The sequence below is a fragment of the Passer domesticus genome, chromosome 1, assembly GCF_036417665.1.
Source record: "Passer domesticus isolate bPasDom1 chromosome 1, bPasDom1.hap1, whole genome shotgun sequence".
NCBI lineage: Eukaryota > Metazoa > Chordata > Aves > Passeriformes > Passeridae > Passer > Passer domesticus.
Window position 1 is genome coordinate 129,526,719 of NC_087474.1, and position 288,358 is coordinate 129,815,076.

The 288,358-nt window shown below is 38.6% G+C and overlaps 5 protein-coding genes and 2 long non-coding RNA genes across 27 annotated transcripts; 4 read left to right on the forward strand and 3 right to left on the reverse strand.

Moving 5' to 3' along the window:
- Positions 1–5,146: 5,146 nt before the first annotated feature.
- On the reverse strand, positions 5,147–174,342 carry STAU2 (staufen double-stranded RNA binding protein 2). 9 transcript variants are annotated; one of them, XM_064389301.1, is made up of 15 exons: positions 174,233–174,342; positions 156,153–156,360; positions 154,969–155,099; positions 150,214–150,373; positions 147,775–147,910; positions 122,865–123,024; positions 119,193–119,300; positions 112,949–113,161; positions 110,426–110,563; positions 107,096–107,227; positions 103,038–103,098; positions 89,718–90,025; positions 66,573–66,686; positions 7,101–7,189; positions 5,147–6,258 (listed from the first exon to the last, which is right to left on the reverse strand). In XM_064389301.1, the coding sequence occupies exons 2-15, from the start codon at positions 156,349–156,351 to the stop codon at positions 6,165–6,167; spliced, it is 2,043 nt and encodes a 680-aa protein (XP_064245371.1). In that variant the 5' UTR covers positions 156,352–156,360; positions 174,233–174,342; the 3' UTR covers positions 5,147–6,164. The 9 variants fall into 9 exon arrangements, 8 of the variants coding, with proteins under 8 accessions (XP_064245371.1, XP_064245345.1, XP_064245363.1 ...); XM_064389275.1 differs by having other exon boundaries at positions 154,969–155,114; XM_064389293.1 differs by lacking the exon at positions 174,233–174,342 and adding an exon at positions 173,313–173,333 and having other exon boundaries at positions 154,969–155,114.
- On the forward strand, positions 30,515–33,327 carry LOC135280967 (uncharacterized). The gene is made up of 3 exons (XR_010347768.1): positions 30,515–30,859; positions 32,202–32,351; positions 32,967–33,327. It is a non-coding gene; the product is annotated as an uncharacterized LOC135280967 (long non-coding RNA).
- Positions 99,000–102,379, forward strand: LOC135280952 (uncharacterized). 2 transcript variants are annotated; one of them, XR_010347753.1, is made up of 3 exons: positions 99,000–99,122; positions 100,830–100,934; positions 102,121–102,379. It is a non-coding gene; the product is annotated as an uncharacterized LOC135280952 (long non-coding RNA). The 2 variants fall into 2 exon arrangements; XR_010347757.1 differs by having other exon boundaries at positions 100,830–100,922.
- Positions 174,343–187,572: 13,230 nt separating the features above from the next.
- UBE2W (ubiquitin conjugating enzyme E2 W) lies at positions 187,573–218,880 on the reverse strand. Of its 8 annotated transcripts, none has more exons than XR_010347748.1 (7): positions 218,808–218,879; positions 201,500–201,591; positions 198,440–198,542; positions 195,840–195,995; positions 195,674–195,743; positions 194,628–194,703; positions 187,573–190,439 (listed from the first exon to the last, which is right to left on the reverse strand). XR_010347748.1 is itself a non-coding variant. In XM_064389369.1 (6 exons), the coding sequence occupies exons 1-6, from the start codon at positions 218,820–218,822 to the stop codon at positions 190,426–190,428; spliced, it is 456 nt and encodes a 151-aa protein (XP_064245439.1). In that variant the 5' UTR covers positions 218,823–218,876; the 3' UTR covers positions 187,573–190,425. The 8 variants fall into 8 exon arrangements, 5 of the variants coding, with proteins under 5 accessions (XP_064245439.1, XP_064245417.1, XP_064245424.1 ...); XR_010347750.1 differs by having other exon boundaries at positions 194,628–194,722; XR_010347745.1 differs by lacking the exon at positions 195,674–195,743 and having other exon boundaries at positions 194,628–194,722.
- An 8,265-nt stretch (positions 218,881–227,145) lies between these two features.
- On the reverse strand, positions 227,146–241,177 carry ELOC (elongin C). Of its 2 annotated transcripts, none has more exons than XM_064389463.1 (4): positions 241,076–241,177; positions 233,888–233,944; positions 232,312–232,455; positions 227,146–229,763 (listed from the first exon to the last, which is right to left on the reverse strand). In XM_064389463.1, exons 2-4 carry the CDS (start codon positions 233,889–233,891, stop codon positions 229,573–229,575), a joined length of 339 nt encoding a protein of 112 aa, XP_064245533.1. In that variant the 5' UTR covers positions 233,892–233,944; positions 241,076–241,177; the 3' UTR covers positions 227,146–229,572. The 2 variants fall into 2 exon arrangements, with proteins under 2 accessions (XP_064245533.1, XP_064245541.1); XM_064389471.1 differs by lacking the exon at positions 241,076–241,177 and adding an exon at positions 240,479–240,502.
- A 56-nt stretch (positions 241,178–241,233) lies between these two features.
- TMEM70 (transmembrane protein 70) lies at positions 241,234–245,037 on the forward strand. 3 transcript variants are annotated; one of them, XM_064389448.1, is made up of 3 exons: positions 241,234–241,287; positions 243,199–243,310; positions 244,372–245,037. In XM_064389448.1, the coding sequence occupies exons 1-3, from the start codon at positions 241,249–241,251 to the stop codon at positions 244,827–244,829; spliced, it is 609 nt and encodes a 202-aa protein (XP_064245518.1). In that variant the 5' UTR covers positions 241,234–241,248; the 3' UTR covers positions 244,830–245,037. The 3 variants fall into 3 exon arrangements, with proteins under 3 accessions (XP_064245518.1, XP_064245509.1, XP_064245527.1); XM_064389439.1 differs by lacking the exon at positions 241,234–241,287 and adding an exon at positions 241,989–242,172; XM_064389457.1 differs by lacking the exon at positions 241,234–241,287 and adding an exon at positions 242,549–242,985.
- Positions 245,038–253,403: 8,366 nt separating this feature from the next.
- On the forward strand, positions 253,404–261,054 carry LY96 (lymphocyte antigen 96). 2 transcript variants are annotated; one of them, XM_064389483.1, is made up of 5 exons: positions 253,404–254,647; positions 255,675–255,764; positions 256,649–256,777; positions 257,657–257,709; positions 260,948–261,054. In XM_064389483.1, exons 1-5 carry the CDS (start codon positions 254,554–254,556, stop codon positions 260,954–260,956), a joined length of 375 nt encoding a protein of 124 aa, XP_064245553.1. In that variant the 5' UTR covers positions 253,404–254,553; the 3' UTR covers positions 260,957–261,054. The 2 variants fall into 2 exon arrangements, with proteins under 2 accessions (XP_064245553.1, XP_064245545.1); XM_064389475.1 differs by lacking the exon at positions 260,948–261,054 and adding an exon at positions 258,674–259,262.
- The last annotated feature ends 27,304 nt before the right edge of the window (positions 261,055–288,358 follow it).

Here is a 288,358-nt window from a genome sequence, read left to right on the forward strand (position 1 = left end):
TGTGTTGATCACATGCAACAAGTATTTCACAATAATAAGAGTATTTATGTTGAAGTGAGCAGCATAAATTGACTGCCTAGCCTTGGGCTGGGTGACTTTTCTTTTGCAAGGAACTATTGCATTTCTGTTCTCATGTAATTGTTTACTCCTACCATGTATTGTACATGGGAGCTGTAGTCTCTTCTTGCCAGATATTTAACTACAGCATTTCTAGTGCATCTTGTAAACAGTTCCCAATTTTACAGCTTCTCAGTGGGGTTGAACTTTCATTCACATGGTTAAAGTATAGTTGCTGTGTTGCACTGGATGGGAACTTCTTAACAAGAAAAAATTCTGCACCTCTTTTACTTTATGTTTTGTCTTCTTATAGGAGGAGGTCAAGTTTGGTTTGCAATAAATTGTCATTTTATAAAAATAGAAGGCAATAAAGTTCAGCTGAAGCAATTGGATTACCACAAGCAGATGTCACATTTCGATTTTTTTTCTCCCTATCCTATTTAAACATGTCTGCTTTGTTTTGAACCACATGTAAAGACCTCCTATCTTTAAGCCTTAATAAATTTTAAAAATTCTGATCTATTTCCAGCCTGTTCAAATACAGTTATATTGGGTTGGGGTGGGGTTGGAAACAGAACATTTTAAAATAGGGAATTAGATAACATTGACTTTACTATTATTGTCCTTAAATATTTTTAACAATTTTCAGTGGTTTAGAGAAAGGAAATTTATGCTGCACATATAATCACAAACAAAAGTACATAAGCATGTTTAAATTATCTATTTTAATGCACAAATATATATTTAATATATTGTAGTGAGGAGCATAAAGTGTTTTATCCAGGGTAATTTTCTTCTCATTTACTGTGTGTTGTTGGATAAAACTTCATAGGTATTCAGGCTCTCCTACATTCTGGCTATCACAAATAAAGGAAAATTTGGGCCTTAAATAAGTTGTATTTTTATGTTAGCAACCACTTTGTTTGGTTTTCCTTCTTCTCATAAATCAATTATTGAGTTCTACTTAATTAAGAACAGATTAGAAACATTTTCATTGTTGTTTTTTAAATTTCCTTTGTACTGAAGTACTATGGAGTTAAAACACCAAGCACAAAAGTGCACAGCCAACCATGACTAACTGCATAGAGCAAATAACAAGCTGTACGATCAAAAACAAAAGTCAGTGCTGCTCATGTGGAATAACAGAAATCATACCACCAAAACACTTCATACACGTCTCATCCACCGGTGTACACACTTGCCCAGCTCATATCACACCTCAGGAATGCAGTTCCAAACAGAAGGGCCTGCAGCAGAGGTCAATACCCGGGGGAAGCAGCATTTCCCTGTGCCTCATCTCGACAGTCGCTCACGCCTTTGGCTTGGGGACCATCGGCCATGAGGAGGGAAAGGCAGAGCAAGCTGTTACTCAGGACATGCTTCTGTCCTTGCAGCTCTTCTGAGGTGTCCCTGGGGAGCTATGCCAAACATACACCTTGAACACTATTGCCCAGGGCAGGTAACTTGCCATGTTTAAGCCGGAAGGCTGATGGAAGATAGCCATTATCCATTCTCACTTGTTACAGAACCACGTCCTCAAAAGGCACACAAAATCATCATTCCATATTGTACTCAGGGCTCTGACAGAGTCCCTGTCTTTATTATCATTAAAAATCACCTCCCACCCTCTGCTCAGTTTTCTCAGGAGTTGCAAAGGCCATTCTTATTTGAGCAAAAAACCCAAAACAACCTGTTTATAGGATGCAACCAAGAGTGGGGCATGCTGGATTTGACTGGGAGAGGATATAAAGATTACCAAGCATATTTTTTTTTACTTAGTGTTTCGAAACAAACAAACAAAAACCCAGCCCTCAGCCTATTAACTGGAAAACAAATCTAACTTAAGATTTTTGCTCAACTCTCACTGCAGGAAATGGGAAACCTTCTGCTGTTTCATGGGGAATTAGAGCAGGCCAGAAAGATGAGAGCAATAACAAGCAGCCACCCACCAATAAAATGCATGTAGTATAGCACTGTCAGAGAGATCAAGGGCTTTGCATACACTTTAGGAAGGATTAGATTTCATTGTCACTTCAGGCCAAGGAGGAGAAGATTCCATATTCCTGCAGTCATTCATCCCAGCTACTCCCCTACTCCTAACGTTCCTCTCTACTCTCATCCAAAGACCCTTTAAAAATGCTGCTGATAAGTACTAAATATTTTAAATCCTATGACTATGACTTCCATCAGAGGAAATTAAATGCCAGCTTAATTATCTCTTGAATTCAATGAGGACTCTAGCTGAAGGGTAAATTCAGCTCCACTGTGAATGGAAGGGGAATGCTGGGAAGGCTGGGAAAAGAAATCTGCACCCTATTCTGCAGCTCTGCAGCCCTGGTGCTGCTGTGTTTTGTATTTGTCAGGAGCAGCACATCCGTCCCTTTGGAGACCAGTGCAGTCTGCAGTGCCCCCGGAGAACAGGGCAGTGTTCCACTGAGGATGATAACTCAGACACAAGATTATCCATGTGTATTCCCATCCTTTGAGCCATATCAGATACCCCATTCTGTCAGAGATGACCCTTTTATTGTGCAGGTTCTTAGATTGCTGACCCCCAGAAGGTGTTGAAAATATTTTTGAGAGGATACCTAAGTGATCTGTTTTCTCTTTAGTGTAATTCTTGCTGATTAATGAGTTCTGTAGGTTCAAAACTGATGACAATTTGTGTTCTGAGTCCTTAAAATAAGTGTTGAGAACATTGTAGTCTGTTAGATAGGCAAACTGGCTATCCTAGGCTTTATTCCTTAGTCCTGCCTAATTCCTAAAGACCAGCTTGCACCTCAGATCAGTTTCTCTAAAGCATGGCATTTGCTTATCTTTGGAAGTGCTCTGAGACACAGGATGAGATGTGTGGTATGTGTGTGCAGTGGGGAACTAAACTGTACTTGGTGCTTTGCAAACAGGAGTTGGACGAAATCAGTACCTTAAAGAACATATAATCTAAAAATTAAAATAAAATAAAAAATATCAACTGCTGTCAGAAAAACAAACAACCCTTTTAGAACTACTAGTAACATTCAAACATATTGATACTCTTTCAGTGTCCATCATTATTTACTTTTTAAACAAAACTAAATATAAAATCTGTTCAGTGCCACGTGTACTTATTTTAGAAAAAAAAAAAGAAAAAAGAAAAAAAATATAAGGTTAGTCTAGAAAAAATATAGTCATCTTTAGATTATCAGACTTAATTCCCAGCAGCTTTCAGATACTGACAGCCCAGGAACTAAGAGGAACAGCTGTGAGCTAACCAGACTAAAGACTGGAGACAAGTCCAGTGGTTGCTGCAGTATCACTGATGCAAGAATTTTGCTCAAGCTCTTGGGAGGTTACTAGTGATAACATCAAACTAAAGTGCATTTCTGTATATGTGTGTGAATACTGTAGGATATTCTTTGAGAAAATAAATGCTGCAGGTGGAACAGACTGAAATCTCTTCACTGACTCAGGAACCTTGGAATGCCTTAATGACCCCAAAATGACACTGTGGTGTTCAGGTGCAGTATCTTGATGAGCTCCCTACAGAGGTCTTTGTGATGTTGTTGGTATGTGTAGAGAGCAGGAACTCTTTCTTCAGATTATTCCAGAAAAAGCTCTGTCAGCCTTCACTGGGACCTCTGTGATTAAGCTTTTAACCTGTGGCTTGGGAGGTGCTTTGAAACAGCCATCTGTGTGCACTTGACATAAGGCTGCAGACTTTCTAACTTTTGATTACAACAATCATTAGTCAGCCCTGCTTTTGGAAAATAGTTAGAACTTCTGCTACTATATGATCCTCCTCCCCCAGTCTGCTCCATGTTTCTACAGTTACAAGAAAAGGGAGTGAACCCCCCAACTCAGTTACTTGCTTTTTGTCAGAATCAGAATCAAACATAGTTCTGACAAGCAAGAGAATCTGAAGTAAGAGTTTCACAGAGATACTCTTTCTCTACTGTTGCCTTGACTGGAGAGGCTGAATGAACTTTCTTGGGCCTAGACAGCTGGTTGCACACATTTGATTGCAATTTGATCACTGAGAGTGAAGTGAGCACCACTTTGCTGCACTCCACATGCACTGGAGCAAGCCTGGTGCTCAATGCAGAGGTCACCTGCAACAAAGCAACTAATCTAAAATTTACTGGGATAGGGAACACACCACAGAGGTTCTGTTGATGCCAGGGAGACCATACTGCCAGTCTCCTTGTCACATTCTCCCCAGTAATCACAGCATCTCGCCCTTAGGAGCGAGGAACGGGTTTGCCTCTTCCTTTTGTTCTTGTTCTCCATGAGAGGGGACAGTAATGCCATTTGTATCCTGCACACTGGCAGGTACAGCTAAGGCACAGACTGAGGCTGTTTCTGAGCTCTCTGAGCTGTCTGATGAGCTGAAGGAGCAGAAGTTCTGCTCCAGCTGCCAATTAGGCAGGTAACATATCCCTGAGAAAGGCGGTGTGTGAGCTAATTATTTCTGTATGCTGCTGCCTGAATAACTCGAGTCTGCCAGGTGCCAAACGCCCCTGGAAATCTGTGGGAACTGAAAGGCTCAGCTTGTTCCTGACTCTTTTATGGAGTCAGACCCTAGAAAACTTCAAACTTTTAGAACAAAGGCTCCTTATCTGTGAGGGTTGAGAGTGAATCATACCCATGAGAAACATGAAGTAGAAAAAAGGCCAACCAAGCACTGGTTCTGGCAGAGCAAGATGTGTGTTCCCCTAAAAGCCCATCCCAGAGGTGAATCAATGCCACTGTACCTTGCACCATTTCCTCACATTGCTGCTCCCCTGCTTTTCTGTGTGAGTCACTGAGTTGTGATCTCTGGTTTTGGTGCTTCTACAATCTTGTGCAATGTTGTCATGGCTGTTATGCAGTTAAGCTTTATCTGTTGCATTAAATGAAATAATCTGTATTTTGGAGAGATAAATGACCTAAATACCAACATGTCTGGTCTAACACAGTAGGTTTGTAGAAAGTGATGGCACAGGGACAGCTTGGTTGAAACCTGCCTCAAGTGTGGTAGCCAGTCATTTGTTAGTTTTTGATTGTTTTCTTTTCCTTTTTTTTTCTCTTAGTTGTCTAACTGTGAGTGATAAAGAAAGAGAAGACACTGTCATTGTACACATGAACTGATGTGGTTTTACTGCATTTGGCCACACACTTAAAAGAAATATGCTGGTACAGAGCAGCCACAGGTCTTATCTCTGCTGCCACTCCTTTCACAAAAGAATGATCTTTACATCAACAGTTTCCACCCTTGGCTTGATAACGTTGCAGTCCTCCCTTTTGCTCTTGGTCCGAATGCAGAGATTAAAAACACTCAGTTGATGCAAACGGTGGGTTGATACAACACACAGAATGGGTGTAGATGTGCTTCACACAACAGAGAGCAGAATTGAAGGGGAAAATGTTGCTTGGAGGCAAGACGCCTCTTTAATTGATTATGGCAAGGAAAATCAAATACCATATTTGCTTTTTTCCTGGAGTATATCGAAAATTATCATAACTAACATCTGTTCATGTTAAGCAAATACTTGTCAAGATTTAAACTTCTGTTTGCATACAACTCTGAGTAGTGCATCTTAAAGTCATACATATTCATATAGAATGAAGAATGCATAATGTCTGCATAAAAAGATAAGCTGTATGACTATATATGAAGACAACAACTACAATTCTCACAGCACTGTCATTGGTTAATTTTAAAATATTCAAGCATTATTTAAAAAACAGTAAGCTGAACTTAAAACTACACTACAAAAAATTGTATAACTGAACCAATGCTGACTTCTTTTCCTCAATATTAATCAATTGTAAAGTTTCCCTTTTTTTTTCCTAACACTTTTTGTTAATTCATTGTTATTTTAACCTCCAGTAACACGATCAGACTTCTTCTGCCTCTGGGCAATTGAGTTATGCTCTGATCTTGAGTTCTAAGGGAAATGTTCAATTTTATTTTTTTCCACAGTTGAATAAACAGTACCATGTATACTATCTCTTGTGTTAGAATAGTGTTGTCTTCACATAAGACTCAAATAATGGTATTAGTCATTCATTTCCTTGTACACATACACCCTATTGCGTGTTGACAGGTTTATAAGGATGCAGTGGCAGCCGTGGGTGCTGGGAAGCTCCTAGATGACAGCCTTTGAATCCTTGCAGTCCTGAGCAATGGTGCCTGAGTTAGTCTGTTTATTGTCTGCTTTCTCTCCCAGATGCTTGACTTGTCTGAAAGATTAATACATTAACAAGAGTGGTAAGGTCCAGGGTTGCACATCTTTAAGACATGTTTATTACCAGATGGCACATGAGATTCAAAGGTCACTGTGGAAGGTAACATTTTAAAGTGAAACAACAATATTTATGTTCAAATACTATGCTGATGAGATCATATGGAAAAATGTTTCTGATTAAATTAGTTTATAAATAGCCCCAATATATCTACTGAAAATTCCAAATGCCACTTTTAGTCTTACTTCTTTTATTCTATTACTTCCTAATTTATTTAGTAACACAAGACTACTTTCTTACATAAACAGACTAGCAGCTGGAAAAAAAAATCTTTACTGGATGGACAATCCCACTTTCTTAAATAATTGAAAATCCAGTGTGAAACCCTGTTCTATTATCTACTACTTAAAGCTAAATTCCATATCAGAGTATTTTAGGACCTGAAAGAAATTTCAGCTTTTAAATTCTCTGAGGTAAAATTCAGCTTGCAGTCTTAATGACTTATTGGCAGATAGATATGCTTATTTACAGGCAATATCATGTGCTACAACACGTTTGGCAAAAAACATGTTATGCTACTTACACAGAATCCATACAATGGAAAGAAAATCCTTTTCTTTAGCATTTCCACAGGACTATCTCATAGCTAATTAGTAAACATTATCAGTAACACTAAACCTGATATTGTGTTTATCCTCTCAAATTGTCACAAACTGTATGTAAATTCCAGAGGAAATAGTTTTGCATAGGTTTAAAAGGGCAACTAAGCTCTTAATTAACATTTCTTATCTACCATGCCACGCAGGCATTAAAATGCAGAGGATTTAAATGGTACTTACTTTTCATGTGATCCATTCTCAACTTTCATAGCTCCTTCCACTGGATCCAGTCCTTGTTCTGAAAACTGTTTCAAGGCACTTAACGCTGCCTAAAGAAAAAATGAGTTGTCAAAACACCCAGTGGCACAATTATATTAGCACCAAATGAAGGAAGGTGTGTGTTTTGATATTCTAGATTCAATTAATTTCCTGTATTTTGAAGCCATCCAGTCTACTAGAGCTAAGAGAGTGGGTGCATAACAGCTCCATGATACACAGCTGTGCTTGTGCATGGACTGAGGAGATCTCCTTCTTCCTGGGCATATCAGTGACTCTCATTTTGCCGATGCAAGCTTCATCACTTATAGAAAGAATAGGATATAATTTCAGGATTCTTGGCTTTCTGGCTGTAAAGTCTCTCCAGCTTCCCCACATGCGTTTCTAGAGCCCACAGTTTCCAGAGATCCTATGGACAAACTTTTGAGTTGCAAATGGTTGCAGAAGGTGTGAGAAGTGGGAAGAGGGTCACTCCAAAGTCAGATCTGGAACAATGTTACAGCCTGAAGAAGAACAGTCAGTTTTTATCTAACATTTTCCATTGCAGTCTTCATTGACCAACTTCTGTCTCAACTGCTATGAGCCCCCTCTTCTTCTCTTCCCTCTATCTGCTTTGGTTTAAAAAAAACCCTTTTTTTGTAATTGATTCAGAAAAGGTTGATTATGAAACTCTCTGACATCACATGGCTGACTTTGAAGACAGAGCCAGCACAATAAAACAGCTGAGGTCAGTTCTATTGAGAAGGTGAAATGTAAAGCAGAACCGCAAAATGGATTTTGCTTTTTAATCACTTCCTCCTGAGATGCATTCAGAACTAATCACAGGGGAAAGAAAAGGTGACTTTTCACATTGTGCCCTAAGCTAACACCTCAAGCAGTGGAACTGACTGGAGGCCCTAAAGTGCTGTTCACAGTGAAGCAACAATTGCTGCTCTCTTCTTATTTGTTGGGACAGAAATAATCTGTGACTCTATCTTCCTTTCCCTCAGAGAGCAGGGACCCTGCCTGGAACAGGAGTTGCCATTGTAATGAAGTATTAGATTTGCCTTTGTACTAATTCTTTGCCTGGATTCTTTCAACAACTCCTTCGCTTGAAAGGTGTGTTTATACAACTTAAATATTATTAGACAATGTGTATTTTGGTGAGATGGATAACAGCACAAAAATTGCCTGGCTGCGCCAAACTAAAAGACCATGTGTCCCATATTTGTCTATAGTTATGACTAGCAGCTAAAGCCTCAGAAGGCTGAGCAAGGCACTCCCACCCATCACGCATGAAAGTAGAATCTTTCTAGTCTGTGAAATGTCATAGTTTGAGAGCTAAAAAGAAAAAAAAAAAAAAAACAAACAAAAAAATCCCCACCAAAAAGCTGAACATTTTATAAAGTCTCTCAGTAAACCTCAGATTATCACTGTTACCTACAATCTACTCCACCTTTACCATGTGTTTTGAGCCCCCTGTATGAGACCCCATTACTGCTTCTTTCACTTTGTGACTCACTGAGTTCAACAGAGAGAATTATTTCTTTCTTCATTTCTTCTGGTTTTCTTGAGGTTTTGATATATTTCCATTCTTTGTAAAAATTCTTTCTCTAGCACCTCACAGTGTCCCCTCACAAGTTTCACATGTGCATTCTCTACTCCTATAAGATCTAGCCACCATCTAGCTTTCCATCCTTGATCTGGACAGCAAAGCAAATCACTGCTCATCACAAATAATTCCTCCAGTGGCAATGAGGGTTTTCAACTACTGTCCTCGTAACTTTTCTGTTCCAGTAACCCGACACATTTCTTCATCCCAGTTTCTCTCTTCTCCTCTCCCTGAGGTCCTTTTCATCACAATGCAAGCACAACTCATCACGTGAGGAGGGGGAGTGATTTGGGCTCCTATGCATCCTTGTACTTTAATTGGTCATGGGTTAGCAACTGTGAGAAAGAATCCAATGGGTAGGGACTGGCACCCAAGAATCTTCTGTCTTCTCACATCCATTTTTTCCTGAAGCACATTAGCAAAACTATCAGAATCTCCTTCCTTCTTATGTATGGTAAACCAAGTCCCATTACCCAGCAGCACTGCAAGGAGGGAAGGAAGCTGAGACATCGGCTCCTCCCACACAGTTAAACAGCTACCTCACATTTCTCAACCTACCTTGTTTACTTTTTCATACCCACTCTTAGCTTCCTGGTCTGATGTGTGAATTGTAAACTTATTGTGGAAGAACTTTGTGTTCAGGTTATTTGTTTGTACAATGACTTGGACGAAAATGCCCTGATCATAGTTTGTTAAGTAGAGCCAAGTAAAGTTTCATTCAAGATTAAATCACAGATTGGTCATATGATCTGCAGAACAGTCTGGTCTCAATTAGAGGTAACTGAAATCCCAAAATCATCAAGAGATTAATTAGGCCAACACAAACATACAAATTCTAGAATTGCTGAGTAGCTCTGTTACTTGCTACTGTTTTACTCACGGAACTGACTACTTGCAAGGCACCCCACATAAATTACAGAATTTCAGAGCAGCTTTCAGGGTTGTTTTCCAGGAAAAATGATTTGAAACTTCCTGGATGAATATTAGCCACTAGCTTAATAGAATCAGATCAAGAGAGCCCCTCTCCTCATCTAACAGCAAGGGAAGAAGTACTACAATATTAAATAATGAACACTTTGCCTATAAGCATGGCTCATTGGGTGTCAATGGGATCATATGGCTGCCAATAAAGTAAATATGGAACAATTAGAGAAAACGCATAAAATGATAATATGATTCAAGGTGTTCAATGATAAGCATGTTTAATATTAACACAATTTCCAAATCCTAATGCCTGTAACATGGTGCAGTCTCATTTCACCATCTCACCCTTCTTCAAGACATGCCTTCCCAAACTGAAATATGACATAAAAGATAAAATCTCAGACTTGTGAAACCAAATATCAAAGATAGCAATCGGCAGGGAAGCAGTCCTGTGCCTGTATCCTTGATCTGCCAGCTACAGGTATCAAGGTGTTTTTGTGAGCACTGTTGAAGACTGCATTTTTCCAGCTCCTAAATGCTCTCCCACCCAGGATTCCAGCAGCTCCCAGGGCTAAGCTTTTCTTCCCCAGGTTTTCCTGGCCTTCTACACCTCACAGTCCCTCTTTAACTTCCAGTTTCCTAATGTGTTCCAGGTTAATATGAGGTCTGATTTCTTCTTAATGGAACCATGTCTTACTCTCCATAAGCTACCTGTGGGGGTAGCCTAATTACTTATATCCCAACATTTGACTTTTAGAGAAGTTTATTTCCTTTTGAAAAGGTTCATTCATGGGATGTGGCTGAAGGGGAGTAGAGGAATAGTAGAGAAAGCCTTGCACTGTACTAACCACTCCCCTCCCCTTTTCTTTCTCCCATAGTCTGCTTGTATTTGGAAGGATCAGCAAGCTAAGAGAAGCAGGTGAGTAAACAATACTTTGGATCTTAATTGATGTCTTTAATGTTTCTTCTCTCCCCATCATGCCCCTAGACAGACATGAAGATGCTGGATTCAGGAAGGAAGCTGGTAGCTTAGAGGCTGTAACCTGAATAGTCAGCAGAGCAACACAGAGCTCAAGTAATCTGCAGTGAAGAAGAGTTACAAGCAGACACCGGGGTAATTTAATCCATTATTCAATTCTATTAGTCCCAATAGATTTACACCACTTGGCTTAAATATAACTTATGAATGGCACATAACTTAGGTTAAATGAAAAGGAAAGAAAAGAATGGAACATTTCACAGCGAATCTGGTGAACAATTTCCTCTTTCAAAGGCTCAACACTTCCTTCCATTGATATTTTTCTTACAATAGAGCATCTGCACAGATACAGAGAATTTTTTCTCTCCCCCAGAAGATTTTACAACTGTTTTGTGAGTGAAGCCCCATAGGTTACAGAACAGATGTCCTTACACATTTCTTGTATCACTTGTTTTCTGTGTAGCTACAACAGTGCCAAAAATACGATGCCAACAGGATGCACTGCGCTGCTAGCTGTTTGTCTTGGCTGCCATTTCCATTATTAGTATGTGTGTGTATCAGGATGGGGATGGATGTTTCCAGTCATTTTTTAGCTTTCCTCAAGTCAGTTGGCAATTAGTAAATAGCACTGAAACTTGTAAATATTCTTCCTGTTTCTCACTCTGGGGATTAAGTGTCTTATAATGACAATCTAGTAACATTAGATCATTCTCTAGCAAGAGCAGCAGACAGGCACTGCACTAGCCCATATGCATTTAAGATCACATCCTCACAATAAAATTTTCACCTTTGTTTTAACACAGTATGTGGTTTGTCTTTTTCCTCTTAAATCTATATTACATTTCAGCTTTTTCCATGAAACTGAAAATTGTAAAAGTTTGTTCTCCGTGGCTCTTCCAGTTGACTTTACCAAGGAGGTCAGAGACAATCCTAATAAACACACTGCTTCATACTGTTCACTGTCAATGTGCCTCCTAACATCAATTTTCTAAGTACATGAAAAAGCATATTCAGCTTGGCCTTAATCAATGTTTTCTGATGACAAAAAATTACGGGCAGAAACTGCAAGGCTGACTTATCAGGGTCTAGAGAAGTTCATGAAGGACATGATTTTATTGTATTTAGTAGCTGGGTCTTAGTTCTGGGCTGAGTTTGCCGAGTCAAATGATTCATTGTGGTCATGTTTCTTGTAGTCACATGCCATATGCATCAGCAAGTCTCTGTTGCTCAAGTTTAGGCTTGAGAACATGTTTGCATACCAGGTTACCATCATAGACTCTAGTCCTGGATTTTGGTTTCTAGACAAATGCCTAGACAACAGCAGAGCATGAACAAAACTGGTAGCATTTACAAACAAATAAATGTTATTTGTTTTCTAAACCAAAAGTGTCCCCTAATCAGTGAGTTGCTTTCCCTTTCCCTGACTACTGAGGCCTCAAAAGGCAACGTCAGCTGTGCAATAACATTGCAGCAAAGCTGTCTGCATCAGTAATGAGATGCACTTCATGAATTTTTAATATATGGATTTTAATTTCACATTTAAAAGCTAGTGAAAAAACCCCAACAATATTACAGCTATAGAGGTGAGTTTGAAGGCTCAGTGCCCCAAAACGGAGCAACTATTTCAATTTGTATGTATTGAAATTATTGTTCTTGGTCATTGCTTTTCATTTTTCTAGATGAAGAAATTTTTTACTAAGCTTCCACCTGGCTTTAACTTGCCCACACTCAATACTTCATGCACAGAGAAATGCACAAAGAGAAGATATATTTCTTTGTGTAAACTTAGATGCATGCACACAAAGTAGCTAAAATTTGACTCCTTAACATACCTAATTAATTCTCTCGAATTTGTCAGGTTTGACTACATTCAAGCTAAACAAAAACTAAGTATTGCAAACAAATACCTTTTCCCCACAGCTTCTGTTGAATGAATTTACTATACTGCAAGCAATAACTCCTGCTAGGAGTTTTCATTGCTTTCCTTTCAATGTGCTGTTCTCTTCAGTTGATTAGATTTCATGTGAACCAATGTTAAAATCTGTTTGAATATTAAGTTTGGAAAGGCTTTTCGCAGCACACAGTGTAAACCTTAATTAAATGACTTTAAGCTCTTTCCTCATATGGTTTATGATATGCATGAAAAACACAGGGTTATAATCTGATTAACTTGTGTAGTTTACATGGAAATAGCATTTCCCAAAACTGATTAATCTCTGCACAAAGGCATAGTCACGTGATAGGCACTACACTTAAGGCTACTGATTGCACCTGTCAAGAGAAGGAGCTTGGAGGATAGGAGGAGTCCACTATTTTCAAACAAAGAATGATGATTCACAGATGTAGCTTAGAACAAGTCCCACGTTGTAGTTAATGCTGCCCCCAGGCAACTCATGCAGCCAGAATTTAAGTGACACACAATCCATGTACATCCTGACCTTGCCAGCTTTCTGGGGGTAATCCTAAAGTGAGGATTAACTGTTCTTGAACAATTTTTCCAACATATTAAACAGAGCTTATATCAAGAGCATGCATGCCACCTTCTTCCATCTAGTTTTATTGGACACGTGTACTCATTCCTCCATGCCTCTTAAGATGCTGAGAAGTGCATGGAGTCAAAGACACTATTCAACATGAAACTTTATTTTGATAGGTTTTGATCTTCAACCTAAATTCATCTACTTAGTCTATTGAAGAGACTGCTTAACAGTAGAGAGAGTCAATTGGGCATGGCCTATTTTCCATGTGAACCACCACACCTGAAATTTGACTGCCATTCTTTCATCCATGCAATAATTCCAGGAATAAGGAATGGTGAAGCATTCTCTTAAAGCCCAAGAAAGAGCTGCATAATCATCTGGGGTGAGGCAGTTCTATTGTTTTAATGGCGATAGAAAACTTTCCAATCACAATGAGAGAAAAGTTCAAAAGCCCCTATTTAAAAATTAGTAAAAGGTGTGCTTTTGTACGAAGAGGATTTAATAAAGGATACTTAAAGTCAAACACATCTAAATTAACAGAATATAAGAGACTAATCCAGCATGGAGAGGTTAGTCTAGTTGCCAAGTTTAGGTTGTGTTCTTACTTGCAGGTAGGAATAAGAGAAGAAGGGGCTGCTAAAGGATCTGTATGGGACTCAGACTTTACAGGACTGTTCTTTAATCAGTGTCTTCTCAGACTCCTCCCACACACGTATTTCCACTTGAAAGGGGCAATATACTCAAGTGCTGCCAAGACATTTTCCTTCATGACAATTTATGCAGGAAACCAGTAAGTTGATGCTTGTTCATGAACAACTCAAAAGAGCTTTCAGGTTCAGTGCTAATATCTACTGAGGTGCGTCTACATCCTCTAATGGCAAAGTGAGGTGTGAAAGTTGGGGCCCAGTATCAGCACTTAAAATAAATCTTAAATGGTTAAAACAGAATTAAGAGTTAAGTAAATCTTCTATCAGATATTTTCAGTGTCTTTTCAGTGTATCTGCTATAGATTTTGTCTAGAATTCTGGAAGTTCTTTTAAAGTAAATTTGTTTCTAAATTCAAGACTCCAAATTTTTGCTTCAGTGGCTGCAATTCCAAGAACAAATACAGAAAGAATAATGAATCATCACAACTTACTTATGAACATGAAAGAAAATATTTTAAAATTAAATTTCCAAGTGTTTGCACTACTTATATACAACAGAATTTCACTAGTCAGCAATTAATCTTAAATTAATCTTGTTTCTAATTTTATATCCTTAGACAAAAGCTACTTAAACACTAACTTTCAGAAGGAGGTAGACATTTAAGTAATATAGGGGCTTTCAGTAATTAGAGATTTCCAAATGAGAGTACTTAGATGGTCAATTATTTTATTCGTAGGTAGTGGTTTAAATTATGCAACTAAGACAACACTCAAGCATGATTGAGGAGCTGCAGACAAAAATTATGGGAGATTCTAAGAAAGACAGCTTCAAATGTAAAGCTGAAAACAGCAGAATGCATATCCTCAGGCAAAATCCTGCACCAGCACTGAAAAAAGGCCATGAATCACTCTCTCATCACTGATGGCTGGAAAATATCCTTGTCAGCTGTGTTCTCAGAATGATCTGGTTTATTTATTTATTTATTTATTTATAGGCATTTCTCCACATCACTGCAATAGAGTTGCAAGTCTGCTGCCACTGACCCTATATACACTGCAGAAGATTTTGACCTCTTGATTTTAAATAAGTTGACTGAGATTCCTAATTGTGTAAGAGTTTACAGTGACTTCTAAAATATGCTGTGTTAAACAATCCTCTTCCTTCATCTGACCTCCACAGCTCCATCCTGGTTTTGACATCACTGCCACTGCCTTCACTGTATGGGTGTCAATACATAAATGACCGTGTTACTCCCCATGAGGGAATGGGCCCTGACCCACACAGCAATGTAGATTTATCTAGAACTCTTTTAACAAAATTAATGAGCTATAAGCATTTATTCTGTTATTTAAATGGTTTTCTTAGTTTCAGAGTGGTCAAAAAACCAAGAGATTAAAATATTTTTATGAATTCCAAAATATCCACACCAAAATCAGTATACAACAAGATTCAAGCTATCAAGTATTACTCAATACTTGCATCCACATGGTTACTCTTTCACTTAGTAAACTGAACTTGTAAAACACCCTCACTAGTGTTCAGATACTTTTTGGTTCTCCTTGCCGATATCCTCTTCTTCATCAGAACAAAGTGTCACTAAAGAACAGAGGTAGTTTAATTAATGCTGTTTTAAAAGAGAAGGAAATCAAAGCGAGAGAACATGAGCACAGAAAGGGCTGGCTCGAGGTCAGGCAATAAAAGTAAGAGTCAGTTTTACTAGTTTACATGCATTTTGTCATAGGCCAAGATGGAAAGAGGGAGATTCTGAATAAAGCTATTTAATGATAGAAAATTTTGAAGTCTGCACTGCAGCCATTTAATTCAAATGCCTCATTCCTTTCAGTATCACTCATCAAGCTATCATCTTCTCAACAATGCCAAACATTTTCTATAGAGGAGAAAAAGTCTCCCTTTTAGGAGAAGATGACTGGTGAGAGCCTCTCACAAAAATTTTTCTTTGCTGAAATAGTCTAAAGAGTACTTTTCCCCCCACAATGCTTAACAAACCCTATTTTTTTTCGTTAAACTTGACATATTTTTATGTCTAAAGACCATACACTGCTTTAGACATGGGAGCAATTTCCTAAATATCAGATTCCTTGGTTTTAGCAATTTTAGAATGAAAGAATGTTTGTTCTCTCATACTGAGTCCATTACCTTAAATTTTAAGCTCTTGTCAATCTAAACATGACTAGAAACTTTGGTTTGAAGACAAAAGCAATAGATTACACTTAATGCAAAGCATTGGCCATTGGTTTCTTCAAGGAGCAAATTGTAGCTGGAACAATGGGGGAGTTTAGGGCTGTAGATTCTTGCATTACAACATCTGTAATGAAGCCCACATACTAAATTGCATCCTATCTCTGCTTCTGTGAAACTCTATTCCTGTGGCCAGCACACTGGCATTCACAGAAGGATACTTCCACCCTCAGAGCCCTAATGACCAATCCCCTTCTTCATTCTCCAAGTCTCATTTTACAAGTGTGCATGTATGTCCAACAAAGTACCAAATCTAGATTGACAGCTAAAAGCATTATATTTAGCATATATGGCATGTAATTAGAAATTTGAGTTTCCAAAGGGAAAAAGTTTTTGATTCTGATCTTAGAGTGTTCTTTCACTGCATTAGCTGGTATTTTTTTCTCCTAATTGAAGTTGATTTAAGTGTGAGCAGAGTCAGACCCAAGAGCAACAGGACAACTTCTCATCTGAAGTAGTTTGCAATATAATTTTGTCTTTGCTAACTGTTGATGGCTCATCCTCATCCCATTTTAACCTACAACCATCAGCTCCCTTAATGGAAGTATCTATAAAGATCTTCTCTAAAATATGCTTTTCCAGCACACTTAATGTCTTTTAATGTCTTTCCAATTAAATCCAGATGTGAAAAGCTTAAGGAACAGTTCTCAGGACTGAAAAAGATGACATAAATCTTGCAGCTGACAGAGATCCCACTGAGCTCAGTTGGGGAAATTCACAGAGGACTTCTTGTGGGCCAGAAAAGCTGCTGGGTATAAAGACAGATGTGTATACTCCTATTAAAAAAATTTAAATAAAAACTGACTCCTACAATGAGGTATCCACAATTATCAGGGACATTACTAACTCAATCCCTCAATGTGCTGAGCACATCCTGTGTGATACAAATTTCCCTCATCTTTTCAGGAAGTTTATCAGTGTTGCAGGGGGTCACATCTGTTTGGGAAAGAGCCCCACACCTTTCAGGATTGCACCTCTTAAAACACTGTAGGGGCTGATACTGGAAAACACCGTCTGTCTTGCTCTCTTACTGCTATCAACAGGGGGGTAACACACTCTGCAAAACAATCCTGAATTTTGGTCCACTCTCCTTTATCTCTTCCATAATCAAGTTACCATATTAAATTGTGGTTTTATTACAGAAGACTCCCCAAATATGATATTAATTATAAATTCTGACCAGTATGATGGGAAACTGGGCATTCTTAGTAGCTGACTACCACTGCTGTGCAAGTGTTGTTTGTGCAGCTGTCAATTTGGGGTTTGTTTTGCTGTAATCACTTGCACACCCTTAGGATTTTTTTATTTTATTTTATTTTAACAACAGTACATCATCTTATTTTCCAAACACAAACTGTAAATGTAAGCTCAGATCAAGCCACATCTTTCAGAGCGACAGGAAATGTTAACACAAGCAGTTTGTATTAAAGAATGTCTAGAAATCTGTCCAACGCTAACTGCTTTCATACTTTCCTACCTTTCTGCTACTTCGTTACTTTTGAAAGTAGTAAGTTATCCAGACAGATCAATGATTTTTAAAGAGCAACATCCTTGTGAGACATCTGAAAAGAGGAAGAATGCTCCAGGATAGAAGAAAACCCCATTTCTAACTGAAGCTTAAATTTGGATCCATGTTCATTAGTGATGGGAACTTCAGTAGTGACATTTTGGATAACATTACTTAATTTCTTTGCATTTTTCTAATGTCCATACAAAGGTTTTAACATGATTTGGTGTCATGAGTGAATGTACAGAAATATGAAACTAACTAGCTGAATTAAAGGACAATCTTGTGTCCTCAAGTACAAGAAGTGATCCAATATTGGCATCTGAACAGCAGTGCAAAACTAATGCTGAAAGCAGCAGGTTCCTAAAGACACACACACACACAAACTCTCTTGAAGACAAAATTCCTCTGGTTCACAGCTTGCTTTAGTTTTCACAATGGCCAGCACTTTTCAGACTATCACTCCTTCAGGGCTGAAGGCTGGATCTGACTCCCACCAAAATCATTGCTTCATGACCATCACCCAGGAATCATGAAGAATGCCCTTCCCTTGGAATGAGCTGCTGCTGCCATGAAGATCCCACTCTTGGCTAGCTCAGGGAATGAGCTCAAATCTTTTGCACTTTGCTGCCAGGGACCACCAGGCCAGCTCTGATTTATAGCTTTTTCTTTACAGTTTTATGATACAAGAATGTTCACTCGTAATTACAACAGCATTTTGTTGGCTCCCTGCCTTCATTTGGGTATGTGCAACACCATATCCTTCATTCCAGCCTTTTTTATGTCAGGACCCCAAATTTGAGAAGAAGTACATCAGTATTACAAGGATGCTGCTCCCTAAAGAGGAGACTTGTACTTATTTTTCAGGGGGACACGTAAGCAGCTGGATCTGACATTCAACTAGGAGTCTAGTGGACAGCTGGTCAAAAATCTTCCTCAGAAAAATACTAACCTTTGAAAAAAAGTTTGTATGGGAAGGTATGATTTCTGAGAAAAGGTTTTTTAGGTCCAAGATAGACTCTTCAGTCAAAACATTGCAGACAAGTGCAAAATATAACCACTGCACTAATGACTGTTTGGTTGCCACATTCATATACTTGTTGATTTGTCTCTATGAGAAAAATTCAACAGATCTCTAGTTTATTTAAAAGTGAACGGAAATACTTGTACTCTTGATGTGTTTTGTGGGATAAAAAAATCTGTTTTATTCAAAAGAAGGTGACCCTGCCATTAAGCTGCTGTATCACCTTGAAGAAACACTTTAGCTCAATATTTTTCAGACATACACTTAGCTCCTGACTTTGAGATAATCAAGTGATATATTTCTGTCACTTGTGGTTTAAACTTGATTTTGTCATTTTCAGTAGAGGCATAACCTCCTTCAGTGAAAATTCCAGGTATTTTAGATACCATTTAATAGTTAACTTTCAAGCAATTTCCAAGTCTTTCAAACAAAGAATACTTCTGTGCTAGCTTAATTTATAGAGCCATATATGTCCCATTTTAAGTGGATGTGATTAAGAAGAAACACTAGGCTTAGATTATTCTACTAAATGAGAAAAGTTTAAAGCCAATAAACTCTATCTAGGATTTTAGCTGGGAGATGAAATAAAAGGCACATTTGTTCCTGGTCACTGAATTTTTAACCTGGGTCTGTTGCTCCTGCTGTTAAGCTCCTATACATTCCTTACTAGCCCATAGTGCCATAGTGTCCAGCATTCCCAGATCTCAGTGCTTGGAATCAGAGGTGAACTGCAAAATAAAACCAGTTTTTTTTGAGAGCTAGTGTATAGAAAACATGAAATATTCTGACAGGAGGCAAGTGAAAAGGCTATTTTTTAAAAAGAGGTCTTCTACAGATCCTTAAAAATGTAGATTAGATGTATAAAAATTCCAACCTACTATTTAGGTCTGAGAATTCTGGCAGTATCTGAAAAAATGGGAAGATGCTGCTGAATCTGGTGGACAAATGACAGCTGTACATTGTTTAGCTCCTTAGTAAAGAAAAGGAGAAGTTGAGCCTTATGCTCTGAATCAGGTCTCTGTCTCAGGTGTGAGAATACTGTTCAAGTGCCCCAAAGTTTGCCTTTAATATACAACAAGCAGGAAAGAAAAAAACCCTGAGTTTCTAGCACAAAAACCCAAACCTATACTGTTTCTGTCCCTCCTGTGCCTTTTCAAGCTGATATTCTTCTTTTTTTAAAAAAAGTAGAGTATTTTTACTTGCCTTTTTGCAATACAGGAGCTCTAATATGACTTCATTGCTTCTCCTTTTAAGTCAAAATCCTGTGAGGGTAATTGGATATTTCCTTAAGGTGAAATAAACTAATCTGCCTTCAGTGGCTCATCATTCTGCTGATCAAGTTAAATGACACCATTGCAGAAAAGTATCATAATACACTTTTTCCCCCTGCCTAGTCCAGTGCTGCTTTTTTACACACAAATTCAAGCATTCCTTAGCAAATGTGTCTTGAGGTGAAGGATTAGTCCTCACTTAAAATCAGTAGCAGCTACCTTCCTGTGCATTTTTAAGTGGTAGATGTAGTTTTTATTTGATTCTTTTCTATTTTCTACTGCTTACAGGTCTCCTTTTTAAAGGAAAGGCCAAATCTACCCTCAGATTCAGCTTCTGTTGCTGTTTGTGTGTTAATTTAAGTAGGAACTGGCCTTGTTCACTTTGATTTGCTTTAATCATTAAGTCTTACTTCAGTTTGCTACTGTACAGGTAGAAAGATAAAAAGAATAGTAAAAGGCACCTTTAGTCATCTCCGTGATTGCTGTCCTGTGTGTTTTTCTGGTAAGAATGGTACATGTTGGGTACTGTGTTCTTCCAAAAGTGCTTCAAGAGAGACAGCTGGAGCCAGATTTCCTCAAGAACTTAAATTCAGGAACCTCTCCAACCGGTAGGTCACTAATGAAGGTTAGACAATCCTTGTCTCTGTTTAACTGAGCTCTGCATCTATGGACCTGCTTTTACTCCGTTTACAGTTGCAGTCAAAAATATAGATATATGTCCAAAAACTTTACTGAACAGCTGGGGTTTAGTCTGGAAGATCTGCTAACGGCTATTTTATCATTTCATTCTAGCATCTATTATTAAAATTCATTAACCACAGCTGTCAAAAAGAGCTAACTCAAAATCTTACTAGTTACAAAATAACCTGTCAGAATTAGATTCAATAAAAAATTCAGGTGCTTACAAATTAGGCGCTGTCAGAGTGAAGTTTTAAACAGCACATCCCTGGAATAAAATCAAAGGTCTAAAGTTAAGTACTCAGGTTTTTTTTTACTCAGCATGAAGATCAGAGACAGGTTTCTCTGAAGAATGAGCTGAGAAAGCTACATGGTGAGTCTGGAGCTACCTGCAGGCAATGAGGTGCTCCAAGCCTAGGGGTGAACTCCTAAGAAATCTCTGGAGCTCATCTGCAAAGCCAGGAGCACAGGCAGGCCAGGCAGCTTGGTCAGCTGGTGGCTACAAATGTCCAGTCCTCTCCTGAGGACAGCTGGCCCTTCAGCTCTCCCACAGGCCTGAGCTGAGATTGCTGCTGCCATTGAGAAGGTGACCAGCAGGGCAGTGGGTGGAGGTGACACTCTCCTTTTTGTCCTTTTGTCAATGGCACAGATGTGAGCATTGCTGTCCAGAGCATGAGACATACAGATTTCAGATTTCTTAGCTTTAGGTCAACAAACTACATATCCTTCCTCCTAGGTGACAATCTCACCTTCAGGATCAGTGATAGGGAAGATTCAGCTGTTGCAAAAACCCAAAAGTCAACACACATGGATCAAAGGAAGGGAGGAGTCTGACTCCACAGGCTGATCACAGCAGTTACTAAGCTGTCCTGAGGATCACCCCATGCTCCCTAGATAATTTCTGCTCTTTATCTAATTGGTACTTTAGCAGTAAGTTCAGAGTGATAAAAGCAGGAGTTGCAATCCAGTACTTCTGCTTTTGGGGGCTTCTTTAAAAGGTAGGATGCAATAATATTCCTTCTCATCCTTTCTCTGTGCAATCCTGAGTATTTTAAGGGGTTTTTTATGTGAAGGCTCTGGTTATCTGGGAAGGTAGATAAATACCTGCACATGCATTTAGACAGTCTCCTGTGACATGTAATTATTAATACCTGAAGGCTGTGGGAAGAGTTCATGTTTCCTGAGTAAGTCTATGTTACTGTGCAAATCATGGAAACCTCTAGCAACTATCCAACCACAGCTGAGAAGAAAAGCCCTCAGGAAGCTGTTTCATTTAACATTCTTCTGTATAAGGCATTTTAATGAATATACAGCTCTATTTTAATAAAAGATTTTATTAAGATAAATAATAATAATCCTTCACTATTCAAGCTCTCTTCATGCAAATGACCCAATAAGCCTGCACATGTATGCAAACCCTTTGAGAGGGTTTCCAGGATCAGGATACAAGCAATTTTATTGTGCCATCACAGAGTACAGTCAAGTTAGCTAAAATCAACACACTCAGAATAAAAGCAAAAATACTAATGTAAGTTAAATGATAGTAGAGAGTAAAACTTTATGTCCAGTCTCAGTTAGTTCTAAGAATTTAATAATTTTAGCTGTCATGTAAACAATAAAATCAGAGCATGAAGGAAACGCTAGAGTTCTAAGGCTACCAGAAGCAGAGAAAAAACATGCATAATGTTATGCATATTAGACAGTAATATTCCTCAAGCACAAATAAGACCTAACTGAAGCCATGCTTGGGATAACTGTCATGCTATCAAGTTACAGTAAAGAGCAGATCAGACTTATTCTTTCCTTCCCAATGAAATCAGTATAAACAAATCATATAATGTTTGGACACCAAACTCCTGAAACAAAGGAACCTAGAAAATCTCTTAAAACCACCCACAGACTCCCCATGCTGGTCTGTGATTATACAACTGGAGAAGATCATCCAAACTGTGATGTAAACCAATGTCAGTCTGCAAAGGATAGTACTACAGTGGTTCTAACAAAAAATAAAGCAAGTCCCTGGAAGAGCCATCAGTAAAAAATACTTTCATACTTGCCATCCATTTTCCCTGTAAATTAGGAAAACTTTTTTGAAGCTTAGAGAAAGAACTTAATCCCTACACTAAGGATAGAAGACCTAGACTCTTGTGTGTTTTTACTATACTGCAAAACACATTCAGCTGAACAAAAGTGAGCCTGGGACCAACCATAAAGGAAAATACTTCTTAATGGATCCCACAGATTTTTGTATTTCAACCTGCTCCTTTATGAAAATCTTTTTGTCCTCCTCATTTGCTTGTGGATACATTCACCTTCATTTTTAGAAATACATATGCAAAACAGGATATTTTTTCCCCCTGCAGACTACTCATCAAGAGAGACAATCCAGTGCTGAAAACCTTTCCATTCTATCAGTAAAATACAGTGTTTCTGTAGATTGCATTCCTACCTCAGAACTGTAGTTTTGCTTCTTGCCTGTCATCTGGAAGCAAACTGTTCTAGAACTGAGAACAACATGTGCCTGTCTGGAAGAGATGTGAAAGGGTCCAGCTCTCTTTCTGTAGACATGGCCTAGAAGTGTAAACTTTTGTGCACCCTTAGGATCCCAAGATCCTGGACACACAATGCTAAGGATCCTAATGTAGTGGACTAACCCAGCTGCCCTGAAGGTCTGTGACATATCCATTTTTTGCCCTGTTTCTACTCAATTTAGATTCTACAGGGCTAAAAAAATGTTTTACTGAAATAAGGAGGTAATGATACAGTGCAAGCTCATTTTCAAATATTCTGGCATTCTTTCTTTCCAGCTATGCCACAGAGGAATTTAATATTCAAATGTATTTAGTAAAGAAACTCACTTCATTAGAATCAGCCACCCCTGCAAGTTGGTTGATAGTTTATATTTCCCTAACATTAATTTCATTCTTGTTTCTAAGCCACAATTGACTGAACTGTAACTTGGTATCAACAATGGGCATTAATCATACAAAAGAAAACAAAAGAAGCAGTAATGAACTGACAACATTTGTTAGTCTTCTCTAGTGAGGGTGCAACAATTAGCAATACAGTGAATATCAATCATTCAAATGCTGCAAAAAATGTCTGTATAAAGAGAAGAAATGAGAAACGGTAGCTGACAAAAATAATCTTGGAGAGAAAAAAATATAATAATTATTATACTTAACAGACTGTGAAAGAACACTTCATTAATAAGATGGCAAAATATTTTGTACTAGGATTAATAAATGCTCATTCCTAAGAAAATATATTTTGCAGAATTTACACAAAGTTTGTTCTTTCATATAGTCATATATATATTCTTATATATTGCTAAACTTCAATCTTATTTACAATATCATGCCTGACTAAAAGCTGCTCTACTGGCATCAGTGTTACCAGCAGCTTCTCACTGAGCTATCAACACACTTGTACATGAAGAGTGTTTTTGATGAAACATAAGAAAAAAGATTCTATCTGTTCTTCATGATCACTAGCTCTCTTGTGTTTTAACTACTGCAATGATTCCATCAAAGTTCATAATATATGAAGAATTAAAATAAAATAATTTCCTCCAATATTTTACATGATTCTCCATATGCAATTTTAACTTACAATGTTTATAACTAAATATAAATTATTATGAATTCTAAAGACAAAATACAAAAGTCAAAAAGTTTATTTTTTGAGTTACATGTTCAATCAAATATAACTCTCACCCTTCACTGGAGTAGGGACAGGAAGAAGTCTTCTATAAATTTCAGAATCATTTGCTGATATTTTCTAGATCAGAGTTACAAGTTTACAACATACACTGAATATTTTAATAAACAACATGCTTACTTGGCTAATAATTTCTAAAAAGAGCAAACCCCTCCTTATAACAGCTGCAGTGGCCCAGATGTCACAAAAGCAGAATGTCTTTGCTATGCAGGGGAGGGGCAGGCCATCCCTTTGCACAGGCACGTGGAGGTCCCAGCCAGCACAGGCACATCCATGCCTGATGGGGTAAACATGGAATGAATTTGTTTGCTTCTGTACACATGGCAAAGGAGCTTCAGACCTGGAAAACAGCAGTTCCAGCCCCATGAATCAGTTTCCCTGCTCTGTTACAGTGCAACTGCCCAGTTTTTCTGGTTTGGCAACAGAATCAAGATTTAGCCTTGAAAAATTGACTCAGTAGAGAATATGATGTGCATGTGCTAAGTAACAACTTACTGAGTAGTCAGAGCTGCTTGATTCTGATGAACAGCAATGTTTGGCAGGCAAAGTTGCTACCCATGCTGTTTGCTTTGTGCAAAGGTAACATATTCTATTGTGGTCTCTTCAAAGTTCTTAATACACCGTTAGACTAAAAGGGCAGGCAACAAAACCTCTGATTTCTCCTGGAAAACAGCAAAGCTTCTTCCTTGTAAAGCATTGTGGAAGGTTTTACTTGGTACTGCTAGAAACTCTAGCCCGCTGCTTTCCCTGGGAAGGAGCAGCACAGAGCTTCCAGTGTCCTCCCAAGCTTTGTAGTCTCTCTGTCCCTAATTCATGTTTTTTATCAGTTCCCTCAGCAGCAAAACATCAGTCATTGGGCCCATTTCACTGCTGTGCTGCTTCAACCTGCAGGTTGCTTTGGCTGACAGGGTGGATCCTGTCCCTGGGCATTCAAAGAGCTAAACATAGTGTCTAAGAGGAATGGAAGAAGCAGGTTTCTGCCTCTAACATCCTACAATTGGAAAAGGGTAAGCAGAGCGTGAGGAGAAGCTTGAGATCAGACAGAATCTGTGATCCTCATCATGCAAATGAAGGACTTAGACATGCAGTTTTCTGTTTGGAGAATGCTACCAGTAAAGAGTAACTTGACAGCTGCGCTCTCATAATAGCCAGTTTGGATTCCTCTATACTCTTCAGTCATTGTTTTATTACTTTACATTTAGATGTAGAAAATTCCATGCACCTGCACTATGCAGCATTAAACCCCATTTCTACTAAATCTGCCAACAGAGAAGCCAGTTCAGCCAATGGATTTATTTGATGTGGTCACTCACTACAAAGTGGGTTGAAAGCACAAACCTCTCTCAAGCCCACCCTTGTGGAAACAACTGCAGCTTTTTACTGATGTGGGCAGGACCCAAGCGAGTAAGGAAAATTTGCAGCACACTTGAAAAATAAGTTATTTTTGAAACAAAGAAACAAAGTTTCTTTGTTCAGCTTTAACACGTTTCTTGACTTGTATTACCCACTTCTCCCTTTCCCATTCCCAAGGAAGTTTCCATTAATCATCCCTCTAATGGAAACACTTGTGTCTGATCACTGAGCAGTGGACACAGGCATAGTCTGTGGGCATGCACTGAACAAGAAGCCCAAGGGAAGCCTAGCTGAAAAGTTTGGGAAAGCAAGGATGCCTTTTTAAAATAAACTTTGGAGAGGTCAGCGGGACAGCAAGGGGTCAGCACCAGGCAGCCATTGGGTGGATGGCACAGGAGAAAGACAACAACACTTGTCATTAATTATATCTGTTGGAATGCTACACATTTTCCCCCCCAAGTGGTAGTACTCCAGACATCCAAGCACAATCTCTCCCATGTCCCACTTGACCCCAGGCAGGGCACATGCCAAGAAGCTTTCATACACTAGAAGCCAAGAAGTAGCTAATACAAGTGGAGCTTTAAGAATTTAAATTGTCCCTCCACTTCAAAACATTTTTTCCCTTTAGTTCCAGGCTATCCTCACGACTGTCTCCTTTACCAGTGAAACACATATTCTCTTAGAGCTAAATATGGCTAGATTTCTGTGCCCAGGCTCAAGCTAACAAAACTCTTAACTTTCATTGGAGAGGAATAACTGCAGGGAACTGGATTGTTCAGAAGAACTCTACTCCTAAAATCGATCCTGCAAGATTCTTGTACAATGTACCATTTACCCAGGTCTGCAGGTATCTGATCTACAGAGGTGCTGTCTCCTATAAACACTTTTTGCAAAATGTCTGCAAATGCCAGAATGAGTCACTACTGCTGGTGCTTTTGCAAAACTTTGAACCATACCTATTTATAAAGCTAAAGTTTCATAAGCAGCAGTATCTTTTATTTTCATAAAAACCCCAATAAACTGTTGGTTGCATAAGAAATGGCAAGCTAGTAATTGATGGATTAACCCTGAATTCACCAAACACATATTCAAAGTTCATTGTTCTGTGCAGGAAGAGACAGAAAGAGTCTAGGTATCCCTAGAGTACGAATTATCTTCTCCTAAATAAACAGATGGGAGGAATGAGCCTTTGGAAATGTTTCTCTCTGTACTTCCACTACAGAAAAACTCGTAAAATTAACCCAACCTAGAAGCATTGTAGGCATCTGAAAGGTATGCAAGATGCTTTAGTGATGATAGTTTATGAGGAAGCTTTGAGTATTATAACTCCAGCACAGTAGTTATAAATCATAGTAGTTGTAAATCACAGCAGTTATAAAATATGGAATTAAATTACCTATCCATGTGGTGAAAAAAATTCTGCTCATTTCTGCAGAGTGGCCAGAGATGTCTTAAAATCAGCTTGTGAGGTTCTTTGATGTATGTGAAACAAAGAACCAGAATTGGGGCAGGGGAGAGTTGGGAGACCTTGTACGCAGCAGAGCCCTGTTTTGTGCTAATGGAACTGGACAGAGATAACAGCTCTAGCAAGATCAATCTGGATACACTAAGCCTTGCTAATGGATTCTGATTATTACGGGAGGAAGAAAAGTCTGGGGCAGACTTCACTACAGGCTACACTATTCTGTGGCTTAAGGACAAACTCCCCTACGATACAAGCAAACTCCCTACCTCAAATCCTTATTTTGGGATTGCAGTAGAAAATAGTTTATCTTTTAGTAGAGAGCAAGGAGACTTTTAGAAAGAGAGAACTCTTCCATCAGATAAAAAGCCAGACTGTTGTCTGTGTTTTTACTTGAATGATGTATCCAACAGGAAGTATTTAAGCTGTGTTATTGCCAGTTCAAGCTTCAGGATGGGCTTTGAACCCACAGCTTTGGAGCCCAAGTTCAATCACCAAAGTTTTTTGAGAGCCCTCCTGTAACTTTTTCTCTGTAGTTTTCAAGCTTTCATCGAGTCATAAAACATGGGAAAAAATAGGCTCACTCTACCAACAGAAAAATATCGTGTAAGGAAATATATGCTGTGGTAAGTATCCCCAGGAAGGTATTAATCATTTTTTTTACTAAAAGAAGGAAAAATCACCCAATGCTCAATAAGTAGTAGCAATGTAAAAGTAACTTGTTAGACAGATAAAGAACGCCAGAGTGAATGACAGTATTTGTCTTTTGGAAGTCCGTTCTTCAATCCTGCAAGAATTGTGGGATTTAGCATTGAACAAGAGAGGTAAGAATAGGACCTAAGTTACATATAAGAATTTAAAAACCAACTTGTCCTGCTTTTCCCCCAGAAAACAGTAAATGAGCTAAATAATTAGCCTGGTTTTGTTGATTTAAACCATTTGCAAAACTGCATTTCTGAGTTGTGTTTGCATTAAGCAGAGCCAGATGCCAGGCTTCCTCTCTGTTTTGAGAAATTCATCATAGCTAGAAACTGCAGGAGATAGAGAGACAGGCCCAAAACACCATGTAAGCACAGTGAATTCACCACTCAAAACCCGAAACAGAAGTGGAAAAGACACTGAATCATCAATTCCAAAAAGAAGCACTTTTCACTCAGGTGAAATCCTCAGATTTCACCTGAGACCTCACTCTAAAAGCAAGTTGGCACCACACCCCAGTATGCTTCCTTCAGTTTAGCTCCATGCTCTCTCTCACAAGGTGCACTGATTTTCCTGGCCTGTGCAACTTGATCTACTGGTGAAAGTTACAGGTTTGTGAGATTTCTGTGCTCTTCTGTGGTTATAAAGCGTATAGATTCATTAATTCATAAAGCCAGGAGGGAACCTGGGTTGGTCTAGTCTGTCCTCTTATGATACTGCCAACCTTGAGTGTGTGCCACAGCAACAGGATAGGTCCTGTTAGGGACATTTAGAAGTTTTCATGGGTAAGCATTTTTCTGTTCAGAACAGAAAAATGTTCTGATTGTCATCTGAATTTGCATACATTCTGATTTTTTCTAGCGGTTTTAATTATGTCCTTCTAAGGTAGATTAAAGAGTCCCTTAGGAAAAACCAAATTTTTTCCTAAGTATTTTTCCTTAAAGAATCAAGCCAGCTCCCAGTTTTTTCCTTTAGACATTACACCAAATGAGCTTCTAAGTCTCTCACCAGAAAGCATTTTCCCCACTTCCTCAAGAAAATCCTTTTTTGTGGCTGTTTTCTAAACTTGCTTCAGTGTTTCCATATCCCTTCAAAAATGCTGACATCAGGACTAGAGTAATTCCTTCAGCATCAGCTTGACCAATGCCATATACAAGGATATATCTTGCAACTCATAATTATTATTGCTTTTTACATTCATGTTCAAGTGCTCAATGGGATTTCTTACTCAATTGCCCATCCTATATGACCCCTGATCAGCTAATTAAAAGCCAGACTTCTCTGTGCTGACAGTATGGCTTTGATCCCCTGTTCCTTGATGAATAAGTGTGCAGTTAGCTGAGTCAGAATGCACTTTGTGGAGTCAGCAAGGCTTATTGCATTGTATTCTAGAACTTATTACCATTTAACACTCTGCTGGCCTTCATGCAATCAGCAAACATTACCAAGAGATGATTTCATGCTTACTTCCAGACCACTGATGAACATACTGCCTATAATGTTGAAATGTTGATTTCTGTACAGTGTTCTCTGTGGAGAAAGAGCAACAAAGTCTTGTGTACTAGAAGAGATTTCTCAAGGTAACTCAGGAAATGCTGTATATATAATAAAATGATGGGCCATTTTTTCTGCCTAGTCTCTAGTTTTTGAGTAATTTAATGGTAGCATTGAAATGAAGATATTTATATGTAGACAGTGCAGGCCAAGCTATCCAGCTTCTGTGTAGATTTGGTACATGGACTCCATTTTGATCCTGGTATGATGCCTTAAGTTTTAGTTTTCATAGTTTTTAGATTCTGTGCTGCCTTGCTGTGTAGCTCTGAGCTTCATATTAAGTGTCAGTAAGTTCTCTTCACAGAGTAGGTAGACAAAACAGTCCTTTTCCAGCTTGAGACCAAGGACAACCTATTTAAATTTCAGGCCCAAAAAAGTATAAACTACAGTGGACTGAAGAGAAAAAACAAGAAGGATGGGACTTCATAACCTGAAGCTGTAATTGGACAATTAACCCCAATATGCAAAGGGACCCAAACTTATAAAAATGTGAAACCTTGTGACCGTTTGTCCATTTTGTGACCATTTTGGGTCCATCTTGGGTGTAGCCCAGGCCAGGCTCTTGTATTGCCCCAGGTGTATCCTTTAAGGCCTTTTAATAAATACCTACTTTATTCTCTTAGCTCTGTATAGCCCTGTTCCAGGTCAGCCTCTCAAGGCATCAGTACATGCCATGCCCAAAATCCATGGCCTTCTCATAATTCCTTGTCAGATTAAGTTTAAGAAATACATGTGAGATCAAAGTCTTGAAATATGTGTCCATGTCAACAGAGTTAAAAAATGAGAAATGAAAAAGGAACGAATACTTAGCCCACACTTTTGTTATTTTGTGAGAATGAAGTTGATTATTGACAGCAATATCAAAGTTAAAGCTGGGAGCTTTCAGGGCTATACACCTTGTTAGTCCAGAATACCATGTTCTGCTGAACTGACATATTTGCATGCATCCAATATTAGCAGTGCATTTAATATGACTGGTATCTAAGCCTCATCCAGCTTCTCACTCCCTCTCCTCACAGTAGGATGGGGGAGAGAATTGGAGCAGCAAAAGTGAAAAAACCCTCATGAGTTGATAAAGACCATTTAATAAGTGAAGGAAAAGGAGGTAGAACCACGTGATGTAAAGGCAATCACTCACCACCTCACACCAGCAGACTGATGCTCTGCCACTTTCCAAGTGATGGTTATCTTGGAAGGACTCTCCCCCTACTTTATTGCTGAACATAATGTTATACAGCATGGAATATCTCCTTGGCCAGGCAGGGTCAGCTGTCCCAGCTGTGTGCTCTCCCAAACTCCTGCCCAATCCAAACTGCTTGCACTGAGGTAGATTGTGATAGAAAAGGCCTTGACTCTATGCAAGCACCATTGAGCTGTGGCTAAACAGTGGCATGTTACCACCACTGGTTTTGTCACAAATTATAGCTGTAGCCTCACACAGGATGCTAGGAAGAAAGTTAACTCCATCCCAGCCAGACCCAGTATACTGCTGGACAACAAAGGACAATTACAGGCGCTGAATTCAGATTACAAAAGCAAGTGGTCAGGTTGTTTACAGCTCTGCTCTAGCCCAGGTAGATGCTTACTTTATTTGGGTATACAGTATATAAAGTTGAAAACAACTTTATATCTTAAATTCAAAAGCCTGAGACTGTAGATTCTTATAACTAACAAAGCTATGAATGCCCACCTCCTTTAAACAATACTGTATTTCTTTCATGAAAATAAAAGCTATACATATTATATAAATGATAGAACACTTTCCACACAGGACAAAGGCTGTTTTTAAGGTGAGCTCTGCTTCACTGAATTTGTACTGCCTTTTCTAAATATAGATATTTACACAAATCTCATTTGTCTTTATCACCTTGCAGTCTTAAGCTTCATTCTCTGCCTGCTTCAGTATTTGAAAATCAATTATTTCAAAGTATTAATGTTATGAAGAGTTGGTTGCACAGTTTACACTAAAAGAGATTGTTCAAAACATTCAAATTGCTTGCAATTATTTAAAGTGGCCTCACTTAGATGCAAAAACAATTACTACGCTTATATATTACTCTTTTGTTAGCTTACCAGCTCATTTTAATTTTCAAAACTCATATACTTATATACTACTCAGTGTGTAGTAGCAGTCTGCACTGTCTCAATGACAGGATATTAAATACCCTGCACTCTGTTTCCATTTAGTGTAGCAAGGAATCTAGGTCTGCTGCATCCAGAAATGGAATTAAGTTATCACAGAATATTGATTTCAACACTGAGAAATGATGTGTCTTTGATGAAAAATTTAAATTTGAAATAAAGTAAAAACAGGATAGAATGTTATCTGTTAATTTCAAAGAGTATTAGAAATATCAGACAAAATTAAGAACTGAAAATTCAGGTTTCTGCATCATCCTCACTCAACTCTGATGTTATTACTTGCCAAAATAACTTGGGTTTGTTCCCATAGCTTAGCTAAAAGTTTATTTGTTGATATATGATCTCACAAAAATCTTTCTCTGAGTTGGGATGGGAAAACAGCTTAGACATCTAGCCCTTCCTCTGGAAAGATTTTGTAAAGGCTCCATTGCTTTGGTCAGACTTTTGTGTCTGGGCTCATAATCTGAGAAGAGCAAAGCCATGAATCCCTCACAGTTATTATTTTATATAAAGTGACCTGTTCTCAGGCTGTTATTTCAACCAGGGAGGTTGGCAAGAGAGATGAGGGTAATACCTACCTATAGTATAATAGGCTCTTCCCACTAAGCTCCTGAAAGCTGAAACACTGTGAATTTTCTATCTTGTACATATCCAATTAAAGAAGAAAAAAGAATCAGATTATCCCTGAATTTAAGTGATACTGGGATCCCATTACAAGCAGAAACTTTTTTACCTTCCACTGCCTGAAGCATTTTCTTAAATTATTTCTTGCAGAGTTCAGATTGTTGAGCAATGGGGTTTGAAGTTTGGAGGAGGAAGATTTGGACACAATGGAATTATCTGAGATGTGAACACAGGCCAGGAGAACAACCACAGACTTTCAGCCCTCTTCAGGAGCAGACCCAGCATATTTCACTCACCTTGGTGAGTCCTCCCTGGCCTACCTAAAGGGATGATATCCCAGGAAAGTCAGGGTGCAGAGAAGGCAAGAGGGAAGGCTGCTGGGCACCTGCTTCTTGTCCCTGTATGAGGCTAAGAGACAGACAGAGTACCAGCCTCAGGAACTCAAAAGTGATTTTCTAAATAGTGAACCCAAATATTTTTTCCAGTAGTTACATCAAATGGATGAGAAAATTGGAGAAAGTAGGTAGGAAGACATTTTATTAATCTGAATGTACAGATTAAGAACTCCATTATTCTGAAGGTTGTTCTTTTTTAGACCTGCCAGAAACAGGATATTGTGAATCTAAGGTTTCCACACATGGAAGAAACATCAAATCACATTACAAATATAGAGGAAAAGGAGCTCTGGTTTATGAAAAACCATATTAAATTATCATTATTAGTTATCAACAGCATCCATCCTCAGTGAAAAAATTCTAATTTCTACTGTGTAATGCTTGGAGGAAGTACACAGGATGATTTTGGAAAGTGGATTTGTTTTCTTCCATTTAATATTAAATCTGGTTTTCTTTTTTTTTCCCATGAGGAAAGAAACACACTTTTTTATCTTTTCTTGATATATTTTTTTCTCTCTAGTTCTGATGAAACTTCACTACTTCTGATGAAGGAGGAAGTGGAGATGCCAACATTTGATGCTGATTCAGAGGCACCCACCACATGCTATAAAAACTGCTGCCTGAAAGGGATTATGTGTTCCTTGAACTATTATACGCTTAAGGAGATATGAATAAACTTCCAAATTCCAAAATGATTGAAAAAATAGAAATACTCCCACAGAAAAGGAAAAAAAAAAAAGAGAGAGAGAACCAAAAAGGAACTAGAAGAAATGGAATCAATTCATGACAAATTTTGCCAACACATTTCATATGAATAAGATGTCAGATGTCCTGGAGTTATTTCTACAACAAGTCTACAAACAAGAACTGTCAGTACAGGAAAAAATGGGTTGCATCTGCTTATTCTTTAGTTCTAGAATATTTACAAACCTGTAGAAAAGAATAATCCAAAAAGCCTTTCTTGTTCAGTAGATGATACAATGAAGAATCAGAAGACTAGTTTGTTCTGCTACAATTTTGAGTAACATTGGGGCTAAGTCATGCTAGACACTGCACAGACCATACCTAAGTCCTTTGACCTCAACCTCTAGATTCTACACGAGAGAGTGAAAAGTATCTAAAAAGGGACCAATTTTTAAGAGCTTTCTTAGTCAGACATTGTCTCTTACATAGGCATGATGATCACTTTTCACTGAGGCTATTTTCATCATCATTACTCTCAATCAACTTTTTAAAATATATTAAATAGTTTCAAGTCACCATGCTGTTTTTGGTAAGTGTAAATTATTACCTACTTCTTGGTCTGAAAGTTCAGATAGGAGAAAAAGCTACACCTTTAATTTCACTAGTCCTTGGCATTTATCAGAGGATTTTTTTAATCAGCAAAGAATCATAGTGGGCTGAAAATCTGAATGCAACAATCCAGGAATTACTGAACGAAGCTATTTCATAATATATTGTAGTTCAGTTTCAGTATAACCCAAGCTTTATTGCATTCTTTTCTTTTCTTTAGAAGCAAATTTGCCTTAGGCATACTATTTTTGACAGTCTAGAATACATCCTCATAAACCTAAATTCATATGGTAAGCTCTTATTCTTAAATCCAATCTTATCCTTATTTTGGGAGAAAAACTAAAGATAAGGATCAGTTTCTACACTTGCCCTTAGCTGCTTCAGAAAAAGGAATGCAAACTGACAAAGCGTCTTTATTTCTACTTATTATTCCAATTACTTATCTGCCGTTTGGATCATGATTGCTTCTATTTATACTGGGAGCCTACACATTGCACTATTTCTGCATGACTGCTTGTCAAACAAACACCTCAGACAACGATAAACAGCTCCCTTTGATAATTAGAAATTCAGAATTTTTCAGGGGAAACAAGTGAATAATTTTTAAATAGAAGGTGACTGAGCTGCGAATTGGAGCTGTATGCCTCAAATTTAGTAACTGAGACAGCTAGAAGTAAAAAAAAAAGTCCTAAAATAAAGATCAGAGCTCACAGTACATAAAGCAAACTTTTAGTAATAAAACATATTTACACACATGAAATATTCAAAGTTTGTAACATGCTATGTAGCATGTGGCTGCACTCTGTAGACATACATGAAAAATAGTTCAGCTGATCCCATTCTGACTAAAAAGTTGTTCCAAATTAGCATTAAATGAATGGGGTTTTTTATTAAGAGAGTATAAAAAATTATATATAGGTAGCTGTGCCTCTGTTTTGAAAAGCCATAAGAAATAGGATTAATATGTAATACCAGTTTTCCTTTACTAAAAAGTCATTATTTTAGGTCTTGTTATAAAGACTTTACACATGGCACAGACAAAAAAACAAAACCTGAACCATATTGTATGTTAGGAAACGATGTAATTAAGTCAAAGTGACAGTCATGTTTCTATCTGAAAATTAGGGCAGCTAATGGGGAGCATTGACACAAACTGGCTTAGCCTTCTAAGAACCTGAGGTGCCAGTGACATGCCCTATGGGTCTGGCTCTCAGGACACTCTCCATGACAAATTTTCTCCTTCACACACTGTGGAGCAAAGTAGCACTAAAGAATTACTTGAGAGAAAGTCTGTCAGCCCCTATAAATTTGGGCAGAAAGGCACAGACGATTTTGAGGGAGCAGTAGTTGATTTCCTTCCAAGGAAGTTAACATAATGCAGTCCACTTGTTAAGAGCCTGCTGTGGCAAGGTGTTGAGAGCTCTCTGGTTCAATGGGCCGTAGTCAGCGTGGGATGCTGAGCACATTTCAAGTCGCTCCCTGAATCATGCAGGCATCCAATATGCTCACAACTGTTCTAGCAGTCACCCTAAAGATTTGCACATAACCCACGGACACAAAAAAAAAGGTTGAAGCATATGGCAAGATTTTAAATTTCTCTGAAAGACATCAGAGAACTTTACATGCAATCACAAAATATTACACATTCAAATGCTTCAAAGCTGTTTGTAAAAGATCAGTCATACTGTGGGATTGATTCTTCTGTTATTCTTCTTTTGCTTCAGTAAGCCCCTACTGAGAATTTGTGAGTGCATTGGCTTGGCAGGTTTTTATGCACTAGTATTTATTGAAAGATACCAGCAAACACAGAGCTGCAGTCAGACAGATGCCAGCATAACTTCTTTAGATGCTACGGCAGGTTTATGTATAGAAATCCAAACTTTTGCAGGTTCACATTTGTCTTGTCATCTACCCAGGATGTTTGCTCCAGCTGAGAAGTTTCAGAGGGGTGCATGTTCCCAGATAGGTGATATCTGCAAAATGCTGCTCTTGCTCTGAGTCCCTTGCTCCCCCATTCATCTTGTGTAACCTACAAATGCTGAATATGCTATCTAATCCTAGAAGGTCCTTCTAAAACTAACTTACTGCCAGTTTTGGCCAGACAGCTGCTTTATCTTCCCCTGTATTCAGGGCTCAGAGTCGCACCCCCTTTCACTGACAAGAAGCGAGTTGCCTTACCCTGCTAATCTTTGAGACTGTCACAACAATTCAGTATTCCAAATGTAAATGTCCCTTACACTTTAGATAAAGGAAAACGTTTGCTAAATCTTTACCACAGCCGTGGTTATAGTGGTATTTTTTGGTGCCAATATTTGCTTAAGAGGTTCCTCGCTCCTTCTCTCTCCACCCCTCCATCACCATTCCAGCCCTTGTGTTGCCCCATTAATTACGCTGCTACAACTGTCTTTCAGGACATGCCAATGACCAGTATACAAATAATTTGGCAGGAAAATGAAATCATGTCTAATGCTGGTCAGTTTTCCCACCTCATTCTTCCTACAGGCCTGAAGAGTGGCACCAAGAGAAGGGGTGGTGTGTCAGGCATACACATCAGTTTCACCACTAACAGATGGTCTGTGCAGCCATGCCCAATGAACGACATTAGAAACATGATTCACTGGGAAAGTTAATTCAGTTATACAGCTGACTCACCACAGGTTTATTGTGGAATAGTGCAATTATGCTACCCTCTACAGAATACCAAGGCTAGTTTGGCAAGACAGCTAAACTCACCTAACACTGTGTCACTGCTAAAATTGGCTGTCCAGTGTCTCCCCTCTCAGGCCATGAAGGTGCTCCTGCTCCAGACTTTCACCACCACAGACACCTGATTGACCCCCAACGGGAGCTGTAATTCTATTAATGTATTTTTATAGGGTTCATTTTTTTCTAATTCTAGAACCCTAAACCGAGTCACCACGGGGACAAGTGCCATGCAAAGGAGACAGGGCAGTCATGCACTTGGGAATGAGATGGACGAGACTGGCTCTTTGGGCAGCAGTGAGCAATTAAGCTGGTTTAGATGTAGAGTCAAACTACATAATGACTGAAGAAAACACAAAGAAGTACTACCTATCTGTCAGTCTCCAGTGAGCACAAAAGGGCAAGAAGGTTCATTTTCCTGGCTTAACGCGGTGGCATGTGTTAGAACAGGGCAAAGAAAGTGGATTAATTTCTGCTGAAACAAGAGTTTTGGGAGGATAACAGGCATGGCTCATTAGCTCCACTAGGGGTAGGGGAGGGGAAGGTGGCTTTTCCCCTAAGGGCTTAGGTAAACATAGAACTTTACAAGAAAGTGCTTTAAGCAGCCAAGCTTGAGAGGAAATATCAGACTAATATTTGCATCTTAGCTGTCCTTTCAACTAACAGCAGAGATACACTCTATGGAAATTACAAGATAATTATGTTTATTCTCCATCCCATGCAGGTTGTAATTTTTAATAGCCTTTTACTGATTCTTTGGTACAAGGTTTCTGAAATGCAGCTTCCCTCAGCTGGTGATTTGATGATATGGAGACATCAGCAGTAATGCAAACTATGGAATGAGAAGGGTTAATTTGGCATCCCACTTGGACTGAGATTTCCCACTTCTTCTCTATGCCTGTGCACTAAATAAGAGAAGCTAGGCTATACAGATGAAGAAGGTCTTGTTAGAAAAAAATTATGGTGCTTGGAAGTATGTTCTTCTACTCTGAATACCTGGATCTAGTGGAAGGTGTCCCTGCCCATGGCAGGGGGAGTAGAACTACACAATCTTTAAGGTTCCTTTTAACACCCCACATTTTATGGTTCTATGAATACAGACACAGGGACAACATCAACAAAAAAGAATTATAGTAAATTGAGAAGATTATTTCTCCCTCTCTCCCCTTGCCCACAGCAAAATATCATCTCTGAGAAGAAAAACCTAGATTTTATTTTCTACTTTTTAGATTAGTTGTCTTTTTTTATCTAAAGTTTTATTTCATAAAAATATAAACAGTTACAAGTAATTCTAGGGTGTATTTGTAATTAAGCTACTATTAGTTAGAATGATAAAAACTTATTGATTATACAACGAGCCATGGACCCATAGCTGATACGTCTTACATTTAGTCAGAACACTGGATGTTTTTATTAGTTTCTATTTTTAAGCAGTAACTCTTTGACTGGTTATAACACTAAATACCTGTTCCAAGCCAAAAGATCCAATGAATTTAGCTCCAATCTTTGACAGCTTCACAGAATGTGGCAGCAACTTGGGCTATGGGTGACAGTCTGCACAGTCAGGGCTACCTCTATGGACATACACCACCAATCTTGATAAATATAACCCAAGAGGTCATTGAGAGCCTGAGCAGACCTCAGCATGACAGGTGAGCAATTTGTTTAGCTTTTGTACCCTGAACAAAGGTTTAGCAATAAACTGACCACCCCAGTTAGCAGCTTACAGCACTGCAAGTGGACTTGAAGCCAAGTGCTTCTTCACTGGTGACACATTTTCTCACAAACAAAGTCTGTCAAGCCAGTTTTCCTTTTAATTCTTGCAACTGAAGGTTTGAGGATAAACCACTGCCATTTTAAAGTAGATGAAACTGTGACTTCTCTGTTATGGAATCCAGCTCTTCAAAGTTCAGACAGAAATTCCAGGTTGTTTTGTTATCCGGTATTGCTTATTCACCTGTTACCAGCCCCACAATGTTTCCATTCAACAGAGAAAAATTTGCTTGATTCCTACCTCTCAACAAACAGAAATTAACTGACTTGCTTGCAACCATGCATGAAGACATTAGACCCAGCTGCTGTACATCTATAGCAGGCCTCGAGTTAAGATTAAAGCAGTGTACAGTGCCAAGTAAATTGACCTAACCAGCAGTTTTCTCTGGAAAGAATACTGAACAGCACTGTAATATACCTCCTCTAATTTTCTTGTGTCAGCACTAAAGATAACATTAGGTATTTGCTTCACATCATTTACAAGGAAAAAAAGCTTGCATGGGAAAGTGTGGCAAGTAGGTGAAGTAGTAAGGGAAAAAGCCTGGTGAAATGCAGGTTTGTGGAAAGGAATCTGGGACAGAAATAGGGAAGGGCATTAAAGCCTTCCCTCTGGCATTCAATTTCTCCAGAGCTGCCTCACACTGTAATGCTCAGGCTTAAAGAGAACTGCCTGCACAAAGCAACTCAGGACAGGTTCCTGCTTCACTTGAGCAGCCTTATCCCAGAGAGCTGGTACGAGGTGCAGGTTTCACACAGCTTCCCATGCAGGCTCAGCCCCGGCAGCAGGGTCTCACCCTGAGCTGGGTTTCCACGCAGTCCCTGCAGCCGTCGTGGCACTGCCGGCAGGGATTACTGATTCTGGCAGCGTGGGACTGCAGCACTCACACCTGCCTACCCAGCCCCAACCTGCAGCTCCTTCCAGGGCCTCCTGCAGACATCACATTGCAACAGCTGTCAATCACCTGTGCCCCAGGACAGATCTGTGCAGCTGACCTGCAAGTGAAATATTTCCCCCTGCTAATCCCTGAGAGCCACCAAGGGCTCCCTTTAACAACTTAAGATGTCACAATGTCAAACAAAAATGGTACTAATTTCTGGTTATGAAGTGAAAGTTAAGTTTTGTTTCCTAGTAATTACTTATATCAAAGGAGAAGAAGAGCGAATCAGTGACCTATTCTTTGCTCTTGGTTTTCTTTGAGCCCACTGATCCTTGGGACAGCAACAGCCATAGGAATCACAACTTCCTAGGGCCTGGCTGTTCCACAGTCTAGCAAGTGTGTTGTGGTACTGAGCTTGAAGTTATGCCCTAGTGAACAAAGAGCAGCAAGAAAGCTGAGCAGTGAACAGCCAAAGGGACCAGGAATCAAAGGATACTCCATCTCCTGGCTTTGCTGGGGTGATAACAGGACAGGCCAAATATGTCTGCTAAATACGGTCTGGAGATGGTATCATCAGTGGGGACTTCTTAACCTACACTGAAGGCAGAAACCCAAACCAAAACATGAGCTTGGAAGTGTGTTAATGTTTAGCTATTCATAGCCCAGCTGATCTGGCAAGCCATGTACTTGCTCCTTCTGCCAATAAAATTATAAGGATCTAGATACTTGGGGTTACATATGAGAGAGAAATCTTAATGAATTCAATATGGCACCTTCATGTTGCTTATTTTATATGGCTACTCAAATACTTATATTTTAAAAATATAAATGTATTCCTTCTGTGGAGACACAAAAATATGGCTATTGGTCCTCTATTGAAAAACAGCTTATGTGGCAATTTTTAGCTAGATTTAGTTTAAAAATGAACTATGCACATAAAAAAAAATCTATTTTTCTAATGAGAGACTTTCAAAGAGCCTTTTGAAAATTAGCTATGCATTGGAGCCAAATACTTTACAAAAATAACTTGGAAACAATACACTGGCATTTTTTCTTGGATTACTCTCAAACGGAGGCTTCTGACTATAATAGTATGCAGCACTTGCATGATATGGACAATTGCCTTGGGACTGAGAAATCAATTCTGCAAAGCACTAAAAATGCTGAAGATCAGCACTTTGTGGGATACCACCAATTCTTTCTGGGACTAGTTAGTTGCTGAGACACTCAAACTGACTCAGTGCTACTGATGTATTTCAAATGTTAAACATAATCTGTAAGTCTTAATACTACTTTAACAAATGGTTTTTCCTTCAAGCATCTACAGATAAATCCTTTAAAGTCTCTTCTGCAAAGGACTGATGTTTGTGTGTATATACTTCAAGGAAAGCTGTGGATTAACTCTGTAGGTCAAGGTATACGCAACATTCAAAACTGTGTTTTACTGGGAATGGTTAAATATATTGCTTGGGGATGGATTAATTACTTTTATAGAGAATACACTTATGAAAAAATAACCAGGTAGATATTTGTGGCTTAAGAAGATCTAATGGTAAATAGACGATCTGTTTTTTAAAGCATATATGTATTACAGTAATTTTATAGTATATTGGATTGTTCAACTATTCAGAAAAATATCACCACCAGTTTTTCCTATTCAGCTGCAACACTTCTGAAACAAGCTAATACTTACAGATTAAAGTGGTGTTCTAGATAAGTAATTGGAGTGCAAAAATTTTCTGATGAAGATTTACAGAAGGATTAACTTAAGTAGCTGTGCCAGTGCTGGTTGACTTTTAAACACCTATCCATACCTTGATTTTTCAGAAAATATTTGCTTGCCTCTTAAAAATCCATTTCTTTGACATTTTTTTTCTAAACTGAAGCATCTCTAATCACAAGTCACTTGAAAATTTATTCTTTCTTCCCACTAATGCATTTTGATAACTACACTTTTTACACTTCTAACTATCAATAGTGAAAGAGTGAAGAGGGAGTTTCTAAAAGTGAATCTTGTCAGCAAATAAGTCATTAGTATGCCACCTAAATAGCTTCAGTCTTGGCATGCTAAATAGTCATGCTCTGATAAGATTTTGGCATGACCCTTTAATTATTCTTGCAAAGAACACAAGTAATTAAATCATGAAGTACTCAGTTTTCTTCATTTGGTACAGGAATTGGTATTGTTCCCAATCAAAGGCAATATACCTATATGCAGAACATGACTATTACTATTACACTGTAAATAAGGCAGTAACTCTCATAAAGAAATACAAAATAAATGACTAAAGCATATTAACTCTGCAAACATTACGTGTTCAGCTGTCATTCTCTCAAAATAGGGAATAATGCAATCTGCTCTAAAATGCCTATATAAAGGCTGAAGAAGTAAGCTACTTTCCTTACAGAGTTTGTCAAACTCTCTTCTATAGCACAATTGGCTTTGTGTGTGTTTGGGGAAAAGGTGTCCAAAAGCTTTGTGAATTATTCAAGAAATCTAAAAGTACTACAGAGGACATGTCCCAGAACACTTTGTCCCTGGCTCGGGGCCTCTGCTCAGCAGCACACATTGAAGGAAAGCAGTCTGAGGCCCTATAATTGATGTTTACTGTTGATTCTTTTCTTTGTACAGATCTCCAGCACCTTCTTGCTTTCTTCTGATAGGTGCCAGTGTGGATGCAGACACACAGTCATCTCTGCACTCTTTCTATTTCATCATGCTTTCTTTTATTTCTGATCTCTCTGGATTAGGGGCTATGAATTTGGGCTTCAGGTCCCAAACTGTTTTAATCCTGCCTAAGTGGAATGCACACATGGAAAATAATGAGTGGAAGTGACCACTTACCTGATGGTCGGATACAGACTCACAGGATTGCCAGGGTTTACCTAACCCAGCCGTCGTTCTACCACTACCATAATCACTCCTAAACCACATCCCCAGCTGCCACATCCAGATGCCACTTGAACATTTCCAGAGATGATGACTCCACCACCTCTCTGGGAAGACTATTCCAATGCCTAACCAATGTTTCAGTAAAAACTTTTTCCTAACATCAAATTGAAACCTCCCTTGATGCAACTCAAGGTCCTTTCCTCTCATCCTTTTATTTGAGACATGGCAGAAGAGACCAACTCCAGCCTCACTACAACCTCTTTCCAACCTCCTTCATGCTAAAGAACCCCCAGCTCTCTCAGCTGTTCCTTACAAGATTTGAGCTCCAGACCCTTCACCAGCTTCACTGCCTTTCTCTGGACTTGCTCCAGCACCTCAATGTCCTTTTTGAAATGAGGAGCCCCAAACTAAATACAGGATTCAAGGTCTGGCCTCACCAGTGCTGGGTACAGGGGACAATCACTGCCCTGGTCCTGCTGGCCACACTATTGCTGGTACAGGCCAGGATGCCATTGGTTTTCTTGGCCAGCTGGGCACACTGCTGGCTCACATTCAGCTGTCAACCTACATTCCCAGGTCCCTTCCTGCTGAGCAGCTCTCAACTCACTCCTCCCCAAGCCTGTAGTGCTACATGGGGTTGTCTGAGTGATTATATACCATTGAATAAATTCTGGGGAGGGATGATGGTACAGAAAGAAATATAAATGCTTAGTGTGACCACAGAGACAACTCTTGGCAGCTCCTTTTTCTGCTACAAACTTATCCAAATTATGTGTCTGAGATAATCAGCACTATCTGCTGCTATGCTGTCTATCTGCTGCCAGTACAGCCACAGCCTGTGGAAAGGAACTGAGACTAAAACCTCACACACAAGTTTTAGCCTATTTCATAGACCTCCAAGCACTTAGACACAGCCCATGAAGACTGAGAAGCATGAAGGAACTGGCTATGAGATTGCCTATGCAGCCTTAGTGTGGTCCTTCATGTGTGTGCAGTATGGCACAGTCTTTACACACATGTTCATTCCATCCCTGTCTAATGCCATGCACAAGATGGGCATATTCAAGAGTCACTCTTTTCCAAACATGTGTCATCACAAACCCAAAGTTTCACAATAAATAAAATGGCAGGTTGTAAGGATGACCTGGAAGGCAGCAGAACCCATGAAACAGAGCACTGGGACAGTGTTTTTACTTCCAGGTTTGCCAGCACCATTCCAGCAAGAAACTGAACATCCTCATCCCTCATTTCCCCATTCATAACATATGCAGAATAATATCAGCTTTCTTGTAAAGTATTTGAGATGCATATACCAGTAAAAAAGGATATGCAAGAGTCAGGTCTGTCTTTTGAGAGACAGGAGTTTCACACCTCACACAATCCTCCCTTCTCAGTAGAAAGACTGAAAAAAACTCTACACCTTTCAGTTAAATAAAATCTAAACATTCCTAATCCTTGGATCACACCTGGAACTATTTATTACCAAGATCTGATCCTGTGATGGGATTAGTTCAGCCTCAGTGTTACAGTAACTCCACTGTGGTTTCACTCATAACAGGGAATAAAAATACATACTTCTGGAGTTATGTTTCATATTAGATGGTGAGCATATTTGTATGAGCCCTCATTTTCCCATTCAGCTTCAGAGGATCCCATTACAGAGTTTTGTATGGTTATTTTCTACTTCTGCATTGGGTCAAGCTTTCCCCAGGGTACACTTCTAATTCATGGTCTTCTACATTATTATTACCCTTTTGACCTAAATGATTAGCCAAAGTTTGAGGCCCTGAGGGCTGTTTCTATTAGGAGGAGAAAATTATGAAGTCAAGCATCTTTTAGGCATATCTAGTTAAAAACTCCAAAATCACCCACCCCCAATTTTACTCCTGTTTCCTTCAATGCAGGAGACATACAACAACAACAAAAAATCCTTGTCTTCCCTTCTTGAAGCCTTTCCAACCAGCACTGAGACCTTTGTAGGACTGCCACAGTGATTATCTAATTCTTTCTTATTTTCACATTCTCTTCCTCCTTTGAGTCTTCTGGTATGCTTTTTCTCCTGCTTTTTTCTATCTGTTGCTTTTGCCCTATTCTTCCAAACATATCCAGTTTCCACTGAGATTAATTTAATATCCAGTCATAATCTTCTTCCACTTAATGCATGTGTCTGAGCACCCTCACTTATGCTTTTTGTTTCCAGAGGTGAATTGTGCTAGAGTTTAGGGTGGAGGCTGCTACTGTTTGAGTTGCTGCTAGCATGAACTTACCTGTTCCTTAGAGGAAGGATGTAAAATTCACCAAATTCCATGGTACTTTACACATTCACATTTCTGGAATGCTGGGAGACCCTTCTGGTTTGCATACACAGCCCACTCATCTGGCTCCAGAGTCTGCAGCCAAACCAACTCTTCTGCTGGTTGTACCAGACCAGTGAGTGATGGCAGCAGTCCTGTCCTCCCCCAGCCTCCTCTCCCTCACTGCTTGTAGGATAAACAGCTGTGATAGCTCACAGGATAGCATGGTAGAGGGTCAGGAATGAGAAGTCAGGAGTGGGGGAAAGGCAGGACGGTGCTTTTGGCACTGGTGTCAGCACACCTTGCTCGAAGCATTCATCAAACCAGCCTCATCCATTGAAATCTCCCTGAGCTCTGAGCAAGCAGAAATGCTTGTAAAGTGGATGCCAGTAGCTGCCAGTTCTAATCTGAGAATGGTGTGGAAAAGCAGTGAATTTTTAAATTATGGCAGTTATGTAGAGTAGCATAAGTGTCTCAATGCTTTCTACCTGTCATATTTCAATACCTATCCAAAATGAATTAAAGAACATAACAGAAAACATGCTCATGATGAGTTCCAACTAACACAAGGGGGTTTTGGTATTTCATAGCCCTAACAGCTGAAAGCCTTCAAAATTTTAAGAATGTAGGAACCTCCATAAGACTGCTGTGAAAGATAAGTGCAATTTACAGTGACTTGCCCAACATTAACAATGGCATTTGTGGCACAGCACCCACATCCTCACCTCCTCACCCATCTGATCCCAGGACTTTCTCACAGTGGGAGTACAATTATTATTTTGGGGGAAAACTTTGTGGGAGTAAGCTCTAAAAATAGCTATAGAGAAGCACATCAGAGAATGCCCTGCTATTATTACCTCTTGCAGATGCACATTTTCAAATAAAATTCCAGCATCAGTTCTCGAGGCAATGCACACAGCATTCTCTAAACTGCCCAAACAGTTGTGCTATACCTATAACCCCAATCTAATAACACAAATATTAAAGTGGAAAAAGCTTGCATAAAATCTATATTGCCACATTAATCTCAAAAGGACATTTGGCTAATATAAAATTCAGCATCATCTTCATTGATGGTTCAGGGAAATAAAGTTGTAATAAATTGCCTCAAGGCAAAGTACTAATGATTGAATGAGGCTATGCAATTAAGATGTAAGTTTTTTAATCACCTTTGAGGTTAAACATAGAAGAATTATGTGTAAAAGGGCAATTAAATGCCAGAACTTTCAATCTCAGGTCTCCTCATCAAAGATTCAGTTACCTAAATTGTTTTCCACTATTTCAGAGGAAGAGCTGGATGTAATATTTCATGCCCCACAAGAGGAAGTAAAGAATACTCTTTTAAACAAAAGCATTACCAGGCTATCAAAATCTTAACAAAGAAAAATAAACAAATCAAGATTGATCTCTAGTGCTCTCAAGTTCCTGAATTCCTAAATGTTAACATTAAGTTATAAAAGGGAAAAGTAGTGGAAAATGCATCATCTTTGTACCACATCCTCAAGTAATATGTATCTGCATGAAATGTGAGTTGCATGAGCAGTGCATTTGATATTTTTGTAACTTTTTATATAATTTCACATGCTCAGTTTAAAAATACTTTCCTTCTGAAATGGTTTAAGATTTATTTAAGAGAAAAATGGATTAATTTATGCTTTGATCCTGCAGATGCTTATATATCTGACTGTCTTTGAGTAAAATTATTCAAATTTAAGTATATTCAAGATTGTCAAGCCAATTTAAGTTTTGTTCAAGGGACACATGATAAATCTGAATACTTAGTGACTGAAAAATTAACCAGCTTCAATCTACTGTTATTCATGAAAGTTATAGGAACATGGTAAGCATAGTATTGAAAATAGTAACTTTTTTCTACATTTCCAAGGAATGTTAAGATGGAGCAACTTAATAACCTGACTTGTTTTGTGAGGTTTTGTGCCCCTATCTCTAGCAGAAAAAAATTAAAGAAAAAGAAATATTAGAAAAAAGGTTTCTCACCCAAGATCACTAATATATCTATTACTGCACTGTAAGATTTAAACTACTATATTTTCATGATATAAACAAATAAAGACCACATGCAATTTTCCCTTGGGCAGAATGAAAAAGGGAGAAAAGAAAGAAGCACATTTGACAGATGCTAGTCACTTACTACATGATAAGCTGTTAGAAGGCGTAGCTATTTCAAAATAACTAAATAAATTCAAAATTCACACCAGTTTGTTGCAAGAACTCACTGTTTTTATTTTTGACTAGGAATGTGTTATTTTGCTCTAACTTAAAATAGCCACACACAATCCTCCTTTAAAAAATACTGCACTGAAAAATGTTCCCTTAAGATACACATGACAAAACCGACTCTCCTAGTGATTGAAGTGAACCAAAGTATTCCTAATTAAAAACTTACCTCCAAAGTGGACAGAAGAGTTTAGGAAGATGGGAGGAAAAGACATGTATTAAAATGTGGTGCTTTTTACCTTTTGAAAAATGTGTGTCTTTGTCTTCTCTTCATTTACACCTCTGGCCCTGTAGCAACAGTCACAGTTGTACTGTACAAGTTTCACTGTGCATTGGTTGGAGTAATTATTGTTATTTACTACTGCCATTTTCATCAGGTAAAAAGCCAGTCCTCTGACTTTCAATAAACTTACAAGTCTCTTCCCAGAGCTATTTACAACAGCCTTTCCAGCTTAACATTTCTGAGATATGTAGGCAGGTTTCCTGACACATGGAAAAGAGTGCGAATTACTGGAGTATTCAGCATCATAAAACACAGTCACTGATATAAAAGCTGAAAATGTGCATACCAGCTTTTTATTGTGCGTTTACAACCCAATTCAAGTTTATGAATAAAGTCTCATTAAAAGTTGAATTATTGCCTATTGGGTACGCTGGCATTATAATAACACTAAACCAAAAACCAGAATCAATTGCATTTCTCTTGGCTTTACGCAACTGAGCTTCTCCCTGTACATCTGTAATTTTTAAAAATTCCTCCTGCTTCTACAACAACCTTCTGCTAATTTTCTTCAATTTTCTGCTCCACTAACTTAAAAGTCATTTCCTTAAGAAAACAGATGACAGACAACCTGAGTGACTGATTATATTGTGCCATCACTTTGTTTTTTCTCTGAGGCCTTGGTTTAAGAGGATGGATGTTAGTGTAAATGACAGAAAGGGGAGCTTCGCATAGGATTTCACTTCTGTTCAAAGACAAGCTAATGCAGCCTTGCTGAGGTGCAATCAACTTGACAAATGGATGCTGTGCAGCCCTGTGCCTCCCACTGAAACCCGAGAGTCTGATTTACACAATATTCCCCCTGTAAACGGAGGGAAGCCCAAATTCCAATCAGACTTAACGCTGCTCGGCTGTATAATGGGTTGATCTGATAATTCCTCCCATATAATGAAATCTGATAATAGTGGGAAAAAATACATCAGAGAGAATGGAATACATTAATGAACTTGTAAAAATACACTTAAGTCTTAACAGATTTAATAAACAGAGGAAGGATGGCTCAAACCGGGAGTCTTCATATGTGGTCAGCAGTTCTTGGGTTTAACAATGAAGCTGACTGAAAATACAGAGTTTCTATTTACAATTGACTACATTCACCACACCTTTTTTCAGATGGCCAGGAAATGGAAAAAAAAAAAAGCATTTAAATATCAAAGTAAGCTTTGTAATATGTTTACATGTCTTGCCTTGTTCTGTTTCCCCTTCAAACTAAACTAATTCTATGATACAAGCTGTTTTCTCAGGGAAATGTGAGTCAGATAGAAATGTTTTCCTACACGAAAAACAGTGTTTCATTTACTGACTGGAAAGAATAGGAAACATTTGCTTTTAGACTTTTAAGATTTTTTTGAATTGAAAAACAAAGACAATTCCATTTCAAAACACTTTTCACACAAGTTCGACAGCTGGCACAAAAATTAACTCAATGTTTACATAGAAAAATGTGACAAGAAATGTCTACTAAAATCACTACTCTTTCTGTATCATAATAAACTCTCATTGTCATTGTTCTCTACAAATAAATATTTTGCCTTAGCAGCTACAATTGCGACCAGAAGCTGTTCTCACACATCTACAAGTTGAGCAGTGCAGGATTTTTGGGGTTTTATTTACTTTGCTGTTGTCACAAATAAAAGAAAAAAAGAAAAAAACTTATGCAAACATTTCATGCTGAAGTGAATGGATTTCAACAGCTGCTGATTTGGTGACATCGAGAACCCCAGTGGAGATGTCCTGCTGAATTAACGTCTTGGAAATGTTAAAAAGAAACTTCAAACAGCCCTTGTTTAGCAGGCGGTCGAGGCTCGCTCTCGGTGGGGATCATGTGAAGACTAGCAGAGCAGTCACTCAGTCATGAATCAGACTTGTCAATAGTTGCCTATTTTCTCAACAGGTGTCTCAATCACACGTCATAATCCTTCCCCCATAGGCTTCTGTTTAACAGAAATGGCTCTGGCACGGGACGCTGCTTTTCCTTATATGAGACATATATTGACTTCTTACTTAGCAGCTCCCTCCTCCAGCCTCTGCTGAGCTTTGTGCTTGGTATAAACATGTCTCTCTCGCCCGTGTGAGCCAGCAGGGAAAGAACGGGGACTGCAACACAGGAGCGAGGAAGCTTTTAATCCTTTGTTATTGCTGCAGATAAGCACAGCAAACACCCAACCATCACTCGCTGTTCTGTCAGATAATTATGAAGTGTGTTATGGTGAGGTACCCTTTGTGAATCCCTGTGCAATAATGCACTTGGTACTCAGACAGAAAAAGGCATTGCTGACATAAAATATCTTATGCTGGCTAAAATTGTAGGGAAATGCTTCAAAATAATTAAACAACAACAACAAGAAGTTTAAATTAAAAACCCAGGAAGCCACTTTCAAGTAGGTATTTTTAATGTAACTAACTTTCAACCATTACTTTTTACAGTAATTTTTGTAATTAAATTAATTTCACTGAGTTTTGAAATCCTCATTTCTTTTATAGGACACATACATTCAGGCAACTACAGAAGTAAATCAAGTCCTTTGGGTCCCATATGTCAGAATTCAGAACAAATGCAAATGTTCACAGAAAATTTTAAATTATATACAGTTTTTACCTTATTAAAAAGTGTTTATATCTATGCTTACCCCTATGCTCTTTGTGTCACATCAGTATTAAGCGAAACAACAAAGAGATTTAAAGAAACTGTGGTTGGCTTTTCTATCAAAAAGCAACAAACCAGTAAATATTCTACAACTCAAGCTTGCACAGATCATATAATTTCTAAAATATCCTAATATCCTTCCTAACACTACCTTTGTTTTCCAATTTTACCTATTATATGTCTACAAAATGCTGATGAACTAAAGCAATTTTCTGTATTTCTAGGCCAGTCTCTTCCTGTATCAATGGAAGAAGTGTGCTTGCAAAATAATGTGGGCTGGTTAGTAGCAGCATGCTTCACTTTTATAGTAACAGCTCCTGTAGAAACTACAGCTTCTACATGACTTGAAAATTAAACATAAAAGAAGATTTACAAAAAAATATATCAGCTTTATGTAATGTTTTGAGATCATAAGCTCCCTTGTATCAGACTTTATTAAAATGTTCCATAAGGAAGGTAAACTCTCCAACCGTAAGACTGTATACAACTTAATAATTTTGAAATATCTTTGAAATGCACGTCAAATGAAGTTAGACAGTAAAACTGGTGTAGTTTGATCATTCCAGCCATATGTCAAAATTCTTCCACATTGTTGGATAACATGAAAGTGCAGCACCAGCTTCTGTCACCCTCAATTTAAAAACTTTTGATATACTACCTCTGAGCATGGAGTTGTTTAAATACTATCTCTAACATCAGTAAACTGCATGTACCACCTGCACCATGACTTGAATTACTGAAACACAACACTACACAATTAAAGAGGTCTTCTCAGATTTCAGCAGAAAAAACATTGTACTGGCAAAATTTATAGCAAAGGAAAATATTTAAAATGCATTTCAAACATGAAATATAATTTGATTCTGTATCCGATGTATACTTCATACTGGAAACACCACAGTGACAAGGTATTTTCAGTATGTTGATAAAAACTTATAGTCTGGGCCAGGTCTTGAAAATGCTATGTAAGTGAGTGATTTTATATAAAGTTACTCCTGTGAATTAATTTTAACTACGCACACAAGTGCTTTGTAATGACATAGAAATTTTTGCAATTTCTGTCAGAATGAATATAAAATATATAAACTACTTCCTATATAGACAGACAGCATGTCAGTAATTTTATTTTTTTTTGCTCTGGGGCAATTTGGAAGAACTCTGTTCCTAATCATAGTCATAATTTTATTATTTTCAACACTGTATAAGTATTTTGACATAGGATTGCATTAGTAAGTTGGTTTCAACATCTCTGCTCAGATGGATGCTGCTTCCTGCACATTTGTAGGAAAATCTGCATTTTTTAAGATGTCTTTTCTTTGTATTTTTTGACACTACATAAGGATATTATGCAAAGAGTACGCCAGATGATTATTTAGAGAGCACAAACACATTCTCAGTAAATGCAACTTTTAACTACATTTACTTAGAAAACTTACTGGCACTGATTGATTGATTCTGAATGGGAGCCCAGCCTCATGCAAACCACATTCATCAAAAGCATCCTAATCATACCACCATGTTAACATTTTGAACTTTACTTTCAGTATTTAAGGAATGGAATTCATGAAATAATCAAATTTAGGGAAAATTGACACTTATTTTTCCTTTATAAAGACCTACTTTCAACACAGATAAGGCATTCTTGCTGTATTCTCTGCTTTCTCCCAAGCAAAGAGTAAGAATTGATAAAAAGGGAGTAAATCCCTAACATTGACATATAAGCATTGTAAAATGGAACTTTAAATGGGTAATCCACAATGATGCCAGTTCCATCTCATTCAGATGCAGATCATTTATTCCAGGAAAAGACAACATTTAAAAATTTATATCAAAAGTAAGGCAAAGGCTACAGCAGCAAATGCTTAGGCATGTGCTCAGAATGATATCAAGAAACAGAAAAGTGCTATTACCAGTAGAAATAACATTGATATACTAGAACTTGATCACATTTAGCTCAAAGTTCTAAAATGTAAATGGTATATTGAAAGATCAGATGTTTTCTGGAAAAAGAAATAAGGCAAGGATGTACAATCTTCCCTGTATTTGAAGACTAAAGAAGCTTAAGTTATTCTGCTTATGAGACAAGGTGGGGGTAACCTGACAGTGGACCTGCAATACCTGCAACAAGAGAGATCTGCTGGGAGATGTCTTAAGAGTATCAAAGACAAAACCAAGATCTTGTATAAGGTAGAGGAAGATGAGATTTAAAGAAAGGTGTACATCTTCTCCCCAAAGTAGAGAGGAGTAACAGCAATACTGAGATTTTAATTTCTTCTGCCAGAAAAGGAGTGGAATGGAAACTTCAGATGCACACTCTGAAACACTGTCCTTAGCAAGATTCCAGAGCCAATGCACTACACCAGCTACTCACACTGTCCAATTCAAAACCTGAAAAGACATTCTGAATTCTTAATATAACAGAAAACAAAGCATGGCACCTGGTTATACTACTTTTAGCTAGCAACTTGGCTTGTTTGCCTCCTAATTGCTACTTGAAATGGAGAACATGACTGCAAATGCAGAAGTTCATAACATACAACCTAGAATCTTCTTCCATCTGATAAAGACTAAAAACTGCACTCATGATCAAACCATCAGTCAAATACCAGTCTTTGATACTCTGGGCTGCTGCTCTTTCAATTGTGAACGATTTGTGATCTGGAACAAGGTTTTAGGAGGGAGGTCTAAGAGGGAAGTAAGAGGCATTACTCAAAATGAGATACTGATCTTCAAGATATAACCCAGTCACATATCTCTTCTCAGGACAAGGGGCATGAATTCCTGTGATTTCAACAATGAGCTTTTACTTCTCTGTGCTTCTCATCACTTCTTTTTCTACAACTGTGAACAAAATTTTCCATTTTAGTCACTTTTGTGCAGCTGGAGGCAATGGGCATGCAAGTGCCAGCTACAATGTTTTGTAAAACAAAATAGAAAGAGCAAAAGGGAGTTCAAAATACGAATTACTCATTCTACTATAAAAATCATGAGACAGATGGAAACTGCAGCTTTCACGCACCCTGGGCTTTAAAAAAATAACTATAGGAACATCAGTTCTTAACATGACTGTGCTCAGAGATGTGGTGGTTTAATCTCAAGCGCTTAGAAAAGAGCGCAGCCAAAACAAAGATGGGATCCTAACCCCAGATGATGCAGCTGCATTTAGTATTTCACTTCAGACCAAATTCAACTTACTCAGTTGAGCTTGCATTTTTGACTCTGTATCTTGCACAGACCAATCACGTGGTAACCTAATGGAACCCTCATATGTAGACCTACATAACTACAGAAATGTTTACAGGATCAGGACATTAAGCCAGAATTTCTTAAAGAACTAGTGTTTAAAAAGCTGTGTGTGCTCTTTTATATAAATACTGCGGCATAAAGTATCTTGAATCAGAAGTCCAGAAGTAGAGGGTATATTTGAAATTCAGACTTTCATTTTTCTCACAAGGCCTTGATTTGTACTTTAGACTTTGTTTCACAGTCTATATTATTTTGAAAGACTCATGATTAACCTCTAACTTTATTAAAACTGTTCAAATGAGTGCTACTACATTGTTACGCACAGCACTGTCCTTAGGCAGCTGAGGAAACACATCTTGCCTAAATAACTAAGCAAGTGATGATAACCTTTTAAACAATTTCTGGCAGGCTGTTATATCAGACTGTTTCATACTTTCTCATGCTTCTTTCCATTAAAAAAAAAAAAAACACAAACTTTCAGGCAAATAATATATTCTCTTTTTTATAATTTTACACATCACTTTAAAAAGCTACTTTTTATTTAATCAGAAGTCTCTGGTACCTTTCAATCACTTTGGTATTTGTCTAAAGTTGAAAGCTTATTGAAAAAGAACAGTTTACCACTTATTGCTTTTCTCACTGTCATGATCAGAAACTAGATGTTCCTTAAGATTTTCCATAATTTTATCAAGTTCTATCCTTCCTGTTTTTTCAACTGGTTTCAGTACAGTTCTCTTCACTCCACTGCTTATTTTGTCACATTTCCCAAGTTTTACTATAACCCCGTGCTTGTTATATTGCTGTATGTTCTGGAGGCTATTGAGATATGAAGCACTCTTGGCATGTTATTCTAAAAGGCATATCTTGTACACAGAAAATAATCTGATTCTGAAGTTAACACTTAGCTTGCTACTTTTCCTTCCAGATGCTATAAAGTATAACTGTGACATTTTATTTGGTCATTGGTTTAATGCAAGTTATTTGGGGCTTTGACAGGTAAATAAAATCCGGCTGTTTACTCATGACTTGCCAACACTGTTAGGATAGGAAGATGTATGTCTAAACATATTAAAACACAGATTCATGAGGCAGATGCAGTATGACCAATATGACCTAAAAAGTCAAAGTGTATATATATAAGTGTGTATATATCTTAGAGCAGTCATTTCTCTAGACGAAGAACTAAGACATATTGCACTGGAAAGGATTGTGTCAGGGGCTAAGTGTGGACATCCACTGCCATGCTGCTCTGCTGACTCTCTGAGAAGCTGCTTTGCTTCTAAAATTTCAATCATGAACTTCCCTCAAAAGTGGAAGTTGCTTTCACCGAGCAGCTCCAGCCATTAAAAGCTATCAGCTTTTGATTTTCTTTTTCATATTTCATTACAACTCTGTTAAAACATTTGTCATAGAGCAAAACTGAGAGTCCAAACAGCAAAGTTTCTTTAAAATCCCAAATATTGTTCTTTGCTGAATGTTGGTCTTGTATCACTTAACACCCAGAAACATTTTGACCCGAAGAGTGAAAAAAGCCATCAAAAATAGGGAAGATTCAGCCAAGATCTTTATTTTTCAGGACTATATACATACTTCTTTTATTCCAATTAAAAGTTGCAGCAAAACAAATTCTTTGAGAGAAGACTACCAACTTTGACTCTTTCCATTCACATTTGTCTCAGGTGTTACCTTTTCTAAATGCAAAATTATTTATTTAAAAGTATAACTTTCCCTTTTATACGAAAAGATAATATATATTGTCCAAAACACAATTTCCTTACACTCTACTAAACACAGACAGGGATGGCTAGAGGCTACAAATCTTTAGGTTCTCCACTGATGCATAAACTAAACAAAAAAGACAACCTTACTTGTTTCAGAAAGCTTTATTAGAATAGGAATCTTTGAAGACAAACACAAAAGATTCTAATATGTTTAGATTTTATAATGTAAACAACTAATTTAATGCATCACTAACAATATACAATACTCGCCATCTTGCAACATGAATGCAAGGAAGAAACTGATGTAATCTGTGAGATATTTCAAAATAATTAATTTGAGAATAAAAAAAGAACTTTTATTGTGCAAACTCCCCTTGTTTACCTTTTTTTAAAAGGATCAGAAAACTGCAGCACTTGAACCTTTGTTAAATGAAGGTAACAAGCAGTCTTTTGAACTGGCCTCTAAATTAAGAACATGTTATTGCCTGAGAAAGGGTATTTGATCAAAAGGGTTTTAAGTGTTACTTATCTGGAGAGTTCCAAAAAACTCAAGATCCAGTTTATTTAAATGAGGGCCAAGAAACTTTCAAATTATCTTAAAGTAGTTTGACATGTCTAAATTGTGTCTTTGCCAGCATGTCAGACTTCCTCACTAGTATTTTCATTCTGTAAGGGCAAATGGGATCTTAAGCACTTCTGGATCAAGCCAGTGTTTGATACTTCCTTTTAATTTCCTTAACTCCCTCTCAAACTCACATCTTCTTGCTTAATTATTTTGCAGCTTATAAAATTATGGCAAACATTCCTTTGCCCTTTTTTTTTTCCTATTATTTTTCTCACAAGTATGGACAGACACATGATGACTGAAAAAAAAAAGTTCTATACACGGAACCTTTACTTTTTATTTAATTTGGAAGAATGATCCTGTTTTGTGGCATTCCAAAGTCAAGCCCCAGGTTCTTCAGCATTGTCTGCACTGATGAACTGAGGCACCCTGGGAAGCCCCAGTCAGAGGCACAAAGGTTCATGTATGCCCAGCTCCCCACTAAACGACTGATAGTGTATTATTATACCACTTCACATAAATGACAATGGAGTATTGAATCAAACATGACAACATAAAAATATCCTCAATTCATAATTTCAGCATGCTGTGCTAGAAAATACTACCCCAAGTATTCAAAACAATGTTGAAGCAGGAAACATTTAGGAGGGAGTATGAAATAAGACTGACTTGCTGAACAGCCCAATGTTTCGAAGAAATGTCTAAACAGGCGTTCTGTGACCTCACAAACCATCTAAAAATTTCCATTACTGGGATAAGCCTTGTAACCAGTATCAGCAAAAGGTGTTATTTTTATCTAAGTGGCTGAGACATGGTGGGTACAGGCACTGCTCAGAGCTCCACTGCTATCAGCATAAGAGACTTGAGGCTTTGGCACTTGCCTTACTTTATCTACAGCCAATACAAGAGGTTCAGTAACAGCAGCTGCCAAAATGTCCTTTATGAATCCATGCCATGCAACCAAGTTTAAATATCGTGAAACAAATGTAAAACTCTTTTACATTCAGCTGAAGAGCTGAATGCTGAGGAAAGAAAGGTCTTGTTTTGTCTGCAGGTTACGCTTAGAAGAAATACTCAAGAGAAGAAGACAAAGACTTTCCAGGTACTCCTGGGGGACACAGCACCTTCATCTGAACATGTCCTACTGCCTTAAACTGCCTTTGTAGCCTGACCTGGCAGTCTCAGCTCCGGGTCCATGTGGCAACTTCCACCAAGAGGAGCACATGGTTGGAGGTTTGAACAATGCCGCCACCAGCTGGATACCTACCCGAGGCAGGCATGGGGCTGGCTGTGGAGCAGAGCAAGCATATTCCTCCAGGAAACATTGGAAATACATGGAAGGAGCAGTCTTCCTTTGGCCAAATCTGCTCCCAGACTCAGGATGGATATTCTGCATTTTAAACTGTAAATACCGTTAGAAATTAGAAGTTGTCTGCTATAGTTTCTTTAGCTTTGTGCACTTGTGGTGAAAACTGAAGAGGAAGAAGTATTGACCATCAAGTCCAGTATTAACTTGATGGTCAATACTGGACTGTGAAAAATCATAACTTAAGTCTCTTTAACTCCCAGGAGGATAAGAATTCTTCTTTTCATTATTCAGACCAAAGGGTTTAATATCAAATAAGAATTCCACCAAACTTTTCTGCTCATGCAGCTCTATTGAGCAAACTGTTCATTGAGCCAAAAACAGGATTGCTCTGTGGTTACCACTTTGTGCTCCTGGGGCTGCCCAGCTGTGACTCTGTTGCATAAGAAGGGTTCCTAAAGAGGGTTCATGGTCCTGTGGGGACAAGCACAGAACAAAACTTACATCTTCTGCATCTTGCGTGAGAGTGTGAACCCTTGAGCTTATTGGTAAAATAGTTCATCATCTTTCCCACCAGTTTTGTAAATCTCAGCCATTTTCTTAGTTTCACTACAAATGCCCAAGCACAAAATTAATTATTTTTTTTGGCTAGAAGCATTTTTTTCTTTATTTTGGACCAATTTGAACTGGTGGGGTTTTTTTGAAGGGATAAAGGATGAGAGAAGAGATTTTGGACTGTAAAATCAATTATTTGTACAGCCGTAAGGATCTGTGGAAAACTAGGTCTCACAGTCTCTCTTATGATGGGAAAGAGAAAGAATGAATATGAAGAAATATTGATAAAATTTAAAGTTTAACTTAAGAGTTCACTGCTTTGGTTTTGCTTGATACCTCCATTCTAGTGTTTATTATCTCAAGTCCTGGATCCTTGAGAGAGCGAATTACTTGGAAGCACTCTTACATTCAGCATATGTGAAGGATCTTGCTGGAATGAGGCATTAGCATTGAAACAAAGGCAGTCTGTAAGGGCTAGGAAATGGAGGGCACAAGTACATACAGAGCTTCTGGGGATACAGAAACTCCTGTATCAAGTAAGGACATTGCACATTTGATGCTTTGAAGAGAAGGTTGGTTGGTGACTCCTTCCTGTCTCAAACAGTGGGATGTTTTGACTCAATGATCTTAGAAAACCAGAGTGACTACATAAAAAAACCTGCACAGGTAATGAGTTTGGAAGCAGACAGAGGGACATGGATTTATGTTAAACGGGCTATAGGAAAGAGTATAAACACCTTTTTCCTTTGAGATGTCTGACATTTTCCATCAGGGCATCAATGACAAGCACATAAAAAAGAGAAGTGAGGTCATTTTCTCAGGTAAACCATTAGTCATCAAGCCAGTCTTCAGCTCTTTCTTGATGAGGTATTTAAAAAAAACCTCAAGGAAGAAAGCAGGGATGTCTAGGAATAGAGTTTAATCATAGTGCTCCTCAGCCTTGCTCCACAACTTTCTCATGCTCATACTTACAAAATTACCTGTTACTAATTACTAATTACCTATGAGTCCTGACCTCATTTATTTCCCCTTAAGTCTATTGTCAGAGCATTTATTACGAGATTCTGGCTTCTTGAAATGAATCCTTGAAACTAAGGGGTGTAGGACATCAAATTTAGTTTCTGCTTGCACTGTGTAGATCAAGGGGTTGTATGACGATTGTGCAAACCAAAAACTATGAAATTTCATTTGTGCTAGATGCATGCATAATGCCAGCCGTGGGACATTATTTCAAGAAAAGTAGAAAATTAGGTGGCAAACAGAATTTTGGCCAAAGCACAGTTTTTCAGATGCCACATATGCAAATCATTATTTTGTCTTGTAGAATGGTTAAGGAAATGTAACTTGAAATGCCAATTATATAATTAGGGTGTTAAGCAACTTCAGTGAATGACAAGTGATTAAACACAAATCACCAAACAGACATAGAATTACTTTGAGCAGTGTATGGAAAATGCCACAGAACAACTCTAGCTAGCACTGGGTGGGCAACAAAGTTCAGCATATATATTGCTAATGTCTTTCTTTGTCTAAAATAGAGGTGCCTGCAAAAGCTGGGCTTTGACTGAGTGTTAGTTTTAATTCATAACTTTGAAAGGTTTTACTGGTCCTAGAAATTAAAATGGACAAAATTATTAAAATTAAAAGGCTGCCTGTCAGGAGTTTAAATGAAAAAAACCTAGATTTTTGTCAATCCCAGCTGCAAGACAAGCTACTTGGGGGTGGGTCTCCTTCCATTTGATTTTTGCCTCTATCTCTGTTACTATCTTTCGTCCAGTAGGTGTATGCCTATCCATTTTTAGCTGTTGAGTAGGAGAAGAACCTACCTCTGTTGTGTTCCCCGTGTTTTTCCCTGACAGGGAAAAATCTGTTCAATTTCTTTATAATACAAGTGGGCTGAATCTCCTGCTGAAGCGTGACAAGGCAGTAAACTGACATTTTTAGCTTTTCCGAACTTCTTCAATACCTTTCCCTTTTAAGCTTCTTCCCTTTCCTAACAGACACAGCAGCAAGAAAATTCAAGATTTTTACATTCCACCATTGTCCAACTGAGCCTAAAGTAACAGCAAAACAACCAAACCAGAAACAGATTGCAGAGTTAGGATAGCAAACAGCTGGCTTGTGGTCCATGGAAGGTTGGCTCATTGTATGTTGTTAATGCCTTTCTTGCCACTTCCACATGTTACACTGCACTGAAAGCTTGCTAAGGTATTTTAATGCAAGTAACTACTAAGGGTGCAGTTTCAAAACAGCAAAAGTTCTGCAGGTCAGGGCTGCTACAGCCCTGCTCTTCCTCCCTCCACATGCCATTCCTGATTTCCTATTTGTGCCAGGCTATGCTACTGCACAGTGAACAGCTTTAAGGGTACTAAAGAAGGCAAACATTTCTACAAGAAATGAACTTCTCCATACAGTTAATTTTTGCTTCATCCCCTTTAAACATAATTTTACAAGGTGAGTAAGCTGAGCCAACAGCTTGCTGCTGTGGAAAGGGATGGCTCTCCTCTCCTCTCCTCTCCTCTCCTCTCCTCTCCTCTCCTCTCCTCTCCTCTCCTCTCCTCTCCTCTCCTCTCCTCTCCTCTCCTCTCCTCTCCTCTCCTCTCCTCTCCGGTGGGCAGTCCTGATGTCTCCCTTATTTCAGCACGGGCATTCATCTAAGACCCAGTGGATCAGTTCAACTCAATGAGCTTGTTTACACCTAGGTCAGTAGTTTAGGAAGCAGCCAGGACTGGAGATGAAGTAAATGGGAAAAAACAACCAAGGCAGAGTGTGTCACCTTGAAGATACTCAAAAGCTGCCTCAACACAGCCTGGGGAGGTGTTCTAGGTGGCCTTGCTTGTGCAGGGTCCTTGGACCAGGTGATTTCCAGAGGTCCCTTCCCACCTCAACTATTGTGCGATCCTGTGAACCTTTCCACTCTTGTGAAACCTCACCAATAGCAGTCAGGAGGATATTTCATCTTTTTTTTTCTCTTTTTCCAACAGATGAAGACAGTCCCAAAAATATACATGGTCTTTGTTTGTCATTAGTTATGAGTTACATGCCAAGCATGTAAGATAGGCAGAGACTGCAACAGAAGCATTTCATACCCTGCTGACATTGCTGTGTAAACAAACACGCATACACAGAGCACTGAAAAATCCTATTATGCATCTTCAGCAAGAAGCAGTCATATTGGGAATCTGCTCAGGAAGCCCTGAATGAGAGGACTGAAAGAGTCTGGCAAGGAGATAGGCTTGCCTTGGTTTGCATTTTTTTCCCATTCAGCAGTTAATTAGTAACCCACTTTTTGAAAATTAAAGATTACACTTCCTGAACAAATACAAGCATTTGATCTTGGGCTCATCAAGGAAAACTTTAGCAGCTGCCAGGGAAAAGCAAATGTTCTGTCACGTACATCCAGACTGACATAATGCGAAACAGAAGATGAAGAATACGGAGAGAATGTACCAGTACTTCCACACACAGTCGTGGGGAGCACAACAGATGAGGAAAAATATCAAATAGCAGACAACAATCCAGTGAGCCTAACTAAAACCTGATGGGATGACTCCTTGCTGCAGCATCAACCTAAAAGAAGTGGAGAAAAGCAAAATGTGCTGCTATATATCAAAAGTAGTTTAAATTTCTGTCCTACATGAACTGGCTCTTTGGGAGCATTGGGCACCCAGCTGTGGTCATGCTGACACCCTCCCCTTGAACGAGAAGGAGACCTGGTTGTGTGAAATGTTTTCCTAAGATCAGGTAGAAGTCCTGATGCTGAAGGGGCTGTAATGGAATTGCCAAACTTTGGGAAAACTGATAGAATTTTTTTTTATTAAAACTGAAGTTTTATCATTTTATTGAAGAAGCCACCCTGAAGCAATGATAACTGCATTTACAATAAGTAAAGTAGAAATAAGCTGGCAAATGAAGCATATAACTTTTACCTAAGGGGAAAAAATACAAAAAAAAAAAAAAAAAAAAAAAAAAAAAAAAAAAAAAAAAAAAAGGATACATGTATTTTTTAAAGAAAACCTTGACATTTTTTTTCATTTTTTGACCATGTCCAGGACATAAAAACCTACTGTGAAGTAAATCTCAACATCTAGAAAATACTAAATTCTTGTTACCAAAAAAAAAAATCAAAACAACAAACCAAAACAAACAAACACAAAAAAATTAAATTGGTAATTAATGTAGTGTCCAGTAAATCATCTGGTTTTCTGACCTGGAAAGGGATCTTAAAAAAAAACAACGCCATTTATCTTTTCTAGTTACATCACTGGACTAATTCTTATCCTCTGCATACTCAGTTATTTAGTTATTTTGGCTTTTGTAAATTCCCTACTAGATGCTGCTTCCTGAGCGTGCTCTACAAGCAATTCTCGTACCAAAACAGAGATGTGGAGCTTCAAATGTCTGATGCATTTGCTGCTATAGTGTAAAGTTGTTTCAAAACTTAATGCTCCAAGCACCTTCCCTTGAGCCTGTCATCCCTCTCTATTTTACCTTGAGAACTATTCCTGCCCATCCTGTATTCAAATGCCATCAGGAGCTGCTCATACCAGGGCATCCCCAGTCTCTGTTAACCCTGACCAGAAGTGCCTGCTTTCAGGCCAGTGCTGATGGTTTGATGCAGAGCACATTTCAGTTTGCTCAGCACTGTCTGCCGAGCTTTCCATCAGTGATTTGTGAAACTGCTGAGTGTGGCATCTTCCTTTCAGTACATCCTCTCCATGTTGGGCTTTCTGATAAAATCTATCAGCAGCTCTTCCACTTCTGCAATTTCTGCCCCTGCTCATTCTCTTTACAGCTATTTTTATACTTGAAAATAAAAGTGTAATTAGTGGTAGATTAACTATAACATTAAACATTTGGTATCTTCCTGCAAAATTATATTCTGTGCATTGCAAAGTGCAGAAGAATTCTAAAACTGCAGTCTAATATACAACATAAATATAATGGATAACATTAAGAAAGCAAGGAATAAAAATATAGGCATAAGATGTTCATTGATATCAGTTTAACAGTACAATTAGGTGAACTAAGCAGCTGAATTCAGTAATAAACAGATCAACAGTATTGCCAGCTCCAAAAAACATGCATATGGTTAAAACCTCCAAAATCATCAAAAAGCATTAAAGCAATGAGACTTTAAGCCAATGGACTGCTCTTTGATCTGCATCCTGAAATTCAAGTAGAGAAGTGGTCACTTCTCAATGAACATTAAGTTACTTGGAGTTAAAAATTTGCTTGTTCAGGCAGAGTACTCCATGGCAAGCATGCTAAATCTCAAAATGGGCCCAAGCTGCTCTTTCTCATCACTAGCACTGACTTCTAAATAATTTCATTTTTAAATGAATGTTCATACTTTCAATTTGCCTGCTGTTCAGTAAGCCTTAATAATGCAGCCAAGATGTTTATTCTTTCACAGCTATGACAACCACAGCAGTGTGATATCCCAAAGCACTCAGTCACTCAGAGCAGTAACATCCAGAAAAACAATTATTATTAAGCCACTGAAGATGGAAACATTGCAAGTTTCTAAAGTATACATGTAAACATGGAAGCTTAGTTTGACATTGGCTTGTTCAAGGCATAACAGAAGTATGACACTTCTAGGATTGAGAATATGTCACAGGCTGTCTTGTTTGACATAGGGCATCAAATTTAACCTAGCTACCACTACCGTGAATCCAGTAATATTTGTTGAGTGCACCTATAACAACTTTCAGGTATTGACTAGAGTCCTCCGGGGAAAACATAAATCCCAATTTCCTACAATTGCTAGCATTAAACTTCTAACTTACAGTTCTTAGTGTGCCTGCACTCAAGAATTCAAAGAACACTTCATGTGTCACAGTTCACTAAAACTGGAAGATATTTATTTGTAGCAGTAACAAGAAATTCAGGTTTCAGTACTTTGAGATGTAGCAGTGCAGATGTCTTTTTTTGGTGGGGTTTTTGATCACCCCTTCTGCTTAGCTTTAACTTTCTCTCTTTATCACTCTTCTGTGGCCTTCAGACATTCACTGCTCTATTTCCCTGCACTTTCTTAGTTTTCTGCTTCATTCCAACTATTTTTCCTTATATAGCCTCCTATCTATGGGTTTTTTCCCCTTTTCTGTCTCCTACTTTTCATATCTTGAATTTTCTCAGTGACACAAATAAAAAACTCTCTGGACTTCCTTTCTGTTACTTTGACTTTCAATTAATTCCCCAGCTTTACAATATATGCCTGAAGTTCATCATAAGCCCTGAAAATAGGTTGTCACCAGTCCCACAGCAGTGTAAAAAAATGCCAGGTTTTACTACCATTAAGGAAAAACTCCACTTTTATTGAGAAAATCAATAGAAAGTGGTGACCATTTTAAGTAATAGCTACTTGTAACTAAATTTTACTGAAAAAATACCTCTAAAGAATAGTTACAGTTAAGGAAAGAGAATTTTAAAGTTATAGTCGGGTAACGGGAAACAGAAAAAATATAAAGAAATCATTCAGGAAACAAAAAATATGAACCCAATTAAATTTTTATAAAAGAGGTTGGCATACCTGAATACAAAACCTAGCAAAACATGTGGCAGGATAGACTGTAGTGGTGCTTTAGGAATGTTTTCCATCTTTTATTTTTGTCAAAATAAAAATGAAAGATCAGCAATTGCTTCCACAATACTGCTTCATGACCAAATGAGATATGCCTTGTCAATCAGACATTTGAAGTACACACTAATTAGTCTACCAGTATGATATGTTTATATTAATCTGAAATTGCTCAGATGAAGTATGTGGGGAAAATATTTGAACTCATTAAAATCACAAGCTAAACCAATCTAAAGAATGAAAACTCCCTACAGAGTACAGGAAAAGAGCAAGAGACTTGAAAAACTGCAGTGTCAAGTCTTGACATATTTGAAACAGCCAGATAATGTACTTACGTAGGATTGTAACCACTTTGGTATCTGCTGGGTAACAAATCTCCCACTGGATATGAGTAGCGAGACACATTACAAAAGACAAGTCCAATCTAAAAGGTATTCTATAGTGCTGGAGATGCCATTGGCAACATAGTTTTCTTTTTTTTTTCATTTCTTTTTTTTTTATCAGCTGTCAGAGTATCATGGTTCTTCCGCCACAATATAGTGACTAACCTGTATAAAGCTTTTTTATTGGATACTCTCACACAACACTTTTCACCCCTTTTCCACCAAAATATTCCAGAATCTCATTCCTAAAGTGTTCCATTAAAAACCTCTAGAAATTATAGAATCAATATTTTAGAACGAATGTGAGAAAAAATTATCTTCATAAGCACAGAACCGACAGTTCCTGATGTCAAACTATGCCAGGTCTCACTACTGAGGCAGAAACCATCATCCCTCTACTGAAATCACAGGCTTCCAAGTGATCAGCCCACCCAAATAGCCATAAAATACTACAGACATGATTTAAAAGTAGCAGATTACAAAAGTTAAAGAAGAATTTCTAAAAGTCAAGGTTTATAGCACACTGTTATCTTGCACTTATTTAATTTGACACTTTAAAATGAAGTTCGGTTTGACAAAGGTGCAGCATTTCTGTCTCCTATTTTTAAAGAATAATAGCCATCAAATCAACCTACTGTGACTAAAATTGTAGGAAACAAGGAAAAACATACCAAGCAAATAGGAACAACAGAGAAAAGGGAAATTTTCTTTTAGTTAGTCCATTAATTGCCCTAATTTTGTCATTAATTTATTAATTCCAGTGCCTTGAATTGCTAATGAATAATTTTTCTCTTTTTATTCAGGTGATGGAAAATGATCCTTTAATTTAGTCCTGCTACCCCTTTATCAAACACAACCCCTCAACAGTACCCCTCTTCCCCAGAAAATGAAATTCCTTTGACACTTAAGAAAGGCATGAGCAGAAATTTGTGCATACTGTCCAGTGAGTGAATCTATTTTGTGAGACACTGGTTGGCATTTGGCTCTCAGATTATTATTTTCTTTTGCTCTTGGCTCAGATGAAATCTTTGCACAAGTGATGTGGGTTCAGTAACACAACAACCACCCCATCGTGCAATAACAAAACATTTATCTTTCCATTTTAAGAACCCTGTGGAAAATTACGTAACTAAAACCAATTATGAACAGTTTTTAAACTTCAAATTGAAACAAGATGAGGAAATTCCAGCTACATAATGGCCCAAGTAAATTTAATTCTACCTAGTTGTGAATGTGCTATGATACAATCTTTATCTATGTGATTTTACACAAATTTCTCAGAAGAATATCCAATTTGGAGCACGGAATGGGTACATTTGGGATGAAACTAATGCTGCACATTACCTGGAATTTCCTAATTTCTGGGTGCTTGACTTTGCAGGCTCCATACAACATTTTCATTTAGAGGTCTTAAATATATAATTATTCAGATGCCTTAAATGTGCTTTTTGCTTACAGAGTCTTTTTTCTGTTTACATATCATACTCTAGCCTAAATAAATGCTAAGACAAAGGCCAAGCTGGCTGGTAGCCCAGAATGTAGTTGTTACCAAATTGACAGGGACCACCTTAAATTCATTGAAATGTCTAAATATCATACTTGTGTTATAACGATATTTTAAAAACCTATCCTTATGGAAAGAAAGATGGAGCAGCTTTAGAGCAGCATAAACAAGTTGCTGGATGAAATGAGAATTGAATGTCAAAGTATGGTCTGACTTACCACAGCTCTCCATTACTGTAAAACACCAAACACTTAAGGGCAGGAAGTATCCTCATGTTACCATGTAAATAACTAATGGGCTTAGTTTATGTTAACAGCTAACTTAGGAACTTTCAATAAAAAACCCACCAAACAAAAACATGGCTAAGGGTGTCCAAAACCTTTCCCCAAAAGTAACTAATTCTGCTAATTCTTAAGGCAGCTTTTCTTTTTTTTTCTTCGAGAATCTTGCATAGAGTCTGAAAAATGTACAGCAAATACTGGGAACACAGTATGATTTAAAGATAATCTGCAAAGGCAAGTAAACATGGCAATTTTTCTAATCTACTGAAGGTATGAAAGGTGCAAGGTTTGGTTTAATGTTTTCCTCTGCTTGTTTCCTTTTTGCTTTTAATACTTGCAGAGTATCAAAGTCTTGTCTTGCTTTTATATGTACAAGTGTTGGAGGACAAGTCAACAAGAATGGAAGTCCCCCTCAGTTCCCATCTGAAGCAACAGGGTGATAAATTATTAACATTGAGCCTTTTTTTCCCTTCAGGCTTTTTGCCAGAAGCTTGAATTAAATGTTTTAGTAACAGCCAAACAAAATGGAAGTTTTACACAGTCTGATTAAAAATGCCTTTCCCTTCTCAAATGCCAGTTTCTTGTGATAGATGATGGGTAGAGATGATGGCTTCATCTCTCTGCTTTTCCAACTAGTCATAATCTTCTAACAAAAATAGGATAGACAAGACCCGATACACACATAAAAGCAAATAAAACCTTTGCAGAAACCTTACATCTAACTTTAAAACCAAAGCAAGCTCTTCAGGCTTTCCTAATATATCTTAAAAATATGTAAAACGCAATATAGTTTTGTCTCCTTTTCATTTCACTCTTTGGATCTAATCAGGATTTTAGTAGGGCAAGAAAGGCAAATCCCTATGACAAGAACATGCCATAAGAAAAGCACAAGATGTGTCGAAATTTTAAATTTACTAACGCTGACATTCTGGCCTTACCAGATATTAATAAAATTACAAGAGTGTGGGGTGAAGGTATTATACCTGGTCATGGCTGGCTTCAATGGAGCTTCCGATACCTTGGAAAGTCATCTGCACAGGAGACAGTGTCAAACAGGTCAAACACTCTTTGCCATTTTGTCTATCACTGTAGTGTACCTATAACAGAATAACATACGTAATCTGCTAAACACCAGGTTTGCACAAGGGAGTCATGCTAAAATACTGTCCCTTTTCAACAAGCTTGTAAGAAGAATTCCAGACATTTACATTGAATTCATCTTTAGTATCAAAAAAGGAGTGTGTAAAATAGTCTAGATAGTCACATGTTGAACTGGGGCCCAATTTTCCATTATATGCCTCTTGCATAATTTTTGAAGTGCTGAGTTCTTCAGATTCTGACATCTTTCAGACTGAATTCAAGATGTTGTATCTATATAAGAATCTAGCTTCAAGTTAAAGTTTCCAACCTACACGTCATTCTTAACAGCATACTGTAGCTTAGTCATAAAACACCCAAGTAAATCATTACAACCTCAAAAAACTTGCCAATAATAGTTTAAATTTTTCTATTTTAATTTAATTTCTAACGAAATCCACTAACACTTTTAACATTACTGTTCTGATACATATATAAATTAAATCAAAATTACAGATAAAATGGAGATGTCACATTCTTCTTGAGGTGTCTAGACTATCCTTTTCTAAATGTAACTCATTCCCGGTGGGCATCAAGATGTGCATGCTGAACCTGAACTTGCATGAAATAGAAAGAATGATAGTGCTTCTACTTGAATTATTCTCTTTGTCTTCAGGTTCCCTTCAGATGGTTTTAAATCCCCTAAAGAAAGGATGGATTTTAACATGGTGAAACAAAATGAAATTAAATGTTGCTAGTGTTTCATTATTAAGAACAGGTTGCCACTCATGCTGAACTGTTGAAATATTACAGTTCTCTGCATAGCTCCTGACTTCTAGACAGGCAGATCAAGCACTTTGTTCTACAGGAGAGGTGGAATTTAGTTTATGGTGGTAATTTACATTGACTATGTGACCCCTGTCAGAACTGGAAAGAGAGATCAGCTCTGCTGGAGACAGACCTTTTATGTTAGTATCTATTTACAGCTGTATAGCTCTCAGGCAAAAGGTACACGGTAAAGCCTCATCCTGACTTTTAGGCTACAAAATAAATCTTGTTGTTTCTGAACACAACTAGGAACTACATGAGGTTCATTCCTGTGGAAACAGTTTAGTGACAATATGACTATTGTAAACCGTGTATTAAACCCCTTGTGCCTAACTCTTCTCTGCCACAGGTGCAAACTGGGAATACTTCAACTGAAGTAAAAGCAGTGCAAAACTGGTTGAGTGAAAGGAAAGCCAAGTTGGTGCTATGTTTCAGAATTACTTTACTGACAACACACCAAAACAGTTTTGCTGTGGCCAAAAGTAAGATATAGAATGAGAAAGTCTTGTACCATGTATAGAAATACTGATTTCATTCAGCCCTTCTTAAAGCTTTCTGGATTATTCCTGTCTCTCTTCCTCTCAACCCCCACAGTATGTGCCTACTAAATTGCTTGTGGCTCTCTGCCAGAAAAGCCATACTACTTACTTAGAAACCACAAGAGGCCCCTTCACATATACAATGGTTTAACTTTGATTAATTGAAAGAGGTATGAAGGTATGAAATTTGGCTGACAAATATAAACTGAAGTCCTTTAAATGTCAGGGACTACTGTTATGACAAAGGCTTATCAAGCTTCCACAACTAGTTGCACAGTAGATTTTCTGCTGAGTGTGTGTTGTGGGAATGCAATTTGAGAAAGGGGCAGCGAAGATCAAGAGGATGGTTCTGTGCTGCCAACAGGACATCACAAAAGGGGAAAAATCTGGTGACCAAGGAAAGCACATATGTAGAAATGGGAAAATGGCACTTTCTGAACTGTACAGCATGTTTGTCAGTTAAGTTTTTGTCGGAATAATACGAGTATACAGTTCACTATTGTCCACTGGAATAAAGAATGACTAACAAACTGAAAGAACAGGAGATAGCCAGAGGAAAAATCTATTAGTGTTTCATGACACTGCTATCTGCAATAGCAGGTTTGACTCACATCCCCTTTAGAATCCCACACTGAAATGGCAATAAATTCAGAATTTTGGTATCTCTATAGGCTTAACTTTCCCAAAGGATTTCATAATGCACTTTTGGCCTCATCTCAATGTATTGAAGCCATTATTTTGTAATTTCTCAGACAACAGTTTTTTAATTATCTTTTGCTCTGTTGAAGCTCTCCAGCTGAACCAAAATAAACATTTTCTATATTAATGATATGAATAGTGATATAAAACACAAAAGACTGGACTATAAATGGGAACAAATAAGATTTTGTCCTTTCATCAAATCTCTCTAGTCTACAGATTTGTGCAGTCAGAAGAAACATTCAGACTTCTACATTTGGCATGAGTATGTGCAATTTTCCAGTAATCCTGTTTTGTTATTTATCAGTCCAGTTGCTACATTCTCAAACTACATTATTCCTTTCCCCTTCAAGTTTGATCTACGAGCCAAAATTTGGGGCTTTTTTATTTACCTATTAGAGCAGAATGTTCAAATAAGGCACCCAGAAAGAAATAATAGTAGCCAAATAATTATCAAATAGCCCAAATAGCAGCAGACACTTGGGTTTTGGCCAGCAGAATGTTGCAAATATTTCAGTTTCTATGTCCATGCTATTATTACTAAGTGTGGGAAGAATATGAACATCCTCTTTAAAGGATATCATATCCTTTAAGGCAGAGCACAGCAAATACCTGAGCCAGTATCTGTGATCAAGGAGTGTTGACTGAAGGCTGGCCAAATGCTCTGATGGTGATTATGAAGCCATTATTGAGATTCAAGACAACAAAAATAATAAGTTTCTAAGTTCCTCTGTGCCTTGAAGAGTCAGGAGTGCCTAACTACAGCCCATCTCACCATACCTCTGCTAGGCAGGTAAGGACACTTCGTGGACAGACTTTAAATGACTCATCCAAGCTGGACCGGACTGACTGGCAGTGCTGGGACTCTAAGCCATCATAAAGGCCTCTGGCCTAACCACAATTGGTCATTTTGTCTTTCCATACATTATGGAGGTAAAAACAAAAGAGTTATGAAAATAATTACTCTTTATGTCCAGGACCTAATTTCCCGGCTTCACTTTTTATAATGAAGAGACATTCACAGATTAGCTCAGTGCATTTAAGGATTAAACAGCAATGAAATTTCACTCATTAAAATTCAGAATGTTTTATTTAGATAGCATATAAGCAGAGATGTAATGGGAAATAATTAGAACCTGGTTAGAAAACAATGGCCAGAATATAGGTATCTCTAGCAAGAGTTGTGCAAGTTTCTGACTAAAATACAAGACTCCAGCCTCAGACTATTATGAGTGATTTACATGTAATTCTCCTCTAAGATTTGTCCACACAGCACAAAGCGGTGTCAGCACAACAAGATCCTGGCAATAATTCTAAATGAGACTGCTCATTTATTGGGAAAAGCACACAGCACTGCCAGTTTTTCTCCTGGGTAACTACATACACCTGAGATAAATCATGTATAGCCAGCTCAAGAATCCCAAACACAGCAAACTCCAAACTCCACAGCAGGGCACAAAACCTCAGTGCATAACACACAAAGGGCATCCCGGACACCAAAATCCAGAAATAAATTCTAGAAGTATATTTTTTCACAGTGCCAGGGATTTACATGTTTTCTTGTTCCATATTTACATGACACGCAAATGTATATTCATTTCACAGATTGCTCAGATTGCTTCAATCAGGAACAAGCAGCATGGTATGAGTATGTATGGATGGGTACCATTCACTGGAAAGTGTATATGGAAATTTATGTGAAGCTGTGAAACCACATGACAATTTATGCTGAAATTTGGCCCTTGTTTTCAGTATTTCGAATTACTGAAGAGATGCAAACATTCTGATGGGCATTTATAGCTACACATAAAGGAAGATATAAGATGAATGTTTACAAAGTTACAAATGAATGGGAACAGCATAGCCAGAATTCTTAATTTTATATGTTATTTTATACAGGAGAAAGTAAACTGCACTGCATAAAACTGTATAGGAAATTACATTTTAGAGTACTTTATCATAATGCTGTTTCACAAGCAGGAAATTTCCCATTTCTCTCATATTTATATAAAGATGTCTCTTCAATCTACTATAATACCCCTCCCTACTTGCAAGGGTTCTCATGGAAACTGTAAAAAATATTTCAGGATTTATCTCACAATAAGCTGCTTTAAAAACTGGATCAATATGCAATTTCAGATAATGGCCATAGTTAAACTGCAGAAATTATTCTGCAAATACAATGCTCCTAACTTCAAGAACAGCACAGTCTGCTGGCCTTCAGCATGCATGTCTGAATTTGAACATCCATCCTTTTGCATGGACAAGGGCTGTGGTTTGCTGAATCACAGCTGAGGAGGGTGAGAGACCTGTTGTACTACTACTTAATCATTAAGCTGGACTATAATATCCCAAACTACTCTTAGAAATGAGTTAACTAACAAGAGTCTGAGGGGAGCAAAAATAAAGGCTACTCTTTTCACACACTGCTGCTTAGATGTTCACAGTTTGAAACACAACTTCTGTCAGGACAAACATTTTCTTTCTGGAACATTTAATAGTTAAAACAATTACAAATTACCAAAAGAAAGAAGTCATCTGTGACACTGGAGTTCAAGTTTCCAAACTGAAACCTACTCTGAGTCAAAGCATCAGCAGGAGTCTTAGAATGCTAGACAGAAATAAACTAGGTAATAAAGTGCCATTATGTTCAGCAATGCACAAATCTTCTGGATTGACAAGCCTGGACTATTTTGTTTGAACAAAGGATGGTATTCCTGTAAATCTACCCCTTAACGGGAGAGCACCCAATTTAGTCCTGAGTTTACAGAATAGTTTCCAAGATTTGACATAGGTTTGGATGTACAGCAACAAGAAAACCAGAATAGGCTCAGAAATCAGATGTTAAAATAGTAATTTTGATTTGGACAGCCTCATGAAACAGTTTACTTCCTTTGACATCCTGGTGAAAAGCTTTCTTTTTCATATGGGTCTTTTATCTTCCACTTTATATTGTTCACCTACAGTTAGTCATGTCAACTATCAAAGAAAAAATGAAACAAACCTGTTTGAGCTCCAAGTCTCTTTCATGGTTATTTATTGGTGAAGAAATACTTCAGGCACAGAAATAAATTTAATATACTTGCTCATTTCAACCATTTCATCAAAGCCAATTTTAGGAGCTTTCACTGCATAGTATTGTAGTACTTAAAACCATGAATCCTTGTATTATATATTATCCATAGAGGTTTCTTAACAAATATTAGATTAGTTCCTTCAGACACAGAGCAGTATGAGAGAGATTCCAAATATCACTTTTCATTCTTACTACCTGTATAACAATTCCTCTTTTTTTTAATTTTTTTTTTTTAGTAAAAACAAAACCAAAAACAAAAAGGGAAAAATTCCATCATCTAAACAAATCTTTTTTAAAAAGCTGAATAATAGACACAAAAACCAAGTCCAAGTTGGAAAAAAAATTATCCCAGATGAAATAATAAGACATACACTAAAAAAAATTTTTAAAAAAATCAGAAAAAAAGCATTGAATCAAACTGTTTCCTGCAATGCTGGAGTTCCTTGATGTAGTGGGATTACTAAATATAGTATTTTACTAATCTCAGCAGGGCGCTGGCTAACTGCATGCCCGTCAGATGTTTTTAACGGCCACCCCCTGCGGAACAAATCTAAGGAGAGCATGAAAAACACCCACATTTTAAAAAGCCCCCTTGCTAGATCATTAAGGAAAGATAAAGGCCTGTACATTGGGATGTGATATATAACACAATCACTGTGCCAAGAAAACATATGTTTGATTAGCGCGCCTTAGGTTCATTAATCGCCGTGTCTGCCTCACAGCAGTGGGTACAGTTTCCTCCGTAGCTACTGCACCAAAGGGTAAAGACACTTGGTAGCTTAAAGACTGACAGTTCAGCAGTAAATCTTGAGCTATTCCAACATGCCTCTCTCACACAGTTTGAATAGCAGCTGTATCATAGCCTTAAATCTTCATTAAAATACAGTCCTAGGGTTTAGACTACAAAATAAACCATTACTGCACCATAAATAGGCAACAACAAGCAGACTAAAGGCATTGTCACAGGTTACTGCGGCAGTATTTCACGCTCCTGGCTGCAGTAAGGCAGATACTTGACATCTACAAAAACCAGCAAAGTACAAATAAGAGGAGAAAAAAATATTTTATATGGTTTCCAAAGACAATATATAAAATATCTGCTAAATGCAAAGTAATTCTGAGCTGAAGAAGCTTGTACAGGGTTTTTTTTCCCTGCTATTTAGACATCCTCTGAACTCAGAGCTCCTGTTTCAGTGATTCATGAGAAGTGGAAGGTCGAGCCATATATTATGCTCAGTCAAGCAAGGGAGACACAGCTCTGTCCGACCTCTGGATGTGATGTTTGGTTTCACAAAAGAGAAAATCAGCTGCCATCATAGCATAGAGGATAATCAGTGCAGTAAGGTGCTTATTGCTCACCTTACATCTGTTAAATCTTAACCCAGGTATGTATTTATACAGTGTCCCTTTGCAGCACATGCAAAGTGAACAGCTATATGTTTACAATGGCTGACACTGAGAGGTGCAAAGAGAGCTGTTTGTCTGATAGGAAAGCTGAAATCAGGAGATGGGACTTGCTATTAAAAAAAAAAATCACACTTACATTGAAAACTACCTGGCTATCCTGTTCTCTTCCTCTATTCTGTAAATAAGATAAATATTTTTTGTTGACATAGGAGAGAGTAGCTTAACTACACTGAGTTTAAACACTTAATACAACCCACCCCCCAAATAAGTAATAAAAACATTATAAAAATTAATAAATTAAGTATTCAGAAATTCACACAGTGCAGAGCCCTACAAAATAATGTAAACTATAGCTGACATGGTTTTTGCAGAAACAACTTGTCTGCCATACATATGACAGGTAAACACTGTGTTTCCAGAGGGAAGAGCTTTAATTAATTTTATAATTCACATCAAAGGAAACATGAAAAAACTGACAATCCTGAGATCTCCTATTTTCATCATATGGCCTAAAAAGCAGGAGGGAGGTGAGAGGGTGTGTTTTGCTAATAACATACCCTGAGGATGAGCATGGTATGGAGCATTAGTGGAGGAGCCTGTGTCTTGGGTACAACCTGAGCAACTGATGACATGAGAGAGGAACTTGGTTAGTTTGGAAAGACAAAGTTGACTGAGTTTGAAATAACTTTCTAGCAACAGCATGAATGGAAATAAGTTCTCAGGAGCACTCTTTTTAAGGACTAAGGTTGTCACTGAAGTGAAGAGTGAAGCAAACATTAATGATTCTCTGTTTACAAACCACGTGTGAAAGCCCCAAACACTGCGTTAATGAAGGGAGAACGGGATCACTGTGAAACTGTGAATAGAAAATCAGCTGCCTGAATTGGCTAAGAAATCTGATGCTGGTACAGACCCTGATGTTGTGCACTAACCTAGAAATAGGGCAATATGCATAAAGTGCATAAAGAACCACCCTTCTTGAATTAAAACAAGAAACAACCATTTCACTTCCAAAAATTTCCCTGCTCCATTGTGCTTTCAGTTTTGAATGAGACTGAAGAAGATATCCAAATAAACCTCTGAAAGCCTCAGCTTCAGTCACAGAGAGGGGAATAAACACTACCTTGTCTCCTTTCTCCTTCTTCACCTTGTCTTGTTGCCTCTATTTTTAAGGGGTTTTTTTCTTGAGAGCTGAATTCCCTTACTATAATTAAAACTAAGCCCTAGTCTGCTATGAATTCACCACTGCACCTTCACATTTTTGCCAACTGAAACTTCCAGTCTTTCAAAGTTTGGGCTCTATTCCAAGCCAAGGTCTGTAGCTAAGTTATCAAGTCACATTAGGATTTACTGAGAAAGATTTTGGCAGAGAATGCAGTCCGGTGTGTTCTGTGCTGGCTGCAGTATTTTGAGAGATCCTGATAGCTTTTAAACTTTCTCATACATAAATCCCCTAAATTCTAAAATTGGCTATCAAAATATAACTCACATTTTTTCCACAGACCAAGTTACATGCAGAGATATGTGGGAGGATTTCAAACTCTTATTTTCAAGATGCCAAGCAGAAAAGCTAAAATGTTACCAAGGTGATATCCACACCACACCTGAGGACCCACACACTACCAGTAGCCAGTTATTCTCTGTTTACCTTCTTTCCTTTCAGAAAATGAAACAAAAAAAGAGGCACCTGGCTGTTTCTGGAGACAAGAAAAGCAAAACTTCAGCAGTGCTTGAATAAAGAGCTTGAAATAGGGGGAAAGGTAACAATGGCCAGAATAGAAGAAATCTAGTTTAGATAGAATTCTGGCCCAGCTAGCTTGTGCTAGATTTGCATTTGTTTTCGTAATTCTGCATACTCATGAGTCAATTTGGAAACACTCTTGCTGCAGCAAATACTACCTCCTGCAGTAAGTTCTGTGAACAAATATGTTACATTTCCATATTGCATACCTTTCCTTATGGCAACTCATATGAGAATGATTTTTATGTTTCTTTTTTTCTAGAATGGTATTCTGACTTCCTTTAAGGTCAAAAATAGGATTATACGAACTAGATGGTCTGTAGTCCACAGAATTATTTCTGAAATAAATGGAAACTATAAAACCACTTCTTGTAGTTCTACCTTGGGTCACTGCCATCAACTGTGGTACTGCCTACCTTCCCTCAGATGTTAGGCGATTAAGAAAACCTATAAACCAGAATGCAATGAAGTCCAGGTGCTTTGATTTTTACATGAGGCTCTCTCTGAAGATCAATTCTTGCTATCATCTTGTTCTGGTTTATCTCTCCCTCTACTTCACATTCTCAACATATTTTCTGTCTTTGGCTAGTCATGTATAAATCAAGGTTTGGAGACCTAGAAGTCCTTTCCTACATAACACAGCCATTTGATGTCAAGTTGATTTTCAGTAGCAGGACACCTGCAAGTTTCTGAGAGCCAAGTAAAGACCCTCAATTATCAGGTAGCCTGGAGTTGTGCAAATCAGAAATGTTCCCTAAAATTGTCAATAAAATCCTGTCTGACTTACTGTCATTCTTGAAAGAAAACTTTTTTCCCTTTAAATACAACAAAAAAGTAGTTGTCTTGAATGAATTAGTAAGTTTTGTAGGAAATAACCTGACAAAATGGTTTAAGTCCTCTTCCAAGCACAATGTCTGTAAGTTCACATGGATAAAAGGAGCTTTCCTATTTCCTGACTTCTTCCTGTGGCACACAGTAGTGAAGATGTTACTGAAGCATAAAAAGCTGTACCCAGTTTTGACTGGGATGGAGCTACTTTGCTTCATAGTAGTTTGCTTAGTGCTATGCTTTGGCTTTGTGACCAAAAGTGTGGGTAACACACAGATGCTTATTGCTGAGCTGTGCTCACACAAGGGCTTTTCTGCTCCTCACACCACCCCACCAGCAAGAAGGCTGGGGATGTGTAAGAAGCCAGGAAGGGACACAGCCAGGACCCCAGCTGAGCAAAGGGATATCCCACACCATATGGCATCACGCTCAGCATACAAAGCTGGGGAAACAAGGAGGGTGGGGGGTGTTGGGAGTGATGGTGTTTCTCTTCACAAGTCACTGTTACATGTGATGGAGCCCTGCCCTCCTGGGGATGACTGAACACCTGTCTGCCCAGGGGAAGTGATGAATGAATGATTTGTTTTGCTTTACTTGCATGTGTGGCTTTTGCTTTCCTTATTAAACACTCTATATCTCAACCCTTGAGTTTTTGCACCTTTACCTTCTGGTTGTTCTGCCACATCCCACTGAAGGGGAGTAAGAGCAGCTGCATGGATCTGCCCACCAGGGTATACCTGTAACAATCCCTTCTGGCCAGTGTGGGGCATGAGGGGTTAGAGATAACAATTGATTTGATCAGAGTATGCTATAACAAATTTATATCTGTTTAGCTAGTAGTTGTCAGGCCCCCGTGCTTGCCTGGATGTAGATTAGTAAAGAGTGCTCACTAGTGACTGCTTTTTGCTTCTGCTGTTCCCTTTTCTCCTTATCATCCTATTCTGTTCTCCCTGGGATCATACTGATAATGGGAATGGGCTGGCAGACAGCCAGGGCACTGCTCCCATTCCTGAGCTGGACAGGCTGGAACTCAACTTCACAGGACTGTGATTGTGGCTAAAATCATGATGGTACAACCAAAAACATCCATGGCCATGGAGAGGTCTATACTAGAGCAGGTACTCCCCTGAAGGGAGAGTGGCCTATGGATATTGTCATTCTGGAGCAGCTAGATCCCCAAAGGATGATGGTCTGCAGACAAGTCCACACTGCCCATGTGGACTGTGGGCCTGAGTGCAATCTCAAACTGGAGGAGGGACAAGGGAAGGAGTTCATTGCAATGCTGAATCCTATGGTCTGGTCCAAAGGGATCAGGCCTGAAGACTGTAATGGAGACACCTTTAAATTGTTGTAACCCAGGATCTGCGTTGCATGTCATGGGAATTACTATAGCAGAAAACCCTTGTTGCTAGCCAGGCTAGGAGCAAAGGGAGAAGTTTGCTGCAAACCCTATTATGTTTTCCTGTTAAACCCAATAATCAGGCCCAAAGGAACCAGAGGTGGAGACTGCTATGGGAATACCTTTAAACTGTTGTAAGCCAGCATGTGAGTAGCATGCTATGGAAATTAGCACAGCAGGAACCATCTGAACCAATGCAGGACAAGCCTCACAAGACGTGGAAGTGCAGCAGTGACCCAACCTGAGCTGTCTTTGGTGCCCAGGGACTCCATGCATCACACCACCTCTCCTGTCCTGAGTGAATAGATTGAATACACATGGACTAAACTGACTAAATGGACACTTTGTGGACTTTTAAAGGGGTGATCCACAGACTAAGGCGACGATTTCCATATGTATATTCCAGGATGGGAAAAACGAGGTGGTTAATGAGGGAGAATCTATTGGATAATGTGGGACCTGAGCACAGTGTCAACAGTATGGAATAAAGGGTGGATTACACTGGTTTTTTCTGGGATGGAACTAGTTTGCTTCATAAAAGCATGTACAGTGCTAAGTTTTGGATTTGTGACCACTGTTGATAACATACTGGCACTTTAGCTGCTGCTGAGGAGGGTTTGCACAGCACCAAGGCTTTTTCTGCTCCTCACCCCATCCCATCAGTGAGGAGTCCGGGGGTGCACAAGGAGCAGGGAGGGGATACAGCCAGGACATCTGACCCCAACTGAACAAAGGGATATCCCACATCCTGCTCAGTGATAAAAACTGGGGAGAGGAGGAGAGGGACATCCAGCATGATGGCACTTGTGCTCCCAAGTCACCGCCACACGTGACGGAGCCCTCCTTTCAGGAGGTGACCGAACATCTGCCTGCCCACAGGAAGTGGTGAATGAATTCCTTGTTTTGCTTTCCTTGCACACACAGCTTTTGTCTTCATCTCAACTCCTCAGTTTTATCACTCATACCCTTCTGATTCTTTCCCTTATCTCACCGGGGGGGAGAGAGTGAGCAGCTGTGTGGGGCTTAAGCTGCCCACCAGAGTTAACCCACAACAAAAGCCTATAGTAATTGGAACATCAGGCAATAGTTTGGTAATTGGTGAAAGTGCAAACTTCCCATTAGAAAAAATCCCCACAGCTTTCAGAAGACACAGAAACTGAGATAATGAGGGCTTTGTCAACCATTTCTAAAGGTGTTTATACTCCCTGAGGGTAAGAGACAAACATTGCTGTTGAGATTATTGTACTGGCCATTGAGCACGGCACAGTACAAGCACACAGGAGATAATACCCTGCTGCAAAAGCCAGGCTTTAATACTTCTGGTGAAGACAGAGCACAACATCATTCCACACATCATTTTACAAAAACTGATCTGACCAATGAGCAGGAACAATGATAATACATCTAACTAAGATCTCAGGCACCAGGACAGGAAACAAAAGCCCAACTCCACTGCTTGTTTTACAGGAACAGGTATTGACAATATAGGGCAGCACAGTCACTCTCAAGCTACTTGAAAGGAGTTAAAGTGATCATTATATTTTTAATATAAATTCAGTAATTCCCACTACCCTTTGAGTGTTAACACTAAGGCAAATCAGCTGACAACAGTTCACTCTGGGCCTGACTGTATACTGCTATTTTAGAATAATTTCACTAATATTTCACTAATATTTGCAGTCTGGTCAATCCTGCTGGGAAAGAAGTTCCCAGTGGTTCTAGGGGTGTGGGGAGGGAAGAGGGTAGATGTACAGTTACATTCATAGAAGTATAGGGGGTCTTGACTTCAAATGTGGGAAAATAAAGACTGTCTTTAACAGTCTTGTTTCAAAAGTATTCTTCTCTAACACAATCCTGCAAACATCTTCATTTTTTAATATCCTAATTTTTCCTGATTTTTTGGAGATAGGATCTTCAAAGAACCATTTATCTGAAAACATTTTGTGAACATAGCTTTCAAATCTGTTTTACATTAATGATGCCAAGAAGCCTGATGCTGTAATTTCAAAAGTTTCCTTTAAGTATTATTTGGGTTTTCTACTTTGAACAAGTGATGAGTCTTTTGTATTCTTCAGCATTAGCCCATTTTCTGGGATTCCAGTCCCAAGCTGACAGTGGCCATAAACTGCCACAGCTAACACATTCAAGGACAGAATGGTATCACCTGGATTTACATTCTTGTTTTTAGCACTTGCTGCACTTTCTCTCTTTGGCTTTATCTGGAGACTTGCTAAAACATACCTTTTGATTCATTCATTTGCAGGAAGCTTTGAAAATACACCTTCTCTGGCACCTAACATTATAACTACAACTATTTTCAGTATAATAGATTCAGTGCATAGAACCCTTCCCTCCATAAAACCAATGAACAGCCCAAGTTTGCAAAACAGCATGTAGGGTGCCCTGACTAGCAAGTGAAGTGGAGGTTAGGTACCTAATCTGCACAAGTGTTTATGAAAATCCCAAACAGCTTCTACATTTCCAGATGATTTTAGAGCTTTAAATGACTTCCTATTAGCATCCATAGGGTCTGTGTCAATTTTGGAAGTGGTATTTAGGCACTTCTTAAAAATCTGACCTGCTCAGAGAAATTATCAATTATGTACAGATCACACCAAAACTACAGGTCTTTCCTTGAAAATCCACTATTTGGATTGGTAGAATTGGAACATCAGGCAATTTTGCTGAAATTGTCCTCACATGCATACCTCAGTAGTGAGATCCAAGCCCTCCTACACTGATTCCAAATCCAACCTCCACAAAGTGTTTTGTTTTGTTTAAGGCCGCTGTAGGAAAATGTTTGAGCTCAGTGTCAACCCTAATACAAGTGTAGAAGTTTAATTTCAGTCTAGTCCTGCCAACAATTCAAACCCATGCACTGGAATGTATGAGCCACAAGTAAACCTGACTCTAGAGCATCCGGCAGGACCTCTCCTGTGCGTGCAACCATTCAGAAACGTGTGCCACTGGGGAAAGGAGAAACATTTAGAAATGCCACACAGTAAAACATTTAAGTATCCATGTATAAAATGGAACAGTTAACGAGTAAACAAATGTGGAGGGGAAAAGAAAATTGTGTAACCATTGCAATCAAAGGAGAACACATAGAAACTATATCCTGTGTGAGGTTTGGTTATGGAGCCACTACAGGGGAAAAGTTAAGACCTCCAAGCCCTGCCAGTGCAGGAAGCCAAATATGCCTACAGCCACGTATTGGGACTGATTGTGGGCACTCAGTCCTGGTGTTTTACATTTTTTTTTTATTTTTGCTTCGTGGAAATTCACAGTGGAATTTCCCACTGGACTACCTGCAGCTTACGTTTTGCTTCACTAAAAACTGGAGGTTCAAGTTATACATGTATAAACAGCTTTTCTAAATGTTTCCATTTAAACAAATTCTCTGAATAATTACTGCACTTAAATGGTCAGCAGAAATAACTGTAACTTTCCTAGTCTGGTTACAGAACAATGGCCAAAATACCACAGTCACTTTAAAATAACAATTTTACCCAAGCTGAATTTTCCTTTAAACCATTTCCAGGCAAAGTCTGCAAAACAATTAACTGGGTAGATAGCATTCATAAATACGAAGCAAGCACTAAAATGCTTTATTCTGAGTTTGTAAAGGCTTGCTTGAAGAATTTGTGTTTAATTATCACAGGTAATTTGAAGCCTGACCTTTGAAAGTATCCAAGCTAAACACCTGTTCTTCAGTAACACTGAGCTTCTGCTTATCAATTACAAATGTCTTTGGAATAATAAATCATAAAGAATTAAAATTCAATTTTTTACTACATAACTATACATTGGTCCCAATAACTTGATATTAAGGGCTTACAGTAGAACATAGCTGAGATCATATACAAACAGTTTAGAAGAACCTAAGTTAAATAAATGTGTTTTAAAGACACGTCCCCTGCAGCTAAAGCAGTTCAAGAAAACCATTCAAATAAGCAAATAACATTGTTTACATTTACAAATGAAACATCATATGAGTATTTATTGATTTTTTTAAAAAATTCAAAAAATACATTGTAACAGAACAGAATGTATACGCTCTTCAATGAAAGACAAAACTATGGTTATCATCTGGACCAGAATACAAATACATGCTAACAATTGAAAAATCATTTTGGGTCATTCAGGAAACATGAAACAAGTTAGCTGTTTGGAAATGTAGTAGTCTTCTCCTTTAGTAAATATGCCTGAGAAAGTTAACTTGTAAAGAAATAGGCTTTTAAACTCTAAAACACAAAGAGCTTTCTAGGCTGAAATAGTGAAGAGACCTGTGATATGCACCTGACAGGCCACTGAGCCATTTCCCACAGAGATTCTGTTCACTGCTCCACCTCAGCTCAGCCACTCAGCAGTGGCAGAGTTTCACATCAATACCAGGCTTATTCAAGTGAGGTGTTAAAAAGCATGCTAAGATGATGTAAACCAGCAGTTACATACACAGCAGATAGATGTTAATATAATCAAGATTCTGTACCAAATTCCTTGCTTTGTGTTAGGGCCAAGTAAAAAGTAGTAGTCTGGTTCATGGTCTGGTTCATGAAAAGTATTATATTTTTTGGCTCAAGGTAAGACCCTTTAAAAACAGTTTCTACAAAAGCATCTAGAATCAAAGCATAAAAAAACCAAAAACAGGACAAACACAACTAATCATTTTACAGTAACCACATACTGATGGCCCAAAACAGTAACATAAATTGTGCATCGGTTCTATGAAAATAAACCATTACTAGGAGACACAAGCAATCTGACAAGATGTGAAAGTGAGCAGTGAAAACTTCATGGATTGAATTTCTTTTCATCAGAATTAATCTGTTTCTACTGTAGGCAGGTAATAAATGGAACTCAGGAAAACTGAATTCCTTTAGCAGCTTAACTCTACTACAGTGAAGCTGAGGCTATTACTGGTTTCTTTCGTTAAGAGACATTCAAATGAATGAAGCAAAAATGACATTTCAAAAATTAAGACCAAAAGAAAGCTGAATGTACATTTTAGACAAAAGCAATGTTAGGTCAAATCCACAACTGCTGATATCTGATGTAAGAAAAAGTAATTTAACTACGCTGCTTATACCAACAGAACATCTGACACTATTTCTTGAATTCTAGCAGCTTTTTTAAAGTCACTCAACAACTGCATACTTTGTAAATTACATGGTCTTTGACAAAAATATTCATTATCAGGCATGCAAAAGGAACCTCCCATTTTTAGAATTTAGTTACATGATCAAATTACATATGCTAAAGCATACGAAACCAACTCTTCAAATGAAGCAAATTCACAATTCTGAAAAGGGAAAAAACTCCAGACAAAACAAAAACTCAACCCAAAAACCTATGACAGGAAAAAGCATATTTCTACATATATCTCTGATGGTTCAACACTGTAAAATGAGCCACTATCCATATACACGTATAATTCTGCAAGTAATGGGATAGGGAAAAGGTTTCCTTTTCCTAACTTCCACACCACAGAAATGACTGGATGCACTATAGAGGCTGCCACTGTCCTATGAAATATAGGACACTTGGCATTGCTGGATACAGTGTTCAAGGACTCATGCACTGATCCAGCATGGTTCATCTTACATTCTCTAGTATTGACTATGATGGCAAAAACATTCTGCATTGCTCTGACACCAGCTTGGCTTCTAGGCTGCACCTTCTGAACAAAACACCATTCTCAGGTATCCTGGTTCCAGCCAGGAAAGAGTTAACTTTTGCCAGGAGGAGACATGACTAGGACCTGGAGGTTATTCTATAAGACCTCACATCACTGCTGCGGGAAGGGAGTCTCCTCGGGGAAGAAAGGGGTTCCTTCTGGTCAAGCAGTGTGGTAGAGGGAGTGGTTGGGTATTGTCTATTGGTGGGGGGGGGTTCTGTGTGATTCTTCTATTCTCTGTAATTAATATTGGTCAAATTCTTATTTCATGGCTGTTTCCAATAAGTTGTTCTTATCTGAACCTGTGATCTTTGCCTTTTGTGCCTCCAATTGTCCTCTCCATCCCCTTTAAGGGGTGGAAGGAGGGGGAGGGAGGAGCGAGTGCCTGGCATGTGGTTTGGAGAGTCTCAGTGGAAGCACTAAATTGGGTAGTACCATTCCTAAATCACTGGGTGCCTTATTGGGCACCCAGTGTGTGGCATCAAGGGGTGAGGTAACAAAAGATCTGTCCAGAGCAACCTGGAAACAAATTTAATCTAAGCATTTGTTGTATTAACTCCAGAGCCGCTGGTCACAATGCTGCTTGGTCTGTTCATGTGGTTGTGGTACCTAACCCTGTAGGGGGAACAGGGGAGGATGATTTTCCCTAGTCTTTCACCTCCTTCTCCTCCTTCAGCTGTTACAACAGCTTTTGAGAATTTTGAATTTCCTTTGGACGTTAAGGAAAGCATGTTCTTGTTGCTAAGACTCACTGGTCTCAGTCCACATCACGTTTAGAGTCAAGAAACAGATTTCTAGGAAGTTCATTCAGAGATCTGCCCCAAGGGTGGATAGTCATAAGTAGCATGAAATGTGGCCAAAAAAAAATGAAGCAGTTTTTTTTTTTCATTTTCTGCTCCAGTGGTTTGGAAGTTCATCCCTGAACAACTATAGGACCCTGCTAAAGTGACAGAATATTCGCAAGGAGCATGCTGTGGCAATTCAAGAAAGGGGCAACTTATTGTAGTGTGCTGGGCCTGGCTACTCTTTACGGGACACAGTTCAGTACTAGACAGCACCCTGAGGGGAAAGTGGAAGAAAACAGACCTACAGCCACTGTGGCCTGATTTGCAGTTGAACCCAAGCAACCACCTGTGCCAGCAGTAGCTGCCCCTATACAGAAGAAGAAATCCAAATCAGCTCACTTAGTGAGGGATAAAGAGGAAGTAGAGCCCTCACAACAGGAGGAAGAGGCAGGGCCAGAGAGAATCACCTGATCCTTGTTCCCAGGTGTATTGAGTCTGCATGGCTGAGGTTTTGGGGGCACTGGGAGGGAGGGGCTACAAGGGTGGTTTCTGTGAGAAGTTGCCAGAAGCTCTCTCCATGTTCAGCAGAGACAATCCCTGGCAGTTCCAAAGATGGATGTGCTGCTGGCCAAGACTGGGCCAATTAGAAATGGTGGAATACTTCTAAGAAAACATATTTAAGAAGAAGGCTAAATAAAAAAAATGTTGTGCAGTTGGAATTGTGGCTGGAAAAGGGTGGAGTGAGAACATGTAAGAAAAGCTCTGCAGACAGCAAGGTCAGTGTAGAAGGAGAAGCAGGAGGTGCTCTAGGCACCAGATCTGGAATTCCTCTGGAACCCATGGTGATGGCCATGGAGAAGCAGCTCTGCCCCTGCAGCCCATGGAGATCCATGGGGATGCAGGGATTTGCCTCCAGCCTGTGAAGGAGCCCCACACCAGAGCAGGTGGGTGCCTGAGGGAGGGCTGTTATCCCATGGGAGACCTGTGGAGAGAGGGGCCCTGCTCCTGTACTGGAGCAGCCTGGCCTTGAAGGACTGCACTGCACGGAAGAGTCAGCCATGCTGCAGCAGTTGGGCATGGACTGTTGCCCCTGGGATGGAGTCACATGGCAGCAGTTTGGGGAAGACTGCAGCTCATGAGATGGACTGACATTGGAGAAGTTCATGAAGAAGAATCTCCTGTGGGAGGGACCCCACAGTGCAGCAGGGGAAGAACTCCTCGCTGTGGGCAGTGGGAGAAGCCCCCATTCCCTCTGTCCCTTTGCTGTCAGTGGGAAGGAAGGAGGGGTGAGGGTATGAGAGACGAGGTAATATTTTGCTGAAGCCAAAAGGTTGTTAAGTGAAAGAGTGAAAGTTGTTGGTTCTATGTGGTGTTGTTTGTGGTTTGGATTTGTTCTGGTCGGTTTGTTGGGTGTTGCTGTGAGCTGGGAGAGTGGCAGAGTTGAAGACCTGACCAAAAGGAAGTAGGATGAGAGGGCAGGGGACAGAAAAGTAGGCAGTCAGGAGATAATGTAAATCCCCAAGTACCCCATCAATGGGAAAGAAGTTGGGACTGCCCCCCGGATGGGAAAGGGTGTATTTTGTAGCCATTCTGTTGGAGGGTGTGTGTGTGCTCAGCTCTAGAGGAGAGAGGTGCACACCTGGCTCAGTTAAATCATTACTGATAAACAGTTTTCTTTTGCTTTGACAAAAGTTTGTCCACATTTAATTGTATCTAAAAGTTAGTTCATTTCTAACAAGGGGAAGGTGTTTTCAAGGTTCTTATTGTATTTCTCATTATCCTGCGCTGATTTTGTTAGTAATAAATTCAATGCATATCTCAAAGTTGATATGCATCAGGGAGAACCTGTTATGCCCATGATGGCATTTGATCACTTAGTGATCAAATGAATGCTCTCTCCAATCCTTACCTCAACCCATGGGCCCTTCATTATATTTTCTCTCCCCCATCCAGCTGTAAAGGAGAGTGGCTTTGGTGGGTGCTTGGCATCTGACCACTACACCAGGTGACAAAAATACATCAGCCACCAGCCAGGAGAGCCCCTGGTGACCTGGCTGCTCCTATGTTGGGACATCATAGTCCCAACATTTGTCCCGCAGTACAAAACTAGGTGGTAATAAAGCAATTGGAATCCCTGTCACAGGATGCTGGTATTGACAAAGGGATTGGGAAGAGGACAGAAACTCTCAGCCTCTGGAAGTGACTCCTGTCAAGCAGAGGGAAGGGCATTCTCTCAAGGATGATCTAATAGTGTGTCCAAGCAGGTGGAATGCCATGGAGAAATGTATCCAGTACCTGAGAGCATTAGCTGTGCCAGAGGTACTGTACAGAGATTCAAATAAAGAGCAGTTCTCAGTAGCTCCAGATGAGGTCCTGTGTACACAGTCCACGTGGTGGAAGTTTGTGCAGAGCAGGGCCACCATCATATGCCATTGACATTAATGGCAATGAAAGGAGAACAAACAGTGCTTCAGGTGACTACCTGACTCTGGCAATATGAAGATCATGTTTTTGCCTCCCTATCAACCTGCACCTCAGCTGTGGCAAGACTGTCCAAAATGGCAGAATGATCTGAAAGACTTGAACAAGCTAGAGGACATGTCCCATGGCCCGCCAGTGTAGACCAGAGTCCCTGCTATTGGTAGCAAGGGCCCCCTGCTTGAGAGAGAGGGTGCACACCACAAAGTAACCTGTGGTTTTACTTGCATGACCACGGGAAGGGTATGAGGAAGAGGAATGGAAAACCCACCTGTGCGCTAGCAGCATGGCTACATGAGTTGAGAGAAAGAACAACCATTGCAGAAAATCCTTCAAGGATTAAATGCCACTCCAGTTTCCAGTGGACAAATCCTCAGACAGAACAGGAGGGTTGATGTTGCTTGAATCCACTTGAAGTACCTTCAGTTCAAATTTGTGAGCAACAAATACCATGACCACAATTGGAGGGGTCCTGCCTCTAGCAAGGTGGAGGAAAGGGATAATTAGAACTCTTGGATTGTGTGGATCTGATGGTTTGGCACACCAGACCCACAGGAGTTTAAGGCTTTACTTGACATCAGTGCACCATGTACCCTCATGCTACCAAGATACGTAGGGGCAGAACCCATCTCTGTTTCTGGGGTGACAGGGGATCCCAAGAGCTGCCTGTACTGGGAGATGTACTGAACCTGACTGGGTATTGTGAGAGACTGGAGGAGATTGCTTGCTCAAAACATTTTGGGGATGTATGTGGGCAAAGGGGCAGGTTGGGCCTTGCCCTGGTGAGGCAATGTCCTGTTCCACACGCCCCATCCTCTAAAGCCTGTATCCCAGCCCCATAGTGACTGCTAATCACAGGCACACTGGAGGCAGTGCTCCTCATCCCATCTCTGAAGCCCTAACCCAGCTCCTGAGTGGCTGCCAAACCAGAAGTCTCTCCTGGACGAAGGGCCCAGGAGACCCAAAAGGTACTTAAGCCAGGACACCAGGCAAGCATGTCTTGACCCTACCTTCCCTTGGATTTTATATCAGCTGGAAGACCACTGGAAGCCAGCAGTGGTAGCTATATTCATTCTTTTCTGCATCTTTTCTCTCTTTCTCTTTCCTCTCCTTCTTATAATGCCTTCTTCTCAAAGTTTGAGTAACTTAGATTGGTTGGAGTTTGCTAAGTTGATCAGGCTGAGAGTTTGCTAGGTTAAGGCTTAGCAAAACGTTTTATGTTGATTGAATGTTGCTCTAAACTTTTGCACAAGTTCATGTATTTTCTGAAATTTGCCAGTAAAGTTTTTGTTGTTTTCATCTCTTGGGAATACCTTGTTGGTATTGCTCCCTTGCATCTAATTTGGGGTACATAAAAAACCTGCAAGCCCTTTTAAAAGACTTGTTGAGTGAATTCTGGGGTCTTACAGGAATGAATGGCAAAACCACCCCATTGTGATGGGCCAGAGGCCTTGTGCATCCTTGGCACAGACTACCTCAGGAGTGGGTATTTCCACAAACTGACATGCAAAACACCTGGAACCAACTGCCCAGGGGTGGAAGCACATTCCCACCATTTGCCATGGAATGATCCAGACTGCACTGGAAGAGACTGAGGCTTCATAACACTTGCAATATGTTGATGACATCATTATGTGGGGCAACCAAGCAGAGGAAGTTTTTGAGAAAGGGGAGGAGATAATCCAAATCCTCCTGAAGGCTGGTTTTGCCTTAAAGCAAAGTAAGGTCAAGGGACCTGCCAGGAAATCCAGGCTTTAAGAATGTCATCAGATTCTAATGGCCATGGTCAACAAAAAAGTATCTTATGTCCCCAGCAACCAGCAAGAAGGAAATACAGGATTTCCTAGGAGCTGTGGTCTTTTGGAGAATGCATATTGCAGAGCTCAATCAGATTGAAAACCCTCTATATCTTATGATGCAGAAGATGAATTATTTTAAGCGGGGTCCTGAAAAACAAGCTTCTGAACAAATTAAGGAAGAGATTGTTCACGCAGTAGCTCTTGGGTCAGTCAGGACAGGACAAGATGTGAAAACTGTTCTCTATACTGCAGCTGGGGAGAATGGTCCTTCCTGGAGTCTCTGCCAAAAAGTACCAGGGGACACTGGAGGATGACTCCTGGGATTCTGGAGTTGGGGATACAAAGGATCCAAGCCCTGCTACACAACAACTGAAAAAGGGATACTGGCATCTCGTTAAGGGGTTCAAGCTGCTTCAGAAGTGATTGGCACTGAAGCACAGCTTCTTCTGGCACCTTGACTGGCAGTGCTGGGTTGCATGTTTCAAGAGAAAGTTTCTTCCACATGTCATGCCACTAATGCTACACAGTGAGGGAACTGTACTGATCATACAGTGAGTTTGAATAGGAAACCCCAAAAGCTCAGGGATCTTGGAAGTCACCATGAACTGCCTCCAGGGGTTTAGATTTTTGGGTGAGAACAGTCTGTGCTGTTGAATTGTGTAACATTGGTTGCTGAATGATACTGTAGGCCATAACTGTGATGGACAATGAGTATGGACTGCTCCAGATGCACCAGTAGTGAACTCGTGATGCAGCCTGCAACCAGCTGACAGCACACCAGCCCTCCTGCCCTGGCAGACACCTATGATGGGTAGAATCCACAGTCATTGACTGAATGAACTTAACAGATATCTTGAAGGAACAACCATTGACTAGGGAAATGATACCTCACCTTGTATATATATATATATATATATGAGTTGGAATATGTAGGATCTGGGCATGCAGGATGGTGTAGAACAAGGGGTGAATAATGTTCCTGGTTCTGGCCAGGACAGGGTTAATTTTTGCAGTTGCCAGGAGGGGCCATGGCCAGGACCTGGACATTATTCTATACCACCTCATGTCATTGCCATGTCTGGGGGAGGGAGTCTCTTCCAGTTGAGTGAGCGTGGCAGAGGGTGTGGTCAGGTATTGGCTGTTCTCAGGGGGCTTCCATGGGAATTGTTCATTTCTTCTACCCACTGTCATTAGCATTGTTGCTGTTACTGTTTGTTTTCTTATCCCATTGCTGTTTCTAGTAAATTGTTCTTATCACAACCCATGACATTTACCTTTTTTGTTTCCAGTTCTCTTCTCCAGCCCACCACAAGGGGTAGTGGGAGTGGGAAGGGGAGAGTGAGTGAGTGGCAGTGGTTTGGAAAGTGTCAGTGAGACACTAAATTGGATAGTACCATTCCTAAACCAAAACATCAGGTTGCATTTAAGAGGTGAAGGGTGGGAAGCAAAAAAACTACTTGAATGACCTGGCCTAGAAGACAAATGGTGCATCAGTAGCTTCTGGATCAGTCAAAGGGAGAAACCAAGAGGTGATGACTCTCAAAGAAGTACAAGTTGAAGGCATAATTTAAGCTTGCAATTAGTTAAGGAGAAGAGACATAGGAGAGAAAGATGGGCTGCAGTAAGATAAATGTAAGGTGGAAGTCTGTATCTCCTGGACCCAGAAACTGCCTCAGACACCAGCTAATTTTACAACATAAGTTACATGCATGCCCACATTCAAGAGGGCAAGAGTGAAACCTTGATGGCAACGCTACGATTCTGGCTGAAGAGCTTCATTTTCCCCCTCCCATACCTGAAAGCCTTGAATCCTTGCCAAATATTCCAGCTGTTTTGAAGGCTGCACTGTAGAACAGGGAGAAGCAGGAGATATTCCTTTGAGACCTATGGCTTCAGCAGTTGGGGATGTTCCATTCATGAGAAGTTCCCTGGCAATGGTGGCTGTGCTATTTGTGGTAGGAGATATGCTGAAGAAAGAGCTAGAAGTCTGGCTCATTTCTTTGGATGACATATAGCTTACAGTGGTACCAGGGGCTGATTTGTTGCGGCTTGCTTCCATCTCTTGATATACGTCAGGAGAGAGATGGAGTATTCCCTTTGGTGCTGAAAACAAAACCAAAGATCATTCTCATTACTTTAGAATGGGTTTGACATGTAGATAATTTTCATTAACATATTTTACAATGAAAAACAAAGAATTTAGAAGCAGATATTTTTTTTTACAGTAACTGTAAATGAAGTCACCTACTATAATTAGAAACAAAGCAGATCTGAAGGGGACCTCTTCTTCCTCTTCCCCAACTCTTTTTAAAATGGCACAAACCTTAACTTTAAAACTAAACTGAGGCTAGCATAGAACACACAATATGAACAAAAAATGTTTGGAGACCTACAAACCATGAGGAACACATATTACTTCAAAATAGTAGCACAATCATTATTTCCCTACATTCTTTTGCCTCCTATCTGATACAATAATTTAGGCTGTTTTTTCAAAAATACTTGAAACTAGTCTATGTCAGCACTGTTGCCACGAGAAGTAGTTTAGTTTTTTTCTCCCACCTACAGCTGGTGTTTGTACTCCCCAGCTGCTCTGTTGCCAGCACCAGCACCTGTGGGCCCACGTAGGGATGTCCATGAGAATGAGCTGCTGGAGGCAAAGGAAGGGCAGTGTTGTTCCTTGCAGTAGCAGCACTGCCTTGAGTGATGGCTTAAATTGTTTGCTGAATCACAAGGGCAGCCTGGGGTTAAAAAATCTTAAATTGCCCTGCAGCCAGTGTTACTGTGCTAAAGACTGATGGAACTGACTGCCCTGTAGTGAAGAGGAATTTATTAGTTTATTTAATTTAATAATGTAATTTTATTTATTTATTTATTTAGCTGCATATCCTCTAGTTTTCATCCTATAGTTTTCAAATAGTTACTTGCCTTTAAGAACATTTATACTGAAAAAGGAAAGCATATATGTGTCCTACTTAATATCAACAGGAGTTAAGGTAAACATTAAAAGAGCTAAATTTACTTATGTGAATAACTTCTAAATATTTTCATTGAGATGTAAATTAGGGATAATTTATCTGCATTTAAACATTTTGAATACCTTTTTAGAAAATATCTCAACCCTAAACCTGCTTGGAAACAGAAATACATACTTGATCAGTTTTGCTGATAGTCCTGCACATGGAAATGTGCAGAATTAAGTCTGAAGTTTGCTAGTTTTCTTACACAATTAAGCATTTTTTGGAAACACAAATAACCAGTTGGCTGATACTAGAGGGAAACCTTTTTCTTATTATTAATGCAACAGAAAATGAGCTTGAAATGTGTAATTTCATATTAAGAACATACTTTAATCTTCTAGCATATAATATGAGTGAACCTGAGCCATATGGCATTTCATTCTAGGGATAATAAACCTGTTTGTTAACTGATTTAGTAATCCCAAGAGAAATCAAAGGGTTCAATGTTTAATTCATTTGCAGTACATATTAAATTAATCTGAGAAAGTAGAATAAATTCAAAGAAGAGGAGGAAATTAATTTCCAGTACCTAGGAAAGATTCCTTTAATCCTAGAAGTGCAAGTAGTACTTTTAAATAAAATGTCTACCACAAGGAGAAGACTCAAAAAATATTACCTGTAATTAATATCCTCATTTTCAGCTACATGGTGAAAATGGAACTTCCTCACTGCCGACTCAGCAAACTGCTTACAGGTGAATCTTTTAATTGATTTACTCATACATTTGGCTTTTAAATTCATATTGCTTTTAGAAATCTGGAACATGTGCTTATATCATTTACAAAGACTTATCTGTTCTTCACCTGATTGCTCTCCCCACCTACCTCCATAGGGCTGGGGAGTCTGCTTGGATCCTGAACTCTAAGGCCGCTTTTACCTAGTTTAGAACTGGCTCCAAAGCCAGAGCTGAGCTCCAGAACTAAGCACAAATTCAAGACAATGCTGCTGGGAAAGATGGAGGATAGGATCCCTAAAATTTCTTTTTCTCCATCTGGGACAATTTCAAACACAATCTAATAGATAAACAACTGTGTAAATACGCAGCATTATTTTATGGCACATAATGACTACATGAGAAGAGAGACTTTGGACATTTTTCCTGAGGCTGTAACCTCCAAGACCTACCTCTGCCTGTAATTTTAAAGTCTTACACAAGATGTAAGATTAATGAAAATGGAAAAGAAAAAGATAATACAGATCTTGATAGCTGATGTTAGGTTACAAAACCAAACAGCAGTAAAAATACTGAGTGGCAGGTGTTCACCACCTCCTAAGAACTGCCCACTGTAAATCTGATTTCCCACGAATATTTCAGAAACAGAAATGTAAACTGAACAAAAGATAAAACAGTCTACTTGTTTAGAAATAACATGATATTAGCCCCCCTAATAAATTTTAGAAAAACATAGTACAATGTTAACTTTAAAAAAAGTTTAAAGAAGGTTTAAAATCAAGTCCAGTGCTGCAGATGTCTCTTCCATTGATGTAATATTACTTAAAACAAACATTTTACATGCTTTCTCAGCCATTTCACTGTTTTTACATGATCCACCCAAATATCTAACTGCTGTCTGGAACAATGGTTTGGAATACTTCCAGATTACTAAGCTTTCTAAATGTTAAAATAACTAATATGCAGCATATGATGAATAGAAAGACATTGAGCAGAGTATAGCAAATGCTCTTAAAGTACTGACTTTAATGGTGATGTTAAATTAATAATAGTACTTTTACACTTTGCAACACCTTACTGCTAAAGACTTCAAAGTGCTTTATAAGCAATAATTAATTTAAATCATACATTGGCTCTGAGAGGCAGATATTATATTACCATCATTGATTATCTCTGGAAACAAAGTAATGTAATATTCTAGACATTACATTAATATAGTTGCAAGATATTAACTTTTTATATTCAGGGCCCATGTTTCATGAAGCTTCTTACAAATATGTTTTAAAAGGCCAAAAAAAATTGGTCTCTTTGAAAACTTCTATAAAACATATATTAATTGTAATTCATTATCTATTTTTAATGTATTACTGAGGATATTTTATATAACATTCCTCACTGTTGCCTGCTTACATCAACTCTGCTGTATTACAGCAAAGTGTATAAATATATTTAGTTACAGCAGTAGAGTTATCAAATGACAAAGGATACAACAACAACAGAGGATTAAATGCAAGAACAAAAGAATCCTTTAGAAATTTTCTGAATCTGTCTTCTAACAATCAGTTGACTAAAAAGCAGGGGAAAAAGTAATACTATCCTCTAATACCTTTATGTATTGCAGGAGAACATCTCCAGGAAAACATTTTCATTCATTTTTACTTTACAGCTAAGAAAAAAACAGACTTTTGTGTCCACTAAATATTTATCCCATACAAGCTTCACTATACTCCACAGGAAGAATCATAATTATTAGGAGTCCCTAATAATAGACCAACAACACTGCACCTTCTGGTGGACATTAACTTCGAGGCACATTGATGAAACATGTTAAAATAATTTCCATTTATATTATTTAAACCTGTGGGCAAATGTGCTACAAAAATATGCAGGCTAGCTATGCAATGTAATCACTAACATTTAAAAAACATGTCTTACTCATCATTGGCAGTAATTGTTTGCAGTCTCTCACAATCTTCTGAAGTCTATGAAAACACACACCAAAGACCTTCCTTACCTAAGAATAAATTTCTTCATCTTCCATTGTCTACTTTTGCTGTCACATACTAAATAATCACAAAATAGCTTGGACTCCTAGGCAAATGAATATGAATAAGATACAAGATGGCCAAACGATCCCTCACAAGCCTTGCCCTGAAAATGTCATCTCAGTGATTTGATTGCACCTTTTTTTTCACAGCAGCCGTAATAGAGACAATCTCTAGAAGTTTTGTTTGAGTGATATTATTTTTATCCCTAACCCTTTCTCTTCAGTGTCCCCTGGGCTGGGAAGACAGGGGGACATTTCTACAAATGCGTCCTTCACTTTCTGGAGTTTGTGGTAAACAAAATTAACCATTAGAAAACTGTCTGCATGGGTAATGGGGTGAAGAACAACAACTGACAATTGAACAAGACTGCAAAAATGGAATTTGCTTATACAGGTACAGTGACAAGTTACCCCACAGCAGTGGGCTACTAAATTAAGAAAAGTTCAGAGTGATGACAGCATTGCTTGCACACTCACAGCTATTAGAGCCTACACAGGTACTGCTGGTGTCCTATTTTCAATTTTCTGTTTCTCTCAGGAAGATCAGAAAACATTAGAAATTGAGATTTCAATTTTATCATTCAGCTCCACAAGATGGCCTACAGAATCAGGCTTGTGTTTCAATCTGCATATATATATATGTATGTCAGTGCTACTTTTTTATACTTAATCAGTAGTGTAGGGATCCTCTTCCTCTGCCTTCACTCAAGGATTTCTCTGGTTCAGTGGCACTCACTGACTTTTCACATTTATACTTGGTCTAAACCACACCTTTATTCTTCCTTGGATAATAGTTTTCTCCCAAAATTCTTGCTTATCCTACAAAAAAGCTATACTTGTTCATGTGTCAGAAGCAGTGCCAGCTGCAGTGTGACTTCCCCTGACCCTGCTGAAGAGCACATGCTCTTCCCTGCACTACAACCAGTGCCATGGCACATGGCACAAAGGAGTGTTTTCATGTCTTGTGCAATGATGCAGAGTCAACAATGGTATAATTCTGTATATGATATGCTCATGAATTAAGTTTAGCACTCTGGTATTTGAAATAACTCATCACTAGATGAAGAAAAGACTGTTCATAAGGAAATAATCAGTATTTTTGGAACTGAATAAAAGACTTGATAATCATCAAAAAGCTTTCAGATTATGCTATCTGTAGTCACACTGAATAAAGCCTTCTTATAACATGGTACATGAATACAGGGAAAAATCTTGTAGTAGGGTGTAAGAAGGAAAAGTTAGAACTGGCTCTAATCCTGACTTCACAATTTCATACTTTAAAATGGACAAGAACTTAAGAGGCATGGGGGATACTCAAATGCAATATTTACTCCCTAGAACTGGCAGGTTCTCAATAGGCCCTAAAATATGGCCCATTACAAATCTAGTGACATAAAAAAAGAAAAAAGAGAGAATTTACAAGACCAAATAACTACTTCAATAAGAGGACTGAAAAATGTAAATATTATAATAATAATAAATTATGGTTTTATACCCCACTCAGTGTAAAAGGCTATTTATATACTAGAATATTTTCAAATTTCATTACCCCAGTAGGAACTCAGAAAAGGTCAGTCAGACAATTGAATAGGCAAATAGTATGGCCATTACGTTCTAAGCAATTGTCTACGCACAATCTTGGCTTGAAATACCAAGCTGCAATCATTACTTACTTAACACAGCTATCCGTGGTATTTCTAAGTCACCAGCTACTGCAATATTCAGACATGAAAAAATGTTTTGTCATTACACAATGTCTTTCAATCAAAAGATCTTGTCTACATGACCTTAAACAAACTGATGTTATATAAAGCTGCTTATTAAAATACAAACTTTGTTTAACCTTAAAATAACTATGGTACTGAAGTAAATACTATTTAGTTCTTCATGAAATCAGGTATTTATATCCCTTCACTAGACTATTTTCTGTAGCCAAAACAGAAATTTCAGTATTGCAGGATTTAAATTGTATGTGTTTCAGTAAAATTTGTCATTTTATTAACATGAGGAAAGTCCTTTGAATTCTCCCCCAGCTTTACTCCTGCTTGAATACATAAGCTTTTGGTAAAAAATAAGACAATAGTGTTTGCAGTGGGGAATTTCTACAGGATATTCTATGAAATATTCCAATAAACAGATGAAACATCTACACTGTTTTACATGATAATTCGTGCATCATAATTTTCCAGCAATATATCCACGTACCACATACCCAAAGATTAAGATTGAGCAGGTTCAGAAAATAACCAATCAAAATACAGAAGGAAGGTCAGTATTCTGAGCAGTAAAGAGGATCAGCAAATTTGGAGCAGGAGCAAATCAACCTAGTGAGCTGGCAGATCAAGGTGCCTGCAACAGCTGCTAGAAAGTGATATTTGTGGGGGTAAAGCAATTTAGCAGAGTGCCTAAGTGCAACTGGAGGCAACCTGTGCAGGCAAGACCATTCATTAACAGATTAGGAGGGGAATGAGAATGGTGATAAGGAAAACAAAGGCCTGAGCCACACAAAGAAGAGAGGAAATAATGAGCAGATCTACTAGTCAAGGACAGAGAGGTTGCTGAAGCTAAGAAGGCCAAGGGGGCCATCAACAATCAGAGGAGGAGAAAGCAGTGTTTGGTGTTGAAAGGGAATGAAGAAAAGAGTGGAGAATTAAGTTTTAAGCAACAAACTTTCAGTTCAGGAGATTCAATTTTTCAAGGACATGATTATCCTAGACTAGGGGTGAGGCACCTGGTGGGTTCCAGGTTGGAGGAAAGGGAGCTGGAAAAGGAGAAAAGACTCCAGAAAAGTGAAAGCATTTAGAGTAACACTGTACTGAGGTGAATTATGTGATACTGCTCCATTTTCTCACCTGAAGACAGAATACCAAATGCAGATATTTAGCATAATAACATAATTAAATTTGAATTTGAGAGTTAACATTAAAAAGGAGCTCTGCATTTCTGCTTCATGTGCAGATTTTTACAAAGGAATAGACTAGCAACCTTGAATAAGTGCAGTTCACATCGGCCTTTTAGGAGAATGGTAAAAACAAAAGTATGCATTATCTGAAATTATCCGTGGAGCTGGCTGTCTCCTGCCATGATGGCTGTTTCCTCTTTATGCATTTTATACATCAAAAGCTTGATGGCTAAGCAGTCTCCCAGACAGGTGACTCCAGTTCTTTCTTGCTTTGAGGGCACCCAAACCACAGACCACATAGCCCAAGTCTGTATTTCTTACACATGCACAATCTGTACTACTCAAGAACTAGGCAGCAGGTTTCTCACAATTCTTTCTTTTTAACCTGTATCTAAAATAGGCAGAATATCTGTAAACCAGCCAGAGAACACCTGAAAACACATCTGCACTTTCATTCACAAGAGTTTCAATCAACAGGCAAACTACAGTCATGATTATTTCAGATCACTCCTTCCCTGTGAATTTCCTGTATTTTAATAGCAATTGATTGTTCCTTTTTTGGCTGCAAATAATATTAGATACACATCTCCAAAAGGCAGCTGCCATTATCCGGATTACTCTGCGCTCCATGAAAACTCCTACTGCTGAAGAAGGAAACTAAGTCTCCAATGCTCTTAAAACACTAAGCTCTTTATAAACACACATTGTACTCTAAACTCAGCAAAGAATCATCATCTCTGAAGATGCAAACCTTGCAGAACTTTAAGCACTTAAATGACCATCTCAAAAGGGGAAATGTGGGAAATAGAGAAGGACCACTTGCAGTTGTTGTCTTATGCTCCAGAGTTGAGCACAAATCCCACTCACTCATAAAAATGCTAATTTGGCTCTTGTCACTAGTTCTCAAAACAGCAAAGAAAAAATAACACTCCCTTCCCTGTTTTGTCAATATGTTTTTTAGTATTAGATGTTTTAGAAGCTTTTTCAACTAATTAAAAAAAAAAAGCAAACTACATTTAATTGGTATTACACTGGATAAAATTATTTTCATTGTTAGATGAAACTGAAAAATAATATCAGTTATTAATAATGCCAAATGCAGCATAGATTTCCTAGTTTCAGTAAATTAGGAAAGAAATAAAATTGAACAAATCTCCTCTGCTTCTAAATTTAATTTTCCAGTATCTTCAGTTAGAAAGAAAATTTAATTAGAAAATTAGCAAATCAACTCAGCGTTACAGAGGCAAGGTATTATTTAAACATAACCAGCTGTGATAAGAGCCTCTAGACAAGGCTGTGAGACATCTAAAATGAGGACAAATGGCTCAGCTGAAGGAACTGCTCCATTGATGGTATAATGCTCACCTGACAATTTGTTAGCTAAAGAAAATCCCCACAAAACTGAACAAAACTATCAGAATGAATAGATGGAAAACTATTGTTCTGTGGCCTTTCACCAAGTGAGTGGTATTGTCAATTCCTTTACTGTGGTTTCTAGTCAGAATGGCAAATAATTCAGCAAACATTTAGTGATGCATCAATGTAACTCCTAGCAAGAGTGCATTACAGTTGACAAAGCTGAGTAAATTTGGAAGCAATTCAGAAGCCAAGTCCAATGCAAGAGCAGTACTTAGTAAGTAAAAATGCACACAATCCACTATAAATCACCTTTGAAATATACCCAAAAGGATTACATGTTTCAGCAAAATATAACACACAAACATTCCAATTTATGGGCAAAAATGCCCAAATTACAACACAAAAAATTTATTCCAAAACTGCAGACTTCTGTTCCTGCTTATTGAAACACAGGGGTATTAAATTTTCTACTGGAAGTTTTCACCAAAATCCTCAGCTGAAAAACAAACAATTAGAGGACTATATAAAATGTATCTTTCTGAAACTACTGAGGGTCAGAACTACAAAGTTCAAATAAATTTTGTTTCCTTCAATGTGAGGATGTATTAGTTTGCAAAATTTCATAAATACATAATTTATGTTGCATTTATCATCTCCAAAAAGCTGGTGAAGAAACTTTTAGTAAGGATCTGAATGTAGCTATACATTTAGGGCTTATAATAACACCAAATATTTTTGTATTTTTTATATTTCTTAATTTATATTTCTTAATCTAATACTGAAGTAGAGTTTTAAAAATAGTAAAATAAATACTATTTACAGAAAAATATCAAATTTTCTCATTACAGACTTAAGAAACTCTTCAGAATATCTATTTGCTTTTTTGTCTCCTTTTTTTTTCTTCTTCTTTTTTTTGTCACTGAGAACAATTGTATGAGATCAAGTATCTTTGTTCCTTAGGAGATCATCTGCTCCTGCTGCTCATTTACCATCTGAAATCATACTCATCTGTTGGTGACAATCTAATCATCTTCCCAGTAACTAATTGTGATGTCACAAACAAATGGTTATGATTTCAGGTGGTGAACAAACAGCAGGAGCAGATGTATTCCAAAGAACAAAGACTGTAAAGTCATGCATGAATCCCTAGTAATAAAATGTTAGGCAAGAAAAACAAAGAGTCTGTCCTTTACAGAGAGGTAAGATTGCTCTGAGTGTGTTTTTTTAGAAATTATCAGGTTTTCAGTACTTTGTGACTCCCAGAATTATTAGAAATAGGTAAAGGAAACCAATTCAATGGAAAACTGAAATTGGGAAACATGTAAAAACAGTTATGGTAATTTTTTTCTTCTTAGAATTATAACATATAAAAACACAGTAACATTTAACTTTTATTTTTATACTGTTCTTCATCTCTCATCTACAGTTTCTCCTAGAACACATCCTGTATATGATGTTTGTGATTGCCCCATCCAAAAATACAAAAGAAAAATATATTCCCATGCAAATGCACTTTATAATAGGATTGTTTATTTGTTGCATGTTTTGTTTCTGTTGATAACTATTTAAATCAATAGAGATAAATGAGATTTTGTTTACAGTAAACATCTTCTATATGGGCTGCAAATACTTCTGGTCTGCTCACAGTCTCAAAGTCTCTTCCAGAAGCATAAGGGAAAAAAACTCAATGTTCTTGCCATTTCACAAGTGAAGAATGTCAAAGATATCCCAAACCAAGAAACCAATAGCTTTGTGTTTCATCTTTCTTTGGAATTGTGAAATGAAGAAGACAGGTAAAGAAGTAAACCTGTGGGAATAAGCTTTACCAGTGAGTTGGAGGAACAGAAGTGAGGTTTGCCATGTGGATAATGCAAGAGTAACATGATAGAGTGCAGCAGGAGAAGTTAATATTCAAGAATATTTAATAGGGAATACTAAATATATATTGAGCTAGTAATTAGAAGGATACAGACTGTAGAGTATTTCTCAGCAAAAACAAATGACATTGTAAGAGTACTATGAAATCTTTTTTTCAACTGTACTAAAATATAGAACTGTTATGATTTTTGTTTTCTGTGTTACTGAAGTATACAAATTCCCTTTGCTATTCCAGTTTTATTTGATTCAGATGGAAACACAGGGCATTATGCACACAAAGAAAGACTATCTGTCTGCAAAAGGAAACTGATGCACAATAGCTTGCCCTAGCAGGACACAATTGTTTTCCTGGAAAAAAAAATCACTGGAAATGTGAATAAAAGCTGCCAAATGGTAGATGTAGCAATCTCAGAGCCTCAGATTTTCAAGACACTGAAAATTACATTTATGGTAACAAGAAATGCAAACTGTACATTTCTGTTTTAAGAAGGATACAAAAGTGAGGAAGCTGCTCCATTTGCCCTCTTTTAAAGCTTCCTAACTTTAAAAATGACTTAAAAAACTTCAAGAGTAAATTCACCTACCAAAAATGTTGTTAAAAACAAACTAGTATACTCACACTGAAAGGATGTGACATTTTTTATCTCATAGTGTGAAACTTGTTTGGAACTACTTTAAAAAACCCTGCACTTCACAGGTGCATGAGAGATCATGCATACATGTGATTTCTTTTAGTCAAAACACCCTGGCAGTGTTCAGAGTCAGGCTGGGCAAGTACCTGAGCAATCTGGTGTAGTGGATGGTGTCCCTGCCCATGGCAGGGGTGGTTGGGACTAGATAATCTTTAAGATTCATTCCAACCCTATATCATTCTATCATACACTTTAATCACCTGCTTATTATTAATGTTGCCTCTAGATTGGAACCCTCAAAAAAGGGGGTTAAGATATTAAGGACAGTGGCCTCTGAACAAATGCTCTATGTTTATTGGCATGCTCCATCTCTTTCAACTTCCAATTTACTTGTAGATCAGAAGAATGGAAATGAAGGCATCAAGCACTACAAAAGTGTCCCAGTATGAAAACCTGTTTCTATACTGCGCCTCTGGTGGCTGCAAAAAGGTCTGTGAGCAGGTCTGTGAAAAATGTTTATTTGGTCAGCACAAGTTTAAAATACAATTTCTGTTAATCTTGTCTCCTGTTGAATGAGTTTGCCTTTGTGTTCTCCTTCTAAATTTGGATTTAAAGATATAACTGTCAAAGTTGTCTTGAGCAGCCTAAGAGATTGCTTTTTCTTATTGGTTTGACAGAAGATTGTGGTTTCATCTATACGTATCTCTGCTACAAGATACTGAAAGGACAGGAGAAAATATAGAGGTCTTATTCTGCTTCTCAAACTCTAAGATACTAACATTTGAAGATATTTCACAGATCTTGTCCTTAGAGATTTTGACAATACAAGCACAAATCATCCAGAAGTTTTGATGGGGGTTGATGACAGGGCTGTAAGGAAGCCATTAATGGGAAGACTTAGATCCTGTAGAATCCTTCCTTTCAGGGACACACAATGGCATGTGCTGAATCCAAGATTACTTTAAATACTAACAAACTGTTGTGTAAGTTGAAGCACAAATTATTCCTCAGGTCTCTGGGTCCCTCTCTGGTGACTGGGAAGACCATATAAATAATGGAACATTACTGAAACTCCTTAAAACTTGCTTTTAAGACCATGTCTTTCAGATGTATATAGGCAGAAGGTAGCTCATGTGTGTATCCATGTCTGTACAACCCTTAGGTGAGGGACCCTTAAGAAGTTAAAAACTACACACGATTCTAGAGAAAAATCCAGGCCACAGGTAAAAGTAAAAAGTACTATTGAGATTATCTTTACCACTTTAAACAGCAAAAATCTCCTTATAAACTCATCAAGTTCTGTCCTATTCTTTACTGTTACAGTGAAACCTAATTCAATCTTCACCAACAAGGTCTCTTGGGCTTTTGTGTCTTATAGGCAAAGCTGAAGGAAGGAAGTACCAGTAGTAGAACCTCATCAGAATCAGGGATGTTGTGAGAAAAGCTAGAAATCAGCCCATATAAATCACAAAATCTCAGAATTTCAGATTGGGTCAGGTTGGGAGGGACCTCAGTGGGTCATCTGGTCCAACCCCTCAGTTCAAGCAGGGTCATCACAGAGGACATAGCACAGGATTGTGTCCACATGGTTCTTGAATATCTCCAGTAAAGGAGACTCCATAACCTCTCTGGGCAACCTGTTCCAGTGCTCAGTCATCTGGACAATAAAGTTCTTCCTCATTTTCAGGTGGAACTTCCTGTGCATCCATTGGACCAAATGGGACCTATCTCAGTGTGCTTGCATCATTATGAGACCACTCTCTGTTCTCTTCAAAAAGTCCTGGAGATCAGAAGAAATCTCCAGTGCCTGGAGAAGTGCATTATACTCAAAAAAGGCAGGCTGGTCAGCTTCAGTCTAGATCCTGGGAAAATCATGCAGTCCTCTTAAAGCCCATGTGGGCAGAAAATGTGATTGTCCTTCCTGATAAAATGACTGGTTTTATTAATGGAGAGCAGTGGATGTCATTTCCCTTGGCTTTAGCAAGGATTTTGGCATCATGTTTCCTACAGCATCCTTGTCTCTAAGCTGTGATTTTAGAGTCTAGGTAGATAAATTCCTAGATAATGGAAATCTGTTGGACCCAATAGTAGCCTTCCAATATCTAAGAAGAGGATGTCATAAAAGATGAAGCCAGGTACATTACTGAGGTATACAGCAGAAGAATAGGAGATGACAGTCATAAACAAACAGGAGATGTTCTGACAAGGATATAAAAGGAAAAAAAAAACCAATGTGAAGACAGTTAAGCATTGGAACAGGCTGCCCAGAGAAGCTATGGAACCTTCATCGCTGGAGAGCTGTTAAAAAGTCATAAGCAAACTTAACTCTGCACTGACTGTGCTTTGAACAAGCAGTTTAGGTGACTTCCTAAAATCCCTTCCAAACTGAAGGATTCAATGATTCAGTGAGTAGATAAAAATGTCCTTGTTTCTGCACTTGTTCATACCTACACTCCCACAAAGGACACTCAGGGGTTAATTCATCTAATTGCAACAAACCCCCTAAAATATTTACAAAAAGCATTTCAATTGTCTTGGATAATCCAAATCATACAGAGACAAAGAGAAATAAGTATCAATATAAATTTAGAAAGCAATACTTACTATTACTTGTTGGCTCAGGAAACCCAACATTTTGGCCATTCCAACTTTTGTTTTCTCCAAGCTGAAACAGGTAGAAAAAGATAAGTAAGTAAAGAGCAAACTGCTCCCTAAACAGAACATTCCTGTTTATAAATTTAGTTGAAATATAATAAAAAGGATGAGTTGAGACTGCCACATCTGTTCACAGAATTTTGCTAACTCATCTTAATTTTTGCCTAAGATAGGTTATTTGAGTAACGTACCCTTCATGAGTAAACATTAACAACTATTGCCTAACACTGAAATATAAATGTTTCCCCAAGGATTAGGTTCAACTCAATATGTTACCAAATCAGACTTAAATAAAATTAAATGTTTTAAGCAGCCCTCAACTGAAAACATAAACAGTCAACAGAGAAATTACATTCTAAAACAAGAAGATCCTAATTACCGCCTATGAAGGAATGTGTAAACACTATGAAGTACTTCGGGTGTAATTTAAAAATATTTACTTGTTAGAAATCAATTTAGTCACTGAAGTGGAAGTAAAAATTATTGCAATTTTCAATTATTTTAATATATTTTTGAGGAAGCTAATTTTCTTCAAATTAATTTTACTATGTTTAATACTCTGACATGGAAAAGGGGAAAAATTAATGCAGAGGTTCAAAATGAAGCCACTACTGAGGTTTACACAGTACATAAGATGGCAATGTTCTAGCTTTATGCATAAAACTGGATAAAAAAGTCAGAGCTTCCTCATTACTTAGGAGCTATCAACAACCAGCTCTATGAATGTGACATGAATGATCCTTTTCAGATTTCACTGGGATTTTCTATGCAAAAAAACCCTCACAGCAAAGCAGACTATACGCCAGAACACAGTTGTAATCATTTGCTCTTGAAGATGGGGTTGGAAGGTGAAAGAGGTGAGAAGGAAAATCAACCAGCTGAAATCTGCCTCTGCATCTCAGAGGTTGCATTAAGGCTGTTTAGATTACTACCATGTCATAATACACACCACTAGATGATACATTTTACTTGGAAAAGAGGATAAGAGAGCACACTATGGAAAGCAGGTATTTCAATATTTGTTTCCCTGCTTTGCATCATCATGTACATCCCAAAGAGCCTTGTCAATGTGTAGTGAAAAAGGGAGATATTGGATGGAAAAGGAGGACAGGCATTACAGTCACCTTTCAAACTGGTCACCTACATCCATACACTTTAATTTTATATAACTTGTTTTATTCATATTATAAAGTAGGTAATATGTATATTTGAAAATATGGGTGACAACAGTTCTTCATATGAATAAGCAATATGAAATCTATAAATATGTTTGTATTTACTGCTGTTAACAACAGCGTGGTTTTGTCAGGAGTCCATCTGACCATGTGTAACATGATGCCAGCACAAGCACACTGTTACAATAAGAGAAGATTTCCAACTTTCCTCATTCTTCTCTTTTTTTATTGTTTATCAACTTGATCATGACAGGGAATTTAACAACAATTCCTGTATAAGTAAATGTTCCTTAGTACTGCTGGCTCACATGAATGCAATCTACCTTGGTTTTCTTCTCTCTAAAGAGAATACGAGTGGCAAGAAGAAACAGAAAGGTGGAAACATGAAAAAATTACTACAACTCTTCATTCTCATCCATACAGCTGAAATTCTGACAACTGCAAAATGTCTCCCAGCACACCTCCAGACTGCTCTCCTCAAGGCTCTGCACAACCATTACTGATTTCTTTCAGGAATCAGTTTAACCCAGAAAAGAGCAGAGCCTTTACTTTTTTACATTGCCTGGTTTACTTGTGCTGCCATCAGCACAATACATTGCTCTTATAATGTTCTTAGGTCTCCATTAAAACAATAAATACAGTCACATTTTATGTACCAGGGTTAAGGAAAAAAACCCAATTAATTTGGTTTTGATTAGTTTTTTTAAGGGAGGAGGAATGGAATGGAAGGACTTGAGCAAAAGGGGCACAGGGGAAATAATAAGTGCCTTTTTAAAAATCTTTAAAAATATACAGGTGAAAATGATCTATTTAGATGCCAACCTGCTACATCAGCTAATCTACACTGGGACCCATTTTGAATTCAAACAGTGAAACAAGTATCTTCTAATGGTACATCTTTATTGTGCAATTTATCTGCAAGGAATTTTGCAGTGCTCAAATTGATAGAGATCTAAGGGCTATTTTCCCACTTCTCCACCACAGTTTAGTTTGAGTTAAAATTCCTCCAGCTACACAATCTAACTTGTGCATCTCCAAATATGTCCAGACATATATACAGAAGATAAAACCAGATGCTCTAGATATTTAATGTCCTTAAACCCCAACAAAGCTTTAAAAATTTGTAACAATTTTGTTATGATACTGACAGTACATAACAGTTGAGTACTTCACTTTTTCTGGATCCAGTAATGTCTGTTCATTGTATTCAGAATAATATTAGGCCATTGTACACTAGTCCACCAATCCTAAAATGTTGACATCTGCAAGTATGCAATTAAGCCTGATTTTCTAAAGACAATGCACTTGTAAGCAATAGTTTAATAAATGTAGGGAAACAAAGCAACAGTATCCCTTTTTAGCCACTCAATTTTTTGGTAAGAATTTCAATGTAACTACAAGTTTCCACTATGTAGATCTCTCCAAAGAAACTATGTTGCAGGCTGATGTTTTTCAGGCTCTATCTCTGAAAAATACTGAATAAAATTAGTTCAGCCAATTTAAAGTCCAAGAATGAAAACCTATGTTTTCATATTAGAATAAAAAAATTGATTTTTCTGTTTTGACTTGTTTTTTATTAACGCCATTTGGCAAAATTGGCAGTGAAGAAAAAGTTGATAGTTTTATACAGAGAGAGTATATTCTATAGCAGAAATGTCTCAACATTCTGGTGAAAATGAATTATCATTTGACTCAGTCAGAAGGTTTTTTTAAATGGCCATGTCTGCACAGTGTGTTCTCACTAGGAACATCATCCAGCTTCCAACGACTCTGTTTAGAGTATTTCACACTTGTCTGTGACTACGACATATAGTGGAGAACATAGTAAAGGTGAGTGTGAACAGCACACATATTGCTGCTACTCTCAAACGACAGTGAAATAGAAGAAGGTGGGGCCAAATAACCAGTACAGTATTTCTTTTTCCTGGTTAGGAATACAGAACATATAGAACAGAATGTCTCCATATTTACATATACATAGATGTGTACATATATACTATATTCAGATTTATTATGTAGTCCTAGAAAAGCCCAACAGAACACTCTGTTGGCTATCTAGTGCAGCCATAGTAAACATATAAGCAATTATCAAAATATATACATGCAGTGAGCCTATATATGACAGAAGCTGTTTAGAGTCCACAGCTTAGTCAAATACCTTACCAGGTATCTTTTGAGAAAACAAAAGGCAAAACTTTAACAGCCAATTTTGGTTACAAAACCCCTAATCAATAAATTCAAGACATGGAGGAGTGCTAATTTACAGACAGCTAACATGGAAATACATACTTGCAACACATATGAATTTAAAACGCAATTCCTTCTTCATTAAAAAAAAAAAAGTGACACACATTTTCTTTATCAGTCATCAAATGTGAAAAGGCCATTATTTTCCTGTAATGCTTTTAGTGCACATGCAATGGGAAGATAAACATTGACTACTACTTCATATATGAAAGTTACTAATGTTGTTCCTTTCTGTTCCTTCTGTTCCTTTGGGCTCTCATGAATGCCCAAAATGGAATAAAAGCAAGAGGTACATTCATCCTGATTCATAAGCAGAAATAGGTGCATGGATCACATGTACACTTTTGGACACACACTATTCTATGGAACTCTGTTTCTGTTCCTAATTACTCTCACAGGAGCAGAGGCTGCACTTAATACTAAGGGAAACTGTAGAGCTGTAGCTAAACAAAGGCTAATCTGCGACAAGCACCTCCCTAAAACAGGGTGTGCACAAACTTAAGCTTCCAGTTTTACTGATTAGCTGATACAGCTTAAAAACCTAGACAAGGGTAAATTGTGGGCATCACAACAATTGGTTCTCACCTTTTCTGTCTGGTCTTGAAGAGGAGTAGAGGCTTTGTATCCCAGCTGTAGCAACATTGCTTCTGCTGCATTTCTTTTAGCTATTTTCTTGTTTGGGCCTGTTCCAGTAGTAATGTCGTTGCCTACTTTTACCTTAAAAAGAAAATATTGATCATAATCATGATAAATGCAAGACTCCTTAATATCATCATATAACACTTTTGCAGATTTATCAACAGCTTATTATCATCTTTTGATGAAGATGCAATCTTGAAAAAGCTACAGCATTGGAAAAGGGGACCACAGTATTCACTTAGAAGGGCTTGTTTAGATTTTTCAGATCAACAAACTCATACCCAAGAGCTACATTTTTGTGCATCTCAGTGCACACACAGCTGCCTCTCTCTTCCATCAGCCTCTGTGTCCCCCGCATTGTCCCTCATGAACCTCTCCCCCACCCTGTTAAGACTGGAATTGCCCCAGGGTCAGTACTTCCTTTTTCTTGTAGGAAGGAGTGTTGCCTGCAGCAGCCCCCAGCATCATCAGGATAGTGTGCAGAGCAATGGAGAGACAAACAGACTTGAGATTTAACGAGAGTGGCTTCTAAAGGAGGATGAAAACCATATTTGCCTTCCTCCCACTTTGTTGCACTGCAAGGAACACAGGGGCTGGAACTCCTTACACCTGACAAGCTTTGATCCAAACAGTCCTTGGAAAGAAAGCTCCTCAGTGCAACTGTGGTCTGTACAGTACAAAGGGTTTCTGATGAACAAGATGCCTTTCATAACACTAGGAGAAATTAAAATAAGCAAACTGTAGGCAATGGATATCCACAAAATGTGTGGCACCAACTTAATCCTTGGCTTTGGTACCATTCTTAAAACTCTTGGAGCTGTATGTGTCTGGTTTGTGACATGAGCACTCTCTCTGCTATTCATTCATAGCTCTTTGATGAGTGTATTCTGCTCAGTCCATTAATCCCTTCTATTTCCAAATTTGTGTCTCAAAATACTGCACAGTTTCAAAACCATGTCAAAAAAAAGGAAATAAAAATCAAATAAAAATAATAAAATCATCAAGGTGATTTGAATAACAAAAAACTAAAACTCCAGAGGTGAAAGACCAGAAACAGTTTGGAAGGAGCTTTAAAAAATGTTAAAAAAGGCATACAAATAAAGAATAAATTATATTTAGTAGTTTATGTCATTCAGCAATTCTTCACTTTCCTTAATTTATCATACATGTATTTTCCTAAATGTTTAAACTCTTCTTTACTCAAATACTCTTAATTCCAAATATTAAGAAGAGGATGTAAATAAATAATAATCATTAATACCCGTTCAAATTACATATGTATACATCATTAAGCAAAAAGATTTGTTTACCTAAGCCAAAAATATTAATAATCTTGAAATATAAACCTTATCTTCTGTGCAGTTCACAACAACAATTAGAAAATAGCCAATCTGCTACAAGTTTATATGCAATAAAATGGAGGGACTTTATTGGGACAAGACAAAAAGATAATTTATAACATAGCTCACAATAAATCAGTGTGTTGCTATTTCTCAGACCTGTAAAACTGGTTTAGCTATTATTATAACCTCTATCAAGGATTAAAGGCCTGACTACAAAGAGAAAGAGCTTTCTGAAATTAACTTTGGGAACAGAACACCAACTAATGTCATCAGAGGTTTTCTTCTGTTTATCTAGTAGCCAGGACAAGTAATTGGATCCATTTCATCACATCTAAACTTGCTCTTTGTGTGACAGATAAAAATGAACATATTATCTCTGGATATTTTACTTCCACATTCAATTAAATTAAATGAAAACATGGTTTAAGTAGTTTATACAAAGGTATTTTATTCTGATAAGGTTTTCTGCATGTCATAATGAATCCACTGAGACTTCCTGAAGGTGGAATAAATAGCAGAATAATTTTAGTGTGAAGATATTACAAAAGGGTGAAAATTGAGTTTAAAAGTATTTGTAACAAAGCAACGGCTCTGTGGAGTTTCTTTAACTCTTTCACAAACCTTCTTAGATACAGGAATCTTCTACATATTCACTGTGTTTAAGATTCCTTTTTTATAGAAACCAAAGACTTTGCCATTATTGACACTCCCCCAACAGAAAACTAAAATTCCAGCCCATCTTTCTAATAGTGGGCTGTGTTACACTGTTCTGCTGAAGCCTCACACAGCAACTACCAACTGTGGACAGTCCCATGGGGGTCTAAGCATGGGAAATGAGATCTTCTGTGACAGGATCACTCTTTTTCAAATACTTTCAGGTCTCATAAAATGTTAGAAATTCAAGTTTATATTAAAAAAAAAGATTCTGCAACAAAAGAACACAATACTTTCTTTTCCTTCGGAGAGAAAAATAATAAATCATGAAGAAAGACCACTTAGGCCCAAGAAAATTAAGATCACTATCTTATCTTCATAGACATGAAGGAGGAACTTAAGAGATTGAATTGAAAACATAACTAATTTTCTGGAGAAGGAGGTGCTGGGACATCATAAATTTCGCTTGTGATCAGAAGTGACATTTTGGTGTGGTTGGTAGACAACAAGTCAAAACATGCTGAGGTATGCCATTGCGACTTGTTCCGGCACAAAATTACCCTTGAGTGAAAACACAAGAATACAGAATCCTTTCCTGATTCTAATCTTTCTCAACCTGCTGTTGTGCTGTCTAACAAAATATCACAGTTATGCCAAATTTTTGTGCATGTTCTTAATTTGCATTTGAAAGGAATTTTAATGATCTACTGTTTCAGTATTAGGTCCAGTCAGAGGACAGTCTAAAACATGTGGTTGGCTCTTTTTGTTGTATTTTATAGATAACAAAATCACAAAGAAATTGGAAATCTGAAAAAATTCACAACACTATTTTTAAAAACAAAAATGCCTGGTAATATGGAGATATTAATACCCATATTTCAGAATACTAGGTATTACTGGATTTCTTGGATCAACATCAGCCCAATTTTATTTTTTTTCCAAAAAGACAAGTAAATAAATCACGAACCATCAGGAATAAAGACAATAACAATCAAGTGAAATAAAAATAAGAGTATAAAATAATGCAAAACACATGAAAAGCATCTAGAGGTCACATAATTCAACTGCCATTTGTTTCACTAAGAGAAAGAAGTAAGTTTAGACGAGCTTTCTGTATAGTACATATAAATAGTATGTATTTCATACTTTTCCTGTATATCTGACAACAAGGCAAAAAGCCAAGCAGAAGGAGTTCCACTTCATATTTTGCCACCATATTGCTTGAGTTTGAACAAAACACTTGGCAAGGCCATTATCTCTAACATGACACAAACGATACCTGCATAACAAATTCTCGACGGCGAGGCATTCCTCTCTCTGAAAGAAGAACATACTCTGGCTCCTTCTCCTTTTTGGCCTGTTGGATCTGAGCCAAACGACTGATGGGATTCATTCCTTGACCATATTCTGGTCCAGTCTAAACCAGGTTTAAAGGAAAGAACCATTATTTCAGTATATATCCCTATAACAACTACACTGCTTCAATAAACATTTACTAGGATTCTTCTCTCTTTTCTAATACTCCCTTTGAGAGAAGAAGTCACTTACTTTCCATTTTCTGATCATGAGACAAAAGATAAGAATCCTCAGGCTCAAAGCTGTGGAAAGAAATTGTCTGCCATTGCTGCAGGTAGTGTGCACACCTTGTATCTGCAAACTACAAAAACCCTCTCCTAACCATGGTGGTCCTCATAAGGATGGATGAAAATTAGCAGATACATTAGTCAGTTATATCTTATTGCCCTGTTTCTAGGACCCCTCCCCCTAGGCCCTTAAAACAGCTTGCCACAATGCTGGAACATGCACTACACTGAGAAGAGATGGGATTTACACAGGGACAAAAACTATTTGCCATACATAAGGGTGGTTCCTCTTTCAGCCTTCCTGCTTTCCTTCTCAGCACTCCAGACCTTCCATCCTACAGTGCAACTTGCAACTAAAGGTGCAGTGGGTTTACTCTATGTGTTGTATGAATTTACTGTAGAATTGTTGCTTATGGTGAATTACCCATAAAGTATTTCAAATGCTTAACAGGCAATAATCCTCACAATAACATGTCTAAAAGTATGGTTGGTGGGGGAACTGATCTCATGCCAGGGAAACAAAAGGACTGACAGTGGTCTGTCCAAGATTACACAGACAGGTGAAAAACTACAGCCCTGGAAAACGCTTTAGCTCTGAAATTCTTTTAATGAATTATTGCTCACAGCAAATGCTCTTTCAAAGCACATAGCTACGAAAATATTTGTTGGTAGATTTTAAGAAGAAATTAAGACCCAAAAAAATTTATCTGAAGTCATACTTAACTGATTCATATAGGATAACATAAAGAATGCACTTAAAAATGTAAAATTGTTATTATGTTATGAAGCTATTTCCCTTTTATGAAGCCATTTTCAGGCTAAGAGAAGATGAGCACTCATGCTTGCTTGAGCTTCTCAAATAACAAACAAGTGTTCAGGAAACTGAAGAAATGATCAGCAACTGAAGGCAAAGACCAGAGAGGGATATTATATTTAGAAAGCTGTGCAGCAAATCCTACATAGTGTAAATGCTGAAGTAGTTAGAGAAGATGTAGGTGAAAGAGCTAAGACAATGTCATACACAAGGGCAGCTGTGTGGGCAAGAAGCCAGGCAGAGACAAAATGCAGAGCAAGCTAAATAAAGAGCAGGCCATAAGATACAGCCTCATAAATATATATGCAAATAAAAAGAAGTTTTTGTTGCCACTTTTTTGATGCACAAACATGTGCAAGTTAAATTGAAAGAAATGGGCACATTGAAAGCATTTCAGAAGTTTGGATATTCAAAAAAAACCAAAACCAAACATCTACATATTCAGCTTATTTTGACAAATAATATCCCTTTCTAACAAGGCCAACTGTATATAATTAAATTTAAGTTCGTAATGGCAAATGGTATATGGTAATATAAGAAATCTTTTTGTTATTATACCCTTAGCATCTTTCTTGAGAAAAACTTTCCAAGATGTTTGGTGAAAGCCAAAGCCAAAAGACTTTTCCAATCTGCCAGCTTTAAAGCTGCATTAATGCTGATGGTTTTCCATTAAATCATTTTCCTGCCCACTTTTTCACATAAGTTTCTGAGACTTAGATCTCCAGGATTTTAATAGGAGACAGGTATCTAATTAATCTAGGTTTTCCTGAAAAATCACTTTTTCTATATTGAAGAAAAATGAAAAGAGGAAGGTGACAATTAAGTCTTTTTTACATTTTCCAAATCCAGTTTTGCACTCTCCTAAGTATTTGCTTATTTTAAAGTTGTTTTCTGGTGGCTGCTTTTTCAGAACTCTGCACTTTGTATCCTGAGTGTACAGATTTCTGGCCAAACTTCTAGCAAAGTACTGAAGCACTAAAGTAGCACCCCATTAATTTACTTTTTCATGTATCTCTCTCCCTTTTAAAACTGGGGAGGGGAGAGAGCCCAGGGAGAGAACCACTAGATACGCTAGAAAGGATTCTCTGGGGACATGTTTCTAAAACTTCACATGGCTGGACAGAGCTGTTTGGAGGGCTTGATCCTCCACTGACCTGAACCAAACCCTTGAAGGTCTCAGTGATGTGAGCTGTTTACAAGCCATTTTGTTTGAGAATCCCACAGCATTCTCAGGATTTAAAAAAAGCCCAGGCATATTAGCACAGGAAAACAAGTAACAATATTGACAGTAACAAGCAACTGTAACAATATTGACAGAAAATTACAGATAAGCCTTTATTGATTTTAAATCTGACTGTTACTTTCTGAGCAAACATTCTTAATTGTGTCAAAGGTGGACACATACCTTCAATATTGTTTTTGGACGCTTTTTAAAGTAAAGTTTTGGCTTTTCAATCACAGGAAGAGGAGGAAGTTTCTTAAGTTCTTGTAGTACAGCCATTGCAGCACGTTTCTTTGAGAGTTTCTTACTGTTGCCTTCTCCTTCTGCAGTGAATTCTCCTACTGTAACTCGTGTAACAAAGCTCTTCATGTGAGGAGGTCCACTTTCTTTAATCACCTTTTAAGAGAGAGTAACATTGAGTCAAAGCACCCTACAAGAAGATAACCTAATGTTTGTTATCTCTGCAATGAACTTATTACTAGTCCAGTTTTCTTGCTAACTGAAGGCATTACGTTGGTTTTCATAGAACTTGGACAAGTATTAATGACAGTACAAGATTTGAGGACAGAAAATTACTAGTTGGACAAAGCAAATCTAACCACCATATTCAGTGTTTCACAAAAAATAAGAGTAGACCTACATTTTTAAAGATGTATAGACTAACACTATATACAACAATTATACATATTTAAATAAAGTCTGATAGATTTTTTTTCTTTGCAAGGTGCTTCACATATTAAAGGAATTAAATCCATGAAGGTCTACCAGGCTTTGACTATTTCTTTATACAAGACATATTCAAAACTGTATTAATTTGGCATTACCTCAACCTGTTTGTAATATTTTCTATTCTCATTAAACCATTGGATGTTTATGGATGTTTTATCCCATTAAACTATGGGATGTAGTCCCAAACTTCAGTCTCAATAGGTGCAGGCTGGATGCCTGCTCTCAACTCTTGCCTTGCCAGAGCACACAGCTCAGAGCAATATCCCATTTGAAAGGCTCACATATTCTTGCCTCCTTGATTCTCAGCTGTCCACCCCAACAGTACTGCAAACAATTACCAGAAGAGCCAGCATAACTCACACAAAAGCCAATCATTTCTGAAAAAAAAAATTCATTTATTCATTCCCTTCCAAACACATTTAGTACATACAACAGTAAAAACCCATTTGAAGTACTTCACTGGAACAAGTTATAGTAATATGGAAAGAAATTAAGTTCTGAATGCTGTACCTTCCTTTAGTTGTTTTTCTCTCTTCATTTTTACATACATACATACACATACACACACATCTCCTTTCAGAAGGCTGATGCTAGGATGCATTCACCCCAAATCAGAGCACTGCAAGTGCTAGGATAGCCATCCATCTCTTCATGTATGCACACACCATTTACTGGTCTGGACAATGTCTACCAGGAATTAAGAGACCTCATTTGGGAAAAGGTTCAGTTATTTTGTTTGATGGGCGGAAGCAGATACCTAATTTAATCTTTGTTATATGCAATATATATAAGGAGACATTAGAGTATCTGACAGGCATCTCTTTATAATATCTTCAAAATCAATATAAATATAAATTTATTTTTCATTTGATGGAATTACATCAAACCATTTGTTGAAGAAGAGTAATGTCTCTTTAGGTTGAAGAGGGAGGGGAAAGGGAAATAAGGTAAAGGCACCAGGGCCTTCTTGGTGAAATTACTATAGTTTTAATGTGCTCAAACCTTCAATCTTAACATTATTACAACATGTTTTGTATTAAAGTTCTTTTTATCAAGGTCATGTCCCTTGCATTATTTAGTTTTGCTGTTGCACTGTAATGAGGTCTCCTCAGGCTTGTATTTCTTTTTTAAGTTTCTTTTGTGGCAATTTCACCCAGCAAATACAATTACCACAGCATATATCAATAAAAAGACACAAAATTAAAATTAACAGACAACTTTGTCCCATTTTCCCAGAATAAAATGACATCTATTCCAGAATGGAATTTTTCTGATGTAGTTCAGAAGTGTTGCCACTCTAAGAGTCCAGGTATTAATTTCAGAAGTCTTTTCTGCACTGCCTCATTTGAAAATTGCCCACTAATGCTTGACCACATGAGAAGGCAGCAGTGTTTTCAATGCACTGAGCCCTGCTGAGCCAGGACGCTGCAGTGCCTGCACAGGAGCTGGGATGAGCCCAGTGCCAGCATCTCCTGCTCTCAGACACAGTCGGGCATCGTGTCTGTGCTGAGCACCTTCATTGCACTGCAGCATTCCCACTCGATTTTACAGCACCTCAGACCATCCCTGTGCTTTGTTATCCAAGTATTAGAACATGCTTGCTGTAAAACATAGCTAAATTAACCTTACTAAGGTCCTTAATCTTTCTGTGGTTCTACTAATACTGTTACGTAGGTGTTTGTCTTTACATGCAATATAAGGTATTAATAAAATATACAGGAATGTCTACACCGACCAGATGAAAAAGGAAAAAATAATTTGGTTAAAAAATATAATAGCTGAGTTCCTAAAATATTAGTTTATATAAGTTTTCTCATATTTATATAAATGCATGCAAATATATATATATATGAGAGAAAGAATATTAATACAAAAGCAGATTATATTTTCATATACACAAAAACATATTTCTTAATATAAAACTAATGCATTCTGGTGTGGTTTTCATCTTTTAAATTTTAACTATGTGACACAAGGTAAATAATTGACTGGAAAACATTAAAAACTGTATCTTTGTTAGTGTGTAAATGGAAAAAAAGTCTGTGTTGTCAATGGAATGAACCCCATAGGATTCAGATGGGATCTGGATCAAGCTAAACATCCAAATATGGTAATTAAGCAAAAAAAAATTTACCTAACAACATTTTTGGTTAACCCCAGATTTCAGATCTTTTTACTCCATATGATTTCAAACAGTTGTGCTATGAGCCTTGGGACAGAAAACACTAAAAAGAAATTCAACCTTTTCTATCTAAGAACACTATACACATTAGGACATTAAACTATTTCCTCAGTTGAAAGATACGACCTGTGGACCTAATCATGGCTAATTTAAAGCTGAGAATTTGATTAAGGGTGACAGTTCAATACACTTTTCTTTTTCTGTTCCATGGATTTAAAGAATAATTACAGCAAGAGAAAACACATGGGGCCAAAACACATCTAAGGTCAAGTTACATCAAGAATGAATTTGGCTCAACTTAATGAATCATGCTGACAAATGAAAAACAGAAGTATGATTACAGTGAAAGAGTAATCTGCTTTAATTATTAATAAGATGCCAGGTAGAAAATTCAAAAGATTAGGACAAGACGAAATGAACATTAAACTCCCTGAAAACTAGAGGAGACAGAAATCAGATAAAAAAACCCATGTTACCTACATCTATGAATACCTGGTTATTTATAAGATATTAAAATATCAATGTATTTCCAGGAGCTTGTGCAGGCAGACACACCAGATTTTCCCAGTTACAAAGGAAAAAACAAAAAGAAAAAAGGAAGACTCTGAATGTTGAAGTGTAAAGCTGCAGTGAGAAGGGTGACCATTCTGCAAAACCCAAATGAGAGTTACTCAGTAGTCAGTCATCCAAAGCTTTAAGTCCCAGGACAGCAGAAGCCAGAGAAGTATGAAACTTCCTGCTGAAACTACTCCCCCAGAGTCTACAATTTGGCCTGTCTCTGGTTCAAAACACAGAATCTGTGACAATTCTCTGCAGAATCTTACTGTGATAAGACTGGGACATAAGAACACTTTCCAGCAGAACACTGACCAGGGATGGAGGGGCACAAAATTTGCCTGTTTAGGCACTGATACGATTTCTGCTGATACTGAGAATTAAGAAACGTTATTATATTTGCTATTCTAAAGAAATAACACTGCAATACAAAGAAAAATATTGAAAATAAAATGGCAATCTGAAACACCCCAATGTGTTCTAATATCTGAAGCTGCTGACCTCAGTTATGTTTTCTAGGATCATCTATTCCTTACAGAAAAATAAGGAATAAAAACCATATCTATTGAAACAACAACAAAACCCACAAAAATACCCCCAAAAAAACAAACAAGCAAAAAAACCCCAAAGAAACAAACAAACAAAAAACCAAACAAAAAAATAAAAACGAAAACAAGGCAAGATTTTAGCCTACTGTCAAGGCAGGAATAAGAAGTGAACTGACCATTCTACAGCAACTCTAACAATTACTACAACAATTACTTCTGTAGTCATCCTTAAAAAGTGTTAATTGGGAACCCTACTAATGCCTTAGAGCAGTTGCATTTTGACTTAAAAATTGATAAATCAAAGTTAGCTAAGAATGCACTAGAGACAAGCATGGAGTAAAGCTTGATCCTTGTTAAAACTGAATGTTTTTATTTAAGAAATTAATAGATATAAAGTTTGTTAAAATCATCCTAAAGTTCCTAGACAATCAAAACTAGCTACATGACACAAAACAGGACTGTTCACCCCTCATGCAATTCTGAGGACATGTTTACATAGAACTTAATATATATTTATGATCATTACTTTGTTGCATAACCCAGCACTGTTGGAACATTGGCTAAAGCTTTGTCAGATGAAGAAAAGGCAGATCATTTTATAGCTACCACACACAAAATAAAAGCTAGAAAAAGCTTTGATGCCTGCCTGGAATAACACAAGACCATTAGTGAATAAAATCCTATTAGAAACATCAGATCCTGGGGATTATCCATAATTGCTTAGCAGTTTTACTGAAAAGTAAGCCAGAACCAAGTTCAATCAAAACTCTATTTGAGAATGTCACCTATATTTAGATTTAAAGGCAGGAAATAACACAAAACCTGTCAGGAGAGCAAAAAAACTGTCTTTTTTCAATGTTGCTAACATTCTTTGGCAAGTGATATATTAGATTTTTCCTTACAAAGTATTTCTGCCTTCACTCTCTCCTTACCAAATGCTCTCCCTTGAATAAGCTCAAACAGGAGTGAAGAAGACATTCAAAGCACTACCCCTCTTTTCTTTACATCTTCCAAGCTCCTCTGACCAGTGACCATACATCTCCTTACACTTTAGTGCATTGATTGGTATGGAACTATTCCAAATATTTTTAAGGTAGAAAATAATGTTTGAAAACTGAGACATTAATTATGAGCTTCCTTTTTGAAACACAGGCATGTGTTTCCATTATGTCTGCTCTTAGCTAAGAGCTGGGTGATTGACATGTAGTAGCAAACTGATACACCAACAGCACCAGACACCCCAGTTTTATCCTCTAGATTTTACATTCTCTTAATGTTCTAATTACTCCATATCACATAGACCACATATAGGAAGCATCTATGCCTTTGCTATACCGAGGAATTCCTTAGTCATGAATAATATTCTTTGTCTCTCTTACCTACCTTCTGAGAGATTTCTCAGATTTCTAAGATCCAAATAGCTTATTTGATGTTGGCCAATACAGGGACATGGGCCAAACATGTCAGTAAACTGCATACAGCACACTGCAAGGCATGCCACAGCTTAGGGGTTTTGATTATTTTCACATACAAATGCATGCCTATACTTTAACAGAAAAAGCACTGGAGAATATAACCATCACTAGTATAAGCACTATCCATGTCTTTCGTGCAGAAAAATAAAATAATAAAAGGCCACTTGCATTAGCATTTTCTACATTAAAAAAACCAACAAACAAACAAAAAAAAACCCCAAAAAACAGCTTGAAAATCTGGTGCTTCCTGCCACAACAATGTTAGATTTTTACACCAAGGTTTTGTGAGAACTTTCTCATCGGAAAAAAAAAATCCTGTTGGTATCACTCACTCTGCCATAGTTGCTTCATTGATAGCACTGGAGCTATTCCAAATGCTTTTTATTACTTCTGGTAAACAAAGGTGTCAGAAGTGGGCTCATAGATAAAATCATACGTAACAAACAAAAAAAAAAAACTCGTGAAAGCTTAAGTAGAAATAGATAAGTGAAACAGAATCAGAGTGGAAGGTACTCATGACTTTTTGAAGACAGCACACTGAAGGTGAAATGTTTCAATTGGAACTTTTCTAGTGTATGAATGCCAACAGTTAAAGCAAAGACTTTGGCCACTCTTTTGAAGATTATTTCAAATCAGACTGAGCGTGACTACAGATTTTAATGCCACAGCTCTGTACACAAAATAGTTTAACTGTCTTTCTGCCATCCAAGTGTTTGCAATCAAATATTAGATCTCCAAAAGTTCTGAAAGAGTATCTATTTTACCAGTAAAAAGTCATTGTCATAGACTCTGATACACAGACAATGTTTTTGTATAATTTCCATAAATATGAAAATAATATTTTTCATATAGGAATATTATCAATGTTTTAGTGGTACCTTTTTTAATACTTTCTTAGCAAGACAAATATGTAACACAGATAAAAATGTAACACATACCTCAAAAGTGACAGGTATATTGCGCTTCAAAGCAATTTCAAACACTACGCTGATCTCAGATTTGTTTGCATCTTTATCTTCTTCTGAATCTTTTCCTGATTCTCCATTCTGAAAATGATGCATACATAATCATATTACAATTCTTAGAAGATCAACAAAATATAATATCCTTCTTCCCCCCATTTCTCAAAGACTTTTAAAGTCTCTTGTCAGGCTGTAAATCAGCATTTGTACATCCATCTCAGCACCCCATTATCAGACATCTCCTGACTGAAGCCATGTATATTGTGCTTATGCTTCATAACAAAGGAACACGCACATCTTAATTTAGAAATTAATTATGAACAGCAAAATAATGTCTATGGATGTTAGTCTTATTAATGGCATGGATAACAATTGTCTCAGTACACACTTGTGTCAAACATGAGGATCAAACAGATTGTTTGACCCATTTCTCAGGCTCTCTGTGGGTACCCCTTCTAAGCAGGGAGGAAATCTGTGCTTTTTGGAAAGTACAGAAGACTGTACTTGTCTCAGAAGAAATTCAGTCAATCACCCCCACACTCTGACTGGGTCACCAGGTTACAGGTGTCCTCAGCAGGTCCAGCTGGTTAATGGCCCCTCCATCAACTTCCCTCTGGGAGTTATGACCAGTGTGAAAAGGTAGTGACAGAGAACAGCTTGCTCAACACAGAACATTATTTATTTATCCATAGGAACATAACAAACAGAGAGGCAAAGACATAAAAAACCAAAAGGCACATGAAACATTATTCTGCCTAAAATTCAGCTTTGCTTTACTCTTCAGGTAAATCTAAATTTTCTCACCCAAACATTAGCACAGGGATCAGTCACAGTTTTGCCTTTTGCAACTACTGCCTTTGGTGTTTGTCCCCCAGGCCACATTTCCTTAGTTCTCAGAAACTTCACTTCCAGCTATTTTCAAACTGCAAAGCTCTGAAATACTTCAAACTGGGATCTCTCAACAACCACGTAACCTTGGCCAGGCTCCTAATTTTTTATTAGTGGAGGTAAACATCAAAGACACTTGGGCTGAATTAGGTGGATTCCTGCAGAGCTCCCATCTTACATAACAAAGTCTGATCTAAATCTTCAGCCACCAGCATAGTTACAAAATCCAGATACCACAGTTCTAAAACAACATTTAAAATGCACTAGGTTCTCCACTTTACAATGAAATTGGTCCATCTTTTATCTACCTTTTTAAACTCTTAATATATTAATCTTTAAGTTAACATAGGGCCAAAAATCCAGCACTCAGCTGCAGCACTCAGACAAAGAACATCTTTTGTCTCATAAAATTGCTGCAAAATTTTTATTCTGAAAAAAGCCATTTACATGCCTGATATTGATCTGGAACTAAATACAAACCAAAATATTATAAAGTTTATAGAACCTCCAGGAAAAAAATAAAACAAAACAAAACAAAACAAAAAAAACACCAAAAAAACCCAAAAGAAAACAGGTGCTGTGCAAAACAATAACAAGGGTAGTCAATGAAATTACATAGGACCTCTTGCTCATTTCATATAATGAAATTAAAGTACCACTGAAATCAAGAATATAGATCATTACTTACAGGACAAGCAAAGTATTGATTAGTTTCACTGAGAAAGATTAGCAGAGTTAAAAGGACAATATTTAAAAGTAAAAAAAAAGGGGGGATATAAAGAATGGGATGCTACTATTCTGTGAAAAACCTTAGTGAGAATATTACTTGATACTGTATTCAGTTAAGTTTGTGCTTTATAAAGGACACTGATAATCTAAAAAGCTGGCAAAAAAAAGCCTACAGAACAAACTACTGATTAGAAAAATCAACTTTGCACTGAGACACTATGAAAACAATCAGTTCTACCAAAAAAATTCAAAATTACTTAAGAATAATCTCTAAATATATATTGATAACTGTTGGTTACATTTAGCAAACATAAGAAAACACAAATTAAATATAAAATGAAGCTAAATGAATTCTAAAATAAAACCCTCACAAATTGTCTTTGAAATGTAGAATAATAAAACACAGGCATAATTTACATTAAATGATAAAATGCCCACTGGACTGTCAGCAAGCCTTCAAGTCAAGAATGTTTAGGTTTTCTAGCTGTACTCTAGTTTAACCAGATATGTATAGTCTAAACTAGAAACCATAGTTAAAATTTTCATGATCAATACAAACACATCTGTCCAGAAAATTCCTCATTGTCCCTTCTGCCCCTACAGTTTAACTCCCTGCATATTTTTTTCCACCAAACATAGCAGAGAACTTAACTGTGAGTGAAGAAAAGGGAGGATCAAGGTTCAGACATTAGTACTGCGCAATAAAGTTTCAAGCCTTAGGAAGATAAAATATGTTCACAAGTGTCTCAGACACTTTGGATTTAAATTTGATCCTCATTCCCACAACTGACACTTTAATTGTAAGGCCTTTCTTAGCCTCACATCTATGAGATAGCAGAGGTGCTTTGGCAGACACACAACAGCTCTTTGTGAAAGCACATTCACCAGCAGCCCTTCCCTGTTGGCTGATTGCTTGTTGCATCTGCTCACCTTATGCTCTTCTACACATTTGCCCAATTAGGTATTAAGATGGCAATACTCCTTTTCAGTGGTTTAATGTGTATAAAAGATTTTATCTTTTATTAAGTTTTTCTAATAAAAGGAAAAAATGCTATCTTGAAATGGAAGAAGAATATACAGAAGGCTGCATTAAGGATGGCCATGAAGGCCTAAAGATTGACCTACGTAAGTAACTACTGTGCTATATTCCATGGATCCCACTCCAGTCAAGTTCACTGAGTTACTAATAGGATTACTAGATAGGTACCAGCAAGTCTATCCTTGCTCCCTCAGGAGCACACTGTCAGAGAGTGGGGAAGAAAGAGGCTCAATCTCATAGTGGAATTGAGGCCAGCCAGAGTATGATGTGTACTGGCTCTGATCCATGCCCAATGTTTGACGAGGAATGAACCAATCATCCTTCCATAGATAACCAAGCTGGCCAGTTTTGCTGAAGGAAGTAGAGTTTTATTAAGATGGACCATGTCCCATGGTGAAAGCACACCCCACCACTGCATGGTGTCCTGTGTGCACTTGTCATGGGCAGCAGTGGGAGGAGCCTGAACCTTGGCACCATGAAACCCTAAAACTCCATTTCAACCAGTCTCCAGTTCCCTAGAGAGCTACACTCAGCTCTACACAGTGCAACACTTTGTACTCCCTCCATCATGATCTCAGCAAAGTGTTACCTCCAGCATTCTCCAGCCACCTACAGCTGTAACCCATGAAGTGCTGTACAGAGGTGCTGTTCATGACTAACCTGCAACCAGTGCCCCTTAACCTCAGCATAACCAAGCCACAGAGATTTATTTGACTGAGGATTCAGTTTAGTCTTCTGCAAACACACACCTGCTGTTGGAACCCTACAGTATCCCAAGTGGTCTTCAGCTGCTCCCAGAGGTCTAGCAAATACATGGCTTCTTTGACTGGCAAATATTATATTTTTGCTTTCAATTTAGAAAGATTCTTCTGTTCAGTATTTTTTAAAATATGACACAACATTTTAATTTTTAAGCAGCAATATATGCTACTTAAAGACACAGCAGTGAAAAAGCAAGGTATTTAACAAAAAAAGTTTCCTGAAGCACAGACCTGAGGTAATTTTTCTGGAATAGGCTCATTCTGAAGAGCTTGAAGGGCCTTCATTGCAGCATTATGTCTAGCAGCTTGACGAGTCTTTCCTTCACCAAAAAACTCACTGTTGCCAACAGTTAACTGGACATAGAAAATTTTAGGCACTGGGCAGTGATACCTGGAAGGAAGTCATGAAAAGAAAACAACAATACAAGTTAGGAATTTTACCCATCCATTTTATATAAAATAGAGTAGTATTTGGGGATAAAACATTATCTTTTCTCCCAGAATACATGGACTGTTCCTCAGCAAGGCAGTTGGTAACTCTGACAGCAGCACCTATGTGCAAACCAGCTCTTCACCTCCATTTGTGGAGCTCTGCAATGAGCTCTACTATTTATCAGCCCAACAGCCTCACTCTGCTCTCCTCTTGGTTTGAGTCTTGAGAAGATGAAACCTAAGGAGAATCAAAAACTCCAGTGAAAGTCCTGCCTGGGAGACAACTCCTGTCCCACAAACAAGTGGCATGGAGGAGGAAGAATTGTGAGGTTGTTCATATGAAACCTGTCATCATAGCTCAGCTCTAAGGGACAACAAAGTCAAATGACAGAGAATACACCTAGCAGAAATAGACCCTCACTTGACAAATAACTTTGTCAAATTTCACAGCAATTTAAGAAAGCCCAGGATTCCAGGATTCCAAAAGCATGGACAAAAGCAAGGTCCATCACAATGAACCTAGATTCAAGCAAACACAGTAGTATATTATCCTTATTCCTCTTAAAGGATCCTTTTTAAAGTGTGCTCTCTCCACTTTCATCCGTGGACATGGATGGCAACCTTTTAATATTACAACTTTCTGAATTTTCATTAATAAATGTAACCCGGTCATTTCAACTGTAAAGCAAAATAAAAAGTTCACCAGAGAGCAGCACACTTCAGAACCAGACAAGTGTGAATAACTACTCTGGCCTCAATGTCCCTAAACTTTGTGCCTAATTCTAAAACTACATTTATATGGGAAGAACCAAGCATAACACTGGCTCCAATATGCCTCTGGCTATAGGGCCTTGGAGGAGTGAGCTGAGTTGCCTTTATGACATGCAAAAAGTGGGCATTTACTTTGCTGTCTTGTTTACAGTTTAACACACTTATCAAGAATTATTAAGGCCAGGAAATGCTTTTGCTTATGTAGTATTTTCATAAAATTATATAGTAACTCCTGATGGAAAGGCTTTTGGAGGTTATCTGTTCGAAAGCAGTATCTGTTCCATCCAGAACATGGTCAACACCTGAAGTTACACTGTCCTGTTCAGGTCTTGTCCGAGGTCTTGTGGAGGTCTCCAAGGATGAACATTCCCCAACATCTCTTGATGACCTGTTCTAGTGTCAGACCACACTTTCTGGAAAACTATTACAAAGCTTCTATGTGCCTAATGGAATTCAAACACTTGGCACTGATATTGCTGCAGATTTGCAGATGAAGCAGAAATCTTCCTCCCAATGCCAAAAATTACCAGCTTTCAGCTCTTGCCATCACAGGACTCCTAGTTTCCCAGCCCAATTAGCACTGACTCTCCCTCCTTCTCCTTTGGTATGGCTGGGAATTCATGCTCTTGTACCTACAGGGTCTTAAGAGAAGATCCAAGTGATCTCTTACTCATTTAATCTAGTGATGTCAGCAATCTGTTGACATCTTCTTTACTTGGTAACACAAATCCTCCGACAGGGACACCTCCTGCAGACAAGACCACTATCTCTACAGCCTAGCTAGAGCTCTGGAGCTAGCTCTGACTCAAGGTCTCTGATGTAACAGGAGAGCTGCTCCAGATGGTGCTAGGAACTGTGCCAGGTAGTGCATCACCAGCACTGCTGAGCACAACCCCATCCTCAGCAGAGTTTCCATCTCCCTTCTGCATTTTCTGCTGTGCAGTCTGCTGTGCCTGCTGGCTGTCTCTGGGAGCAGCTCTGGGCCCTGCACTTACATGTGCTCTTCCCCAGTACCTGCTGAGAGGGTGCTTGACCCTCTCTAATCAGATGACTGGAAGGAAAGTTCTATGCAGCTTTTGACCAGGAGCAACTGACAAAGCTTACTGGCAGCTGCTAGAGCTTGCCAGAAGCCACAGCCTCCTGTAGTTCTCTTTTCCCTGCAGCAACAGGTACTCTCAAGTTCCTTGAAGAGTTCCAGGAATCTTCCCACAATCCCAGAAGATGCAGAACTGGAAATGGCTGCATGTGTTAGCACAAGACAAGCTGTGTCACGCAAAAGCAGTATGCACCTTGATAGCATGTCCCACCTCATTACTTCACAATCCTCTTTAAACAGAAAAAAATGAGGTAGTGCTGTTATCAACTACCTAGATTTAGGGAAAATATAATATCCATCAGAAGTTCCTGTTTCCTGGTGAGTTACTAGACCTACCTTTCTCCCTACTGCCTGCAAAGGAGGAAAGCACATTAACTTAATCCACTTTATAAACTCAAATCCCACAACAAGCCTTCTCTTTTCCCCTCTAACCTCCGCACCTTTTGTTTTAAAGAGTGTTTAGGGAGCTATTTATGTGATAATAAGGAAAAATGATATTCAGCCTGTGGCTCTAGAGCCTCATGCAGCTCTTTGGCATCGCCGGAATGATTAGGCTTCTACATGGTTTTGATTAAATTTTTCTTGCTCTCCTTGGCCTCAAGCAGAGTTGTAACACAGCACTGATAATATGAGCATTGCCAGGAAAGTGCAAAGGAACACCTGAAATCCTCAGAAAATGAATGAAATCTGTGAGGCTACTGACTTCTCTACAACAAGGAACATGTCAAAGGAAACAACATCCTCCTCTTTTCAGTGGTGAGGACAGAGACTGTATTAACAAAAGCCTCAAAAGTAATCGCAGTATTACAGTCTGAAAGTACAGTGTGACAATTAAACTGAGTTTTAATAATGAATGATTCTGCATCCAAAGATGTACTCTCATGTAAAGAACAAGCCCATGCAAAGGCAAAATGTTGTATCTGCTACTGATCATTAACAAACCTTCCTAGTGTACTACATATGAGTTATCAGAAAGGGCTGAAAAATTAGCAATCTTTGGAATATTTATATAGAATTTGGTGATTATTCTGCAATAATGCATCAGCACAATATTTTTCATCATAAGAACATCTACTCGTCAGTTCAGTCCTCTGTCTTCTGTTCTACTCCTCAGTCCTCTGTCACTCTGTTCAGCCACAGAACTGATATAGTCAGGATTTCAAACAGTAACGCCTCACATATGGACTCATTAGGTCTCTAAAAGTTTTTAAATTATCTTCATTTAGAAAATATGCATCTTTCTGCATTCTACATGGCAGCTACAAATGCCAGGATTTTCCTTGGAGAAAATTCTTATGTAAGAGATTTTCAGATGATACTGGCACACTCCTCAGAACATAAGCTGACCAACACAGCCAAATGACAGAAGACTGTAAGACTAGAGGACAACAAAATTGTATGCGAAATGATACATTCAGCTGGAAGAAAACAAAGTGTGATAACGGATAATACACAATCAGTCACATATAACCTATAAAAACAAGCTCATTTTCATCTGGCTCTTCTGGACATTTGAGAGTCTTAAAAAGATCCTTCAAATAAGAGGTCTGTTAAGCAGGTTCCTTTTATTCCCTTTAAGTTCACAGCATCAGAAATCTACTTTTTAGCTAATGCCACTAGAACAGTCAACCTGAAAAAGGGTATTTGCTCTATGAATGTGACCTTGGATGTCAAGTTTCAGCAATGAGTAAATATTTACAACTAGTTATAAACCCCTAAAAATAGGGGTTCATAACAGAAATGCTGACAGACCTCAACTAAGTTGGTGTGAGTGGGCGCCACTATAATTAAATAAATCACCAAGGTCTGCTGACAATTAGAAAACTCATTTTGGTTTGCCACAGAGACAAACAAAAATTCTGTTCATTATAATTTTACTGGAATATGATGTCATAACATGTAAGCATACTGAAACAATCTGCTGCTTTTCTAGCCAAAATATTAATTGCATACTAAGGAGCCCTTGGGGCCTCTTCCTTTTTGGCCATCAAATCCACACACACAAAGACAAATAAAGTATTAGTACATACACTATGTGTTCATACTGCATTTCCTGCATTTCCATGGATTCCTCAATGGCATAGATGTTTTTGATAAATATTGTTACTTTCTTCTTAGAAAGGGAAAAAAAGCAAGTGCAAGATGCAGCTCACAGAAACCAGGAAGTTTATTTAGATTTAGCCTCATGCTAAAACGTTAGTGAAGTTTTCTCTAAATTCTAATAGTCAACATATTCTTTAAGTAAAAAAGAATAAATAAACCAAATTACTTCTCCAATACACAAATGTTATAGGGAGTATTACCCTATTCTCATTCCATAATGCAAAGTGAAGAGGAACTGGGACCATATTTCAGTGGCCAAGATAAAGGCCACTAAAATATGAGCTACAACACAGAATGGGAAACTCATTCTTCAGATGCCAGCTCTGCTGAAAGGGTCATTCTCTGCACTTTTTTCTATCTGGCTCCTTTTTCATATGAAGTCAATCAAGCTGGCAGCCCTGCTGGCACTGTTTAATCAGGAAAATGCTGTGAGCTTTGTGAGTGGAGGGATAGAGAGCCACAGACCATACAGAGGAATAGGAAAGAGCATTTGCTCTGAACAACTTTTTCTCTGTAACATTTGAAATTTCTCTAGGGGAGCAAGTTGCTTCGTGCAGCTGTTCCCTGGATATATCCTATTTTCCTAAGCAGTCCATTAGCCACGTGCATTTCTTACAGATGTGAGTTCTCTGGTTTGAAGAAGGAAACATCCAGTATAGTCACTTTTGTCTCCACACAGTGAACCTTCTGGTTCTTTCAGCAGATCCACAACAACACCTGGGAACAAAGAAGCTCTCTTTTCCAAGTACTCCTTCTGAGAGCTACAGTCCATTATTCTTGAACTGTGTCTACTACAGACTAAGCTGCCTGATCAAGCAGAGCCTATAGATGAAGCCTTGTTGCTCCAGTTCCAGGAAGGATTTTGTTCACAGGCTCTTGTCCTGCTGGGGGACTTTAACCACCCTGACATCTGCTGGGAAAGTAGCAGGGTAAGCTGTAGGCAATCCAGGAGACTCCTGGAATGCATGGAGGATAACTTCTTAACCAGCCTGATTAAACAGAGAACTTAGGGTGAAAAAGAGAATATATCACCCCTAGGAGGAGGATTTGATAACTTGGGAGGACTGTAAGGATGTCGCAAGCTCATCTAGGGAGAAAATTAGAAGGGCCAAAGCCCAACTAGAACATGATTTAGCCACTATAGTTTAAGACAACAAAAAAAGTTTCTAAAAATACATTGGCAGCAAAAGGAAGGTTTTCAGCATTTGTTTAATGCAGAGAGTAGTGACAGGGAATGAGGAAAAGGCAGAGATAGCTAATGCTTTCTTTGCCTCAGTCTTTAATATCAAGACCAGCTGTCCCCAGAATACCCAGGTCCCAGCTAGAAGTTGGTGATGAGGAGCTGAGTGAAGCCCCCATAAATGAGGAGGAGATGATTAGTGACCTGATATGCTAATTGAACTCTCACAAGACTACGGGCCCATGATGGGGTAGATGGGATCTACTCCAGAGTAATGTAGGAACTGGTAAAAGAACTTGCCAAACCATTCCCAATAATCTAAAAGCAGTTCTGGTCAATAGATGAAGTTCCAGCTGACTGGAAATTAGCAAATGTAACATTGATCTACAAGAAGGGTTGGAAGGATGATCTGGGGAACAACAGGCTTGTCAGCCTGACCTCAGTTGCAGGCAAGGTTATAAAAGAGATCATCCAGGGTGACATTGCATAGCACATGCAAGACAACAAGAGGATCAAGCCCAGACAAAATGGATTTAGAAAAGGAAAGCCCTGCTTGGCCAGCCTGATCTCCTTCTGTGACAAAGTGACTCACCCTAGTAGATGAGAGAAAGGCTGTGGATGTCATCTACCCAGACTTCAGTAAAGCCTTTGACACTATTTCCCCCACCATCCTCCTAGAAAAACTGTCTGCTTGCAGCATGGATGGGTGGACTCTCTGATGTTTAAAACCTGGCCAGATGGCTGGACCCAGAGAGTTGTAGTGAATGGAACTAAATCCAGTTGGCAGTCAGTTACTAGTGGTGTTCTCCAAGGCACAGTTTTGGGGCTGATCCTGTTTAATGTCTGTTTAATCTCTTTACTGATGATCTGGATGTAGCAACTGAGTGCAGTAAATTTGCCAGTGACACTAAGTTGGGTGTGGCTCTGCTGTAGGGTAGGAAGGCTCTGCAGAGAGACCTGCACAGACAATCAGTGGGCTAAGGATGACTACATGGGGCTCACTAAGGCAAAGTGCTGAGTCCTGCACTCACAGCTCCCCCATGCAGCACTACAGGCTGGAGGAGGAGCTGTTCAGCAGAAAGGGACTTGGCAGTGCTGGTTGACAACTGGCTGAATATGAGCCGGCAGAATGTCCAGGTGGCCAAGCAGGCCAATGGCATCTGTACCAATAGTGTAACCAGCAGGACTAGGGAACTCCCCTGTACTCAGCATTGGTGAGGCCATACCAAGTACTGTGTTCAGTTTAGGGTCCCTCAGCTTGAGGAGCTGGAGCATGTCCAGTGAAGCACAACAAGGCTCATGAAAGGTCTAGAAAATGTGTCTTATGAGGAACAACCAAGGGAGCTGGGTTTGTTTAGACTCAAGAAGAAGAAACAGCTTTAAGCTGAGACGGAGCAATTAGGATTGGATATTAGAAAAAAAAAAAAAAATATCATGATCAGGGGGCTGAGGTACTGGAATAGGTTGCCCAGAGAGGTGGTGGAGTCACCATCCCTGGAGGTGTTTTAGAAGCACTGGATGTTGTGGTTTAGTGGTAGTTGTAGTGCTGCATTGATACTGTACTCGACAATCTTAAAGGCTTCTTCCAACCTTGATGATTCCACTTTATGATTCCTGAACCAAGTAATAGACAGCCCCACCAGAGGGGATATGATACTGGATCTGTTGGTCACCAGTGCAAGCAGGGACATCAAGACTGGAGACAGCCTGGGCTACAGTGGGCAGTGAACTTGGTGTAGTTCCAGTCCTGAGGGATATGGGTCAGGTAAAGAGTAAACTTAGGCTCCTGAATCTTAGGAAAGCAAACTTCCATATCTTCAAGGAGATAGTCAATAGGGCCCCCTGTGAGACTGCCCTCAAGGACCAGAGAGCAGAACAGAGCTGACAGATCTTTATTTCCATGGAGCACAAGAGCTAGCAATTCCCAGGAGCAAGAAATTGGTCAAGAAAAAGAAGAGATCTGTGTGGCTGAGTAGGGAACTGCTAGTCAAACTAAAGGGAAACAAGAAAATGCAGAGGGATGGAAACAAGGACAGGTAACCTGGAAAGCATATAGAGATGAAACACACTCGTGTAGCGGTGGGGTGAGGGGGACCAAAGTGAAGTTGGAACTGAACCTGGCAAGGGATACATAGAATAACAACAGGGGCATCTACCAGTATGTTAACCAGAAAATGAAGGTCAAAGAAACTGCTCCCTGCTGAAAAACAATGCTGGAAAACTTGTAACAACAAGTGAAGAGAAGGCTGAGGCACTCAACAACTTTTTTTGCCAGTCTTCAATGGCAACCTCTCTCACACCACCAAAGTCCCTATTGTAAGTAAAGGTCAGATTCATGACCATCTGAGGAACCTAAATATAAGCAAGTTTCTGGGACCTGATGGTCCAGAAAGGAATAAGTGGCTTTAGTCACCAGGGCACTCTCCACAACATCCCACTCTCTAAATTGGATAAGAAAGTATTTGGACAGTGCAGCATGAATGTAGCAGTTAGTGTCTCAGTCCTGATGGACATCAGTGACAAGTGGTGTCCCCCAAGGATCTGTACTGGGACTGGTGTTATTTAATATCTACATTAATAACATAGACAAAGGGATCAAGTGCACCCTCAGCCAATTTGCACATGACACCAAGATGAGTGGGGAGGTTGCCACACCTGAGGGATGGAATGCCATCCAGAGGGACATGGACAAGTTCAAGAAACGGGCCCATGGGACTCTCATGAGATTTAACAACAGCAAGTGCAAAGTGCTGCACCTGGGTCGAGGTGACCCCTGTTATCAGCACAGGCTGTTGGATGAACAGATTGAGAGCAGCTCTGCTGAGAAGGACTTGAGGGTGCTGGTGGATTAGAGGCTGGACATGAGCGGGAAATTCTTTACTGTGAGGGTGGTGAGGCACTGGAACAGGCTGCATGGAGCAACCTGATCTAGTGGAAGGTGCTCCTGCCAACGGCAGGGAGTTGGAACAAGATGATCTTTGAGATCCCTTCCAACCTAAACCATTCTGTGATTCTATGATGAATTAGTCTGGCTGTTCTAGCTTACTTTCACATCCCCCAAAAATGTTTTTAATGTAAAGTGAGCAAGGCACACACTATCTATCAGTTTTAGCCACAGACATCCTTTATTTGGATGCTAACCTCCTCCCAGCTACCTAGATGTGAATTAAAAGAAGAAAATACATGTATACTTGTCCCAGATTATTCTTAATTTGAAAGATGGTGTTAAATTATAAATCAAATATTTTAAAACTTTAAATGCATTTAATTAATTCTGAATGATTCAGTATTTTTTCTCTATTTAATATTTGCTATGGTCATTTATGAAACCAATTTTGACCTAGTTATAGAAAATCCCTAAGCAAAAGAATGTTTAAGTGACTACGTAAGAATTGTAAAGAAAACCATGTGATGGAAACACATTAACAGAAAGACACTCAAAAGCATCTGTCCATTTTTTAAAAAAATTGTCAGAAAACATAACAAAGATGCTTCCCATTTTAAACACAGAAATGCCTTCTCTATTTCAAATGCAAGAATGCAAGAAAATCCCCCATTAAGCAGTCAAGATCCATGGGTTGCAGGCAACTGTATAATGTAATCCTCCTTATCTGTTAAGGTCTATTAGAAAACAAATGAGATTACTTGCTTCTGCTGGGAGGATGATCTAGAAGCTGAGTTGATACTTAGGAATCTCCTACTGTTCACCTTGGCTATACTTTTACATACAATATTTTGTTTTGTGTCAATACTGTCCTGTAACTTCTATTTTTTTTTTTTTGTTGTTGTTGTTGTTGTTGTTGTTGTTGTTGCTCACCCTCCAAGATGAGCTTTCCTACTCCCTATCAGCCTTTGCTTTGAAAGGGGACAAGTTAAAGTATTCCAGAACTTTTCTGTATAAAAGGCTACCCACTGTCTTGATCATCCTTCACAGCTCTTCCCCATACTTGCTCCCACTGTGAAATACAAAAGCCAAGAATGATAGACAACATACCAATAAAAGGCTAACAGTGTTCTGTATAATAGGAATACTTATGTATCTATGCCAGAAATATCTTGCTCAACACATCTTAAAAATCACATTTGCCTCTCCACTAATTCAACCACATTAGTTCTCCTCAGATTATCTTGCAAATAATAATATCACACTTCTGTTCTGTGGTTTTACACTGAATAACCCTCAGGTGACAACACTTAGTACTGTTAGTGCCTCTGTTATTAATCTTACATTTTGGACTGGAAAGTCTAGTCTTGTTGCATTTCTAATACATCAGTTCTCTCTGTCACCCAAGTCTTCCTGCCTATCTTGACCTTTCTGTGCATCAATGATGCCTTCTACATCTCATGAACATTTTCCTTCTTCTTGTGTAAACATCTTTAACAAAAATAACTTAAAAGGTTGATTCTAAAACTGGAAGAACTGTACTTAATAATCTTCCTCCTAGCTTGACTGTTAATACTGCTGATTATTTTTCTTTTCCTTTCCCACCCTGCATTTCTTACACAAATCCCCTTCTCCTTCAGTTTAATGAAAACATTATCCTTATCTAATGCTATAAAATGCTTAACTGAATCCCACAAATATAAGATTTACTTTACCCTCTTTACCTAAAAAATTAATTGGCACATAACATGTAAGGTTAACACATTAGTCATACACAATCTACCTTTAAATCACAATAATTTCATGTGAGTTTTATACCTTTCTGTCTGTCTTTATTTATACTTTCTTTTTAACTTTGTTATGAGTCTGGGAATTCTTCATGAACCTGATGATAATTCCCTTTTCTATTTTTTTTCTTTTCCTGAGATAGAGGCTATGTAGTTCCTTCAAGCAGTATGAGTAACTCAGTAAAAAAAAAAAAAAATTACTCATATTTCCACCATCACAATATCGAAACATTCCTGAGTGAAAAACAAGAGGGAGGAGGATTCAGTTCAACATAACATTAACTAATCTGGAATCTTCCCAGCAGAATTTGTGATGACAAGACAATAATATTGCCACATCACCGTTTCTCCGAATTCCAAGTTGCTCAATAGACATTTGACTGAAATAAATATTTCAATATTTACTCTCTGCATTTATCACTCCTTTGTTTACCATTTATAGCAAATATGTACAACAAGAAGTAAAAAATAAAACTGTTCCCCATTACAAGTAATTAGAAGAAACCAACAGAAAGCTACAGACATTTTAAGTTTAGGACTTTGAACTGTCATGGATTAGGCTGACAAGTAATAGAGCAAACATACTGAACTAGCTATGGAGCTCTACTTTCAGAGTAATCTCAAGTCTCTGCTTCCAGTTTTATTGCCCTCTCTCCTTCAATTGAAACCCCTGAAGTTAAGATGAAACACTTGTCAAAAGTTCCAGAAGGGTCTCAAAACCAGCCCAAGTACTCAGTCTTAAAGAGAAACTAGCACAAGAGATATGTAAGGAAAAAAAAAAAAAGTCTAAGAAGAAATAATGGGGAAAAATCCAGGGGAAAAATGATCATGAGGAAAACCTCCCAAAGTATTGTACACTGAAGACTAAGGTAGAAAAAGCAAGTGAAAACCAACAGAATCATTAAGAGAAAAGGGAACAAAATTTTATGATCCTCTGAAGAAGTATTTTTACCTATCAACTGAATAACTAAGTAATGAGAATAGTCTACAAAACATTGACTTATTCTTGACTGTAAAAATAGCATAAATAATATAGGAACATAACAAGAATACTGCCTCCAGAGATAAAGACCTTGGAAAATGTCAAGTGGACAGTGCTGAAATAGAGTTTGGGGCTGGTGGAAGGAAAAGATAAATACCAGAAAAAAGAAAATATTCTTTTCTGTGACAAAACTAAGTACAATAAGAATAAAAGGGAAAAACATAATGAAGATGTGATGTACACTGTATACTTTAGAGGTTATAGCAGACATCCAGAAGACAAACATCTCATACTCTTATCTGCTTCAGCTCATAAAATTTCCCATGAACTGTATTACTCACTAATCTTTACAAGCACGCAGAGTGGTTACTGAGAATGCTGTCCAAATAGTCATTACAGTAAAAGAACATAAACAATGCTGCATATCTGACTACAGAATCATTTTCTTTTTACATAAGAAACTCATATCAAAAAAAAAAAAAAAAAATCAAGTCACTTGCCAGCCTAGACACTAAGTAAATGAGAGAATGAAGTAGCTCACTTATTTAATTTTATCATATACTTATGCCAGTAATGTAATACTAATAAAAGTGTTACTAGTAAAAACATCTCAGGGCTAGGAGTTCATAGGAATTAATTAACCTGAAAGTCCACAGAGGAAGAAGACCCAAGAAAGCTCACAGAGTGATTCTCACCATCCATCTTCTGAAATTCAAATAACTAGTGTGTACTGTTCTACATTCTTTTCCCACTTTGAGGAATGTAAACATACAGGAATTAAATTGCATTATCATGAGTAAGAAATTTAACCTATCCCTTTAATATTGGAAATTGAAGGATTGAAAGTAAGAACAAGCTGAAAAAGCACACTTAATTCTGATTTACTAAGCCACCCCTCAGCAGATGAGTGCAGTTAATTGAAGATGCACACTCCCCTACCTTGCTAGTTATCAGCTCTGCAACCTCTAAAAATGGCCATGCATGGCCAGCTAAAGCTTCTATCCAGAAATCTTCTCCTCTGTTCCATCAGACTTGTAAAGAAAAGAAATGTGAGAGAGAGCTTGGTCAATTGCAAAGCGAGAGAATTTTATGTTGCCCTGCACATCATATCAGAATGCTGACAAAAAAGTGGATGGCCTTATTACACCCGGAGGGGGAAAGGAAGGTGTCTGTTAATGAACCATAGAGTTGGTTGATTAACAGACACCTAACCTTTATTAACATAAAGGCCCAAAGGTCAGAAAGCAAAAATTACTGGTGAAGCCTTTCAGTGCTTTGATCCCTTCCAACTGAACAGCAAAAAAAGTGCAGATTTCCTAGGGAAGCAGATACAATATCCTTTAATATTCGTTTTTTATTATTTAGTATTATTTTTCAATCTTTAATGGATTTACACCAGTGACTGACAAGTAACTAGCAAGTTACCTCTAATAAAAATGCATAGATAATGCAATGAGACTGCCACAGTAGTTGTCACTAAAGCACAATGACTGATCTCAGTTGGTCCAGTGAATAAAATTTAGTATTGAATATTAACAAAGCAAAAAACGTAGATCACGTTAGATTAGTACACTAAAATACAAGGTTGCAGACTTTCTAAAAGGTAGGAAAGGTAGGAATCATAAGAAATGTTTATATAATGGGGTGGAATTGTATTGTAGAGAACAGGGACTCAAAAGAAGTCTTGAAAAACAGAGATACCAAGGACTGTTAAAATGGAATAATAGAATTATTCAGGTTGGAAAAGACCTCTAAGAAAATTGATTTCAACCATTAACCCAGCACTAACAAGTACACCACTAAACCATTTCATTAAGTGCCACATTTACGTGTCTCTTAAATCCCTCCTGTAGTGGTGATTGAAGCACTTCCCTGGACAGCCTGTTCCATTGCTTGACAACTCTTTTTGTAAAGAAATTCTTCATAATATGTGAAATGGTTTTTACAACGTTTGGCTTAGTTAAACAAGGTCAACATAGAGATTACCTTTACTGAAGGGAACCAAGGTTCTGCTGCTGATGTCCACCTCCTTAAGAATTCTTATTTCTGTTTCCCTGACACTAGTGTCAGACTTGATTCTAAATCAATTAGGTGATTAGACTCCACATTCTCCTCTGTCGTGGAACAGAACCTCAAAGCTAAATTTTGCACTGGTTTTTGTCCAGAGATTATTTCCCTTTTAATCACAACACTGAGGGATTCAGCCCATTTTAGTAAAACATACAAGCCAAACAAATTATGGTGCCAAAGTATCTGATGAGCACCTGTTAGTTCACCTATCCTTTCTGTGACAGTAAAAACCAACTTAAACTGGCATTCTTCTTTAAAATATCCTATAAAGACAAGGAGATCTTTGGAAGATCCTGTGAATTGGCATTTCAGAAAATATGTTAACTGTACTTTTCTTTCACAGAACACAAGCATCCACCAAAATCAATATTATAGACAAGGTGTGAAGAGAAACTATAACAAAGTGATTGCTGGTGAAAAGTTCTGCCTTCAGACTGCATATATTCTGTTACAAAAGAATCTTTAAAAACTTTCTTCAGAATGTTTAATACTTCCTCATTCTGTGGCAGAACTTCCATTTCAAAAGTGACAAAGACCTTGTAGGGATAGAGTACAATTCCAGACAGATCTTACAGAGTTATAAGCTGTTAAAAAATTAGCCACTAACCTTTCTGCTTGCTTCCCTCAGGAAAATTATGGCAACTTCTCAAAGTAAAGTTTGAGCTCTAACAGTAGTTCACCTCTGTCATTACCAAAACAAGCAGGCAAAGGAAAGAGAACATATTTACTGGTAACCATTATTCAGGTTCTTGTCACAGCAGAAAAGCCATAAGAAGAAAAGAGGCCACACAAGTTTGTTTCCCTTGAACCCACTATCTCACAGGTGTCCCATCTGAAATACCCTTAGTTCAGCAGAAGTACAGGAAAAAGATAAGGGTGAATAAAAAGCTAACTGTGTGGAAAGAACAAACACACCCAAAATACTCCTGCTCCTGGAGGAGCATTCTGAATCAGTGCTTGTTTTCATACATACCAACAAGACCAGTCTTCTGTCCATATCCTGAAAGCAAAGCTGGCTGTGTTAAAGGCAGGGCTAGAGAAAGAACACCCAGTGAGCTGCAAAGCCAACAGACTGAAGCGATTCACAAGGTGCTGGGGCAGGCTGCTGGCTCTGAGGGTCTTTGCATCAGGAGGTTTACAGGAAGTCTCTCAAGTGGAAGGGCAGTGGTGAAAGATAGACATTAGGAAACCACAGATAAGGATTGTATTACACCTCTTTATGTTTTCAGCCTCTGTAAGAACACGAAAAATCATATCTGAAAGTTGGAGACACATCTGGAGCCAGATGCATTTCCTCCAGAGCAGAGAAAAATCTGAGGAAGTTAAAGACCCCAAGTAAAGAATACTTTATTGTATTCTTTATATTCAGAATATATATTCAGAATTAGTCAAAACACAAGCCAAGGACCACAGAAGGCAAGGGCAGTCCTCTTAGCAGATAAAGCAAGAAAGCAAGTGGTCTGGGAAGGTCACTATATCCTGAAAGAAAATGAATAAAAATACTAATTAAGAAAAGATTGGAGCATTAGTGATTAGGAGCTCCTCTACAAATAGGGCCAAGAGATCACTGAACAAAACTATTTCATCTTGAGCAGACTGTTTAGAATTCTGCAATACTGTAAAATGCCATGCCTGATGCATCACATCTTAGGCACGAAGAGCATTGAAGCATCTAGATGTTCTACAATTAAGGCTAAAAAGATTTTAACAATACCAGGTAAGTGCATTGACTTGGAGAATGAAGAGACACTGTACTTGGAACACTAACCTCAAACCTTGCTCTCTATTCTGTCAACTTGATTTTTAGCCTACATAACATTATTTTAACAGCTGTCAGTGTAATATTGTAAATACACTTAAGAGTATATATGTTATTGATCCCTTGGAGGTTAAATGTACCCATTAATGCAGTGGATGGTAGTGACAGGATGCATTTGTTGGAAGGATTATACGTGCACTGTGCCAGGACACGTCACCCAACACCATTTTGTGTGCATTGTGCAAATTCATAATAACAGGGTGAGGGGACTGCAGAAAAATCAATCCTGGACAGAATCTAGTGGAAACTGTAGATTCCATAGCAGAATCTGGGTTTTCTGATCCCAGATACTCTATGTATATTTAAGATTTAAAACACTGTAGAAATTAAACATTAGCTGTCAAAAATTTTACTGCAGGAATAAATATCCTCTGCCACTTAAGGAATCTTATTTTGTTTTAAGCCAACCATATAATCACTATTGTCTAAACTGATAGCTACTGGCAATGGCAAAGCTCATCACCTGCAAGCTCCCTTGCCACTGTTCTTTTGGGAAAACTATCTTAAGACAAACAGATGTTCTGCTGTTTTAAACCAACAGGAAATGGACTGACTTTCTCCCTTTTCCTTTCCTAGAAACAGATACTAGCAAAGAAAAATCTTAGCACAGCTGTACTCAACACTTTTCTTGTAACAATATGTCTGTGTGGGAGGCAGGCAACTAGTGGGAACAAACTGGCCAGGGGAAGTGAAATGCAGCCTGCAAAAGATGAACACAAAGAATTAATTTGAAAGTCTGTGACTGGATTATTACACCATAATGCCAATACACTAGCAGGGGAAATAAAAGGGTGATGTACAAGACTTCACTTTAAGACATGATCTGAGTCCTATCTCAGTTGGTAATGTACACAACTGAATTAAGTATCAGCTGGCAATCTCAGTCCCTTGCAAGCAAATAGATGCTCAAACCATCAGAAAGCTCCTTTAATACAAATAGACTGCAGGTTTAGTGGCCAAGTTGTAGCCTTATCTTTAAGGAAATGTCTTTAGGTCAGGCCTGAGGAATGAATTAATGTGATGAAATGCAGAATTCGTGCTTTGTGCAGATAAACCAAACACTTAATTGTCACTGCTGGCAAACTGGCATCCTTTACTCACACTAGATTTACATAAAAAAGGAAAACTGCCATTGAAGCAACTACATTATAGCCTCAATTATTATAGAAGATGAAAACCTGAAGAAAATGGTGAGACAAAGCCTTGCAGAAAACCTGGTTTTAATTGATTTGTGCTGGAATTATGACATTTTAAAGTCATGAAAAGCTTCAGAATAGAAACAGGCAACTTTTTTGAGAATGCTTCTGCTGAGAAATTCTTGCACAAATTCATGCTGCCATCTAATGGTCTAAATCAGCTATTTCCAACTGAATAATTAAATCTGAACAATCACTTGCATTATTCTTTGGACTATTCTTTATTTCCCTCAGTTTTAATTCTTTAAAATTTATATCTGTTGTTCAGAATTAAATAGTAGCATATTTAAGGAGATATAACCTATTTTAAACAAACTTTTAATTTCTATTTCCTAGTAGTTTTTAGTATTTCTTCCAAGGTTTTTTTTTCCCAAACTACTGGGAGGAGTGTGGGGAATGCAGAAAGGAGTTTTTGCAAAGCCAGTCAGTAAACATTTTTATCATCACACCTCTCAATCCTTAAAAAGAAATTTTAAGGACAGAATTTTGCAACATTGACTGGAAATGCAGGCAAAGTACCTCTGACTCTGGGTTTTTGAGGGGAAGAATGTTGTACCCTATGGCTAAGGTCTGAAGCTGACAACTGTAAAAAAAGTAAAAATCCCCATGGAACCCCACACTGCTCCCCCACAAAGCAAGAGATTTGTTGCTGTGATCAGTTCAACACAACAAGCTCCAGAACTGAGGGTTCACTTCACGTGGGGAGCAAGGGCACTGGTCTCCACAGCCAAACAGCTTCTTGCAGGAAAACAGTACTTTATTCAATCAAAAGCATTTCAGTACTTGCATGCCTGCCTCTCCTCAAAACTGCTGTTACCCAGATATGTCCCTAAAGAGTTTGTTCTTTTAATACTTTTCTCTCCCACTTCTCTCTGGGGAGAGATTTTTGTCTTTTTTTCAGTCCTTCCACTGCGACAGTCAAATTACTCCCACTATAGCACTCATAAAATTATTGCAAATCAACATTCTTAGGATTATTTCTCAGAGCAGGATTCAGCCCCAGATTCAGATGCCTAAATTTAGGTATTTAGTTAATGTATAGAAACTAAGTTGCTATAAAAGTGAAGCTCTGGAGAGATCCATACAAAACATAGACAACCTAGCTTAAGGCATGACAAACAGCATTCTGGACTAGGAATTGTTCTGACTAATCCTTCCACTGGTTATAAGGGGAGACTTAGACTTTCTAAAGCACAGGCAGGGACTATTTGAAAGGCATCTGAGCTTGGATCCAAATCCTATCACCACCTAAAGAACTGCACCTAGCTGCCTGCACACAAGCACACAGTACAACTTGAGATGCAGTCATGTACCTAAAACATCCACATGTGTGGATGTGACACAGGACTGACCCATGAAACAGACAAGTTTCTCACAAATAGCTGGAGTCCTAGTGGATTATATGAAACACTAGGATGACTGAACATCACTTTTAGGGATTCTGTCAATTGCCTAAACTTAGCTATGCAGGGCCATCTGAAATGCTCTAGGGTATCTGACCTTCCTGACCTTCTGCCTGACCTTCCACTGCCACTCTAGTAAAGGTCTCCTCTAGGTCTTCTGCTAAATCCATTGGTACCATGTGGATGTCTCACACACCCTACAATGTCTCAAGCGGCACTAGAGACCTATGTTTAGGCAACTTGGTGTCCCACATCTGCCATAGCATATTTGCTTGGGAAAAAAATCTGCTTCACACACAGCTGTGCATAAAATCCTCCTCTGTTGCAGCAAGCCCCAACATAAAATCTCAATAATGGGAATTCAGCAACAGATATTAGGCTAATCATGTGCCTAGAGTAACAAAAAGACTGCCTGGACTAATCTGAATTGTACATTTTCCAGGCTGCTGGCTGATCTAATCAATAAGAGATCTAAGTCTTTCAGATCCAACTGCCTTTTGTATTATGCACTGGAATATTTGTGCCTCAGACAGATGAGGTTCTCCATGCAGAGAGCTGTCTTTTGCTAAAAAGGAAACTGGATGCTCAAGCAGCACAGGAGAACATCTAAAGGTCATGAAAATTTCAGACTTCACTCTCTTTCTGTAAATTAGATAAGTGGGTTGTATAACTGTAAGGTGTAGTTTTGGAGATGGTAATATCAATAGATTTTTTCTATCTACAATAGAATTTTTTCTGCAACCCACGCACTTCAAATTTGGCTTCTACAGCTGTTCTTCTGGCTAGATTTTCCTTTTTTTCCCCTCGTAGGACTACGTAACTTTTGTGAAACAAATGAAGTTGGGTGAGGATTTAGACTGCATTACTAAGCACTCATGTCAAGTAACACTTCCTTCAAATCTTTTCCCTTTGATGCACATATTAAATCTTTAGGTCAGCATTCATAAAAGAAACAAACTCTTCATTTTATTCCATTCTTTCACCACACAATCTTTTATTAATATGATTTGACAATTTTAGTAATTTATCCAATAATCACACAGTCTACTCCCTCTTTGATCATTAGATTGGATAACATGTTAGTCCACTATGAAGCTAGCAGCTGCAGATGTAGTTGGCCAAAGACCAGCCCTCAAGCTTTCTTTTATTATCCCTCATTTTTAAAGTGCTTGTTCAGTATTCAGGCACTGGTCCATGGGGTTGATATACATCACTACAGGAGCAGAGAAATCTGCAGTTCCATGCAGAAACCGAGTACCCAGCAGGGCAGCAGACTACCTGGCAGGTAGGAACTACATGCCCAGGTAGGGTGCTAGCCTGTGCTTTGTGACCAGGCAGCATAGCTGGCTCCACAAGAGGCAAGGATATGCTGTTGCCTTATTTTTCTGAGCTGATTTTGCAAATGACACTGTAAAAAAGCATTAGTTAACATCAAAGAAAAATGTACTCAGAATGGCAGAGCTATGAAAAAAGAGAAAAAGGTGAATGGTTTGTGCACTCCCCCATGCTCTGAAGAGAAAGAAGATGGTCTTCTCATTAGTCTGTAGTACACAATATATATGCAGGAAGAAGCAATCCTACACAAGACCAAGATGAAGGCTCAGTGCAGCAGAAACTGTCCAAGTGCACAGAAGCTGTAGTTTATCCTAAGGACACCATCACTTTGCGTGACATGCTTGCAGAGCTATCACACCATCCAAATTCCTTATAACCAAGCAAGAAACTGCTTTAATTACTTCATTTCCGTTCTTTAGCTTGTCATTGTTTTGTATTCCCTTTGTTCCTGTATTTCACAAGTGTTTTTAATTTTGAAACCTCTTTTTTATATATAGATTTTTCAAGCTCTCTAGATTGCGGTAAGACACATATTAAGGAATTTTATATATTAAGAAAACAACTTCTGAATTCTCTCAAAACACAAGGGTTGGGTTTTATGATCTCTTTGACACTACTTTTCAAACTAAAACATCAAAAGCTGCTGTTCAGTTTCTAGTGGTTTTATTTCTTGGCTGAAAACTCTTACTTTAGGTAAGTCTGTAAGATATAATTTCTTCTGTCACTTACAGACATTCAATAATTGACATGCAATAACTGAAAGTACTGCAGGATAATTAAACTTCATGACTCTCTTCAATTCTAACTGAAGAAAAAAATAAAACAAAGCAGCATTCAATGGACAAAACAAGTTGGACAACCAGAATTGATACCTTATTTTATTGTTTAACTGTTCTAATTTAAACAGCCATAGTTTTAATTTTTTTTTTACATGGTTTAAGCCAATCGCATTTAAGCCAGAGATGTGAGGGAGTATGGGCTGTAGCATTGGCTACAGATACGAAAGTAAGCACATGTTTTGTCCTCAGCTCTGCCAATAGTTTTCAAACCTGACCCGCTGTCTCAAGGCTTGGGCTGTGCTGAGTAGCGTGCCAGTTCTCCTGACTCATGCCAAACGCTGCGCTGACAAACACGCAAGCAACATCAGTGAGCAACCCAGCCCTGAAAGCATCAGCACCTCCTTCCCCAGAGTCAGCCTGGAAAACTCTTAGATTAAAGAAGCCATAAAAAATGAAATCTTCACCATTTTTAGCTTTTCTGTAACATAGTGTTTGAACTGGAAGGTCTCTCTTGAACTCGAACTGTGTGCTTTTGTTGCAAAATTGCCTGAAATTCCAACCTGTGAGCTTTTAAACTGGTTGTATATAATTGGTAAATTTTGAGTGCCAAAAGAGATATTTTTCTCTATTATAATCTCTGTTAGGAATACAGAAACCTTTGTTAAATAAAAAGTTGTCAACATGGCTGGATTCAGGGTTGATAACTTTTTTTAAATCTCTGTCTTATCAGAGGCCATCAAACTATTTTTTACCAAACTTGCATGGATTTTACTTCAATAAAGAAAATCCAGAGAAGACTGCAAGTTGTTATCTACACTGTGAAATAAATGAACTGTAGTATACAGATACCCAAGCTACCAGAGACCTAAGCTGGCAACTTCACACAATTCAGCTCAGCCTCACACAGACTTCATCAGCCTGTCACAATATGCAGTATAATAGCAATGACCCAATGCTGTTAACAAGTTAGCCAGTACTGCATTCACTATCTTGAGTGAAGAGTCAGCATGAAAACATTCATACCTCACCCAGTTCCAAGCTGGACTGTGTTTTATCTACTTAGCTACCCTAGGAGGGGCACTGACATGACTTGCACCTCCTAACTTAGCACAGGAAGAGACTTACAAGGCTAAGACCTTACCAGAGTGTTAAACACTGCCTTAAACGTCTTGCTCTCTGCCATGCTGAGTTTTGCATGCACAAAACTCAATAGACAGCCAGTATCTAACACCTACCCTGGTGCAGCACTATCAGCACTGTAAGCAACAGGTAACTAGAGCATGTCCTGATAAAAACTACAGAATTACTATGGGAAACTGCTACTGAGAACATTTGTTGTATTGAAGAGAACACCTGTGGAAGGATGCTCATTTGGGACATCTCACCACTTGCCTTCCATGCCGACTGTTAGGAAAACTTTCCCCTTTTCCTTTTCTCCTCTCACTTGTTTGCTGTCCTTTTCCCTATGAAAGCAGCTATCACCATCACTATAAATTTATGCCATCAGCTGCAGACCTTGCAAATGGATGCTAAACCCTTACAAACCTACTTCAACACCTTCTGTGCAACATACTGCCCATATAAATATGCCCCATGGCATGTGAGAGAGTAATCCTTCACACACTTAAATCAACCTTAGTGGCCCTTACATTCCAAATACACCCTGCCCCTCTCTGCTGAAGGCACAAGCTCCTGTGTGACTAGAAAAGAAGATGTCTAAGTATAGTTGTAAGTCGTGGAGTAACTACTGCTTTCCTCTCCCCCCAGAAATTGATTAATTTCCAAGCAGCTCAACTTCCAGTGCTGGAGGCAGGAAATATTCAGGGACACGAAGGCTAGGGACAAATGAAGGAGGAGGAATCACTGCCACTTTGACATAAATCATCTTAGCCTGACAGGGAATCTAGCCGTCAACTTTGCCTACGAATTGCAACTCTCGGATCACGTTTCCATGAGATACTGAAAAGGATCTTTTGTACCACTTGAAACACTAGACTTTACTGCTACAGAGATATGCCCTGGAATGAACTTAACAATCTATTTTTTCCTCAAGACATTAGTCTTGCCAGTATCAGAATTTCCCTAATGCAATCTCCTAATCTTTGTCTGTATCTTCACCTATTTGAAAAGCACATTTCTTTAAACAGAGATCAGTAAAGGGAATGCAGAGACAGTGTAAAAGACAAAGCTTCCAATTTATTTAACATTTTGTATCTTTTTCAATAACAAAAAATAATCTACAGTCAGAAACTAATGAAAATGGAAAAAAAACTTCATGCAGCATATTATCTACATTAATTCTCAAATCTTGTTTTTAACTGTCTATATAGTTTGCATTTACTTGGGTACTTCAACAGTACTTTTATTCCACTACCCAATTCCCAAAATCAGCAAATGAATGCTAAATGCAATGTGGCAGTAGAAGACAATAAATGTAACATATTATACCACAGGAACATAATACAATGCTGCATGGTATGCTTCATATTTCAGACTTCACTGGCTATTGTAAATGATCCAGACTGGGTCTCTAGGAGCCAATCGATGCTGGAATGGAAGAGGTGCAGGACTGTGCCCATCACAGCCAGTGCCCCACAGCACAGCCAGGCTGAGCCATGTGGGCTGTGCTGAGCTGCAGGGCCCGTGCCCAGCAGGGCTCACAGGAGGGGGCTGTGCTGCTCAAATCCCCTGGCCACAGGACAGACTTGTGACAAGCCATGGGCCTCTGGGCAGCTCCCCCTTGGTACCACCCGCGTGGCCCTGCCTTTATCTGACAGCACCGCACAAAGTTTTCACATGACCATCAGTCCTGACTATTCCTGACAGGGTTGTCTCCTTGTAAGCAAATCCAGTAAGATTGTGAATGACCAAGAGGGGTTAATCTCTGCTGAGGCTGAGGTCTGCATGCTGTGGTACCCACGGGGAACAGTCCTGGTCAATGCCACACCACTCAGGCCCCAAGGTAACTGAGGGTAGGGAAAATTATCTATAATATTTGGTTTTCAAACCAGCAGGTCTCATAAACAGCACTTAAATTATGCCTGACAAAGTCTAAGTGCCTTTCTTACTGTGATCATAAATGCAAACATCTCCCTATGCAAAACAAGGCAATGAACAATTATTTCTAACACAGCAGTCCATCAGCAGTACTACACAGATAATTGTTCTGCTTCCTCTTTACTCTGGCATTCATGTGTATACATGGCGTGTGCACAGCAGGTATGTTCAGTTATTTACTACTTGGTAAATATTACTAATTATTGTTAGTTATTATTCAATTTTCAAACCAGCAGGTCTAATAAACAGCACTTAAATTATGCCTTACAAAGTCTAAGTGCCTTTCTTACTGTGATCATAAATGCAAACATCTCCCTATGCAAAACAAGGCAATGAACAATTATTTCTAACACAGCAGTCCATCAGCAGTACTACACAGATAATTGTTCTGCTTCCTCTTTACTCTGGCATTCATGTGTATACATGGCGTGTGCACAGCAGGTATGTTCAGTTATTTACTACTTGGTAAATATTACTAATTATTGTTAGTTATTATTCAATTTACTAACCACAGTATTATTGGCTATTCTGCATGGGTAACTTTACTCAAATAAGCACAATGAAAAAGCAAGCACAGATTGTGGCCTCCTGTCTCACCCAGCCTGTTTGTTTTATGATCAGAAAAATCAAGTGGCCTTGGCTACCTAAGGTGCCCTGAAAAATAACCTTCATGTATCATTTTACCCTGACACTGAAACATGTCTCTCATGAAAGAAAGTTTCCAAAGAAGCAAACTTATAAATTGAGCTAGACACACTAAGCATTTTCTATGAAAAGAAATATTAAGACTTAGCAAGTGCTGAGTGTTTTGACATTCTATTTCCACCAATACCTTTCCATAATTAAGTTCAGATTCCAGAATTCCAGATTTTATGCCTTTAACTAGCTTTCATTTTTTCCAGTATAATGTTATACCTGCTAGTCAAACTAATCTCACTATAAAGGCAATTCAAATAAATGAAGGATTTCTAAATATTAACTAAACTCATTTCAAGCACCATAATTAGCTTTTTAAACCATGATGGATGTAAGCAGGGACACAGGTCAACAGTGACTAGAAATACAAGACAAGTGATACAAAAACCAGGCACTGTTCCGTAGAGTAATTAAAGGGTTTCTTCCAAGTTATTTGGGGTTTTATTTTTGTCTTCTATAATTCTAGGTATTGTTGTTATAAAACAACACAACCACCAGCCAAGCAAATTTTAAAACACAACAAAGTCCAACACAGAATGAAGTGTTAAAACCCTACACTTACCAAATTATCATTTAGTTTAAAAGTCTGGGGAAACATAAAATAGAATTGAGTAGATTGAAATATTTCCTTAGACAATTCTGAAACGATGTTTTCATTTTTTTAAACTCCTTAATTTTTCAACATTGCAATAAATTCAATTTCTAATAAAGAGTAATTTTGAACCAAAACACTCCTTCAGAGTTCATACACTCAATCCATTTGACAATTATGAGATGCATAAAAATGAACATGAAATCCATCAAGTCAAGCTTTATTAAAAAGGTAATGTTTTTCACTAATAAAACATGTGATTAGAACTTTCTGACTTGTTTTGGTCTTTTCTCATATTACAGATAATATTTTGTCTCACTTTTGGAGCTTCAAAAGACCTGATCTAATACAGTTACTCTGGGGACAAATATGGAAAAATGGGGAAAAAACCTATCTCAGAGAAAGAAGTTTTTCAGATTACAAATTGGCATAGTTCTGAATACATGTTTCTAAACTGTGAAATAAAGGATTTTTTCTACCTAAACATTGAGGATTAAGGAACTGAGATAGCTAACCAAGAAGAATGGTTAAAAAACTAGAAACCTGAGAATGGTTTCAAGTCAGTTATCAAAATGCAGCCCTTCCAATTTTATATTCAATTTCTGAGAAAAGATTGCTTCATTTTTGATGCCACAGATTCTAATCACATGACACAGCAGCAAAGAAAAGCAAAACCTCTCTCTGAAGTTAATGCTCTGCCTCCTCACTACCATGGCTGTGTAATGTGCTTTTTAATGCACATAAAAAAATAAAAGCAGTTTTACACATCTTTATCCTTTGTGATGAGCTTAGGGCACTTTTCTCTTTTAGGAGGTAATTATGCATGTTTCTAAATAAGGCTGCAGACTCTCCTTAACAAAATTTTTTGTTTTCTTTTATTCTGAAATAACCTAGAAACTTAATGAAGATTTAGGACATAACGATAAAAAAAAAAAGAAAATAACTGAAAAAGTACAAACCTCTGATTGTACATGCCCCGGAAATTATAATTTGCTCTGTAATTGGGAATTGGCTTTGGATCTAATGGCCTGTAGATGGCAGGCTCTCCTCTTTTCATCGCCAGACCATTCAGCTCCACAGTTGGTGTTATACTGCCTGCAAAAAAAACAGTGTAAGTAAGGTGTTTAAACCAGAAATAGTGAAAAACACACAAGCAGGACTGAGCTGCAAAGGGAGACATACACGATATTTTTTTTATGCTTAAATTAAAAAGATGCAACTAAAAAGACATTTCAGATTCTTTAAAAAATGGGAATATAGATGCCAGCTTAATCACAAGCAATGAGAAAGAACATTTAAAAATCTCTCTCACTGCATTCTCTATGCATTTTCAGTGATTAACCTTCACATATGAATAAGAAAGTCACAGTAATAAACAAGCTGGTTATTCAACTTTCCAAAGTACTTATAATACATTATAATACTTTCTGAAAGAATGATAAAGATAATAGAATAATGTGTCTTTCTGCTGAACCATTAAATAAAACCACAAATAGAGCAAAGAGTCATTGAAACAAGCATGAAGTAACAGGCATTACTGCAATCATTCAGTCATTCAATCTTACAACAAGTTAGAAAAAATGTTTTACTTACAAAACTTGAAAACTTAAGTCTATGTCTAAGAACTAATGGTCTCATAGCAGTGATCTAATAGACTAAGCATACAGCTCCTGAAAATCAGTGCAACTACAGCCATCTACTGGTGACAAAATGCAAAAATAGAAGGCAGCCAGTACTCGCCCACTTGCATGGTTTCAAAAATGCCAAATAAGCTACATCCAACTTCTTTCTTTCTTTCTTTTTTCTTAGATAAAGCACTCAGCTACAGTAATCTCCACTTACACTGTTGCAAGAGAATCCTAAATCAGCTAAATGTGCATTCCAATAAAAATGAGTTAATATATTCTGAAAATATTTTCATGAGAGATTCAAATAAATTTACCCTTTAAAAAGCTACAATTAATTTTCCAGTCTGACCTTGAAGCTTTATATACTAAATGATGAAAATGTTTATGCAACACTTACTCAAAAACTTATACCAAGAACAATTCTTATAATTTCCAGAGCAAGACATTACTATGAATTCAAATTTTTTATTAAAATACAGAACGTCATTTTGATGAGAAGACACCTATGCATATACAATGCACCTTTCTTGGAGAAAAATTACAGTGTTAAGTGATAAAATTTTTAATTAATTTTTAATTAATTCTCTTTAAGCCTACTCCTCTTATCAGATTTTCCCTCTAAGAATATGCTCAAAGCCAAAAAAATCTAGAAGCTCAATAATACTCTACAATGTCAAGAACCAAACTCAGGATCACTTTTGACAGAGGTTTGAGCCTCCTGCTTTCTAAGCAGCCAAAGTCACAGTGACTGTGAAGGCAACAGGATAAAACCAGTGTCCAGGGTCTGGAGAGGCAATGTACTGATCTCCAAAGGAGCAAGAGAACACGACCACACCACTCTCAAACAATCCTTCATGGCTAATGCTCAGGATAATACTCACAGGTTCTAAAGGAAATTTATTCCTGCTTTTCTCTTTCCAACATGGAGAAGATAAAGTGCAAAATTACTTCACTTTAAGAAAGTGGCTGAAGAATACATTTTTAAAAGAGGGGGAAGGGCAGATGGAAATTGAAGGGGAAAAAGGGAAAAGAGGAGGGGGAAAGGATTGTTTAAAAATAAAAATGAGAAAAGATTCTCACCACTTTCCTTTACATTAGTCTGAAATGAAGTTATGATTTTTTTTCTTTATTGATCAAGACAGAACCAATCACTGAGCATGTGCATGAGATGTGCACCTCAGAAGGTTTTGCATGCACTGAAGGCAACTTGCAGGTAACAGCTCAAAATGAAGGCTGCAGGACACCAGTACACATTCTTTCTATTATCGAATCAAGTTTCTAAAGTCACCTGAAAGCTTTTTGAAAGCAGAGGTTGCTCTGAAGGAAAACTCAGCATGCAGGAAATTACCTGTCAAAGTTCTCATGCCAAATCCCAGCCTTTTGTTTATGCCAGAGATGCAATTTCACAGGATTGGACTGGATAAAATTTCCAACCTCACTGGAAAGTTAGCTAAAAGAATCCTTTGGGAAATGTGTTTTAGTTAATTCAGTCTGGTTTTCTCCTGTCTGCTTACTGTTGATCACATACCATCACTTAGCACACATCTAAGCATTACTTAATTAATATATTCCCTTACAGTTCAACCATTTCAGAAATGTGCATTAAAAATTCTTCCATGAAAGCTTACTAGAAGTTCTGCATTATCCAATCATGCTATAGCTATGTTGATTTTCATACTACAAATTTAAATATCTTGTTAAAATTACTTATTTAGTGCTATTATATGCTGACACTTCAACAAGATCTAACACTCAGAGGAAATGTCATACCTGGATTATTGTTTACATTGTTTTTGGGTGGTCTGGGCGTTGGTTTGGGAAGGGTAGTTTCATTCAATGCTTTGCTAGCAGCAGCATGTTGGGCCTTTTTAATACTGCTTCCTTCAGCTTCCCATGTCTGTTCTCCAAGAGTCAGCTGCACTGTGAACATCTTCAAAGACAAAGAACAGGTAAACACTGGCAAGATTATCACTGTGGATTAGAACAATCTGTATAAAAGCTTGCAGGGCTGAAGAGAAACCGGGCTCTCTTTTCATTGTATTCAACTCCCAGATAAAGCATCTGATTCTTCCAGAGATCAGTGAGACCTTATCAGTGAGCAACATTTGGCCTTTCAAATCACAAAGTAAAATAGTGTAATGGTAATGTCAATTATCAAAGAACAGAATAATATTTAAACCAAGTAATAACTTCAAACTGATCCTCTGCTCTTGGAACACTATGTACACGTCAGCTGTGAACACATTTCTTCATATATTTGAGTATGTTTAGTCACTTTCCTTGTAGAAAACAAATACTAAACATGCTACTGAGAAAAAATCAAGTTTGTAATGATTATGAATGAATATAAATCACTACACACTTCTCAAGGCAGCAGAGAATTTGGCCCAGATAGTTTTACAGAGTGAATTAATTTTGCACATACCCAGATTCCTAAAAATGCCTTTTGTTAGGGCAGAGTCACAACTCAAGCATGTTCAAAAAGATAAAGTAAGAAGCAAAAGAATTTTTATCTTTTTTAATGAAACTGCAGTTCTTAATGTGAAATCTAGTGAGGACAGGAACTGTAAACATCCAGAATTAGAAATGGACTAACTGATAAAAACCATATATTTCAAATTCTGTGAGAGAGGGCTATTTCAAGTATCCATGCTGTGCAAACTGTGCCGATAAAACTCAATGCATGTTTAAGATATTAGATAGAGTCTATTTTCTGTATGATACATCCGTGTTCTGTTTAAATTTGAGCATCTGAGAACAAGGGGAGAAAAGCTAGAAACTCGATATATTTGCCATATAATCCCTAGATAAAAGGCAGGACTTAATAGTCAGATACACAGAGTAAACTAAGATTCACCTACCTCAGAAAACAGACTAATTCACTTGAGACAAAGAAAAAAAAAAGATCTACATATTAATATAATAAGTATATAAAGTAAAATTTTAACAGCTCTCTTTAAACTTATTTAAACTTGCTAGATTCAGGACCAGGTTTTTAGAGATTAATATGGTGGGCAGCCTTTAAATCTGCATTTACATATACATTTTTTTAGCATGTACTTGCAAACAAGCATTTGAACACAAGTATGTATGCGTCTCCCAACTCAGCCCTCTGCACATGCACCCACTGCATTCAAACTGAATGCTATAAATACATACTGGTGTCTTAATTACAGCCTTGAGTTTTGGCCTACTGTAATTTTCAGAAGCACAATGCAAGTCCCTGTATCACAGCTCCTACTGCCATGTTGTTTTTGCCACAGTAGTCACAACAATTTCCTCATGGAAGAAAGAGAAAAAGAGTCTCTTAATTTTACACTCTGTCAAACTTTACCCCCATCTGAAAGCTAAGATGGGTATTAGAACTAAATACCCATAATTATATAAATTACCTACAAACATACATCCTTATTACTGAAAAAGTTGAAATTTGAGCTCTGGATCTGAGGTTTATATATTTTATATTTTGCAAGAAAGTATCAGTACAATATTTTTATAGGAGGAGAAGAATCCCAAATTTGAATTAAAATATTATTAATAATGCTACTTATCTACCTATAACTCTTAGTGCTTGAAGCAATAAATAGGAACTCCAGATGATAAAGAGCTTGCTCAGTAAATTTCTGCCAGTCAGAGCACCTTGTCACTTAACACATCTGCCAACAAAACTCCTGCAAAAACCCAAACATGGAAGTAGGTTTACTCCTTTATTAAAGGAATAAACCTTCCTAAATCCAAACTCTGGAGCAAACAAGGAACATTCAAGTCCTGGAATACCAGAGCTAACAGTTCTGCTACTGACTGAGAGACATTTCTCACCTGAGGAAATTTCTATTCCTTACACCCAACATAATTTACCTGATGTCCAGAGAGCAGAAGGCAAAGGCCACCACACTTGTGCTTGTTTCCACTCTGCTGTGCTTGTAAAGTCAGTCTCTAAGTTTTGACTACTCTTTAGTCCTCACTTCTTCTGTGTAAAACCTTCTCTCCTCCTTCCCAGGTTTTGAAGTGCTACATCCCTTACCCCTTTCTCTCTTTTCTGCACCACCATCCACTTTCTTTTGCCACTGTTCTTTTTAAATTTGTGTCCTGAAATGACACTGATATGGAAGGACAGAAGACATGATCAATCTGACTTACGTACTCCGGAACATCATTTATGCTAACAAAGACTTTCTGATTTTTCTTATGATGAAGGATCCACCTGGAGGGCAGACTCCTAGAAACCCTAACTGCACTGTTAGGAAGAGCCACTTCTCTCCCAGCTGCACAATTTCTAGTTTTCCATTTCACCCCAATTGTCTAAACTTATTTTCCAGAGATAACTAGAAAAAAGACTACAAAATTTTACTAGCATTTGTGATCACGACACAGACAGCTATCCTGTAGAGCATGTCTGAAAATTGTGAAAATTACCAGTGGTCAGGGACAGAGTACGTGTAGGAGCAAAGCAATATGAGAAGCTCCTTGAATGGCAAAGAGCAACAGCAGCACTACATCCTTCAGGTCATGCTTCCCAGGACAGATTTAGGTCTGTTTCACATATTCTGTCAAGTATATCATATCACTAGCAAGACATGATATTAAATGCTTAGAGAGTCATAATAAATTCTACCTCTTTCTTCACTTTTCATAGGTCAAAACCTGCATAATCTTATTAATATCACCTTTGTTCTTCATTAATTTCTCTTTTTTTATCTCACTACACAGATCAAAATTAGACTTAATATCTTTCTGAGTCTATAGAGCACATAACTACATGTTTTTACCACTATGAGCACAACTAAAAGAACAAGGTAAACTGAAAAACTGAAAAATTATGAAATCCATTGAAAATTTGGATTTCAGAAGTGCAGGTAACGCAGACTTAAGTAATTTCAATGATATCAATTCCTTTAAAAGTAATAGCAAACATATCACAGAATCAATACAGCTGATTAGACCTCTAAGATTAGCAAGTCCAAACTTTGATCAAACATCACCATACTACACAAACCATAGTACTAAGTGCCATGTCCAGTCATTTCTTGAAAACTTCCAGGGATGGCTATTCCATCACCTCCCTAGCTATTCCATCACCTCCAATTCTTAATCACTCTATCAGTCAAAAAAAATTTTCATTATGTCCAAACTGAACCACCCCCGGCACAGTTTGAGGCCATGTCCTCTTATCCTGTTGCCAATTTCTTGGGAGAAGGGTCCCTCTTCCATATGTGAACAATTTCCTATCCTACTAAAACTGTAAGCATAATATTAATGTCATATAACTCAAATCTCCTTACTGCTGAGAAATGTAAACAGTCAAAACCACATCCCAATCAAAGTAATTATTTTTTCACAGAAATGGAAAAAAAGGTAACACAAAAAACACAATAGTGAGAAGTTACAGAAAGGCCAACAAATTTAATATGCTGCAACCTAAAACCAACCAGCCAGTGTACCCTGTGGTGCCAAACGCCTCCAGGAAGAGGAAGAGCTCTGCAATTTCCATTTGTAACGAAAGATGCTAAAAGCAGCCCTACACCTGCTGACATCATTTCCACCACTGTAACACGTTCAGCATCGCCAGCCAGCGCTGAAGATCAGTGATTTGCATCAGTTCTGCACGAGCTGACAACATAGTGTGCAACACAGGAACAAGGGACAAGGGCACAGACAGACCATGAGGAGCTGAAACTGTTACTAGTCTACACCCTGGCCCCACTGCCAGGTGTGATTTGGCCACTCCAGAAATACCATGTACAAAGCAGCTACTAATTATGCCAGTGTGTCACTCAGACTTTTCTAGGATTTTTGCTCCCCCAGTTTTCTCCTAAGTAGGGAGGAAATTCAAAATTATATCCAAAAATTACCATGAGGATATTCCTCTGTATTCCCCATCATCTGAAAGCATCCTAATTTTTACTTATTAAGTTGAACATCCATCCATGAAGTGGCCAGAATTAGCTGTAAAATCACTAGAAGTCTCTATGCTATAATCACATTAGGAGTTTTAGTATAACCCTACAATGTAAAGTTGCACAGTAATAAGGTTTGTGCCCTAGAATGCAAGACTCAAGGATAGACTATCAACTTCATGGACAAAAATTGCATCAATAAGCACTTTAAAAAATGTCATAAATTTGTCATCACCTGCATTACCATGAAACAAATGCAGAGGTAGCTATCAGAGGCATGCTGACTGCAGAGAAAGATTCATGCAGCCTAAAAAGCAAACGCCCCAGAAAGATTAAGGAAGGGTGGTGATACTCTGAAAAGACCTTCATGAGGTCTATATAAAGACCAGCAAATGTAAATTCAAAGACAAGAGACAAAGTAAAGTACAAAATGATCTACAGGGCTTCTGTAACTGAAACACAGGCATACTTTCTGAAAGTGTGGTATAAAAGAGCAGCAAAATAAAGAACAGGAAGAAAGCCCTTACACTAGAAATGTAGCTGGGTTTGACAAGCACATTTGTCCAAACCATGATATTATCTGTTCAGCATGTAAGGTATGGCTCATCACCTGGAACTGTGACCTTACCTTGGCATGAGCAGGCCCTCTTTCATTCAGAAGCTTATACTGGGGTTGAATTCTATTGAAACGGGCTAACTCATTTACCAGACACATTGGAGTTTTCTCTTTGGGGTTTGCCATGTTATCTTGGAGAGGAGCTGTAAATAAAGAGTCTGTAAAGTTTTTGTGGAGAAATGTTCTCTTCACAACTTCACAAAGCTTTGCAAAAGCAGCATGCTTAAAAAAGGAAATACTTTGGCTAAAACACAACTTTTGCATAATATGCTAAATACAAAGTTGAAATACCATTTATATATTAATCACATGAGACTATGTAGTTCCCAATAACAATTTTGATTACATGCAATTAAAAAAGCCCCAATACAATTTCTTTCCAAAATGTCTTTATGAAAGATGATAGTGCAGGAGAGCATATGCATATTCTATATTTTCTGTATCACCAAAGTTTACTGTCAGAGGTACACTGGTTCCTGGAGTTGACTATTCTTTCAGAACAGTTTTTTCACTCTTTGAAGCAGAAGTGGGTAGCATAAGAGTTATGAGACAAATACAGTAGATGAAACTCTGAGGTCCCCACTTGTTTCTGCCAGCTTCTTCCCAAAGTTTTAGACTTTATCACAATACCGAAGTCACCCTCAGAAACACTTCCATAGAACACCTCCCCCATTAAGGATTTAGTTCTGCTTTCTTTAGACTGCTTCACTTTCTGTGGAGTTTTTGCAATTTATTTGTATTTATCCCTAACACATACACGTTGCCATTTCTTGCTTAAATTGTTAGGACAACACTTCTGCATTTTACACCCAGTTCAGCATAGAAACTACAGCGTTTTTAGGCCACAAAAGAAACACCAAATACTGCCAAGCACTCAGAAGACATTCTGTTCTAGGGAAAAGAAATAAACTTGGAGACCTTCCTGCTCCACTAAAACTTCTCTATAAAAGATACACCGAGAATTTGACAAAGTAGACATGTTCTTTCCTGAACTTTTACATCATTGATCAAAACTTCACTCCAAATCTGAGCTCAATAAAGAAACTAAACAGTTTATTTAGCCAAAACATTTTTCTATGTGGGTTTTCTCCTTTATTTTAATAATCTTTAAGACGAAATTATTATTTTTTTTAAGTTAAAAAGTCATCAAAAAGATTAATTTGAACACCAAAGAAAATAAATCTGGACCAACTTACCTGGTGAGTTTATCAAAGATGCGGAATCCACAAGGCTGGCAGTAGGACTGCTACAGCTGGCAGCCGATTCTGAAATGGATCCATTAATTGAGGATGGCAGGGTCAGTGTATTTGTAGCTGTAACTGGCAGGGGTAGCACCACAGGGGCCATGGTGGGTCCAGACAAGTTTGCTGTAGTCTGCATTTTAACTTGTGCCATTGCCTGTCACTGTAATAAATACATTATTATCAGCAGAGCACTCTGCATTTTGAATGTTCAATGATTACAGTGCTATTAGCAACACTCCTTTTTTGCTCCTGGATCCGGGTCACAAAACTGTCCACAAAAGTCATGCCCCTGCAAACATTACTTCCAAATGGATGCACAGAGCAACAGAGCTCAGAGCCAAAGAACATCCCTGGAGAAGAAACTGCACACCTTGGCTCCAGGTTCTGCTTTTCAATGCTGGGGTCATCCTGCCTGAAATACATCAGGAAGAACTACTATTCTAGAATTAAACTCTAAACAATTATTCTGCAGATGAGATAAGAACTTGCCAATATCTTCAAGAGAGGATGACTTTGCAACCAACTGCCATAGCAAACTTGCAAACTTTTGCCATTGTTTCTCCAGTAAAGTGCACCTTAGAAGTATCAAATAAGGCCACAGGAGAAAATATTTTTTTTCTTTTTTTTCTTTTTTTTTTTTTTCCTGGCCGGGTACTAAACTAGAAAATATGAGGGGGTGGGGAATGGAATACAAACAAGCAAGTAAAAAAAAAACAAAACACCACCAATGATGCAAGTTCTTTAAAAAATCACTGCTTATTCAGTCAACAGGTGGAGTACTTCACTCCTTACATAAATTACTGGCAGAGGTAGCAGATTTCCTGAACTAGCCTTGAACCCAATGGCTAAAACATTTAACTGAAATATGAGGTACTAATTAAAAGAGGTACTAATTACCTCTTTTAATCTGCCCAAATTAGTTTCTTTATTGCCAATACCTGTTCTCAGGCTAGGTCTACATGCATAAACAAACCATGGTCAGGGCACTACTCCATATTACTCACTGAGACTGTGTTCCTTGGCAAAATTCGGGCTACTGGCTGAGAACTCCTGCTGCTGCAAAAACTATGCAAGAGCAGTTTAGGTGCCTGCAGGCATCCCAGGTAATCCACTCAGTTAAGAGAGAAACCAGTCATTGTCAGTCATCTGATATATTTCACTCAGCAGCATGGACACAGACTGTATTATTTGGGGTTCATACACATGAGCTGATCTATACAGAGTGGATAGAGATAAAACCTGTGAGAGCCAACAAGTGGCCTGGGCAACTGGGACTTCTCCCAGCAGCAGCTCTGGTCCTGCTGGCTAAGGCAGAGCAGGGGTTCCTGCTCTCATCCATCACAGGCTTACTACTAAGCTCTTAGCTTCTTCTGCTGGGGTAATTCTCTCTCCCAATCAAAAAAAACCCCAAACAAATCCATTCAACATCTGAGAAACCTTCTAATGGAAGGCTTATTGAAATGAATTACCTACATGAAATTTTTGATCAGTACTTTTTCCCCCTCTCCCCAATCCATTAAAAATATCCAAGTATCTTTACTCAGAGGAACAGTATTGTTGGATTAAGATCCCAAATCACTCATTACACCTTGGAGTACAAGTACTTTAACACAGTTGCACTAGTGTAATGAAAATAATAATTCCTATTACTGTGACTCTGTGCTTTGGAGAAGAGGTTCATACTGGAATGCCATTTTTATTACTGAGAAAAGACACATAACTCATTTACGTCTCTAGAAAGGCAAAAGTAGAAAAAAATTAAAAATTGAGATGCAATCACCTGCCCTTTTCATAAGTATCTTCAGTGAGATACTAATTGTGACAGATTTAAAATATACATAAACACTTAGCTATGTTCAAATACCTCCTGTTCAAAAAAACATGTATTAGATTCATACCGTAAAAATCCTACTATCACTTCACAACAAAGGCCATACAATACAGCAGTACTGTTAGAAAGGCCTAACTTAAAGACTGAGAAGGTGTAGAATTATAGAAGTCTTTGGTGCAGAAATGTCTGCTTCTGACTTTAAATACATTAGTATAAACAAGAATTAATTGAAAAATATTCTTAATTGTAAGCATTAAAGTCAATCATAGCAGAATCAGGCTATATGTCTTAAACATATTTAAAATGAAACCAACATAACATGAAATACCATAAAATGATTGAAGTTCAAGAAACTCACAGTATCTACAGCATTTTATCCTACAAACATGAGTATGAGAAAGGCATCACTCATATGGTACTGCATGAAATACCACAGAACACCTGGTCTTGAGCCCTGCCAGTTGTGAATTACCATTTCAGCTTCCAGTATTTTAAAAGTTTATTCCTCATGAAAGCAGAACTTACTAACAAATAAAATATTATGTTCTACAGTACTGATGTTCTAAAGGGAGAAATTGTGGGAGGGATCCTTTCCTAGTAAGGACAAAACAAGAAAACTCAGTTTAAGAATAGTATTGAGGAACTGCAAAGATGAACAAGATAACGTTTAGGGAAAAAAAGACACTAAAGTACATAGAAAATTCAATTCTGAAATCAGAATTTAACATATTAGGTGCTGGGTTGCTTTTTTTTAACACTGCAGAACTCCTATAAGAAACTGTAACTATTTTGCAAATTAACCTGTATAAGCAAAGATGCCAAGGCTGTAATATAATCGTAGAGATTAACTCTTAAGCAGATGAGATATGGAGATAATAAATTTGTAATCAGTTCTAAAAATCCACTAGTAGAGAGAGAAAACAGAAATAATACAGTTGATACAGCAGTGGCATGTCATTCTCACACTACCAGGCAGCCAATCTTCAACATCATCACAAAAGATGTCAAAAACTCAATGTTCCACCTTTTCTTTACATTTTTTACATATATACACCAGTGTTGTACTGTTTCATAAACAGTGAAGCAAAAATATTTTGGGGCCTCCTAGCCACAAGCACAAACCTAATAAAATACATGGCTACATAAAATGTTTGACTTGGGGGAGGGAGAGATTTCACTAAGCTGGTCAGAGATGAAATGCAGTTATATAATCAAAATATTTTTATATATTCTATGCAGATATTTTTGAAAAAGCTGACATATACAAAAGTGATGGTTCATTTAGGATACTAAGATTGCAATTAGAAAAATCCCCACACCCAATTTCAGGTAGCTACCCAGCTCATATCTAGGAAATTCCTACACCCAAGAGTCTCCAAAGAGGTTTCCCTTCAAGTTCAGCAGTGGTTACAGACACTTGCAGCTTTCAGAGAAAGCTGGACTGCACAGCTGAGCCTCCCAGCTTTGTGCCTTTACTCAGCTGCCATGCCAAAACACAACAGAAATTATATTTCCCAACATTTTAATCACACACATCTATCCAGTCAAAGTCTGCAGGTCACAGTGCTGCTGGTTTTGTAAGGCTACACTGCAGGGCTTATGGTGTCTTATGAGATGCTGCAATGGTTTCTCCTTGTAGTGTCACTCACACAGATGCAATAGAAATGCAATTGCAAACATAAAGGGATGCAAATATACTAGAATTGCATTTTTTGAATTTTACTTCACTTCCCCTTTTGGGCACTTACTACATAGGCAGCTACACAGGTTTCATTAAACAGTTGGCACTGACTTTCTTATTAAACTACCTACAAGCTGTGAATTTCCTGACAAACTAAAAATGACCAAACCAAAACAAACTCACGCCAAAACAACAAAACAAAACTTCTCACATTTTAAAGTGAAAATATTGCTGTAAAATAGTCCATTCATTTTTTTAATATATCAGGAAACACAATGTTGTTGTGAGTTGACCATGTCTGTACACCAGGTGACCACAAAAGCTGCTCTATGGCTTACCACCTCGGCTGAACAGGAGAGGAAAAATATAATTAAACACTTGTGGGTCGAGACAAGTGCATGAAAAGATCACTCACCAATTACTGTCACATGCAGAACAAACTCAACTTGGGGAGATTGACAATAAATTCATTTAATCAAATCAGAGTAGGAAAAGAAGAAATAAAAGCTAAATCTTAAGAACACCTTCCTCCCACCCATTCTTTCTTCTCAGGCTTTAACTTCACTCCTGAATTCCCCATGACTCCAGAGGGAAGGTGAATGGGGGTTACACTCAGTTACCTTCTCCAGAGAGATGGAGAATGGGGGTTACAGTCAGTTCATCACATGTTATCTCTGCCACTCATTCCTGCTAAGGGCAAGACTCTTCATATTCTTCCCCTGCTCCAGCATGGGGTCCCTCCCACAGGCGACAAATTTCTTCAATGTGAGTCCTTCACACAAGCTGCAGGTCTTGGTGAACTGTTCCAGCTTGGAGCCCTTCCACAGGATGGCATCCTTCAGGAACAGAATGCTCCAGTAGGGCCTCCCACAGGGTCACAAGTCATGCCAGTAAATCTGCTCCAGCATGTTTTCCTGTCTCTCTTTATGGGGCCACAGATCCTGTGGGTCTCCTCCATGGCCTGCAGGTGGATCTCTGCTCCACCATGGACCTTTATGGGCTGCAGGGGCATAGGGCTGCCGTGTTTCACCATGGGCAGCACCATGGGCTGCAGAGGAGAGAAGTTTCTGCTCTGGCACCTGGAGCACCTCCTCCCCATTCCTTCTGCACTGAACTTGCTGTTTGCAGAGCTGCTTTTTCACATATTCCTCCTCTCCTCTCCTCTCCTCTCCTCTCCTCTCCTCTCCTCTCCTCTCCTCTCCTCTCCTCTCCTCTCCTCTCCTCTCCTCTCCTCTCCTCTCCTCTCCTCTCCTCTCCTCTCCTCTCCTCTCCTCTCCTCTCCTCTCCTCTCCTCTCCTCTCCTCTCCTCTCCTCTCCTCTCCTCTCCTCTCCTCTCCTCTCCTCTCCTCTCCTCTCCTCTCCGTTGTGCAGCAACTTTTCCTGCTTCTAAATCTGTTATCCCAGAGACACTACCAACAACACTGACGGGCTCAGCCTTGGCTGGCAGCAGATTCATCTCAGAGCCAGCTGGCACTGGCTCCGCTGGACACAATTGAATCTTCTGGCAACTTCTCATGGAAGCCACCCCTGTAGCCTCCGTCACCAAAACCTGGCCATGCAAATCTGCTGCAAAATATTTAGTTACATTTGCAGATGCAGAATACTTCTAAAAATTGTGACTATACTTGTATCATGCTAAAAGCACCATGCAGCATAAATAATTAGTTAACACTTCTTCTGATTATTATTACTTTTTGTATTTTTCTGGAATCACTTTATAACCTTAGATCTTGTGACATAAAATATGAACTGAATGCTCAGGTGAAATGATTCTTGGACTATGTCACAGTAATTGAATAAATAAAGACAGATAAAGTAGATAAAATACCACAAAAGGCAGAAAGCACAGACAATGAGATTTCAAACCAAACAGACTTGTACAATGTGGGAAAATTGAAAAAGCAGTATTAGAAAGAGAAGTTAAATGTACAATAAACAGATAGAGAAACTAATAGTCTGAACAGTCAAAACAGAAGGCTGGACTTCATCTGTGCAGAAAGTGAAAATGCACATATGCAGTAGTCACCACACTTTCACAATGCTCAGTCATACAACCCAGAGTACCAAATTTAATCTGTGCACGAGTACATAATGGTGGCACATACTACATACTTGTGAAGGACTTTACAAATGGAACAACTGAGGGCCAGCCACTGCTGAGCAAGAAAAATTACGTGACATATCTTGTATTTTATATAACCAAGAGTTCTGCTTATACTTTCTGATCAGTGTCCATTTTTCACCACAGTATTACATTAATGATCCCAGATCCTTTTCTACAGAACTGCTACCCAGAAAGCTCTAGGCTGTGCTCTCTTTGTGAAGCTGTTTCCTAGCTAATGAGACTTTGTTCTTGTCTTCCTTGAATTTTGTTACTAAAACCCCAACAAAACAGAAAAAAAAAGACAATCATTTCTTTTCAAGATCACATCAAATTTTAATTCTAATTCCAAAATGTATGCAAGTCTTCTCTAAGCCTGCTTTACAGTATCTCCAATTTAATAAGTGTACTGTTTCATCCACATCATTAATGAAAACATTAAAAGGTACAGGAACAGCAATCCAATAGACTGAAGGCAGTGTCTAAGCACACAGCAAGCATCTCAAGGGTTTTTTCCAGACCAACCCCATTTTGGTTAGAAGCTTGTTAATGTGATTCTTCTGTGAAACTCCCAAGTCACAGAACCCTAGGAGTTCACAGCTTCCTAACTAAGAAGGGTTTGGTTTTAGTCTTAGCTTTAAAATTCCATTAAATGCTCTGTTCTTCTATTATTCTGATATTAATTCTTCTGTTCAGTTACACAAAAGCATACAAAACTGTCTGAAGGTAAAACATATTTCTGGTGTGCCATTTTTCACAATTATGGCAAATATTTATACATTTGTGGACATTATTATAAAAAGTACTAAAGAAGTTCTAAGTGTTATGCAATTTCTTTTTACTGTGTTATATCTAGTAGCTTATTTGGGTTTGACAAAAACCACACAGCTCTGGATTACCTTCAGAGCAGCCTAATTAGAACTTCTGTCTTCTAATATCAAGTAACTAAATGGCCACACAGTAGCAGTTTAGCAAGAGTATGATTTAAAGCAACAATCAGCAGATGATTATCCAGACTTATTTGCAAAATTAATCTTATTTATACATTTTAAATAACAAAAAAATGAAACACTAGGCGTGAAATTGTACAGGGTTTCTCTATTTGTTAAAATATATATGTATTTTTCTGTATTACTGCTGGTCCCCCATTTGTTCTTCCCATTTGCTCCTCCATCAATTTCATAGCTTTTTGCCTTATCAGGAGTGGTTTGCTAACAGCCAAACTGATCTAATGACTTGCTGCCATAGCAAGGGACAATCCCATGTCCTCTCCTCCCTGCAGCAAAAAGCCAACACTTTCTGTCCATCTCACTGAACCAGTTTACGAGGCAGGTAAGGAGAAAGATCAGAGGAGCATCTGACCTGCACAAAGAGGGCCACAAACTCCTGACCTGGAGTGGTGCAAGGAATTAGCCCTTTCAGCTCCTGCTAATCAGCTTAGCTTTGCTGTCAAGCTGTACACTGAAGTTCATCTCCTTCACACTGTTCCTCACAAAGGCCGTGATCTCATCCCTGATGATTACATCTTCAGAAACCTGTGGCCTGGTTTCTTTTCTTTTACTGTGCTTTACACTAGAGAACCTTAGTTTCAATGAATGTATGAACATAGCTACCACCTAATTAACAGCTAAGTAATACACAACAGCAAGTAAAGTGATGCCTTAAAAGCATATTACTTTGCAGAAGTATAAGATGGGTGGGGGAGAAATCAATAACTGTTTCATTTTCATTGTTTTGGTAAGATATTTTACAAGCAAAGGAAGTGACACAGACTATGAGGTTCTAATACCCAAAATTTAAGGAGCTGCAAGGCTTACAAAAAAGTTTCCCTTATTGCTCAGTGTTAAACCTGGTCCCTGAAGACAAAATACCACAGTTTCTTACAATTTGTTTCTTCTGCTCTTGGACTGGAGCAGAAAAGAGTTGTAGATAAAGCCCCCAGGAAGGCAAGGAAAGGCCAGGCAGCTGCAGTGAACAGCAGGTCACAGCATCGAATCCTACCACACTTTCAGATATTATCACCCACGGAGGACTATCCTTTGCCAACTCTCGTGTACAATCAATAAGAACCTTCCTGAGGAAATGAAGGAAAGTATTTTTGAAAGAAAACATCAAGTAGGAAACATGAACTGACTGTAATGCCCATTCCCTGTCTCCCTGTGCTGCTGGGGGAGAATGTAGAGCTGGGAAAGAGGGAGGGGCAGGAAGAAGGTAGTTTTAAGGTTTTATTTCACTTCTCATTATCCTGCTCTGATCTTGTTAGTAATAAATTCAATTAATATCTCTAATTTGAGTCTGTTTTGCCCATTATGGTATTTGGTGAGTGATCTCTCCTGGTCCTTATCTTAACTCATAAACCTTTCACTATATTTCCTCTCCCCAGTCCAGCTGTGGAGGAAAGTGAGAGAGTGGCTTTGATGGGTGCCTGATATCCAGCCAGGGTGAACCCACTAGAGTCTTTTAAAGACCCAATACACAATGCCAGCTGAGGTGTTCTGAGACACCACATTTGGATACCTGCCTACTCCACAGCAGCTGCTTCAGGAAGCAGACATTCTGTGTGAAGATTCATGCCACATCTGACACGGCATGTGGCAGGCAGTTCAGAGAAACTCTGACATGAAGAGGCAATGAAATGGCAATAATGTGTGTGTTTAAAGAAATCTATTACACCAGTCATCAGTACAGCCAGGAGAGCCAGGGAGTTATTCAAGGCGATCAACAAGTAGGCTTCTAATTTAGGATTAGCTAACCACACAGCTGAGTGGCAGCTGAGAAGCAGACAGGGTAACTTAGTGTCTCAAACTGCACAAGATGCCAAAATACAGGCAACTGAATCCCACCCAAAGTCTACTGCCAAACTTGTCTTCAACAAGTAAGTGATCATGGATGTTACTAAAACTAACAGACACAATTACAGAAGTAAATAAGCTCCCTTGCAGAGACATGTCTTTTTGTAAAGAAGGATGGAAAATGCAGGGGTTAGGGCACTGACTGCAATTGTGCACATTTGCATGAGCAAGAGTATAAAAACTTGTAACAAGAAACTTAACAGAAAGTGGAGCATACTGACAGGCAGGAATGCAACTCTTCCCTTGCTCCCCTGGCAACAGCGAGGCTGACATGAAAAAGCTGAGAAAAGAGCAACTCAGGCCACAGTGCATCTTACTGTGGACAGCAAAACTAATGACCCCAGACTGTACATGTGGCTAATTTTCTTTTCTAACAGAGAAATCAGTCAGGTCCTGCACATACTAGTCTTGCCACTCAAAGACTCAAGGAGAGACTTCATAGACAGACATCCTAACAGAGATCCTAAGTAGAGAAACTTTACTAATATTAATCTGAAAAAATGATGGAAAAAAGGATTGCTATTTTGTATTAAAATGGTAAGGGACATCAATAACATTATCAACTTGAAGATTCTAATGCCAGAAGAAAACTAAAAGAAAGAGAAAGCCAACCTGTTGCAACAGAAACTGTTTGGCATCTCAAAACATTTCAACCTGTTTATACCCAAAGCCCAAGGGGGAAAATCAGTCTGGTTTATATAAATGTTTGTTGCATTGAGATAATCTCATCAGAAAGTCTATCTCAATTTATTGTTCCTGTCCAGAAAACAGAGAAGATGGTATAAAAGCCATGGAAATTTCCAACAGCCAGTACAAGCTAACTCAGTTCTCACAGTGCCACAAATTTTAAGCTCAGAAAAGACTTTGAACCATCCAGACAATATTGGTTCAGACACAGCCATCAGTTTGACCCAGCCAAGATACCCTGAATTACTACAGGGAAGAAAATGTGAAACTCCTTCATGAAATAGCAAGGTGATCATCAGAGCATTCTTTGTGGGAGGCCTTCCTCATCCAAAACTCATAATGGTTTGAGGTAGATCCCAACACTTAGCTTACAGGTAGCTATAATGCCTTACAGATCAGAGGCAGGACACACACCCTACCCAGTACTAGAGGTAATATCCTTTTTACATTTGCTTCCTGCACCTGAAAGCAAGCACTAACCCAAACACAAGAGCTGGCCATCCAGTATTGTAACTCTTCAGCTCCCTCCCTTACCATGACAATAAACTATTTATGATTTCTTGAAAACTGGAAACTTGTATCTCCCCCAAACACTCTGTGATACATAGTCATATCCGTAACAATTTTTAAAAGATGAAGTGGTCATCCTACCATCTTACTCCAGATACAGGTAACTCACATTCACCTTATGTTAAACAAAAATGAGTTAGTCAGCTTTCCTGAAGAAATATAGCTGAATAGAAGGGAAGCCTAAGCCAGCAGTTTAACAATCAATAATCAGCTTAAAAGTGGAGAAAGGGATTAAGTAAATGAAAAAACATGACTCAAACTTGACACTCAGAGGTCACAGACTTGTTTACATCAAAGCTGTAATTGGTTCCTTATTTCTGATATTGGAGTCTAATGTGAGGTGCTTCCAAGAATCTAGTTTCTGATTTAATTAGTAATTTGAAATTTCTCTCCTATATATTTCCAAAAGCTGCACTTTTTTTCCTATTTGTGGTAACAAGTAGTAGTTACATTCCTAAAATCTCCAGTAAGCTTTGACTGATTTTAAATTACAACATACTCTTACTTTAAGTAAAACATCCCTCCAACTGTTACTTTGCTCTGAAGCAGGCAAAAATTACTTCTTGACTTCAATTGCATTGACTTAAAATTGCATTTTATTAATAGAATTCAGAAAATCATCTCAGTTTTCCTTCATTGCCTGTGACAAACTACTCCCATATAATGTGAAGTAGCACATTTGGTGAAGTAGCAGAAACATGTCCTTTTCTTTGAAATGAAGTTACAGCTCCTGCCATACTGTGGTCTGCTGGCTATAATTAACAGCTACAAGATCCTCAGAGAAGGTGGTTTCAGTGGACTAAGCAACAGGTGTTGCACTCTATTGTTGGAAGCAGATAGAATTCTGCTTTGTGTGCCTTTTTTTGTTCTCCATGAGTGTATTTAAACAAAATCACTGTATTTGACAGCTAAAGTGATGAGTGCCCACACTGAAGTCTCATACAGCTTCCAAGAAGTTGGAGCTCCCCGAAACAGCTGGGGTCAAATTGCCACCTTCTGTTCCTGAAACATTCCTGGAGTTCCCCCTACTCTCAACTCTTCCCTAGACAGTTTTTTAATTGCTTGGATATAAGATAATGTGGACATAGAGTTCATACAGAGACTAGCTCCCTGCTCACTGGGGACAGGACCGGGACTCTGCTCACAGGCACAGAGTACCTGTGAGATCAGGGGTCCCACACTGATTTGACAGAGCTTCCCTCCTATTGCAAGTGCAGCTTTCCTCAGTCAATGAATTAAGGTAAAATAATTCCTGAGTATTGGATTGGGCTTACCAAATCTCTGACTGAAGATAAGCACAAAATCTAAGTTTTCAACTGGAGAAAATTAAGTTTAAAGATGCTGTGTTTGGGGGCAAGGTCATAATCACTGCTAAACATTAGCTGAACATGAAAAACCTGCCACAAATTCAGCTGCAGCACAGAGGCTACACACGACTGGCAGGATAGCAAAATGTTATTTCTGGAGTTGAATCAGCAAGGATGATACTAAAGTAACAACAAACAACAGAAAGGAAGAATGCTGGTAAAAAGACATTTGTTTCAAATTGAGCACACTGTGAGGGCACAGAACCAGCATAACAAAACCAGGCTTTTTCCTCCAACTTATGTACTAGTGTTTAGGAACATTAAGTAGGATACACCATAAAATAGCAAATAAGAGACCTTCATCTATACAGCTGATGATTCAGAATAACTCGTTTCCCCAGACCAAAGGAAGTTATAAACGTAACCACTACAAGGAAAAAATGTAAACAAACTGAATTAAAATTTGGAATTGTCTCAAGTATTTTTATGCAGATAAAGTCAGAAATAAAACAAAGAATAACACTGGCTCAAAGTGCAAGCTAGTGCACTGGTAACATGAAATGATTCGAAATACTAGGAAAGAGTACCTGGAATTAAGCAAAGGCAAAAAAAAGAAGATTGTGTTTATTAGGAATGGGAATGCTGTAACATCACAGACTCACGACCACCTAGAGGATGGATGGATGGGTGGATCATGCTCAGAGCTGCCCTTCAAAGGAATGTCTTTCTTACCACTGATTGTACTTTCAGGACTCCAGGGCCATTAGACTCAGCAGGGTAAAGTTAGCTTTTATGACTGGAACCACCCTAAACTAGCATAAAAGAACAAACTTGCTTTTGAACTTGCACGGAGCTAACACTTCTGTTCACTACTAAGACTCGTACTCCTTCCCTTCCAAATCAAAATCAAATTAAAAAAGAGTACTTCAAAAGGGAAACAGGACCCAATTTTCTAGGATCTCCAAAAGAACATGTGCTGTTAGGCTACAAACATATGCCTAATACAGTCTAACCCCCTGCAAAAATGGATGTTCCTTGTTAACAAAGGGTTGTGCTCCTAGCCCAAGGGTCAACCAAAGTCTGTCTAGGTTGCAATGACACACAGCAGAATCTGAGGTAGAAGTGCTGACCCCAGAGGTGTGGAGCAGATCTACAATCCAGCACAACAGCAAAGACACCACAGTCAAAAAACAGAGCAGGCCCTGGAAATAGAACTGCCTCAGCTAACCCTGTTCACCTGCAGTGCTCTGTCCTGTCCTGTCTTGGGATGTATCAGGTTTATCTGTGTGATGGTACCTATGTCTCCCATGCTCCTGTCAGCTATGAGATACCTGAGCAGAGGTCAACAGTACCAATATTCACAATGACAGCAAATAAAATCACTTTTTGGTGTTAATGTCAAAATTCCAAGTGAGCATAGGATTGGCTTAAAAACCTTGAAAAGATTCCGGTTACTACTGTGTCCAAGAAAAGAAACAATTTCAAATCCAGGACGGGGAACCTTATGTTTACATTTCTTTCAAAATACTTCAAAAACATTTAATAACTTAAGTTTCACCAGCTACAGTAGCTTGCCCTCGTGCCTACTGTAACCTATGAGTGTTACAAAGTATCTCGAGGCTCAGACTGCACTGAGATTTGAGGAGAACCAAGGAGATAAAAGTTTTCCAGGTACCTTAATGGCACCCTGGGAAGGGAAAAGGCCTCCAAAGCTACCTCCTCTGGTGAACTGCCACTGACAGTAATTTGTGAAATGGCCAGCTTCAGAAGAACCTTGTAATGTAACAGCTGAAGAATTTAATCAAATATTAAATTCTTCTCATGGGACTTAGCAAATGGTTGCCTGGAAGTCCAGATCCAGAACATCCTCATGAACGGCAACTCTGCCAAGTCCGTGGAAAACTGATCCAGTCCTGGCATCCTCAGCCAGTTTTCAGTTGCTTAAGGCTCTAAGCAACAAAAACTGGCCAGATGAAAAGAGGTGCAGAAACAATGATGTGGGCCACTCTCCCTTCTGAAGAGGTCAAACCCCATCCCTAACCCAGTGGATTCAGCTAAGAGAGAATGCTGAGATGTCTCTGAAAAAACAGGGAGCTTTAACTGACTCCTGATCCAGGACAAGCTTCTCATTCCTTTTCACAAAGATGAGCCAGCCATAGCTGCCATCCAGGAGCTGGACACACATTTAATACAAGACTAGTAAGTGTCTTGGACTGAATTCTCAGAGGGTCAGAAAGGTTTTCAAGAAAAATCCCTCTGGAATAATTCATTACAATTCCCAGGCCCCAAACAGGTACAAAAGGAATGTTTCTTGGGTATATACTCTTGAGCAAAATACCCCCTTGAATGGACATTGTCTTCACAGATGGAACACTATTCAAAGCAGGCTGGTTTTAATACTATTATACCCAAACCTGCAACAAAAAGCAGAGAAAATATTTTCCACAGTGTGGAAAGAAAAAAGCAACATTGTATCCAGGACTGAAGAAGGACCAGCAGAAGAGGGAAAAGTTAAACAAACATATGAACTAATACTTAACTGAAATTTTAGATTGCTTCTTGTTCTTACTTTGTCTAACAAAGCCAAAGCTGCTACAGAGTGTTAATTCATGATTTTGTTTGTATCAGAACAACTGGGTATGCTTCTAAGTGATCCAACATTGCCCTCTACCAGGCCTACATTTCCACCCTGGGAACAACATTCCTTCAAAATGTATCAGTTGCATGGATGTGTTATCTGTGCGACATGGAAAAAGTTCTCTATCACTTGCAGACAGTTACTTATCCAGACAATTCCAGTTACTGATATCAATCTGCACATTTAGTACACTGATATTTCCTTATATTTGATTAACACTGCTTTTTTAAACTGGGGTCATTGTAGGAAAAACTGGGAACTACAAACACCTAACAGGTGCAAAAAAAAAGCAGTAGCAATAAAAATTAGGTTACTCATCTCTTTTCTTGATCCAACAGGTGACCATTTTCATTGCAAGAAACTTTTCAAGAAAATCTGATCTCCTAGACTCAAAAAGCATTTCCTTTAGCCTGGAGGCAAAACAGCCTCCTCAAAGCTGGCTTGCAGTGAAACTGGAAGTGGAACCACCGTGATCCTTTGGAAGTTTTCAGAAGATGAGACTGTAAACATACCCTTAAGTGAGCATGTGCTACTATGGTAAAAAGCTTAGTAAGCTAATTTCTCCCAGAATCTAAGGACTGGAGGTTAACTCACTTGATATAATAATTGGCTGCTGGTTATAACCAGGTTTGGGACACCAACAGGGATCTGAGCTCAAAGCCTGAGCTCTAACCAGTCTAAAAAGTCCTCCCTCCCATCATTTTAATGGTGACTAAATCATAAGATTATGGGGATACAGAAGCATAGTGGAGTCACAATATTAGTAATTAAATATGAAAAAAGTGCTATTTACCAGGAAAAATTTAAATTTCATAATTTGATTTTATTTGGTTAAATAGAAATAAATTTGCAACATTCTAGTGATGTACTGTATAGATGTATAGTTGACTAAAGCAAATGCAAAGATGGAATATGGCACAGTATGACATATTTCATTAATGGGAAACACTCCAAAAACTACCAGTTTAACAAAAAAGACCCACAAAACAAAACCAAAACCACAAAACACTTGCCCTTGAGATGAAGTATGAACAATCTTTAGCAGTTACAGACATAGATGTGACTTTAGTGTTACACTACCACAGATGGCTTTTCAAAATTCATTTTTACATTAGGAGTTGTGACAAGCAATGTTTTATTCTAAATATTTTTCCAGAGCAGTGCCTGAGAAGACATCCCTCAAATTCTTGTGGAACTCTTGATCCTTTACTGCAAACACACTTTGGATAATGGCAATTGTGACTCACTGCTGACAATGAGCAGACCCCCTAAATGCAGAGCCCTTGACTTTTTATATACATATAAATTATATATGTGTGTTAACTACACTACACATAGATTCTATTTCCTCTCTTCACAGAGTTTGTTATGCGCTCCCACCAATTCCATTCCCCCTCATTTACTATCCTTTCCTTCCTGAGCAAAACTGCCAGCCCAATTCCCTGAGCTGCCTCCACAGGACCCTGCATTGTGCTCTTTACGTCCCTCAACCAAAAGGAACCCCCTGTCTTTCTTTCTCTTCTTTTCAGAGGAGAGAAAATTCAAGAACTATTGTGAAAAATACAGGCTATGAGTGATCCAAAGATTATAAATACAAAACAATAAGTTCTGGTAAAAGACAGGTCTCTTTTCCTATAGATTTTGCTGTTGGTCATAGGAAATAAATGTAAGCAGTGGAAGGAAAAGTGAAGCTCTGGTGGCTCATTAACAGAAGTTATGTTGTTTCACTTATCCTGAAAAAATGCAGTTTTAGGTCCTTCCCCAGTACATCAGTGATACCTGCATGAGGAAATAGATACTTTGCACCCCAATCAGAAAAAAATCTGTGCCCATATCTGTCAAATAAGTGCCCAAAAAATGGCACTAAAACCCACACATTCCTTTATAAGATTAGCTCTCCAATGGAATAATACCATAAGAAGATGTATTTTGAGGTGAGGGACTGGACATAATTGATGGGAGTATTTCAGTGTTTTCAAAGACTAACAAATCAATAGCCACATATTTTGGGCAGGTCAAAACAAACTGTCTAGATAGAGCATGACAGGTGCATCTTTCCTAATGGCTAGAGACCCAGTCTTGGAATAGGAGGATCTGCTTCACTATGGCTTGTTGCCTAACCTTCCCAAGGTCATTTGTCATGACACTTTACAAATAAAACACATAGTATTTGATTCACTTCCTACATTCACACCAGTGTAAACCAGAGTTAGAGTGAAGTTTACAAAGCTGTGGAGGAAAATCTAACCTTTGCCCTCAAAGAAGAGGCTGATGGTGTTAAATGTTTATTTACACTTGGTCGAGTCATTAAAACACCTCTGATCAGGTTCTTCTGCAAGTAAAATGAAAAAGTTTCTACATAATCTACTATCTTAAATCAGAATTTAAGATGAGTCAAATTTATTGTTATTTTTATGTAATTCTTGGGAAACAAGGTAGGTTGAGCTGGCAAAAACATACGTAAAGACTTTGGCCTCCAGGCCGAGCAGAACCCAAGCTGAGTAACATGGCTGAAAAGTTGTCTGCAAAGAAAAGAAAATCTGAACTGTCCTTTCACCTCAAAAGCTACAAACAAGCAGGCAGCCTCAGTCCTGTTCCTTGCTAGCAGCAATACGAATCTTCGCAAAGACTTGCAGGAGCAGAAATCTCTCTCTGAGTTTTTTTAGGTCAAAGCTAAGGTTCAGCAGCTGGAAATCAGTACTGGAAATCTTACACTGCTGCTGACTTTCTAGAAAAAAAAAAGAGATTTCATTCAGAAATCTGGCAGCCTGGCACTGTTTATATAAGCAGCAATGTCACAACAAAGCCCATACAGAACCTCCTCGTAGTTAGCAAATGGCTTAAATGCATTAGTATTACTTCACTGGTGTAGACTGCTAACCTGGAATTGCCACACAACCTAGCATGACCTTACTCCTGAGCAGCTCGATGCCACTGGTAAGCACAAGTGAGATACACCAATGTGTGCTCCCTGACAGAAGCACAGCTCAACCATCCTGTGTTATGGCAGAGCAAACAGCCTTCCTTGCGCCTTGCAACACTGCAGTTACTCATACACATCCCTCAGTACTGTTCAAGGCAGTATTGCATGCAAGGAGAGGGGCTACAACAGCAGCACTCTATCTACTCTTTTGTACAGCATAAACTTTTTTTTAGTACCATGGTAGTTGCACAGGGAGCATTCCAAACGTGGCTTGAGAAGCTTACGTCTTGGTATTCGCAGAAACAGCTTGCTGGCCGTAAGGCAACACCAGCCAGATACACTGCAGGGTAATTTTTTGCTTGGGTATCACTGACTTGTCAGGTGGGACCCTGAGCACTACAAGGCAAACAGCTTTGCTGCAGGATTCACCCTCACAGATAAGCCCAAGCAGCCCACACTTCTCCATGAGGGCATGGCTGTGACTTCCAGGCCTGGATGCAATCAAGATGTACTTTTTCCTACCAGACACCTGAACAGCGGGGAAATGTCACCCAGCCCATGAGAAGCCAGGACTAGGCAACTTTACAGCAGTGTATCTCTGGGTCCCACCTCAACGACGTTCCCCAAACCCTCGTGCTGGGCGAGGGCCGGTAAACGGCTCTGCCCATCGCTGGAAGAGATGCCGACATCCATTTTGGGAGTGGGAGAGCCCAGCACTGATGGCAAAGTTTGGGGCCCTGTCCGAAGTTTGGGGGCAGCGCAAGAGATGCACAGAGAGGGCTGACCAGCACACCCGCACAAACGCACGGCGGCTGAGCTGCGAGGTCCGCGCCGCGGACCGGCCGAGCCGTGCCGGGCGCCCCTCGCCCGCCGGCGGCGGAGCGGCCACTGTGCGCCCCCGAGGCCGCGCACCGCGACAGGCCCGGGCGGGACGTGGGACGAGGAGCAAGTTCGGGTCGCACAGAACTCCTTCCCAGGGATTGGGACAGGGCAGGCCCGGCGTGGTCCCGGCCGAGCTCGGCCCCGCCGCACGGCCCGGCCTCGGCCCGGCCTTGGCACAGCGACCGCCGCCGGCAGCCGGATCCGTGTGCGGGGAGCAGCGGGGAGCAGTGGAGGGGATCCAGAGGGGGCTTCCCCGGCCCCCGGGGATGGCAGCGCTGCCCACCTGCGCCCCCGCCCGCCTCCTGCGCCCCTCGCCGGGCGGGCGGCTGGCGGCGGACGGGGCCCCGCGGTGGATGGCGGGGTCGGCGCCGCCGCCCCCCGCCGGAGCGGAGCGGGCCGGCGGCGCCGTGGCGCAGCAGCGCCCGCACGGCCCCGGGGAGGCGGGGGGCGCCGGGAGAGCCCGCGCCCGGGAGCCGCCGCGGCGGCGGGAGGAGCGGGAAGCCGGGACGGAGACTAGGACATCGCGGCTGAAGCCGCCCCCTTCCCTCCCTCCCGGTTACCTGCTTCCCGGGGACACTTTGGAGACGCCTCCAACATCGGCAAACACTAAAGAGAACTGACCCCGCCGCCGCGGCGGCCGCCGCCGGCCCCAACCACTGCGCCCCCCCCCCGCCCTCCCGCCGGCGCCGCCGCCCCGCCCCGCCGCCCCCGCGCCGGGCGTCGCCCCCCGCAGCTCCCCCCGGCCCCCCCTCGCCGCCGCCCCCGCCGCGCCCGCCGCCCCCGGGGCGCTCCCCGAGCGCTGCCGGCGCCACGCTCCCCCCGCGCCCGCCGCGCGAATGGCCCCGTCCGCGGCCCGGCCCCGGCCCCGGCCCGGCGGCGCGCAGCGCCCCCAGCGGCGGCGCGGGGCCCTGCGCCCTCCGCCCCGCCCGGCCCCCGCGGGCCCCCGCGCTCACCTGCCCCCGCCGGGCCGGGCCGGGCCGGGCCGCGCCGCACGGCGAGACCGCGGCACCGCGGAGGAGGAAGCCCCGACCCGGGGAGCGCGGAGAGCAGCGGCGCGGGGGCTGTGCCGGTCCGTGAGTGGGGCTGAGATCGGCCTGGCGAGTGTGCTCTGCCCGCTCAGCTGCTCCCGAGAGCCGCTGTCTGTCTGCACCGCTCCTTCGGCGCCTGGAGAGAGCGGGCTGCGGGCAGCGAGACTTCAGGCAAGGAAAAAGGCTGGCAGAAATACAGGGAGAAGGGGGCAGCCACGGCAGCACACCATAGAAGAGGCTTAATTTTATTTCCCACATCTGCTGTTACTCATCTCCCTCTGGCTTGGACCACTAACTCTCCAACGTATTTCCCCTCTCATCTTTCCCCTCCGAGAGAGCTGTTTTCAGAGAAAGGTAAAAACTCATAAAGGAGATTGATGTTAGTATTTTCTTCTGTCTAGAATTAGAGCAGATAACTGATGCGGTTGCTGGGAGCTGCCTGGAGGGAGGCCGCAGGAACGAGGGCCAGGGAGTGCAGCTGTGGAGGTTCAGCCATGGAGGTTCCACGGTGCATCACTGAAACCTCCTCCTGCCCCAGCTGGGCACAAACCCTCCCATCCTTACACAGGGCCAGGGTTCAGCCACATAAAGCCCTGGGGTAAACTGCTGTTTCTGTGCCTTTCCAACCAAAACCAACTGTCTTTGGTTTTGCCACCATAAAAATATTTATCTTGTTGCCAGATTTCAGGTTTGCACATCCCTTACAGAAGGCAAAACTAGACAGAAAAATGTAAAAAAAAAAAAAAAAGACAAAAAGCTTATGCAAATTGAGATTGAAGTCTAAAGCATTTCTTCCTTTAAGTTAGAAATTAATAGATTAATAAAAGGGTGAGAAATCAAAGAAATCAATTTCTGACCATCTATAGCATTAAAAAGATAACATTCAAATCTTTATCACAAAGTAATCAGAAGTTTATTGTTCATTAGTAAAAGATTTCTGAGTTTAATCCACAATCTATCTAACTTACTTTGCAAAAATCTGTTTTCTTGATTGGCTCAAGTAAAACAAATCAAGAATTTTTAAATCTAGGAAAAAGCCAGGTAGAAGCATCAGAACTTGAAGCAATCATGTTCCTACCTGATTTTCAAGACTGCAGTAACAAAATTAATCAGGATCAGAAACAAAACTAGATTTTTGAAGGGGCAAAGATCTATACCTTTTTGCTACACAACTACGTTTTAATGAATCTTTTTATATGAGAGTTATAACATTAATCATAGCAAAAGTAATTTAAAAAAAAAACAGATAAGTCAGGATCAGAATTAGTCTAGAGTTCATATTGCCTGCAGTATCTGCTATTATATGAGAATAATTTTTTTTAAATTACTTGATACCAAGAGGTGGATCAGTTCTGAGCAAAAAAAAGATGCAGCCTGACACAATTCCCAAGCATAGTGGAGGAACACTCTAAAAGCACACAGCGCAGGTGAATTTTGGTAGTAAGCTTGCATATTGTAGATAATTTAGACACCAAATACACATCATGACACCTAGTGGCAGAGCTGCATTGTGAGTATGTAAGTGATAGCAAGATTTTATTCCTACTAACAGAACACTAATATGACATTTACAACTTGTTGAAACACATGTTGGGAACCCAGCATTTGCTATGAGAGTTTTATACATACCCTGTATTCAGCAGTGGTAGGTTGTTAATCCTCCCCTTCTCATTCCTCCATTGTTTTCTTTTCTGATTCCTTACCCCTTAATTTAAGAACTGAGGACAGAAATACACTGAATACAATGTCTTTTGTAGTCTTCTGATATAATGTAGCAACTGATAATAATGCAAGTACTTTTCACTAGGCTACTACACATTTTTGCATGAGTAAAGTTCATTCAGATGCTGAATTGTGATGGTGCTGTCCACAGAAGTTTGTGTGGGGTTTTTAATTTGTTTTTTTTTTTCCTCTATAATTTTATGTCATGTCATTTTTACTTCACTTACTATGAGTAGCTTGAAGAACAACCCTACAGTACAGCACATACTTAGCATCGGTGCACCCAGGGGAAAAAGCATCTAATGAAAACCAGCATCAGATTATGAGGGAGGTTTTGGGAACTTTCTGCAGTAGACAGGTTCTGCTTGTTGGTGTAATTCCAACAAGCCTCTAAAATCTCCAATATCTGCTATTATTTCAATAACTAACATTTTTATAAAATTGCAATTTCTAAACAGCTAGAACTTTAGTTTAGAAATGTATCTTGAGATACATGTATCAACTCAGAAGTCTTGTATCTTGATATAAGTCTTGTGGTGCAAACAGAATGTAGCTGGAAGAAAACTGAAGACTACAGAAGAGCAGATTTTATCCCAAAACTTACCATGTATATATACATATTTTATAAAACAAAGGTTAATATCTTTTATAATAATTTTAAGTCCATGGGTGTATATTACTTTTTTAATGCTTCCTATATGATTGGAGCTTTACATATATGAACAACTAAATTGCATAACTAGGATTCTTTAAGATTTACTGCACCCTTATGTTTGAGGGTCTTTTTCCTGCTGAGATACAGGATAAAGGCTAGTCAGTACCTCCAGTAAAAGCAACTTAATACAATCTAAAAACTTCTCAGGTTTTGAAAACAAGATGCATATTTTGTATGTACTCTTTCACCCTACTCCATTATTAAATAACAAGAGTGTCATAAGTTGCCTAACAATCTAGTTTCAGTATGCAAATTGTTAATAGGAGTGATTAATTCAGTACACAGTTTGAAAATAAGAAAAAGCCACATTAATGCCTAAATGCCTACATAAATACCTAAGTGGGGTAAACAACAGAGTTATTCTATTTGGTCTGTACACATGAGTGCAGGACACTTGAAGATACTTGGCCCTGTCATTTTGCATCTCATATTCAGAAAAAAATAAATCAGCATTTTCACACTGACTTGCAAAAAATCATAATATTCTATTTTTTACTAATATATTATATTATTGGAATTGTAGTTTTAACAGAAACCATAAAGAAATTAGTTTCCACCCCTCAATACACTTTGGTGTAACAAACCAAACCAAACATAAATCCCCAAAGAAAATACCCAATTATATTTAAGAATATAAGAAGTAGATTTAAGAAGTAGATTTGCAGAACTGATTGAAAAGGAGTTCTGAAGGTCTGCTTCACCACCCTCCCTGCCTCCTTGAAGGAGGACCAACTTTAAAGCTGGATCTGACATTCGAGTTAGCAGATTGCTTAGTTTCCCTTAGAAAACTTCCAAGACTGGGTATTTTACAGCATTTTCCAGAATTCTGTTTCAGAGTATTAGAAAGTTTCTTTCTAGCTGTAGTATTTATTTAAGAACTTGGATGATATTTGATACTAAAGCTGAAACCATAATGAAGCTAATAGAGTGCTCATAAAATACCAATAAGAAGTGAATAATGCATTATTTGCATTAGGCAGTCATTCAACTGAATAAAAGCCTCTAATAGCTTTTATAGTACCAGAAGAATAAGACACTTAATTTTTTAAATAATATTTTATCAATCATTAAAAGAAAAATGCAGGAGTTTGGGATTATATTTTATTAAAACCCAGTATTATTAATGAACCTACATCTAGTCAGACCACTGCTCTCCCCAGTTACAGGTGCAGAACTGTGACTATAAAAGTAGATCTTTAACTACAATGCACGACAAATTATTAAACCAATTTATCACTAGGTAGTACATGGAATGAGAGGCAGGAACAAACCAAGACAAAACAAACTACAAGTAAATACTGTGAAGAGTTTTCTCAAGTAATGAAAACCATTTACTCTTCATGCTCCAACAAGGACTCACGAACAATGAATTTTAACAACTCACACTAACACGCTGTCTTTGATGATTCATGTCTAAAATGTGAGTTACCTAAAACAGGTGAATCACACATTCACTTCAGGAATCTAAATTAAGCAAACTAGAACTTGCACTTATCAGCATCTATTGAATTCCATTACTGTTGGCATAAGGACATTGATAAACCTCTAGGTCCTCATCCCTTTAACAAGTATTATTTTTTTAGAACAAAAATTGAACCCAACCAAAAAGATGTGCTGATTTTGCAATTACCAGCCTTCATCTAGGTATCCTATCATTAAGGTATCAGTGCTTTTTCTTTATTAATTGACCCACTGCCCCAAATTTAGATTGCTTTGCAGGTGGCATTGTATTTCCCAGCAATTGCTTGCTGCCATTGCTTTCATATGTCTGTGCTGGGAATAGAAAGCCATGTCTAAATAAATGCTTTACCCTACTAATAATGCTAGTGAAACTTTAAAATTATACTGGTAAATTACTTTAAGTATTAGAAGTTTCACTGCACATTCAGAAAACTTCATTAATTATCATAGTTCATGTATCCAAAACTGCATAAAAGGTAACCCCAAGTCCCTAGTTTTAATTTGTACATTTAATTTGTGACAGGTATTTCCATAATTTTCCATTTATTTTTGACACAAAGTACTGTAAAAGCTTTCCATACAGCCATCTCACCTTCTTAAAACTACAGAAAATGTGATGTTGTGTATTTATGCATATCTAGTTAATATGTAAGTTACTACATAAATTTTGTTTATGTATAGGCACAGATACTTCATAGAATTTTATCACCCATTATGAACATTGGAAGCTTCTCAAATATCCTATGTGATTTCCAGATTAAAAAAAAAACAACAAAAAAACAAAAAAAACCAACCAAGCAACAACAATAACAACAAAAAAAAACCAAACAAGATTTGGATTACTTCTTTAAAGCACAAAGCATAGAATTGGAGAAGAAAACAAGGAAAATTCAGGTCAACCAGGGATTCACATCTCATGACTACAGTAATGAAGACAAAAGTAACTACAGTTTGATAAATCAGCAAGAATAATAACAGAACTAGCAAGCTGAAGATTGTGGTGTATTGGTTTTCAATTACAAAACACACAGACACATTTCTGCATTAGTAGGCATTGCTACCTGATGAGACTACACCAGGTTTGCTCAGGAGAGAAGTATGGGAAAGCCAAAGTGTAATTACAGATCAAGGAAACAATAGATTCTATACAATAAAATTCCTGTTTACAAACCTGGGGTTTTTGGCAGTTTTGCTATACTGACAACATTCTGACTACACAAAAGTCCTTCAAACAACTCCAAACACATTGCTATTTCCTCATGGTGTTGTATGAGAGGATTACACATATCTTGAAATGCTTTGGATTCTCATTAGTGCCTCTCAGTGCAAGCAAAAATTACAGCAACACTTCAAACATAACTGAAGTGACACCAGTAATGTGACCAGTTTGTACATCCGTGTCCATACCAGTCACATTTGCTTGCAGTCATGCTCATGAGAGAATGTACCTAATCATACCTATTGCCACCCTCACAAGTAGCAGATTAGATTCCAGAGAAAGCAGGCATTAGGCCTCTTACATCTTGAAGTTAAGGCCAGTGTTGGACATAAAAATTAAGTATTTTGTTTTTCTTTTATCAAATGTCTATATGAATCAGTAATACAATGGGTTCCATAGTTAACATAGTGTAGCAAAGAACAGATAAAATTTGCAAAATTTTAAGATCAGTCTGTAAAGATGCAGTGCCCTGTAATTGTTTATACTTTGTCTTAATATGGCTTTGAACAATCAAAACATTGTCAGTCATGGGGATGTTTCCCTAACTTCTATGAAGGCATGTGGACACTGTTAGTGTTTAAACTTTCAGAGAAATTCAGAGATGTACAGATCTGCCACAGACATTGCCTTTTTAAACATTTTTTATTTATCGTTCCAGGTAATAGATTGGTCCTATTCTCTCATTAAATGAACACTGAACTTCTCAAATTATGTGGGGGTTTACTCTTGCTTAAATTGTCAAATTCAGCAACATTCAACTATCACAAAACTAGTGCTTTTGGTAAATTATTGGATGGCTGGGAAAGGCCTGGCTCAATGATGTGTTATACAGCAACATTTTAGCAAAAATATCCAGTTAGTGCATTTGTGTTGATTATCAAAATATCCTAGAGCTCCTATAGCTCCCAAACTCCCATTATCCTGGCATAGCTAGGACATAATGGTAACTGATGATTTGGTGACGATGCAGGATAAGGCAGGAGAGTTTTATTTTCTCATTAATGGGAGAATGTTGCACTTACTGCTAATTTTAAAAAAAAATTACAAAGTTAGAACTGCTGCAAATCGTACTGTCTACTGTATGGCACCCTCATATAGCAACAAAATTTAGTCCAGCTATTTTTGTCAGTTTATGTACGTGACAATATTTGTGCTTCATTACAGCCAGAAATTTATAATTTTGTCACCAGACTCAAAAAAACTTTACTAAGAAGTGGAGTCCTAATTCTGGCAGGACTGTAAAACTATGTGAAGCCAAACAACTTTTAACCAACTTCATCTAATACTGATATGATTTGTATCACTCAAATACTTTGTTACACTATTTGTTCATTGCTGTCATCTGAGAAAGTCAACAGTGCTTGCTGCTATAACATGCATAATATACAGCAAATTTTTTGCACAGTAAATCTCTTGGAAATGGGTATTTTGTAGGTGAATCTGAGGACTTCAATAACGTCTGACATAAGTGTAACATGCATGGATTTCTGTATTTTCAGCTAACGTAATACCTGCTGTTTACTCAATTACACTCCACCTGTTTTGGAGCTGTGTTTTGTTACAGTCTCTAGAAGTAGCAGGAATCTTGTTGCTCTAAGAGCTCTCACTTAAAAAATTGGGCAAACTGAGAATGAAGCTTGTGTGTGCTGGCAAGAGATAGTACTAATAGTGGATTGGAATTGGATGGAGCATTGGTAATCCTCTAAAAATAAACATCATTTGAGTGACAATGCTGCCAGTTGCCCTTGCTTTTAGTGTTTCCATTCATGAGATTCTATACTTAGAAGCCCATGTAGGCAATGCTTTATTACCATTCCTATTGACCACAATAAGCCCTTTATGTTGTGTACTGACTCATGTTTGCAGTCCTGGTAATTTCTGAACCTTTCTTTTTATGTGGCTGGGAGAGGGGGAACCCTTTTTTCTGTATGAATGCTGGCTAAGGACAATTTCTCTTTTCTGCTCTTGCAGTTTGGCTTCATGTAAGTCTAAGGCAGTTCTTGTTCCAAGAGAATAATAATTTAAGAAATTACTGGTTTGATACAGATTTAATTTACTGTAAAATCGCTAGTAATTTTTTTCTTCTACAAAATGGTAGAAGTACAGGTCCTTATCAACTTGTTGCAGATTTGTTCCACTGTCCTGCAATAAAAGGTAGTTAGCAGCATAACTTAATAGAGATGGATGGGAAGCAAACAAACTATGCAGAATGAGAAGCATCTTTCTACTGGTTGAATTCTTTGGACTAGTTGTGTCCTTTGATCTCTGTATCAGGTAAATTTAATGTCAGTACAAGAATGTGTTTAGAAAAAATAAAAACAAAGTCAACAAAAAACCATCTTAGATTAAAAAATTGAAATTCGAAAAGAGCATTTTGTAAAAATTTTTAACTTCCAGACAAAAGCTAGCAAGTTCTCACTTCATTTTATCCACATTACTGTTAATGCAGTACTTTGTTTTAAACAACCCATAAAGAATGAAAATGTAGATGTTGATGGAATCTTGGTCTTTTAAATGAAAAGCTGCCATTAATAAGGTGTTTGATACTATATAAAGTAAGGTAAAACATATAAAGATTGAAATACACTAAAATAAACTCAAATAATGCAAGACCTAAGCAAGATTAGTACCCACCTTTGAATGTACCTACACATATAACTACTGTTGAGACCAAACACAAGAAATAAACTCTATAACACAGAGAAACAGCATTCTGGTGCAGACCATGCAGGAAGACTCCTTTCCAGAGGCCAAATTCTGCCACAATACTTTGCACATGTAAGAAAGAAAGAATCAAGTAAATGCTTTACCATATGACAAACTCTCAATAGTGACAGGATTCTCAAAATCAAGCACCGGTGCATTAATAGCTGCCTTGAAGTACAGAATCTCACCACAAAACAGTATGGAATCACCTTATGCAGAGATCACCACAAATTTTCCAATTAGATCTTTGGTTTACTACAAAAAAATCCTGAGACATTAAACTTGGTGTGCAGGGATGCTCCAGACTGAGCTGGCTGGCACAAGACAATTCTTGTTATACTTACCCGGGTACATCCAATACTGAATAAAAAGTTCAGATGGATTTACGTTTCAGAAATCATTCAAGAAGACCTAAGCCTTACTATATTGCATGCTACAGTACTCATGTAAGGAAACTTGCCTTCTGGATATTTATACTGATATCCAAATGGTAAGCCTTTATAATGTTGACTTCCAAAAAGTGTTGCAAAGAAATTAGTTTAAAAACCCTCAACATTAAAAGGTAGCTGATAGGAAACAAAGAAGTAGATGATGTATTTGAGTGTAACAACAACCCAGAGAAGCTTTTGGGGAAAATAATTAGGCTTTTCCATAGAGCATTCCCCAATAGCACCCAAGATAGCAGGAAGACATAAGTAGTGACTAGGTATTATTTATTCTATTCTTACAGACTAAAGAAAGGAAGCTAACAGAAGAAATTTTCAGAATTACAAAAGACATAACAAACTACTGTATCCAGTCTATTTTCCACCTGCAAAACTTAAAAATCTCTTGTCGGGCACAGTATGAAATCTACTTTGCTGTTTATTAAGGTTTCTGGTAAAACTGTTGCAAAGGAAAAAAAGAAACCTATTACCTCAGTTCATGTAGAGGGCTACCAATTCTCTTTTCCTTAATATAGCATGTCTCACCAAACTGCTACTGATTGCCATACAGGACCATACTTGATCCTTCAGTTGCATTATGACCATAGTTGCATTGCATTTGCCCTTTTGCAGCTTTGGAGAACTTTGTAACATAAGAATTATAGATTGGTGCAGTTACTGATGTCCTCTTAAAAGCAAGCAAACAAACAAACAAACACCACCAAACAAAACAACACCACCAAAAAACAAACCCAAATCCCAAAACACAGAAATCCAAAACACCATGGCACCAGCCACTGATTTTTAAAGAATCTTCAGGATGTTATCAAACTTAAAAACTTTACGGACTGATTGCTCTCCCTCCTGCCCACTTAGTGAGCATAGCCTATGTCCATGTGGTATCCTCATTGCTGGTCAATACAGCTTGAAGGAGCATTGAAAAAATCATTCCCAATACAGGACTGTCAGGATTATTATTATTTAAGGAACACAAAGTCACCTTTTACTCCAGTGTAATGCTTAAGATTGTAGTTACTGCCTGGGGCCGATGACAACACACAGACACCTAAGAGATTAAAAGAGTTATAGTCCAAAGTGTGATACAGAAGATACCATTGGAAGATGATGCCCCCAAATTTTCTCCTTACCTCAAGCCCCATAAATTTAAAACCCTATGGAAATCAAGACTTTAGGCTTGATATACTGTAAGTCATCTGGAGATTTGATGACTTATCTTTGTCACTTGTTTACTTATAGATACATTCTATACTGCATCTTCCAAAGTTCTGATCTTCAATAAATTGTCTACACCACGTTAGTAAAATGTACTTTATTCTGTACAAGTGGAACATAGCTAACAATGTTTTCTGCAGACATATGGACAGTTTGGAGAATTAGAGACTCAAGAGCTATTCACACTTCATCACCAGTCAGAGTGGCAGCTGTCACACTCTTCACTGACCCAGCACAAATAAATACAGATAAAAACCACCAGGTTTCATCCATTCCTTGAACCAAGACCTTTAGAGAAAGGGAGGAAGTGGCAACCAGTGTGGTTTTGTCTTAAACTTCCTACCAGAGTGCAAGAGTCCCATTCTTGACGTATACAATAGACAAATGAGACCTCTGAGACTTGGGACACAAATGTTTTCTGTGTTAGATGACTGTAAACACATCTGGCTTTTTATCTAATCTCAAGAATATTTTATTTGTAACCTTATTGCCTTCTTTCTGGAAAATAACTGGCATTTTCTTAACAGTTTCACCACATCTGTAACTACATTTGATTAGGTTTGAAAACAGTGATCTGACAAAAAGTTAACTAAAATTATCCTCACAGAACAATGACTACAGACTTGCTGCATTTAAAAAACCCAAAAACAAACAAAACAAACAAACAAAACAACAACCAAAAAAACACAAAAAGCCAACCTGTTCCTGAGCACTAAAACTCAAGGCATCTAAACGGAGAGGTAACAGATGGCTTGAACATTTGGAACATCTTCAGATATTTTTACTGGAAAACAGTTAAAAAATATAGGAGAGTCCTCTCCCATAGGCTGTTATAGGCAGTTCAGACCTCCAGCTCTCAGGCTTCTCAAAACACATTACTCAGCTTCTGCATAACACAAGGTTGCCAATATTTTACATAATATTTTATTATGCAGGAAATTCTAAAGATACAAATCCTGTTTTAGCCTCCACCTTCCAACCCCAGCTACACAAAGCTTTCAATTTTTTGCACTAGCTCTGAAACTATTGCTTGTGCAGCAAGCTGATCTAATTTGCTAATTGAGAAGACAGATTTTCACTTTTTCAAGTCGGTTTCCTACATGTTTACTATGTTAAATCATCTCAGTGCAGACTCAAGAATAAAGTTAGATACAAGGTAGGAATGTAGATCATTAGACTGGAAAGGAAGGAGTACAAATTCTTCTTTCTCTGGTCATAGCAGAAACCATGCTTGATTTTATCTTTAAGGATTAAATGCCCTGGATAACTGCATTAGCAGCATCCAGATAATACTGTAGTCCTGGGAAGAGAAAGGGCCCAGAATATTCATCTGAACTTGGCACAAAGCACTTCAAAGGGCTTGAAGAAAACAGGTTCCCCAATTGCTGAAGGCAGGGCAAAAGTTTTAAGGTCCTACCATGGAAACTTTAAATAACAAAAAACAGGCCAGCATGAGGGAAGAACTGTGGTCAGTGCTACAGGAATTCAGGTTGTAACATCCTTCTTTGAGGCCAACGTTATGGTTTTCAACTCTTCACTGGATTCCTGTTCAGAAGAGTCTCTTGTAAGCTGCTCCTTCACCAGCAGAGGTCAAGAGAAAAATGTCACTTCAAAAGACAGTTACACTGCACATAGCATGTATGCAAAATAGAGGGAATTAAATACAATCTAACCTACTACAACTGACTCACACATTAAAGCTCCCATGAACTATTACATTAGAGGCTATGGACACAGACTTACAAATCCAATCTCTAGATTTATATACACTGCACAGTCAACTGATTCTACATTTAAATTTTGGTTTTTAAATACAAAATAATTATCTGAATGAAACCTATATGGTTTTGCCTACATACTTCAGGACAGAAATTACTTTGGAACTTCAGTGTTACTGAAATACTCTTACTTTGTAAATTTAAGAAAATTCACTTTAAGTAGCTGCAGAGACTTTGCTACATTGAAACAGCTGATCAAAATTCCTTTAACACTATTTTTGAAAGTACATAAAAAATGCAAGAAAAAGAAATTAAGAGTGAACAGATTTTCCTGCACTGCTATATCAGTAAAATGAAATAAAAACAGAGACTAAGTATGTTCAAACTTGTATTTCTGAATTACATTTTACAGTAAAAGGTGGCTCATGATATTTCTACTCTTCCAAGTTTATAAAGGTACTTTAAAGCCAGGAGGTTTGGAAATTTATTATTAGTCTTACAAACAACAGCCACCAAGTACCTGGAACACAAGCCAAATCCAAAGACTCTCTTCCCATGCTGCTGTGTGACTGCAGCTGAAGATGGAATATCACTAAGACAGCTTAATTCCCCTTATTCAGTTCAACACCCAACTATACAGGTACCACTGTGTAAATCCAAACTGGACTGGATGATATGGATTAAAAGTACCTGGTTTTAAAAGAAAATTCATTCAAACCTGTTCTTTAGAATGATCAGGATTTGTGAGCATAGAAACACAACATAATGGTCAATTGCTCTACCAGAGGAGGCAAAAACTCTATTGACTTCCTCCAAACTTTCAAACTCTGTAGCTGCATTTTTGCAAATCTTTTAATTTAATTAGGGTTGAATTAGGGTTTTTTTTTCCCTGTCTCCTTTTAAAACATCATTAATTACTGACCTGGAAACTTTATGTTCTCTTTAAAGCATACCATTAAATACAGTTCACATCTTAGGTTTTTGTCAGACTTTCAAAAAAAAGTAGCAAATAAAAAAAAATCAAACATTTAGAATAATGTTCACGATAGAAAATATATGGATTTTAAAAACTTATTTTTTCATAAAAATAGATGTTTTAGGTATGCAGTGCCTTGCCTTTTACAAAGCAGAAGACATCATCTCTTGAAAAAAAAATTGTACAAAACTGAAAGCAGTTATCAGTATGAGGCAGAGATTTGATTAGACAGTTCTGAAAGATGCTGACAAAATAATAGAAACTCTCTTCCCACCACTGCAGGCAAATAAGAATCCCGCATCTGAAACGTCTCATCAAGTATTTTAAGCGCTTGTCAAATGGCAAAAAAAAAACAAACAAACAAAAAAAAACCAAAAAAACAACCAAAAAAAACAAAAAAAAAAACCCAACAAAAAAACCCCCACCTATTTGCTCATCTGTGAGAAATTAAAGCATTTCAAATGAAAGCATCTTAGTGATTTTTCTTTTAAATTAACTATTTCTTCCAGCTGTTACAACAGGTACCCTCTGGAGGATGAGGAAACACCTTGCTGTTATGCAAATTCCTCCTCTGAGATGCATCACAACATTTCAGAATTACTGGCAGCTTTGTCTTAAGAGTGGCTGAATGTTAGGAACTATGCTTCTGCACTGCACCATGAAAAGGTCCACACGTATTTCCATTCAAGGGTAGTAATCTATTTTAAAACAAGAATTTATTGTGTTATAGTATAAAGACACTAAACACAAAACAAAGTGTTTAACATTGACACAAAATAAAAGCAAGATAGTTTCAAGCCGATTCTGTAACTATTCCATGTGAGAAATTCCAAGTGAAAAAAAGTTACATACACAGGGTCAGCCTCGGGAAAGGATGGCACCACCTCCATCTAATTCAAGCCCTTTTTCAGGACATCATAGCATTGTCAGAATAGTTGCATTATCTTGAGGGCTTGAGTGGTATATAAGCTTTGTCTTGGCCCTCTCTATATAGATGAACTTACCCACAGATCTAAAAGAGAACCAATGAGGCATTTCTACTGTAAACTATAAGACCTGAGGTACACTCTCTTCTAATCTACCTTGCATTTTCTTGATCTAAATAAGATACAGGGGGTGGGAGTTTATTAAAGAGCAGCATAAATTCGATTATTGAACTTCACTATAGTCCATGTGACAGCACAGGTCAATAAAATGCATAATGCTTTGCACTACAACACCCATCTTCAACAAAATGCATATGGTATGTCATGAAGCTTCTCTAAAACCTTGTATTGTCATTTCCCAAGCCACTATATATGAAAAGATAACTGAATTTGAGATATACTTAAGAAATTTCTTCAGACATTACCTGGTCACATTAAGGTCTCTTTCCTGTGGCCTATTTTGATAGGATCCACTATACAAACCAGTCATACATTAATTTCTCAACTGTTTCATTTCATACAGAGCAGTGAACAAGATGATACAGATTAAGTATCAGATTAGTGCTCGTCCACATGAACCATTTCTGAAACTAACCAGTTTGATGATCTCACAAAAATAAAATTTTGCTAAACAAAAAGTTTAGAGCATAAGTACTTCTTTTGTTTAAAACTATTTTTTGGCTCTTAAAATTAATTCAATATTTCCAAGGCTCATTGTGAAAATATATACACACATCAAATTTATATCCAAAGCTAGATTTTACCATTGAGTTTTAAAGGCCAAGAGATATTTTCAGTACAATAGGAAAAAAAAGCAGTTCCTGAAGTAAATTGTAGCCTCACTTCACTGCCAGTATCTACAGTTCTGATGCTGTACAAAATACTTCTCTGAAGCAAATCCATCTAAACTCTATCCACCCTGAGTTAAGCATCTATACTTTTTTTTTAAGTGTTTTAAATAATAGGTAACAGAGAAGTATGTACAAGGCTATAAAACATCAGTTATTATACAGTAGATTTTAAAAAAAAAATCAGTCTTTTCAGCCAATTTTCTGTTTTTTCTTGTAGTTAGTCATTGTGGATTTGGTTGAGGGATTTTTTTTTTGCTTTTGTTTGTTTTTACATCAAGCTGTTACTTCATTTAGACATTCATGCATTCATTGCTTGAATTTTTTTTTGAGTGCAACAATAAGGCAACAGTAAAAAAAATTATAGAAATTTTGCATATGTGTAAAGGTATTTAGTTTATAAAAGTGCTTCCTAAAAAGACAACCTAATTGCAGTATCAAAATATTACAGAGTGCTGAGAACAACTGTCATTTCAGTAAATGTTGCTCAACAGAAATATGTCCGATTTTAGGCTTTCCCCCCTCTTTTTGGTGAAGAAAAGCCTGGAAAAATTGGCATGGCTACATGGGACAAGCAAGTTAAGAAAATATACTTTAGTCTAAACTTAAATAAGAAGGTCCACACTTTTTTGTGAAAACTTTAAGCCTCTGTCAAAAATGTATTTTTTTTTCTTTTTATAATACAGGATTAAAAGACAAGATGATGCTTACAAGATAAAGAAATAATTTACATGAAAATATCTTCTGACAAAGCTTTTCAATCAAAATATTGTTTTGTAACATTCAAACATGACATACAACACAAAAGAAACAGTGAATGCAAACAAAAAATGTTATATGGATTGCTTTCGAACACATAAATAAATGAAATATTGGTGTAGGCAGTAGGGCTCATGCTGATGGCTAGCAGGAAATAACAGTGTGCAATCTATTTGGAAAAAGCTCTAAAGTACAAATTACAAGCCCAATTACGGACTGCAGCAAGTTCAGTTATATCACTGCCATCCTTTATCTCCAAAATAAATTCTTGTTTAAATCACTCATACCCTAAATTACTCATACCTTTGCTTCAGAGATATGAATAACTATATACAAAAAGTAGTTTTATTTCACCATAGGGATAACATTGTACCTCTCTGCCAATGTCACTTGAAAAACCGCCCATGTCAAAACAATTTGACAGCAGATAAACAATTTAATAAATACGTAATGATCTTATTACAGTCCTTCAGGTAGGCATGTTAACTCATGCTGCTAGTTTTGTGGTCACAGTGCATAGAATCCAAATATAAAAGAATGGGCTGGATTTCAGGTAATTGTCAATCCCTTGCTTATATTCCAAATATATCCAAAACTTTCATAAGCTCAGTCATGTGTCAATCATTTTTGTGGCAGGAGCAAAACCTTTCCCTGGTACAATGTCCATTGCCGGCAATGGATGCACCAAAACCGCCAAGGAGCTCAGTGTTATTGCACAATATATGAAGACCTGGAATTCTTCCAAAAGCTTAAAATAAAAATAATGGAATTATTCTGACATTTCTGGACACCTGCATTAATACTGTATGACTAATAAAAGCATGTCAGTTGCATGGACTGAACCAGCGATCAACATGCGCCCAGAATGCACACTAGTAAAAATGCAGTCAAAGGAAGTAGTCTTCATTGCCTATAGGTCACTTCCAGTCAAAGGTTAAAGTTCAAAGACTGAATGATCAAAGTGCTCATTTTCTCAGTAGGACTATCTTCTGCTACGAGGATCACAAAATGGTGGCATCAACATGTGTCATCTTTAAAATAAAAGAAGAGCATTTATGGAAAACATATAAACATTCTAATTCCAAATTAGCAAGGTGCTATAGGCAGAAACAATCCCTAGCACAGACAGTAACATACAGAGGAAATGCCTTCATTGGAAAAATTCTGTGATTTTGTTCAATAACGACTCGGGGAGAAAAGAGAGTATCAAAAGTTAAACTTCCAAAATACACAAACACCTGCAAAGACATTAGTATTAGCAAATACCCCATAAAAACCACAGTCATTTCCATGCTTTGATATTTAGAAAACCACTTGCCAAGAAAATGAAAAATCAAATATGCTTAACATTTTGCACCTGTGACGTACAGCAGATCCACAACAGTTATGTAATTAAGACATCCTTTTATAACAAATATATAGGGATAAGACCCGACAGAGTGGGCTGCTTCTGATGCATTCTCAACCCTTTACATGTGTGTGTATATATATATATGTATATTAATTTATTTATCAAGACTCGACACAAAACAATAGTTGACAGATTTATGCAAAAAAGAATAGGTAGGTTACTACTATAATCCTAAAATCTTAAAGCTGAAATTGCATACACTAAATTTTAGATATGTGATTAGATAAAACATACTATAAAAATGCATGTTCTATACCTATCTTTCCTGCATTATGCTCCATACTAATGCTCCCTTTTAAACATTCTCCTTCACACATCAACCTGTGGTATATTTGCACCTGCCAGCAGTAAATATTAAGTTGTTAACAGAAAGCAAAGTTCCTGTCTGCTTATTTTAAAGGGCTTACTTGTAACCTCCCACACCTAAAAAATGTAGTCTCATAAACATTCTACATTCTCACGGGAAAATATTATATCAAAGCTATTACTTGTAAAAAAAACTCTTTAATTTTTCAGTAGGCTACTGCACATGTGAAAAAATGGACAAGGATGCAAAAGAGAGAGAAGGGATATTTAAATGGTATACTAAAATTTTAGACCAAATATCAGAGAAAATACTTTCTAGTTCAGAAAAAACCAAAACCAAACCAATCTCAAAACCCAAAAGCAGCAGGGAAGTGCTGGTTGAAAACAAACAGCATTGCCTTTCCCTTCCTCCACACCCCACGCTCACCCCCACAAAAAAAATCTGAGAACAACAAAGGAAGTCAACAGCTTTATGTAACAAATTTCAGTCTGGATGCCCAAGTAAACCATATCTGGAAGATCCTCCTCTGTCTTTAAGACAACATGAGCAACTCTCAGACTGAAATTCAGCAGGGAAGTCAATGAACAGTTGAAACAGACATTGGGTAGGGTAGACAATCTAGAAATATTTTCAGTTATCAAAGATCAGGAACTTTAAAACAGGGCTGGTGTGGACATTTTGTAGCAAACAAAGCACCATAACTCTGCTTGAGGAGTAAGCTGCTGTGTTATTGGGTGGGGATGATACAACAGATCTGTTATTAAGATAAATGCAGACACATATTTACATATCAGACTATGTCTCAAAGTGCCACTTTATCACTCTGTGCTCATCTGGGTTTTCTTTAATCAGCTCCCAACCAGGGACTATTTTGCTCTCAGGTAAAAAAATTCCAGGCACACAGTGGAAAAAAAATTCCTTCAAATACACATATTAATACATATGACAGACTTCTTCCTATCTCTTCAAAACACAGAGCCACAATGTCACATTAAAGCTAAACCAGTCCAATGGGCAGCGGACAGCAGAAGTGGCAGAACCACTCTGCATCTCCCTCCACAGCTTGTTGTATTAGCACTGGCATTTAATTTCTCACAACAGTTACCCATGGACTGCTGGTTTTCTTTCCTGGGTGGGATTGTTTTTTTCTTCCCTCACTTATCCGGGCAAATGTGGTTCAACCACAAGATTATATATCTGACTCTTCAGCTGAAGCTTGAGCAGAAAATAAACATGACAGAAGCATCTTTTCACACTTCCCATTTCACTGTAACATACCATTTCTTTAAATCTGTTTAGAAAACACTGACAATTTAAAGATCATGCTTTGGCAGTCTTGTTCCATGTCCACATAGGAGGAATAGAATTAAATGAGAAAAGAAGCAAATGACACACACAAAAATGGAAGGGAAAACACTCTAATCATTTATGAAATTTTTGTCCTGTGACATCAGAAATATTTTATTTTTTAATGTTAGAATTCATGGTGGTGGGGAGCCCAATGAATTTTTAATGAAGACAGTACGAGTTATTTAAATGAACTGACTTTCTCTTGCCTCAGGTTTTTAGGTTGCTCGGAATTTGAGGAAGGGTAAGGTTTTCTGACTTCCAGAAAAAAATTACTGCATCGTTACTTCACAGTAACTAAAATACCCATTCAATGAACTGTAAGCTGTGGTTTTGAGCCATAATAATACAGCAACCTTCAGAATCAGTAACTCAGATTTCTTTTCATATTAAGTTTCTGTTTTGCCTGTTTAACACAAATTGAATTTCATTATTAAGAAATAAAAGCAATATCTGCAGACTGTTCTGCTTTTACAGATTTGCATTCTAAATCAAAATGAGACTGGTACAAATTAAAGGCAGACAGAACATATTTTAATCACAAGATAAAGCAAATAAATGGAACTATACCTGTTTGTCTTTAAAAATTAGCAAGTGAAAACAGAAAGTTAAGAAAAACTTTCCCAAAACTGCCATTTAAGAGAAACAAAAACTAGAAATAGAGAAGCACCAAACACATTACAAGAGCATGAAAACAGAGAGAGAAAAGAAAGTGACTGCTGAATAATCTGGTGAGGATGAAAAATCTATCCTTGTGTGCAATATGATTATTGTTCTTGGAGTCAACTTTAAAAACAATCACATGATGGTCCCAAGTTTCTTAGATATACCTTAATCTCATGGCATACAGCAATTCTCTTACTGTACTTGTAACCACCTTGTTTTGGGGTTACAATTACTGTATTATGAGAAACAGAGTTTCATTCTGTTATATTACCATATGTCAAAACCCCATGGGTCTCAGCAAGTATTATGAAACTATCAAGTTTTTCTTGTTAGGCTATCCATGGTCTTTTAAGAATCTTAAGAATTTTAAGGGTGAAGACTTTGGAATTTGCCTCTCCAGTTATGAACTCCCACTGTCTCAAAATAATTGCTCTAGTTTTCACTTCAGGGATAGAACCTATGCTGGAGTGAGGAGGCCATGAAAAACAGAGGATGTCTTACGGTGGAACCTTCACCTGCCTCTGCAGTGGTGGAATCAACTGTTCTGCACTACACCAGCATGTAGTATTACCTTCTCTGACATATCCCTTCCCAAAGAACTTGTGCTTCCAATGACTACTGTTTCTACAGAATTTTCCTAGGGAAAGCAAGGAAAGCATTGCTAACAAGAGGAGAGAAACAAAGAATGGCCCATCTCTATCCCCTTCTTCTCTCTTTCCTCACCAACGGAGTGGATAAGACAAGCACATACAGCCAACTGCAGCTCTGGGTGGAGGATGACAAATGCTGAGGCAGAAGAAAGAAACCACAAAGTATAAAGCAAGACACAGAACACATGGAAACAAAAGAAAAAAGCACAAAAGCAAAGCAAACCCCAAACCAAAACCAAACAAAGAATAAAAACCCCAACACAACACTAGCACTGCAGACACTAGCAGATTTAATATGCTTTTTTCTTCTTTATCATGTCCATGGAGAATCTTATTAGTATATTATTGAGTACTAGTTTTTAGTAGCCTTTAAAGTCAGTCAACTGTCCCATACTGGAAATTCTGATTGAGAGTGGAAATCTATCAAAATATATAGCTGTTTACAAATATATATTTTCAATAACATAAAAGTTTTAAAAGTGTTAATAACAATAACAAAAAAACCCTGTTTAGAGCAAAACCTAGTTTCATCATGGACTTTCCCCAATCTGAAACTTTGTACTTGTCCTGGATTGATACACTTTACAAGAACTTTCATTCAAAGTCAATCCTACAATTTAAAACATGTTCAAATTTCCACCAGGAATTATTCAAATGTGATACAGAAAAAAAAAATCACAGCAGAGTATCTCAGAAATTAAATCTCAGGATTTAAATAACTTTTTGAGTTGAAAAAAATAGCTTAATGCTTTTAATATATTTATCCTACTTTCTGACAATTTAATTGTCTTCAGCCTGAAAAGAAGTTAAAAATTTCTGGTCCTAGTTAGATACTTACCATGATACCACCATTTTGTTTTCTTTGGATTCTTGTTACATGTTCTTACATAAAATGAGTTATCTGGAGGTCGCCTCTGCAACAGAAGAAAAGATCTACAAATAATCAAACAATCCTCATATTGTAATACATGAGCTATTTAACAAGATTATGAAAGATTACCATGTGACTGCAGTGAAAATGAGGTAACAGGCAGGACTAGACCTTGTGGTCAAGAAAAATCACTCAAAGATCCAGGTAACAAATTCTTACTTGAGATACTCCAAGAAAATAAAATAGTAAAAAATATACAGTTTGGTGATGAACAGGGGAGAAAAATAAAAAAATAAAAAAAATAACAAACAAACAAAAGACACTAACTCACAAGAAACAGCTGTTGTTCAAAAAACCCCCCAAAATTAAATTCCTTTGCAGCTTGGAATCTAATTCTGATGCATTACATACAATTCCCATCCTAAGGCTCAGCTTAGAGTGGGTGAAAAAATGAATTTAAGTATGTGTAGCTGATCATTATTACATATTCTTTGGTCTTCTTCATAAGTGTCATAATTTACAAAACACATAGGATAGAATACAATACAAAGCCGTTTTGGGGTGGTTTTTTGACTACATATCTGGCTAGGACTGATTGAGATGCAAAATAAATAGGCATGCTTGGATAGCACACATGGACAAGCTCTGACCACATCTAACTTCCACAGACAGCCCTCTGCGAAAGAAATGGTCAAAAGTGAAAGGGCAATCTCTTTACAAAAAGGTCTCTAAGGTATTAGAGCCAAAAAAGCAGCTTAGCACCATTTACTTCCCTGAAATGAAAATTATCAGGTTCACTGAAATAGTACAGATGCAAAGTTAGAAACATCTGCACTAAAGACATTTCACTAGTCATTCCGCACTGCCTTTAGAGGAAGGATAATTTTACACAGAATTGTCCTAAAGCATGACTGAACTTCACCGTTAGTACATCTGGAAGGGTTCCATCCACTGCTCTTTTCCAGTAATGATATATAAGCAGGTTACCATGAAAACAGTGGCAAAGTACTTACTGCACTTTTTATTTTGCAGTTCTAGCTTAGTATTTTCTCAGTAGTAGAAATGTAGATACAGTAGTTTTGCCTATTTCAGAATTTGAGAAAGTAAATTTTACTTTGTAAAGTAGAAAATTACTAACTTGTACTTATTCTACTTCAACAGTGCTAAAAGAGCCCATACCTTTTCTTTGCAGCTGGAAAGCATGCTAATAATGCTAAGACAAACAGATTGCACTGAGAGGGCTGGAGACCAGTCTTCCGTTAGAATGGATAAACAGATATGACCATTGCTATAAACATGAGGATGAACAGGGATATTGTCTCCAGTAAACATGACCTAAAAAAAAAGAACAAAAATAACTAATTTATAGTCCCCATTTTAAATAAAACTGTATTGGTTTGGGGAAACAAAAGAATGTTATTTAAGCAGCAGGTCTGCCATTTTCACTTACACTAAATAACACACTTCACCATGTTGGGTTAATTCAATTTTGGAAACTATTAAATGAAATGTAAATCAATGGAAGCCTCAATAGCTAGTGAAGATGGAGTTAAATAAAGGGGATTTTCTATTAATATTTATACAGCATAGAAAAATGCAAAGGTAACAATGTAAAGTGCAGAATTTTGCAGCCTCAGTCTTCCACGTCCTAAGGAATACATCTGTCTAGCCAAAACACTGGATTTTAATGATTTTATAAGCCACAATGTTAAACACCAAGAAGCACAACAAGATTCACAAATGAGTATTATTATAAACCTGAACATAACAGAAATAAAATTCTGGACAACTCATCCAGGTTCCAGTAGGAAGAATAAAATTAAAATTCATCAATCTTATTAACTATAAATAAAGGACTTGTGAAACCAAGTATACCACAGTTTACCAAATAAGAAATATTTAAAAAACATTACTTCAAATAGAAAGAAATTTATTTGACATTGAGAATATGGAAGAAAAGCATTTAGAACCTTAACTCCTCTCTATTATAAGATACTATCACAGTAAAAAAAAAGGCTAGAAAAGTAATTTTGACAACTACTGCTCTTACATCAAGTTTTTGTCAAACGTATCATTGGTTCAGGACCAGCAGAGAGTAAAAGTGAAATCTTCATATCAGCATTATACTCCTGAACTCCTTCTCCAACTCCTTTTATGCAATAAAAAACATAAATCTCTACCACTCATAACTATAATACCCAGCAATTTCTTAAGTATTTCTTAAGCTATATAGGTATGCATAAAAATAAGTAAACATGTACACACACACCCACCTCCTCACTGATGACAAGCAACACCAGCATATAGGAAACTGAAAATAGAGAGCTTAATTTATCTGCAAAATGGCAGACAGGTTTTTAAGGCATAAGAGAAACTGGATGCAGAATGATCTTTCACAGGTCTTTAAACTGGTATTTCTTAAGCATTGAAGGGTTTACCTTCATAATCCTGTAATGTATTTCACTTGTAACTAATATCCTGGTTTTACATGACAACCTGAACTAGGCGGACTAGGTAAGTAAAAGAGTGCACCCTGTGACAGATAACATACATTTAAAGGCAGAAAATATCCAAGTGATTAAAGTAGCACAATTGAAAACTGTCAACTCACAGTAACTAGATTTGAAGGAGAGGTAATTATGACCAAGAAATTATAGTGCTGCACAGCAATGTTTGAAAAATTGAAATTCTAGCCATCTAAAACAATCCAGTATCCAGTATTTAAATTTTTAATGGTTTTCTGTGATAAAATTCAGTGTAGATGTATGGATCTAATTTGCTGCTTAACGATAAATTGCACAGAGCCACACACAGGTTGGCTAATGAACACAAACAACCTGGAAACAAATTAAACTGGCTACTCTCTTGTGGATCACCTATAATTAGTACCTTGCAAATCTGATGAGGTGCAGAAGTACAAGCAGCCAGTTTGTTCTATAAAAGACTGAAAGTCAGCATTCTAGTGTTTATCATGGTACCTAAAAATATATTAAGTTTTATGGCTTCAGTGTCTCTCACAGCTTCATGCTTCAGTTTTAACACCAATGAGAGAAGTTGCAGAGATAATTTCTAGAACTCTGAGCTGAAACAAACAGGACAAGAACTAAGACACCCTTGCTTTTCTACTTCCTTTTTCAGAAAAGCAGGGGTGAGAGCTGACCACTACTCTTATCAGCCATAATTTGATGTATTTCCCTCAGGTAACGGAGGAATGGATGTACACAGCACATTCTGCAGTCTCTAAGTTCTGCTGTTCCTTCAGTTCTCTAGGTTGTCTTGAAAGCAACCCAGTATCACATACCTCAGTTATAACACTATTTGCAGGTCTCTCAAGCACATCATGAATCTACGAGAATCCCTATCAGAAGCACAATATTTCTTCAGCTTTATTAACAATGGCAGCAGAGAAGATGCATGAGTCTTAAAAATCAACCAGAAAAAATATGTTGAAAGTAAGAAGGATGAAGCAGCAGTTGTTTACTTGGCTCCTCCATCGCAGTAAATAAAGAGGATCTTCCTACTTTACCCTGTATTTCATGACTTGAATATCAACATTAAAGAAGCCTCCAGGTTACACTACTTTCATCTGTTCAAGCAGACATCAGTCCCATACTTCACTGCAGAACCATTTGTAAAGAAAAGGCAGCTGCACAATGTGTTTAATACAAATTAAATTAAGCAGAGCTGACATTAGGCTATGTGGATAATACCATACACAGCACATGTCATACAGCTGTAAGCTGAAGGTAGCAGGAAGAGAGAAAGAAGGCAGCAGTTACCTGAGGCGAATCAAAAGGATACCGACTACTAAACTTAAATAAAAGCTGAAATTTTTCCCCTTCATAGAGTGTTCCTGGAGCACCTTCCATGTCTACAATCCACCTACGGAACAGGGGAAAAAGCTGTTAGCATTGTGGACTGACAAATTAATACTTGTACTCCTGGAGCACTGGACTAATCAAATCAAATATCAATCACAGCCAGACCGTCTAACTTCTCTGCTAACACTGCAACAATCACAAAGGTGAGCAATACATCATATTTAAAGAAACAAGTTTGGTGTTTTGCATACAGGCACTGACACAGTGAAGCAAATTACAAATGCAATTATGACTTGAACTATACACAGACCTATCAGTTCCCAAGAAATGGCTGCTAATATGAGACAACAAAGCTGAAAAAAAAAACCCTGCTTGGAAACTTAAAAGGTTTGGAAGGAAACAAACTAGTACACATTCTCTTTTGGGTTATTTTACTTTTCTGTCAAGAAAAATTAAATACAGTTTATTAAAATAAAATCTGTAACCAAGGGGAAAGGGTAAAGCTCATCTTGTACTTACTTTTGTGAAAAGCTCAGAAATTAAATGATATCTTACAGGCAATGGAACCAAAAATGGAAAAGTTAATAGTATAAAAATTAAAAGGTCCCAGCAAACTAAAACAAAATCCAAAAACAGAGTAATTTGAATCTGTAATGAAGATGATAACTCAACATACCAGTATTCTTTTTCCTCTCCTTCTGCTCCTTCCACCGTAATACCATTAAAGTAACTGACTGGTGGAGTTGCTGGGGAAGAGGGTGGTGGTGTTGCATGTGAGGGTTTTCTTATTTTTGGGCTTCCATTGTGGTTTTTCTAGTACAGCTAAAATCAGATGCTTTGCATATTGTTTGACACACACAGCAACATTCTGCTACCCAATTTCCGTGATTTTACAGTTCTGTTGACCACTTAATACAATCCTTTGCAACATCACTTGCCCATTTTTGGTTTTTTACCTTTGATTGAGTTTTACAGATCTAAGCAACGCAGTAAGGTACAGAGACTACAAAAATACTCAGATATGGTTTACATGAACTCAAGGAAGGCAGCTGAGATTTTGCAGAACTGCAGTGTACTCAGAAAAGTCAACATCTCCAGCTGGCAGCTTTGATGATCCTCCTGTAGATATGCTCTACCTCTGTATTTAAGCCATGCACATTTTTTATTTTCCCCTCTGTCACTCTTTGGAGGTTTTTTTGCTTGTTTTATTATTGTTATTGTGCTTTGGGTTTTGGCATTTTTTGAGAAAAACTGCTAGCCCTCACACTGTTCAAGAGGAATGCATGTTCAACAGTAGCACAGTGGTTACACAGTGAAGGCTGATGAAGTACCTTTCATATTTTAACTTTGTGAAGATGTCTTTGATTTAATCTATGTGCACTCCAGATCACTTATCTCTCCTTATGCCTTCTGCTTTTACATTTATACACACAGTGCAGCAACACTCTTTAGATTTATTGGTTCTTGTGATGCAGAACTTCCACTTTCAAGTCTTTAAATAGTTTACTTTACTAAGTAGAAGATAAGTTTGCCTGGACGTTGCTCCTTTTATGGTCAAGGAATCAGTAGGACCCATATTTCCTGTGTGCTTTACAGTTTAGCCTTCTCAAATTTCTAATCCTTGTATATTTAAAATAAAAGATTGCTCAATGTTTTAAATGACCCAGTTACATCATGGGATCCGATTATTTTATTCAGCATCTTTAAAACCCAAGTGATTATTGCTACACAAAATTTTAACACAAGCAATTCGAACTGTAATTTGATTAATGAACTCAAAACATGCTACCTAATACCAAAAACACTCAAAGAGAAAAAAATATCATTTTACTTTTGACAAGAAGCTTCTAAAACAGTGACAGTTTCAAAATCTAGCATAACAGTAAATAGGAAGATTTTAGGTGCAAGGTATTGAAAGGTATAAAAGTTGTACAGGGCAGAAATTATAATGAGGTACTACTCTGGAAACAGAGATATCCTTTTCAATCAGTTCTAAACTTTGATTTAATACTTTTTTGTTGAAATAAGTGGATACCACTTACAAAATTAGACTGACTCATTTTTGCAGAAAACTAAAAACTGCAATTTCAGTTTTAGTCATATTCATCTGAATTATCACAAAGGCCAATGTAATTTAAAAAGCAGTGAGTGTTTAAGTCATGCTATATGTATATAGCAGTATATATGAGCCTCAGAAAAGCCTCATGTAACATGGTCTGAATGCCACCACCCAAAATGCAGATGTGAAAACATCAACATTCAGCTCTATGTTTAAGCTTCTCCATCAATTGATAACATAGTCCAGAACTTATAGTCTGAAATCATACTCTCATCAATGTTTACATGTGCTCAATTTTTAGCATTTCTCTAAAATGAAACTAAGCTTATGAGAAAAAAATGTCAACACAGCCTGAATCTTTTGAATTTCTGTCAATTAAAGAATAGATTAATATCAAAAACAGCCCCTGTCCATTTCAATGGACACAGAATATTTTACCATGTTTCTCTTCCCATTTCACAAATCACCAAGAAAGCCAAGACAGGGGGAAAAGTGCAAACAAGTGTACCCAGACAACTTTGCTTTTTAAGAAGTTTTTTCCACTTGCCTTAGAGAAAGAAGGTAATGAAAATTAACAGCTATGACATATTTTCTATTCAAATGTCACGGAACTCTAAAACAGCCACTCCATTATTTCAATAAATCTAGAAAAGTTTAGGAGGTTAGTAGCTATGAAAGATAATTAAATTATTTTATTCTAAAATATGCAGAAGCTTTTACTTGACAGTTTGTTAGACAGTAAAATGCCTAATAAAATTTTAGTAAATTCACTACCCTGTTCCTGAAAGTGTCCAACACATTACTGCAATATGCTTACTAAGGAGAACAATGTTTCATTGCCTAGACTAAAAGCAAAATTCACAATGTTACTTGGAGTAAGTGGTGGAAGTGTGAAGAGAACTGCTCATTATTTAGTCTTTTCAGCACAATAGCAGAAATAAAACAGTATACATACTTACTGTGTAATTGAATTTTGTACACTCTTTTCATCTAGAGTCATTCCTGGAGGTGGATCATTTTGAAATGCCAATAGTTCTTTTTGTAATCGTTTCTATAAAGAAATTGTATGGAATATTTGAAATACTAAATAAAGTTCAACAATAAACATGCACACTTAAGTACATTTCATCAATGTTGGAAAGGTAAAAGGAGTTTTACTTGACTATTTAAAAACAAAGTGAAATTTAAAAGTGAGAAAGAAGGGTGACTTCTTTCCTAGAAATTCAACTGAAAAGACATAGGCAAAATAAGTTACAAGCTTTAAACTTACTTTTTGGGTAAAAGACAGTGGCACTTACATTTGCAACACTACAAAGGGAAGAGCTTATCTGCTACAAACTACATGGAGGTATAAACAAATTTACTGTGTAACAAAAACATCTGTAAGAGCTCTACGCCTAGCAGCAAACATTTCATATTTACACAACATCATCAGATTTAAAATTAAATCTACACGACTTTAACAGCACAACTTCCTCCTCTAAGTAACCCAAGATGTTTCCATTTGGCATCCATGCAAGCCTTTGCTTTTTTCCAAGTCATCCCAGAGGACAGAACAGAAAACTAAACCAAGACTATTTGGATTGCACAACAGAAGCTAAAAACTTTACACTAACTGCATCTTAGAACCTACAGAGTCATAGCACTTATTAAAGTGTTATGGCAGTAGCTCAGGTAATTCTTGCCTATTTTGACAGAGATAAATCGGTCACTGCAAGAAGGTCCTGCAAGAAAACCAGAACAGTTTTCTTACAATCTACTGAGCAAGGGGAATGCAGCCTCTGTGCTGTCATTGGCAGTACTCTCAGAGTCAATTTTCTCCATATAAAGTTACACAATATGTTTTGTCATTTCCAAGCCATCTAGATGACAAAAAGTTCAAGGCTTTCTCATGTCTACTGTCCTTTTTTCCTGCCAACAATTTTAAGGTTAGCATCTACAAGTTCACTTCAACCTCGCTACAAGTCAAAATTATTTTATACTCCAAAGGAATAAAAATATATGGTTTGGGGATTTAGTACCTCATTTCCATTCAATATCCAATTTTTTTTTTAAAACACAGGTTTATCACACACTTGTAGCTGTTTTCCAGTGCTTAGTAGAACTTAAAAGGATTCCCAGGGGAAAATAAAGGGTTGATTTGTCAACACAGAAATCACTCAGTATCCCATCAGATATATTCAAAATCAGACTACAATAAATTCAACCACACAACTCATAAAGAAAAGGCCCTTATACATTCACAATTTACATTCTGAAAATATTGAAATAACTTTCTGTCTATATCAATCAACCCTGAAAACTTCCTTGGGCTTCCATATTGAAAGTTCCTACCTGGCACTGACATATAACAAACTGAAAACCCCATGCTAACAAATGCTAACATTTTCATAAGCTGTATTGTTTCATGGCTCACACATTGAAAAACAGGTTAGAATCCTAGTGTTTATGTTTTTCTTTCAGCTCAGATTAAGAAAACACTAACAGTGTTTCCAACACCACTATTATGAATTAAAATGTAAAGGAGAAAAGTTGCAAAACCATTTTATAAATCTTAATTTGAATGGCAGAGATGTTTTGAAGTCAATTCTCTTTCTGGTACTTCCCCAGACCACCACCAAACAAACCTCAAAGGCAATCAACCTGTGTACACTTCATCACGTAGAGAAATGTGTCACACCAAACAAATCATATTTTTAACGAAATTATTATTTCCCAGTTAGCCAATTCAAATAAGTACCAATGTAAGCCAGAAAAGGAAAGCCCATGAAAAAATCCTGGAAAACTGGAAAAAACTGATGAGCAGAAGGCTAGGGTACTCAACAACAGGACTGGGGTTTTTTTGCTTCAGTCTTCAATGGGAACCTCTTTTCCCACACCACTCAAGGGGATGGACAGCAGGAGGGAACAAAGTTCCTCCCACTTTAAGTAAAGGTCAGGTTCATGACACTTGAGGAACCCGAATATAAACAAATCTCTGGGACCCAATGAGCTGCCTTCCAGACTTCTGAGAGGAACTGATGGATTTAGTTGCCAAGCCACTTTCCATATTTGAGAAGTCATGGCAGTCAGGTGAAGTCCCAGCTGACAGGAAAAAGGGTAAAAAGGAGGACACTGAGAGCTGTCAGCCTCACCTCTGTGCCTGGGAAGTTCATGGGACACATCCTCCAAGAAGCTGTACTAAGACACATGCAGGACAGAGAAGGAGTCAGAACAGCCACCATGGCCTCAGTGAGGCCAAGCCCTGCCTGACCAAACCAGTGACCTTCCACAATGGAGTGACTCATCAGTGGACAAGGAAAGGGTTACAGATGCCATTTATCTGGAGTTCTGGTAAGTCTTTGGCATGGTCCCCTACAACATCCTTCTCGCTAGGCTGGAGAGATGGATTTGATGAGTGGACTGTTCAGTGGATAAGGAATTGGTTGGACAGTCACACCCGGGGGGTTGGAATTAAATGATCTTTACAGTCCCTTCAAATCCAAGCTACTCTATAATCAGTTCCATCTGACCTCTATTTGCAGCTCTCAGTGGAAATATCGATACAATAAAAAAAATAATCTATGCCATTCCCATAAAAAGCTGAAAAGAGCATGATCAGTAGAAAATTAATGTCTTAGCTATTAAGTTACAGAAACTCAATAACCCAGAAAAGCAAGACAGACACTCTCAGTGTTATAACAAAAACAATTTATAGCAAATAAATTTATCACATTGAAATAAGAGAATCCATGAAAAACCCTGACTATGATTATCTATTAAGCATAGGAAACTCCAGTGCAATTCTGATTAATGGTAAATTCCCTAGACACAGCTCCTCATTGGATAGGGAAGGAAGGAATTTAGAGGTGAAGAAACACACACCTCTTGTGGATTTGTTCTTGATTCAGAGCAATATCCCAAACAAAACCAAGTTTCAGCAAAAGGCATTATTTCCTTCTGCCCTACAGGAACCTCTCTAACCCTATGTCTGTCTAAAGAACCTGTATACCATTATATTACACCTTGATGGATTTTATTTATCTCAGCACTGTTCCCTCCCAAATAAAGAGGCTCTCACCCTAGAATTATTCAGAACAGAAGAGCAACAACTGCTATTATAAATGGCAGAGAACTTCATTTTTCTTATCTCCAGCTGTACTGACTATCTGGATAATTTGTTTTTAAAGATCAAAAGAAGTATCTTGTAATGAATTACTGGATTTCTCCAGCCCTCAATGACAGGAAGTCTGAAAGTGTTAAACAGTTCAAGTGGAAAAAATGCTTTTAAAGATTTCCCAAGTATTAATCTTGCCACTAGAGACAGAAGCAAGGCAATTTATATATGAAGATAATTACTTCTAGTGGACCAAAATACACACATTTAAGATGTGATTTAAGCCCATTATTTGTTGGGGAGTTTTTTCCCCAGCTGGAATAATAAAATATACTCTATATTTCAAAACACTCTACTATTCCATTAACCACACCACAGAAATTAGTAATTCCTAATCTGATGAACATATCTGGGTATCTTCAAAATCTGGGCTTTTTTTAATCAAACATCAACTCTATTATTTCTGTACAGAATAATAAAGAGCTGCCTATAGATCGTTCCAGAACATGAGAGTACTCCACAGAAACTGGAACAAAACTGCAGAGGGCACAAAGGGCCTACTAACCAGAATTCATTCAGTGAAAAAAAAAAAGTTTTGAGAGAGAATAAGTAATATTTAGAAAATAATCTTTAAATCAACTTCTCTGGTCAATGCATTCCAATGTTTCACTACCCGTGGTATAAAATGTTTCTTTTGTATCTTACCAAAATACCCCCACGTTCCAATTTGTATCTATTGCCCTTTGTCTTCCCATAGTGGCTCTGTTTTCCCTTGATATCTTCCTGTTATGTTGTTGCAGGCATCAGCAAGATCTCTCATTTGTCTTCTCTTCTTACAGCTGAAGAAACCCAGTCTCCTTGGAGGTCACACAGTTCTGCCCAGCATCCTGCCTGTCATCTGCTGGACTCACCCCAGAAGCCCCGTGTCTGTCCTACACTGCAGCTCCTGAACACAGCACTCCAGACGTGGTCTCAAGTGCCAGAGAGAGGAGAAGAATCACTTTCCTCGAGCTGCTGGCTCAGTGCTTGCACAGACAGCCTGATGTGCAGCGAGGGATATTCAGAAAACTTGAACATACTTTCCACAGCTATTATGAAGGACTATTTTTTTCTCTCTTTCTTAAAATAATTTGTCTTTTGTTGTGTCTCATTAATACAGAAACTGGATTATCAGGAGACTGAACTAGTTATAAAAAAAGCTCTTAAATGAAGCCCTTAAAGACCAGACTCCTACAGTTTAATTAGGAAACAGAGTTCCTCGTTACCACCATAATTTCGAAAACATCTAAAGTTTGAATTTAAAAACTTGAAATTAATTGCTTTTCAGTGTTGAATAGTACTTGCTGTCCAAAAAGGTTACAAAGGACAATAATTTTCTTACAGCAACAGTCTAAACACCCACTCTTAGCTTCAAGATTCAAATGTACTTTAAAAAACCGTGACTCTGGTACATCAAGCCCTTACACAATAGCTACAAAAGACACATTGCAACTGCAAGATTCTCAAATTAGGCATTTGAAAAGACAAATTTCAGCAGTGGGAAAGCCTTTCTTATATTTGACAGCCATGAGTGCAGAATTATTAGTTTTGTTTTCACAAACATTCTAGAAAATTAGCAGCAATATACATAGGAGGACAAAATATAACAGATTAACACTTTTGAGACAGTTTTAACTCTCAAATTTTAACTCTAATTCGTAGAATCTTACGAAGTTAGAATTTAATCTAACTCTCCATCTTCCTAACATAAAAGGAAGTTGTCTTGAAAGCCTTTAACATTTTTTCAGATCACTTTATCTCTTGCCTTTACAACTGAAAAATTTTCTTTACAGTAAGAGATCTAGGTGGGTTGAATGAATTACAGTCAAATTATTTCTCTTAGGCTTCATGGACATAAATAAAAGTATTCTTTTATTTACTTCAATTCACACCTCACTTTTCCCAATCTCTACTCAAGTAAACACCTTCAAGCCAATGCAGACTGCCCTCAAAACACCATTTGGCAGGTTCACTCTGTTCGACAGAACCAAACAGCCCCTGTGAATCAGACACCCAGTCTGAACAACCAATTACGACTTTGGTAACTTGTGAAGTGGTCTTGATGGTTTCATAAACAATAGAGTCCACATGATTGATCCCACATTGTTTTGTGTGCTTATTCAAATGTCACATCAACACACACAGAAAAATTTTGCACAGTCAAAATACAGCTACTGCTCCTCTTTAACAACAGCTACAGCCCAATACAAGGAAAAAATCATGTTAATTCAATGTGATTTTTTTTCTTAAATACATTTGGCTAATTGTCTTGGCTAATTGTTGATTGTTTGCTATAGGTATCAGAGACTATTTGGTCCAGTGATTTCCAGAAGTCAAATTCTCACATAACAGTAGAAAAACAAAAATAATATTTATCATCTGGAAACTCATTCAAAAGCATTGTCAGAAAATCAAAGATTCAGTTACTTAAACACCTTTTAAAAGCAAACCAACCCACACAGCTAAATTTTAATTACTGACATAATATCCAGTGTCTAAAAGATATTGAATTTGCCCTTTTTGTTTGGCATGCTTTGTTATCAATTCAATTATTTGTCATCTATTCTTTGCTTTCCTTTCATCTTTACAGGCTCATCCCTCTCTTCATCTTTCTAATGATTTATAAGAACATTTTTTAATGCTTTTCAAACACACTGATTCAAAACAAGGAATCGTGAAGTTTCACTGCTATATACTTATCCTTTTAAAAGGAATTACTTCATTTCACTTTTCTCTTCTAAACAAAGCCTCTTCAATCTTCCTGTCAATGAACAGGCCCTCATGGTGCCACATTGACTTTTACTATAATTCTTATTTTTTCCATATTGAGACAACTTGATACCAGACATTAGTATTTTTGTCTAAAAACCTGTAGTCCTTCAATACTCCAGCTATATTAAGATGTGCCTAACTAAAGTCAATACCACAAGTGCTTTCAGCTTTTTCCTTACCATGAATGAGGAATACTTTTTAAATCACACACTGAAGTTGCCTTCAGCCTCTCAACCAGCTCCTTCAAGTCAAAATACAAGCTAGTGCAGCTACTCATGCCTAAAACAACCCTCAGACAGATGCTTTCCACACACTGATATACTCTTTGGACCTGTGCTTGCTTTACTGTCCTTTTCACATCACAAGACACTCTCTTTAGTGTTTCTGTTAACCCATAATAAGATTTCATTTTCCTGCTTGTCCACTTTCTATTGAAAGGGGCTGGAAGAAAGCAGGCTGCACACTTATAGGGGAATACATTAAGGATGCACGGGCAATGTAACTTTGACATTTTCCTTATTTTTGAGAGAGAATGTCATGCTTAAACATTCTTGTAATACAACTTTAAGGTAAACCAGAACCAAAATGTACACAATTGATAAAAACGTTCACAATCTAGAGGGAAACAGAACAGCTGAGTAAGAATATCAGAAACGCAAGACTGCTTAACGGCACAGTCCTTCAACCAAGGAATAATCACATGCAAAATGCAGAGGAGTGATGTAAGCAGTAGTTCATAGAAGTATTTTCAAAATACTTGAAGTATTTTCAAGTGGAAGTCTCTGAAACCAAGATTACTTATTCACCTATCTCTACAGCAAAGGATGAATCAGGGATGAAATCAAAGAACACAGCTTAACACTGATCCAAGCATCACTTCCAAAAGAAGTTTATTCAAGTACTTGAGACATGACTGACATAGCAATGGTTTGCATCCTGTTGCTAATTCTGTCAAACAGGATTTGTGCAACTCCTTCAGTGATCCTCCACAGATTTTCTATGGTATCAAACCCATAAGATTTCTTACAGCATATGGAAAAAAGAACACACAAAATTAGCTGGCACCAATGCAGTAAAATTCCTGACAGCTCCCCAGACAGCTCACAACCACTTCTATCATTTCTATCCTGACAGACAGCACTCGCTGTCTGTCATGGTTTGAGTTAAAGGTATGTCTGAAGCCAACAGCTTCTAGCAAAAATACACACTCCTCTTTCTCCAAACTGACACACATCTTACTTGGTCACCTCTGGAAGTGGGGAGCTAACATCTCAAATGCCACAGCTGAATTCTCACTTGAGTTGATTCTCAGTGAATCACACAAAGAAGCAGGCAGGGCCTGCACATAAAAAAGATGCACATAAAAAGGGAGAGGGGGTAGCGATATAGGACAGGAAGAAATGTAGAGGTTTTCAATACAAGTATTTCAAAACCAGCCCTAGAAGCACGTAGTTTGTTCACTGTGTATGACTGAGCTGGACATTATAGCACATAAATGCTTATACAAAATTATTTCTCTGGTCTCTGTGTCCCTGTTAGCTATGTCAAGTGTCAATATTCCTAAAGCATATATGGCATCATCAGAGTTTAACCGCAATTCCTCACAATCAAGTAAAGCAAAGGTATCTTCTTTACCTACCATGAAAACTTCCCTAGCTCTTGTAGGCATGTGAAAATTACCTTTCTCAATGCCTTTAAAAAGGTGTATCACAATATCAGGAGTCTGTTTCCAGTTCTAAGCCCATTGGCAGAACTCTTACAACAGCTTTGCCCCTCCCTTGGAAAAGTGGAACACGGAGAGTTAAACTTTAACAGAGTTAAGGGCAAACAAAAACACAGGTACAGTGAAGTTAGAGGGGTCACTTCCAAGTACAACTCATGTACATACAGCTGACAGCACCTAGGCCAGCCAGTGTGTGGTGCTTCAGGTGACATTTTATTCTTCATAACTGGAGTGGGAAAAGCATACTTACAGTTATATTGGCTGCTGATTAGCAGCAAAATATTAACACATTAATCCAATCAAGTTTGAATGTATGCCCATACTCCTGGATTACTATTTCTTATGAGTTGAAATGACAAACTTTGAAAACATAAATAATACAAAGAAAATAAAATTGCAATTCTTGAATACTTCACTTTTTGGTGTTTCAAGAAATGCAGCACAAAATGTGCAGTGTCTTAAATCAGCAATATCTTAAATAAGTAAACTAAATTTTAAGCTATCTTAGTCAAATACCTTACCTACAAACAACCTATTTACTGATTTTCCTTTTTATAATGACACAAAGTAAGAAAGAGAAAAGCTGAGTTGATTAAACCCAAAGCAGATTCAGTGAAAGACATGATATATTAAGGGAAGTGGTAAGAATTTAGTAGAAAATAGCTAGGGAAAATAAAAACCTATCAATAGAGCAGAAACATACAAGCAAAGCAAAAAGTGGCAACTGGATCCTTTCACTTCTGCTGAAGGAAATGCTTCACTGCCACAACCTTATTTCACCATTAAAACACGACGTGATGGGCAATTTAACTGAAATGTGGTGGCCTTTTCACCTGGACTGGTAGGAACTCAACTAGCCATGTCCAATAAGGCAGTATCGTGATGATATAAAGAAACAAAGATGGAATAGCAACTTCACAGGACTAGGAAGCATGCAGGACCAAAACATCTGCACTTGAATTGCGTTACAAACCTTCAATTTCTATGTGAATAGAATAGAATTCTTTCAAATTTCCTTCTCCTTGTTGCAAGAAACTATGAGTGTAAGAAAGGAATAATCTTCCAAGGCTGAGCCTTCCTGGACACTGTAAATCAAATCTTAATCTGGCTCGAAGATCAAAGAGGAAGAAAACTAACTCATAAATAGTTAGAAGTTAAACTTTAATCCCACAGGGGCTCCATTCTTCTATTTTGGTGTATATACATTGGTAAAGCTGCTGCACCCTAGGGAGACCTAACAACATTTCTTCCGTAACTACAAAAACTCTCTTCCACATTCAAAAATTGAAATGGGCCCAAACTCTGTTAGCACCAAAACACTGCCAGTAATATTATAACGTCCTGGCAAAGAATTTACATTTTGCTTATAAGCTACAGCCTGTCACCTCCTCCCACATTCAAGTTATGAAATGCTTCACAAAAAAACATCCTTTCTGTTTTGGAGAAGTTTTTACATGCAGGAGACAGTCAGTGTAGAGAGACAAACAGCAAGCTTGTCGCAGATCAGGAGCTGAAAACAGGCTGCAATGACAGTGTTGTACAACACCCCACGTTGATTCATAAGCAATGCCTGTTAGTACCAGCTACTAGCCTGAGAGCCTAAGACCACTAGAACTCTATTTTCAGTACTTTACTTCCTTCCATTCCCATGTTTCTTACTGAAAATGCCTCAAATCCAGAATACGATGTTCTAAACACCAGGTAGATAGTTATGCTTTGTAATCTAAACTCATCTACAGAAAAAAAAATTCAACATATTTTAAACAGTTGAAGTATTCCAGGAACTCATTGCACATTACTCTCTAATTAGAAACCTAACTTAAAATACCAAAAAGCAGTTAAACAGAAGAGAAACAACATAAAGACTAACAATGGTGACATTTAACAAAAAGTTACTTGCTACACTCCATCTCACTACTTAAGAAATCTAGAGAATGACAGTTCCTACAAATAAAAACCCCTTTATTTCCTGGTCAACCAGGTCATTCAAGAAAATCCTTGCACATTATATCCCATAATTCAGGTGAGATCATTTCCTCCAGACTCTCAAACACACAAACCATCCAGATACTTGATTATCACAATCCTGCCTGAATTCTTCCTATCAAAGTTCTTCTAGTAAGCTTTAGTCAAGGCACAGAGGAGGAAAGATCAATAATTGTCTGGATGTGGTCAATTAAAGCTTCAGAAAGATGCATAACAAAACAGCTCCACAAAATACTCTGTCCTTATTAAAAAGTAATACTGGGATTTCAGCTCAAAGAATTGTTTGTCAGTTTTATCTATTTTTGGCTGAATAGCAGGTTTTCAATCCATACTGAGAATGCAGAAGCAGATTAGTCTCCTCCTCATTTCCAATAAAACATGTTAACATCTGGCAACTGAGTTCTGATGTTATTTCCTCAGACCAATCCCGACTTCAAGATCTGAATGTCAAGCATTTTGCACATTTCTCTCATTTTAAAGGAACCAAAAGGCAATGCATGAATCTTTTTATTGAGCTACTTACAATAAGTTCCTATCACTCATCTTTTGTTCTTCTGAGCATTTGAAAATTTCAAAAAATCCAGTTATGGATTGAGGGTGACGGGAGGACCGATTGTTGATTTCTCAGTTTGATAACAGAAAATTACCTTCATATGCTCCAAGATATTCTAAATATTTGACTGAAAGGTCAAAGCAACAGTCCTCGTTAAAAGAGAATAATACACTTAAACTCACTAAGAGGCAAGATCAACCTGAAATCATAACTACAGTATAACTAAAGATAAATCACAATAGCTATACACACACAAAGGAAACATTCTGTACTTCACAGTCTGAAAAGCTTATTGCCAGATAATCAAATTTTTTACAATGAACCTGTCATTTGAAAGCAAATTAAGTGGAATCCACTATTACAGGATAAGATGAAACTGACAGTGAGTCACCTGCTTTGTAAATGGAGTCTTTAAATGTACCAACGCCCAGCACAACCCTCACACAGTAATAAAAAGTCAACCACAGATAATTTTATCTTTTAAAGAAAAGAGTCTGGCACTGCTTGAATTGCTTCAGTTAAAGAAATTAATTTAAGAAAATAGTGAAGGCTGGCACAATGAGGTCAACCATACGTTTACAGGGGATTTCTCATCCTTATAAAAACATTTCAATAGTTGGTAACCAAGATAAAGTGTTCTATTCTGACAAAATGTATTTCAGAGAGAAAAAGAGGTAAAATGCTTAAAGCAGCAAACTGCAACAAGATTTAAATACTCATTCAATCCATATCCCTAAATATGACAGGGTGAGAGCTTCTAACTTTAGAAGGGGAAAGGAAACAGAAGGGATTTAGGTTTCTTATTACTGGCCACCAATTCCTAATGAAAAAGAGAGAAATAAACCAATATGAACAAGTAACATCAAATTCTATGAAGCATTTTATTCCAGCAGATTTCAGGGACAGTATTTGCTATGCTCTAGTAAACTATTATCACAATTTACTGACACATATACAGATTTTCTTCCTGAGGCTGATTAAGCAGTGTTTTTAATTAAGTTGAATAAAAAAAGATTACAAACAACTTTGCATTTGTAATCACCCAAGGAGAAACAATTATTTTTTAGTACTGTGTATGAAAGGATGAATAGCTAGTATCCTCAATGAGATCATTAATTAGCAAAAATGAGGCACCTCACAATTCCTGACTTACCACCACTAACTTCTGTCCTTCCTTTATTAAAACATTAATATTGCTTTTAGAAAGGTAAATTATGAGGTTGTCTCCCTTCTTTCCCCGCCATCCCTGACTGATACCTGTTTTTCATGCCAGTAATTAACGTCACCTGAGGAAAAACAAGCAAACAAAAAACCAAACTACAAAGGCTTGCACATATTCCAGAACATATATTTGAACAAAGCAAAGTAAAAAATAAAAAAACAAAAAAAAAACAAACACAAACAACTGCAAAGGCTGGAACAGATTCCAGAATACCTTTTGAAAGCCTTCAACTATCAAAAGCAGACAGAAGACACGTGACATGACCTTCATTGATCACAAAATGCTGCCTACTGGCTCTTTTTATTTAAAGAATTTAACCTATTCACTTTCATTTTCTTTCAGTAAATGAAGCTGTAATAGGTTTCAGTGCATAGATATAGTCTATCCCCTCCTCCCTTCAAAAGACAAAAACTACATATGCAGCTGACAGTTCTGTCACAGTCCTTCACTACTTCACAGCCATGCAAGACACACAAAATATCTGGCTCCAAGTACTGAGCAAAAGACTTTCATCATCCTCTTCCCCTCTGCCCCAGTGGAAATTTCAGCCTGTACTCTGCTTGCACACTCATCTCTCAGTTGTAAACCAAGGCTGTGTGAGAGACATGATCTGATGAGCTGAGGCACTCACGCTCACTGCACGCAGCCGCAGCTATGGGCAAACTCAGTGGGAGCTGTGCCTCCTCCCCTCCACACGGACAGGGGTAATTTCATCTCAGTCTCTGGGCGTAGTCACCAGTATGGCCTACACCTGTAATATTAGTGAAGATCCTTTTGTCTAAAACTCTTCTCTCGGTAGAATTGGAGCAAACAATTAGAGAAAGTACTTGATCACCGAGTTTCACACATTGTTTGAGCTAAGCTGCTTTAGCTTATTAATGACAGACCCACAGAGCCTTCCAAGAGAGCAGCTTAACAAGACAACATTCTCTGGCTCCTGCAAATGAATTGTGGTATATTTTTCTCTTCTCAGGACTTGAATAGCTAGGCCTAAACACAAGTATAAGATACTATAAAACTCAGAGAAAAAAATAATTGCAATCAACCAGAATTACTCTTCTTTACAATAAAGATCTATTTTATTTTCCTGATTGAAATCACACACACGTTCATGGGATTTCAATGTCCAATGTGACAGGTTGAAAGCATCCATGGTTTTTTACATTTTAGCTGTATAGTTTGTCTATTTGTAAAGAAGAGCTGCTGATAGTGCTCAGGGGACACTTGTTTCAATTAGCTTTTCTACTACTGCTTTCTTTCTCTGAAGTGAATTCTTCCACCCTAGCTCAAAAATTCTGCAGCTGCTGCACAACAAAGTATTTCCCAAAATTCTATTTACACAGGCAGATGCAAAAACAAGACTCCTTAGGGCCTAAAGCCATAATTTCTATTTTATTTATCTTTACTGAATGAAGACTATAAATTTTAAACTTCAGTTGACAGTCAAGACAAAACTTTATTAATAAACTCCCAAGATTAAATTAACTCATCTTGGTAAAATTACTAAAAATTTTGTATTTATCTTACTTCACTCTAGCATGGTTATCTGCCAAAGCTAATACAGCACACATCAGTACAAACTGATTACCAAAGGTTATGTACAGGACTAACAATCTCTTAGTGGACAGAGGAAATTATTTTTACTGTCTACTCATTCTGGTTTTAATTATGGTACTCACATTTCTCAGTTTAAATAATTACTGAAATGTTTAACTTCAACAGCATTTCACCAATGGAACCACTCAATACTTTATTGATTACCAATAATTTTATTCTGTTTATATCCCAGAACTGGTTATATAGCTACAGCACCCACTCATTTTCTCTTTTTTCTTTTTTGAAACAACACAAATAGCACCCCGTACTGTGACATTTCACAGTACAGAACCAATGTGCATAACCATCCAAGTTCCAATTCCCTGAAAGCTTTCCTCACTTAAGATTGGGGCTTTGGCTTTTCTGGGAACACACCATAAAAATAGTTTACTACTTTTTTTGGACAAAGCTTTTAAATAAGAACAAATTATTGCCAAATCATTAAATAAAAACACTGCCAGTGTTGAGCAAAGATTGTGCAATAAGTAATTGTTCTGAGAACAGCTGGAAACACAGAATTTCCACTAACACTAGAAGCACAGGTACAGAATAGAAGGAAGTGTTACCAGGAGTGTATGTGTTTTTTCTGGAAATTTCAGTGGCCTGTAAATATTTTCCCCAACCCCTACCACTGACTGAAAATATTGGGGTGAAACTTGCAGGAAGTTTTCGTATTGTTACTAGCTTGCATTCTGTGATACAAGTTCACTGGGATCTCAAACTGGCCATGAATTGTGCATCTCACACATTTTATTAAATGGCTGCTTAGACACACCTTTTAAAAAATGCTATTGATGGAACAAGATTTTTAAAGCAGCACTTTATTTTGTTGTGTACGTGTACTTTGATGGCATCCACCACAGCAGTTTTTGAGGCATAACACAGAAGCACAGTGAAAGCTAACATGCTACACTCTTTACTGAAGTTGTTTGTGCCATTAATTACATTAGCTCTGCATTCAATCAGATGTAAATACCTACAAGCACAAGTCTTATGTGCCTAACTTTACAGAATATGTGAGAAGCTATTCTGGTGATAAAAAACCTAAAACCATCCCTCTAAATATTCTCACAATTTAAATAAATCCAGAGTTTGTAGTATTAAAACTAAAAGGAAGTGAAAGGTAAATCATAGTAATTAAGATGCCAGTATTATCAATAAAATAAATATTTCAAATTTATGATGCAAATAGTTCATATCTGGACACTGAGGGAAAAGCTTTAATTATTTAACGCTTTGTACAGCACTGACATTTTCTGTACATTTTCAAATGAACTTCCTTACTCTATTTTTACCTGCTCTTCCATTCATAATGGAAGTCCTGTGTTTCCAGCTGTTCTGAGAACAACTGTTTACTATTTCTTAAGCATTTGCCTTTAAAGGCTTCAGATTAGTAAAGATGCTATATTAAAATTTCTGAAAGCAAATCCATTCTCTTCCCTTGTTCTACATTACTTGTACCTTTTCAGAGTATTTATGTGATTTTATCCAGAAGAACATTGCACAAGCTTGGGCTTTTTCTGGGAAAATTCTTGAAAATAAGTGCTCTTCCTTTAAAGGCCTGTCTGGGGTATGTTAGCTTTTTTTTAAAGAAAAAATATTATTTGCCTAAAGTTATGCAAACCAGGTTTAAACTGGTCCAGCAGTGGCAAATTAGCAACAACACTGTGGTTAGAAAACAAAACACAACCTCTCATAAGCACTGGCTTCTGTTATTGCAGAAAAAAAGGTGACAGAAAACTCCCATTACAGACTGTCCACACAGACAAAAATCACTATGAGTTCAATGATACACACAAAGGCTCCAAGTCACAAGTTACTGTGCACCCACTGAACTGCAGTAACTGTTCAGGTCGATGCCCAGAGCCATTAGCAAAAAAAGGCAATTCGTTACAAGTTTCAAAACTTCACTGTAGACTGACTAAGAACAGGCTAATCAGATAACTCCTGTAACTTAATCCAAGACTTTTCAGTGGATCTGTAAAAATAAAATGTCATTAACCTGGGGCATCATACACTGTTGTATAAAATTACAGCAGTTTAAGAAGTAACTAGAACTTACTCTGTGCACCAATGTATCACTTTTATCAATAAATCCATAATATTGTCATAATAGTACAGTGTCAGACCCCTGGTACAGTCAGAGATGGCAACCAGTTACACAAACATTTCAGATAAGCACTGTGTACTTAAAAACACTACACTTAATCAGAAAAAGGACATCTCTTTGTTGTGTCAGGCAACTTAGAAGATAGCAGTAATTATAATAAATTACTCTGAACCAAAAAACCACTTAAAATTATAGATATATTTTCCTTTGTGAAACATTTTTTCATACTGAACACTTAAATGTTGACAGAATTCAGAGTCTTGAAATCTTGCTCACCTGGGAGCATGTCTACAATAAACTTACTAGTTCACTTACTGAATTTTCATTTATGCTTCCTGTTTACAACTCCTTTCCAACATGCTAAACTACATTACTAAATTACTAAACATAAGAAAGAGTAATTAGAGCATCATGCAATTAGCCATATATAGACCAAAAAAATCTTCATAAATGTCCTTGAATCTCTTATCCAAAGACAACAGAACATCACGTAAGAAAACAAAAAGTGTCATCTTACAGCTGGTATTGCTAAAATGAAAGCAGTTACAACATCAGGCTTAAAACGGCTGTAATTTCAGGAAGAGAGTATTACCCTCCACACATCTGACATTTAGGCAACACTTGTCATTCATGTATCCTCCACAACCTTATTTAATATGTAACCATTTTTCCCCTTTACAGAGGGAGCAACAGGAATTAGGGTGAGGCATGCTGCAGAAGGTCATTCACTGGGCCAGAGACGGAGACACAGCACAGCTCCACCAAGTCCTTTTACTGAGTGCCACTTTCCCAGGGGCATTTTCCTACCTTTCACACACTTCTTAATAAACTACAGCCTCTATTTTGCAGTTGAGCTTGTAAAAGTCTGCAGATTAGAAGAGCACTGCAAAAATGCATTTGCTAGACAGAGCTAATAAAACTGAGGCACATCAGACTACCTGCCCAAGCTACTGCTAAAAGAACATTCTGTACAGCACGTTCAATTTCTTGATCTCGTTTCATTTCAGTAACTCTGAAAGACACACCATGGAATGGGGGGGAAGTTTTGCTTCTAAACTTCAGGAGAATAATTTTTATCCTATACAGTTCAATAATTTGACATTTTAACTCTTCCTAGCTATGCTAAATCCAGGTTATTAGGAAAATTAAACAAATTTCACCCATTTTCTTTCTGTGCTATTACTAGTGACAAAAATTGTAAGCTATCCTAGACTAAAATGAGAGGAAAGGAGGTCTGGATGATCCAAATATAAAAATAAAATGGAAAACTATAAACATCCAAGGAAAAAGAGAAGTTGCTGTTAGATAAGGAGAAACAGGGCCACAACCACAAAACCTAGAGAGCTTTTCTCCTGCCCCAGTCGTAATAAAGCACCACCCACTCAGAGCAGCACACAGTGAAAGTAATCCATTCCACCAGAGCAATTTCTGCAGCCCCTATTTAGGAACCCCTTCGCAGTAGGTATGAATGAATAATTCAGCTGGAAATACCTGTCAGGCGGCAGGATGTTCCATCCTACTGCACCTACAGCAATGCCATCCGGCCGGGAACGCCAGACGTTACCTGTGCACGGAGCTGACCCCACGGAGAGCGAGAGAACCCCACGGGCAACGCGCGGCTTGGAGCAGGACGTGCCTGTCCCGGTCCCCGGTGTGCGGGGGAATTACAGCGCCAGAACCCCGGGAACTCGGAGCTGCTGGTCACGGTCCCCACGATGCCACGGGGGGGTCCCGCTGACCGCCCCCCAGCTCGGTGGGATTCCCATTCCCAGGGCGCCAGCGAGGCTGCGGCCCCCCCAGTCCCGGGATCCCTTCGCCCTTCCCTCCCTGCCCAGGAAGCGGCGGCACCGCTGCCAGACGCCTCCCTGGGGCGCCTCTTCCCCCGCGCCCCGGGCCCGGTGCCGCCCCCGCGCCCGCCCCGCCCGGGTGCCAGCCTCGCCCCTCACACCTGTGCGCGTCTCACCTCCATCCCGGCCCTTCCCCGCCGCCACCTGCCCGCCCCGGCCCCGCTACCCGCGACCTCGACGCCCTCGACCTCTGCCCGGCCGGTTCCTCCCTCCGCTCCGCGCCGCGCCGCGCACGCACGTGCCCGGCGGAACGGCCGCTGCCGGCTCCCGCCGCCGCCGCCCGGCCCCAGCGCTGCCGCGGGGCTCCGCCGCAGCCGCCTCACCTGCATCGACGCCATGATGGATCCGCCTCCTCCCCCTCCCCTCTGCGCCGCCGCCGGGGCGGCCCCGCCCCGCGCGCTCCCCGGTCACGTGGCCCTGCCCGCCCGTTGGGCGGCTGCGCGTGCGCGGGGCTTGTGGTGGGGCGAGGGCAGTGCGGGCGGGCCCGAGGAACGCGGGCGGCGCGGGCGGGCGCTGTTTGTTTGTGCGCTGCCGCTCCCCCGGCGTGTCCTTCACCGGCACCCGGGACGGGGTTGGTCCCCAGCCGGCTTCAGCTTGTGAAGGTTTTTAGAGCTGCACGTTCAGGGTGTTTGAGTGACTCAGTTAATGCGGACTGCGCCCCTCCCTTTCCTGGGTTTCTCGGGGCTCCCCTCACGCCTGGTGTGCCCTGCTGGGAGGGCCCTACAATCATGGAGCCACAGAATGTTCAGGAGTGGGAAGGGAATTTGAAGCTCGTCCAGGTCCGACGCCCCCGCCATGGGCAGGGACCCGCCGGACCGGGCTGCCCAGAGCCCCTTCCAGCAGTGCCCGGGATGGGGCACCCGCAGACCTCCTCCTCCAGGCCTCACCGCCCTCCCAGTGAAGAATTTCTTCCTGATATCTAACCCAGATCCCTCGTCTTTCAGTGTCCCATTACTCCATGTGCTGTCACTAGCTCCCTGGCTCTCCTTGTGTGCCTTCCCCGGGCGCTGCTCTGCCAAGGGTCATCCGATTTTCCTGCACTGGTCTCTGGTGGAGTCAGAGCATTTCTGGATTCTACATTTTCCTTTCCTGGACTGGAATAATCGCTGTCTTTTGCACCAGATATTGCCATATCTGTGTAGGTGAAAATAAACAGGCGGCACTCAGTAGAGTGACTGTGTGCAGTCAATAAATTAAACAGCTTGAGGAAACACACTTCATAAAGCTGTTATTTCTGCTGTAGTATTTCAGACTTAAAGGATCCTCAAGATAAATCTAGAAAAAATGTTTATCCGAAGACAACCTATAAAATATATAATCCCAGTGGTTATGTAAAACTAAGGATTTAACAGAGAAACTGATTTTATAGGTCATTATAATCCCCATCTTCCCACTGCTTATGCTGCACATTCCAAAAACACTGAAGCCCCTTCCTCTGTCCCTTCATCCCTCTCCTTTCTGATGATGTTAAAAAATCCTTGAGTCACCTCTGCTCCAGTGGTAGCCCTGATTTTTTCTTCAGAGATGGCCTTATAAGCAAAAATTAAATTATTGAACAATTGTTTGCAGTTTGTATTACCTTTGAAAACTTCTTTAATTTTAGACCTCTAGAAGGGTTCTGCACCCGAAATCCTGTCTACCTGGTCCAACCATATTGTTTGGTGTGATGCAAGTACTACCTTTATGTACAAGTTTCACCTTCTGGTATGTTTTTAGTATCCTTAACTTTGAAAAAAGTTAACTGGAGGAAAAACAAAACCTCAGCACAACATAGCATCCATTTCCAACTTTTATCCAGCATCAACACTGTTGTCGATATTAAAGCAAGCATACAAACTTTGGGGTTTTCTTAAAAGGCAGAACCCTTAAGCAGAAGAAGAGAGCAGGAGTATCCGTGCCCCGTGAGGTAGCTGCAGAGGTGAACAAGCCTCTTGGCTTTGCAGGAATTTGCTGAAGACAGGATCAATATTTGTTGATTTTTGAGTAGGAAAGGAAATTAGCCTACCAAAAGTAAGGATGGGAAAAGTATCATCATGTAAGTTGCATCCTATACATTTGTCTTCTAAATTCAATTCTCATTCACAAACTATGGGCTTCTGATGCCATGCAACCTGACATTGCTCAACCATGTTTTCCCTGGAAGTCAGTATTTATTATTATATTATTTTTGCAAGACCATTTCGGTTGCAGAGGATTTGTTGCATTAAGCAGATGCATAGAGCTGGTAAAGGTTTCTCTTTCCTGCAGTTCTTCAGAATGAATTTAGGCTGTTACAGCACTAAGTGGAACATTTCTGTTTTACTAGTTGTCGTTGTTTTGCATGATCCAAACATATGTTTATCCTAAAATACATCTCTTAATGCCATATGCCACAAAGACAGCAAGAACATCAAGTTTAAGCAATGGACATGTGTTCAGTTATAAACATGGACATATTGACTATCTGTGTTGATGTAATCACAGCGAGATACAACTGATTTCAAATCATTATTCTCAGTTTCTTAAGCCTCTTCCAAAAAACCCTGTTGAAGGTCAGAAGATATAAAGCAGCAGCATAAGCTTGTGAATGCCAGAACACTTCATAGACTGCAAGCTTGTTTTGCATGGAAAGATCAGCTTTGTGGTCTTAGGCAAACTGTATTCAGTACAAATATGACTTCTACTTATTTTTTGAAAAAAAAAAAAATCATAGCTTTTAACTGCCCTTATGCTCAATAAGTTTTTTTTTTTAATCTATTACACAGAGCTTTTCAATATGAAAAACAAGTTACCTACTGTTTTTTACTGAAGTATTATTTACTGAGATAACTTCATCTATGCTGCAAATCCTATTCCTGAGGATAGTAGGCATGAAAAGCAAGGGACAGTTTGCCCTGCATATAAAATAGAGCATGAGTTAATTACTACCTACTCAATCTTAATTGGGTATGTAAGTAATTAAAGCATTACACTACAGCTGAAACTCGTGGGCAGAATCCCCCATCCCTGAATACACTTTGAGTTTATTCTTACAGGACTACCAAAGATGTCTTTTATCACTGTTGTCACATCTTGGTTTTTTAAAGTGTCATGCAATACCTAATATATATGTGAAACATTTTTTTTAGCTCCTTGTCATCATGGGAATAGGGGGATCTGGAGAATAATCCCTGTGTTTTATTGGGTTTTTTCCCTTTCCTCATTTCTTGGTAACCTGGCTTGCAGAGATGTTTTTGTACTGTGCATAATGCTATAGGGATTAGAGAATCAGTCCTATAAGCACAGTAAGAAAACAAACACTATTATCAGGCTCCCAGAAAAAATATATCAATATCTGTAGCTTCTTAAGTTATCCAGTAATCCCACTAAGGAAAGGCCCTAATTCCCAGAGACGGTAGATTTCACTAGGAGCAAGTCATTGTAACTTGGTTTTCATTTCAGTTTTGACCTTCACCCATGCAAAACAGAATAAAACACTTCTGCAGTTAACCCTTCCTAATCTGTTGCAGGTATAGAGATGGATGACACAATAACTGGTTTCTTAAAATGATTGCTTTAGTATTTAGCTAATGCAGTCTGATCTGTCACCAGTCAACCTAAATTTTGCCAGAGAATTCAAGGATCAGAGTACTGGGTCCCAAATACTCAAAAGTTTATGGGGTAAGATTTAATATAATCTGTTATCTCCATTATTTCAGATGATCTTTCACACTGATCTGATCAACTGCATGATTATGTGTCCCATATTGAAAACATATGGAGCAAATAATGAAATTGTACCTCTTACCAAAATTTTTTGGGTAAATATTCTTGAATCCACCTTTCTTCAGTGTTTGCAAAACCTTATACTTACAGGAAAAATGCAACTAATGTTCAAACTGCATTTATTAGATAATTTTCTGATATACCAAGACAGTTTCACAGAGGTAAAATATAATTCTTCATTAGGGTCCCTACAATTTTACATTCTATTCCTATATTGTCCAGAATGTCTTCAAATATCACCAAACATTTTTTCCTCTGTTCTCACCTTTTTTTTTCTATATCATTTTTCTACACACTGAACTGTCCTACCTGCTCCTTTATGATTCCTGATGCTAAAGTGACACGAGAGCTCAATTTCTTTTGCCTGTGTCCGCTGTACATTTTAGCTTTTCATTTTGCCTCCTTACACAGAAGTCAACCGCACATTCATGTTAACTCCCCTCATTACTTGAGTGGCATCACAGCTGTAATCTGCAGAGCCAGGATGCTGCATCTCCTGAGCGGGGAGGACTCCCTGCCCCTCAGAGGAATTGTGCCAACTGCTTCTTCTGCTCCTACCTGCCAATTTAGGAAGGGCACTGAGTTTAAAAACTCTGTGGAATGAAGATCATCTTATAAACAAGCTTGGTGCACCTGCAGAAACCATCAACTAAAGATGCAGAATCAAACCAATACAATATTATATCAAAAATATGAAAGTAATAAATTGCACACATAGCTAAAAATTAAAATTGCCTATTAAAACTCAATTAAAATTTCAAGATAACTTTGAGCTGTTGAGATTTTATTGTTGATTTATTCCTTAGTGATTATGTAGGTTTTTCCTCAACAGGATATTTAATTTTCATCTTAGTTCATAATAGTAACAGGCAAAATGTCATTTCCATCCCAGGACTTTCAAAGGAATAAAAAGATGCTAAGGAAAAGAAAAGTCTCACCTTATTCCTAATCTGCTACAAGGGCAGTTCCTGCAGGAGAGGGTAATCTTATTCTCAGATGACATATGCCTCCATTTCTTCTCTTGTTTAGGATTTGACAATTTTGAAGCCACTGTGGCTTTCATCTTATCCACAGAAAGACTAAACTACCAATGTAATTTCCATCAGATCAGAGAAGAATATTCTTATATCTCGAATATTTCATATTATGCGGAGATGCAGTTATAATTACAGTTGTAATTACTGCAGTGCAAGAAGCAGGACATGGGGCTAGGAAAAGGGGTGGAATTGCCTGCTTCAGTAATATGCAGAATCACAGAATGGGTCAGGTTGGAAGGGACCACAGTGGGTCACCTGGTCCAACCTCCCTGCTGGAGCAGGGGCATCCCAGAGCACAATGCTCAGGGGTACATCCAGGAGGTTCTTGAGTATCTCCAGTGAGGGAGGCTCCACAACCCCGCCAGGCAGTCTGCTCCAATGCACAGTCACCTGCACAGTAAAGAGGCTCTTCCTCATGTTCAGGTGGAACTTTCTGTGCATCAGTTTCTGCCCATTGCCTCTTGTCCTATTGCTTGGCACCATGTGTTGTAATTACCAATTTGTAGTAATTGTCAAGCCATGTTTTTAGGCAGCAGGAGTCCTCTAACTCTTTTAAATGCTGTAATGATAAAAACTTATAAAGACAAAAGCTGTAAAAATTTAATGAGGACTGGGTAGGACCTATACTTAATTAAGTAGATGAATGCATTCAAGAGTGTAATGTTGTGTAATTATTAAAAGTTCTTCCACATCAAAAGCATCCACAGCCCATGTGAACAGGTTGATTACTGTGCCTGTCAAATCCAAGTATTCAGGAGATGCTCAGTGATAACACCCCCAAGATGTGAACCTAATTATAATTTAGTAATTTTATTTTATCTCTAAAATCTGTGATCTGGAGGCTTCTCAGGTGACTCAAAGAGTTAACGAATACCTAGTTTATGGTGTTATTAGGAATGCACAGAAGTGAGTCTGACTTCATAACCAATAAAGAAGATAAAGAATTTGCAAAATGAAGTAGCTGTTTGGTTTTGCCATCCTAGAAGCAAGATAAAAACTACTGAAGAAGCATCTTGAGTAACCTCTACAGATACAGATGTGTGATAAACCACCACAGTTCCCAAGGGCTGAGAAGCAATTCCTCCAACTGTGCACGTCAGACTGCACACTGCCCTTACTGGACCCTGCATACTACTTACAGAGCTTGAAGAATTTAATTTCACAGGCCTGTACACCAAGATGACACTGGTCCAGCCTGTTGGTTTATTTAATGTCCCTCAGGAAAAACAAGACTTGATATGGGATACAATTACCATGAACCAGAGCCATGATATAAAAACAGAATGGGTGAGCAGTTGACTCAGCTGAGTATTTTCAGATGTTCTCTCCTTAAATCACAGATGTTTATTACAAGTCAAATATCTATGACAACTGTGAAAGCACCTTAAATGTTAAATATTGATATATCATTTTCATGTTTCATTTCTAGCAAACTACAAATAATTCTGACTCAAATGGAGTGTCACTTCTGAAAAACATTGTATGTCAGCTTAGTATGGTAATGTGGGAAGCTTTTCCCTTATAGAAAGAGAAAATAAATCCTTTGTACCAAATGCATTCAAATTCTAGATATTTTTCAAGCTTGGTGATACCAACCAAAATTGACAACTTTTTAATCTGCATAACAGGCATCCCATTGTTTTGCTAGACAAAGAAAGAAGAATTCATAGCAACATAAGATTCAGATTAGGTACTATTTATAGTTTTGTGTAGTGGTGATTTGGTAGATACATTTTTTATTAGTGTAAATAGGATACCAGTAAAATATTTTTCATGGGAAGAAAAGCCTTAGCTATGAATTCTCACCTGAAAAGGCAGTTTTCAATGTGAATTAATGGAATTAACAGTATTTGTTTTTTTAACTTCAAAGTAACTTCTGGTTGAAGACAGAAATTAACTACAAATAAATACAGAATCGTATTAATCCATTCATGTATTCACAAAAAACTAATCCCACAAAACTATCCTGAAAACTAGCAACTTTAGCACTGAACTGTATATTTTAATTTATCTAGAATCTCTCTTTCACTGATCTAAAAGGCAGTACTTATTTCAGGGGCAATTTTAATTTAATTTTCCAATTCTACCCTCAACATGTGAGACAACAAAACTTTACATGACTCACATCTTGAAAACTGTCCGATTACGAAAGTTCAAAAGGATAAAATGTTGAAGTACTCCGTTTGTCAAAGAACAATCATGATTTCGCAACTCTGATCTCCTCCCATTTAGCGTGAGAAGAAAATCCTGTATTCTGTAAACATAAAACAGTAACATGGTAATGAGACACAGATTTTTTTTTAAAATTTTGTTGAGGTTTTTTTGTTTATCTCAGTGACCTTTCTCCCACAGAAGAGAAATTGCACAACCTACATTTCAGATGCAGCATATGCAAAGCTTTATTTCATGACATATAACATTTGTTAAAATTCGATAAAAACCTCCCTCTTCTTTTCTCTGTGCTGCCTTAGTGATGACACTCAAGCTTCACAGGTGACTAATAATAAACACAGAATCTACTTTGTCCTCTTCCCTAGCTCATCCAAACATTGAGCCACACCTGCAGTTCACAGCGTTGGTTATCTTCCCATAAATTGCCATCTAGTAAGCCACATTTAAAAAGAAATTCAACTCCAATGCAGTTCATTATTTGTCAAAAGCCTTCAAAAGTTGAACTTTTTCTATGGGAAAAATCCCTAGCCTTTTTTTCCTAAAGCATCACAGTTTAATTTCCAAATTCACTCAAGCTTTAATGAGTTCTTGCTATTTCTCTTACTCCTGCTCTTTTTGTCTTACTCAGGTGTTGAAATTAAGCTTATACCACAGCTTCCACCCTTAGTTTTTAGGTAGGAATAGTGCTACTTCGCCTTGTGCTTTTGTTTACTCTGCAGTAACTGTTAATCCCTTAAATTACATTGCAATATTTGAGACCTGGCAAAATTAAACTAGGAATGCAAAACATGGACTGAGAAGTTAATTTTCCTGCCCCACAACATTCTTTGTCCGCTTCATCACATAAACCAACAGATTTAGGCAAGTTTTGGGAGCACCCAGGGAGCACCTGGGCAAAGTAAAAAGGAAAGGGGTAAAAAATCAGTCACTACTGCAATTTAGGCCTGTGAAATAAAATAGATAGTAATAAAACACAGACAGAAGCAACTGATTTGCCAAACTTCCTACCTTTAATTGAGAAATGCCTTTCAGATACTGTGTTCAACATCTCTTGAATACAATGGCAGAGAATCCTGATGGTGAATTGTCCTTTCTTCAAGCTCAAAACCAAAACGGAATTTCTTAGCTTGGGGAAGGGAGTTCTGATAATTCTAAATGCACAGACCATTTCACATTGGAGACCATCAGAGACTTCTTCAGCAGCTTATACACACTCAAATGATGACAACCCATAATGTAGCATGACTCTACTCATTGTTTACAGTTAATAAAGAATCTGGAAGGTTTTATGACTAAATCAGCAGTTCAGCTTAAAATTTGAACCTCAAATACAGGGCTACCTTTCTAAGTAAAAGAAGTAGCACAGGACACTTGAAGTTTTCAAAATATCCCCAGCAGGATGTCCTTGAAGTATCCTTGAAAGTATCCTCTTCAAGCCTGTTCAGGAATACCATGCCTTTTTAGTACGTGGCGCTGAGAATTGCTTGTAATTCAGAGCAGCACAAAGATATCTTAACACTTCAACTCTGTGACTTCAGAACTATGAAAAAAACCCATCACCTTTTATTTTATACATGCAGCTTCACAACCTATTATCCAAATACTAATTACATTAGCATTTTGCTCACCGTATAATAGAGCCATGAAAACGATGATTCTGCGTATGAACGCTTCCTCTTAACATGCCATAAATCAACAGAAACACAGGTTTAAAAATTTTCAACTTTGAAATTTATTTAGAACTCAGTGGTTAAGCGTGGTAAGTTTCCAATTGTCTGATAATAGCATACCCATTTAACTACCATGGAAATTGCACTAATTCCCCCTGCCCCCCTCCCCCTTAGAAATCTGGTTCATTTTAACAGCCGATGGTTTTGCAAATAGTGCACTCTAGGACACTACTGCAATTCCTGAGTGTTCAAAGCTACTGTATAATACATTAAGCTGAAAGAAAACAAACAAAATTATTATTCAGAGCTAAACCAGCTATTTTACCTTACTGCTAAAGTACAGAATCTTAAAATGCAAATGTATTTTAACAAAATTAAAGAAATTGTTCTAGAATGCTTAAAAAGGGGAAGAGAAAAAAATGAAAAAACCCCACTGTTTTAAAAAATGACATCCTTTTGCCTTAGTTTAAAACTAAATAATTTTTAGCCTCAAGTCATTAGCCTCAAGACTTAAAAATGGCCAGTGAACTTAAGACTCACTCAGACTGATATGTAGTTGTGACTAAAATATCCATGTTGGTATTCCTTGACCTTTTAGGGTATTCCTAGCGGCTCTAACAACAGCAGCATAACAGGGTATCTCTGGTTTCTCATTCTAGTGCTCTTGGAAATGAGTTATTAACAGCACTGACCAGAGTGCTTACACATTGAATTTCAGACAATCACCCTACAATGCACTTCAGCTTTACCGTGCAAAGCCAATCTAGTCACAAACATCCCCACATTAAACACATTAAATTGTGCCAAAGTATGTGACGTGAATAAATGTCAGCTAATTTCCCAACACACTGACAAACGTCAGCATTGTTTAAGCCCAGAATAAAATTTCATTTGTCAGAACTGACCTCCTCCATGGGCAGACTGCATAGTCTATCTATCTAAATTACTAGTTTTCATCCAGGAAAATCTCTTCCAAGTTATTTATGTTGACAAACAGGTTTAGAGGAGAGTTTCCGCCCTCTAAATTAGCTGTGAGTTAAAACATCAAGAAAGAGGTTCCACCATCAGTTGGTGGGATTTTTCCATGATAGACCACAATCACTTCTTGATCAAAACAAAGCTGAAGCAGTGGCAGCTGATGGAAATGCCAATTACATTGTTCTTGCATCATTTCTCATGATGCATTAGTTTTATTCTCATTTACAGATGATTTTAGCAGAAGGGTTCTTCGAGCTGCAGCTGAACAAAAAGCAATTTCTTAAGTTTTTTTGCTTTCTTTATGGAAACTTGTTTTGAACAGAGAACTGATACTACAGGCAACTGCCAGCAGGATCTACCAAGAGATAACATATTCCACTCTAGTATTATGTCAGCGGCTTGCCAATCCTTTTCCCCTAAAACATTTGTAAAAACACTGGAAATACCTATGAAATTTATAAAACAGCTCCTAAAACATCTGCTTAATGTCCTTTCCTTCAAATATAAAAGACCTCCACATTTCAGGGTCTTTTGCTATGGGTACAAGGGAGAGAATGAGGAAGAGGTAAAAGGTAGGACAACTTCTATCTTTTCAGTTGCTATGTTACAAAATTTAAATGACTACTACTCTAGAGATTAAATACAGACTTTACATAACAATCAGAACAATGGAAATAAACCATAACTGAAGCCATATAAAATCCTTATCAGGTCAAGTGACAGTATATTAAGAAAAACCATATATGTTATATAGAAGATAATATACACAGCTTTTAACAGCTATTTTGCCCCTTAGAAGTCACTGTCAGTAGGATCACAGTCTTACTGTACAGACAAGTGACTGGAATATTTGAAATTACTAATGGGGTAAATTGAGGTTATAGAAGCAAATGTTATCAAGTACACCTTTGCACATTTCTAAACTATGACTTAAATTAAAAGCCTTAAGCATTCTCCTACATACTCCACTTTGAACCTAAATGGAATATCACTGACAGTATACAAAGAGGGCACTTCTAATCTAGTTAGTGTAACTATGCTATAGGACAGCTATCTTACAAAGGAGATTAAGTTCAGATGTTTAGAAACTTTAAAAATAAGAGAAAGCTAGAAACCCTTAACAGCTACTCAAATGTAACTATAATTATCTTTTAGAGAGTATTAGACTAAACTCCAGTATGTGCTACAGCCATTGTATTAAAAGAAAGTTCTACCACACCTAAAGGATAAGGCATAGCCATCTACTAATTGGCATATTTGTTTATTTGTCTCAGTTTGTGAAAAGGTCCTTATTTGTGTAAGCAGCAAAACAAACTCCAACTGAATGATTGCTATATGCAAACGAACTGAAGGCAATTGCCTCTGCAGTGAACTTTACAGTTCTCAACAGCACACACGCAACATGCTATCTGAAAAAAGTTACTAACTGAACTACATGTATTAAATACTGAAAAAAGTTTTACATTTTTTATTATAATTTATTTTATTTAACAATCTAAGAAGTTTGCAGCCATCAGAAGTTCCAGTGCAATTTCAGGTGCAATTGGGAATTCAGGAATCTCCGTAGAGCTGTTAGTATAGCGGACCTTGTAGGTGAAATACATGCATACTTTGGATAGGACATGGGATGGGATCTCTCTAAAATTGACCTCATTTGTTTCATTTTCTGCAAACTGACCTGTAGGAAGAAAAAAACAACACAAAAGAACACCAAACCAGAAGTCAAAATCTCAATTCACTGCAAAATGAAACAACTTACCATATTAATACAATGTATTCTAAACAGACCTGCCTAAGTCTCATCTTCCTGGGTATCAGAGTCTCCCCTGTAAAGCAGGATGTGTCACATTCAGAGCCCTCAAGAATATTGAGACACCCAGCATTATGAAATGTTTATTTAGGCTGCAGCCTATCAACATCATTTTGAACAACTACACCAGAAATTTAGGTTTACTCCAATATAGCTGGTAAGTACTTAGCTGTGTGCTAAGCTCTAAGAGGCATCAATCCAAATTTCTGGCTGTCTTATCCAAGGAAAAAAAATAGGTTCCTAGATGTTTCATATCTGCACACATACATGTGTCTATCAGTAGTCCCTTCTGTGACCCAGTAGCTTTGAATTCCTCAGTTTCAGGTAGATTTGACAAGAGAGTTGAAACCTCAAAGACACATTAACATGATAAGCTGTGGAAACAGATAGACAGCAGGAACAGGGAAATTCTAGTTGTACTGGAGGGAAGTTTACATGCAGTACAAGTTTATCCCTATTAGATACTAAAGAGATTTATTCAGAATTCAAATCTCAAAACACAAGTACATTTGCAATTCGCTATCTATAGGGCCTATAACCATGAAACCTGGATGATACCAAAGTTAGGATCCTGTGGTTAATCTCACAGGATTTCTATTATCTTTGTCTCTCTTTCCCTCACATCTTTGGACTTTCAAGTCATTAAATTGAAAGACAATAAAAAATACTAACATTAACTCCATGTTTATGGGAGACTAGCAATGTTTAGTTCCCACTATTTCTGTGGGCATTTCCTTCCAGCTACAGAGCAGAGCTATTGACTAATGTCTGCACAGATTTGTGTAGAAATATCTGCATGCACTGAAGCCAATATGGCTTGAATTTTAGCACAGGAACAGTTGGAAGCAAAAGAAGAAATGTTAGCATATTAGCCAAGCTACAGCACTGAAACAAAAGACTTACACATCAGTGAAATTATGACCTACTGAACTAGACAGCAACAGTGCTTTTCCTTGTGACCCATTTATCTTGTTAGTACTTATATAAAATATTCTGGACTGCTGAGTCCTATACAGAGTGAGTTTCTAGCCCTCTACGCAGGCTACTTTGTCTTTTTTTCCTTCACACTGAATTAATTCAGAGCAAGTCTTGTAACTATTCTTCCTCTTAGATGTCTGGGAGGCTGACATGGACACAAAACACTTACTACATATTTTCAAATGCAACCACTAAAATGACACTGAGAATTTTAATTGCTCAGTTTGCCCAAGTATTACTAAGTAATTAAAAAAATATATTAAACCAATAAATCTCTCCAGTCTCACCAGAATCTAAAATAGAACACAAAGAAGAGCATATTCAGCTCCAAGCTCCTCCTGCGCAGCCACTGAAGTGGCCAAAGATAAACACACAGGATGAAAGTGTAGAAGAGAGAAAGCACTTGTGTTAACTTCTCCTTGTTCTCTCCCCTACCCTTTTGGTATTCAAAAATTAGTTCTGATACTTCTCAAACCAGATACAGTCTCATTTATTCAGTAACATGTGAGGTCCTTCCCTCCTGTAAGTTTAACTACCCTCACCTCAAGCTAACTTTCATCATTAAGCTCAGGAACTCCTTGCCATAGGATGCTGTCAACATGTGGCTTTAACCCCAGTAGGCAGCAAAGCACCACACAGCTGCTTGCTCATTTGCCCCTGCTGTGGGTGGACTAGGGAAGAGGAAAGGAACATAAAAGCGAGAAAACTTTTAGGCTGAGAGAAGAGAAAGGAAACAAAACAAGTGATGCAATGGTAAACACCACCTCCCATGGGCAGACTGATGACCAGTCAGTTCTCAAGCAAAAGATGGCTCACTTCCCTTTTTTATATCTCTCCCTTTTTTACTTTGGAGTAAGACATATGGAATGTAATATCTCCTTCAGTATTTGTTCAGGTCATGTTCGTTGTGTTCCCTCCCAGCCTCTTGCACACCCTCCTGTCTGGTTATGGAGTGTGGAAAGAGTGAGAAACAGAGGAGGCTTGAACAGTGTGCATCTTTCAGTAACACCTAAAACAGGTGTGTTATTGGCTCTGTTTTAGTCACAAATATAAAGCACAGAACCACATGACCTACTATGAAGAAAATTAACTCCATATGGAATACCAGAAGTTCTGCCATGGATGTGGAAATAAAGAACTACCAGCTCTCATTTGTTTTGAACTTGGCAGCTCCACGTTTCATACAATACCCTCAAGTTCTAATACCATGGGAAACTAGTAGCAATGTAGGACAATAAGATGCCTAACTGCCCAAATAGCAGAGTCCAATTTTAAGTCTGGTACCACAATACCCCAACAGAAATGGCCTGTTCTGCTGGAAACAGGAACTAGGCAGGATGTGGAAAAGTTAACAATTTTTCTAACTTTCACTTACTGCATGATAAAAATTCAAACCGTCCAAAAGTGAAAACAAAGAAGGTAAAGGTCTTCTACCTACCTGGTCCACTCAACATAGCTTTTATTGTTCCTGATGTTAATGCATGCTCTCTTTTTACAATGAACTCATGGCCATCAGAGGATATTAACTTCACATACATAGCATCTGGGCCCTCACACCCGCCGTATGTCTTCTCTTCTCCATCTTGTAATGGAAAAAAAGACAATGGTTTCAGGACACAATATACTGATTCACATTACTAAAAATGCAAGTTGCAGTTTTTTCTACTACGTTTGCAGGCTCAAGAGCCCAATACAACCAGAAATGAGAAAGAAGCATTTTGCATATTTGAAGATTATTTTTCTGAAGTAACCAGCAATCAGTTTTAAAGTAATTTTGTAAAACTTGGAATTTTTTTATTAACATCCCTCCATCATCAAATTCTGACATGATTTTTAAAATCTACATAGGTATGAAATTTTCCTTTAGACATTCTCAAGTCAATTGAACATGCTACTGCTTCCTTCCATTAAATCTACAGTCATGTTTGCCATAGTAATACTTTCTAAAAGTGAACTAAACCCATATCTGATACTGAAAAATACAGATGGCAGGGAAAAAATGCCTTCGGAAGCACTGGTAAGAACAAAAGCAGTCAATATTCCTGCACTGAAGAAATGACATGAAGTAAGACTCATACTCCCTGACTGCCCAACCAGACCCAGAACCACACAGCATCAGTGCATACCTGTGCTGTGGCCTTTGGCAGAAAGCATGGAAAGTGCCAAAGCACTAAACCCAGGAAGACTTGAAAATTCTCCCCACAGCAGCTGGACTCTTGTTTCCCTTCTCCCTTCTGCTCCGCTGAACACCTGCTCTCTACTTTGTTTCTTCTGAAGGCTTTATCCCCCTTCCCTTTTTGTGCCTTCTTTTACTGTATCCTGACAGTGCTACTTTAAAAAGTTGAATTAGTGTTGCCTGTGGGGCAAATAAAACATTCCCCCAGTCAAGTTGATTTGTGAACTTGAAGTTAAAATTGTATTATGCAGCTATTACCAACTTAAAAAAAGTTCTACCAGTGCCAAACATTCTATAATACAGTCGGAGGAACTATAGGCAAAACCAGAATCCATCCACTCCTGTTTCATTAGCCAGTCATTTGCTGAGACAGAAACAACAGTTTCAGAAATGTAGTCATATCACATACGATGAAATTTATCAGAAATCAGTCTGTATTATGAACTCTGAGCCAGAATTCAACAGGCTGACTTTAGTTAACAAACAAAGAAAGAAATATTTTAAAAAGTACACAGTGAAATTTTCTTGGCCACTATATAAAAGTTTAGTGCTGTAAAAGCCTAGAGGCATTCCTATTTTAGCACGTACATTTTCAGGACTATGCATGCTAAGCAAGTGAAATTTTTTTGTTATAATAGATACACTCTGAACAAGTCTTCCAATAAATGAACAGTCACTTGAGAAAATTCTCCTACAAAACAGCTACAGGAAGTTTGAGGCTACAAGAAGTGACAAGATCAACATTTAAAGCCTTAGAATCCACCACCTCCACTGACGTGAGAGAGAAAATGCTTCAAATAATACAAAAACAAGAAAAACTCTAAGATTGTGAACTTACCCATTCTCTTATAAAAAAATTGGTTTTTTTCAACTGGAGATTTTGCAATAGGAGCGTCTGAAAAAACACAAGTGGCAATATTTTGAGTCAGCAGCACAATTTTTAAATCCCCCTTTACTTATTAGTCTTTATGTTACCATAAACACTCTTCCAAAAAGAACATGATGACAGACAACATGCAGTGTTGATGAGCAGTATGTTTTGAAAACAGGAAAGCTATGAAGTTCACCCATGGGAAATGCAAACCCTCTACCTTAGCACCTCCAGCACTATGTGGAGTCCGACCTGCTGGAAAGCAGCTTTGCACAAATAGACCTGAGGGTGCTGGTGGACAAGCTGAACACAAGCCAGCAGCGTGCCCTTGCAGCAAAGGCAGCCTGGACTTTATTTAAGAGCACTGCCAGGTGATCCTGCCCCTCCACCTGGCACTGCTGGGACACATCTGGAGTGCTGGGCTCAGTATGACAGACTGAACTGAGTCCTGCAAAAGGCCACAAAGACAACTGAGGGATTGAAGCACTTGTCATACAAGAACAGCTGAGAGCACTGGGGTTGTTTAGGCCAGAGAAGAGAAGGCTCAGGGATCAGTCTAATCAGTATGCACTGAATACCTGTCCTTCACAGAAGATTGACAGTTCCCAATATCACCTAGCTAATCTACTTCAGACATATAATGTAGGTATAGTTAACCAGGAGTTCCATAGCTGGTATACTGATATCCACCTTGCTGCATGTGTTTTTCTCTATGGAAAGGAAATGAAATAGTTAGAGAAATGGAAGTATTTATTTGCAAAACAAATCTGGTATGTTCAGATGCAACTTCTATTTCTTTACCCTAAGCTGCATCTTTTCTAAGAGAAAACTTTGGAAAAGAAATTCTACCCACCCACCTGCTGTCCTAAAATTCCTTTCATATCAACAGTCACTGTGCAAACATTAACCCAGTACAGATCAATAATACTGCTGTGTGTCCACAGATTCAGAAAAATAGCACAAGTGATTCTAGATGGTCTCCCAGCTGAAATTCAGGGTTGAGGGCAGCAAAGAGATGAGAATAGAGACCACACCCCTCATTTGCTCCCTCCTATGTTTCTGGTAAATGTTTACCAAAAAAATGTAAGCAAGCTGAGGAAGCTGCACAATTTGGAAGAAGTACTACAGACACCTCTTTGCTATTGTTGATAACTTCACTTCTGCCCAACACTTTGATGCTGGTTTATTCCTTCTGTCTTTTTTCACAGCTACAAATATGCCGTAGTGCAAATGTCTCCTCAGGCTTTCATAAGAAGGCACTTTGTTATGTCCACCTAATGAAACCACACACACATAACCAACAGTTTTTAGTTGTCTGAAGAGAAATGAGCAAAAATAATCCTCCACTTACATTGCTGCTTCCTTTGAAAGTTATCCTGACTTTACAGAGCTATCTCTAAAAAATATTTTCTTTACCACTGATATAAGGAACATTTTAACCTGTACTCTTGCAGGTGAAAAGTTCCTGAACATAAGGCACACTTAAGAATGTTCTTTCAGAGTTAATTTGTGTATGCTATAATAGAAATTCCCTAACATGGTGTGTTAAATGCCTTCATCACTTCCCATAATTCTAGGAACTCATCTCAGGAAATTACATTTGGGTGCTGGGACAGTTAGGGCCCAAAACTGATGGGATCTTGCACCCTATTTCAACAGTTTTTGCAAATAGAAATCAATCATCTTATTGGAGGGTATCTGTTGCTCAGGAACTGAAGAAATACCTCACATTACTACTTCTACTTTGCAGAAGGCGATCACTTGTACTACCTCTTTTTCTAGCCACAAAACCATTTGCTACATTCCAAAAGAGTAGTGAAACCACCTATGATTTATAAATAATACTACTTGGGAAAAAAAAAGAAAAACAACACAGAAGTGATAATACTCTTTGGAAGTGTTGGTGATGATAAAATATGCCTTGGGTTACAATACAAATAATGCCACTAGACACAGGAATAAAGGCTAGTTAATGGGAATGCAGATATATTAGCACCTTGCAAGGTAAAAGCATAAGTTGAGGAAGCTAATACATTGAAAGATTGAAAATGGAGAACTGAAAAAGTCCACATAAAAACAAAAGATGTTGCAAAAATACACAAGGAGATTTTAATAAATCGAATGTGCTATCATATGATTAGAGAGGAAAAAATACAGTAATTAAAGAAGAAAAAAAATTATCAGGGCTCAGTGGTCTGAATTCAATTGTACTAAACAGTAAAGTAGCATAAAAATGCAGTAAGCCTTCATAGTTTTAGGGCACATTGAACTAATCTAGTTTTTAAAAAATTATTTAGTCATTTTCTTTGGGAAAAAGGAAACTCAAACAAGATGCAATCTGGGCTTCATATATCATCTGGGGTTAAATAAATGTGATGAGAGGCAATCTTAAAATGAGAAAGAATCTTTCTACAAGACTACAGTATGGTGTTGCAAACATAGAAAAGAACTACCAGTTCCTCCAAACAAATATGCTGATTTTTTTGAAACAATGCTGCCAGGAAAGAATAGGCAGATTTGGATGAGACAGAAGTGGAAAGCATTGCAACAAAAGTGGGACAAAACATAACACAAGACACGTGACCAGTCCTGAAAAACATTGTACTAGAAGCCACATGAAATTAAGTCATACGAAATCAAGCCTGCCGCATGAGGGGACCAGTACGGTCTTCTTTCATGTAGTCAGGGCATGTTATTTGAGACTATAGTCTTTCTGTGGTAAACTAGAAACTGATGCAGGTCTGTGGGGGCAAAATTTAAAAAAAAAAAAGGGTGAGGGACAAAGAGGCAAATGCACATTGAGGATTTCTTTTCAATAAAGACAGGGATATGAGCAACGTTGCACATTAGCAACAGCTTGTCTGGAATATCACACACAATTCTGAATTCCTTTTTTCAAGAAAAATAAGTTTGAATTACAAGAGCTACAGAGGGAATCTAATGATATGACTAAAAAGCCTGTTTAAAAAAGAAAAATTGATCTTTCTTATTCAGCTTAGCAAAACTGGGATGAAGATAAATACAAAGATTTATTAAAAGGATAAACATCGTCAGGAAAACGATGCCAACATAATATCTCAGTTTAACTTCAACTAATGAAAATAAGCAAAAAAAAAAGAGTAAAATTTATAGTGCTATTCCAGAATCCAAGTTTGGTTCTGGATATGGAAAACTCCAAACATTCAATTGCCAAAAGTAAAAGATGCAGAAAAACCAACCTGCTTTTAAGAAAAAACTGTAATTTTTCCAATATATGATGGATCTGACATGTTAGCAAGGGACACACTGAGTTTCACCCAGTTTCCATTCTGATGCAATGATGTGTCATTAAAAAAAAACAACACGAATACTATTAGCAGAATAGATTTATTCCTGACAAAACAGCAAACAGCAGAGAGCCCAGAAAAATCAGAGAGCCAATGCAACACATGAGAAGAAAACCAAGAAGCTCAAGTACTCTGGAAAACCTAAAAGAACCAGTAATGGTTCCTCTTCTGGATCAAGAAGTGCTCAGTCTGTCATGATGTTGTATGAAGATCAGAACACTTTTAAAGCCAGAAAAAAGTGCACACAAAAAAAAAATCAAAAGAATATAGAAATACCTCCCACAATTCTCACTTGTGCATACAGGGAGTACAAAAGGAAGATGGAGGGAAATTTTCTGTACCTTTTTTTAATTGATAATGGCATGGCCTGAAGTTTTAAATAATAGGTCAAGGACAGTCAAGCAACCTTGTATGTTGTCTTCCAATAAATTATTTTCTTTAAGTGTATTTCCAGTGTACTGTTTATTACAAAACATATCACTATATTTTCCTTCTGTATAATGAAAGCAGCATAAATGACAAGACAATATGAATAAAAAGACAGATTTCTGAACATGGCTGGTAACTACCTATATTTTAATTACTTTTCCACATTTTATAGTTGCCCTGTTTGACTTCAACAAGACGACACCAATGCAGCAGTCAGGATAAGAACAATACAAGTTTTGTTAAGATATACTTTTTGTATATTTTTTACTTGACTATTTCAGACTCCTATAAAGAACCACTAATTTATGTTGAAGTACATTCAGAATTCAATTTGCCCTTCAAGAAGCTTATGTGGCATTACCACAATGTAGCTGAGCTCCCTGACTTAAATCTCAAAAAAGCACATATCTTAGATACTACTGTTCTCCTGCTTTGCAGAAAGTTTACATAAAAGGGATATGCCCTTTTTTAATCAGAAGGAGAGTACAACACAATTAAACCCAGTGGATTTGGCACAAAAACTTTCCAACCAGTCTAAAAAGGACTTCCTGCTGTAGAAAACATAGAATTGTCTGGATGTTAGAGAACTGAAAATTGCCACTGCCAGAATATTTTCACCTACAAGGTAAAAATATCACAAACCTCTAAACCATGGCAATTAAGCCACACAGGGCAAGTGTTCTTGTTTCCCTACTTCAACATCTTCTCACACCTCTAAGAAGAAATAGGAAGTTGAGTCTGTTTAGTCCAATCTTTCTGCTTCTCTTGAGCATCAAATGCAAGAACAAAACTGAAACTGGGATGTTCACAACCATCCCATCCCACTCCCAAAGCTGCATGCTGATCTCCCAAGCTTGCCAGAATTTCCAGAATATCATTTCTTTGTATGCCTTGTATGGCAGTGAGTGGTGCAGACATGAAGGACATACCCTGATGTAGCTGAACACACTGCTCAGCTGCCAGCACCTCACTGCTCTGTTCTCATTTGCACAAGAACACTGAATCTATGCAAACATTTCAAGCATTCAGATTCTTTGATCCCACAGGAAAATCCCTTAAAATCTCAGCTTCTGGTTTAAGGAAATTCAAATAGCTTCCAACTCATTAGCTGCATGACATACACCCGACTTTTGTACACTTCAGCTCTGACATTTGTATCCTACACTATCCATATCTGGAAAACACGGCAAGTTGGCCTTCACTAATTCCCATGTTTGTTCAAAAGCCAAATGTGACATTTTTTTGGTGTCACTTATATATCAGTAGGAGTTTATTAATCACCAAAGGCAGCTGTGTGTTACAACTGCAGCCTCCTACTGTTCAATCCTAAATTCTACCCTATTCTGCATAATAACTTGTTTAAAAACACCACTCTTCAGTTTAGCATTCACTGCTCAGCACACAATCAAAAAACAATTAAGGTAATAATAATTAAGAGATTGAAGCTTATTTAGAAAAAACATGAGGAGAAACTGGCAGAGCATGATTTCCAAATCAGCTGATTCACTACTCCAATACTCTCAGGTTCCAAAATTCCAGTTTCCTGGGACACACAGGAATGTGACAGGAAGGCACACTGCACCTGAATGCCAGCTGAGATAAACAGGAGATGGGGTAGGACAGCATGTACAGAGTACAAAACATCTCAGTTAAGATTTCTTTTCCTGTCTAAAGAAACATTCCTTTTCAGTAATTCCCCAGAAAGCTTCAAGGAAAAAAAACCCCAACAACACGGGCAGGGGACTGTCACTATTTTCTTCCAAAGAAACTTCCAAATTTCTTACAGCTCTTGCCATTGGAGGAAAAGAGGCAAAATTGTACAGGGCATGGATTTCTGCCCTCTTGTTATAGGCACTCACCAAAAACTGCTGTTATGCAAACTACCCCACAAGAAAGCTAACTAAATCCTGAGCCTTTCTAGGTGCTGAGGACTTGTCAAAACACATCGAAGTTCCTTAAAATAATCTGACAAACCTCATACTTTCATGACATAGCTTGGGATTTCTTGTAACATACATGAGAATTATAAAATCACAGTAAAACACCTGAAGCTGAGTATCCCCGAGTGTGATACTCATTTATCTCTCTACAACAATATTAAACAATTAACAATACTAAAATTCTTCACGTTAAAACTATGTGAAACTATCTAAATCTGTTCATCACCCACTCTGGTACAGAAAAAAAAATCTCAAATGGGTTTTCTCTGACACAACAAGCAGAAAATAAATGCTGTAGTGGTAAAAGTTTCTAAAAATTATCTCAAAGCTCGCAGCGAAAACGTCAGCAAAAATTTCACTGGCGTAAACACTTTACTGATATAACTTAAGCTCATTAAAAGGCTGATCTCAAGGCATAAGGTGTGTGCCACCTGTGCAAAGATGTGGCCCATGTACTACAGGCATAATAAACACTTACTCCCGTTCAAAGTAACTCTTCAGTCAATTGAACACGATCTCTCCCCCAGCAACTATTTTGGTCCTTGCTATAGCAAAAGGAGAAAACTGGAAGCACGTAGGGCATTACTCAGAAAAAAGTGCACGAAGTAGTTCTTACCCCAAAGATCTCTCACGTGCCTGTTTATCTACGTTTTTCTGGTTTGCTTCCAAAATCCACTGAAGCCAAGTAAACAAACGGCCTGTGACTATCTAGGTCTCCCCAGGACGCAAAGCTTAACTTACCAAACACATTTAGAAATGTTTAGTAAAAGTTAACTGGTGGAAGAGCAAATTGGCCGTCAAAGCAAACTGCCAGCAGCACCATCACCTTTTCACACACAAATGTGAAGCCGTCAATAACTTACCAATGCTCGGGTTACCTTGCATTAAAGCAGAACCTCCCTCTGAGGAACACACAGCAGTCAAAAGCCCATTTCTGCCGCTGCAGGTAGGGGTATCACCCTTCTCTTTGCTTACACTCGCCGACCATTACAGCCGAATCACTCTAACCAGCCCTTCTCACCTTGGCAAAACAACCCCTGGGGGCGCATCCTAAATTCTTTCGGCCTGAACTTTCCCCCTCTCTCTACGGCCTGCCGTAGGAAAAGGGCGAACGTCACTCAGGGCAGGAGTTTGGGAGCGATGCCCAAAGCCAGCACTGCTCCAGGGATCCCCTTTTCCGGCGGCGCCGGGATTCCAAAGAGAGCCTTTCGGAGGAGGAACGCGCCTTTCGCCATCCCCTCAGAGGGAGCACCACACCACGGCCCGGCCCCGCGCCCTGCGCACCCCGGCGGCCCCGGCCCCTCCGCCCGCCCGCCCCCCCCGCCAGCCGCGGGGCGAGGCCCGCTGCCCGCCGCGGGGCCGCCTGCCGGGGCTACCCGCTCCCCGCCCGACGGGCCGCCCCGCCCCCGGGGAGTCCCTCGCGGCCCCGGCGGGGTCCCGCTCCCGCGGCCGCCCCTCACCCGTGGGCGCCGCTCCCTCCGCCCCGCTCGCAGGGCCGCGCTGTCGGCCCAGCTGCCTCCGAGCGCTTCCGCCCGGGTCACGGGCCGCTTCCGCCCGTGCGGCGCCCGTGCTCCCGGCGTGCTGCGCGCGCCGAGCGGTGCATGCTGGGGCGCGTAGTTCCCGGGGGCCCGCCATGTCAGGGCTCGGGGGTGTGGGCCGGCGGCGGCTGAGCGTGAGTGAACGCGCGCCCGGCTGGCCAGGGAGGCCCGTGGCATCTTGGCTTGTGTGGAGAATAGCGTGGCCAGCAGGAACAGGGCGGTGATGTGCTCAGCGCACCTCGAGTCCTGTGCCCAGTTCTGAGCCTCTCAATTAGTGCACAACAACGCTGTCCAGAGGAGGGTAACGAGGCTGGGTCAAGGCTCTGCCGCACGAGCTTTATGAGGAGCACCTGAGGGAGCCGGGGTAATTTAGCCTGGAGAAGAGAAGGCTCAGTGAAAACCTTATGGCTCCCTACAACTGTCTGGAAGGAGATTGATAGGTGCGGTCAGCCTCTTCTCCCAGGCAGCTGGCGAGAGGACACGAAGCAATGGCCTCAGGCTGTGTCAGGGGAGGTTCAGGTTGGGCATCAGGAGGAATTTCTTCACAGAAAGAATGTTCGACACTGGAAGGGACTGCCCAGAGAGGTGGTGGAGTCACCATTTCTGGGGGAGTTTAAGGGATGGTTTGATGTGGCGGTTAATGCCATGGTCACATTGACGCGGTGGTGCTGGCCACAGGTCGGACCCGCTGCCCTCAGAGGAGTTTTCCAGCCCAGGTGATTGTGCCATTCTGCGGCTGAACGCGAGGTGCCGCCGGGGGCGCCGCGGAGCCGGCCGGGGCCTTCCTGCGGGCGGAACCAAAGCGCGGCGTGGCGGCGGCGCGCCGGGGGCTGTCGCTGTGGCACCGCCCGCCGTGTCCCCGGTGCGGCCGCGGCGCCGCCATGCTCCCGCTGCTGCTGCTCCGCGCCGCGCCCGCCGCCGCCGCCACCGCCTGCCGCGCCCCCGCCTCCGCATGGCTGCGGGGCGCCGCGCAGCCCGCCTGCCGCCTCCGCGCCGCTGCCGCTGCGAGGCCCCGACAGGTTCTGTGCGGGGGCTGTGGGAGCGGGGGGAGCGTTCCTGTCCCCCGGCCCTGGGGTTGGCGGATTTGCCTTTAGGGGATTTTGAGGAGGAAAGCGAGGTGCTCCTCGGGGCGTGCCTCCTCTGATACGCTCAGGTGAGACCCACCCCCGGAGTGCTTTGTCCAACTCCGGGGCCCCATCGACCTGCTGGAGCGATCCAGAGGAGGCACCGAAATGACTGGAGGCGTGTAGCACCTCTCCTGCGGTGAATGGGGCAATTGAGTTTGTTCAGCCTGGAGAAGAGACAGCCCCATCCCTGTGGCGTCGGGATGATCGAATTGTGGCCTTCCAAGTACCTGAAGGGAGCTTCCAATAAAGTCCTGTAGGGAAAAGGGCCTTTTTAAAGGGCATGAAGTGCCAGTACAATGGGGAATGGGTTAAAACTGAGAGTATGTTTAGCTAATCTAAAGGAAGCTATTTAGCTAATCTAAGATATTAGGAAAGAAAAATCATTTTCTGTGAGATTGGTGAGGCACTGGAATAGGTTGCCTAGAGAAGCTGTGGATGCCCCAACCCTCAAGGTGCTTAAGGCCAAGCATCGGTGCAAACTGGTGTAGTGGAAGGTGTCCCTGCCCACAACAGGGCTGTTGGAACTGGATGATTCTTAAGGCCCAGTTCAACCCAGGCCATTGTGTTATTTTATGATCAGACAGAGATGTGATGAGCACAGATGCCATGAATGTCTCTCTGCAAAGCTGTGTGTAAATCGATTGCTACCTCAGTTATCAGTAATGGAGTTGCAAATATTTCATGCTAGTTTGGGATATTTACATGGTAAGTTATTAAAACAGTCAGGCAGCATATTAGTTGTAGCTTTTGGCATGCTTGGGAGTGTAACCTAACTTTAATCCTTAGTTTGAAATGCTGGGGGTAGGCTCAGGGCAAGGAGAAACTTTGGGTGTATACATGTACATATATGTGTGTATATGCATGGACAGGTACATGTAAGTGTAATACTGGTGTTCCTGTGCTGGTTTCATCTTTCAGGTTGCATCTTTTCAAGGAGTGGCTGTCCGCAGCCTCAGCACATCCTCCCCTCATGATCACCCAGAACATGGAAGATTAGTTTATAAAGGAAATTTGGCAAAGACAGTGTTGGGTATGTGACTCAAAGTGGTTTATATTGCCTTTTTTTTTGTTGTTGTAGTTTTAACAGTATTCAGTAACTTTAAAATTAAACATTAAAAGTGAGTGTTCTCCTTTCCAAGTTTGCCACAATCTGGATTGTACGTACAAAAAACAGTGGTAGTGGTGGTGCTTGGTTTCTGCTTCTCTGCTTGGGTGTGCAGGGAGCTCTGTTCATCTGTCACCCCTCAGCCTTCTTTGGCCTCTCTTGAGGCCCTTGGGGTGGCTTACCAACCCAGTAAGCAACAAAGATGAGCTATAGCTGCTGTTTACATTCCGTGTGCTTGGAAGTGCTCCTGAAATGCTTCCCAGGCAGGCAGGTATTGTGATGAAGAGCTCCATCCCTAAGGTGACTTTGCTGTTCTTTCTTTGGCCAGTGAATATTACAAAGACCTAGTGAAAGGCAAAGCCATCGGATGTTTTCTGATACACATCTTTGAAATGTGTCCTGACATACTTACTTGTCAGAGCATCTTGGGCTCCTGGTTTTCAGGGTGGTTTAAGGACTGTGGGTAGTCCACAGCACTGGCTCCTGTCTTTCAAGCCACATGGAAAATGGGTGGGGAGTAACCCAGGGTTTGTGCATGGCAGCCAAGCTGGCTTCTTTGTAATACACACTGAATGTCAACATTAGTTGTTAATGAGAGAAATTCCCTGTCTGCTATCTCTTCAATGAGCACCATTACACGTGTCCATGAATGGAGTCAAGTCTCTCAGGCAAATCAGTTCTTCTGCCTGTGAAGGCAGAAAAAAATTTCATGTGTGCATGACAGCTAATAGCTGACTGCATCACAGAAATAGAGCCAGCTTTGATAAACCCAGCATGAAGGTGCAAACCAATCAGAACAGTGGCAGTGAGGCAGATTGAGCTTTCAATGGCTTCTCCATAAGCTTAAAAAAACAGGGAAAGGGGTTTTCAGCAACTTCAGCAGCTCAAGTAATGGCAGTGTTATGTGGTAGAAAACTACAGGTAATTGTAGAGAAAATTTTGGTCCTAAGTGTTAACCTTTATTTTCTTTGATTTCTTTTATGTAGGTGTGAAGTTTTTCTCTTACTCCACGAGCATATTCAACCTGCTCATGATGCCCTACATCATGCTCAAAAGTGGCATTGGAGTGGAAAGTTTGCTGGTCCAAGCTGCCTTTTATGGGCTGATCGGGATTTTTACATTTGTAACTCCGGTTACTTTGCATCTCCTTACAAAAGGTTATGTGATCCGGCTCTATTATAAAGATGAAGTGGACACCTATACAGCCATTACCTACAATGCCATCTTGGCAGAAAAAGCAACTGTTTTCCATCAGAAAGATGTAAAGATTCCAGACATCTCCAAGATGTTTACAACATTTTATGCTAAAACAAAGTCAATGCTTGTTAATCCTACACTTTTCCCAAATCCTCAGGATTATAACCATCTCATGGGCTATGACAAATCCTCATTTTTTAAATTTGAGGATTTAGAGGCAGTAAAGGAAGCTGATGAAAGGAAATAATTTGAAGATAATGTCAGTATCATTGTCCATAATGCAGTACTATGTATGTGAAAGAATGTAAAAATCTATTACATTTGCTTAAGTATCCGGTAGCTGGAGGTTTCCATATGCATTTTGGAATGTATAAAAAGAGACACTTTTAAAAAATACTGCAAACAATGTGAGGATTTCTTTAGAGTTAATGACATAAAATATAGTAAAAAAAGGAGATGCTTAGTCCTGTCTATTGTTTGTTTATTCTTGGTTTGATTGTTGGTGTTAGCTCTCCAGAGAACTATAAAATGCATGAGCTGTGTGGCAGTCTCACCACCTCTGTGTCAAAAGACACTCATTTCCTATCAAGTATGTAGTTAAGATGTTAAGTCTTAAATATTAATGGTATTTAATCTAAAGATACCAGGCTTTTTGTTGCTGCTGGTGATGGTGTAAAGGGAGTGATCGTGGCTTTCCCTTCCCTTTGTGAGACCATCAGTAGCCAGGAGCAGTCTCAGGAAAGCAGACAGGTATTCTTGTGAATTCCTGCTACAGCTCCCTCCCAGAGGAGAGAAGAACATGGGGAGAATGCCTGTGTATTTATAGAGCAGTCAGTTCTAGCTTCTCAAAGGTACTCTCAGGTAAACTAAAGTCCCACTCTGAGCAACCCTGTCCCCAAAGGTGGAGAGCAAGAAGCTTCTCTTCTTAGGCATGGGAAAGCACTGTGACATAAGATTTATTCTGAGCATCCCACTGACAAGAGGTGCTGTCTTTGAATCAACAAACACAATTCTAGCAGCTAATGGTTAAAATGGATTCTGTCAGTATTTACATAAGGTGGGGAAGCAATTGTGCCTTTAAAGAACGCATCTCTTGATTTTCAGCAGTGTGAAGAAAGCCACCTTTCACTCAACTTGAGAAGGGGAATCTGGTCTTTTTGTGGTACTAGACTGGTTCTTCTCCCTTGAGTGTGTCGAAGTTGGATTTAAATTTTTGAGCTGAAGGCACATAAACTGGCAGATACTTGTTTTCAAAGAATGAAGGGCCTAAATAGTTTGAGACATAAAAGTTACTGAATTGAAAAAAAACCCAAAATTAATCCTTTTGTGTTAACAGTGCCCTTTGTAATAAGAAGATCTGATACTTGCTAGTAGTCATCCTGATCCTGCAAATAAAAAATTATAGCTAACTTTCAAGATCTTTCCTAAGTTGTGGCTGAAGAACTGTATTTAAAAGTCTAAATGTCTTCCAATACTATTATTTCAATTTCCTTTTCTAGGATGACACCACACATGATATTAAACAAGTGTTTTGAATGTTGCTTTTCTGACTGCCCTCAATGTACTTCCTTAGTAGTTAAAAAGCAAATTGTCCCTTCTCAATATTTTTGAAGCAGTTTTTTTGTATTGGTACAACTATAATTTTAAAAGGGTGATAAAGTCTTGTTAAGCCAGTGTCATTCCATGGGTAGCAATAATATATAAATGAAGTTTTCATAAAATTATATTGAATATGTGAGGTTCAAGTTATATTGAACAAGCAGTTCTGGTCACCTGGTTGTGCTACTTGTCCACATTGAAACGATGTTTTACACTTAGTTAAAAGTAATCTTTGTCTGATGCATTCACTCACTTTTGGTGCTTGAATTGAAAGATGAGGTTGACTTGATCTTCCAATGACAAATCCAGGGAGAACAGGAATTAGAGTTTGCTGGAGAAGGTAAAGGAAGGGCCCCAAAATTATATTTATGTACTCCATAGGCAATATCAAAATCATCATCTTCTCCTTCTGACTGCAAAAAGTTTTTATTTCTAAATTTGAGATTTGGCCAATTCAGAATTAAGCAGCAAGAATAAGATATCTCCATGCCAGTGGCTCAATTTCTGTCTATGGAAGATAAATATTCTGCTTGTGTTCTGATAGTGAAAAGCAAGTGAAGCTAGTAGGTGGCTTTCTGACACCCAGATATTTTTAATATGAAAGAATATTTTAATATTCTTTAATATTAAAGATAATATTAAAGATTCCAGAATTCTGCCAGAAGATAGGTGATGATTCTGTCTGGGATGTAGTCTCAGAAAAAATACTTGATACTTCCAATGTGCAACTTGAAAATAATAGGATAGTACTTTTATATTAGGAAAAAAAAGACCAGACTTACTTAATATACTCAATATTCTACTTGCTTTTGTGTTGTTTGCTGCTACACCTAGATTGTGGACTTGAAATTGTAGGACCATTTAGGTTGGCAAGCACCTTCGAGATCGTTAATTCTGGCCATTAAGCCAGCACTGCCAAGTCCACCACTAAACCATATCCTTAATTACCACATTTATATATCTTTTAGATACCTTCTGGCATGGTGACTCAACCACTTCCCTGGGGAGCCATACAAGTGCTTGACAGCTGTTTCAGTGAAGAAATCTTTCCTAATATCCAGGCTAAACATCTCCTGGTACTACTTGAGGTTGTTTCCTCTTGTCCTATTGCCTGTTACTTGGGAGAAGAGGCAGATCCCCACCTTGGTACAACTTGCTTTCAGGTCGTAGAGACTGATAAGATCACTCCTGAGCCTCCTTTTCTCCAGACTGAACAATCCCAGTTCCCCCAGCTCTTCCCCCAGCTCCTAAGACTTGTGCTCCAGACCCTTCACCAGCTTCACTGCCTGTCTCTGGACACACTCAACACCCCAATGTCCTTTGTGTTGTGAGGGGCCCAAAAATGAACACAGAACTTGGGTATACTTCCACATATGTGACTGGTTTAGATTCCTGGAATTGCTGAGAGCAGTTATTCACATTAGAATCAAAATAAAGGAAGGGGATTGTAATCCAAAAAGACTTCCAAGATGTGTTTCTTCTTTGCTCTGGGTTCTGAGCAATCTGTCTTAAGATATTGTTTAGTGCATTGTGTGCATTTCCAGATGGGAAGCTCTGAAATGCTTGATGTCTTTCTGCAGTAGAAAATGCATATATCAGAACAGGCCCTCTTGCTACTAATAAATAATGCAAGAGAATCGACTGTGGTATGAGTGTTTCAATAAGCAAATTACTACCAGGTAATTCCCAAAGTCTGTTAGCTCCTTGTCTGTTTAACAACCCTACTAATTATGTGAATTACTGTTTTCTTCTAGTGTATTTTTCTTCCATTTTATACACTTGGTGAAAACCAGTACTAAGTGCAGAAGTATTACTGCCTGCTAACATTTTCATCCCTGGAAGTTGTTGATATTTCTTTGGGTGTAGGTAACTTGTACATGATATGGAAGAAACTATTTATGAGATCTAAAGAACATGCTTGTACATGTGGAGGTTCTGAAAGAAATACTGATGGAGGAGCCCAGTTTTCTGAAATAAGTGATTTACAAACTGTTTGTTTGCAAGGCAGTGCCTACAGTGAAGGCTGACAGCTCCAGCAGCCTTTTCAGGACCAACCAATCACTTGTGCATAGCAGCTGGACACATCTTGCCCTGGTCCCAGTTTCACTCGATCTGTTATGAAAAGCAGGAATGCATCAATGATTATCAGCAATAGTGTGGCCAGCAGGACCAGGGCAGTGATTGTCCCCCTTTACTCGGCACTGGTGAAGCCACACCTCATGTACTGTGTTCAGTTTTGGGCCCCTTAATTCAGGGAGGACATTAAGGTGCTGGAGTGTGTACAGAGAAGAGCAATGAAGATGGTGAAGGGTCTAGAGGGTAAGTCCTGAGAGGAGCAGCTGAAAGAGCTGCGATTGTTAAGCCTGGAGAAAAGGAGGCTCGGGAGGACCTTTTCTGAGAGGAGCTTGTAGCGAGAAGGGGGTCGCTGATCTCCCAGGAAACCAGCGGTCAGAGGAAATGTCCACAAGCTATGCCAGGGGAGGTTCAGGTTCCACATCAGGTGGAATTTCTTCACAGAAAGGTTGATTAAAATTTGGAACAGGCTGCCCAGGTCATAGGTCTAACCCATGACCAAACACCACTGTGCCAATGACACCAGGGCATCGAGTGCCACGTCCAGTCTTTCCTTGAACGCCTCCATCTGTGAGGTTGTTTCTGCATGTTTTGGTCGTTTGCACTGCACCTCATTTCCTCACAGACCATTTGCTTGTTGTCACTAAATTTCCCAATTTCCTTTTTTTTTTCTTCAATTGCATTTCATTTTCACCATATCTCCTTTCCAGAGTGTTTGTAGGTCATTCTTTTTTGTTTCTCAAGATTTCGTTTCCCTTCCCAAAAGGAAATTCCAATTCCATGAAATCTTGCAAAACAGAAAAGAAAGACTTACAAACACTCTGAAAGGGACCTACCATCAAATGAAATGCAATTGAAGAAAAAAACAACAAACCAGAAAATTGGGACATTTAGTGACTACAAGCAAATGGACTGGGATTATACAGTGCAAAGGACCAAAATAATGTCATAGATGCTGCAAAAGCAGGGGAAAAAATCAAGGAGAAAGACAGAACTTTGAGAGGAAGATATGAGAACCATGGCATGGATATTGGAAAAAAAATTGGGAAATTTAGTTACTACAAGAAAATGGACCAGGATTACACAAGGTGCAGTGCAAAAGGCCAAAACCTGCAAAAGCTAACCTCAGAGATGTTGCAAAAGCAGGAGAACTGATCAAAGGGGAAGACAGAACTTTGAGGGGAATGTATCAGTGACATGGCATGGATACTGAGAAAAAAAAAATCTCCACCAAAGTCAAAGCCATCAAAAGGCACGGGATGCCATGAAGTGCAGGGACATGGACCAAAGATTGTCCAGTTGATTCCCATTGAAATCGCAAGATTTCGTTTCCCTTTGGGAAGGGAAACAAAATTTCCTTTTGGGAAGGGAAATGAAATCTTGCAACTCAGAAAATAAAGACTTACAAACACTCTGGAAAGGAGATGTGATCAAATGAAATGCATCTGAAAAAAATCCCAAAAACCAGAAAATTGGGACATTTAGTGATTACAAGAATATGGTCTGGGAGGAAAGGAGGTGCAGTGCAAAGGACCAAAACATGCCAAAACAATCCTCACAGATGCTGCAAAAGCAGGGGAAAATGTCAAGGAGGAAGACAGAACTTTGAGGGGAAGATATGAGAGCCATGGCATGGATACTGAAAAAAAAAAGAAAAAAAATCTTGGCCAGAATGAAAGCCATCAAAAGGCATGGGATGCCATCAAGTGCAGGGACATGGACCAAAACTTGCCCAACTGATCCCCATTGAAATTGCAAGAGTTATTTTCCTTTCCCAAACAGAGGTGCTCAAGGAAACACCTTTTATATGTTGGACTCCGTGATTTCATGGGTCTTTTCCAACGTAGCTAATTCTATTATTCTGTAGGAAATTACAGAAGCCTCCTTATTAAATACATTCTTCCTATCCCTTTCCAGCCTTAAATGCTTCCAAAAAAGGAAATAGATGACTGGTTTTTTTATCTTTTCCCTTTGAATAACAGGATATATGCAAATTTTTCTTTTCAGGCATTTATTACATGTTATTTTCTTGCTGGTGACACTCTCTCAGTTTTTGGCTTTGTCCACATTAATCCATATCTGCTCTTAATTATAAAGTACAGAGTTTCTTGTAATTTTTTAAAGTTATTTTTAAAATTAAGTTATCCCACAACCCTCATTTTTTTCATGCAAATATAAAAATATTTTATGAGAAAATTATCCCTTTTTGGTACTTCAAAGAGAAATCTTTTAAGCTGTGAGGTACTTCACGCTCTTAACCACTCTCTGTAGAATTAATAGTTAACTAATTTGACTGGACCTTGCTTTATTACAAACCAAAGTCATCATACTGGCAAAGATGAAGAAAACCTGTAAATTTTTTCATGGAACCATGAAGGCTTGATTTAGGTGATGGAAACTTCATGGAAGTCTTTTTGTGCTGTAAAAATTAAGAGCAGACGTGAATTATTACAACTGCTCAATGTAACTTAATAGGGTGGAAACTTGGTAAGCTGCTGTAATTTGGTTGCTCTGGAGTTCTGTGGCCATACCACAGATTTCTTCATGTCTCATACCATGGATTTCTTCATTCCCCAGTGTACAGCATAGCCTGCTGCAGCCTGCATGAGAAATGGGACAAGTGTGCTTAGCTGTGAGTTGGATCCACTATAATAAGATTATCCCAGAGCTACACAGACCTCAGCAAGCAGCTATTTTAAGCAGGGAATAGCAGACAACAAGAGCAAACAGCCACAAAATATGTCCAGCTGTCTCCCTTTCTAGAATTCCAGCATGGAAAGTGTTGCTGTAGTGTGCATACTGTGAGCCTCAGGTAGGACATCTCCCTTTCTTATCCCTTCATCCTCTTCTTTCTTTTCTTTTTGGCAATTTTAATAGTTTAATGAATACTTTAGGGTACAACTGTAACTTTTAGTCCTAAACTTGGCTTGCAGAGAATAAACCATAAGGCTACTGGCAAGAGGCAGGGAGTTATTTCCAACATAATAGTTTGCACAGGAAAACTATAGCACCTGGTATGTGTTTGCTACATTTTAATAGTCTCCAGTGGTTTAATGGGATGTATTCAAATCAAATCACTGAGCCAAACTTCATACAGCATTTAACAAAGCATATTCAGTGTAATGCACAGCACTTTTTCTATATTTCAAAAACTCTTCCTCAAATGCTACCAGTGCACCACTGGATATGTGCCAGTGTCCTGCTCTTGGTTTGGACTCCCAAGCATTTAATCAGTTGCCTGTAGAGGAAATGAATCCTCTACCTCTTTATTGTATCCCTGGACATGACTTTCTATTTCCACTATAAACATTGTCAAAGATAGGGTGAGGGGATTTGAGAAGAGTCCACAGTTTTCTATTCTTCATGCTAATAGTTGAGTGTATTTTTATTTTGTGTATGCAGTTTTATGCCTTATATAGGGCCCCTGTACATTACAGTGCCTTCAGCATCAACCCTAAACCCAGAATCAGAAGGAATAAATGTCTGTTTCCAGATGCAAAACTATCTACTTCAAAAAGTCACAAATGGTCCTGCAAGGAAAATTATTATTACGTCTTTATTTAATAAATGTGGTTAATGTCTTAAAAGAGTTTTCCATTAAAGTGAAATTTTGTTACATGCCAAAAGCTAGGATATAATCTTTAATTTTGTCTGCCTAACACTTTGAAATTGAGTACTTTCCCCTGTTATACTGGTGTACTGTTATTTATTTTTCTGTGATGGAGTATTACAATCATGCATATTATAACTCTTTCCTGAGAGAGATTTTAATGACTTATAAGTGCTTACCTGGTCAATGTACTCATCTGCAGCCAACAATCGAAATACAAAGTGATTATTTTGAAAAGCAATCAAAAGTAAGTTAAGCACTTCTTGGATGCACTGAGAAAGAAGATAACAATATCATTAATTATTTTAAGGATTTTAACCACAAATCAGTGAGGAACCTTGGAATAAACTTCTATTCTCAACATCTCAGATGTAGCAAAATTAAAAGTCATAGGTATGAAGTTCTAAATTCTTTAGACTTGAATTTATGTACAATTAATTGGATATGAGAGCTGGTTCCTACTGAATTTACTTGCAAAGGATTTCAAAATAAACAAAGTATTTCACTGACAAAACCCCAGTGAAGTAACATTATTGTGTAGCTCTTTCCACTTCTCCTTCCTTTTTGCCTTGCTTTTGGATTGGAATACATAAGCAAAGGATAGTAAAGAAAAAAGATTTTGTAAAATTAAAGGGTATAGAATTTTATAATCTTCTGCAGTGATCCTCATACTGACTTGAAAGGAACAGAACAAATGCTTCACACCACTAGTACAGTGGTTTGGGACTTCAGTGATCATCACAAGACATCACTTCTATGAGCAGCATTGATGTTGGCATGAAATGCCACAAGCATCTAAAACAGAATTTGCTGAAAGTATTTAAAAATAATTTAGGATATTTTAATTTAATGACAGTTTGACCAAATACAGCGGTCAAGGTTGTAGGCTTCATGGTCATACAGGATATTTTAGCTATGATACCAGTCGTACTTATTGTTCCTGTTTTCCCATTTAGCCAGCCAGATACTTTTAACTGAGCTTTCTTACACTGACTTTTTAAAGCATTGGAATAATCTTGTGCAATAAAAGTGCAATAAGGAAGGAGCAGGAGGTTTCTGCATGTGTCTGTCTGTTGAGCCACCAGGGGGGACTCATTCCTCATCTATAACTTTTCTGCAGCAAGTATCTGAAAAAAAACACCCATGCTTGAACCAGGTTTAGAAAGTCAATTCAGCAGAGAGTTTGTCTTCTTTCATATTAAGAGAGCTTTATGTAAAATCTTGTCAATCTGCAGTGCTCTTTCCACTCTGCCCATGAGTGCATCAGCCACCCAACGCATTGAGCAGCAATGCCAGACCAAGGCTGGCCACAGAGGGACCCATGTTCAGCTGGGAAATCTTGTACATCAGTGGGGTATGGTCATTGCCACCCCCTGCTCACTTCAGACTGACCTGGGGCTTGTGCTAAACCTGTTGGACTGACAGAAGACTCAGCAGAGAGCCTGGCTTGGCTTTTCACAGATTAAACTCCTTCACACCACTGGTTTTGTGGCAGAAAGGAATATTTTTTGGCTGTCTGTGCAAAAGGTAGCTCTTCTTTCATAGCTGTTTCATTGCTGCTTTGTGACTGTCTCACTACTGCATTTCTTTTTTCCAACTATTACAGCCTTCCGGATTTATTTCAATTTCACTGTATGTCTTACTATTTTTAAGCAAAATTTGTCCATCCTGAAACAGAACTGTGTTATTGCTATGATAACAAGGAACTTATATGTTTTATAGCATCCTGCTAAACAACAGCAAAAATCTGTGTATGATGTATGTACTCTGGAGGTCTGTCAGGAAGGTATATATATATATTATATTCAAAATATAACTTTGAATTCCCACTAAAAAGCCAAATACTGAAAAATTCTTAAAATTTTGAAGTCTGTCAGGCCAGTGGGACTCTTCTTGTGGTCTATGGAAAGATTTGGAAATACTAAAGAGAATTCTCTAGCTGCATTAAATTTTCAAATTTTTGTCTTATTTTGTAAATTATTTCATGTAGTAGTTAATTATTTGGTATTTTCAGGCAGCTTTAATTAAATTTTCCCTTTCCTTAATTAATCTAGGAATTACCCCCATCTCTGAGCACAATCAGTCATGGTTTTTGTGCAAATCATAACATCAGATGGTTGCATTCAGCTCCCTTTGAAATACATCATCTAATTGCATTCCTTCAGATGTCTGGTGTATTCTTAAAGCACAGTGAGCTTTGTAAGAAGCTCACATGAAAACCATGAGAGGTACTGACTACCATAAAAATAAAAGAATGGACTTGGTTTTTCATCAGTTCTGGATTTTTCTCTTCTTTAATATGTGCAGGAAACTCTGTGTGTGAAATTATGCCTTTAGAAATCTTACCCCTGATGAGTCAACTAAACTTGCTCATTACGTGCTTCTGGTAGTCATAATGTCATTTCACTTCCCCATTTCACACAGTTGTCTCTTTAATTTTTCACTCTTGGTTTCAGCTGCATTGTCTGAGGAAAATGTGACAAGAAAAGTAGGAATTCTTTTTTTAAACAAAATTTAGTGTGATGATAACTGACAGTGCTGCAGTAGAATTAACAAAGATTGCAGAGAATTTGATAAATAGCAGAACTTTCCCCGAAGACATGTGACTGATGATGACTGTGCTGAATTTGCTTCCTTTTTCTCCCAAATGAAGTTTTATACCATCGAATACTGAGCAAAAAAAGTAACTATGTTTGGACTCCTTTTTTTCATTTTATTCACCCCTGGAGTCAGTGAATTCATTTGTACATCATCAGATCTTGAAATGTCATATACTTTTTGTGGTAAGTAAAAAAATAGGTAATCCTTTTGTTAAATTTGCAGGATAATTACTGTAGTCTGAGGGATTGTGAATTTTCTTTCAAATTTGTTTCTTTGAGGAATACAGAAAAAGATAAAGAAGTATATTTCTGTTATTAATCACCCTGGTATAAGAATTTTACTTCATAGGCATAAATCCTACCACAATGCTGGTTCCAGCAGCTAGGAGAGAGAGAATTTTATTCTCAAGTAAAATAGGCATGGTTTTGTTCAGGAAATGTAAGAAGATAATGGGTTTAAACTAGTTTTGCAAGTACTCTGTTGTAAAAATTATACCTATTGAGTTAACCAGTATGTTACAATCAAAAGCTTGAAGTATGTGGAAAAAAAAGAGGGAATGTCATATTCTGTCAGGCTGTGGTATCAATCAGGTTCTGAGACAGCATGGTGTGTCCCCTCTTGCCCTGTCTGTGTCATGGGCTGATATTTTGCGTATTTTAAAAATGCAAGGTGGGTCAGTCACAGAGCAAATCTACTCAAAGGTTCATTTACATTACCTGAAAAATATGCTGATGCATTAAAAATATTTTTAGTTTTTGTCAGCATGATTAGCATAAGTAGGGATATTTTCAGTAGAAGACCATGCTGGTTTAGTGCTAATAAAAAGTTTGTATTATCTTCAAAAGAGAAATAAAGGTACTTTTATCTCTGTTATTTGTGTGCAAAATATCATCAACCAAAAATTTACTTCTCTTTGCTTAAAGAAATATGATACTGGTTTTTGCCTTCTAAATGTAAAAATAATTAATAATATAACTAAAAACATATTTAATATTTATCACATATATTATATCGAGCAATTTTATAGAATATATCTTAAATACATTTAAAATATGTATTTGATACATAATAAATGTACAATCAATGATACAAAATATGTATTAAATGCATTTAAAAATTTGTATTTTTGTGTGTATAACTGTATATTCTTATTATTTTTATGGCGAAGCCTATTCACACTATCAATGTGAAATGATTTTTTTTCTGTAGATTCTACAGCTCATGATTTCATGTTTAATCTGACACCTTGCAGCACGATGAACAAATCTGCCTGGAAGGCTGCTCTTACCTGGATTCCAAGTGAGTCTCTCTTAACTAGATAATTATATTTTGGAAATGCTGAAAATTAAATACAAGTGAAAAACTGACACTTCATCCTAAATGCTGTGTTATTTAGGAAATTGGTTTCTGGGGTTAAAAATGGAATGGTTAAACTATAGCTATGGAGAGAAATGATGATTTGTGAAAATATGTTTGAGTTTTACTTGGAGCAGTTACCAGAGCTCTGCATGCAGACTGTCACTGTAAATGCCAATCTGTGACAGTTTAGGTGTATGTGTGTTTTGGTCTTCTGGTCTGGACAAGAGCCAAGACTTTTAAAAGAGAGAGAGAGTATCATCAGGCCATCCAACTATGGCAGGACTTCTATGAAAAATATGCCTGTTCCAGAACCTGGAGATGGTACTGGATTTTGTGTGCAAACCTAACTGCCTAACTGTGATCTTTAAGCCAGCAACCTCAGCTAATGAAATGTTTAGGACCTGGCTGTATCATAAACTTCCCCTTCTACACTAGGTTTGCTTCCCTAGAAGGACATCTTTATGATGCATTCATGATAGTTTCTTTGCAACATCTGCTTAAAACTAAGGTCTTCATTTGAGCACTTGTTTAGGTTAGCTGTGGAGCTGAATGAACTCTGTTTCCTTTACTAAAGAAATTAAAACAGACTTTGAAATTTTTCTCCCAAATATTTTTAAGACTAATTTTTTGTTGTTAAAAACACCAATAGCTTTTCTTTTTTCTGGAAGTAGCAGTTTTCAAGATATATACCTTTTTAATTTTGTGGGAGTGTTACAAAAATACAATATATTGGCAAAATCTAGTTTTTTTCTAAACAGCATGTCTCCATATATGCTTTTCCTCCCCACCAGTTACCATTTTCTTAGTTGCAATGTTTTAATTAGGAAGTGACATCCACTTTTTGAAGATTGTCTTCAATGTCTGGTATGATGGTGCCAAAGCACTCCTCTGGAAAGAACTCCTCTGCAGCGGAGCTGACGATGAATACTCAGTGTGCGGAACGCTGAAAGGAGGTTGGTGTGAAAATACATGGTGCAATCAGCCCATGCAAACAGATTTTTATCTCCACAATCTAGACTTTGCTTGGCAGGCAGCAGACCTCAGAGCAGGCAATTCTCCAGTGCCAGAACCCTGCTGAAGTAGAAAATATTCAAATTCTTTATTTCAACATCCTTGTACTGCAGTTTCTGTCTCTATAAATGAGGATTACTAATATCCTTCATCCAATGATGACACTTGTTGTGAACATCTCTAAAATGACACGGAAAGATTGCATTTGACTGGACTGAACAGGAAACTTGAGAGGCACTGTGGGCTCTACTAATATCCAGAACAAAGTTTATTAGATATGTGTCTGGATGGGTTTTTTAAGAGATTTTATACACCTACATATGATGTTGGGTTTTTTTTTTTTTTTTTTTTTTTCCAGTAGAGGAGAGTTAATCCTTTGGTAGGGGCTAACAAGTATTAACACAATACAGGCTCAGGTTCAGAGAATTCAGGTAGGATGTCAGACTAAAGGCCAAAAGACCTGTAAGGAGGGTAAAATACAGTATGTTTTCCTTTCTTCAAAAATCAGTATCAGCTCTCTTCAGTTACCATTCAAGTGAACTACTATTACAAGTTAAATTACTGGAGTTATCACAGTAGGATTTGTCTGGAGGAGATGTTGCAGGAGCACTGTGGTTAATTTCTATTTTCTAATGTGGTTTCAACAAAAAGTGAGAGCTCTGAGAGAAGAACCAGATGAGGGCTTTATCAGTGAAAGGGTAAATGACATTGGCAACTGCTGCTGAGAGATATGCCACATTGCTTTGAAGTTATTTAGGCAGTCTGATTGATGGCTTTATGGTTAAGTAACTCTTTATATTATTATTATCTCTGTTTTTCAGAAACACTTGCATCAGCATTTGACATTAAAGGCTCAAGAACAGCATTTCCAAAGGTACTTTTCAACATTTTGTATAATAGTAAAATCACATATTTACAGGTATATATTTTTTTTTCTGAAGAGAGATATTCACCCAAACTAGAAAACAGAAGAGGAAATGTCAGAAAACTTTCTTATAATAGAATTGATGACAATAAAATGGTAGCATCTCTGAAATGCTAGATGTTCTAAGGTTATTATTCCTCTATCATTCTTCCTTTATTTTATAAAATAAAAGACCAAAGTAATCAGTTAATGTCACCTTAATTATTCAGTTTTGTTTGGTAAATTATTCTCTTTCTTTTTACCCGTTTGAGTAAATCCATTCATATTCCTTTTGCCCATTTCATTCTTTATTTTACATTCTCTTCACATGCTGCCCTTTTACTCCATGAAACCATTTTCAAAGATTTGAAACGGGACAACAATATCCAAAAAGTAAAAGCAGTGCTCTACTGTTAAACCAGGGGCAGCACCAGTCCTCAGGTTAAGCCATTCTCATCCAACAGCCTCATCAGTTGTCTGAGCTTTTCCAAGACCCTTATCAATCCTATTAATCCCTAAAAATGTCTCTAAGGAGCTCCTACTGGTCCAAAATCTCCACCATCCCCCTTAGCTCATGGGCCTCCAACAGTCCAACAGCTCTGTAGCCCCAGAGCTAGGAATGGACAGGAACATTTTCTGCCATGAGCTGTCCTCCTGTCGATGAGGAACTTGTGGTAGACCTGGCACTTCCTGATGGGACTGTGCTAGACCAGGAAATGCTGTTCCTCAGTAATCTGGCCATGAGAAGGAAGTTGAACACTGTTTTATTTTCATGCACTTATATACCTGACTATACCTATGAGAACAGTCCCTGATGGGAATCTGTCTTTTTCAGTTCTAACAGAAATCACCAGAACCATTCCAAGAAGCCACTTAGACAAGAGCAGGCAGTATTGTGGACTAATTTTCTTTTTTTTCCCCTTGCTTGTTTTAGGGCAATTATATTATTGTTATGCAAGCATTCTCTGATGATTCTGAGAATAATATGCTCATATGCTTGAATTTCACCATGATAGTAAAACAAGATCCTTTCTGAGAGCAACAAACTTCTCAAAAAAATTCCAGAGTATGGAGGTCACTTCTGTGAGCAACTGGAATCCAAGCTGTGAAGTAATATGCACACTGAATTTCCTGAGGCAGAATACATCATGTGCTGTCTGGGAAGCTATAAGATATAGTCTTTCTCATTTGTAACAAAACCATAATTTGTTGCTCAGTCAATGTGCCCAAAATTTCTGGGAATCAGGCATCCTGATTAACCCACAGAATTACGCTGACTAGATGTCAGGCTGGTCTTGCATTTTGGTGCTGTGCCTTGAGTTACAATAAAGTTGAGTGCTTCAGGCTGAGCTAAAGTAATCAAGAAGTTTTGAAGTTTTGAAGTGCCAGAATCAGAAGTTCATCAGTATTCAATTTAAAATAACACAGCAATTGAATTTGGGAACCCTGCTGTGAGGTGGTGGGGGTGGTTTTTGGTTTGTTTGTTTTTTTTTTTTTTTTCTTTTCTTGTAACAATAAAACTTGTTTGTACAATCAGTTTAAGAGATGGTTTTTATTCTCCTGTTATTTTCTGATATTCCTTCAGATGTTTCATATTGTTCTACTCTGTTTACACCAAGCTGAAACAGAGGAGTAATAATTTGTTATGTGGTATTAGCTGATGTGGATAACATCCAAAGTGGAACACTTTTTTTTTTTCCGGTTACACTGATACAATGCAGCTGAATTTAGCCATCCAGAGCTGCAACTGCAATCCCTTAGAATGTTTTTAGCTCTTGCTCAGCATCCGAGGGGCAGAGGCTACACAAACTGTGTCCTCCAGAAGCGGGAGGGTGGTGTCACACAACAGGTTGATCTATTCCTCAGTTATTCCTCTAAGGAATTTCTAAAGTTTTCCTGTAGCTTCTGCCCCTTGGGCAGCCAACACTGAGTTTCCACCTGCCCTTTCTAATGCTCCTCTGCACCCAAAACCTTCAGTCAGACTTTGGTGGAGTATGAGGTTTTCTCCTTAGGAAAAGTGCTGTCCTGTTTTCATGCTCAGCCCCCAGACAGCAGGGCTGGTGAACTTCGTGAGTTCAGAGACTTTTCCCCAACTAACAGGACGCTGCTGAAGCTGCATGTTGTGCTGGCTACTATTTCATGCTGTCTAGCAGATTGCTTTCAAATGCCTGGGAAAAATTAAAAGCCAGAACAAATCAACCTCTTTCAGACTGCTAAATACCAAGCATGCAAATTAGAAGTGAAGCTTTTAGTCTCATTCTATACCTAAAGAAAGATGATTTTTAAACTTGGTATCAGAAAACTCAAGAAAAAACTCCACACCCACGTTTGTAGATATTCCGTTTAAAAACTTGGTTTTAATCATAGGTAGTTTGGCTAAATAAAGCAAAATGATTAAGAGTCAGTAAAAACAGAAGTAGAACTACATAATGACTGAAGATTAGAAACCATGATTACATGTAAGTGATGGTGGCAAAGCATCTCTGCTTTCACTCAGTCCACAGACCATTCCAGGATTAGTCCAAGATGGAGTATCACAGCATGTTCTGCTTATGTTTGAACTGATTTACTACAGTTGTGATCAATTTATTCCTAACCTGAAATACCAGTCAAGAAGCAGCCTGAGAGCATGACAAGCAATACTTACCTTTCTTCTTCTGTTTTGCTTATTTCAAATAGTGTCTGCTTCAAATCATTGACCTAAGGAACAGTCTTACCTTATTATGTCCCTGTGTATTCATTTCATGGCATTCAGCAACCATAAGTCTCAAAATCATCTTCAGTGACAAGGTGTCCTGAGTTTTTTTTTGGCCTGAATTATTTGGGGTGTTAGGAGAAATATTTTGTTTATTAAGCAGCAAGTAACACAAGTAAGAGAGATTAACACTTCTGGAGATCAAAGACATTCATGTGCTCTTTTACATAAGCGTGTTCTAATGCTTTATGGATGTTACAGAAAATTTACCGTACATGTAAAGGTACAAATAGAATTTCTGTCTCTGAACAGAGACATTTTCAGATAAACATATGCACTCAGTATCTTGCCTTGCAGACTTTTTTAATATAGATCTCCAGCTGAAGGGTTATAATTGTACATGCCAGCATAGGACAGCAAGGCAGAGCACAGGAGCCACACTTTATAAAGCAAAGACTTTTCAAAGGCCTCAAGTTTTCTACTTTTATGACTGGAAATTCTCTCTTATTCCAGTGCTGGTGACTGCCACAACACATTCTCCCCTGGACAAGAAGATACAGATTTTGTAAAATGTTAGATCATGGAAGCAGCTTACCCTGAAGTTGCTGTGATACTGTAGGGTGAAGGGCTGAGCTGAAGGCAAAGCTTTACTCTTCATGTCTGGTTCCTGGGACAGAGTTTTTAAAAAGTTTTACATCCTTCCTTCTGCTGTCCAGAGCTGACAACAGTTATCATTTATTTCCTTTCCAAACTACCCTGAGGCCATATTCAGGGCTCCACAGCAAAGAGGAGTTTCCCTTGGATGAAGTGAGCTACTTGGGCTCCGTGAAGACTGATCTGAATGTTTCCCTTTTCTTCACTTTATTGGTCCAGTAAACTTCGATCCATTTTTTGCTTCTTCATTTTCTGTCTCTGACTGGAGTTGGAATGGTGTGAACACTGTGAAATAAACCAAATAAAATTTCTTTCTTAAAACATTCTGTGAGAGCTACATGCCCTGAGATCCTTGTATTTTACCAGGAGTTCCAGTGAAATGTGCAAAGCCTCCTCCCATGCAAACAAAAGTAAATCAAGGAAGGTTTTGTGTTTGGCGTATTTATGTGAAATTAATATCTAAAGCCTTCACAAACACCTCTTTTTCTCTCCCTCATTACTGTTGTTTTTAAGAGGCTGTCAGGATTTTCTGCAGATGGGAAAAGAGCTTTTCTTCACCCCCTCACCCTCTGTTGCCAAATATGTAATTATGAGAAGAAGCAGTTCCTGTGCAATGTGGTTTCCAATAAGACTGCACACTTTGAGCTGTGTTATTACAGTTTTATTTGATGAAAACCATAAAGTATTCATCATTTCAAGTGAGTGAAAACCTGCTGACCACAATAACATGTACATTTGTTGGCTGAAATGGTAACATCATTTGAGATAGATGCACAAAGATAATTCCATGTAATTCAGGTATTAGAGCAGCATCTCTTGTGTCCAGGGAAGCAATTCCCTCGGTCACCACTTAGCTTGGATGACACAAAGCACAGACACTGAGATGGAACAAATAAACTACATGGTCTCTGCAGCAAGAAGGAGTTGGATTTAATGATGGAGGAGACGTGTCCTGATGTGTCTCACAGGCATCAAAGGAGAACCACAGCAGCATAAATCCCTTCTGCACAACATTTTTTTCTTGGTGGAAAGTGCTAGCAGTTGCCTTGGAAGGGTGTGTGTAGCGCATTATGCTGAATGACTCCAGCTCCTTCGTTCTGCCTGTGAGTGCCTGCCAGCCCGAGTGAGCTCAGGGGCAGCAGATGGGGTAGTGACATTTCTAATGGGAAGAGAGAGGAAGGAGGGAGGGAAGGGAGGGGGTTCCTGCCTGCCTGCAGAGCTTAGGGGAGAGAGGACAGGAGAAAGCAAATTTGGAAAGTCAGCAAGAATGCTGTCAATAGAAATTACTGGATTTTAGAAATCTTTGATAATAGTCACTGTGCACACGTACTTGTGTTGTGGATCCCAGGCACCCTTGTGGATCCCTTGGCTGCAGTAGATGGGTATGTCCATAACCTCTTTTCTTCAAGATACATTTTATTGCTGGCAAAAAGAGAAATATATGTATATGAAATGCATGTATTTATATATATATATGCATACATACGCATGCATATATTTGGCCAAGTATAACAGCTTCCCAAAGATTCCGTATGGGAAAAAAACAAACAAAACAAAACCCCACAACATATTTTTTCCTTGAGCTTTAGCTGTTTGAAAAAAAAGTCTGTCTTAGCTATGAGTATTGTGTTTTTAAATTCAAAGTTCTTGCTAAAATAATTTCTTGCTGACATAACGAAAAGCAAACCTTTTAATAGTGAGCCTGGCTGTTTGCTCACAGGAGGGAAGAGTCACTGTACTAAATATTTCTGTACTAAGTATTAAGATTTCTGTCTGCCCATTTCCTTGTGCTGCACAAAACCTTTGAGAGCTACAGAGTAGATTGTATTTTTTTTCTTAACTTGTAACTTCTGCCAACTGCACACATCCACTGAATGTTTTTTTCTCTGAGAAGTTTGGCATCTTTGCTGAAGTACCTCCAAACTGATTATGAGGTTGGTTTAGTTCTTAAACACGTTCTGTTCAGTCACATTCCATTTAGACTTTTCACTGTATTACCCACAATTTTTATATTTTTAGCATACCAGGGCAGTTTAACAATTTCAGTAATATAAATTTAAAAAACCCCCAAAACCAAAAAGCCAAAAGAAATGTCATACAATAAATAAACACAGAAAACAAAATAATAACTTTAGTCTTCTGAAAGCAATAGAGTTGAAATTTCAGTCCTTCACTTATAAGATGCCTAAAGGAGGAAATAATAAAAAACATCATGCATATGAGAGTGAACAATTGCTCACTATGACTGTGAATTAATTTGACCCTGTTTTACAATTACATGACTTCATTTCACATCTGAATATCAGCTGAACAGACTGGTACTTATCTTTTCTAATCATATATCACACTGAATTGGTGTGCTCCATGTCAGTGGATATTGCATGTAGTGGAATTTTCCCAGTATCTTTAAAACATTAAAGGTACTTTCATGACACAGATGTAACGTAGACAGAACAATGAACATCATTAATGAAAGTTTCACAGATGACTGCCAGAAAACAGACTGTCAGCAGGAGCATTCCTTTCTGATTCCTCAAGCTACATTTCAGTGATTCTGATGGCTAATTGTATAGTTTCTCTAACATGTGAAAGTTTTTGTGATTTTAATATTCTAATGTAGGAGGAAAAGGGAGCCTAAAAAAAATTTAAAAATCTAAAGTAATATGTTTTCTAGAGCAATCTAAAATGTTAAAACAAAGAAATAATATTGTCAGATGGGTAGTAGGGGAAAAAAGTGACTGTGGAAAAGAAATAATTTTGATTGTGTAGAATGTTGTGTATTTATTTAGACCAAATAATTTTTAAAAAAAGAGGTTTCAATTCCTTTAAATCTGAGACACTTCAGCAAATAAGAAATGTTTCTCTGCTTTTGTTTTTTGACAAATAGGTATTATTCAAGCAAAGATTATTGTGCCACATAATCGCTGTGGTTTTGCTGACAAGCCAGGAGTTGAGCTGTGATGGTTGTACTCATGTTAGTACCTACTTGACAGCCTGACTTGTCCTTTGGGCATAGGGGTACACCCCACTTCTAAATGACTTTATATGCTTTTTTCTGGAATTGATGAGCAAAGGGAAACATTACAATTTTGCAAAGAATACAACAGGAAGCAAGTTGTCAGGGAGAGCAGATCAAACCGTGTATTTTAACTTTGTAAATGAAAATTTTCTTTTAGTACTTCTGGTTTTATAAAAAGTAAATGATCCAGAAAATAGAACAACTAGACAGACCAATATGCCTCCTCCATAGGCACCTTTAGGAGTATATGGATAGAGTAACCAAAATTTAGACTAAAATAAAATAGTTCAGTTGAAAGGGACCTCAGTGATCACCTCATCCAACTATCTGACCACTTAAGTATGGATCCAAAGCATATTTTAATGGCATTCTGGACTTTATGTACCAACCTCTGATAAACTCTGCTAGAGGTGTTGAGTGTCTCCAAATCTCCTTGAAGCTGAGAGTTGGACACATTCAGCACAATATAATTTTATATATCCCAACCTTAGTGCAGTCATAATGCAAACTATTTTATTAAAGTGCAGGTGAGAAGCCTGTGATAAAACAAAGACGAGGTATTTCCTTCCAGATTGGTATTGGTTCTACAGCAAATATTTTATACAAAAGTTACTTTGTTCAAGATGCCAAGCTGGGATGTCTGTGAGCAGAATGGGGAGCAATACAGAAGGAAGTGTCTTGTTCTGGCCTTGCTGGAGGGACAGCACAGTGCAGAGTCCAGAGTCTCTGTCACTGCTGCGGTGGGAGCGGAATCACGGCTGCTCCTTTGGCAGGGACCATCAGTCGCTGTGGTAGTCCACTTCTTCACCCAGAAATCACCTTGTTCTGGGAGGAAACACAGAATAAAATGATAAATATAATTTCAGGTTTGGAAACACAGAAGTAAATAAGGAAAAGAGTATACATGGTATAAACAGCTACCTAAAATATACATTCAAATGCAAAGTGTTTGAAATATTGATCAACAAACACTGCAATATCCATAAGTTAAGCATTATTGTTAGGTTTATTTGAAGGAGGTGACTTTTTTCAAACATTCTGTCAATACAAGGATGACTAAGACACCATAATTCTGTGACAAGTGCTAAAATTCTCCATAAGCTCAAGGTATTAATCAATCACAATTGTAACAATCTGGGTTTTTAGCACTTGGATTGCAGTGGTGCCTCCTGTGAGTAGCTTGTAATCAGGACTGCTCCTTCCCTGCTGCATACCATATAAATATTTATGAAATTAGTAAAATAATATTTTAAGGGTTCTTTGAAATGTGAATCATAGCCAGATCCAGAGCACCTACTAAGCATCTAACACCAAAAGAATGACCTGGAATGCCTTAATTCTGCAGTGAAGATTGTGTGGCCTCTCCAAAGAGCAACCCACAAATCCTGTGCAATGGGGGACTGGTTCTGTGCCATGCAAGATAACTTTCTGCAGAGCATGGCAGACTAAAACAATTCTTGTTTCCCAATGCAATTTCCACTGTAAGGAATTAATGTCTGGAAAGCACATAGCATGACATAGCAGAGCATATCCCATAACCTAAGGATTATGCTGGACTACTAAGGTAGAAACAAAACCAGATTCCTAACTCTGATTGGTCTTGACCATATTCGTTGTTTGTAGGTTTAATTTGATGTCATATGTGTTTGCCATAAAATTCAGCTGGTTTTTTGCAATGGTCTAGCATGTTTCCAAGGGATATCACAATGATCACAGTTCTGGGAAATATAAGCAGGTAAATTAAACCACCTCATTTTTCACTACAATAAAGAATGTGGCTGTGTTATCAAAAAGGTACTAACACAAGAAGTACATTGGTGCAATCTTTAGACCAAATCACTGAGTCTTTCAGTGATATTCTCTATTTTTATGTTCTATATGAAGGCTGAGAACCTAAGAAAAAAGCAGTATATTTTGAGGTACATTGTCCTAGGGAGCATTGTAGTCAAATGGAAATCTTTCTGTCTGGTGTCTCTTCTGGGCCTGGATGATTTTCTTTGATGCACATAAAAGCAAACTGCTCAATGTTACCTGCATGCTTTATATTAGTTTTGCTCTATTCATTTATTTTGTAGGGGGGGAATAAAAGGTAATCTTTTACTTTAAACAGGTAAGATAAATACCTAAATGTTCAGGAAAGAAATGGAATACACTCTGTTTAGGATTTAAATTCTTAATAACACTTCCAAAGTTGTATCAAGGCCAGAATAAAAGGAGGAGGTTGGCTGCAAGTTAGTGCCTCTCTTTATAAAAGCAACAACTGCTCTCAAAATTCTAGTGCTGGAGAGCTTATTCTTGCTGACAACTAACAGGCTATTTTCTTGCTGAATAAAAAATGAGCAATCAAACGTGGAAGGAAGCCCTGTGCATGGAATCAAATTCTGCACATTCTTAAGCATGGCACAAACTTGCTTAAGTCAATGAAGACTTTTTTTTGAGGATTTTTGCAGCTTAGCCCTAACAAGGTGGGTGCCTACACATAAGGTGTCCTTGTTGTTGTGGTCCTGAATGACCCAAATGACTTGAAGTGTGGCAGAAAGCTTTTCACCTGTAGACTGTCAGTTTGAATCTGTCAAGCAACCAAAAGTTCCTGCTGCAAGAAATTTTATGCAAAAGCTCCAAGCAGTGCTAGAAGAATATTAAGGCTGCATGTGTAGCTGTATACTCATTTCAGGCAGGACTGTCATTCATTTTTAACATCCCCATTTTGGCTACAGCATGATAATTCCGTCTTTAATAACTCAATCACATAGCACCCTTCAAGCAGTGTGGTACAGGCATTTTCCCCAAATCTGCAGAAATCTTTGCTTTGATGAACAGAAATCTTTATTCAGCTTCTGAGCACCCCACAAGCTTATCCCAGTCTAAGTGAAGGAATACAAAAATGAGCACATGTTTGAATGACACTGTACATCACAGTCACTGTCATGATGAAAGTTTAGTTGTATTGAAAATGTCTTTCCTGAAAATCAATTGAATTAAAACACCAAAGCAGAAAGGAGAAATACTTGTTTTAACTATGTGAAAATGGGTCCCTTATATAATCAGAAATATTAGTGATTGCTAGTTGTAGGTTAAATAGCTTTTGCCTCCTGGGGTGTTTGCTTTCATCAAATGAAATGCAAGAGATCTAAATGCTTGTTTAGCCTTTCCACAGGAAAATCTGTCTCCATTCAGCTTTAAACTGAATAAGAATCTCTCCAAAATACAGGTTCTGTTACCTTGATTTCTTGAAGAAACTATGCTTTTGAAGGTTTTCTCTTTCCTGCAGATCTCTCCACATATTAGCAAACTTCCCCACCTCCCTTACTGTAACACCTGGAGCGAAAAAATCTCCCACTAAACAGAGTGCTTTTGTCTAGGCAAGTGACTCAGGTTCACCCCTCTCCATGTACAGGTTCAGTTTTGAAGATGGTTTTGTTGAAGGGTTGATTGCTGGCTGAATCAGCACCTTTCTATACTTCCTATGAAAATAAAAAATAACTAAATTAATTGGTATCTCGTGTGGTGGTAACTTGTGTTGCTACTGCTGCAGCCAGCAGAGCTTTTCTCTGTATGGCTTTATAGGGAATCTTCTGCAATGCCCTGAGTATTCTTCGAAGAAAATATGTGTTGAGAGTCCTGAAAAATCCTGCAAAACTTAGAATAGACAGAGCTGGAAAGTCTTTGTAATATTGTAATTTGTTTGGGCTAATGATCCCAATCAGCACTATCAGGTCAAGGCTTTTGGGAGCTGTTGGGCTGGAGGCAAACTCAAAATTAGTGATAGAGTACTGAAATTAAGAGAACTATTTTCTGCTTTAAATGAGGTGTTAATTATCCTAGTAATTGAAAGCAGACTAATTAACTCGGAGAGTGACTGACATCACTCAAGTAGAGTTCTAAGAAATGCTAAGCCACTGAGGAAGCACGTAGCAGAGTGCAGCCAAGGATCCCTGGTCCACTTGGTTTGTATGGTAATTTTGGCTGACTGCTCGGGTGTCCGGGAAGAGGACCAGGCTGCAGTGGTGTGTCCCAGCTCGAGTACAGAGACTCCTGTGCTGCTGTTCCCCTGGCACACCTGGGCTGCTCCTGCAGCCACCGACTCCGGCCTGGGCTCCACGTCCCCCCTTTTTCCACATCCCTGCGTGCACTGAAGGAGAAAGAAGAGGAACAGAGAGGCATCTGGATCCAGCAAGCACCTCTGTAACTCAGCATCAGCCTGAGAGCGAGGCTGGGAAGTGTTATTAACCAGAGAAGTGAACAGCTTCTGTTGCCTTGGAGCTATTGCTTTTGTCTCTGGCAGGGCTGCTCTGAATATTAACAAAACTAATAGGGATCCAAATTAAAAACTGTGATTAATGTTATGAACCAGGCTAGTGTGTTTACTCTGTGAGAAAGCAAGGGGTAATAGAAAACAATCCAAGACCTGTCTTGCCAAAGTGAACAAGTGTTGCAGCATGGTGGCTGCTGCAACAAAGATATTTTATAGTGCAAAGTAACTCCTATGCTGGCATTTGGCAGAAAGCCACTGTTCTGGTTTCTGGTGAAAACAGAAAACATGTATTTTGCACTTTTTTTTTTTGATTGTGTTGTGGGGTGTTTTTGCTGGTAGTGTTGTTGAAGTCCAGTATACTACTGTGACTATATCCTGCAATGATGTGTTCATGAATATTATTTTTAGATGCAGCTTGGCCATTCTTTTTTGCAGGCATGGTATTAATCCAAAACCATTTCTTCTTGCTTCTGTTGTTATCTTCAGTTACCACCCCCATATCAGCCCCATGGTCTTCTGCATTCTTTCTGTTTTCTTTTCAAGACAAGTTCCAGCTACTGTATATAAATATCTTCTTAAAAATTTATTTGACTACTAAACTAAATTTATTCTTCATGCAGCTTTTCTGTATGATACATATGGCCACAAAATGATAGTAATTTTTTTAATCAGCAGATGCTAAAAATGTTTATTCATAATGAAATACAGAAACAAAGATAATAGCTGGTTAAACAAATAATGAATGTGTGTATGAGTATATCCATCTGTATATAAAAGCTTTAGCAGGCTACACAACAAAGGGTCTGGAGCTTCTTCTAGCACTGGCTGATGCAGTCTAAGCTCCTACTTAGCCTGATACAAGTGTTCCCTTCACTCTTCCCATATAGGTCAGGGCTGCAAGTACTGTTACAGCATGAATATGTTCAATTTTTGGGGTGGAAGCCATTTCTGTGCTGAAGACCCTCGTTAGGTCTTTCCATGTCCTTTCTGTGCAGATACAGATCTCCTCCATAAAGATAAATGGTCATCTGAATAATTTTTGAACATCATAAAAAGCAGACATCAAATCCTCCTACAAATTAACGAAAAATAAAAAACACACAAACCAAGTGACCAACAAAACACTACTGACCTGTGGAAAATATATGCAAGTTGTTTCTCCTTACAAGCTCTACCTTGTGTTAAGACGTGTTAAGCAGCCACAGCTTAGAGAATGACAACATTCAGAGTGCTGAAAAATCCAGTGATAATATGAGACAGTTCATTTAAACCTACATGCTGGATGTTCTTAGAATTGGCTCCTGTTGCTCGTTTTATCAATCGTGGCCTGTTCAAAACTTACAGCTACTGGACAAATTGCATGTGAAAGTTGATATAAACACATTAATTTTGTTCAGAGTAAGAAAGTCTTTGCAATGGTTATGGTGAGACTGTGTGACACAATAGAGTTTGGACAGGTTTTAATAAGTATTGAAAGTTAATCTGTATTTATGTTTCCTCAGAAAAGATTCCAACAGCAGTTCCATGGCATTAAGACCTTTCATTTCCTAGCTTTGAAAAGTGATACTCACCTGCTTTCTAATAGGATAAGTAATTGCTAATGAGCAGATATGAGACCTCAAGGATATTCCTGTTACAGCTGTAGAGTGTCTGTTGTGCTCCATGCAATGAGAAGGAACCATTCCCATATTTTCACTGAAATTCCAAGAATACCCAGACTTTCATTCAAAGAATCTGAAAAAAGAAGATCCATAAAACTCAAGCAGCAATTTTCTGAAGGTGATGACTTTCTGCTGCTGCTGTCAGTCATGACTGTGAGTGGTCCTTCAGACTTGCAGATAAAGGCACCCTGCACTGCTGGGGGAAGGGTACTACCAAGTGTGAGCCTGCTTTAGGAGTGGCAGGAGTACAGAAGCATGATGCTTTTGCTGGAGCTAAGTGTCCATTAATGCAGAATTATGCTGCTGAGTCTCAAATCATGGTGTCCTGAAAGGGGTTTCACTAGAATCTGGCTACATTGTAGAGAGAGATGCTGAGCCTGGAGATCCCAATTTCATTACTCAGGTGCCTGAACTGGGGCGGCACCAATCTCAAGGATGGTTGGAGGACCAGAAAGCTGGGAGAGCATCCTGGACCAGGCACAGAAACTGAATTCTGCTCCTGAATAGTTAGATAAAGGGATGTGTGGTTGAGTCTCCTCATAACAGCAGACTGTGAGGTAACCAAACGGGACTGGCTGTTTGTTTACACATAGAGACTTCAGTAGCTTGCAGTCCTCCCAGACTTCTCCAAAGGAAACCCTGAGCAGCTTTCTTATAACTGAGTTTTTACTTCTCCATGGGTCAGTGTAAATACTGAATGCAGTATTTAGTCTAACTTATGTGACAAGAAATAAAGAATTCTATGTTTGTGGGTTGTGTCTTCAACTTTGCAGACTGTTCAGCAAATAGGAAATCCATAGTCTACAAAATGTAAAGCTACTTTTACACTGTGTTCAAAATATACGGTACAATGGTCTTAGTGACAAAACTTAGTGTTTAAGAATGGAGGTGTTGATGCCAGCAAAATAAAACTAAGAGGTGGTTTATTAGATTTACCAGGTTAGCACTTCATTTACATAACATTGTCCTATCTATTTTATAGTAGACAATGGTGACACTCCTGAGTCTATATCTTACTGAAATGTTTTGCCTTTTTCTGGCTACTCCATGAAATGTGAATTTAAGTCTAACCTGAAGAATGAAGTTCTGCACAATAATATTCTGTCATCACTTATGGATAAAACAATTTGTTTAGTTTTATACACAGATTAGAGAAGATTTTTCACTTTAGTTGGGTATTTGATAACTAAAGAAAGCTTAAGGAAAGAGGAGAATGTAGTGAAATTTACAGCCTGAGGGTAAACTCAAATCCAGATTTCCCTGCCCAGACATTACCTGCTAGAATAGTTTTTCAGCTCACTCAGGAGACACCAAGCTACCTCCTCTGCATGAAATATCATTGGTGTTCTAAGGACTTTATTTGCCACGGAGTAGTACAGAGAGTGGTCACATGTAGAATTTGTAATAGAATAAAGGACTGTATTGTCCATATTCAAGCAGTTCTTAGGGAAGGAAATGTTCTTTGGGCTATTCAGAAAGTATACTCTGTAAAACCCATGGCAAATTCCCTGTGAATGTAGTTGAAATAGTGAACAGTTTGGGTAATGCTTACCCTACACACACCATGTCCAGGGCTGGTTTAATCCTGTGTCAGAATTAAATGAATTCCTTGTGATGTAGCTGTGTGGGTTGACCCTGGCTGGACACCAGGTGCCCACCAAAGGCACTCTATCACTGCCCTCCTCAGCATGAGAATATGTAATGAAAAGCTCACGGGCTGAGAAAAGGACAGGAAGAGATCACTCAGGAATTACAGCCACGGGCGAAACAGACATCTTGGGTAAATTAATTTAATTTACTGGCAATCAAATTGGAGTTGGGTAATGAGAAGTAAAAATTTAAGCTTAAAGCATGTCATGTGGTTAAAGACCCATAGACAGCTTAAGAGAGACCATAATGCAAACTTCCCACCAGTGCTGGTGTCAAACTGGCCTACAACATGGACCCCATTGGTCCCTTAGGGCCAGCACAGGACACAGTGTGCTCTCAAACTGATGAGCTGAAAACTTTAATCACCATATATAAAATGGCTATTATTTGTCCAAAACAGGTGACCGCTGCTATCAAACATGATGCTGGCTGCATTGTCAGAATTGCAACAGAAATAGAACAAACTTCTGAACATCATTGGTATGGTGCTTTTATGAGATTTGCACCATCTGCAAACAGCATATTGCATCTTATATTACATCTTATGATCGTTGTACTATTGTGCTGCATTTTATTAGTTTTGCTGGTAATATATTTTTATATCTATGTTTATCACATATCTTCCCTGTGTTGGAAAAATGAATCACCAGTTGTAACCTGATTTCGGCTTAAGTGAGTGCCCAAATCTTCTCCTGAGCACAGCTAACAGCTCCACCCCTCACCCAGGCTCTGTTTTTTCTCAGAGGTCTGTGGCAAAGAGCAAGGGTGACTGTCCATTCAGCTCTGTGGCATACAGCTGATGCCACACCCCAGCATGTACCGGCACAACCACTGAGGCACAGGGAACAACATGTAAGTTAGAGAGTTTGTGAGCTGGAGAATTTGTGAATTAATAAAGTGATGAATTAGAGAATTCATGTTTTCTGAATGAAGAACATTGAGCCCCATTTATTTATTTTTAAAATTTAATTAGGCCCTAATATAAAGTTTAATTTGTTGAGTATGTCATAGTGTAAACTGAGCTATCCAAGCAGTACATGACATTTCAGTGTGTGGTAGAAGTAAAAAACTGGAAAGGGAAAACTGTCCTTTTCTTTCCTTCAATTTATTAGTCTCTCTGATTACTAAGGATTATTCAGTTTAGATGTGAGATCAATACAGCATAAGTTACCTGTGAATCACTGTAAGCAATTCTAGTAAAATATTTATTTTTAAAGGAAAGCATCTCTGTTCTGGCCTTTGAGGATAAGAAAAATCTTTGCCAAGGCACCTAAGCTAGGTAAGAGTTAAAGTTTCTCCCTTTTCTTTGTCTGTCACTATTTCTGTAGGTGTTAGGAGATCTACTTTGAGACATGTCTTGATCCAGAAAGGCTGAGGTGAAGTAAGGTTGTTTGCATTTGTGCTTTGTGAGGGTTTACTTTAAACAAATTATTCAAGTTCGAATGTTTAAACATTTGCTCTTTTTCTTGTTTCAGCTTAAGAAAATTATTTCTATCCATAAAAGAGATCTTAATGTTTTCTGAGGACTTGTGCTGCTGTAAGGTTTGTCAGTCTATCCTCCTTTGCTTCCCTACCGTTGTCCTTATCTAGGGAATTTTCCTCTGCAAAGGAGACTACAAAGCTTACAGCATGCCATGCATATCTTACATGCTGTCCTGGGAGTCAGCTGCAGAGTCACCATTTCTGTCTGTTGTCCAGTCAATGAAAATAGATTCTCAGTCCTACAATTACGAATCACAACATGAGTCCTGGCTGCCTTGCCTGACTCTGCTTGCTTTATATGAGCAAAAGGGAAGATGGAAGGGGCTGGGTTTTCAAAGGAAAAGGCTGCACCACTAGCTAGCTACCGAGCTAATACGTGAAATCTAAAGCCACTCGGCAAATTTCAGTGGAAAACCTCCTTTCCCTTCTTAAAAAGAAGCTCTACAATTATTTGGAGTTTGATAAGAAGGCAGACTGTCTGCAAGTGTTCTGGGGAAGCTGTTTCCCAGCAATCTTACAGGCAGTGTTTGCTCATTAGTTGGAGTCACCAGCAAGCAGCGACTCCGCCGCAGTCCCTCGAGCGCTGCCAGTCAGCGCCTTTGATTGCTGGGGATTGCTCAAAGAAGTGACAAATGTTTCCCTTCACCTGATGCGGCTGAGAAAAACCACAATTACGCAAACATTGCATCTTGCTGTGACAGCCTCTTGCTTTCTGTGTGTGAGGCCGAGTGCCACTCCTGGAGAAGAAGAGTGGTTCACCTCAGGGTGCTGTGCACTTCAGAGTGCTGTGTCCAGTTCTGGCCCCTCAGTTTGGGAAGGACCTTGAGAGGCTTGAGCATGTCCAGAGGAGGGAAATGAGGCTGGAGAGGGGCTGGGAACACAAGCCCTGTGAGGAACGACTGAGGGAGCTGGGGGTGTTTAACCTGGAGAAAAGGAGACTCAGGGGTGACCTTATCACTCTCTACAGCTCCCTGAAAGGTGTTTGTAGTCAGGTGGGGGTCGATCTCTTTCCCCAGGCAGCAACTGACAGAACCAGAGGACACAGTCTTAAGCTGCACCAAGGGAAATATAAGTTGGATATGAGGAAAAAGTTTTTTACAGAAAGAGCAATAAAGTTCTGGAATGAACAGCCTGCCTGGGGAGGTGGTGGAGTCACCATTCCTGGATGTGTTTAGAAAAAGACTGGATCTAGCACTCAGTGCCATGGTTTAGTTGAGGTGTTAGGGCTGGGTTGGACTTGATGATCTTGAAGGTCTCTTCCAACCTAGTCATTCTGTGAACTCTGTGAATTCTGTGTGTTGGGACGTGCTCCATCCCCGGCATGCCTGGGTTTATGTGACAACTGCCCCAGCAATGGGTTAAAGTGTGGTGAGAGGAGGAACTCAGGGAGCCTAAATTGCAAAAGGGATTAGTAGCCCTGTTACACAAGAATGCAGGTTTAATGCAAAGGCATGTTGAGCCCACACTACTTCTGTGTTTGACACCTTTATCTTGCTCTTAATAACATCACCGTTGAGGGCAAGTGATTGTGGAATTCACTTGCATTTTCCTTGTATGTTTTATTGCCTGTTCCTTTAGAAATTCAATAATCATTTGGCAGACAGCCTGGTAGCAAAACCAGACCAATAAACTGAAAGTTGGCCATTGCATTTGGTTTGGCTGCACATGAGTAAACAGCACAAAAAAGAAGGAGCAATACACAGTCCAGTGAGAAAATAGCAATTTTAAGAGCAAACAAGTAGATAAAGAAGTAAAAGCAATTCTGCAGAGAAGTGACAAAGAAATATTCTTGCTGTGTGGAGGTCTTAAAGGTCTGTCTGTTTGAGGCCTGACAGCCCTGCAGAAGCTGAGGCTCATCTCTTTTTTTGACTCTGCCATGGGACGGTCATTTCTGACAGAGCAAGCTGCTGGGCCCAGAATTCCTGCAGGATTTCTCAGGATCACTTATCAGGCTTCATTAGTCAATGTCCTTGCTGTACTGTGGCATGAATCCACATGCAGGTCCATGGGAAGTGGCTAATGAAGCTCTTTAAGTTTCAATTAGCAGCCTGACAATGGAAAAGTGATATGTGAATACAACAGCTCTCAGCTGCTTGCAAAGAAGAAATGGGAAGTACTCCTTGTGGTCTCAACAAAAAAGAACAAAAAGCATGGGGGAGATCTGTTCTGACATCTGGTTTGTGTTGCTGCAAGTCATCCCTGCACAGCCTTCCCTGTGGGCTGGGGTGACCTGAGCCTGTTCAGAACCCTGGCTGTGGTTTGTCACAGGTTTAAGTGACAATACTTTTGGGTTTGAGGTTTTGTCCTGTTGCTTGTGTCACAAATAGTTTGCATAATAATCATCAGTGAGCAAGTGGGAAGTACAAAAGTGCAATTCATTATCCTCAGGAGAGAGATATAGTTTTGAGGCATTCCCAGAGCTCAGGAGGAGCAGATTTCCTTTGGTGTGTCCAGAGCTCCTGTAAGAGTAACTACACCTGGGCTGTTTTACACTCAGAAATCCTGGACAAGTCATTGAGTATCACTTCCCATTTCACATCTAGAGCACCCAGACATGTCTGACTGTGAGCAACCCTGAGGCAGCGGGTCCCCCTCATCCCACAGGTGATGGACTTGCTGTGCATGTGCATGTGCTGTTTCTGGAGGTGGCACACCCTGGCAGAAGCAGACTTCAGGACACACAGACTGATGTGGTGATCTTGGTAAGGAGAGAAAGCATTTGGGTCTGAGCTTTAGTGTCTTCTCCACAAAGCACTCACTGAGGCCAATTTACTGATCAAAATCTGCACAGCAGCCCACAAGCACGAATTAACTATATCTTAACTAAGTATTCAGGCTTGATTTTTCAGCAAGTAGCTAATTGAGGAGAACATTTAATAGACACCAGGATTCTTCTAATTTTGAATGAATGATTCACACAGGTTGAGATTTGCTGTGAATTTACTGCTTCTTCAGCTCATGAGCTTTTTACAAGTCACATGCAGCTTGTTCTACATTATTTGCTTTTCACTTTTAATCAAGTAGGGCCTTAACTTAGGACCAAACTAGGGGCATGACAAAGAATTTCTGCGTCAGAATCTGACCCTGCATTAATTTATATGTCGTTTTCTTTCCCCAAGAGATGGAATTATAAATAGTCTAAGGGAAGCATTGACTGCTGAATGTATGATTTCAAGTAGTCCATGTGTGCTGTGTTCTGGTACATGGTGTAGCTGACAGATGCTTTGAACTCTGGTAGCCAGAGAGACACTCAAATCTTCACTCGTGGTTTTGTGCCTTCTCAAGAGGCAGGGAGCATCTTAGGGCAAGATGGCAGATGGTGAAATTTATGATGGTTCAGGAAATGTCAAATATGCTTTTTTTGGGCTAAGGACATCCTGCCAATTACTTATTCTTGAGTAAAATTCTAACATGAGATGTTAACTGGACACAGTTTCTGTCAAGTCCATATAGGTTCAGCAGTGAAGTATTTCACAATGCTGTGGTCTGACAAATTACATTTCTTCTATGCTGGAATGCTGCTGATACCATTTGGGAGTTTTGTCTCTTTACTTTGCAGAAAAAACCACCAAAACCTAAGTTGTTAAGGAGCACAAGTTTAATTGATTTTCTAACAGCATTAAGGGGAGGCTCACACGCTCAGGCAGAGTTCACCTGTTATCATGGCATACAAGATATTTCTGTGGGGGTTTAATCTTCTTTCCTATCAAAACACTTAAAGCACTTCAAAAGCCTTATTTCTTCTAACTAGCCTGGGTGTGGGGTTTCTTTTTTGTTTGATTGTGTGCTTTGGGTTTTTTTTTCCTAGATAGAAAAATTTGAATGGTGCTGCAGGTATATGACATATAACAGCCTGGGGCTAGAAAAAATACAAAAGTGTTGACGCAGAACTGTGCAGAGTTGTTATGTCCAAAGGGTACATGCTTGTGGACTTTAGTATGGCAGATAGTATTTGCTTTGCTTCTCTATTGATTTTCCTTCCTGGCCTTGAGGGGCCTCAGAGAAAGTGGAAAGGGCTGGTATCTCTCAACCCTCTTAATACAGACATACCCCAAATGATTTGTCTAAAATTTTCATGGCACTGCAGAGAAGTGACCCCAAAGCACCCCACTTGCACCCTTAACATATTCTGCCTAGGCTAGAAGAGACAAAGACACCACTGGTGACAGTGAATTCAGTTTCAAGCCTTGCCTTGGTGCCCTGGGGTCAGATATGGGATACGTGCTCTGCCTGTGATAAGACAGCATCTATAGAAAGCTGAGATAGTTTTTTTTTTCCTTCAGCCTTCCCAGGTAGGAATGTGGGCTTGGATCTTGCACTGGATCCCTTCTTCTCCATCCAGGCAGCTCCACAGCGGTATTTGTCACGCCTCAGGGTAACAGAGCGACTTGTTTATCTGCTGCAATGAGCACTGCTGAGTCTTCAGAGGAGTGGAATTACATTCTGGATGCTGACTTGGGCTGCAGCCATGTTACTAAACATTGGCTAAAATTTCCCCTGGTTGTTGCCCTCACTTTATTCCCCATCAGTGAGAGCAATGTTAGGGCAAGTAACACAGAAAATTCTGCAGAAAATGTTGGCATTTTATCCACTCTATTGTCTTGCTGTCTTCAGCTGGATGACATGGTGCTGCAAACCTTGTGAATATTAGCCTATGTTTGTGTTGCTCTCCCTGTTGGTTCTTCTGGCAAAGCTTTGGTTAATTTTTCCTGTAGGGGTGGGTAAGACAGCAAACCCTTCTGCTCCCATTCAGCAGTAGACAACTTGATTTATTCAAAATTTAACTTTAAAAAGAGATCAAACACAGCATCAGGGTTCCTTAGGATTTTCAGTGCTCAATTTTGAGAGCCAGTGAGGAAGACTGTCATGTTTCTGATTTCATAGAAGCTGCAGCTTTGCTGGCACAGCTCTGAGCAGGGTAGCTCAGCCTGGGTGAACGTGGGTGAGGAACAGCTGCAGAGCCAGAGAGGGGCTGCCAACCTGTGGACAAGGATGTGGTGGATTTTAAATCTTGTGTATGTAATGCCCACTTGAAATCTTTTGTTCAGCCAGTTTTAGGGACAGGGAGCTGGGTGGATTATCTGTAAGTGTAGTAACAACCTGTTACTACACTTACAGATCATGCACCCAATCCCTCTGTGGATTTGTGCCACTCCCATGGTCTTCAGGAAGTTACACAGTCTGGTCTTCTGGGATTCATGACCTGTGTAATTTGTGTCATCAGAGGAATTGTTTGGACAGAGGAAAAGAGTTAATTAGGAGAATAGAATTCCTTCAGGACAAAAATGGCTATATATTGTCCCTTCTCAACACTGCAAAAGAGAGGATATAAATTAAATATTTAATGTGAAGTAAGAGATTTTATTTAGATAAACAAAAACAGGTGCATTTCTGCTGGTACATTGAAGTCAGTTCCTTTCCTAGAATCTGCAAACCCACACTTCTCTAACTCACACATGCACAAAATCCACCCCCTTGCTTTCAGCGAGTCCTCACAAGACCTGGGAGTTGCAAGAATGGCTCCTGGAAGTGGCAAAGCTGGGTGAGGACAGTTCCTTTCAGTCACTAGCCTACTGTATAACAACTGCTCTGGGCTCTGACTAAACTTTGTCCATTGCACTGTGGCCCTGGATTTTTAAAGCAGGTGCTAAAAAAAAGGCACCAGGGTGGCATATGGAACATGATCCCATATGCCACCCATTCCCTTGGAGATGGTAAGAGGGACTCAGGGGGAACTAAAGCATAAAAAAAGCTTCTTTGCAGTGGTCACAGTTAACATGTCTGTATTATAAAAGGAGGGTGAAAAGAAGGAAGGAGGTATGCAAAGCTGATACTGATGGAAACCCTATTACTCAGGCAATGTTATTCAGGAACAATTTATCTGTGAGAAAATATGACACTTGTAATGTAGCCAAGTCCTTGCAAGCTGTAGAGGCAGCTGCACAGTCTTGCCTGAGGCATTGAGCATGCCATCTGAGCAAGTTACAAGGAAATCTCTTTAAATAAAAAGGAAAAAAAATCCCCAAAACAGTTCATTAATATTAGGCACTCTGTGTCCTGCCAGAATGTTCACTTTTATATCAAGGGTCTGATTCTTCAGAAGTACTTTTTTGTCCTCTTTTGGATTACTGATCAATTCAGTGCAGAGAACGCGTAAGGAAGCCAAGTTCATATTCACTCATGAAGTATCTTTGAAATAGAGCTTTCTGGATTGTCCTATATTTGAAAGACTCTTTCATGGGTACATGGTGTGTGATTCAGCCATGAACAGAAAGAGGTTCCTCTTGTCAAACTGCAGATATCTGCAATGTCTTTATCTGAACTATCTCTCAGCCTACCCTACAATAATCAATGAAGAGAAATAAACAACTACATGAGACTGCTACTTCTAAAGTATTTTGGATATCCATGTAATCAAAGGTGATTTGTGCCTGAGGAGTGCCATCTCCTTTCTCTTGGCAGTAGAGATGCCTTTAGATATCTACTGTAAAGTTAGGGAAAATGAATCCCAGCATGAATGGATACATCCTTTTAAAAAGGTTAGCTCAGGTAGTCTGAATGGCCACAAGGCAACCAAATCCTGCCTTCTCAGCTTTTCTTTTTACATTGTCTGTGGCAGATTCTCAGTTTTCTACTCAAATTCCTCCTTTTCCCCAAAGCATCGTCATCTTTTCTCAAATTTTTCTCATCCTACCTGCAGGTGCAGACAGCAGAATACCCCTTGAAGAGCACCCAGCAGTGCAGCAGCCTCCTAAACTGAGTGTGCCCAGCAGACCACAAGGTGAATTCTGCAGTAAATCTCAGCATACCGGGTGTTGATAAATGGCATGAGAGAACAGATGGTTGGGATTTTTGGATTAATGTTTGTTATTAGAAAATGACAGTTCACAGAAGTAAAAAGGACTGGTGAGAGTATAGTGGTTCCAAACAAATTTTCCCAGTGGAGCTTTTAGGTTTGTGATACTGAGAGATAGAGTGAGTTTGGTCAGCTACTAGGAATAGCTGTGGTTCATGTCCTGGGAGACCTCTAGTTAGATCTGGAGGCTGAATTTAGCTCTCCTGCACAGAAGAATCCACTCTATTGAGAGCAGAAAAAGGAAACGTCAAATGTAAAACTTTGGGAGGTGTCAGCATAATTTGTATTTGAAATGAGTACAACTGTTCCCTGTAAAAATATGAAAGAGAAAACTGTTCTTGTCCAGGAGACCTCAGGTCTCCTGAGGCCTTCTGAGGTTTGTAGGAGATGAACAAATTTAAATGTATTTCATGCTTGTTAATGCAAAAGAGATAACTAGTAGGTTTTAACTTTGACTTATACCAACCAACTGCTAAAAAAAAATCCAAATAGTTAATTAAAATTATTATAGTGTCCAGACAGGGTCAGTTATAGGTGAAACACAGTTTCCACTGATTTTTGCTGCAGAACACTCGTTTTGCTCCATTATTTCTCAAAAAGTCTTACTGAATGCAAGAAAAATTATCCTGGAAAAGTAAAGGAGACACTCTGAAATTATTTCAAAGCTTTTTTATTTTCCAAGGTGGGAATGTGTTCTGTATCTAACACATACAGTGCTTTGCAGTGAGATCCTGCCTAGCTGGAGATGCACACTAATGCTGGCAACACTTTCTGTTGCTAGAGAGGACAGGGACAACTGTTTGTAATTCATGAAATCATAGAATGGTGTGGGTTGGAAGAGATCTTCAAGATCATCTGGTTCCAACACCCCTGCCATTGGCAGGGACACTTTAAACTAGACCAGTTTCCTCAGAGGTCCATCCAGCCTGGCCTTGAGCACTTCCAGGGATGGGGCATCCAATTTCTTCCTAATCTAAATCTACTCTCTTTTATTTTAGATCCATTCTCCCTTCTCCTGTCACTACATGCTCTTGTCCATAGCCACTCTCTGGCTTTCTTGTGGCCCCCATTTGCTACTGGAAGGCTTCTGTGAGATTTCCCTGGAGTCCTCTCCAGGCTGAACAACCTCAAGTCTGTCTTCATAGGAGAAGTGCCTCAGCCCTCTGATAATTTTTGTGGCCTCCTCTGGACTTCCTCCAGCAGGCCCACATCCTTTTTACATTGAGGACCCTACAGCTGGATGCAGCATTCCAGGTGGGATCCCATGAGGGCAGAGCAGAGAGGCAGAATAACCTCTCTTGACCTGCTGGCCACTCTCCTTTTGTTGGCTTTCTGGGCTGCCAGCACACATTGTCATTGGGTCATGTTGGGCTTCTCATCAACCAACACCCCCAAATCCTTCTTCTCAGGGCTGCTCTCAATCTGTTCTCCACCCAGCTTGTACTCGTGCTTGGGATCCTCCCTACCCAGTGCAGGACCTTGTGCTTAAGCATTGTCTCACCCCAAGCAACCCAGGTGGTGTGAATTGTCTTTGGGATAAATGAGGGGGAATACTGTAACAGTGCCAGATTTAAAGTTGTTTCGGAGTTTTTTGTAAACATACTAGTGACCTTATTTTGACTGGTAGGTAGCCAATAGCCACTTCAGTTAGCATTCAGTGCTATAATTAGCTATAAAGAGTTTTGACAGGATCAATAATTCACCCATTGATCTTTTACATTCATTATTTTGCATCTAAAGGGTGCCTAAGCATGAATCAGAAAATTATTTACTGAGATGATGTCTTGTGAAATCACTGTCTACCTCCTAAAAGGGGAGGGGAGGAAATGCTACATGGATTTCAGGTGAGTTACTGATGACCCCTTGTGTGGGTCTGGCAGGACCCAGTGGAGGGAAGTGCCTGCTACCCTTGCCACCACTGATTTCTGCCAGTGCCATGCTCTCTTCAGGCACCTGCTGATCTGTATAAATCTCCAGGGCTGGCCAGAACAGTTCTCTGCTTAAAGGCTTTTGGCAAGACCACCCATCTTTCTGAGAGCTTTGTTTGTGGGACAGTGTGGGAAAGCTGGGAGTGCAGGGTAACAGCGTCTGCCACCTCAAGTGCATAAATAGTCCAGATGAAGACAAAAGGCAGGTGGCAAATTAGGACATAAACTCTGTCTGTAGGACCAGCAGCCAATTCCCTGTGTGTCCAAATGACACTGCTAATCATCAGGAATTTGTACCCTCCCCATCCTCACTCCTTGGCTAGCACCCACCCACCGTCTGCTGCAGTTTTGCAAGGCACTCACACTGTTTGTTCTGGTCCAGTATCTCACAGAGTCAGTGCCATTGGGTGTAAAAATGTCTCAATATGCAGACAAGAGACCTGCAGAGAAGAGACAAGGACAGAAAAAAAGCCATGGTTGCAGCAGAGGCTGTGACCTCCTGCCACCGGCAATATTCAGGCTGATTCCAGCCTGGAGGCAGCTGCTGATGCTGGCAACACCAAAGCCAGCCTGTCTGAGGCCATCCACCCCAATTTAAATTTGATCTACCTTGCTACACTCTTAATTAAGGAAAGCACCTTCTATGCTAGTACCTCTGTACCAGTTCACACTGTACAGTTATTTTCATCATCTAGCTAAAATGGTTGTGTTCTCTGCACAAACCTTCAGCCACCAGGAAAAACTTTTTTCCCCAGGGCCCCTCCCTTTCCAAGCTCAAATAAGTAGGAAGCTAGTTATTAAAAAAAATGAATATGAAGCTAGGGAATATGTTATAGAAAAGGACAAATAGCTGAATAGCAGCTAAATTCCAACTGGAGCATATCTGTCGTTCTCCCAAAGACCTTTGGACACATGCCTGCTTCATGCAAGCTGGATTTGTATTTCAGGGAATGCATGTGCACTACTACTGTGCTATAAATAAACATCTGCTGTACCAGGTCCACTGGCTTAGTACATCCAACTTCTCTGAGCCCTCCCACCTGTGCTTTTTGCCTTTGGATATGCACTGCCTGACCCAAGCAAAGAGCCCACCACGTCTCTCAGAGACAGGAGGACTGAGGTCTTGAAGTATTTTTGCTGTTCAAATAATGCTGTGATCATGTGTCAATTAAGACAGGAAGAACTTTCTGTGAGTTTTAAGACTGACTTATATCACTTTGGGTTGAGCCAGTAATTAATTTGAAACAGGATTGCACACATGCAAGTTGTTGGCTCAGTTTCAGTAAAGCCGATGTGACTTTTGCACGTAGACATGGCCTACAGCTCTGAGGGAATGAGAGAGGGAAGGGATTGCAGAAGCAAAAGCTGACAATGCTGTGCCATGGCTCCCCTCTCTTCCTCCTCCGCTTTCTAGTTTCACACTGCAGATTAACTGAGTAAACATCTGATGTGTGGCATCCTGCACCTATGCCTAGCAAAGCTGCTCTGATTATACTTCCCCAGCTTTTCATAGGAGTCAAATGTCCATTCTGGGGTTGATGGTGAAAATCTCTTTTTAGGGTATATCACAGCCAAACTTGGGAAAAAACCTCCTGTTTTTTTTTTTTTGTTTGTTTGTTTTTTTTTTTTTGTTGTTGTTTTTTTTTTTTTTTGCAAGTATGAAGATGGTTTTATAACTGCAACAATTTTCTTGCCATTTTAAAAATTGAAATTTAAATGAAGGTTAAAGGAAGCAGTGCAACTAATCTTAATGGAGATTTGTTGTCATTTTAAAAATTGTAATTGTAATTTTTTCTATTTTCCAATTTGGGTCACCTTTTGAGCTCCCTCATCTTGAATACTGCTGTAATATTATGGTACACACATGATATTTGAAAGCAGAAATATTCACTTAGGCAGGTGATCTTGAATTTTCAGAGAAAAAAGTTCAGACCACAGTACAAATGGACTACCCTACAGTATGGAGACTGGATTTGATAATTACAGGAGCTTGGATCAGAAACTTATTTTTTGAGCCATATGAAGCATGCTGCTCCAGATATCCTCTCTCTAAAGCTGCAACTTTGGGGAGACATTGTACTGAAACTTGGCTGAAGCTGAGGTCAGATTCAGAGATAAATATTCTCTGTTGCCATTTGTACAGTCTGATTATATAGCACGGCAGAAAGAAGACTTGCATTAAATTTAAACTACATATATTTTGATCTGACATGCTTACATTTTTTAACTTCCTTGGCAACATTAGGCAGCAATTATTTCTGTAATTTTACAGTGACAGGAAGTTCAGGTTCATTAATTTAAACTTCTTCAAACTGTGAGACACTTAAATTTTGAATCTGAATCATATGTTTTGGACCCATTTCTGCTGTATGCAATTAATACCATGATGAATTCCCAAGGAACACAATGCCAGCATAAGTGGTTCTTGTATTACCATTGCCATAATCTCAGTCACAGAGGTCACCAGGAGGAAACTGTTCTGAGTGCCTTTCCCTGGCAGACAGGTTTTTGATAATGTTGCTTGTTGAGACATCCTGAATCAGCTCCCCTGCAGCTGCATTTCCCAAGCAAAAAGTATAGGAGCTCTGACTACTTCCTTGTCTTTACATCTTCTATCTGTATTTAAAGGAAATAACCTGAGATATTTTGCTGAGGCAAAAGCTCTCATAGAGTTCTTCTACCACACTTGAAGAAATAGTCTGAGTGGTTTTTTTGGGGGACCAGAACATCTCCCCCCTTTCCAAAACAATTGACTAGCTCTGCTCTTGCAAAGGACAAGGAACAGAACTGTGTGTTCATCTTCTCTTTCCTTCTTGTCTTTTTAAGAGCAGAAATTCTGGATTATTACACCTAAAATTCTGAGTCTTGAGCCATTCCAAGAAGTCATTCATTCAAAGGTCCAGAGATATTCAATCTCCATATTATGTTTTCGATCATTAATAAGATGACTTGCAATTTGATGACAATGCTTGTTCTCTTCAAAGGTGGTTTTGGGGATGTTAATGCTTGGAGAGGCAGAAAAGGTAAATTATTAAATTATTAACTTGTGATTACACTGAATTTTGGAAAACAAAATTTTTTTGTGGCTTATTTCCTGGCTCTTGTTTTTTATTGTGGAGCTGCAGTACAGCAAAAATAATTTGGGGGTTAACAGCTTGTGCTACTCTGTGTACATTAAGTCTTCCAGTTTTGAGAAGAAAATAAATCTAGCTGTTGTCCACACAAACAACTTTTCATAATTTTTTACTTTTATAATTGGCAGTTGTGCATAGGGTGGAATAGGCATAAAATGAAAAGTTAATTTAGTCACATGCTTGTATTTTATGCAAAGGCAGAAAGGCATCCAAGCGTTATAGATCTGTTAAATATCCAAGAGAAGTTACATTGTGTCAGTTTTTGAGGCAAAGTTTAGCTATTTAGTCTGTAAAGTCCTCAAGATAAGGGGTTTCAAGATTTTCTTTCAATTTTTGTTTAAATAGTTTATTTCAAATTGTTCTCTCGAAGTACTTCCAACACAAGTGCTGCAACATAGGTTTGCTGCCTGACAACAGAACTGATTGAAATACAAATGGAGCTGTCACCGCTCAAGTTGAGTGAGACATAAAAAGGAAACAAATGACATGAATGATGAAAACTAACTTAGCTTTTAAAGCATCTCTGTTATTGTTAATGTAAGATGTTGTTATTGCAGCAGTTTACAGCACCTTGTGTTCTCCATCTTTACATATTTGTTGTTTATCTTTAAAAACCTTGATCCTGCATTTATGTAGCTCCCTGAGCACAATTGCTCTTAAAATTACTTTTGGTTTCTGCTGTTGGGAGTAGTGATGGTGACAATAGAAACAGCTCCAATGTTTTCTTTTATTATGTACCACAGGATATTCAGCTCTTCAGTCAGTGCTTGCAGCTTGATGTGCTGTGGCAATCATCACACATACATGAACCACAAATTGGTAAAGCTTGGCACTTTAACTTTGGGAATACCGCACCAATCTAGATGACAGAAGGTGAAGGATAGAAGGGATGTGAGAAGTAGTTGTTATAGTCCTGGGAGCAGTTGAGGAGAGAAGAAAAATCTGGGTAACTACAGAGCTGCTACTCTGACCTTAGTGTACATGAGGAGCTGTGTAATACTACAGCAGATACAGATTTTTAGGAATTATGATTAAAAGCTTTTACTTCTGAGCTATGAAACAGAGTACACATTACTAGCAATGACACAGCTTAGTTTTTATGGAATGCCAGCATTATTCACCAATGCTACTTTGATCTAAGAAAAAGGAACGGCGTTTTTTTAGTTTGTTTTCAGTTAACAACGAGGACATGACAGAGAAACACTTTTTGCTGAACCAACAAGCCTTGATATGAGCTGGGGAAAAGAACTCAGAGACTTCAGCATGGAGGAGACCTGGAATTTCATTGCAGCAACAGCAGACTCGAGAAGAAGCTTTGGGAGGACCTATGCCATGTTAGCCCTGAAGGGTAGGGAGAAAGGGCACAAGGAGCCCCAGTGAGCTCCCTGGGGCAGGGCAGGAAGAAAGAAGTCACTTTTCAGTCACAACGTGCTTGAGATGGTAGTTAAAGCCATGAGGCAGGTTTGATAAATCTGTCCAGGCAGTTTTTCCACCAAGTCACTGGAAAACAGCTGAAGCCTTTAGTCTTGGTAAAAGGCTCTTTGAAACAGGGCTGCAAAAGGGCTGCAGCCTCAGACAGCAGAAACCCCACATTTTTTCTTTCATAAATCTCTCCTAGATTACTCTGGTACTCTGCTACTCTGACTTCAGCATATGCAAGGATTTAAAATACATTTTGAAGGAGGCTTTTAAATAAAAAGCAGAAAACAAATTCTAAATGTTTAAAATTCAGTGTGAGAGGCATGAAAAAAATTTAGCCAGCTATTCTTTGACAACCTTGGCTAGATAGGGCACTACCTAATCCCAATTGCCTGCACTGACACCTTAGGTACAGGACCGCAGGAGAAGTTGTTTGAGCTGGGGAAAAGGGCTGAAGGACCAGGCACAGGGAGACAGCTGTGGATTGTATTGGAAGGATCTCAGTCAGACTGGGAAGAGGTCATGATTTAGCTCTGGTGCCAGTCCTGTTTTATGTGTTCGTTAATGGCCTTGTCACAGAGAGTACTTGTCTGTTAGTGGAATTTGCTGATGACATGGTATTAGGGCAGAGAGGATTCCTACAAGAAAATAAAGGGATGACTGTGATAAATAAATAATAAAAATAGGATTGGATTTAACACTACGAAGTGCTACCTCATGTGTTTAGGGAAGAATAGCAGCACTTTCTTGCAATATGGCAGGAGCTCATCTGTTGAAAATTACAGATTAAATAATAGTAGGAACTGTAGTAGTCATGGAGAAAAAAAAGTCACTTAGGACACCAAAATACATCAAATATTTCACTTCCAGCAGAGATTTACATAGGAATTAACTCCACAGGGGTACATTCCACTATATACACCCCTCTGCAAGGCACTGGTGAGACCTCTCCTCCAGACTCATTGTTGTCATGGTCACACATAATCAAGCATTACAATACTTGCAGAAAGCAGAATTACCATTATATTAATAATGTTTTAGGACATATTAAAAAATATGTTTCTTTACTCAGCAAAATGAATTGCTTTCTAGTAATGTCTCAAGGGTACAAAGGCCAGGGAGTGAAGGAAATACTTAAACTAAAGAACAGTGCTGTCATTGCACTAAATGCATATGTAAAATAGAAAGAAGTTCCTAACAGAGAAATGAGGATTTAGATCCTCTAATCAGAGTAGTAGGGCCCAAATTCCTGCCCCTTCCTCCCCAATACCAGTGTTTGATAATGATGGGCAAAGAGATGCAATGTTTTAGAGGTTGTCTAAGATGCAAAGAATAAAGATTTAGTCATGAAATACCAAACATTATCTCATTAAAGTTCTATTGCAGCAGCTGCCCTGACAGTTCATGAAATACCACCCACATGGGAAGCCTTGGAGAGGTCTAAGAAGGGTGTCCCTTACAATATACTGCAGTCTACTGGGTTTTCATGGTGAGAAGGGGGACAGGTGTAATATTAATATGCCAATAACTTGATTGCAACGCTCAATTGCATCCACAGATGATGCAAATGGACACATTTCCAATTGATGAAGAGGCTGCACTCACTCAAACAGGCTGGTAACACCTGTTAGCTGTTAGCAGTGTAATGCCCAGGATGTGGAGCATACTGGGTGTGATTCTGCCCAGTAAAGGGCCTTGGTAGAAACACACAGCCCACCATGCCCCCCAGAAGTGTTATCAGTTGTACCTTGCTGGAAACTCAGGCATGATCATTGAGGCATCTTCAGGCTTGTAACAGGACATCATTTTTTAATCTAGCCAACTTGTCTTCTCTTCCCTAAGAAAAGGAGCAGAAAGGATCTCTCT

Excerpts from the sequence above, each read along its gene's own strand:
- STAU2 (XM_064389275.1), bottom strand. The coding sequence starts at position 156,351 with ATGGCACAAGTTAAAATGCAGACTACAGCAAACTTGTCTGGACCCACC. Across the intron at positions 107,228-110,425 it reads GTCGAGAATTTGTTATGCAG|GTAAAAGTAGGCAACGACAT; the intron begins GTATCGTTTGTG and ends TTTCTTTTTAAG. Across the intron at positions 6,259-7,100 it reads GAGAATGGATCACATGAAAA|ACAAGTCAAGCATCTGGGAG; the intron begins GTAAGTACCATT and ends TTAATCTTTCAG.
- UBE2W (XM_064389347.1), bottom strand. Across the intron at positions 194,704-195,839 it reads TTTCCAGCTGCAAAGAAAAG|AGGCGACCTCCAGATAACTC; the intron begins GTATGGGCTCTT and ends CTTCTGTTGCAG. Across the intron at positions 193,926-194,627 it reads AACAAAATGGTGGTATCATG|CATTTGTCATCCTCCACCCA; the intron begins GTAAGTATCTAA and ends CTTCTGCCTCAG.
- ELOC (XM_064389471.1), bottom strand. The coding sequence starts at position 240,500 with ATGCAAGGTAACCCGAGCATTG. Across the intron at positions 232,456-233,887 it reads ATTTTTTTATAAGAGAATGG|ATGGAGAAGAGAAGACATAC; the intron begins GTAAGTTCACAA and ends TTCCATTACAAG. Across the intron at positions 229,764-232,311 it reads AGCTATGTTGAGTGGACCAG|GTCAGTTTGCAGAAAATGAA; the intron begins GTAGGTAGAAGA and ends TTCTTCCTACAG.
- TMEM70 (XM_064389439.1), top strand. The coding sequence starts at position 242,035 with ATGCTCCCGCTGCTGCTGCTCCGCGCCGCGCCCGCCGCCGCCGCCACC. Across the intron at positions 242,173-243,198 it reads CCGCTGCGAGGCCCCGACAG|GTTGCATCTTTTCAAGGAGT; the intron begins GTTCTGTGCGGG and ends TTCATCTTTCAG. Across the intron at positions 243,311-244,371 it reads TTTGGCAAAGACAGTGTTGG|GTGTGAAGTTTTTCTCTTAC; the intron begins GTATGTGACTCA and ends TCTTTTATGTAG.
- LY96 (XM_064389475.1), top strand. The coding sequence starts at position 254,554 with ATGTTTGGACTCCTTTTTTTCATTTTATTCACCCCTGGAGTCAGTGAA. Across the intron at positions 254,648-255,674 it reads AATGTCATATACTTTTTGTG|ATTCTACAGCTCATGATTTC; the intron begins GTAAGTAAAAAA and ends TTTTTTCTGTAG. Across the intron at positions 257,710-258,673 it reads CAAGAACAGCATTTCCAAAG|GGCAATTATATTATTGTTAT; the intron begins GTACTTTTCAAC and ends TGCTTGTTTTAG.